The sequence below is a fragment of the Macaca thibetana genome, chromosome 2 (genome assembly GCF_024542745.1).
Source record: "Macaca thibetana thibetana isolate TM-01 chromosome 2, ASM2454274v1, whole genome shotgun sequence".
NCBI classification, from domain to species: domain Eukaryota; kingdom Metazoa; phylum Chordata; class Mammalia; order Primates; family Cercopithecidae; genus Macaca; species Macaca thibetana.
The window spans coordinates 80109778-80398135 of record NC_065579.1 but is presented as its reverse complement, the minus strand read 5'-3'; positions in this window follow the sequence as shown (position 1 = coordinate 80398135).

The window sequence follows — 288358 nt, the reverse complement described above, 5'->3', positions numbered from 1 at the left end:
ATTTAAAGGTAAAGAATAAACAAGATCATCTAGAAACGGTACGACAGAAAAATTTTGACAGGGAAAGAGTTGGGGGAGGAATAAAAAATGGACTTAAAAAGTTTTTTTCTATTTTTTATTATAAAAAATTTCAAACATACGTAGGTTTGAGAAAGGTTACATGGTACAATGAACAGCTGTATACCCACCACCTAGATTCACCATTTGTTAACATTTTGTCATATTTTGTTCTTCTATCTACCTATCTGAATCTGTATCTGTATTTATAGATGTATCAATCTGCACATATATTTATAGACGTTATCTATCTACACGTATTTCCCCAAACTATTTCAAAGTAAGTTGCATATATTATAAAACTTTACTCCTAAATACTTTAGCATGTCCTAAAACTAAAGACATATTATACATAAGCAGCATGCCATGTCTAAGAAAACTGACAATAATTCACAATGTCATACCTAGTTTGTACACAAATTTACTAAATGTTCCCCCAAATGTCTTTTATACATTTATGATTGCCAGCTTTTAAAAGTTAGGTGGATGAGCAAGAGCTATGAATGCGGGTGAAGAGGTAAGAGTCTCCATAGCAGGTAAGGCAGGAAAGGCCGGTTTCAGGAAAGCCAAAATGGATTGCAAGGATTCTAAATCTATAAACACTAATGGCCTTCTGTAGTTAGCTCTTTGTCTTAGAAAATTTGGGTCTAGGGCTATTTGAAAGAGGTTGAATGACATGCCATATTTATGTGCCTTCCGACTCATGATTTATGATAACTGGGAATACTCATATCCCAATTGATTTGGCAAAGAATCAAAGATGAGAGGAGCTAAAATCTAACGTTATTTAGTGAAGAGCTGTAAACTGACCTTTGCCTATTGGTTTGCCCTTTATTATTTCTTTCAGTTGGCATATAATGCTTTCCTTCTGGCAAATGACCCAGTTTCGGAGATTGCTCTCCTCTTTCCATTTTTCACTCCCTGCATGTTCCATTACATATACAATTAATTTAATGTTATTTATAATCCCAGTTCTTTACTCCTCTTCCCAATAAGAATGACTATATCATTTATCTCTCAAACCAGGAAACTTCTTAAAAGAAAAATAACTAGAGAGATAAACCAAGCTGTTCCAGGCAAACCAGTTTGATGGTCACTCTATCTATAGATAAATTGTCGTCTCCACTTCTTTTCCTCTCCTCTCTCACTGCCTCCTTTATAACTCAGACCCCTTAATATATAAATAATAAAAGCACCCAAGGATATCCTTTATGAAAAAGCAGTCTCTCCATAGGTGTTTCACGAGGTCATAGAATAAAATGCATATTACCACAACCTTTAAAAATTTCAATTACTTTTGAGTGATTTCTTGCTATACTTTACTTTTTCTAATAATTGTGATTTCCAAGGTTTTCCTCCTTCATAAACTTCTATTTGTTACATCATTTATAGAATTTCTGCATAATTGTTTTCTTTATAATTAATTTGCTCGGTAGAGACTTACTAAGCCTCTGAATAAAAATCTGCAAATTAATAGATATTTTAAATATTCTACCTAACTGTTATCTTGTTTCACATAATCAATAGATTATATTCTTGCAATAAAAGACATTGTATCTTTTTAGTTAAAAAGGAAGTTAATTTAGTGGACACATAACTGTCAAACATATTTGAAAAAACCTCTTACATAGTAAGCAACCAATAACTAAATTAATAAACAAAAAATTAATAGTGTTTTAGTTTGCTGTTACATTGGTTGAATAGCAGGCTCTCAACTCTCCTCTTTCCTTTTTTTTTGAGATGGAGTCTCGCTCTGTTGCCTAGGCTGGAGTGCCGTGGCGTGGTCTCAGCTCACTGCAACCTCTGCCTCCCAGGTTCAAGCGATTCTTCTGCCTCAGTCTCCCAAGTAGCTGGGATTACATGCGCCTGCCACCACACCCAGCTAATTTTTGTATTTTTAGTAGAGACGGGTTTCACAGTGTCGGCCAGGATGAGCTCGAACTCCTGACCACGTGATCTGCCCACCTCGGCCTCACAAAGAGCTGGGATTACAGGCATAAGCCACCATGCCCGGCCCACTCTCCCCCTCTCTTGTAAGTATCCAAAGGAAAAGTTGAACACAAGAGATTTATTGTTTCCATCATCCTTTCTGCCATGATTACTCTTTTTTTTTTCTTTTTTGAGATGGAGTCTTGCTCTGTTGCTGAGGCTGGAGTGCAGTGACACGATCTTGGTTCATTGCAACCTCCACTTACTGGTTCAAGCGATTCTCCTGCCTCAGCCTCCTGAGTAGCTGGGACTACAGGTGCCCACCACCACACCCAGCTAATTTTTGTATTTTCAGTAGAGATGGGGTTTCACCACGTTGGCCAGGATGGTCTCGAACTCCTGATCTCATGATCCAACTGCCTTGGTCTCCCAAAGTGCTGGAATTACAGGCATGAGCCACTACGCCCAGCCTGATTACTCTTTTAATTTGAATAAATATAAGATACAGCAGGTATGCAAAATGTCAGGTATGCAAAAATGTCAAAAACTGGGTTTAGGGATTTTCCCTAAAAGTGAGATTACAAATGGATCAAGTAGTTTTCTATACTTATTGAAAAATAATTCTAAAGGTTTTGGAAGTTGTCTATTGGCACACATTATTGATTCCCATTATATTCTGTGTTCTTTCCTTATTGTGGGGACTGGTAAATGAAATGCTACATATCTCAGGCTTTCTTGCTGTTAGGGGTCTGAATGTGAATTAGATTCTACCAATAAAATATACTCATTAGAATACAGAAATGAGGCTGAGGCTATCTTCTCGCCGCTGTGGTGGCCTGCAGCAAAGCAGGTCAGGACAGATGAGGGAACTGCCAGTTGGTGAGCAGTCAGAATACATACAATATTTATTGATTAATTTCTTTGTTATATATGGGTGCAGTTAGTGGTGCTCTAAAAACAATTCCAATAGCGACATTAAAGATTACTGATCACAGATTACCATAGCAGATACATTAGGTTGGCGGAAAAGTAATCACGGTTTTTGCCATTGAAAGTAATTTGTAAAAAACATTAATGTCTGCAAAGCATAACAAAGTGAAGCACAATAGAACAAGGCATACCTCTCTCTCTCTCTCTCTCTCTCTCTGTGTGTGTGTGTGTGCATGCTTCTTATTTCTTACTCTTTAGGAGGATTGTAGAAGTGAATAATTACAGCAACATTATATGAGAGTTGAGGCAATTTTACTTCAGTGGGAGAAAAGAGGAAGAGACGCAAGTGGGGTTCTACAGGGAAGTGAGCTGATAACTGACATTCTGTGTAGGACCCATCAAAACTTTAGCATCCTGAGACATTGAAAATAGGAGGTATCTCTTCTGTCTCTTGCTATCTATCTACATAATAATAGAAAAATTGATGCATAGATATCCCCCAATTTTTGCCTTTCTCCCTCTAGCTTGACTGCTCTGATGCTTTCAACAATATATCAAACATCAAATTCTTAACCTTTCTTTGTTTTGGGCCTCTGCTTTGCCAGTGCCCTGAGCAGGTGCCTCATGTTGAGAATCCTCAGTGCCTTGATTAAGGGTATAAAACAACTTGTGCGGCTTGCATGAGTAAAGAATAATGATGCATTAAGGAGAAATTCTTACCAGGTTCACATTTTGCCTGTGTCTAGTCTCTGCTATGGAGAGTGAGTGAATAAGGAAGAAGAGGGGTTATTTTGAGACATCACAAATCAGCTCTATCAAATCTCTGCTTGCATCAGTTACTTCTGAAGCAGTAGTCTGGCTGTCTCCTCCTTGTTAGTTAATTGTATGCATCAGTTTCTAACTTGTGCTCTAATGAGTTGTCTATCTTCTTGCCAGGCTCTGACAAAACTCACTCCATGCACTCAGCAATGTGCTGATACCTGTCTCTTCAAATAGGGTTATTGAGTAAAGAGAGAAATGGATAAATGAAGAAATGGAGATGCATACATCCCAACACCTTGAAATTCCTCCTCCACCACATTCATATACCTGAGATAAAATACAGTTGAGTATATCCTGAGCTGGGCTTGAAGATGTGTGTGTTCTATTGTGAAAAACGTTCTTACGTTCTTGTTAGAATTTTCGTTGCCTCATTTCTTTTTTTCTTTATTCTTTCTTTCTTTCTTTTTTTTTTTTTTTTTGCAGATACAGCTCTGGGGGATAGACAGGAATATCTTTAGAAGGCAGAAAGTACCATAATTATGTAGACATATTTATATTCTTATTGTTTTAAAAGGTGAGAAAGTGTTCTAGTTTCTTGGTATTACCAATAATAGCAACTCCTTTGGGATAATTGGATGTTATTTTTCTAAGCCTCTCTCTCTCTCTCTCTTTTTTTAAGCTGCATGGATTGACCATTTATTTCTGTGGTTTTCTACTCCATTTTTTTGTTGTTGTAGCTATTGTAAATGGGATTATTTTCTTGGTTTCTTTTTCAGATTGTTGACCATTGGTATATATAAATGCTACTGATTTTTGTATGTTTATTTTGTACCCTTACTGAATTTGTTTATCCGTTCTAATAGTTAAAATTCAGTGCAAAAGTAATTATATTTATCTCAATGTTTCGATCCATAAAATGCTAAAGCATGTCTTATAAAATGTAATTTCACAAAAGTGCTCTGTTCATGGGTCAGAAGAATTAATATTGTTAAAATGATCATACGACCTAAAGCATTCTACAGATTCAACGCAATACTTAACAAAATACCAATGTCATTCTTCACAGAAATAGAAAAAAAACTCCTAAAACTTATATGGAACCACAAAAAACCTAGAATAGTCAAAATTATCCTGAGCAAAAAGAACAAAGCTGGGGGCATCATATTACCTTATTTCAAATTATACTACAAAGCTATAGTAACCAAAACAGCATGGTGTTGGCATGAAAACAGACACATAGACCAATGGTAAAGAATAGAGGATCCAGAAATATATCAATGCATTTACAGTCAACTCATATTTGGCAAAGCTGCCAAGAACACAGATTGAATAAGAGGCAGCCTATTCAATAAATGGTACTGGGGAAATTGGATAACCATATATGGAAAACACAAAACTCATCCTCTATCTCTCACCATATGCAAAAATCAAATAAAATGGACTAAAGATCTAAATCTAAGATTTGAAACTATCCAACTACTAGAAGAAAACACTAGGGAAACTCTCCAGGACATTGGTCTGGGCAAAGATTTCTTGAGTAATATCTCAAAAGCACTGGCAATCAAAGCAAAAATAGACAAAGCACAGCAAAAGAAACAACAAAGTCAAGAGATAACCCACAGAATGGGAGAAAATATTTGCAAAGGTTAATAGCCAGAATATATATATGTAAGGAGCTCAAACAACTAAAAAAAAAAAAATCTGATTTTAAAATGGGCAAAAGATCTAAATAGATATTTCTCAAAAGAAGACATACATAATACCAGCACTTTGGGAGGCCAAGACGGGCGGATCATGAGGTCAGGAGATCAAGACCATCCTGGCTAACACGGTGAAACCCTGTCTCTACTAAAAAATACAAAAAACTAGCTGGGCGAGGTGGCGAGCACCAGTAGTCCCAGCTACTTGGGAGGCTGAGGCAGGAGAATGGCGGGAACCCGGGAGGCAGAGCTTGCAGTGAGCCGAGATCCGGCCACTGCACTCCAGCCTTGGCGACAGAGTGAGACTCCGTCTCAAAAAAAAAAAAAAAAAGAAGACATACACATTGTCAACATATGTATGAAAAAAATCTCAATGTCATGAATCATCAGAGAAGAAGAAATGCACAACAAAACTACAATGAGATATCATGTCACTACAGTTAAAAATGGCTTTTATCCAAAAGACAGGCAATAACAAATGCTGGTGAGGATGTAGAGTAGAGAGAACCTTTTTACACTGTTGATGGGAATTTAAATTAGTATGGCCACTATGGAAATCAGTATGGAGATTCCTCAGAAACTACAAATAGAACTACCATATGATCCAGTAATTCCACTGCTGGGTATTTATCCAAAATAAAGGAAATCGTATACAGAAGAGATATCTGTACTCTCATGTTCATTGCAGCACTATTCACAATAGCCAAGATATGGAGTCAACCTAAGAGTCCATCAACAGTTAAATGGAAAGAGAAAATGTGGTACGTATACACAATGACATATTATTCAGCTCTAAAAAAGAATGAAATCCTGTCATTTGCAACAACATGGATGGAACTAGAGTACACTATGCTAAACAAAAGAAGTCAGGCACAGAAGGATAAATATCACATGTTTTCACTCCTATGTGGGAGCTAAAATTAAAAAATTGAACTTATGGAGACAGGGAGTAGAATGATGGTTATCAGAGGCTGGGAATGGGAGCAGGGAGGAAGGGAAAATGTGGTAATGATTAATGGATAGAAAAATATAGTTAGAACAAATAAGATCTAGTATTTGATAGCACATCAGGGTGACTGCAGTCTATAATAATTTATTGCATATTTTAAAATAGCTAAAAGAGTGGAATTGAAATGTTCCTAACACAAAGAAGTGATACATTCTTGAAGTGGTGGATACCCAATTACCCTGATGTAATTATTGCACGTTATATTCCTATATCAAAACATTGCTTGTACGTGGGAACTAAAAAACAAAGTCATGGAAATCGAGAGTAGAATGATAGTTACCAGAGGTTGGGAAGGGTAGTGGGGAGGGTAGGGGGGCTAAAGAGGGGATGATTAATGAGCACAAAAATACAGTGAGATAGATGGACTAAGATCTAGTGTCCAACAGCACAATAAGGTAGCTATAGTTAACAATAATTTATTGTATATTTCAAAATAACTGAAAGAGTGGAATCGGAGTGTTCCTAACACAAACAAATGATAAATGCTTGAGGTGACAGATACCCTAATGATTTGGATGTAATCATTATACATGGTATGTTTATATCAAAATATCACATGGACCCCATAAATATGTGTAACTATTATATATCCATAATAAACAGATTTTTTAAATTTGCAAAATAATGAAGAAATTAACTGATATGTTTCTATTTTCCTTTTAACTAATTTAAAGGTTCAATGTGACCATGCATACGTACGCCTTACAGATAGCCATGGACAGACAACCCGCTTCTGTAAGCCTCACTGAGGTTTCAAATGTAATTTCCAGTGATTAGTATCAGCCTTCGTTTCTTAGTAGAGTCAATAGTGGGAAGAAATCAACCTCCCACAATCTTGGACATTGTTACCAATATCAGGAGAGCCTGTCTTACTGCACTAGCATTTAGGAGGGTGGAATATGGAGTACAGGGGTCTTTGTGGCATGAAGACATCCCTAATTCAACTGTAAAATAAGTGCTATGTGAAGTGAGTAAAAGTGTGGAATGGCAGGTCCTCTCATGATCACATCCTTTTTTTTTTTTTTTTTTTTTTTTTTTTTTTTTTTGAGACAGACTTTCACTTTTGTTGCCTAGGCTGGAGTGCAATGGCAGGATTTTGGTTCACTGCCACCTTTTCCTCCCGGGTTCAAGCGATTCTCCTGCCTCAGCCTCTGGAGAAGCTGGGACTACAGGCGCGCGTCACCACGCCTGGCCAATATTTTGTATTTTTAGTAGAGATGGTGTTTCACCATGTTAGTCAGGCTGGTCTCAAACTCCTGACCTTAGGTGACCCACTCACCTCGGCCTTCCAAAGTGCTGGGATTACAGGCATGAGCCACCATGCCCAGTCCCCCACCCTTTTTTTTTTTAACTTTTATTTAAGATTTAGGTATAAGCGCAGGTTTGTTCCGCAGGTAAACTTGTGTCATGGGGGTTTGTCGTACAGATTATTTCATTACACAGGTATTAAGCCTAGTACCCATTAGTTATTTTTACTGATCCTCCCCTTCTCCTACCATCCATCCTCCGAAAGGCTCTAATATGTGTTGTTCTCTATGGATCACATCCTTCTTATGAGCCCTACTATTCCATAAGAAAATTCTGATTGCATTTTTCCATTTACTGGGATAATTTTCCTGATCATAGAGTCCTAGTCTGTCACTGTCATTCTCTTGAGGTGATGTGGTCCTACCGCTGCCATCATGTGTTATTTAATTAATGAATTACAAATTAATTGAGTAAATATGTATTGCATGTCTGAAAGATGTTATTTTCTGAGATGGATAATCCTAAAAAAGAAGCACGTATAGGGGTGTGAAATAATAAAAAAATTTTCATTTTAATCGTATCAGGCATGAGATGTTCCATTAGATAGCAAAATGGAAGTGTTGAATAGGCATTTGGACATAAGTGTCTAGGGCTGAGGTAAAATTTGGGGCTGACATACATATTTGAGAGTCATTAGCATACAGAATATATCCAGAAAAGGAGATATTTAGTGTGGATATGGAGGAAAAGTGGCTTAAGGACTGATATCTGAGGGCACATTGGCATTCAGAGATCAGAAAAAGGAAGAAGAAGCAGTAAAAGAGGCAGAAGTGGCCAAGGTCTTGGAAGGAAAAAGTAAGAGTATAGTATATTCTGGAAGCCAGCCGGAGACAATGTTTCAGGGAGTATGAAAAAATCATGTCAAGCACTCAGGGGTCAAATAAAATGAAGACTAAGAATTGCCCTTTGGATTTGGCAATGTTAGGGTCATTGAGAACCTTGAGGAAAATTGTTTCTATTAAGAGGGTGCCCTCTATCTTACTTTAGCAATGGATGATATTATATAAGCCACTTATCAACAGAAGTAACCATACTGGTTTTAGACAAAGGGTAGCCCCTTGTTTTATTTAATTGCCTTTGGATCAAAAGCTACTTGTTTAGTCCATGTAAACATTTGTTTCTCGTTTGGTGACCGCGTTTAGATGGACTACAGATAAAATAAGTTTGTTTTTATGGCTAGGATTTTTTTTTTTTTTTTTGGAGGGAATCTTTTGATTCAAACTTGGTTCATGTACACAGAGGACAGGCTGGGTATATGATGAAAAACTGTAAAGCGCACATCGGAAATGAAACCCCAATACTGAGTTCTTTCAAACTGTTTTCTCATTTTAATGAGGGTTTTTCTTTGGTGCTCAAACCCCATTTTTTCATAGAATACTTTCTAGTTAGCATTGTGATAATAAAGTAAACTGGATTTTTACACACACTATATGATTGAGATGGCTTTAATTTACATTATTCCCATCTTTTCTGTGGGAGTTGATTTAAAAAAAATCACAAGACAGTAGGTTCATACATTGCCAGCATGTCCATCACTTACTTTCTAGGCGAGCCACAATTAAGGAATTAGAGTGAGCTAATTATACATCCCAATATTAAATATCTCCAGGAAAGGAGATTAGAAATGTACTAGAAAATTGTAATAGCTTTTCCTGAAATGCTCAAGCTTTTTCTAATAAATATTGTAATTTCCAGTTTCAACTGCACTGAGGTCAGACTGAGCAGTCAAAAATAGCTTCTTAATACCATTTGTGTATTCTATATCTTTTCCTGGCTCATATTTTAGTCTGTGTGTCAAAATGGAGAAAATGAGTTATGTTGTCTCCCTTTTCCTCTCTCTCACTTTTGCTAAAATAGGACAGCCTGACAATGAGCTAAGTTTTTCAAGGTCAGCACCTGACTGTGCCTCTGTTTCTTCCCTCGCAAAACAGTCTGAGGGCCTCCTCTTTGTCATGCCATCTGAACTTTGGAAAGTCTGATTAAATGATCAGATTCTTTAAGCAACAATTATCAGTAGCCTCCTTGTACTAGGGGAAAAACGACTAGCTCTATTTGTTACTTGAAATCTATGAAGGAAAAGCTGTTGGGTTTGTTATTTGAATTCTATGAGGAAGTTTAGGTAACACATATTCAGCTAACTTCCAGAGAATTTGGTGTTAGTTATAACCAACTAAAAACCTAACCACCTCATTCTGATAGCTTTTCTTTCAGCTCCTTCACATTTATCATGGTAAAAAGCCTTTGAGTAAACCCCTAATGCAATTTTCAAAGACAAAGAGGCTGTGGCGTTTGGTAGTCAGCTTAATGCATTCTTTTCTTTCTTTTTCTTTTTTTTAGTTAGCTGTGAGATGAGATAATTTGTGAAATATGGTGTCTGGCAGGATAATCAAATAGGACTGAATTTGGACACATATTTCAATTTCAGCGATTTCTAGTTTTGACTGCAAACATGTTTAAGGGAGTGGTGGAATTTTATCATTTCATATCCTGTAGATGGCAATGTTGCCCTTGAAAAATAAACACATACATGCTTATGGCGTAGGCTTCACAGATGCTGTATTGCTTAATAATGGATAAACAGGAACTTTCATACCAATTCAAGGTATGTCATTCGGAAAATATACTTCAGATGGAGAGTACGTATGGAACAGATAAATATCTGTAAGTGTCAGCATTTACATTTAAAATTGTGCACGGTTTTAGACCATGTTCTGTTTAACTGTGCTCTTTCCTTTTAAGTGATCTCATTTTTCCTTCAATAATGCTTTATTTCAGGTATCATTACTTACAGTTGTTTTCACGTTACTGCAAGATGAAGAATGGTCATGGTTAAAACCTACAGACTTTTTTTGGGTGAATGTACGCCATTCAGTGAGCCACAATAGAACCAGCAAGACAGAGCCCAGGAATAAACCACTGTGGCCTTCTCCATGATTTCCAAGAGCATTTTCTCTTTCTCTGGGCCTGAGTCCTGAGGTTAGTCAGGCATTGAGGTAGGAAGGAAGTGATGGAGAATTTTGTTATTCTCAATCAACGGATGCAATTTCAAAAGCAGCCAAGAAAGAACCAGATGACAAAGTTTTAATTAAAATATAAACCCTCAATAAGGCAGATACGCTAAATCACTTGCTTCTAAACTGAGATGAAAAATTCAAATGTATGCAAAGGCATACTACAAACTTCCAGAAAGAAAATGTAAACTGAAAAGAATTTCAGCTTTAGAAACCTAGTATTTTGTCTTTTGGACCAAAATATACCCTTTTTTCCCGTGGCCAGAGACTGAGGGCACATGAAGAAACAGAATCATGATCTTATTCTGGTCCATTTTCCTCTTTAACCATGAAATCTCAGAATCAAAATTTCTTGGCAAATTTAATCCATACAAAGAAGCAATTATATGTCTTTGATAAGAATGGGAGATTCAGAATAAGAATGGGCTGGGAGTTGGAAAAGAATTTTAAAGTATGACTTAAAAATCATGGTATAGTATCAGATTGAATGAGAATGAGCCTCCTTAGGAATAGAATACATTCTAGGCTTTTTATTTTAACTTAAAACATGCCTTTGGTTTCTGAATATTAAGTTTTGCCCTTAGAAAGTCATAGCCATATTCCATTTTATTGTGTATTTATGTTCTGGACCTCATTTAAAAAAAAAAAAACAAAAACGAAATTGACATCATGAGAGAAGGAGTTGTTAAGAGCACAGACATTGAGATTGGACAGCTCTGAGCGACTCACCTCAGCCTTGTGACTTGGTGAACATCAGTTATGAACATCAGTTTTAATCTGTACAGTAGTAAAATTAAGTGTACCTATGGGCTTAGAAGAAGTAGTCAATAAATAAAGGTGTTTATTTATTTATTTATTTTGTCTGTTAAATGGGCCTTCCTTTCCTTTTTCCTCTTTTGGGGTAAGAAAAATTACATAGTAACTATTTAATAAATATTTGTTGAAATAAGTAGTTGAAACAGTGAATCATTTAATTACTGAAGAAATTTTTTTCAGTGACATTGATGTCAGAACATTTTCTCCAGCTTCCCTCTCTAAGATCAAGTACAAGACAAAGAGTAACCATGTCTCAAGGGTCTATGATTAAGTCATACAAAACAGAGAAAGCAAAGCAAAATAAGTCAGGATACTTAAAAATGTATTATGGCATGTCAGGTAGAATCATAGACATTTTCTTATGGAAGAGAATTTCTAGTGAAGGTCATACTAGACTCTGGACTCTTCAGTTTGTGAACGGGAACCCACTTTAGCTTTGCATTATGGCCAGGAAAGTGAGACCTCAAACTCAGTCTCAAAAGAAAAGTTAGTAATTTACTTTTGTTGTTGTTGTTGTTGTAAGTATGTATATGTTTTCGCTTTAAAGCAAAGTGACTACTGAAGTTCTGTTTTATGTAGTAAGCTTATAGAGTTTTACAGAACATTAAAAATCATTGCTAAAGTATCCCGAAGCTGAACATTTGGGTCTAATAAAATTTCAGGTGATGCAAATCTTTGTAAATTAGTTTATTATGAAGTGAATGCTTCAGCTAATGATCACAAATAAATCTAATTGTATAAAACTTGTGGCCCAGCTGAAAAATCTGTGATTAAAAATTGGATTCTAGGCCGGGCGCGGTGGCTCACGCCTGTAATCCCAGCACTTTGGGAGGCTGAGGCGGGTGGATCACGAGGTCAGGAGATGGAGACCATCGTGGCTAACACGGTGAAACCCCGTCTCTACTAAAAATGCAAAAAAATGTTAGCCAGGTGTGGTGCCAGGAGCCTGTAGTCCCAGCTACTCAGGAGGCTGAAGCAGGAGAATGGTGTGAACCCAGGAGGTGGAGCTTGCAGTGAGCCCAGATTGCGCCACTGAACTCCAGTCTGGGCAGAAAGCGAGACTTCGTCTCAAAAAAAAAAAAAAAAAAAAAAAATAGATTCTAGATGTAAACTTCTCTTCTTTTCCTGGGTTCAGTGTATTTTGTGGAACAATCTTCCAATAAAATATAATGCATTTGGATGACTCACCTTTAACACAAAACAGAAGGCTGGCTTTTCAACTTTTGAAATAAAATGCTGTCTCATGTACATGCCTGATACCTAGAATACATTCATTTTTGTCAGTAAAGAACATTGGGTGTCTCTAACATTGAGATAATACCTACCAGATATTTGGTGTTGCGTTGAACAACTCACATGGTTGATTTTTCTGTGGTTACTTTATGCAGTAAGCTAAATATTGTTATTATCATCATTGGCCTTATTTTAAGGAGTCACCAGACTGCTGGAGATGTTAAATAACTGTCCACTATTTCCAGCCTGAAAGTGATATGCTTGGGCCTTGAACCGAGGCAGTCTAGTAAATAACATGGTAATAGTTCTGAGACTAGACTGTAAATACTGGGCAATCCTACTTCTCTAGCAAACACCTTTCAGTGGAACTTTTGTCAAAACTCTCGCTGAGAGAGAGTTTTTTCCACAAGAGTAGATAAGTCTACGTTTCTTATTCTGGTGCATGTTTGTTTCTCTGCTTATGTTTCCAGTTCTATATTTCTTAGTCTAAGACTTGTTATATTTCTTCAGAGGTTTCATTACAACATAGGATGAACATGACATGCCTCCTGAATGGTCTATTTTACTTTAATATTGTGGGGCAAAATGTTATTACTATTGCATGCTTGTGGCATAAAATTATTTCCAGCAGAAATAATTAAAAAACACTTGTAATTTTAAAACTTATCATCTTATTCTCTATTTTAATGTGAGCTTGAAGACCAAAAAGTTACATAGCTTGGCTATATCCCTCTGGCTCGCTTTATAATTTTTATTAGTGAACTCTTTAAATGTTGTAATATCAGTTTTCATAGATGATCTGATACAATAGGAAACTTTTCTGTTGCATTAAAAAACCCTGCTGTCAAGGTCTTCATTCATTACTTTGTTAAAAGCCCTTGTAAAAATCCCTATGAAAAATTTCTCCAAGAGCTCAGAACTCTCCCAATGAGTTCATGGTCTACTTGATGATAAGAGATATGAAATTCATTGTATTGTCCTTTGACCTAGATTGCTAGAAACTTAGAGCTAAGGTTTGAAATCACTTGCTATATTTTTCTCCAGTCAAGACTTTATATGATTTTTCTTTTTAGCTCTCCTGCTACAGTCCTTTTACTTTTTTTTAAATCATGAGTTAATAGTTTTAGGTTTATTTATATGCTTTTATTTCAAAGAATCTCAAATCTTTTACAAAAATTAAAAGGGTACAAAAGGGGTGAGCAAGAATACATATAGAAATAAATATTGCTAGGTGTGCATTTATTTTTCTAGCACATGTGAGAATAATTTTCTTCAATGGGATAAAATTTCAATGTATGCTTGACAACTTATTTTTGTAAATTTTCATTTTTGATGCATGGATATCATAGTTGTGTAATGACCTTTCACAAACCAAACTTTATAGTAAAAATAAATATTTTTAGGGTATATTAAGATTTTGGTTGATGTTTCTTTATCATGTAGCTAAATGTTGGACAGAATAAGCATTAAGCAGATATTTCAATCTAAAAAATATTTTAAAATTATGATCAAGAAAGGGAGATTATTTTATGTATTTTATATTCTCTATTGATTGTGAAGACAATGTCTCAGTTTATTAAATGTTCTGTCTCTTAAGAAGTTTCCACAACTCAAGGAGGTACCTACCTTTCTATATGTTTTCCTTAATTAAAATTTGTATTTCATCTCCCAAGTTGTGGAAAATATGATATTGTTATAATATTACACAGAATCTTTTCCCCCATAACTATGTGTGAGATAAAGGGCAATTCTTTACATTCTGAATTTCTCATGATTCAGTGTCATATTTTCCAATTATGAATTTATAACTATATTTGTTTAATTTGTGATTAAATCCTACCGATTTTCCAAAACTCTTAAAGAAAGTGATTTTTCACCTGTTGCTCAACTTATGTAAGTCTACACTGTGAAGGAAACAGTTATAAACATGCAAAGTAAGATAATTCCCAAATGTGCAACAGAAATCAATTCTGAAAGCATCATGACATTGGGGGATGTTTGAAATAAGTTGGCATTTATCTATGTCATCAATGCTTCATGAAATTCTGACTTATTTCATTAGTAAAAATATCTATCCAGAATGTCAATAAAGAGTGCTGAGAGCATTTGTGAAATGCCATTGACTTTTGCGATTGCGAGAAATCCATCTCCCTAAACATGAATTGTGCTATGTCTGTGTGTCTTCCAATAAACATCTCCCCATCAAATAATTTCAATGTCAGTAAATAGAATGGAACACAAAAATCCTTCGTGTCTATTCTCTCTTTCAGAAGAAAAACTGACCTTGCCACATCTATAGAAAGTTAATATACATGGAAAAATTCAATATAACTCTTTTGGCTATAACTGTAGCATTAGTTTACATTTTGGAAACTACTGCAAAAGTAATTTGACATCTTTATTTTAAAAAATGCATTATATTAATAATTACAGGAAAGCAGGTGAATGGAGCAATTTTTTTTCAATCAAATTATTGTGCTTTTGTGCAATGTGTATTTTGTCTTTAATGACTTGGAACCGTATTCCTCTTCCTGGAGAGGTCATTATGCTTTTATTAGATTGTGATTTTCCCCCTCAGTTATTTCTTCCTTTCCTAAGTGCCAGAAATGTTCTGAAAAGAGAAAACAGAGCACATTGATGCCATTTTTCTCAGAATATATTGTCTAGAATGTCTTTGTCATATGGATTTTTATTATTATCTTTACTTAGGACAATATTCTTTTATCTTTATTATGCATTTATTCCTTTTAGTACATTTGGAAATTAGGATGCTTTCTTTTATGGAGAAAGGATGTGAAGTCACAAAAAAGTATTTAGACTTGTCTCCTATTGCCTCAAAGTGTAGAAGCAGGACAGGTGAATGAAAGCTTCAGGGGATCACTGATTCATTGCAAGAAATAATTTTGGACTTGACTGTCTTGGCATTTCCAGCCCTGGGGGTAATATAGTAAAGTGAGTTCAGTATCAGATTGGTGGTATTGAATGTTCTATTCCCATGCCTAGAAGCCCCTCTCACAAATCCATGTTTGAGCTAATTCTAATATTCCTTCACAAATCAGCTTGAATTTTATCCCCAATGTGCCATTTTCTTGGAATGACTCCACTCCCACCCACAGTAATATCTTTGTGCTCCAACAATACCGTGTGTACTTCTCTATCACATGTTTCATTCTCCACTGTTATTGTTACTTGTTATACTTGCCACTAGTTTTAAGTGGCTTAAGAGTGGGGGTCATAACTTATTTGGTTGTGTATCTCTAGCATCCAGCAGAGTTTTTGGCAAGAGCAAAATTACGTGAATGAATGAAGAAATAAGAATTTTTACACTCTTTCAAATATGTAATTTGGAAAGAAATTTGAAGAAAATCTGTAGTGTTTTAGCTTCTTTGGTTTTATTTTTATACCCATTAGGAACTCATACAATGTATCATGTTATATGGAGAAACATATGTGTACAGTTGCTCTAAAAGACAGAATTTGATAAGTCCTTATGAATTATGAATGCATCTTTTAGTATCACAGGAAAGATACTTTGCAAATTTGCTGCTGTTATTGTTGAAAAGTCATTGACTTTCAATTTCTACTTCCATTTTATTTTATTTTATTTTATTTTATTTTATTTTATTTTATTTTATTTTTTTGAGTTGGAGTCTAGCTCTGTCGCCCAGGCTGGAGTGCAGTGGCCAGATCTCCGCTCACTGCAAGCTCCGCCTCCCGGGTTTACACCATTCTCCTGGCTCAGCCTCCCGAGTAGCTGGGACTACAGGCGCCTGCCACCTCGCCTGGCTAGTTTTTTGTATTTTTTAGTAGAGACGGGGTTTTGCCATGTTAACCAGGATGGTCTCGATCTGCTGACCTTGTGATCCGCCCGTCTCGGCCTCCCAAAGTGCTAGGATTACAGGCTTGAGCCACCGCGCCCGGCCTCCATTTTATTTTTTGTGATGCTAAATATTTGTGTGGTAGTGATATTTATTTATTTATTTTTCACTTCACTGTTTCTACCAAGGTTTTAGCCAGAACTTAAAAATCAATCGACCTAAAATGGAAAAGACAGAAAATGCCAAGTGTTGTTGAGGATATGGGAACAACTGGGACACTCACCCACTGTTGATAGGAGTGTAAATTGCTATAAATATTTTGGAAACCTGTTTGTCAGGATCTCTAAAGCTGAATATATGCATACCTTATTACCTAGTTATGGCACTCCTAGGTATACGACACGTAGAAATGAATATATTCATCAATATATATACACACAAATGTTTGTGGCAGACCTATTCGTAATTATTTCAAATTGGAAATAAATCAAATGTCCTCAACAGTAGAATGCATGATTCTTGTATATAAATACAGTGAAATGCTTATATAACAATGCAGATGAATGAAATGCAACTATATGCCACACTAGGAATGAATCTGACATATACAACAATAATAATGTTGAATGAAATAATAAAGATCTGAAAGAGCTCTCATTGTATGATTCCATTTATATTGATTTTAAACACTGACAAAACTAATATGTGGTATTAGAAGTCAGAAGAGTGGTTACCCTTAAGGATTGAGAGAGAATGGTGATAGGAAGAGGGGCATGAGCAGGGGCTTTTAGAGGGTTGCCAATGTTTTGTTTCTCTGAGTGGTGGTTTTTTGGGTGTATTCAATTTGGTGAAATGGTTTTGAATTATAAAGCTTTGATCTGTGCCATTTTCTGTATGTTTATTATACCTCATTAAAAACTTAAAAATGAAATGAAGTCAGAATAAAAAGTCCAAAATCATGATTTAACAATTAGTAAACACCTTAAAGGGATATTTTGTGTCATGAATGAAAATTTCAGGATTCCACCTTAGTTTTATTAAATGTGTAGAATTTGGCTATGTTAATGTAGTAAAGTTTATCTACACCTTTAGGCTTTTGGTATTGCCATCCTATTGACTGACAAATATGGATATGAAAAACCCCTTGGATAATTAATAGTGATAATGTTTTATTTCTCCCTCAAAGAATATTAAATATTATTGTACTACGAAATAATTTCCTATCTTTTAGACACACTAATCCTTCAGAAGGTTTTCAAGTTGCTGCAAAAATGATCTACTATTCAGGTCATGTTAATAAAATGGCTCAAATAGTGATGGTGCTTTAATAATAAAAACCGTTGAGCATCGTGTACATTATAAATTTTGTGTATTTTTTGAGGAGAAGCATGTTATTTATAGTGTTTTCTCTGGAAAAAATAATTATTCCTAGTTAAATAGAGCAAATATATGTTATTTCCTACTTTAAACTCAAATTCCGGTGTTCATATTTTATAAAAAGATAGCAACTAAGAAAACAAAGCTCTAAACAACTTGCTACCTGTAGAGAAATATATAGCATTTGTACTTATTAGCTACCAAAAAGAAAAAGGTAATAAATCTGCTATTTACTTTTTGTCAGGGGCCAAGGGGAAAGAGCTTCATTAGCATATTTGTCACGCAGATGTGAAATGAGACAGAAAACTACTAGAACAATTAGGAGAAATCTAAAATATGAAGTTCCAGCACAAACTTAGATGGCTTCTCACTATGTGAAGGTTTGAATAGCAACTTCTGACATGGAAAATAATCACAGCAAAAAGAAGTGAGGGAAAATTATGAACATGATAATGGGAAAAACAATGATACAATCTTTGCAATTTAGATTGGCCTTTGAGATGTGCCATATTGCATAGCTTAATTTTGAAAGGTCATTGAAGCAGAGTTAATTGCCTCTGTTAAATTGGATGGTCAACAAGTTTTGTTCAAATGCTTGGTGCACTTGAGGTTTCAGAATTACAACACAAAATTTATTTCTTCTTAGAACTGACCTGATAGATGGGCGCCACAAATGTTTCCATAAATGTTTTCTGTCTGGTGTTATCTATATAAAAATCAAATAGATGACCAGATAAATAATGTCAAGGTATATGAGTTAGAAATACCTAACTTTATAGCAGTTTGTAAAGAAAGAAAGAGAAACAAAAATTTCAGCTGTGGATTCAGACTTTTACACAAAATATTATGTTAGATATACATAGTATTATGATAGTATTTCTAAAAAATTCTATCTTTAGTTTTAAATTGTTGGAAGCGTTATGTTGGTTACTATGATTTCAGCACCATTACTCTTAACAGGAGGGCATATGCTCAGTTGTGTCATTGGTTAGCAATGAAGCAATTTATATATTGGCCTCTATTAGGGGCAATTACAGTGGCTCATGTACACTATATATGTATGCCTGTATGCATAAAAATCCTGAGTGATGACAACATGGGAATTTCCAAAATTGGTTCCTAGGAAAATGTGGGCTGAATAGAGCCCATTTTTCATTATCTGTGAGAATGAAGATTTGGTATAATATAAAAATGAAATTAATGTTTATTACATGGTTTCATCCTCTTTACTAATAAATTTTTACTGTAGGCACTAACAAGTGACAGATGTGGTTGACTCATCTCCTTCTTCCTTGGACTCTCTAATGAGCAATTAAATAGCCTGAAACAGAACAATCAAGAGGTCTGGCAAATCCACACACTAGGTAATCGGTTTTTGAAAAATTGAGAGTTAATGGTACTTAACTCTGTTGTTAGTCAAGAATTCCCCAAGCATCTTTCTCAGAAAGACTCCGAAAAAAGGGACACCCAATAAACAGTATAATTCTCAGCATCATCAACCCAGTCCATAATTTGCCAACAGTTTTTCAAATACTATTTCAAATGAAGGTATGAAGAAGGCACGTGGTCATATGTGCTGTGTTGTTTGAGGAGATCTTGTGAAATTCTGATAATCCAAGCTAGCTTTCCTCCTCAGTTTGTGGGCCCACCAGTATTAATGGGTTCTTTGGGTGGTAATACTGCTTAGAATTTTTTCTTTCTTTCTTTCTTTCTCTTTCCTTTCCTTCTTTTCATTTTTCCTCCATTCCCTCCCTTTCAATATAAACATTCGTTGAGTGCTGAATGTGTGTCATGGATTGTGCTGGGGTATGGAAACAGGAAGATAAATAAAGACAAATTTTTGATCAATACTGACTGCTGTCTCTGAAGAGAGTATAAATATAAAGATACAAGGCAGTATGGCTTGTTCAAAAATAGAGAGATGCCATGGGTAATTGGAAGCATATACGAAGGGCGGTTTAGGAGTAGGGCTAGAAGATCATCTGGACAAGAAAGATAGCAAGAGCAAGAGAAGATGCCTTTGAAATAGCAGTGTCTATGAGGGAAATAACAGTCCAATATTTCTGTAGTGTAAAGTGCAAGGCAAGATTGTGATGAAGGATGAGGTAGGAAAGCACGATAAGAGCCTTACAATTCATGTTAATGAAATAAGGATTTTTCTTATAGATTTTGGAAACTCACTGAAAGTTTTTAAGTAAGGTAGAAATATGATCACCTTTGCCTTTCAGGGCAGCATTCTGGCAGTACTGTGGAGGCCAAGACCAACACAAGAATGGAAGCAAGACTGAAGCAGCAGTGCAGATTCTGACATATTCTGACATAGTGCCATAGTACTAGGGAAAGAGGATGTGATGGCTTCAATGCATATTTAGGAGGATGAATTAAAAATATTTAGTGCTAGAGCAGATCAGTCTAAAGATAATTCAAACTGAGGTGTGTACGTGCTAAGTTCAAGCTGCATTTAAGATAGTCTAGCAGGTAAGTAGTTTGATGAGTCTATTTCATGGCAGATATATGTGCAGAAAATATACGTTTGGAAATAGGGAACATGTATGTTTCATTTGAAACTATGCTAGTGGGTGAAATTTCCAAGGGACTGGAAGATTGTGATGAGATAGAGTCTAGGAATCCCCCTAACATCAATATTTAAAGGGAAGACAGAGATAGAGTTGCACAAAGGAAACAGAGGGTAGGCACAAAGAGATCAGAAAAAGGACATGGGCACTATTTATTTATTTATTTATTTAGAGACAGTGTCTCACTCTGTTGCCCAGACTGGAGTGCAGTGGTGTGATTTCTGCTCACTGCAACTTCTGACTCCCAGGCTCAAGTGATCCTCTTGCCTCAGCCTCCCAAGTAGCTGGAATTCCAGGCATGCACCACCATTCCCAGCTAATTTTTTTTTTTTTTTTTGTGTTTTTAGTAGAGACGGGGTTTCATCATGTTGATCAGGCTGCTCTTGAACTCCTGACCTCAACTGATCCGCCCACTTTGGCCTCCCAAAGTGCTGGGATTACAGGTGTGAGCCACCATGCCCAGCATCTTTTTTTAAAAACAAGAGAATTGGGCATCAAGGGAGTGGAGAGTTTCAAAGATAGTGCTTAGTGCAGTCAAGTACTTCAGAAAGTTCTTAGTCATTTTGCAAAGCTTAATAGGTTAGTTCCAAGGATCATGAGCAAATTGTCTTCCACTCGGTTAAAACAACCTCAAGAAATTCTGGAAGAATATGTACAAAAAAAAAAAAAAAAAAAAAAAAAAGAAAAGAAAAGAAAGAAAGACAGAAAGCCAGGCCACACCAAACCCAAACAATACTTTTTGTTTCCAGATGAAGTATTGGCCCAAACTGCAATGTAGAACTGTAATTTAGGTATTTGGTTGACACACAGAAAGACCTTAAAGACTCTTTTACTTAGAATAGGCATGTTACCTGGAACGCCCAATCTCATTGTTCTGTGTTTTATTTAGATGAAGAAGAAATGTACCTTCAAGGAAAATCAAACCAGCTAAAGGAGGAAAAACTTTGAGTTCTGCTTAAGGTCTAGGACTTCCTAAGGCTAATTCCAACTCCTCCAGATGAAGGCATTTTTTAAGCTAGAGAAAATTAAAAGTAATATTAAAATTTTTTGAATGAAAGAGAGAGAGAATTCAAATTAAATCTGATGTCTGAGAAAAAGAGATCAGAATCCACCATGACTTGTCATGACATAAACTCTGTGATCCAAATAAATACCCTGGCCCTAAGCCAGAAGTATCCCTTAGAGATCAATATCTTTCCAATATTGCAGTAAGAAAATCTCAGAAATACATCTGTTGAAGTTTATCATTAGGAAGACATTGATTTTTTTAGGGATAGCATTTTTTTTTTTAATTATACTTTAAGTTCTACGGTACATGTGCACAACATGCAGGTTTGTTACATATGTATACATGTGCTGTGTTGGTTTGCTGCACTCATTAACTCATCATTTACATTACATGCTATATCCCTCCCCCACCCCTCCGCCCCATGACAGGCCCCAGTGTGTGATGTTCCCTGCCCTGTGTCCAAATGTTCTCATCATTGAATTCTCACCTATAAGTGAGAACATGTGGTGTTTGATTTTCTGTCCTTGCGATAGTTTGCTCAGAATGATGGTTTCCAGCTTCATCCATGTTGCTACAAAGGACATGAACTCATCCTTTGTTATGGCTGCATAATATTCCATGGTGTATATGTGCCACATTTTCTTAAACCAGTCTATCATTGATGTACATTTGGGTTGGTTCCAAGTCTTTGCTATTGTGAATAGTGCTGCAATAAACATATGTGTGCATGTGTCTTTATAGTAGCATGATTTATAATTCTTTGGGTATATACCCAGTAATGGGATGGCTGGGTCAAATGGTATTTCTAGTTCTAGATCCTTGAGGAATCACCACACTGTCTTCCACAATGGATGAACTAGTTTACACTCCAACCAACAGTGTAAAAGCATTCCTATTTCTCCACATCCTCTCCAGCAACAGTTGTTTCCTGACTTTTTAATGATTGCCATTCTAACTGGTGCAAGATGGTATCTCATTGTGGTTTTGATTTGATGACCAGTGATGATGAGCATTTTTTCATGTGTCTGTTGGCTGCATAAATATCTTCTTTTGAGAAATGTCCATTCATATCTTTGCCCACTTTTTGGTGGGATTGTTTTATTTTTTCTTGTAAATTTGTTTAAGTTCTTTGTAGATTCTGGATATTAGCCCTTTGTCAAATGAGTAGATTGCAAAAATTTTCTCCCATTCTGTAGGTTGCCTGTTCACTCTGATGGTAGTTTCTTTTGCTGTGCAGAAGTTCTTTAGTTTAATTAGATCCCATTTGTCTATTTTGGCTTTTATTGTCATTGCTTTTGGTGTTTTAGTCATGAAGTCCTTGCCCATGCCTATGTCCTGAATGGTATTGCCTAGGTTTTCTTCTAGGGTTTTTATGGTTTTAGGAATAACATTTAAGTCTTTAATCCATCTTGAATTAATTTTTGTATAAGGTATAAGGAAAGGGTCCAGTTTCAGCCTTCTACATATGGCTAACCAGTTTTCCCCACACCATTTATTAAATAGGGAATCCTTTCCCCATTGCTTGTTTTTGTCAGGTTTGTCAAAGATCATATGGTTGTAGATGTGTGGCATTATTTCTGAGGCCTCTGTTGTGTTCCACTGATCTATATCTCTGTTTTGGTACCAGTACCATGCTGTTTTGGTTACTGTAGCCTTGCAGTATAGTTTGAAGTCAGGTAGCGTGATGCCTCCAGCTTTGTTCTTTTTCTTAGGATTGTCTTGGCAATGTGGGCTCTTTTTTGGTTCCACATGAACTTTAAAGTAGTTTTTTCCAATTCTGTGAAGAAAGTCATTGGTAGATTGATGGGGATGGCATTGAATCTATAAATTACCTTGGGCAGTATGGCCATTTTCACAATATTGATTCTTCCTATCCATGAGCATGGAATGTTCTTCTATTTGTTGTGTCCTCTTTTATTTTGTTGAGCAGTGGTTTGTAGTTTTCCTTAAAGAGTTCCTTCACATTCCTCGTAAGTTGGATTCCTAGGTATTTTATTCTCTTTGTGGCAGTTGTGAATGGGAGTTCACTCATGATTTGTCTCTCTGTTTGTCTGTTACCGGTGTATAAGAATACTTGTGATTTTTGCACATTGATTTTGTATCCTGAGACTTTGCTGAAGTTGCTTATCAGCTTAAGGAGATTTTGGGCTGAGACAATGGGGTTTTCTAAATACACAATCATGTCATCTGCAAACAGGGACAATCAGACTTCCTCCTTTCCTAACTGAATATGCTTTATTTCTTTCTCTTGCCTGATTGTCTTGGCCAGAACTTCCAACACTATGTTGAATAGAAGTGGTGAGAGAGGGCATCCTTGTCTTGTGCCAGTTTTCAAAGGGAATGCTTCCAGTTTTTGCCCATTCAGTATGATACTGGCTGTGGGTTTGTCATAAATAGCTCTTATTATTTTGAGATACATTCCATCAATACCTAGTTTATTGAGAGTTTTTAGCATGAAGGGCTGTTGAATTTGGTCAAAGGCCTTTTCTGCATCTATTGAGATAATCATGTGGTTTTTGTCATTTGTTCTGTTTATGTGATGGATTATGTTTATTGATTCGTGTATGTTAAACTAGCCTTGCATCCCAGCGATGAACCGACTTGATCTTGGTGGATAAGTTTTTTTGATGTGCTGCTGGATTTGGTCTGCTGGTATTTTATCATGGATTTTCACATTGATATTCATCAGGAATATTGGTCTTAAATTCTCACTTTTTGTTGTGTTTCTGCCAGACTTTTGTATCAGGATGATGCTCGTCTCATAAAATGAGTTAGGGACGATTCCCTCTTTTTCTTTTGATTGGAATAGTTTCAGAAGAAATGGTACTAGCTCTTCTTTGTACCTCTGGTAGAATTCGGCTGTGAATCCGTCTGGTCCTGGACTTTTTTTGGTTGGTAGGTTATTAATTATTGCCTCAATTTCAGAGCCAGTTATTGATCTATTCAGCGATTCAGCTTCTTTCTGGTTTAGTCTTGGGAGGGTGTAAGTGTCCAGTAATTTATCCATTTCTTCTAGATTTTCTAGTTTATTTGCATAGAGGTGTTTATAATATTCTCTGATGGTAGTCTGTATTTCTGTGGAATCAGTGGTGATATCCCCTTTGTCATTTTTTATTGCGTCTATTTGATTCTTCTCTCTTTTCTTCTTTATTAGTCTTGCTAGCAGTCTATCATTTTGTTGATCTTTTCAAAAGCCAGCTCCTGCATTCATTAATTTTTTCAAAGGTTTTTTTGTGTCTCTATCTCCTTCAGTTCTGCTCTGATCTTAGTTATTTCTTGCCTTCTGCTCGCTTTTGAATGTGTTTGCTCTTGCTTCCCTAGTTCTTTTAATTGTGATGTTAGGGTGTCAATTTTAGATCTTTCCTGCTTTCTCTTGTGGGCATTTAGTGCTATAAATTTCCCTCTACACACTGCTTTAAATGTGTCCCAGAGATTCTGGTACGTTGTGCCTTTGTTCTCATTGGTTTCAAAGAACATCTTTATGTCTGCCTTCATTTTGTTATTTACCCAGTAGTCATTCAGGAGCAGGTTGTTTTATTTTCCATGTAGTTGTGCAGTTTTGAGTGAGTTTCTTAATCCTGAGTTCTAACTTGATTGCACTGTGGTCTGAGAGACAGTTTGTTGTGATTTCTGTTCCTTCACATTTGCTAAGGAATCCTTTACTTCCAACTATGTGGTCAATTTTGGAATCAGTGCAATGTGGTGCTGAGAAGAATGTATATTCTGTTGATTTGGTGTGGAGAGTTCTGTAGATGTCTATTAGGTATGCTTGGTGCAGAGCTGAGTTCAAGTCCTGGATATCCTTATTAACCTTCTGTCTTGTTGATCTGTCTCATATTGACAGTGGGGTGTTAAAGTCTCCCATTATTATTGTGTGGGAGTCTAAGTCTCTTTATAGGTCTCTCAGGACTTGCTTTATGAATCTGGGTACTCCTGTTTTGGGGTGTATATATATTTAGGATAGTTAGCTCTGCTTGTTGAGTTGATCCCTTTACCGTTATGTAATGGTCTTCTTTGTATCTTTTGATCTTTGGTGGTTTAAAGTCTGTTTTATAAGAGAGTAAGATTGCAACCCCCACTTTTTTTTGCTTTCCATTTGCTTGGTAGATCTTCCTCCACCCCTTTATTTTGAACCTATGTGTGTCTTTGCACGTGAGATGGGTCTTCTGAATACAGCACACTGATGGGTCTTGACTTTTTATCCAATTTTCCAATCTGTGTCTTTTAATTGGGACATTTAACCCATTTACATTTAAGGTTGATACTGTTATGTGTGAATTTGATCCTGTCATTATGATGTTAGCTGTTTATTTTGACTGTTAGTTGATGCAGTTTCTTGTTAGCATCAATTGTCTTTACAATTTGGCATGTTTTTGTAGTGGCTGGTACCAGTTGTTCCTTTCCATGTTTAGTGCTTTCCTCAGGAGCTCTTGTAAGGTAGGCCTGGTAGTGACAAAATCTCTCAGCATTTGCTTGTCTGTAAAGGATTTTATTTCTCCTTCACTTATGAAGCTTACTTTGGCTGGATATGAAATTCTGGATTGAAAATTCTTTCCTTTAAGAATGTTGAATATTGGTCCCCACTCTTCTGGCTTGAAGGGTTTCTGCTGAGACATCTGCTGTTATTCTGATGGGCTTCTCTTTATGGGTAACCCGACCTTTCTCTGTGGCTGCCAATAGCATTTTTTCCTTCATTTCAATGTTGGTTAATCTGACAATTATGTGTCTTGGGGTTGCTCTTCTCCAGGAGTATCTTTGTGGCGTTGTCTGTATTTCCTGAACTTGAATGTTGGCCTGCCTTGCTAGGTTGGGGAAGTTCTCCTGGGTAATATCCCGAAGAGTGTTTTCCAGCTTGGTTCCATTCTCCCCGTCACTTTCAGGTACACCAATCAAATGCAGATTTGGTCTTTTCACACAGTCCCATATTTCTTGAAGGCTTTGTTCGTTTCTTTTTAGTCTTTTTTTCTCTAAACTTCTCTTCTTGCTTCTTTTCATTCATTTGATCTTCAATCACTGATACCCTTTCTTCCACTTGATCGAATCGGCTACTGAAGCTTGTGCATGCGTCACATAGTTCTTGTGCCATGGTTTCAGCTCCATCAGGTCATTTAAGGTCTTCTCTACACTTTTTATTCTAGTTAACCATTTGTTTAATCTTTTTTCAAGGTGTTTAGCTTCTTTGTGATGTATTCGAACATCCTCCTTTAGCTCGGAGAAGTTTGTTATTACCGACTTTCTGAAGCCTACTTCTGTCGACTCGTTAAAGTCATTCTCCGCCCTGCTTTGTTCCGTTGCTGTTGAGGAGCTGCAATCCTTTGGAGGGGAAGGGACACTCTGGTTTTTAGAATTTTCAGCTTTTCTGCTCTGGTTTCTCCCCATCTTTGTGGTTTTACCTACCTTTGGTTTTTGATGATGGTGACCTACAGATGGGATTTTGGTGTGGATGTCCTTTTTGTTGATTTTGATGCTATTCCTTTCTGTTTGTTAGTTTTCCTTCTAACAATCAGGTCCCTCAGTTGCAGGTCTGTTGGAGTTTGCTGCAGGTCCACTCCAGACCGTGTTTACCTGGGTATCACCAGCAGAGGCTGCCTAACAGCAAACATTGCAGAACAGTAGATATTGCTCCCTGATCCTTCTTCTGGAAGTTTTGTCTCAGAGGGGCACCCAGCAGTATGAGGTTTCAGTTGGCCCCTACTGGGAGGTGTCTTCAAGTTAGGCTACACGGGGGTCAGGGGCCCACTTGAGGAGGCAGTCGGTCCGTTCTCAGAGTTCAAACACCATGCTGAGAGAAGCGCTGCTCTCTTCAGAGCTGTCAGAGAGGGATGTTTAAGTCTGCGAAAGTTTCTGCTGCCTTTTGTTCAGCTATGCCCTGCCGCAGAGGTGGAGTCTATAGAGGCAGGTGGGCCTCATTGAGCTACAGTGGGCTCCACACAGTTCAAGCTTCCTGGCTGTTTTGTTTACCTACTCAAGCCTCAGCAATGGTGGACACCCCTCCCACAGCCAGGCTTGCCGCCTTGCAGTTCGATCTTGGATTAGTAGTGAGTAAGGTTCTGTGGGCGTGGGACCCACTGAGCCAGGTGCAGGATATAATCTCCTGGTGTGCCCTTTGCTGAGACCACTGGAAAAGTGCAGTATTTAGGTAGCAGTGTCCCGATTTTCCTGGTACAGCCTGTCACGGCTTCCCTTGGCTAGGAAAGGGAAATCCCCCGACCTCTTGTGCTTCCCTGGTGAGGTGATTCCCCTCCCTGCTTCGGCTGGCCCTCCGTGTGCTGCACCCACTTTCCGATCAGTCTGAATGAGATGAACCAGGTAACTCAGTTGGAAATGCAGAAATCACCCATCTTCTGCATCAGTCACGCTGGGAGCTGCAGACTGGAGCTGTTCCTATTCTGCCATCTTGGTGAAATCTCATCGAATTTTCTTTTATAGAGTGGAGGTGGTGGAAGCCAGATTGCAATAGTTGGGAAGTGGATGAAAGCTGAGAAAGTAAAGAGTGTTGGCTACATTTTTAAGAAGTTTGGCTAATGCTTGTAATCCCAGCACTTTTGGAGGCCAAGGCAGGTGGATCACGAGGTCAGGAGTTTGAGAGGAGCCTGGGAAACATGGTGAAACCCCATCTCTACTAAAAATACAAAAATTAGCTGGGCATGGTGGCACATGCCTCTAATCCCAACTACGCAGGAGGCTGAGGCAGGAGAATCACTTGAATCCAGGAGGCAGAGGTTGCAGTGACCCGAGATCGTGCCCCTGGACTCTAGCCTGGCCAACAGAGCAAGACTCTGTATCAAAAAAAAAAAAAAAAAAAAAAAAAAAGAAATTTGGATAACAAATGGAGGAAAGAAGTTCAACGATAGATTAATTAGGACCAAAGGTGGAGGAAATTTTTAAAATTGTACTTTAGAAAGGGAGATAATTTGTGTTATAAATTGAAGAGTTGGAAGCAGTATAAAGGGAGACACAAAATTTTAGGAAGATTAATGACTTATTTAAAAAGACTCTCCAAACCAAGGAGGGATACAAAGATGCTGAAACAGCTGGTAAAACAAGCCTTCTAAGATGTTATGTGTCACTTTTGCATCCAACCCAGCCACAAATAATTTTCTGCTGCCCATACAATTAAAAGAAAATATTTACTGACAGGATAAAGATCTCTCATGACAAAGCTTCCTGGGTATAATACTCATAGTTATAAGTTGCAGAACAATGCTTACATTTTGTAAAGCTAATGGCTAAAAGTCTGTAATGAAAACCGAGCTTAAAGTAGCTTAACACATAGAAATTAAAAATGAGTCAGTCTTGTAACTTTGCCTTTTGGTTTTTGTTTGTTGGCTTTTTACTTAAAATAATCATTTTAAGAGGTGATGGATGAATGTCCACATCTATTTCTGTTTGGCCTAGAACAATTAATTGTCTATAAGTGTTAACGCTCTCCGTGATAGGGAGTCCCATCAAGGGACGGGGTGGTCGTGGGGCAGGTAGCCAAGCCATCCTGGCAACTCTGTGGGATAAAATAAAGATTTGCTGGCCTTTGATGTTGCTTCTGGCAAATCTTGGCCAAAAATAAAATTCTAAGCATTTCTGCACACCCCCCCATCCTGGCCCCCATCCACTGGCCAACCAACCATCTGAATGGACTTCCTTCATTCAGGGCTCTTTTAACATTTAACCTGAGAGACTGTTTCAGACCATGACTGGAAGTGGGGGTCGGACATGCCTCATTATACCTCTCTGGCATTAACAGCAACACAGACTTTCAGTCTGATAAGTCTGATAAGAAACAAGAAACATTTTACAGTCTATTGTTCTGAAGTCTTTTACCTGAAGGATTCCTTTGCAAATAAGAACTTGGATCTCCACAATCTGTTATCCTAACCAAGACTTTTCTTTCTGTTGATCCCAGGTCTTTAAACTCTGCCACTTGTCAACCAGAAAATGTAAAAATCCACCTATAAGCTGGAAGCATCCCCCCACCCTCCAGCTTTGAGTTGTCCCACCTTTCTTGACCAAACAAATGTATTTCTGAAATGTAATTGATTGAAGTCTCATGCCTTCCTAAAATGTATAAAACCAAGCTGCACCCAGACCACCTTGGGCACATGTTCTCCTGAGGGCTGTGTCACAGGTCATGGTCACTCATCTTTGGCTCAGAATAAATCTCTTCAATATATAAAAAAAAGCTATCAAGGAGGCAGTAGTAGATGGGATCAAGGATTCAGAGGTCATTTAAATTTAAGTGCTTGTTCACTAATATTCTGATTTTCTATTTTCTGGCAAAACAGTAGGATACACTTCTTCATCCTTAGGAGGACACACTTCTTCATCCTTAGGAGGACAGAAGAATTTGCCATAGAATGTGCCAGTCAATAAAATATTAGTGAAAGTGATATGTGTCACTACCAGTTATGATTTGCCATCTTCTCAACCTTCTGCCAGAATGCCTCACCATGATTCAGATGATGACGTCACCATTAGCTGGAGTCACTGGGCAAGAATGATGTGAAGCAAGCTCAAGGCTGACCTACTAAGGTCTACAAACTGAATCTAATGTCTAAGAAAGTGAGATCCACCATGACTCATCATGCTATAAATGCCCTGCCTTTGTCCTTGACTACAATTTTAAGAAATTTGAAAAATACATGGAAGAAAGAAATGAATAGATGGATTGTGACTAGTGGTAAAGGACTATATTGCATGTCAGGTAGCAGGAGCAAGAAACACACCTTTGTTGTTTCAGGCTTCTAAAATTGTAAGGTTGCTTGTTTACTATGGCAGCATCCAGTCTGCCTTGACTGACACATTAGATAATATAAATCATTCATGCTTAAGTATTATTGATTTATTGTGTCTTTCCCACATCAAGCCAGGCGATAATTGTAGCTCTAAAACAGAATATACGTAAAAATCAAACTGTATATATATTTTTTAAGACGGAGTCTCCCTCTGTTGCTCACACTGTAGTGCAGTGATGGGATCTTGACTCACTGCAACTTCTGCCTCCCGGGTTCAAGCGATTCTCCTGCCTCAACCACCTCAGTAGCTGAGATTACAGGTGTGCACCACCAAGTCCAGCTAATTTTTATATTTTTAGTACAGACGGGGTTTCACCATGTTGTTCAGGCTGGTTTCGAACTCCTGACCTTGTGATCCTCCCACCTCAGCCTCCCAAAGTGGTGAGATTACAGATATGAGTCATTGTGCCTAGCCAAAATCTATTCTTTTAAAGTACATTCAAGTGGATATGTGATGGTGTGTGTGTGTGTGTATACTTAAATTTTATATAGTAATAGATTAATATACACATATTTCACTAATAGTATATTGTAAAACCATTGCATGTCACTGCAAAGAAATCTGAAACTATGAACTCAATTTATTCAGCTATTTTCATATTAATGGACCTTGATGTTGATTTAAATTCTTCTAGTATGAATAATATTGTTATGACCATCCTTTACATGATATTTTTGTGTACACATGTAAATACATCATTTGAATGTTATTTTAGGTGGAATTTCTGAATCAAAGGTGTATGCATTTAAAATTTTAGATGTTACTCAATTGTATGCCATAAAAGTGCAACGTCTGAGAATACATGTTTGCACCAGTATTACCAACATAGTACATTACCTACGGTATTTTCACCTTTGAAAACCTAGTTTACAATAATAGAGTTTTCATTCTAGAGTAGTCGGTATTTCTTTTGTCCCTAAAGTTAAACATCCTTTAATATAATTTAAATCCTTATGCATTGCTTTCCTGTGATCTGTGTATACTCTTTGTCCATTTTTAGGTAACATTTGCCTATTTCTTGATAATTCAAACTTATGTATTTTTTTTTTTTCTGAGACAGAGTCTCATTCTGTTGCCCAGGCTGGAGTGCAGTAGCCCAGTCTTGGCTCACTGCAGCCTCCTGGGTTCAAGCGTTTCTCGTGTCTCAGCCTCCCAAGTACCTGGGACTCAGACGTGCACCACCATGACCAGCTAATTTTTGTATTTTTAGTAGAGAAGGGGCTTCAATATGTTTGCCAGGCTGGTCTTGAACTCTTGGCCTCAAGTGATCCACCCACCTCTGCCTCTCAAAGTGCTGGGATTACAGGAGTGAGCCATTGCACCTGGCCTAAAATGTATTTCTATATATTAGGGAACTCAGTCCTACATAATAAAATTTTAAATTGCTTGCTCCAAATATTATTTTTACTTTCACTTCAATTAAATTATGATCATTTTTGTCATATAGAAATATCAAATTTTTATGAAGTATTCAAATCTATTTTATCTTATTGCTTATGCATATCAATTAACTTCTTCACTTCTAGTTTATAGGAATAAAATTTTTTTTAAATTATACTTTAAGTTCTAGGGTACATGTGCACAATGTGCAGGTTTGCCACATATGTATACATGTGCCATGTTGGTGTGCTGCACTCATTAACTCGTCATTTACATTAGGTATATCTCCTAATGCAATCCCTTCCCATTTCCCCCTCCCCACAATAGGACCCAGTGTGTGATGCTCCCCTTCCTGTGTCCAAGTGATCTCATTGTTCAATTCCCACCTATGAGTAAGAACATGCGGTATTTGGTTTTCTGTCCTTGCGATAGTTTGCTGAGGACGATGGTTTCCAGCTGCATCCATATATTTTTTTCTAGCATGTCTATAACTTCATTTATATATTTTCTAGCATAATATTTTTTCTAGCATGTCTATAACTTCATTTATGTATTTTAATTTTTACTCCATTTGGAATTTATCATTGCCTGATGTAAGGTAAGAGATAAGTCTCTACCTCAGTTGGTTTGAATTAGTGTTGTTTTTGTCTCTCATTGGCAAAGCTACATATGGTTTATCTAAAAATATATATTAAAATACCAGATTAATATTACTGCAAATGATTTGTCATTTTGGGAAATGTATGAACATTATATGTTTTAGATAGAGGTTGCTGAAAGTAATCAAGTGAGAATTCAGTTCAAGCAAACAAATTACTAAATTTTATTATAACAAAAGCATTGACTTAACTCTGGAGATGGATCTGCTAACTAGAGTTCCCTGCTCAGACATATTTAAAGATATATTCCTTGATGAGTAATTCTTTCCTTGATGAGCTGTATTAAGTTTTTAAATGATATTAATCAAAATCTCTCAAAGTCTTGAGAACCTGGAAACTAAAACTATTTCCGAAAACTGGTCCGAAGAGACTCTTATTTTGGTAATCAGTGAGTTATCAGAAGTGACCTATGAAACTTTTGTTAGGGTAAGATAACTTTTTATGAATATAGTCTCAGTTAAGGCAAGCCAGAGCAATTCATGATATGCAATTGTATGTCTCTTATTGATGTTGGTTTCCCTAGAATATTTTAAAATAAACTTTTAATTTGAGGCCAGGTTTAGGATTACAGAATTATTGTGAAGATAGTACAGAAAGTTTATTAACTGAAACTCATACTTTATTCAGATTTCTTGTTTTTCCCTAATGTCGTTTTTCTGTTCCAGAATCCCACCCAGAATGCCACATCACACTTAGTCATCATGAATCTTTACTTCTTTTTGGTTGTGATGCTTAGAATCTCCTTTGTTTGATGACCTTGAGAATTTGAGGAGCATTGGTAAGATCTTCTGTAAAATGTCCCATAATTGGGATTTGTCTGATATTTTTCTGATGGTTAGACTTGGGTAATCTGCCTTTGTGAGAAAACCATAGATATAAAATGCCATTCTCTTCATATTACAATATGGCTTATCACTATTGACGTTAACCTTGGTCACTTGGCTCGTGGCAGTATTTGTCAGGTTTCTCTTCTGCAAATTTATAGTTGGCCCTCCATATCTGTGGGTTCCTGCAGATACAATCAACCATAGATAAAAAATGTTCAGAGAAAAAAGCACCAGCAACAATAAAAAATAATACAAGTAAAAGCAATATAGTATAACAACTATTTACACAGCATCCACATTGTATTAGGTGTTATAAGTAATCTAGAGATCATTTAAAGTATATGAGAGGATGTGTGTGGTTTATGTGCAAATATCATGCCTTTTTAAACAGAAGACTTGGGCAGCATTGGGTTTTGGTATCCATGTGGTCCTGGAACCAATCCCTTGTGGATAACAAGTGATGGTGGTAATTCTTTTTTCTCCACTTTCATATGCTACTCTTTGAAAGAAAGTCACTATGTGCAACCCACACTTAAGGAGTGGGTAGTTATGCTCAGTCTCCTTAATGGTGAGCATCTACATACATTATTTGGAGTTCCTCTACACAGATTTGTTAGTTTTTATTTATTTATTTATTCAAATAATTGATTTACACTGGCATAAACTCATGGATATTATTTTATATTTTGGGTTATAATTCAATACTAATTTGGTTTACTTTGTTACTCAAATTGTTCCAGGTTTGGCCACTGGGACCTTTTCCAGTTGGTTCCTATATCCCTTTGATATAACCACATCATTGTCTTTTTGTTTCTTTGTTTGTTTGGGTACTTCAAGATGCTCAGGGCTCATCTAGTATGTTCTTTGCCCCTGTCCTCGAATCAGCCATTTCTCTAGGGAGTTCTGGTTCCTTTGATTAAAGAATGGTGTTAGAAATCAAGGTTAGGATACTAGGTCTGTTCTTTGCTATTGGGTCTCCTTGCTTCTAGGCCTTCTTAGCTGACAGAGCAAGGAGACCTATACATGTATATGAATGCCCATATATCTATAAATATTTCCATATGTAGCTGTCTTTATTAAGCTAAGCATTGGTTCATATTGATGTCCCCAACTATAATTCATTACCATATGGCCTCGTCCCCTTGCTTATCTTCAACCTCCCCTTCCAACATCCACTTGACTCACCATCCAGCATCCATTTATATAATTGTTCAGTTCCAATATAAGTGTATGTTGGCTTAAGAATTATTAACCTGTAGCTTTGTAGGGATCGATTTTATCAATGAAAGTACAGTGCTAACTATAGTTCCTTTTGCCTTTGTTCTTTCAAAAATTGCTTAGGTCAGCACTTTATTCTATCATCCCCTTTAGTGAGGTTGATTCAATCCTGTGATTTCCCCAATCTCTTCAGTGAGTTTTTAAAAATTTATATACATGAAGGCCTACTCCTTGTGTTGTAAATTTCTCTGGATTTGATAAATGTTTAATGTCTTATATTCAGAATTATTGTATTATACAGAATAGTTTTACATCCTAAAAAATATCCCATGCTTCACCTATTCAATCCCTCTCTGCCACTGAACCCCTGGCAAATATTGATCCATTTATTGCTTCCATAGTTCTACTTTTTCCAAAATGTCATAAAATTGAAATCATACAGTATATAGCTTTTCTATATTAACTTTTCCACTTAGCAGTATATATTTAAAATTCATTCATGTCCTTATGTGAATTTGTAGCTTATTTCTTTTTGTTGCTGAATAATATTCTTTTTATGGGTGCACTACAGTTTATCCATTCACCTATTAGAGATCATCTAGGTTGCTTTCACTTTTTGGTGATTATGAATAAAATTGCTGTCATCATTTACATTCAGGTTTTTGTATGGACATGAGATTTCAAATCAGTTGGATAAATACTGAGGAGTGTAATTGCGAGATCATATGGTAAAACTATATTTAGTGTTGTAAGAAGTCACAATGGTCATCCAAAGCAGCTGCACCATTTTGTATTCTGAATAGCAGTGATTGAGAGAGTTTTTGTTGCTCTCCACCCTGACCAGCAATTGGTACTCTCAGTTCAGATTTTTAGTCTTTCTAATGGATAGATAGTGGTATCTCATTTTTGTTTTAATTTACAATTATCTGATGACAAATTATCTTTTCCTATCATTATTTGCTATCTGTATATCTCCTTTGGTAAGGTTTCCAATAATATATTATGCCCATTTAAAAAAATAACTTCAACTTTTATTTTAGATTCATGGGGTACATGCACAGGTTTGTTCCATGGATACATTGAGTGATGCTAAGGTTTGGGGTACAAATGATCCCATCACCCAGGTAGTGAGCTTAGTATTGAATAGGTAGTTTTTCAGCCCTTGCCCCAATCTTCCCCCTTTAAAGTCCCTAGTGTCTATTGCTGTCATCTTTATGTTCTCTAGTACCCAATCTTTAGCTTCCACTTATAAGGGAGAACATGTGGCATTTAGGTTTCTGTTCCTGCATTAATTGTCTTGGGATAATGGCCTCCATCTGCATCCATGTTTTTGCAAAGGACATGATTTTGTTTTTTTTAAATGTATGCTCTTTTTTTTTTTGAGACTGAGTCTCGCTCTGTCACCCAGGCTGGAGTGCAGTGGCATGATCTCAGCTCACTGCAAGCTCCGCCTCCTGGGTTAATGTTTGCTCATTTAAAAAAATTCTGTTGTTTCCTTATTGTTGAAATTTTTGTATATTTTAAATACAAGTCCAATATCAGAGTTCTGAAAATAGTGTCTTCAAGTCTTTGGCTTCTTTTTGCATTGTTTTAACAGTATCTATCATAGAGAAAATTTTAATTTTACTGTGTTTCCTTCAAGAAATTTTAAAGCTTTAAATTTTACATTTAGGTTTACAGTCCATTTTGACTTCATTTTTGTGAAAAGTATAAATCTGTGTCTGGATTCATCTTCTGTGGGGTGTGCATGTTCCATTGTTCCATCACTATATTTTTTAAAAAGACCACCCTTTCTCCACTGAATTGTTTTTGCTACTTTGTCAAAAACCAGTTGACTGTATTTGTGTGGGTCTAACTGGGCTTTCTTTTTAGCTCCATTGAACTGTATGTCTATTCTTTTGCCAAGATCACAGTCTGCGTCTTATGCAAGCCTTGAAATTTGATAATGCAAGTCATCTAGGTTTGTTCTTCCTCAGTATTGTGTTGGCTACACTGGGGTCTTTTGCTTTTCCACATAAACTTCAGAATCAGTTTGTTGGTTTCTGGAAAATAGTTTGGTGGGATTCTAATTGGGATTGCATTAAATCTATAGATCAGGTTGGGATAGTTTGGCATCTTCATAATATTGGATCTTCTAATCCATAAACATAGAATATCTCTCCATTTATTTAGGTCTTCTTTGATTTCTTTCATCAGAGTTTTGTAGCTTTACACATACAGCTCTCATATATATTGTTAGATATACACCTATTTTATTTTGAGGAGTGCTAACATAAATGATATATATTTTTTTAATTTTAAATTTCAATTATTCATTGCTGGTTGTGGTAGACAGAAAAATGGCCCCCAAAGATGTCCATGCCTTAATGCCCCAAATCTGTGAATATTTAACCTTAAATTGCAAAATGCACTTTGCAGATGTGGTTAAGGATTTTGAGATGGGGAGATTATCCTGGCTTATCTGGGTGGATCCAATGTAATCATTAGGATACTTACGAGAGTGAGGCAGAAGAGTTAGAATCAGAGAAGGAGATGTGATGATGGAGACAGAGTCCAGAGAATCAAAGAAAGGTTTGCAGATGTGGTGCTCCTCATTCAGAAAATAGGTTGAGTCCATGAGCCACATAATGCAAGTGGCCTCTAGGAGCTAAAAATGGCAAGTAAATGGATTTTTCTGTAGAGTATCCAGAAGGAATGCAGCGTTGCTGACACCTTGATCTTAGCTCATCTAAAACGATTTCATACTTCCATCCTCCAGAATTGTAAGAAGATACATTCATGTTGTTTTAAGTCACTATAGTTGTGGCAATTTGTATACGCATGTATAGAAACACATTTGTATTTTGCATGTTAACCTCCTATCCTGTGTCATTGCCAAACTCACTTATTGGTTTCAGGAGTTTTGTTGTTGATTTTTTGGATTTTCAGTATAGACAATCATGTCATCTGTAAACAGAAAGAGTTTTATTTTTTCTTTTCTGACTTATATATGTCTTTTTCTATTTGGGCTGCTATAGCAAAATATCATGAAGTGTGTTTCTTATAAACAACAGAAATTTATTTCTCCGTTCTAAAGGATAGGAGTCCAAGATCAAGTGCAGGCAGATTTAGTGGCTGATGAGGGCCCCCTTCCTCATCAACAGCTGTCTTCTCACTCTAACTTCATGTGGTTAAAGATGTGAGGGATGTTTCTCAGGGCTCTTTTATAAGGGTACTAATCCCCCAAATGAAGGCACTGTCCCCATGATCTAATTACCTCTCAAAGGCCCCACCTCCCAAAACTTTCACCTTGCGGGTGAGGAACTCAATATTTGAATTTTGAGGGGATATAAACATTTAGACCATGGCAATATACCTCTTATTTCTGTTTCTTGCCTTATTGAACTAGTGAGGACTTTCAGTACAACATTGAATAGGAGTGTTAAGAAAAGACAGCTTTGTTTTGTTCCTGAACTCAGGGAGAAATTGACCAGTTTCTTACCTCTAAGTATAATGTTAACCATAGGTTTATTTGTAGACATTCTTTCTCAAATTGAGAGAGTTTCCTTCTATTCTTAGTTTGGTGAGAGTTCTAATCATGATTTGATGCTGGATTTTATCAAATATTTTTGTGTGTTGATTTATATGGTCATAAGATTTTTCTTTTCTTTGTTAATGTGATGCATTACACTGATAGATTTAAAAATTTGGAATCAGCCTTTCATACCTGGAATAAATCCCACTTGGTCTTGGTATATAATGATTTTTGTACAATGTTGGATTTAATTTGCTACAATTTTGTTGAAGATTTTTGCATGTTCATGATAGATATTGTTCTTAAGGTTTCATTTGTTGTAATGTTTTCATCTGGTTTTGGTGTTAATACAGTACTGACCTGGGTTAGTAATCTTTCTTCTGCTTCTGTTTTCTGGTAGCAATTTAGAAGAATTGGTATCATAAATGTTTGGTAGGATTTACTGATGAAAACATCTGGGCCTGGTGCTTTCTTTTTCATAAAGTCATTATTTATTGTATTTACCTACTTGGGCTGCCATAAAAAATACAATACATTGACTGACTTTGGCAATAAAAATTTGTTTTCTCCCAGTTCTGGAGGCTGGAAATCTGAATAGAGGGTGCCAGTATGGTTGGGTTCCTGATGAGGGCTCTCTTCTGTCTTGCAGATGACTGCCTTTTCACTTTACTGGGTCCTCATATAGGAAAGAGAGAGAGAGAGACAGAGACAGAGAGAGAGAGAGAGAGAGAGAGAAGAGGAGAGGTGAGACAAGTTCTCTCGTGTTTCTTCTTACAAAGCACAAATGCCATTATGAGGGTCCCACCCTCATGACCTCATCTAAATTTCCTCCCAAAATTAAATCTCAAATGTCATCACATTGTGGTTAGGGGTCAACACACAATTGGGGGTCATGGTGGGGGTTAAGTCACAAACAATCATTCTATAGCAATTATTGATCTTAATGGATTTAGGACTAATGCTACTTATTTCTCGAGTGAGTTTTAATAATGTGTGTCTTTCAAACAATTGTTCATTTTATTTAAATAATCAGTTTTGGGGCCAAGAATTGTTAATGCTCTTTCTTTCTTTCTTTCTTTCTTTCTTTCTTTCTTTCTTTCTTTCTTTCTTTCTTTCTTTCTTTCTTTCTTTCTTTCTTTCTTTCTTTCTTTCTTTCTCTCTCTCTCTCTCTCTCTCTCTCTCTCTCTCTTTCTTTCTTTCTTTCTTTCTTTCTTTCATGTCCGTGGGAACAGTAGTGATGCTTTTAAATTCATTTTTAGTATTAATTGTCTTCTTCCTTCTTTTACAGTTACCTTGGCAAAAAGTTCATAAACTTTATTGATGTTTTCAAAGAATTAGCTTAAAAAATATTTTCTGAGACAGGGTCTTTCTCTGTCACTCAGGTTGGAGTGCAGTGGTATGATCATGGCTAACTGTATCCTTGACCACCTGAGCTCAAGCAGTCCTCCCACCGAGTCTCCTGAGTTTCTGGGACCACTGGTGCATACCACCATGCCTGGCTAGTTTTTTAAAATTTATTTTTATTTTGTAGAGACGGTGCTTCACTACTTTGCTTACTCTGGTCTCAAACTCCTGACTCAAGTGATCCTCCTATCTTGGCCTCCCAAAGTGCTGGGATTATAGGTGTGAGCCACCATGCCAGGCCAGAATTAGCTTTTGTTTTCATTAATTTTTACTATTGTTTTCCTGTTTTCAAGTTCATCGTTCTGCTCAAATTTTTATTGTTTCTTTTCTCCTGTTTGCTTTATGCTTAGCTGCTCTTTCTTCTTTAGTTTATGTGGAAATGTAGGTGAGTGGGTTTAGATGTCTCTTCTTTTCTAATATATACATTTAATGCTATAAATTGTCTTCTAACTACTGGTTTGGTTCAATCCCTCAAATTTTGATAAATTGTATTATAATTTTCTTTTAATTCAAATAGTGTTTAATTTATCTTGAGATTTCATTGAGCCATGTGTGATTTAAAAGTGTGTTGTAAATAATCCCACTAAAAAGGGGGCAAAAACATTAACAGATACCCCTCAAAAGAAGACATACGGCCGGGTGCGGTGGCTCATGCCTGTAATTCCAGCACTTTGGGAGGCTGAGGCAGGCGGATCACGAGGTCAGGAGATCGAGACCATCCTGGCTAATACGGTGAAACCCTGTCTCTACTAAAAAAAATACAAAAACATTAGCCGGGCATGGTGGCGGGTGCCTGTAGTCCCAGCTACTTGGGAGGCTGAGGCAGGAGAATGGCATGAACCCAAGAGGTGGAGCTTGCAGTGAGCCGAGATTGCGCCACTGCACTCCAGCCTGGGTGACAGAGCAAGACTCCGTCTCAAAAAAAAAAAAAAAAAAAAAACATACAAGAGGTCAATAAACATGAAAAAATTTTCAGCATCATTAATCATCAAAGAAATGCAAGTCAAAATCACAATGAGTTAACATTACATACCAATCAGAATGGCTATTACTAAAAAGTCAAAAAACATGCTAGCAACAATGCAGATCAACAGGAAACATTTATACGCGATTAGTGGGAATCTAAATTAGTTCAGCCACTGTGGAAAACAGTCTGGAGATTTCTCAAAGAACTTAAAATAGAGCTACCATTAAACCCAGCAATTCCATTACTGGGTATATTTCCAAAAGAAATAAATCATTCTACTCAAAAAAACATGCACATGTTCATGGCAGTACTATTCACAATAGAAGACATGGAACCAACCTAGGTGCCCATCAGTGGTGGACTGGATAAAGAAAATGTGGTATATGTACACCATGGAATATAGTATGCAGTCATAAGAAAGAATGAAACCATATCCTTTGCAGAAATGTGTTTGCAACTTGAGGCCATCATCCTAAGTGAATTAATGCAGAAATAAAGAAAAATACCCACATGTTCTCACTTATAAGTGTGAGCTAAACATTGGGTACTCATGAACCTAAAGATGGGAAAAATAGACACTGGAAGCTACTTTGGGGGTGGGAAGGGGGAAATGGTTTAAAAACCATCTACTGGCTACTATGTTCACTATTTGATTATGGGATCATTTGTACCCCAAATCTCAGCATCATGTTGTATACCCATGTAATAAACCTGCACATGTACTCCCTGAATCTAAAATAGAAGAGGAAATTAAAATTATAAAAAATAAATAAATAAAAATGTGTCGATGTTGTCTTATTTCTGAGATCTCTATTCTGTTTCATTGGTCTATGTGTCTGTTTTGTTACCAGTACCATGCTGTTTTGGTTACTGTAGCCTTGTAGTACAGTTTGAAGTTGGGTAGTGTGATGCCTACAGCTTTTTTTTTCTTAGTTTTGTCTTGGCTGTACAAGCTCTTTTGTGGTTCCATATCAATTTTAAGGTATTTTTTTTTCTAATTCTGTGAAGAATGTCATAGTAATTTAATGGGAATAGCATTGAATCTATAAATTACTTTGAGCAGTATGGCCATTTCATGATATTGATTCTTTCTATCCATGAGCATACAATGTTTTTCCATTTGCTTGTGTCATCTCTTATTTCCTTGAGCAGTGGTTTGTAGCTCTCCTTGGAGAGGTCCTTCACATCCCTTTTAAGCTGTGTTCCTGGGTATTTTATTCTCTTTGTAACAATTGTGAATGGTAAGTTCACTCATGATTTGACTCTGTCTATTGTTGGGGTAAAGGAATGCTTATGATTTTTGCACATTGATTTTGTAGCCTAAGACTTTGCTGAAGTTGCTCATCAGCTTAAGGAGCTTTTGGGCTAAGACAATGGGATTTTCTAGATATAAGATTATATCTTCTGCAAACAGAGACAATTTGACTTCCTCTCTTCTTATTTGAATACTCTTTATTTCTTTCTGTTGCTTGATTGCCCTGGCCAGAACTTCCAATGCTATGTTGAATAGGAGTTGTTAGAGAGGGCATTCTTGTCTTGTGCCGGTTTTCAAATGGAATGCTTCCAGCTTTTGCCCATTCAGTATGATATTGACTGTGGGTTTATCATAAATGTCTCTAATTATTTTGAGATATGTTCGATCAATGGCTAGTTTATTGAGAGTTTTTAACATGAAGGGATGCTGAATTTATCAAAGGCCTTTTCTGCAACTATTGAGATAATCATGTGGTTTTTGTGATTAGTTCTGTTTATATGATGAATTACATTTATTGATTTGCGTATGTTGAACCAGCCTTGTATCCTAGAGAAAAAGCTGACTTGATTGTGATGGATAAGCTTTTGGATGTGCTGCTGAAGTCAGTTTGCCAGTATTTTATTGAAGATTTTCACATTGATGTTCATCAGGGATATTGATCTTCAACAAACCTGACTAAAACAAGCAATGGGGAAAGGATTACCTATGTAATAAATGGCGCTGGGAAAACTGGCTAGCCATATGCAGAAAACTGAAATTGGACCCCTTCCTTATACCTTATACAAAAAATTAATTCAAGATTGATAAAAGACTTAAATGTAAAATCCAACACCATAAAAACCCTAAAAGATAATCTGGGCAATACCTTTCAGAGCATAGACATGGGCAAAGACTTCATGACAAAAATGCCAAAAGCAATTGCAATAAAAGCTAAAATTGACAAATGAGATCTAATTAAACTAAAGAGCTTCTGCTCAGCAAAAGAAACTATCATCAGAGTGAACACACAACTTACAGAATGGGGGAAAGCTTTCACAGAATAGGGGAAAGCTTTCACAATCTACCCATCTGACAAAGGTCTAATACCCAGAATCTACAAGGAACTTAAACAAATTTACAAGAAAAGAGCAAACAACCCCATCTAAAAGTGGGCAAAGGACATGAACAGACACTTCTGAAAAGAAGACATTCATGTGGCCAACAACCATATGAAAACAAGCTCAACATCACTGATCATTAGAGAAATGCAAATCAAAACCACAATGAGAAACCATCTCACACTGGTTAGAATGGCAATCATTAAAAAGTCAAGAAACAGACGCTGGTGAGGCTATGGAGAAATAGGAATGCTTTTACACTGTTGGTGGGAATATAAATTAGTTCAACCATTGTGAAAGAAAGTGTGGCGATTCCTCGAGGATCTAGAACCAGAAATAACATTTGACCCAGCAATCCTGTTACTCAGTATATACTCAAAGGAATATAAACCATTCCATTACAAAGATACATGCATGTATATATTCATTGCGGCACTATCCACAATAGCAAAGACATGGAATTAACCCAAATGCCCATCAATGATAGACTGAATATAGAGAATGTGATACATATACACAATGGAATACTATGCAGCCATAAAAAGGAATGAGATAATTTCCTTTGCAGGAACATGGGTGAAGCTGGAAGCATCATCCTTAGCAAACTGTCACAGGAACAGAAAACCAAACACCACATGTTCTCACTCCTAAGAGGGAACTGAACAATGAGAACACATGGACACAGGGAGGTGAACAACACAGACTGGAGCCTGTTAGGGAAGTGTGGGGAGGGAGTACATCAGGATAAATAGCAAATGCATGCAGGGCTTAGTACCTAGGTGATGAGTTGGTAGGTGCAACAAACCACCATGGCACATGTTTACCTATGTAAAAGAATCTGTGCATCCAGCACATGTATCCTGGAACTTTAAAAAATGGTGTATTGTTTAATTTCCAAATATTTGATGATTTGGAAGATATCTTTCTTTCTGTTATTGATCTCTAGTTTTAATTCCATTGTTGTCTGAGCTGACGCTTTGTGTGATATCTATACTTTTAAATTTGGTAAGATGTGTTTTATGACCCGGAATGTGATCTAACTTGTTGAACATTTTGTGTGATCTAAAGAAGAAAGTATATTCTAGTGTTGTTGAATGGCATATTCCACAAATGCCAGTTACATAAAATTGATTGATATTGCGTTTAAGTCAACTAAATCTTTACTGATTTTCTGCCTGCTTGATCTATCAATTGCTGAAAGATAGATGTTTAAGTCTTCACCTATAATAGTAAGTTTACCTATTTTGCCTTAAAGTTCTATCAGTTTTTGCCTCACATAGTTTGATGCTCTATTGTTAGGGTTGTTGTGACTTTTTGGATAATCATTCCCTTTATCATTTAATCATTGCCTTGTTTATCTATGGCATTTTTTCTTATTCTGAAGTCTGCATTGTCTCAAATTAATTGAGTTACTTCAGCTTTCTTTGGATAAGTGTTAGCACAGTATATCTTTTTCCATCCCTTTACATTTATCCTATCAGAGTCTATATGTAAAGTAAATTTCTTGTATGCAACACATAGTTCAGTTCTGTTTGTTAATTCACTCTGACAGTGTGTGTCTTTTAATTATTATATATGGACCTTTTGTCTTTAAAGTGTTTATTAATATACTTGGATTAATATCAACCACATTTTTACTGTTTATTTGTTGCCAAAAGCTGTCTTTTCTGTCTTCTTTCATTTTAATTGAGCATTTTATATAATTCCATTTTCCTATCTCTCTTAGCATATTATCTTACTTTTACAAATATTGTTAGTGGTTGTCCTGGAGTTTACAATATAAAATTTTAACAAATCTAAGTTCACCTTCAAATAAAAGTACTCCATTTCACATGTAGTACTTATTTGTCCCTTGCATCTCTTGTGACGTTGCTGTCATTCTTCTAATTATCCAGAAGATAGAAGTTGTTATTATTATTATTTAGTAACAATAAATAAGCAATAAATAGTTATCTTTTAATCAATTAAAAATGTGAAAAATAAAAAATTTAATTTTTCTTTATTTATTCTTCTCCCTTGTTCTTCTTTTTTAATGTAGACTAAAGTATCCGGCTTACATAGTTTTCATTCTATCTAAAGACAATCTTTACACATTTTTTACATGATAGATATGCTGGCAATGAAATTCCTCAGTTTTTGTTTGATAAAATATTTTTGTTTCATTTATGAAGGACAATGTATTTTGATATAGAATTCCAGGTTTTTTTTCTTTTAGCACTTTAAATATTTTGCTTGTTACTTTAAATATTTTAATTATTGCTTGCATAGTTTCTGGTGAGAAGTCCACTGTAATTATTGTTCCTGTTCCTGTATAGGTAAAGCATTTTATTTCTTTCTGGTTACTTTCAAGATTTTCTCTTTGCATTCAGTTTTCTGCAGCTTGAATATGATATGCCGATAGATAGTTTTTGTTTTTGGAGGGAGGAAAGAGAGGTTATTTATTCTGAGCTTCCTTGGTCTGTGGTTTGTTGTCTATAATTAATTTTGGAAATTTCTTGGTCATTATTACTTCAAATATTTCTTTTGTCTCATTTTCTCTTTATATTCTGACATTCTGTAATATTACATCTTTTGAAATTGTCCCGTAACTATTGGCTATTCTATTTTATTCTGTTTTGTTTGTTTGTTTTTCTTTTACATCTTGTCTTCTCTTTGCATTTTAATTCAGGAAGTTCTGCTAATGTTTCTTTAAGGTCACTGACTATTTCCTTGGGTTGAGTCTACTGATGAGCCCATCAGATAATCTTCACCACCCTTGCTCTGTTTTAGATTTCTAGCATCACCATCAATTCACCAAAATTACCATCTAAGTCAGGAATGTACAAGCTTTTGACTTCCCTGGGCCACATTGAGAGAAAAGGAATTGTATTGGGCCACACATAAAATACACTAACGATAGCTGATGAGCTTAAAATAAAAAATTGCAAAAATATTTTAAGAAAGTTTACAAATTTGTGTTGTGATTCATTCAAAGCCATCCTGGGCTGCATGTAGCCCATTGGGCCATGGGTTGGATAAGCTTCATCTAAGTGTTGCTGCTAGTTAGTGGTTCCAATGGCTTTTGCTGCAGACGATCTTGGCTTTGGGTTCCAGTTTGCCCTGGGACCTATGTTCTCAGATGGGTTTTTAAAAAGTCACTGATTTTCATTTTATATAGCCCAATCTAAAAATCTCTGCCCTAGAAGTTTGCACTAAAATATACTGGAAAAAAAAGATTAATTCAGAACTTTAGGATCTCTGTACCAGGAATTTAGGATTTAAAAACTCAGGAGTTATATAATTTTGGGGGTGAGGGGTGCACATACATCTTTCTTTTTTTAAACTGATTTAAAACTGAAATTTATCATGTCTTTCAATTATAAGCATAAGCAACAAAGCACAATAGTATTGGCAGTAGCTGTGACATTGTTACCAATGTCACACGTATTTTCATATTACATTTATAGTTTTTTCTAATAAATTAATATATCATTTATGCTGAACCCTTTGAAAAAGGGTTAGTAGACTCACAACTTGATCTTATTATTTAAAGCATTAGTGAAGATGAGGACATATAACTAAACCACGAATTTGCTTAAACATTTCTTTCACTAACTATATTTAGGTATATTCGTTTCCTTTTCAATTTGGTGTATTTTTATTTTAAAATACAAAATTATTCTGAAGAAGTATGCGAAGCAGAATAATGACCCCCAAAGATGTCCACACCCTATTCCCAGGTACTTGTGAATTTCTTAAAAGAGACTTTGGGTTTGTTGGCCTGTAAATTAGTTCAACCAGTGTTGAAGACACTGTGGAAGACAGTATGGTGATTCCTCAAGGATCTAGAACCAGAAATACCGTTTGACTCAGCAATCCCATTATTGGGTATATACCCAAAGGATTATAAATCATTCTACTATAAAGACACATGCACATGTATGTTTATTGCAGCACTATTCACAAAAGCAAATACTTGGAACCAACCCAAATGCCCATCAATGATAGACTGGATAAAGAAAATGTGGCACATATACATCATGGGATATACACTATGCAGACATGAAAAAAGATTCATGAAAAAAGAGTTCATTTCCTTTGCAGGGACATGGATAAAGCTGGAAACCATCATTTTCAGCAAACTAACACAAGAACAGAAAACCAAACACTGCATGTTCTCACTCATAAGTGGGAGTTGAACAATGAGAACACATGGACACAGAGAGGGAAACATCACACACCAGGGCCTGTTGGAGGCTGGGGGCAAGGGGAGGGGTAGCATTAGGAGAAATACCTAATGTAGATGACAGGTTGATGGGTGCAGCAAACCACCATGGCACGTGTATACCTATGAAACAAACCTGCATGTTCTGCACCTGTATTCCAGAACTTGAAGTATAGTAATAATAAAAAGAGAGACTTTGGGGATATGATTAAAGTTAAGGACCTTGATATGGGGAGATTATCCCAGATTATACACATGGGCTCAATCTAATCATACAAGTCCTTAAAAGTGGAAAAGAAAGGCATAATGTTGGGTCAAAAAGATGAGACATGAGTAGAACTGTACTTGTTTTTGCTGGAGTTGAAACTGCAGGCGGGTGACCATGAACCAAAGAATGCAGTGGGAAAGACCTTCAGCTACAGACAGGAAGAAAATGGGGATCTCAGTTCTACATCTGCAAGAAGTTGAAATCTGCCAGCAATCCAAATGAATAGGAAACAGATTACCTCCTAGAACCTCCAGCCTGCCTACATTTTTATTTTAGTCTGGTGTGACCTGTGCTAGACTTCTGACCTACAGAACTGTAATAAACTGTTGTTTTAAGCCACTTGGTTTGTTCTACTTTGTTACAGCAGTAATACTAAACTGATATGCAAAGGATGCCCGTACTTCATCAAAATATCAATGTTGTCCATGACAAGCAAAGAACCCAGCTGTAGTTTAATTCAACATCACAGTCCCAACATGTTTTCAAAGGTAAATGTTATGGAATGAAATAATTAATGATCATTAAAACACCCCAAATTTTGGCACTGAAAATGATTCCATCTATGTTAATAAAGGCATAAAACAATTGTAATAAATTTCTACCTTATCTCTTCCAATTTGGCTCCTGAATTTTCTAACTCTATGTGCATGGCTGATTATGACAATTCAAAATTCTTTTTCTGAAAATTATGATGCATATATAAACTCGGGCACCTAACTCAAGAGTAGCTTTTAAGGAATTGATTGCCATACGCAATCAATTGAATGTAAACTTATGTCATTGAAGAATGCATATGGGTGGAAAGGTTGTACTAGCAAAATCTAATGAAGAAAATGATGTATTAGAAATACAGAAGAGTGATGGCTTGTTCTGAGTATGTCTCTTAGGTTAGAATAGATTATCTTCTGTTATAATCTCAATATCCTTTGGTAAGAGTAACTCTGAAAATGTATGTTGGTGCCAAAGCAACATCACTGTGTATTATTTATGTAAATATGTTTCTAAAGTAGTAATCAGAAGACCATGAAATTCTTTAAACATCTGTTAGAATTAGGGAGTGGTAGAAATCTAAATTAGGCTGTTGGAATATTGCAGTATTGCTACCAGATAATAGAAAGTCCATAGGCAATTATATGAAGGGACAATTCTTGAAAAACAGATTCTTGATTTTTTTCTTGGCATACACTTTCTAATTAGTTTTACTTTAGCACCTTTCTTTTTTATAGTTTGCCAAAATGTACTATCTTTTATTCACAGCTTTTGGTCCCAGGATTATTCAACCTAGCTCATAAAAGAAAACAATATTGCATTTCTAAGCATTTGTTCCTAGAATTGGCAAGTTTAGTCGAAAAAAGCTGGAATGACATTAAAACAACACCCTGTCATCTTTCAATCAGTCCTTAGCTGAAGTTAAAATCCCACTCATTCTACATGATCCAGGTAAAGATCTTCTTCCTTAAGGCACTTCACTGCTTCAGGCCTCTGTGGTTTGCTTTTTCCCTAAAAATCCTTAAATGTTTGGCACCCATAAACACTAAATTGAGTTTTCAGTATTCAATTCACTCATTCATCCAACACTATTTGATTGTCTGCTGGATGCCAGTCATGGGGCTAAGCTCTGTAGATACAAGGATGAAAAGGACTCTGACCACATTCTTAGTATAAGAGGGAAATAAACATGAAAAGTGATAGTTACGGTACAGTCTGATAAGCACTGTCTTAAAAATTGGAAGATTATCACACATTGACAATTATAAAATTATGGAGATGTGTTCTCTCTTTAGCTGTTAGTTAAGTCCCTAAAATGCTTTATGCTTTGTCTCCCTGTATTACCATGCTGATCTGTTCATAATGCCTGTTGTTAATTAAGTCTTCTTGATAAAATGTTTTTCTCTTACTGTGCTCTTCTCTTATTTTTTTTCCCCATTCTTTCCATTTCGTACTGTGAACAGTGAGAAGGCATTTCTTCTCAGCCCAGTACTACTACTTTGAGTTAGTAGAGGGGAGTGGTTAAAAATTCAGGCTCAGGGTAGAGATTACCTGCATTTGAATCTAGGTCCAGCCACTGGATAGCCTTTTAACATAGGCAAGTCATGCAAACTCACAGTGCCCAAATCTCCTCATCTGCAGAATGATGAGGAACAGCACCTGTTCCACAGTGTTCTTGTTAGGATGAAATGAGATACTGTGTGTAAAGTGCTTGGCATATAATAAGCACTGTGCAAATAGTGGCATTATTATTTGACAGCAGAACAGAGGCCAGACATTTCTTCAGTTTATAATTTAGGACCAAATAGAAATGCTATTAATAAGAAATATATTGTTTTTATTTTTGATTGCACATGACTGCTGGAGAGCCTCTGTAGCATAGAGTAAGTAGCCCCTTAGCAAGAACCAAAATGGAGGGTATGGATGAGGCTCAGATCATCACCATCTGGAGAATAGAGACAGTGCCTGAGTCGCCAGGAAATCTGTCCCCTGCTCATCCCAGAATCCCCAATCTTTGACTTTTTAAGGGAACATGTGACAGATAATGCCATCTGAGAAGGTAAGCAGCAGATCTTCTAAGTGGTAGAATTGAGATTTCAACCTTTGGCTCTCTGACTTTAAAACATGATTTTTCCCCTCCATTAATAAAGTGTGTTCCCAATGGGACAAGGATCCAATGAATGAGTATGTAGGAAAGAGACTTGTACAGAAGATGCTGTGATAAAGTGGTCTTAGCAAGAATTGGGAGCAGACATGGGAGTGTGGGATGTCATCTGTTGTCTAGGGCAATGACGATGTAGAACAGGGACAATATTTCTTAGTAGTGCTGCCATATGCTTAGATACACCCTAAGCTTTGTTGGTATGAAGTAGTCTGTAAGATGATTGGCTGTTGGTAAAACCACAATCAGTATTGGCCTTTAAGTTATACTGTGTTGATATTCAATATTGACTCTGCTGGAGTGTCATATAGATTTGCTTTTTCTTCTCAATGTTGTGGCATGACATTGCCTTAAATTCTAATAGATTATTAGTGTTTTAAAAGAGTGTGTCATTTTATATTCATATTAATGAAATTCTGATGTTGTTAAGGATCACACAAGGTTGTCAAGAAAAGACAGAATTCATACAATGCGCTTCCTACAATGCTCTTGGCTAAAGGGCTTTCACCACTGGCAGGACCTTGTTACAACAGCCCTACCTTCCTGGATTCCCACAGCCTGGACCCTGAGGGCTGCCACGGAGCCAGGCTCCCGTATGGCATGGGTTTGGGGAAGAAGCCAGACAGGGTTCTTAGCAGGAATATAAATTGTGTGAGGAGTCATAAAAACTAGATAAGGAATGTGTTGTTCAGTAGTTAAAGATGTGCTGGCCTTTGTTTAACTATTTTAAACCCTTAGAAGGATTTGGAAAATGAATTGAGAGCTGGTTTGTTATTTTTGCCCCCATGAGTCTTTCTTTGTTTGTCTTTTTAACAAGCACAACGGCTTTAGAAATCCTGTCTCTAGTGATGTTTACTTCTTTTCTACTTGGGAAACATTCTAAGGCTCACAATGGTACTTGTGGCACCCTAGCACATTTCCCCACCTCTTATCCCCCATCCCTCCCAATATAAAAAGAAAGAAAAGGAAAAGCTACTGACCGCACCTGAGGCTTTGTCAAAACTCTTTGGCACAATTCAGTGCCTGCAAATGTTACAGGAGGATGTGCAGATAGATGCAAAAGGGCGTTTGTCAAATCAAGAGAACACTATTCAACCGAGACGCATTTCCAGCTCTCTGTTATGTGGTTGCCTTGAGAATAATTATGTACAAGCACTGCTTGGATCTTATGGTGACCTGGCTAGGGGAAGAAGATTCTGGGAATAAACAGCAGCTAAGCAGCAACAGAGCTTGCCGTCTGTTTAAATAGTGCTCTGTAAATGTCTTCAGGTAGCCTGTCTAAACCCTGGAATTTTATTTTCTTCAGGGCTGCTAACCACCTCTCTGTGCTACCAAACTGTATAGGAGAAACCTTTGCATTTTATCTTTTAAAAACCTGCTTTTCACTCCTCCCTACATACAACTACCATCACATATTTCATGATTATCTCAGACTCTTTTAGCATTTGCATGTGGTTAGTTTTCTTTCGTTATTTACTAGCCTTGAATGAATCTGTAGCCTTTTATATTTTATAGATATTATATAAAACACATCATGTTTGTTTCATAAAGATCTTGTTTTTCAACACTGATGACTGTAGATGCATAGTTTTTGCAGCATGCTAAATCTTAATCTCCATTTTGTATTTTCTGGTTAAAATCATCTCTGTAAAACATCAATAAAAGAGAGAAAGCACAGTTTTTTTCCAGGTGCTCCCAGGTTGATCTTGTACAGTAGAAAGGTACAAGACTTCACATATATTTATCCAATCTAGAAAAATTTATTACACATCTGATTCTGAGTGAAAATACAGAATTACTATCTTGAACTTTTAGGAAGCAAGGACTATAGTAGCTTTTTTTTGTGTGTGCTAATGGAAAATCTCCATTATTCCATAATTTTTGGAGCCTGTTGCCAAATTTGGTGGAGCATGAATAGAGCTCTGCTTTTATCTTTCATGGTGCTTGAATCTTCGCTCTCTTTCTTGGCTTTGGAGAAGTGTACAGTTGTTTTTTCCTTCTTCTTTTCTCAGTCCTTCTCTGAAATTCTTGGATGGCTTGTTTGCCTCTGTTCACTGTTTTATGGCTTTAGAGCTCAATTTTATATCTCCTTCCCTGACATCTCTCATGAGCTCCAGTACCTGGTGGAATTTCCACCTTAGACTTGGCCTGTCTAACATTGACTGAGCTCACATCTTCCTCACTCCATCTTTCAGCACATTTGTGCCAAAGTTGTTTGCTGCCTCCTTTAGTCAGGCTCCAGAGGGCTTTACTAAGATTTCTATCGTTTATCTTGATTGTGCCTGATTTAAAAAATGATTTAAATAATAAGCTCATCTTACTTTTAATTCTAAATCTTCCTGGATGGGTTTGAATTCAAAGTTTTCTTTTGTTTATTCAAAATCCACTGTCTAAAAATTTTCACTTGTGTTGAAGGTTTATGAAAAACTGAAAAGTATGAACAAATTTAAAAATATATACTTTCTACATGCTTAAAAGGGTCTTAGAAGTCATTTGGTAAAATTACTCATTACATAGATGAATAATTCATTGTAGACTGTAGTGAGTTGGGTTTCTAGGCCCTTGGTGAAGCTTTGCTTTTACTAAATATAATGAGAAAAGTATGGTTGTTAATGAATTACATATTCCACATCTCTATGTACATTCATGTTTATTTCTTCATTCATAACATTTTGAATCTTCAGACCTATAAGAGGATCATCTTTTGGGAATTATATGCTTTATATTTGCAAAAGTCTATTTCTAAAAGTCTGACCTGAGTTTCACATAACTTGAGTATATTGCTTTCTTTCAGAGAACATTTGTCTTTGGGCCTCATCACACGTTGTTTCTTGTGTAGAGACCTGTCACATGGCCAGTCTCAAATCATTAGCCAAGTCCAAGTTTTGCAATAACCAACCCATGAATAATGACACAATAATGGGAATTGAGCAGCAATATAAATTATGTTAGATTTAGCAAACCACACGTTATGAACACATTAAAAAAAGAAATACCGTTCCACTTTTAGAATGACCCTATTATGTGATGAAAAAGGAACTGAAGAGAATGTGGGCACTGCTAACTTCTAGAAGTAAGGAAAGTACACTTAGATATGGGCATAATTTTTGGTGAACTGAAATTCCTGTCCTCAAACTAATAAAATTTGATTCATTTCTCTAAATGATCATCTCTAAATAGATCTATACAATACTAAGTACCTACTGGCTTATATGGCTGTAGTTCCTCATAGTTATTTGAAATGAGCCTGTGGTGATGGTTTGAGGCTAATATAATTATTTTCTTCCACTGCGGGCAAGGTATAAATCCTCCAGGACTTCTGAAATGCCCTTTTATACTCCTTTCAGGAAGGTAAAATGATCACTTTATCAAATCCATGTCCGTAGGAATTGCATTTCTATGTATGCTGTTTGATCTTATTAGATCAAATCATTTTCTATGGATCAACTTGTCTCAGTCTTCATTTCTTTTAAGAGGAAGGAGTTATAAAGACTACGGTGGGGATATTTCACTTGGTTTGCACACTATTGGTAAAGGATAAATGATAAAAGAGGATATAATCATGACTCATACAAATATAAAATAGATACATGTCAACATTTTTATTTCACTCACTAATTAGTGAAGGAACTGGAACAGTTGTTAAAATTGGTTGCTACAAAGGAGAATTTAAACAGCCAACCAATACACAAGCTCATCAGAAAGGCTGATTTAAATTTGCTTAATAGATGCAAAGCTAGCTTCTTCAACAGTGGGAGAGGGAAGTCGATTGAATTTCCACTGGACAGAGTTTATTTGCATGCCTCTAACCAAGAATTATTTGCATTGCTATCAGTTTTCTGCAGGTTAATGTATACCTCTACAGAATTATAAAATAGCTGAAGACAATGAAAAGCACAAACTTCACAAAATTAGATAACCTTGGGTGTGTTCTAAACAATGCATTGTTTTGCATTAATGACACCCTTAGTCTTTTGGTCTACTTCATTAGCTTTCCCAGTTTTTCCCTACAGATTGCCCTCTTCTTTTGGCTTTAATTTTTTCAATGGTTTTGGGGAAGGTAACACCCAATTTATGTTTCAGAATAATTTTTATTATCTCTGCTTAAGCCTATTGTTCCCTCGTCTTCAAGTCCAGCTTAGGCAACTAGTCACCCTCCTCGCGAAGAGCATATCCCCAAATTGGAAAATAATCCTTCAGGACATCTGAACATAAGTACATTTGGCTTACTTGGTGAAACAGTGGTCTGAATAGAATAAGACTACATGGAAGGAGGCGAGTGTTCGACATTTTAAAATGCATTTTAAGAAAAATTAATTTTGGGTCTTTTTGCTTACCATATTTATTTGCTATGTATTTTATTATTATTTTTTGAGACAGGGTCTTGCTCTGTCACTCAGGCTGGAGTGCAGTGGCACAAGCATGGCTTACTGCAGGCTCTACCTCCCGGGCTCAAGCAATTCTGCCACTTCAGTTTCTTGAGTAGCTGGGGCTACAAGAGTGTTTCACCACACCCAGCTAATTTTTTATTTTTTTGCAGAGATAGGGGTCTCACTATGTTGCCCAAGCTGGACTTGAACTCCTAGGTTCAAGCAATCTTCCTACCTTGACCTCCCAAAGTGTTGGGATTATAGGCATGACCACCATAGTCACCATACACTGCTATGCGTTTTAGAGTAGTTAATACAATTGTGACAAATTACAGTGGGAGGTAAATCAATGAATATTGTAAAACATTAGCAAAAATTCAAGGTCATATGGTCCAAACATCTAAACAGTTCTATTGTTACTCCACTAATGAATTAATTCATTTATTCACTAGATCTGAAGCTCAGTAAAGGCAATAACTTCACCTATTTTGTTCCCTATCGCCTCCCCAAAGCCTTGCACAGTGTTGGAGGCATAGTATATTTGTGATATACACTTATCCAGTGAAATTTTAAGAGTAATTTATTAACCACCTACTCTTTATCTGACACTATGATAGGTGCTGGGGGTTAAAAATAAATATATAATATTCATTATGATTAATGTTTTAGAAAAGTTCCTCATCTTTTATTGGATCTTTTCCCTCAAAGGAATTTGTCCTTGATGAGATAATTTTAGGCATTATGGCAGACTAACTGGAGAACAGTCTGAGTTTTCCCCAAATCACACCATATAGGCAAGTTTCTTTTGAATGTGTGGTTAATATTATCTCTACTGGGATCTCCCCAAGCAGTATGCTGGGTGTCACCCACATGGAGACATTGGAGGTTGCTGAGATATAGACCACTGGCTTCAATGGCAGCAGTTCAAGTTCTTCTAGCAACCCTTCACCGTGTTTCTGAGTCTGATCAGAGATTCTTCCTCTTATAGTAGCCTAAGAAGAAGAATCACTACTACCAATTAGTATGTGCCAGAATCTAGGCTAAGCACTTTGTACCTTATATCTCATTTAATCCTTATACCTAGCCTGTGGAGTAGGTGAGAAGTTAAGGATTATTATTTCATTAATGCAGCTAGTGAGTGGCAGGGTTAGGACATGATTTGAGGTCTGCCTGAAGTCAAAGGCCATACGCTTTGAACTGTGTAGCCTCAATATCTAGAACTGATGTGATGAGAATATGGCTGAGTCTATGTTGAGTGTTTTTGGGTCTGCATGAGTGGATGTGGGAGAAGCAGGATTCTTTTTTCTTCATTCATGATGCAATAAAGACAAAATGTGCATTATCCATTTTTGCTCTGCTGTAGACTTCTCTCCATCTAGGCTCCTGTTGAAAAATTACATAGTGACTCTGACAATTGAATCAAGACTTCTATTAAGACCCCAGAGAGGTCAGCCTTTCATACAATGGCATTTCGACCTTCTCTTCCACCCTCAGCCTGAAGAGTTCTGAAATAGCTGCTGTCTGCCCATAAGTCATCCTCCAAACCTTTGTATTTACAGGACAACTTGGCATTTTTCTTTTATTCATCTTTCAAAATTTCCAATACCCTTAACATTTGATTTTTTCTCTCAGAATTTACTTCTCTGAAAATGTCTACATTTTGGCTTCCTTTAGTTTCGTTTCCAATTTTGAACTCAGTGTGCTCCTCTGAAATCATTTCCCTCCTTCTAATTAACCTGACTCCATTACATACACATTCCCTATTCTTAGCTTCATTGTATCATCTACATAAATTACTAAAGTTATTTCAGCTTTATCTCAGACCTCCTTTAACACCTACTCTTCAGAATTCTTGGTTTCTTGCCATTATCCCTGATTAGCCTCAAATCTCTCTCTCTCTTTTTTTTTTGAGACAGAGTCTCTCTCTGTGGCCCAGGCTGGAGTGCAGTGGCATGATCTCTGCTCACTGCAACCTCTGCCTCCTGAGTTCAAGCAATTCTCCTACCTCGGCCTCCCGAGTAGATGGGATTACAGGCACATGCCACCATGCCCAGCTAATTTTTGTATTTTTATGGTAGAGACGGGGTTTCAACATGTTGGCCAGGCTGGTCTCGAATTCCTGACCTTGTGATCCACCCGCCTCAGCCTCCCAAAGTGCTGGGATTACAGGCATGAGCCACCACACCCCCAAATTCTTTTGATTATCTCTTTCTAACATCCCAACTAATGTGAACTGAGAGGAAAAAAAAAAAAAAGAAAAAAGAATGTGTGGAAAACTAGAATAAATTCTATAAAGATTTACATAGTCATTTAGTTTTTATAAACAGACTCTACTCAACTTTGTTGGTCTAAGTTCTAAAAGGTACCTTTGGGGTAAAAAATAACTACATAGCATATTATAGCAAAATAACTATGTTTTAAGAGTTTAATTTTCAATTTTTATTTGATCTGTGACTATTTCAATGTAATGGTTTATGTATGCTCCTTTTGTTTTAACTTTTTTTTTGTAGAAAATTTCAAAAATATACAAAAATAGGATAGAATTAACAGCCATGTAGCTGTCACTTAGTTTTAACTATTTACAACTCATGACCAGTCTCATTCCATCTACTTCCTCCTTCCTCCTGAAGTGTTTGGAAACAAATTCCAGACATCATATCATTTTATATAAGTATTTCAGTATGTATTGCTAAAGGAAAAGCAATACTTTGGGAAAAATCATAACTGCAACTAAACATTTTCTTAAAGATCATCAAGTAATAGCCAATGTTCTAATGTCCTTGTCTTATTTATTTTACAGTTTGTTTGCTTCAATCAAAATCAAGTTCATGAATTGAATTGGTTGTTATATTTTGTGTCTTTTTAATATGTAGACTCTCACTCATCTCTTTATTGCCATCAATTCATTTGTCGAAGAAGTCAAATTATTTGTTTTATGGTGTTTCCAACAGTTTGGATGTTATTGATTGTATCCCTGTGGTGTGTTAAATGTATTGCTTTAGCATTTATATTTTCTCTAAATTGGTGATCTGATTCAGATCACCTTAACCAGATTCAGGTTTGACTTCTTGGGAAGGTTACTTCATAGGCAGTATTGTGGACTTTCATCAGGAGGTAGCACAATGGCTGGTTATCTCTCTTTTTATGATGTTAGTGACCATTGGTTTTCACATCCTAGATTCACAGAGCAACCAAATAAGGACGATTGAGTGAATGGCTAAAGAAATAAATATGTTCGAATCTGTACCCATCTCATGTCTTTCCCGATGTAAGTATAGAAATTAAGATTATTCGAAGATCATAATAAGTTCTACCTCCTCCAAATAAATATCATTTTTTTCAATAAAGTTTCCAAGGACCTAGATAATTTAGGATTATCTTGTCCAATGAGACCTTGGAATATTTGTGTTTGGAGTCACTGTGGAAGACACATGCACATATTTTAGAAAGCTGAGGAGCAAGCTGGCATTCTCTAGATAAGATTAAAGAACACGGCTAGATGTATACTTTTTTAGGTGAGGGAGGGAAATGATCTGGGCACACACAAAATAAGCTGTTAACAATGATTATCACTGGTGAGAATGAGTGGGGGAGATGGGAAAGTTTGTCATTTCATTTTGTACCTGTCTATTGTTTGAACTTTCTCCATGATTATCTAGATGGGATCATGTTCATTTCGATTTTCTTCCTTGTATTTATATAGTTAAAAATGTAGTAAATGCTAAATAAATGAATGAGTAATTAATTAAATTAGAAAGCTATTTAAGACACTTGTCTGGATGGAGATGCTTCCCATTCTTTTTTTTTTTTTTTTTTTTTTTTGAGATGGAGTCTGACTCTGTCACCCAGGCTGGAGTGCAGTAGCTCGACCTCGGCTCACTGCAAGCTCCATCTCCTGGGTTCACGCCATTCTCCTGCCTCAGCCTCCCGAGTAGCTGGGACTACAGGCGCCGCCACCACATCCGGCTAATTTTTTGTATTTTTAGTAGAGACGGGGTTTCACCGTGTTAGCCAGGATGGTCTCGATCTCCTGACTTCGTGATCCACCCGCCTCGGCCTCCCAAAGTGCTGGGACTACAGGCGTGAGCCACTGTGCCCAGCCGATGCTTCCCATTCTTAAGGAACTTACCTGGTTGGAGAAAAAAAACAAAACTAGGACATAGCACTTATGTTTATCAGCATACTTACTGCACGTATACTAGGCACTGGGGGTGTTACAAGAGAAAAGATCATATTTCTTTTTAAGATTTCCCATAGGACTTTCATCAACTCTACTGTGTAGGAGAAGCGATCAATCATCAGGCCTCTGCCCATGCTCCCGAGCACATCACCTATAGGCTCTGAAAGCCCCAAGATCTCAACTGGCTTCCTGTAAGCCTCTGTACCAGCTGCCTTGCACCCTAACCTAACTTGAAGGCATCCTGCCCCAGGCTGCTTCTCTCCCACTGCAATTCTCCTCTGCACTGCTCTCTTTGCTTTGTACAACTCCGGACTCTCTGGAACCTCTGAACATTGCTTTTTACCTCGTTTTAATTAAACCAGTTTCCCCAGTGGCATGGCTCTCCTTTTTGATCTCCTTAAGGGACAGGTTGATTTTACTTCTTTGGTAATATTCCCCTTCAGAGGCTTGAGGCGCCTTCAAACTATAAACTTATACACGATAATTTTTCTTCTCTCTTAGAAAAAGGATAAATTTATAATGGCTCTGTTAACTAAGGTTTTTAATAAGCTACACCAATATTAATGTGTACCCTTTTCCTGGAAGATATATTTTACTTACAGAAAAGAATGAAATATGCATTTTCAAAATTTTTGTAAGAATTTTCCAGCCCCAAATCATTCTGGTTGGAGGTTTAATGTGGGACCTGACCAGTGAGCCCATTTCAAATAAAGTAGGGAGCTGTGACTCCCCTCACTGCACATAAGAACTTACGTCCCAGGAGAAGAAAGGGGCAAGGACCAGCACAGCTCTTAAAGCTGGTGGAACCCATCCTCAGTACCACTTTCCACAGGGCATTGGGTTAGGAAAAAAGTCTAGATCTGCTCAGACAGCTGAAAAGAAAAAGGAGAAAAAGAAACCTAACAAGCAGAGTGCTAAAATCGATGTGCCCAATGTGAGAAAACAATAAAAGGTGCATCCCTTGTGAATTTATTTAGTTTCCAATAACAGAAAGTTCACCTAAAAGACTGATGTAAGTAGGCATTTATTCTGCTTATGAAACAAAACATCCAGAGGTGAGATTTTTCTGGTATCAGTTCAGTTGCTCAAGTTATCATCAGAGATTACATTGATTTCTCCTCTTTTGTTCTGCTACCTTACTTTGTTGATCATATAAATATACATGTTTGCTGCATCTTTATCACAAGATGTGCCAGATATTTTGTCCACATTGACAGAAGAAAGAGGAAGCACATCCAATCATTCTCAACCTCTCTCTTCAGGAAGACAGAAGTCACCAACTTCCTCAAGCAAATGTTGCTTTATGCCTCATTGGCTCAAGCTGCATTCTCTTGGCACCCTCAGATGTAAGAGAAGCTGGGAGGCCAAGGAGCAGTCATTGTCTCACCTGAGACTGGATGTGTGGCAACATTAGGCAGTGATCTGTTAGCAAGGAACAAGCTGTGAAGCGAGGGTGGCAGGTGGAATTACAGGTAGGCAACTATGAAAGACGGCAGAATCTGTTTGATACCTAGGCCTTTTGGAATCCTGGAGTGTCTGTCCTCACTACTTGTTTTAAAAAATCTCAAACAAAGCTCAGACTGGAGAATGAAGTCACTGATTTTCACACGTGCCTAAGATTATTTGACACTGAGGATTTTGGGGATATGTAAAAAGCAAATCCTAGGTCCAAATAAACTCCCTTGTGTTGAGCTGGGAGGTGCCTTTTCCTGGGAACTGTGGAGAAAGATGATCCTAGGTCCAAATAAACTCCCTTGTGTTGAGCTGGGAGGTGCCTTTTCCTGGGAACTGTGGAGAAAGATGATGTAGTGAGTTCGAGTTTATTTTTTTCTCTTTTTGGCACTGTCTATCCCAAATGCCTGTCTCTCCTTTTCATGGGAGTATGGTAGGAAAAGTAACTCACTCATATCTTATCAATTATAACTATAAACTTTATTTTTTATATATGTGAGTTAATTTTTCTATTTTTGTCTGTGATTCTGAAGAAAAACCTGTGATCTTGGAATCTTTTACTTTATGCAAACATAAAAGAGGCTAATTTAGCTACAGTTGTGTTTATAGAGATCAAGGGTAAAAATGGTTTTGTGGAAAAGATGACTCATAAACATAATTTAAAAAACTCAATTGATAACATAAAGTACCTAAGTTTAAAACATAAAGTTATCTTTTAAAGATTCTAATTGAAAGACAAATGGGTGCTAGCTAGTCCAGGAAAAGATGAAGAAGCTTGTTTGAAAGATTAGGTGGTTGTAATCTTTATTATTTCCAAGATGCAATTCCACTGAGTGGGCTAAAAAATCCTATTATGAGTTCCATCCTCTGTATCAGAACATTTTAAAAGAAACCTGCCAAGATGAGGGGAAATTCCCTTTTATTTGCCAGGATCTAATTAATGAATTGGGGGTTTTGGAAAGCAGTGAAACATGCATTCACAGCTCTAAGAGATAGAAATCAGTTAAAAGATTTGTTTTCCATCCAAATTCTTCCATAAGTTTGGAGCTAATATGATACAGTCTTCCAAAATCTAGATCATTGACAGTTAGGATGTCCAATCACAGTTGTTTTTATTTGAAATATTGAAATGTGTAGGAGTTTCTTTATGAAATATTTGAAGCAGTAAGCGTACATATATTTTCTTGACTTAAATAATAAAAAATTTCTAGAACATTATATAAGTTAATTTCTATTCCTTGTTTTGAGTCAAATAAGTTATGTCTTGGGATAAAACAGGGCCTTGGTTGGGAGCTGGGCTTGCTTTTTTTTTTTTTTTTTTTCTTGAGATGGAGTCTCCCTTTGTTGCCCAGGCTGGAGTGCAGTGGCACGATCTTGGCTCACTGCAACCTCTGCCTCCTGGGTTCAAGCGATTCTCCTGCTTCAGCCTCCCTGAGTAGCTGGGACTACAGGCACATGCCACCATGCCCAGTTAATTTTTTTTTTTTTTGGATTTTTAGTAGAGACGAGGTTTCATCATGTTGGCCAAGCCAGTCTTGAAGTCTTGACCTCAGGTGATCCTCCTACCTTGGCCTCCCAAAGTGCTGGGATTACAGGTGTGAGCCACCACTCCTGGCCAGGCTTGCTCATCCTTATTGCACATTTCTCTGCACACCCATATGCCTCCACCCAAGTGAAAAACCCATGCCCTTGAGAGGCTTGTGACTCTGGCATATTCTCTACATCTCTGCATTGTTGTCATCCTTGAACACTCAGATGCCATTTGTTGAAGTCTTCAGCAATAAACTCACAGATGTCATGTCCATGTCCTGTCCTGTCATAATCCTAGCTCCAACTCTCTGACCATTCAGTCCTAGAATACAAATGACTTTGACCTACCTCTGCCTCATGTCTGTCAGTGTTCAGTCCACTTCAGTCCACACATGCTTTACAACACTTTGAGACTTTTAGGCTCCCCTCACTCTGAAATCCTCTCTTGGCACCTGTGGCACTTTCTAGCTTTTTTCCTGTTCTCTGGATGGGTCTTCTTAGTCTTTTTTAAAGCTCCTAATTCTCCATGCCTCCCTTGAATCTTGTTTCTCAGGCTTCAGTCTGTGTGTTTTCCTTAGGCCAGCTCATCCTTCGCATGGCTTCAATTAGCACCTGATGAAAACAAAAATCTACAGCTGCAGTTCAGTACTCATCCTTGAACTCTAGGGCCCTATCAAACTTCATCCTGGGTCTCTCAATTTGAAAGTCTAATCTCAAACTCCCCATGTACCTCCTGCACTCATTGCCTTCACCTTCCACACCACCATTTCGCCATTGACCATTTTACAGCTCTGGCTCCTGTTTTCCATGTCTCAGTGTTGGCATCTGGTTGCCCAAGCTATAAACCCAGACGTTTTCTTTCACCCTTTCCTTTCCTCCTCATTTCCTCTATAAAAAATCAATCTGGTCCTATGAATTCTCCTTTTAAAATGTATCCATAACAGCTCTCAAATGTGTTTATTGCTTTCTGTTCTTGCATTACGCATTTATAGGTGACTACTTCAATAGTTCTTGCTGCTTTCATCTTCCCTTTTTCTACTCCAAAGAGTAACTATAGCAATTAGTTTACTCCCTTTTGATAGTGCCCCAATTTTTTCTTTCTTTTTTTTTATTATTATACTTTAAGTTCTAGGGTACATGTGCACAACGTGCAGGTTTGTTACATATGTATACATGTGCCACGTTGGTGTGCTGCACCCATTAACTCATCATTTACCTTAGGTGTATCTCCTAATACTATCCCTCCCCCCTACCCCCTCCCCACAATACGACCCAGTATGCGATGTTCCCCTTCCTGTGTCCAAGTGATCTCATTGTTCAATTCTCACCTATGAGTGAGAACATGCAGTATTTGGTTTTCTGCTCTTGCGATAGTTTGCTGAGAATGATGGTTTCCAGCTGCATCCATGTCTCTACAAAGGACATGAACTCATCCATTTTTATGGCTGCATAGTATTCCATGGTGTATATGTGCCACATTTTCTTAATCCAATCTGTCACTGATGGACATTTGAGTTGATTCTAAGTCTTTGCTATTGTGAATAGTGCCGCAATAAACATACGTGTGCATGTGTCTTTATAGCAGCATGATTTATAATCCTTTGGGTATATCCCCAGTAATGGGATGGCTGGGTCAAATGGTATTTCTAGTTCTAGATCCTTGAGGAATCGCCACACTGTTTTCCATAATGGTTGAACTAGTTTACAGTCCCACCAACAGTGTAAAAGTGTTCCTATTTCTCCATATCCTCTCCAGCACCTGTTGTTTCCTGACTTTTTAATGATTGCCATTCTAACTGGTGTGAGATGGTATCTCATTGTGGTTTTGATTTGCATTTCTCTGATGGCCAGTGATGATGAGCATTTTTTCATGTGTCTGTTGGCTGTATGAATGTCTTCTTTTGAGAAGTATCTGTCCATAACTTTTGCCCACTTTTTGATGGGGTTGTTTGTTTTTTTCTTGTAAATTTGTTTGAGTTCTTTATAGGTTCTGGATATTATCCCTTTGTCAGATGAGTAGTCTCCCATTCCTTAGGTTGCCTGTACACTCTGATGGTAGTTTCTTTTGCTGTGCAGAAGCTCTTTAGTTTAATAAGATCCCATTTGTCAATTTTGGCTTTTGTTGCCGTTGCTTTTGGTGTTTTAGACATGAAGCCCTTGCCCATGCCTATGTCCTGAATGGTATTACCTAGGTTTTCTTCTAGAGTTTTTATGGTTTTAGGCCTAACATTTAAGTCTCTAATCCATCTTGAATTAATTTTCGTATAAGGAGTAATGAAAAGATCCAGTTTCAGCTTTCTACTTATGACTAGCCAATTTTCCCAGCACCATTTATTAAGTAGGGAATCCTTTCTCAATTTCTTGTTTTTCTGAGGTTTGTCAAAGATCAGATGGCTGTAGATGTGTGGTATTATTTCCGAGGGCTCTGTTCTGTTCCATTGGTCTATATCTCTGTTTTGGTACCAGTACCACGCTGTTTTGGTTACTGTGGCCTTGTAGTATAGTTTGAAGTCAGGTAGTGTGATGCTTCCACTTTTGTTCTTTTGGCTTAGGATTGTCTTGGCAATGTGGGGTCTTTTTTGGTTCCATATGAACTTTAAAGCCGTTTTTTCCAATTCTGTGAAGAAAGTCATTGGTAGCTTAATGGGAATGGCATTGAATCTATAAATTACCTTGGGCAGAATGGCCATTTTCATGATATTGATTCTTCCTATGCATGAACATGGTATGTTCTTCCATTTGTTTGTGTCCTCTTTTATTTCACTGAGCAGTGGTTTGTAGTTCTCCTTGAAGAGGTCCTTTACATCCCTTGTACGTTGGATTCTTAGGTATTTTATTCTCTTTGAAGCTATTGTGAATGGGAGTTCAATCACGATTTGGCTGTCTGTTTGTCTGTTACTGGTGTATAAGAATGCTTGTGATTTTTGCACATTAATTTTGTATCCTGAGACTTTGCTGAAGTTTCTTATCAGTTTAAGGAGATTTTGGGCTGAGACAATGGGGTTTTCTAAGTATACAATCATGTCGTCTGCAAACAGGGACAATTTGACTTCCCTTTTCCTAACTGAATACCCTTGATTTCTTTCTCTTGCCTGATTGCCGTAGCCAGAACTTCCAACACTATGTTGAATAGGAGTGGTGAGAGAGGGCATCCCTGTCTGGTGCCGGTTTTCGAAGGGAATGCTTCCAGATTTTGACCATTCAGTATGATATTGGCTGTGGGTTTTGTCATAAATTGCTCTTATTATTTTGGGATACATTCTATCAATATCGAATTTATTGAGAGTTTTTAACATGAAGAGCTCTTGAATTTGGTCAAAGCCTTTTCTGCATCTATTGAGAAAATCATGGGGTTTTTGTCTTTGGTTCTGTTTATATGCTGGATTACATTTTATTGATTTCTGTTTGTTGAACCAGCCTTGCATCCCAGGGATGAAGCCCCTTGATCATGGTGGATAAGCTTTTTGATGTGCTGCTGGATTTGGTTTGCCAGTATTTTATTGAGGATTTTTGCATCGATGTTCATCAGTGATATCGGTCTAAAATTCTCTTTTTTTGTTGTATTTCTGTCAGGCTTTGGTATCAGGATGATGTTAGCCTCGTAAAATGAGTTAGGGAGGATTCCCTCATTTTCTGTTGATTGGAATAATTTCAGAAGGAATGGTACCAAGTCCTCCTTGTACCCCTGGTAGAATTCGGCTGTGAATATGTCTGGTCCTGGACTTTTTGGTTGGTAGACTATTAATTATTGCCTCAATTTCAGAGCCTGCTCTTGGTCTATTCAGGGATTCAACTTCTTCCTGGTTTAGTCTTAGGAGAGTGTAAGTGTCCAGGAAATTATCCATTTCTTCTAGGTTTTCTAGTTTATTTGCTTTTATAGTATTGTTTACTGTATTCTCTGATGGTAGTTTGTATTTCTGTGGGGTCGGTGGTGATATCCCCTTTATCATTTTTTATTGCATCTATTTGATTCTTCTCTCTTTTCTTCTTTATTAGTCTTGCTAGCCGTCTATCAATTTTGTTGATCTTTTCAAAAAACCAACCTCTGGATTCATTGATGTTTTGGAGGGTGTTTTGTGTCTCTATCTCCTTCAGTTCTGCTCTGATCTTAGTTATTTCTTGCCTTCTGCTAGCTTTTGAATGTGTTTCCTCTTGCTTCTCTAGTTCCTTTAATTGTGATGTTAGAGTGTCAATTTTAGATCTTTCCTGCTTTCTCTTGTGGGCATTTAGTGCTATAAATTTCCCTCTACACACTGCTTCAAATGTGTCCCAGAGATTCTGGTATGTTGTATCTTTGTTCTCATTGGTTTCAAAGAACATCTTTATTTCTGCCTTCATTTCGTTATGTACCCAGTAGTCATTCAGGAGCAGGTTGTTCAGTTTCCATGTAGTTGAGCGGTTTTGATTGAGTTTCTTAGTCCTGAGTTCTAGTTTTATTGCACTGTGGTCTGAGAAACAGTTTGTTATAATTTCTGTTCTTTTATATTTGCTGAGGAGTGCTTTACTTCCAACTATGTGGTCAATTTTGGAATAAGTGCGATGTAGTGCTGAGAAGAATGTATATTCTCTTGATTTGGGGTGGAGGGTTCTGTTGATGTCTATTAGGTCCGCTTGCTGCAGAGATGAGTTCAATTCCTGGATATCCTTGTTAACTTTCTGTCTCATTGATCTGTCTAATGTTGACAGTGGGGTGTTGAAGTCTCCCATTATTATTGTATGGGAGTCTAAGTCTCTTTGTAAGTCTCTAAGGACTTGCTTTATGAATCTGGGTGCTCCTGTGTTGGGTGTATATATATTTAGGATAGTTAGCTCTTCCTGATGAATTGATTCCTTTACCATTATGTAATGAATGGCCTTCTTTGTCTCTTTTGATCTTTGATGGTTTAAAGTCTGTTTTATCAGACACTAGGATTGCAACCCCCGCTTTTTTTGTTCTCCATTTGCTTGGTAGGTCTTCCTCCATCCCTTTATTTTGAGCCTATGTGTGGCTCTGCATGTGAGATGGATCTCCTGAATACAGCAAACTGATGGGTCTTGACTCTTTATCCAATTTGCCAGTCTGTGTCTTTTAATTGGACTATTTAGTCTATTTACATTTAAGGTTAATATTGTTATGTGTGAACTTGATCCTGTCATTATGATATTAGCTGGTTATTTTGCTCAGTAGTTGATGCAGTTTCTTTCTAGCATTGACGGACTTTACATTTTGACATGTTTTTGCAATGGCTGGTACCTGTTGTTCTTTTCCATGTTTAGTGCTTCCTTCAGGATCTCTCGTAGGGCAAGCCTGGTGGTGACAAAATCTCTAAGCATTTGCTTATCTATTAAGGATTTTATTTCTCCTTCACTTATGAAACTTAGTTTGGCTGGATATGAAATTCTGGGTTGAAAATTCTTTTCTTTAAGAATGTTGAATATTGGCCCCCACTCTCTTCTGGCTTATAGAGTTTCTGCCGAGAGATCTGCTGTTAGTCTGATGGGCTTCCCTTTGTGTGTAACCTGACCTTTCTCTCTGGCTGCCCTTAAGATTTTTTCCTTCATTTCAACTTTGGTGAATATGACAATTATGTGTCTTGGAGTTGCTCTTCTCGAGGAGTATCTTTGTGGTGTTCTCTGTATTTCCTGAATTTGGATGTTGACCTGCCATACTAGATTGGGGAAGTTCTCCTGGATGATATCCTGCAGAGTGTTTTCCAACTTGGTTCCATTTTCCCTGTCACTTTCAGGCACACCAATCAGACGTAAATTTGGTCTTTTCACATAATCCCATACTTCTTGGAGGCTTTGTTCATTTCTTTTTACTCTTTTTCTCCACACTTCTCCTCTCGCTTCATTTCATTCATTTGATCTTCAATCACTGATACTCTTTTTTCCAGTTGATCGAGTCGGTTACTGAAGCTTGTGCATTTGTCACATAGTTCTCGTATTATGTTTTTCATCGCTATCAGTTCTTTTAAGGTCTTTTCTGCACTGATTATTCTAGTTATCCATTCATCCATTCTTTTTTCAAGGTTTTTAGTTTCTTTGCACTGGTTACATAGTTCCTCCTTTAGCTCTGAGAAGTTTGGTTGACTGAAGTCTTCTTCTCTCGACTTGTCAAACTCATTCTCCATCCAGCTTTTTTCCATTGCTGGCAATGAGCTGCGTTCCTTTGGAGGGTGAGATGCACTGTGATTTTTTGAATTTCCAGCTTTTCTGCCCTGCTTTTTCCCCATCTTTGTGGTTTTTATCTGCCTTTGGTCTTTGATCATGGTGACGTACTGATGGGGTTTTGGTGTGGGTGTCCTTTCTGTTTGTTAGTTTTCCTTCTAACAATCAGACCCTCAGTTGCAGGTCTGTTGGAGTTTGCTTGAGGTCCACTCCAGACCCTATTTGCCTGGGTATCAGCAGCGGAGGCTCAGAAGATAGAATATTGCTGAACAGCGAGTGTTGCTGTCTGATTCTTGCTCTGGAAGCTTCATCTCAGGGGTGTACCCTGCCGTGTGAGGTGTGAGGTGTCAGTCTGCACCTAGTGGGGGATGTCTCCCAATTAGGCTTCTCAGGGTTCAGGGACACACTTGAGCAGGCAGTTTGTCCGTTCTCAGATCTCAACCTCCGTGCTGGGAGATCCACTACTCTCTTCAAAGCTGTCAGATGGGGGCATTTACCTCTGGGGAGGTTTCTGCTGCTTTTTGTTTAGGTATGACCTGTCCCCAGAGGAGGAGTCTACAGAGGCAGGACGGCCTCCTTGAGCTGTGGTGGGCTCCACCCATTTCAAGCTTCCAGGCGGCTTTGTTTACCTACTTAAGCTTCAGCAATGGCAGGTGCCCCTCCCCCAGCCTGGCTGCTGCCTTGCTGTTAGATCGCAGACTGCTGGGCTAGCAATGAGGGAGGCTCCCTGGGTGTGGGACCCTCTGGCCAGGTGTGGGATATAATCTCCTGGTGTGCCGTTTGCTAAGAACCTTGGTAAAGTGCAGTATTAGGGTGGGAGTTACCCAATTTTCCAGGTGTTGTGTGTCTCAATTTCCTTTGGCTAGGAAAAGGAATTCCCTTCCCCCTTGCGCTTTCCAGGTGAGGTGATGCCTCACCCTGTTTCGGCTCTCACTGGTCAGGCTGCGCCCGCGGACCAGCTCCATCTATCTGACAAGACCCAGTGAGATGAACCCTGTACCTCAGTTGAAAATGCAGAAATCACCCGTCTTCTGTGTCACTCACGCTGGGAGCTGGAGGCTGGAGCTGTTCCCATTCGGCCATCTTGGACACGCCCCAGAATTTCTCCCCAATTTTTTCTTAACCTAAATTCCTAACTCTATGATTCATTTACAACCCTTCACTTCCTTCCATTCCTCTCCTTGCCAACTTCCAAGGTGCAGTTCATGTTATTTCACCTCCTTGAAAACATTTTCTATTATTCCCTCTTCCATGAAGCTTCTTCCTGAGCCTTCAACTACCAGACTTCCACAAACTTTTCATCTATTTGGTAGACATCATTTTCTCTGCAAAACCTCTCTTGTTCACTCCCTGTCTGCATGTTCAGTCCCCTGCCTCTCGTGCATTCCCCTGGTTATAACACTTGTTGCTCCATAACTATTCATTGTCTTTTATCTCCATGACACCATAAGTCCAAGATTTTTGTTTTGTTTAACTTGTTTACCACTGCTTTCCCTTTGCTAAGAAAAGTGATTGGAACATAGTAAGTGCTCAATAAAAAAAATGAAAGAATGAACAAATTAGTAAGGAACACTACTAGGGATTCAAATACTGAGATCTGGAGTCAAATATGTGTGTTAGAGTTCCCTCTTCATTCTTACTAGCCCTGTGATAGTTGAAACATTTATTAATTCCTATAAAAATATGTTTAGTACTTTTCTTGTTGTTATGCACCATTCTTATGGAATGACTATACTAATGAGCGAGCTAGGTCATGAATAAGTGAAAAATAAATGAATTAATTTAAAAGTGATGGTAATTGTTGGGAAAGTGCTGTGAGGAAAGTGAGATGTAGTGTAACTCTATGGGGGAAGGGTGATGAGCAAAGGCTGAGAGGAGGTGGAATTTAGGCTGGGACATGGAGGAGAAGGAAACAGCCATGTTTAGAGCTAGGGGAAAAAGATTCCAGGAGGAAAGCACAGCAGCTGTGAGCTCCTCTGAGCTTTGTGCTTGTCTTCCTTCATCTGTAAATTAGCATAGTAATAATAAATGCCACATAGAATTACTTTAAAGTTAGAATCAGATCAATCATGGAAAGCACCTATCCCACTGTCTAATTGATAGTGAGCACTAAGCAAAGGTCAGTTGGTTTTATTATGAAGAATAAAGTAGATCAAGTTGTCCTTTTTTAAAGGGGATCTTTAGTTATGGATATTTTACTTTACATAGAGACTCAGTTTCTCTTTACTTATACCCTAAACAAATTATTATTGAGTACCTACTCTGTGTAAGGCAGTATGCTGGCGACTGTGGAAGGCTAAAGAAGTATCTAGGAACTAAGGTCTATTTTTTTACACTCTACATTTCACTTCTGTTATTTATTACTGCTTTGTCTCACCATCCATTCTAGAAGTTACCTCCCCAAGCACACACACGCACACACACAAGCACACACATATCTCTCTTTATATTTTCCCTCTGTTTGGCAGCTAGAAAATTCAGTGTACGTGGCTTTTCTTGGGTGATGACCTTATAAATCATTTGAATCACAGTTGGTATTTCTGAACATTTGAAATGCTCGCGGCAAGGAAGCCTTCACATTTCTGAAAGAAAGGCTGTCACAAATACTGAACTTTATTGAAAAAGGAGCCAGATGCTAATAGAAAATATAAATGTTATCCAAGAAAAGGTTTGCATTTGTATATTAGGAATATTTTTTGTACATAATAGCTACATGTGGTGACATTTCTTTTCTTCCTGTGGGTGTCCACTTCCAAGGAAATGATTGAAATGTTAGAAATGCAAAATTAATTAACACCTTGTATAGTTCATTTGGCTCCCACAGACTCAGTAATGGCTTTACTTGTATATAACTGTGTCTGTTGCCTATTTTTGACAAGTTTGGACAAAATATCTGCTCGGCACTATTTCTGGATTTCTGATGCTGCTGAGAATAGCTGCAAGGATAAGAGGTAATGAAAAGAGAACAAAATACTCTAAAATGTTATTGAGAGGGATTATGCTTCTATTTGTATGATTTTGGGTCAATCCTGGGTTTTTATTTAAAAAGAAAATATATTTTAAGGCTAATGACTTGTTTTAAAAAAACAAAGTAAACGACAATCATAATTTTTAAAACATAAAAATTGCATCTTTAAAGATGTTTTTGTAACTTGATGCCAAAGACAACCTCCCTCAATAAAGCAAGACTGATCTAAATATGACATGTGGGAAAAGAGTCCTGAAAGCTTACCTTTACTCTCTTATCCACTACTTAATTGTTCTTTTGTCTTCATCTTGCTTAGTTCTTTCTCTTTAGACGAAACAGTGCCTAAACTAACCCAAACAGGAGGGATCTTATCCTTTAAACTTACATTTTTAGAACAGTTTTAGTATGTAGTTGTAGGGCTGATTGCAAAACAGATTTTATCAAGTTTATGGTTTGATGACTCTATATTAGGCTATATTTCTCTGATACGAGAATGACCATTTGTTATGTGTGTATATATATGTGTGTGCATAAATATTAATGTGTATATATTTGTGGGCATAAATACAAATATATAAATTTATGTGGGTATATGTGTGTATGTTTAAACCTTGATGAGAATTTTTGATTACTTGTAAACTTTCTCAATTTTTTTACATGATGTTAACATTGCATTTCCAAAGTCATAGGTTGGAAATATTTGGAGAACAGTTGGTTTATAAGGTATCAGAGTTTAATGCTGTGAAATTTGAGGTGAACTGTTGTCGGTAATTGTCTTCAGAAATACAATATGCTGGTAAAGTTGTTGTTAGATCCTAAGAGCATTATAGAACAAAGAAGGACAACTATTGTTTGTTTATTAATTTAATATTTTTTGAGCACCTGTAAGTACCACAAGTTGTGCTAAGTTCCAGAGTAGCAAATTGTAGTTGCCCTGGTCTTTAGCTGCCTATCATGTTGCCATCTTTACTCTTTCTCTTGGTATCAGCACACCCTTTCCTCACTTTTGGTCCCGTTGGGGTAATAATTATGATGCCAACGTCTCCTGAGCTCTTGGTGACAGATATTTGACTTAGGCTGGGCTAATCGTAGTACCTGACATAAATTCACAGAAGTGCCTATAACTTATAGGGGAATTAATCTGTGGGACATTTGGGAAAAAAAGATTTGCTTTCCTTTGGAGTTACTAATCTAAGTTTACATAATCCAGAATGTATTAGTTAGTAAACTAGTAGTTTTCCTTTTATGCCTAAATTAGAATTTGATTTCTATCTGTCGTAGCTAAAAGTCTCGATTAATGAAATTGTGGATGCAGAGATGTACAAAGTAAGGTTTTAGTCCTTAAGTAATTCTGTTTGATTAGAATAGACTCATGAAACAATAGTTCCAATGTAATATGAAAAGCATTATTTTTGGTGTATGTATAGCAAAGTGGAACCAGAGAGGAGAAAGAAACTTGGCTGGCGAAGACTTCAGAGAATGATATTTGAGCTAGGGGTTAAATTATGTGTGGATAGTCATGAAAGCAAAATGAGAGAGAAGGGATACGTAAGGCCTAAGAAATAGCATGTCAAAACGTAGGAATCAGAAAATGCATGATGTATTGGGGAACTGCAAGAAGCTCTATATTTTCACTGTTGCATAGACTGTGAATAGAAGTGGATGGTAGATGAAAGAGTGGTGGGTTGGGTTGCCTTTGGTACAAGTTGAAAGATATGCACCTGTGGAAAAATCCCACTCCCAAAAGTAACAATAATCCCAGGGGAATTTTTAAAAATCCTGTTAAAAATGGGTTTTGAAAAAGTTAATGTGTGAGTGTTAAAAACCTACTACCATTTCCCTGCCTTTTCTGTATGTACCAGTTGGTTTCCCAAACTTTTCATATGCTGGCCCAGGTAATGGGTGAAGCAGGAGACTGGAAAAGGCAAAAAGGACAAATTATAAATGCTGAAGAACTAACTAGGGGAGCAAAGATTGCTTCTGGAGAAGTGAAACAATGGAAATACGAAAAAGGGTGGGGGAAAAGCCAATGAAAGCTGAGTTTTAAGAGCTTTTGAGGCTTTTAAATACCTGAGCCTAGAACCTAAAAATCAGACACTGTGGGTAGCTATTGTATTGTGTGAGATGAAAAAGGATTGAGAGATTATATTTAAAACTGTTGCTGTGTGTTCTGAGTGTAATGTTTCCCTTTGCCAGCGATATTAGTAAATGTTTTCTCAGTGATTTTCTTTCATTGTTATTGAATACATGTTTCTGTGGAATAGGACACCCATATTAAGGCTGTCCAACATTTATCAGGTTATATGAAAACAAAGGACTTCTCTGTGAATCTTCATTTTAGAAAAGGTCAACTGTACATTTCAAATCTTTAGTTTAATGAGGCTAATGTATAGAAGAGTGTGATGGTTAATTTTATTTGTCAACTTGGCTAGGCCATAGTACGCAGATATTTGGTCAAAACCAGTCTAGATGTTTCTGTGAAGGTATTTTTTAGATGAGATTAACTTTTAAATTAGTAGACACTGAGTAAAGCAGTTACCTTCTGGAATATTTGTTGACCTCATCTAATAAGTTGAAGATTTTGAGACAGGGGAAAAAAGACTCAATTTTTCTTTTTCCAGAGGAAAAGGATATTCTGCCTTCAGACTGCCTTCTGACTTGAGTTGAAACATCAACTCTTCCCTTATTCTTTAGCTTGCCAGCCCACTCTGCAGATTTCACTTTTAACCAGCCCCCACAATCACTTGAGCCAATTAAAAAATAAATCTCTCTCTGATACCCGTGCACACACACATACACACATGCACACTCATGCATAATCTTCTATTCTTTCTATTTCTCTGGAGAAAGCTAACATGAAGTACAACAATCCAAAATGAGCAAATTAAATCTAATTGAGCCTATTCGGCAGTATGTTACTTAATGTCTCTGGAATAGAAAAGATTGAGAGAGGTGTCTAGGAGTCAAATCCTGAAATGCTTGACCAGCCACATACCATAGTTACCATAGTTTTACCACTTCACTAGGTGCCCAAATAGATGCATGCATAGAAAGCAAAGGTAAGTGAATCACAATGATGATAGGGTTTGTGAAGAATTCATATCTTTGTAGAGAAGATTTTCTTCTTCTGTCCTAATGCCTACAAAAGTGTTCCCTACTTCTGCATATTTTCTCCAAAGCCTATATCCTAAGTTCAGTGCTCTCAATTTTGCTACTCTGATGGTGAGAGAAGTCGAGGTGAAAATTCCAAGGAAAATATCTTCAAGAGAGCATGGGAATATTTCTTTCCTAGGTCCAAAGTACCGTTGTAAGCATCTTTCAAAGATGGGGCTTCTTCTGAGAAGAAAAGTAGACTCAGACTCATCTAAAGAAATTTGAGAAGAGAGAATCAAAACAAGGTGGGTCCAAAATACAAATTCTAGGGGAACAAACTAATTGAAATTAAATGATTTAAATATCTTCTCTCCAAATAAGAAAAGTTTAAATTCTATTAGTTATGGGTCATAGTGTCTTGATCACTACTAATATTTTCTTAGGTCCAAAATTTATTGGTGGGGGCAGGATGGTATGGGAAGGAAGAAATTTTGAGTTTCTTCCAGAATTCAAGGTAAATTTTAGTTATCTGAAAAACTCAATATGTATCATCTGCTTTCTTAAAATTTCTGTGATTCTGTAATATTCTCAAAGTTTTTATACACTCATTTTTTTTGCTTTGTCTTTTACTATAATTCTCCTTAACAACACTGCCAATATAGAATGGGTTAGAAGGAATCTCATTAATTTAGGTACAGAAATAAACATTGAGTATATCCTGATATCACAGAGGAGCTTAAAAATTTTTAACACTGAGTGTCAAGGTCTTCAAAGAAACTCAAATCAATAATCTAATATCGCCAAATGTTTTGGGATAGTTTCAAGACACACACAAGACTATTTAAAGACATTTAAAACACAAATATAAAACCATATCCAAACTCTATGCAATTTGTGGCCAACCAAGCCAAATTCAGTATTAAACAGGAAGTAGAAATAGGAAAAGAAAACTAGTCTTTCAGAGGTTTACATTGTTCATCTTTATGTCTTCCACTGCTCTTAGTACAATTATATATGTATTTATATATATATAAGGCAATCAGATATTTTTGGAATTAAAATTTTAAATAAATTTTAATTTCAAGATGATGCTGGTGATTTTTATACTGATAAAGATAATTATCTTCTGAATAAGGACTCTGTAAACTCTCAGAACTTTACAATGTGATTTTTAATGAAATAAAATAACTTTTCTATGCCCTTTAATGATAAGAGCTATCAATGAATATTTGCTGTGTCCTCTTATATGCATGTTAGTAGCATCCACTGCATGCCCAGTTGTGAATGAGCAGCTTTATTTAGTAAAGTTCCTGAAGCAACGCTGACCCTTTATGACCTCTTTGAGAGATAGAAACAGCAAATCTCTCTGGTATTATTAGGGAAGAATACTGGTGAACCAATGTAACAGACTTCCTTTTCAAAGAAAAAATAGACTCATAATTGGAAAAGTGTTTTGGGTGTTGCTGACCTGACAAAAGATTAAAATTAAACTCTAAAGTAAAAATGACTCAAGTAAGATAATACTTTAAAGCATTTTTTTCTTCTCTTTTGCAATTGGTGTTCTCACAGATACGCTATAAAACACAATTATGTAATATATAATAATATACATATCATTTGGATATATGATATAATCAAAGTAGATATAATAATTGCTATCATTTTTGAGAACAGACTATGTGCAGGGAATAGTGTTAGGTTCTTTAAATATATTCTCTTATTTATTGCTCTGAACTAGTATATAAAATATATTTTATAATTCACAATTTAGAAGTGAGGAACTGAGGCATGGTGAAATTAAATAACTCGCCTAGAGCAACAGAGTTAGTAAGTTTGTGGAGCTGGAAATCAGAACCAGGTCTGTAATTCCAAAGACCACACTCTTTATTCAGTAGCTATTTATCATTGCCATCATCTTTGATGACATGTAAAGTAAGTAAGTGAAACAAAAACCTCTATATGCAACATGATGGATACATTTTTATTTATCAAATAAAAAAATGAGAATACACTTCTTAAAGAAAAGTTTACTTGACCAGGCGCAATAGCTTACCCATGTAATCCCAGAACATTGGGAGGCCAAGATGGGAGGATGGCTTGAGGCCAGGAGTTAAAGACCAGCCTGGTCAACAAAGTGAGATTCCCATCTCTATTTTTAAAAGTGAGAGAGAAACTTACTGGATGTTTCAGTATATAGAAAAACAGAAGATACAAGCTACATAAACCTTTTTTTGACTTTGGGTACATTACTGGTGATGTTGGTTCAACGAGCCTACATCAAACAAAAGAAAGATCAACAATCCAGAACCGGGGGGGCAGAGCAAGATGGCCAAATGGGAACAGCTCCAGTCTCCAGCTCCCAGTGTGAGCGACACAGAAGACAGGTGATTTCTGCATTTTCAACTGAGGTACTGGGTTCATCTCACTAGGGAGTGCCAGACAATCGGTGCTGGTCAGCTGCTGCAGCCTGACCAGCGAGAGCTGAAGCAGGGCGAGGCATCGCCTCACCTGGGAAGTGCAAGGGGGAAGGGAATCCCTTTTCCTAGCCAGGGGAACTGAGACACACAACACCTGGAAAATCGGGTAACACCCACCCCAATACTGCGCTTTACCAAGGGTCTTAGCAAACTGGCACACCAGGAGATTATATCCCACACCTGGCCGGGAGGGTCCCACACTCACAGAGCCTCCCTCATTGATAGCCCAGCAGTCTGCGATCTAACAGCAAGGCAGCAGCCAGGCTGGGGGAGGGGCGCCGCCATTGCTGAGGCTTAAGTAGGTAAACAAAGCTGCTGGGAAGCTCGAACTGGGTGAGGCTCACAGCAGCTCAAGGAGGCCTGCCTGTCTATGTAGACTCCACCTCTGGGGACAGGGCAGAGCTAAACAACAACAACAACAACAACAACAACAACAAGCAGCAGAAAATTCTGCAGATGCAAAGGACTCTGACAGCTTTGAAGAGAGCAGTGGATCTCCCAACACAGAGGTTGAGATCTGAGAATGGACAGACTGCCTGCTCAAGTGGGTCCCTCACCCCTGAGTAGCCTAACTGGAAGACATCCCCACTAGGGGCAGACGGACACCCTACACCTCACACGGTGGAGTACACCCCTGAGAGGAAGCTTCCAAAGCAAGAATCAGACAGGTACACTCGCTGTTCAGCAATATTCTATCTTTTGCAGCCTCTGCTGCTGATACTCACGCAAACAGGGTCTGGAGTGGACCTCAAGCAATCTCCAACAGACCTACAGCTGAGGGTCCTGACTGTTAGAAGGAAAACTAACAAACAGGAAGGACATTCACACCAAAACCTCATCAGTACATCAAGATCATCAAAGACCAGAGGCAGATAAAACCACAAAGATGGGGAAAAAGCAGTGCAGAAAAGCTGGAAATTCAAAAAATCAGAGAGCATCTCTCCCTGCAAAGGAACGCAGCTCATCGCCAGCAACGGATCAAAACTGGATGGAGAATGACTTTGATGAGATAAGAAGGCTTCAGTCGATCAAACTTCTCAAAGCTAAAGGAGTAATTATGTACGCAGTGCAAAGAAAGTAAAAATCTTGAAAAAAGAGTGGAAGAATTGATAACTGGAGAACTTAATGCAGAGAAGGCCATAAACGAACTGACAGAGATGAAAACCATGACATGAGAAATACATGACAAATGCACAGGCTTCAGTAACCGACTCGATCACTTGGAAGAAAGAGTAGCAGTGATTGAGGATCAAATGAATGAAATGAAGCGAGAAGAGAAATCTAAAGAAAAAAGGAGAAAAAAAAATGAACAAAGCCTCCAAGAAGTATGGGATAATGTAAAAAGATCAAATCTACGTCTGACTGGGGTGCCTGAAACTGACGGGGAAAATGGAACCAAGTTGGAAAACACTCTGCAGGATAACATCCAGGAGAACTTCCCCAGCCTACTACAGCAGGCCAACATTCAAATTAAGGAAATACAGAGAACGCCACAAAGATACTCCTTGAGAAGAGCAACTCCAAGACACATAATTGTCAGATTCACCAAAGTTAAAATGAAGAAAAAAATCTTAAGGGCAGCCAGAGAGAAAGGTCAGGTTACCCACAAAGGGAAGCCCATCAGACTAACAGCAGATCTCTCGGCAGAAACTCTACAAGCCAGAAGAGAGTGGGGGCCAATATTCAACATTCTTAAAGAAAAGAATTTTAAACCCAGAATTTCAGATCCAGCCAAACTAAGTTTCATAAGTGAAGAGGAAATAAAATCCTTTACAGATAAGCAAATGCTTAGAGATTTTGTCACCACCAGGCCTGCCTTACAAGAGACCCTGAAGGAAGCACTAAACATGGAAAAACAGGTACCAGCCATTGCAAAAACATGCCAAAATGTAAAGACCATCGAGGCTAGGAAGAAACTGCATCAACTAATGAGCAAAATAACCAGTTAATATCATAATGACAGGATCAAGTTCACACATAACAATATTAACCTTAAATGTAAATGGACTAAATAGTCCAATTAAAAGACACAGACTGGCAAATTGGATAAAGAGTCAAGACCTATCAGTTTGCTGTATTCAGGAGATCCATCTCACATGCAGAGACATACATAGGCTCAAAATAAGGGGATGGAGGAAGATCTACCAAGCAAATGGAGAACAAAAAAAGCAGGGGTTGCAATCCTAGTGTCTGATAAAAGAGACTTTAAACCATCAAAGATCAAAAGAGACAAAGAAGGCCATTGCATAATGGTAAAGGGATCAATTCAACAGGAAGAGCTAACTATCCTAAATATATATGCACCCAATACAGGAGCACCCAGATTCATAAAGCAAGTCCTTAGACACTGACAAAGAGACTTAGACTCCCATACAATAATAATGGGAGACTTCAACACCCCACTGTCAACATTAGACAGATCAATGAGACAGAAAGTTAACAAGGATATCCAGGAATTGAACTCATCTCTGCAGCAAGCGGACCTAACAGACATCAACAGAACTCTACACTCCAAATCAACAGAATATACATTCTTCTCAGCACCATATCACACTTATTCCAAAATTGACCACATGGTTGGAAGTAAAGCACTCCTCAGCAAATGTACAAGAACAGAAATTATAACAAACTGTTTCTCAGACCACAGTGCAATCAAACTAGAACTCAAGACTAAGAAACTCAATCAAAACCGCTCAACTACATAGAAACTGAACAACCTGCTCCTGAATGACTACTGGGTACATAACGAAATGAAGGCAGAAATAAAGATGTTCTTTGAAGCCAATGAGAACAAAGATACAACATACCAGAATCTCTGGGACACATTTGAAGCAGTGTGTAGAGGGAAATTTATAGCACTAAATGCCCACAAGAGAAAGCAGGAAAGATCTAAAATTGACACTCTAACCTCACAATTAAAAGAACTATAGAAGCAAGAGCAAACACATTCAAAAGCTAGCAGAAGGCAAGAAATAACTAAGATCAGAGCAGAACTGAAGGAGATAGAGACACAAAAAACCCTCCAAAAAAATCAATGAATCCAGGAGTTGGTTTTTTGAAAAGATCAACAAAATTGATAGACCGCTAGCAAGACTAATAAAGAAGAAAAGAGAGAAGAATCAAATAGATGCAATAAAAAATGATAAAGGGAATATCACCACCGACCCCACAGAAATACAAACTACCATCAGAGAATACTATAAACACCTCTACACAAATAAACTAGAAAACCTAGAAGAAATGGATAATTTCCTGAACACTTACACTCTTCCAAGACTAAACCAGGAAGAAGCTGAATCCCTGAATAGACCAATAGCAGACTCTGAGGTTGAGACAATAATTAATAGCCTACCAACGAAAAAAAGTCCAGGGCCAGATGGATTCACAGCCGAATTCTACCAGAGGTACAAAGAAGAGCTAGTACCATTCCTTCTGAAACTATTCCAATCAATAGAAAAAGAGAGAATCCTCCCTAACTCATTTTATGAGGCCAACATCATCCTGATACCAAAGCCTGGCAGAGACACAACAAAAAAAGAGAATTTTAGACCAATATCCCTGATGAACATCATGCAAAAATCCTCAATAAAATACTGGCAAACCGGATCCAGCAGCACATCAAAAAGCTTATCCAGCATGATCAAGTGGGCTTCATCCCTGGGATGCAAGGCTGGTTCAACATATGCAAATCAATAAACATCATCCAGCATATAAACAGAACCAAAGACAAAAACCACATGATTATCTCAATATATGTAGAAAAGGCCTTTGACAAAATTCAACAGCTCTTCATGCTAAAAACGCTCAATAAATTCGGTATTGATGGAACGTATCTCAAAATAATAAGAGCTATTTATGACAAACCCACAGACAATATCATACTGAATGGGCAAAAAGTGGAAAAGTTCCCTTTGAAAACTGGCACAAGACAGGGATGCCCTCTCTCACCACTCCTGTTCAACATAGTGTTGGAAGTCTGGCTGGGGCAATCAGGCAAGAGAAAGAAATAAAGTGTATTCAGTTAGGAAAAGAAGAAGTCAAATTGTCCTTGTTTGCAGATAACATGATTGTATATTTAGAAAACCCCATCGTCTCAGCCCAAAATGTCCTTAAGCTGATAAGAAACTTCAGCAAAGTCTCAGGATACAAAATTAATGTGCAAAAATCACAAGCATTCTTATACACCAGTAAGAGACAAACAAAGAGCCAAATCAGGAATGAACTTCCATTCACAATTGCTTCAAAGAGAATACAATACCTAGGAATCCAACTTACAAGGGATGTAAATGACCTCTTCAAGGAGAACTACAAACCACTGCTCAGTGAAATAAAAGAGGACACAAACAAATGGAAGAACATACCATGCTCATGGATAGGAAGAATCAATATCGTGAAAATGGCCATACTGCCCAAGGTAATTTATAGATTCAATGCCATCCCCATCAAGCTACCAATGAGTTTCTTCACAGAATTGGAAAAAACTGCTTTGAAGTTCATATGGAACCAAAAAAGTGCCCGCATTGCCAAGACAATCCTAAGTCAAAAGAACAAAGCTGGAGGCATCACACTACCTGACTTCAAACTATACTACAAGGCTACAGTAACCAAAACAGCATGGTACTGGTACCAAAACAGAGATATAGACCAATGGAACAGAACGGAGTCCTCAGAAATAACACATCTACAGCCATCTGATCTTTGACAAACCCGAGAGAAACAAGAAAGGGGAAAGGATTCCCTATTTAATAAATGGTGCTGGGAAAATTGGCTAGCCATAAGTAGAAAGCTGAAACTGGATCCTTTCCTTACTCCTTATACAAAAATTAATTCAAGATGGATTAGAAACTTAAATGTTGAACCTCAAACCATAAAAACCCCAGAAGAAAAGCTAGGTAATACCATTCAGGACATAGGCATGGGTAAGGGCTTCATGTGTAAAACACCAAAAGCAATGGCAGCAAAAGCCAAAATTGACAAATGGGATCTAATTAAACTAAAGAGCTTCTGCACAACAAAAGACACTACCATCAGAGTGAACATGCAACCTAGAGAATGGAAGAAAATTTTTGCAATCTACTCATCTGACAAAGGGCTAATATCCAGAACCTACAAAGAACTCAAACAAATTTACAGGAAAAAAACAACCCCATCAAAAAGTGGGCATAGGATATAAACAGACATTTCTCAAAAGAAGACATTCATACAGCCAACAGACACATGAAAAAATGCTCATCATCACTGGCCATCAGAGAAATGCAAATCAAAACCACAACGAGATACCATCTCACGCCAGTTAGAATGGTAATCATTAAAAAATCAGGAAACAACACGTGCTGTGCTGGAGAGGATGTGAAGAAATAGGAACTCTTTTACACTGTTGGTGGGACTGTAAACTAGTTCAACCATTATGGAAAACAGTATGGCAATTCCTCAAGGATCTAGAACTAGAGGTACCATATGACCCAGCCATCCCATTACTGGAATATAACCAAAGGATTATAAATCATGCTGCTATAAAGACACATGCACGTGTATGTTCCATTGCGGCACTATTCACAATAGCAAAGACTTGGAATCAACCCAAATGTCCATCAGTGGCAGACTGGATTAAGAAAATGTGGCACATATACACCATAGAATACTATGCAGCCATAAAAAAGGATGAGTTTGTGTCCTTTGTAGGGACATGGATGCAGCTGGAAACCGTCATTCTCTGCAAACTATTGCAAGAACAGAAAACCAAACACTGCATGTTCTCACTCATAGGTGGGAACTGAACAATGAGATCACTTGGACTTGGGAAGGGGAACATCACACACCAGAGCCTATCATGGGGAGGGGGGAGGGGTGAGGGATTGCATAGGGAGTTATACCTGATGTAAATGAGTAGTTGATGGGTGCTGACGAGTTGATGGGTGCAGCACACCAACATGGCACAAGTATACATATGTAACAAACCTACATGTTATGCACATGTACCCTAGAACTTAAAGTATAATAATAATAAAAAAAAAAACAAAACAGCAACAGTCCAGAACCTACGAAGAACTCAAACAAATTTACAAGAGAAAAACAAACAGTCTCATCCAAAAGTGGGCAGAGGATATGAACAGACACTTCTCAAAAGAAGACATTCATACAGCCAACAGACACATGAAAAAATGCTCATCGTCATTCACCATCAGAGAAATGCAAATCAAAACCACAATGAGATGCCATCTCACACCAGTTAGAATGGCAATCATTAAAAAGTCAGGAAACAACAGGTACTGGAGAGGATATGGAGAAATAGGAACACTTTTACACTGTTGGTGGGACTGTGAACTAGTTCAACCATTGTGGAAAACAGTGTGGCGATTCCTCAAGGATCTAGAACTAGAAATACCATATGACCCAGCCATCCCATTACTGGGGATATACCCAAAGGATTATAAATCATGCTGCTATAAAGACACATGCACACGTATGTTTATTGCGGCACTATTCACAATAGCAAAGACTTGGAATCAACCCAAATGTCCATCAGTGACAGACTGGATTAAGGAAATGTGGCACATATACACCATAGAATACTATGCAGCCATAAAAAAGGATGAGTTTGTGTCCTTTGTAGGGACATGGATGCAGCTGGAAACCATCATTCTCAGCAAACTATCGCAAGAGCAGAAAACCAAATACTGCATGTTCTCACTCATAGGTGAGAATTGAACAATGAGATCGCTTGGACACAGGAAGGGGAGCATCACACACCGGGTCCTATTGTGGGAAGGGGGTAGCGGGGAGGGATAGCATGAGGAGATATACCTAATGTAAATGACGAGTTAATGGGTGCAGCACACCAACATGGCACATGTATACATATGTTACAAACCTGCATGTTGTGCACATGTACCCTAGAACTTAAAGTATAAAAAAAAAATCAGCAAGCCTTATTTTTAGAAATCTGAAAACAATAAATACTGGTACTAAGATTATAATATATGGTGATTCTTTTCCACTTTTACTTGATTCTGTTGTCCTCAGAACTGAGGAAGAAGTGTTTTCCAGAAATCTCAGAGTCCACTTTTATTAATCCATGCTTGTCTCCTGAGGGGGATGAGATATTGTATGCTGCTACTGTATTTGAAAATCATACTAGAATTCACTTCAGACTAAGCACCGTTATGTAGTTGGAACCATATACACTTGGACATGCTATATGACAACACTGAAAATGGGTGTTGTATATAAACTTCCCTCCATCTGGATATGTTTTAAATTCCATAGCAAATAGAAACGTTGGCAAGACAGGAAAAATACTAAAGAATAAACATTTCAGCCCTCCAGAGGCTATAATTCATTTAGTCATTCATTCTAATACACTCATTCATTTAACAAGTATGTATTTAGCATATGCTAGAAACCAGGCATTGACATAGGTGCTAAGGACACACTAGTGAACCTTAAGGATGGATGGAAATCCCTACCTTGTTAAGCAGACCTTCTGCTAATAAGATGTATCTTCAACATACCAGACTCTTGTTAACATACTCCTAGAGCAGGGGCATGTTAATGTACCAAAATTTTTCTGTGAAGGGTCAGATAATACATATTTTAGGCCTTGTGGGCTATATAGTTTCTATTGTAACCACTCTGATCTGCCATTGTAATATGAGAGCAGCCATAGATAATGTGTAAATAAATGTGGCTATATGTCAATAAAAACTTTAATTACAAAAACGGGTAGTTGAGTTAGACTGTAGATCATCTAGTCTGGGTCTCTGACTTGATAACTTAGAACAGAGACAAAAAGCTGCACAATATGAAAAGTTACTTTAGAAATCAATCCAGAAATCTTCATTTTGCAGGTGAATTAAATGAGGTCCTGAGAGGTTTAGCTCCAGGTAACAAAGTAAACTAATGGCAGAACCAGAACTAGAACCTATAACTCCTGACTCTTAGTAGAGTTTCCTTCTGCCTCACTAGATTGCCTCTCCTGTGCTGGAAGTCGTAGGACTTACTACAGTGTTGTTGTACTATGTGAAAGAGAACATTTTTCTTCGGTTTCTTGGGGTCCAAATACTACTAGTTTTAAAAACACCTGTGCACTATCATCACTATCACCACTATCATCACTACCATCATCACCAGCCTCACTATCATCACAACCACCACTACTACTAACGTCATCAGTATCATTATCACCACCATCATCACCATCATCATCACAAGAAACAACCAAAGACCATCACAAAAACTCAGAGTCACAAAGGGGTTTATTTTTCTTGGTGTGGTGCAGCAGGATCTGAGAGTGCATTTAAGTGTCATTGTGAAAGCACCTCAGTAAGGGGATGTTGAGAGGAGCTTCTTATGGGCTTGGGTTTGTGCCGATGGTTCTGAGGATGGATTACAAAGCAGAAACTCACTCTGGATCAAATGCTATCAAGAAACAGAGACTGTTCTGAAGTCCTTGGGATTAAAAAAAAGAGAGAGAGAGAAACAGAGACAGCTGATGATTGGATTTCTTTATTTATTTTGTCTAGCAGGTGGGAGGATTATAGCATGGGTAGAGTTGTGTTGGTAAAGAAGTACCAATCACTCAGCTTAGCCAGAAGAGGGGCAAGCTAGTCATTTTTGTGGTGGTGAGCGGTCTTGTTGCTCTTTTGTTTCAAACATCAGTTTTTTACTTTCTTACTTGTATTTTCACACTTCAATAGCAATAAATAAGGTCTACTGTTTAAAAATTGTAAAATTCAGATAGAAAAAAAGATAATTAAAATCCTCCATTCATAGATAATAATTAACAACTTGGTATGTACCACTTTTCTGTGTATACATGCACATACATATATTTGCACAAGATATGAGATAACAGTATACATTCCAATTTAAACTACATTTTTACTTAATGTATAAAACATGTTTCCATAAAAAGCATCATTTTTAATGAGTTCAAAGATATTTCACTATGTGAGTCTGCCATAATTTATTTAACCGATTACTTATTATTATATATTTAGAAGAAGGTTTCCAGTCTTTGCTGTTATTAAAAACATAGTCATTTTTTTGTGCAAATTCCAAATACTTTCCTTGGGATAAATTCCTAGATCTAAGAATGTTAGATCAACGCGTATATACATTTTAAGACTTTAAGAAAAGTAAATTTCTATCAGAAAATCTGTATAAATTTTTGCTCATGCATATAGTGTATGAGAATATTCCTAATCCTCCAAAAATAAAATATCCATTTTACTTAAAAATGACTCTAGCATAATGTCCTAAGAACATAATTTTATTCTTTTTACATAGAATTTATTCACATTTCCCATCAGTCCAATAAACTTTCATTGAATATTAGTGTGGGCCAGTCACTGTGCTAGGTGCTGAATATAATCTGTGATTTTTCATAGTCAGTATCTTTACTTGTCACAGTCTAGATACATGACCATCAACCACTTTTATAGAAAAAGGTAAGAGGAAATGTAAATCTTGTTAGATGAGGATTTTTAGGAGGAGAATTGTATCTGTATTGTGGCACCACTAACAATCCATTACAAATAATTTATCATCATCATCTTGGATGTGCGACACGAGTTAACATTTTCTCCAAATATTTTATTTAGTTCTATACTTTAGATAAATTAATATAACTTTTGTCTCTTTTTTGTCCAAATATTTATTGAACTCCTAAGAAAATATTAGTAATCACCATAAAATACATTACTGACTCATAGGCAAACTCTGAACTAGTTGTTCTGGACAAAAAAAAGTTGCTGGATGTAATTTCCATATCCTTGTTGTTCCACTGTTCAATTAGGAATATTTGTCAAGTCTTTATCAAAAGAGATGATAACACAAGTATTAATATGTGAGGTTGCACTAGCTATCTTGGAAATAAAGCTTTATGTTGCAAGGAAAAATTAAAACTGGCAATCGAAATGTCTAAAATACACAATTGCAAAGTGAGATAATTTTTTTCTTTAATTTTATTTTCTGCTGCACTTTCTTAAGATTAGGGAGGGGCTTCGTTATTAACCAGATTCTTGCTTTCTATTGAAAGCATATACACTGCGAGCTTGGGCATATACACCATCCTAAAATTCTGTTGCATGTGTACACTTTTCATTTCCTTGTATCTTTTTTTCCCAATTCAGTGCATGTCAATAAACACTATTAGACTTTCATACTAACAGCTGTAGCTATTTTATAAATTAAAATAAATTCCTAAGAGATTATGCTTTCAAAAGATAATTTCATTTGACATTTATGTATGTTCAGAAGTGAAATATATCTGCTAATATCACACTTAGGTTGTTTTCTCAATACTTTCTTTTGCTTTTTGAATTATTGTTGAGTCCTTTCACGTGAAACTTATTTAAGCTGTAATCTGTTTTTAAAACAAATCATTATAATGACTGTAATTTGTATTCTTTACAAGCTACTTTCTTTTTTAAAGTAGCATTGAATCATTCTACAAAAATTTGGATTAAAAATAAAATATAAAATGCATTCAGCATATGAAATATTATTCCTTTGATATACTTTCTTTGTATCCACATCGTTCTAAAGTAATTTTATGTATTTTATATTCATCAATTATAATAAAGATTAATTTTAATATGTGCAGAAAATCATAATCATACATAATATGTATAAGTCTTAGTCTTCTTTTTCATTATTACGATTTTTAAATTGCTGCTTTATAACTTAAAGTGACAACCAAAATTATCATTGGCACCCTGAGTTTTAAATATGCTAATACATTAATTGAGTTGGCTTTGTTGCTTTTATGTAACTTTGCAAGTTTTGTGTGTTGAGAGTGATATAAGTTCAAAGATCTCAATGTGAATCATTACTGAGACAGTTATAAATATCATTAATTGTTTAATTGTGGTATTTATATTTTGTAAATGAAATTAATTTGAAATAACTAGTATACTTTGTTATTCTTTTATTCATTTTGACTTAACAAATGCATATTGAATAGTTACTCTGCATGAAACACTGCATGAGGGGTCAGCCCGTACTTCCCATACTTTCATAAAAGAACCATTATTTTTTGGCAAAATCTCTTTCTCTTTACTCTCTTTTTCTCTTTCTCTCTCACGCACACATACACACACACAGAATTTATTCATTAAAAGTAAAAATTATATATATATAATCAGTTTTTAATGTTTATAATTTTTTATTCTTTAATTTACAGTAAACTTTTCTGGGGCGGTGTACAGTGGTATATATTTTGCTAATACATGGAGTCCTGTGTTCACCACCACAATCAAGCTACTAAAGAGTTTCTTCACACACACATACCAATTTCTCATGCTGCCTTTTTGGTAATTGGCCCCTCCTCCACTTCAATCCTTGGGAACCACTGATCTGTTCTCTGCCTGATAGTTCTTGCCTTTTCCAGAATGTCACATAAATGAAGTCATAGAGTGTGTAGTCTTTGAATGGCGTTTCTTGCACTTAGCATAATGCATTTGAGATCATTCATGTTGTCATACATATCAGTAGTTCCTTTTTGTTACTGAGCAATGTTACACTGAATGTATGTGCAACTGTTTCACTAATTGGGGGACATTTTGGTTGTTTCAACATTTAGCAGTTATGAATAAAGCACTTGAAAACATTAGCTTACAGCTATTTTGGTAAACATAAGTTTTTATTTCTCTTGTATAAACAGGAGTGGGATTGCGGGTCATATGGTAAATGTATGTTTAATTTTAGAAGAAACAGCCAAACTGTTTTCCAAAGTGGCTGTGCCATTTTACATTCCCACCAGCAAAGTGTGAGAGTTCCAGTTGCTCTGCCTCATTGCCAGACTTATGACGGTTAGTTCTATCAATTTCAACTATTTAAATAGATGTATGTTGTATTGCATTGTGGTTTTTATTTTTTCATTGTCCTAATGACTAATGACACTGAGGTTATTTTCCATTTGTATATCTTCTCTGGTGAAGCATTTTAAAAAAATCTTTGACCATTTTAAAAATTGGGAGATTTTTGAAAATGTTGAATTCTGAGATTTAGATACAAGTCATTTGTCAGGTAGGTGATTTGAAAATAAATTACTTGAATACGCTTGCTGTTTTATTCTCTTAACAGTGTTAAAAGCCTTATTTAACAATTTTTTATTTTAGGGCTCATGCTTTTGTTGTCATATCTAAAATCCGTTTGCCTAATCCAAGGTCTTAAAACTTTCTCCTATGTATTCTGGTAGATGTTTTTTAAAGGATGGTTTAATGTTCAAGTCATCCTAGACAGAACCTTGATGATTCTGTTAGGTCTTTGGACACTGAGCCTCATTATCTAGGTTTCTATCTTGATTTGGAGACTACCCAAGTGAAAGTGCTATGTAAATTCTAGAATGCTGTAGACTTTTTAGTTATGTTTCCTTACTTTTAAAATTATGGAAACAGGAACTGTTATGTACTTACATGTGGGTCACAACCCTGTGGCTCATTTCCTGAGTTCCCTGAACCTCTGTTCTTTCTAGCTCAGTAAAATGCAGCATGATGTTTATGAGTTCTAAGTAGATCTGCTTTTTGATAAATCTGGCTCTGGACCCACTAGCTGAGAGAATTTGGGAAGACTTTGTAGCTCGAGTAGCAGTTTCCTCTGTGAAGTACAGAACTCAATCCTTCTCAGTGTTTTAGCAAATCTGTTATTGTTAGTTAGCAATTGTTGTCATTTGTATTGAAATGCTGCCTTGCTCCTTCCATTCTCCTTCAGTTATTAAATTACACAAGAGTCCAGGAGTTGAGGTTCTTTCCTTGTTGCCAGTCTTTCCTGTTGTTGGCCAGCATCCCAGATACCCCATTGCAGTGCACCCTCCACCTACAGAGACTTTACCCCACCCAATTGCTCTCTGATGATGATAATCACCAGTTGTGCCAAAAGACACCGCGTGTCTCTAGACATTAAATTCCACCTGCCGAAACTGTCCCTCTCCACCACCTACCCTTCCCTGACGTTCACTACAAGTTAGAGTAAACGCTGATTCCCAGGTCCCAGCTCCTCGTGAGGTTGCCTGTGCTCCACTCTCCAACTCAGAAGCTCTCTCCAATAGATCTATTTTGCCTCTTTTCAAAGCATTCAAAAAAGCTTTGTCACCTCTTTTTTAAGTTCTTAATTAAAAGGCAAAACTCATGTCATAAATTCACCACTGGTTTCTACTTGCATGGGATTGAAATCTCTTACTTAAGTTTAGGAAGTTCATAACAGACTGTATAGGTAATTTTCTGCCCCTCTTGATTTAAAATGGCTGCTAAGATGGAAATTCAGATTGCATAACACATTCCATTTCAGTGGAACGGGATTGAGGAAATTATGGGGTGGCAATAATTTGAACATGATGGGTATTGAAAAGTTTCATGTTCCAGAACCGTGGGTATGTCGAGGCAAAGCCTGACTATTTTAGCTATAAAACCAACTGCCAAACTGTACAGAGGTTTACTGTCTCAGGTTACATAAGATTTCTTTTGTGAAAGGTTCTTTTATTTGTTTGGGAGTTGGAGATACTGCTTACATTGCTCTGTAGTGTTTTGAATGCCATCATTTTTTCCCCTTTGAAAATACAGGAGTTTTCTGTGTGTTTTGAAGTCTGTTTTCATCTTCTTTCATCTCTTCTCACTCTCGAAACTAAAGTAAGGATGTGAGAGATGTAACATCTCCACTCACTTCCTCATCCGGGAGCTGTGATTTTTCAGAGGAAGAGAGATAAGTGCCTTTTGATTATTGTTTAGGGGCAATTGTGACATCTTCCTGGAAAGTTAAGCACAAGGAGAGATCAAATGCTCTGGTTTGAAGTCCAGTTGTATTCGCAGCTCACGTCAGAAAAATGTGAAATCAAGGAAAAAAACAGCTGAATAAAAGTAAACCCAAATCCAAATGATAGTGAAGTTCGAGCAAAATATTGTGGAAATGTGAAGAAATGACGTGCTGCAAGCCAGTGGAAGATGGATACTAATAATTTATTATCGAGTGTATGGGTATGTTAAAAAAAAAACAAAAAAACCCCAGGTGGAATCCACTTCTTAGGCTCTTGGACCACCATGCAGTTAGCTTCTGCCTGCTGTTCCATGGAAAGTCCCTCTGGAATCACCTGCTACCTCATAGGTACAGGCAGAGTCAAAGTGGGTACCAGCCACCCATCTTAATGAATCAGTGCCGATGGGGTGCCAGGAAATAATTAATGCATTCAATTTCTTATTCTGAGGATGGTTAAAAAGTGAGATTTTTAAATAAAATTGCGTCTGAACCATTGAAGTCTTTGGTTAGCCTATCATGGCCTTGGTTGTCCTTCCATTTGTTCTGCTAGGAAGGGCTGTTATCACTTTTCAACATCTTGTATTCTCTTTTATTAATACTGTGGGCTCCTTTTGTGATTATGATATGGTTTGAGCTGTGATTTTTATGATTCATGTCACTTTGGTGTTTATTAGAACTGCATGTTGCTGGGTACAGTTTATCAAAACTGCATATTACAGGCTCAGGCCTATACTCACAGCATTTTGAGGGGCTGAGGTGGGAGGATCACTTGAGCCCAGGAGTTAAAGAGCAGCCTGGCAGCATGGCAAAACTCCATCACTACAAAAAATATAAAAGCTAGCTAGGTGTGATGGGTGCATCCATGGTCCCAGCTACTAGGGAGGCAGAGGTGGGAGGATTGCTTGGGCCTGGGAGGTCAAGGCTACAGTGAGCCATGATAGCACCACTGGACTCCAGGCTGGGTGACAGAGCAAGATTCTATTTCAAAACAAAACAAAACAAAATAAAAACCCTGCATGTTGGGGTGGTACATCTTGATGTCAGAATGAGCAGAGCACCTAGCTCCATCTTAGGGATTTTCCCATTGCCAGTGACCTGGAACTCTCTCTTACATGATGTCAGCAGTCCTGAAGGAGATAAGATAGAGTAAGACCCACCACACCACTGGAAAAACATCTTAAAACTGAGGTGAAGGTCACAGATGTTAGTTCCTGCATCTTGTAGTGATACCTTTACTCCCTAGGAGAGGTTGTCAGATACGAATGATTGGGGAAACACTTAACAGTATGGATGGTGTGAGTAAACCTGTATCCCTGGAGCGAGATGACCCTACTTATTCTTGCACAATGACTAAAGAAGAGACTATATGCTGAAATGCATTAGATCTGTATATGCCTTATTCCTGGGCACAGTTGGACCCACAGTAGAGCAATGCTCTTGGGAAGGGGCTCTAACTCTCCTGTTATTATCCTTTGTACTAAATGGAGAGAGCAAATAATATGCAGTCTAGATTTGCATACCAACTACTCAAGGAGTCACAGACAGATATCTCGCAGCTAGCTACCTGCTATCATGGACATCAAATCCCTGGTGTGATAGAACCTGGACACATTGTGCAAAGCTGAAAATAATAGAATCTCCTCCCATTGGAGAATGAAGAGCCACTAATCTCAGGCAGCTTCTTGTCAGGCAATGTGGAGGTAGCCACCAATGTTATCCAGCAGAAACTCCTGTTTACCTCTCCAAAATAATATATGAAAAAGAGAATAGGCTAGGTGCGGTGGCTCAAGCCTGTAATCCCAGCACTTTGGGAGGCCGAGACGGGTGGATCACGAGGTCAGGAGATCGAGATCATCCTGGCTAACAGGGTGACACCCCGTCTCTACTAAAAAATACAAAAAATTAGCCGGGCGTGGTGGCAGGCGCCTGTAGTCCCAGCTACTCAGGAGGCTGAGGCAGGAGAATGCTGTGAACCTGGGAGGCAGAGCTTGCAGTGAGCTGAGATGCGACCACTGCACTCCAGCCTGGGCGACAGAGCGAGACTCCATCTCAAAAAAAAAAAAAAAAAAAAAAAAGAAAAAGAGAATAATACATTGTGAGGACATATGTTAATTTTTGCATTTATAGCAAGGGAAGGAGGATAGAATATGGGTAAATATTCAGAAACAGATGAGGTTATGGGTTTGGTGGAGGAATTGAGGTAATTACACACAGCAGGTTTCTATTTTCTTTATTAACAGCAGGTTAGGTCATTTGTTGAGAATGAAGTGAGCAGCATCTGGTTCAGAGGTTTGAGGAAGGTGGAGAAGTATAAAAATAGTCACTGTGGACAACAGGAAAGAGATTTTCCTGGAGAAGAACTGCAGGATTTCTGGACAGTTACAGTTTGAAGCCATGAATTTTTAATGGCATCAATCTCAGCGGTTGTGTGATTATTCTCTAGCAGTGATTGAATCAGCAGTCCAGGTATAAATATGAAGAAGGTAGACTTTGGGATGAAGCAGGGTTGAAAATTTACTTTATGGCATTGTGTCAGGGTGGTTGCACTTAATATTACCATTTGTTGCCATTACTTTTAATGGCAAAAACCGCTATTATATTTGCACTAACCTAATATATCGGTAGAGAACAATTGTAATGATAAAAGTATTTAGGACATGGCCATAGGGCCTGAAGTTTGAAGTGGAATGGGAATAAAGATAATGAAATGAGGCAACGGAAAAGCTAAGAGTCTTAGAAATGTAGCTTAGACTCCAAAGCAGACTAAAATACCAAGGAACCAGTGAAACATTTGATGAAGAATGAATCAATTACTTGTAAAATTTAGGAAACATGAAGTAACTTAATGGCAATAACTATTTTATGGCTATTTTTGTGGGTTCCTCCTTTTGCTTATACCCCACAGGAAACTCTTATTTCCTCCAGCTTGAACTGTGTCAGAGCTAGATGGGAGTCTGCAGTTGTCCACTGAGGAGCCATGATGGTTACAAATACTCAACCATCATACAGGTCCATGGTTTCTCAACTCACAGGGATGAATGAAAAAGTAACCAGAAGCTGAGGGAAGAAAAATTGGGCTTCTAATGACAGGAGAGAGTGAAATGAAGAAATGAAAGTTCTTGCAAGAGAGACATAGCCTTTAGTGAGGCCAACACAGCGCATGGTCAGCCCGTAGACCAAAGTCAATTGCTTAGCTTACCTGTGCTTATGTGTCTGTCCAGGCCCTTCCCACCTGCAGATCCATCCCACACAGACAGTGTTCCACCTGAATATGAAATGCATTCACTGATTTCTCTAACTCACACCCTCGTACATCTCCCTATGTTAGAATAGAAGGTGGAATACTTAGAAAGATAGTGGGATAAGAAAGCCCTGCTCTTGATCAGGATTGAATTATATAAAATTAGTTTTAAATCTGCTTCTGAGTTGTGTAACAAACTCACAAGACTCCTGCAATCAGAATTATTATTATTATTATTTATTATACCTTAAGTTCTGGGATACATGTGCAGAACATGCAGGTTTGTTATGTAGGTATACACATACCATGGTGGTTTGCTGCACCCATCAATCCATTATCTACATTAGGTATTTCTCCTAATGCTATCGCTCCCCTAGCCCTCCACCCCGGGACAGGCCCTGGTGTATGATGTTCCCCTCCCTGTGTCCGTGTGTTCCCATTGTTCAACTCCCACTTATAAATGAGAACATGCAGTGTTTTGTTTTCTGTTCCTGTGTTAGTTTGTTGAGAATTATGGTTTCCAGCTTTATCCATGTCCCTGCAAAGAACATGGACACATCCTTTTTAATGGCTGCATAGTATTCCATGGTGTATATGTGTCATATTTTCTTTATCAAGTTTATCATTGATTGGCATTTGGGTTGGTTCCAAGTATTTGCTATTGTGAACAGTGCTGCAATAAACATATGTGTGCAAGTGTCTTTATAGTAGAATGATTTATAATCCTTTGGGTATATACCCAGTAATGGGATTGCTGCATCAAATGGAAATTCTGGTTCTAGATCCTTGAGGAATTGCCACACTGTCTTCCACACTGGTTGAACTAATTTACATTCCCACCAACAGTGTAAAAGCATTCCTATTTCTCTACATTTTCTGCAGCATCTATTGTTTCCTGACTTTTTAATGATTGCCATTCTAACTGGCATGAGATGGTATCTCATTGTGATTTTGATTTGCATTTCTCTAACGACCAGTGATGATGAGCTTTTTAAAATATATATATATATATATATGTTTGTTGGCCGCATAAATGTCTTCCTTTATCAGAATTATTTTTAAAGGTAGTTTTGAGAAAGAGAATTTGGGACTATACTACAGAAAGTCTTAAATTTCAAGATAAGGAATTTAGACTTTATTCTAAGATTCTAAACTAAGGCTCTCCCCTTTGGGGACAGAAAGATAACATGTTGGAAGTAGCACTTTTAGAAGATTCATGAGATGCTGGTGGATGGATGAAATGTGTGTTTGTTTCACCTTACATCAATGGGAAATTTGTCTTTTGTTCACTATCAACAGATCTTGTAGTTTCTTCCTAAATAATGTCTTTAAATAGTTTTCCTTTTTCTTCTATTATTCTCTCAATTTCCTATGCAGCCACTATCATTTTTTTTTCTCTTAATTTGCTCTCAGACATCCACCTTTCCTCCTTTAGTTCAAAAATGCCAGTAGTTTTTGTCTTTTTAGTAACTTTTGTGGAAGAAGATCACCCATTGAACTAATCAAAAACCTCTCAGTGGTCTCATTTTAATTAAATAAAAATCTCTAATTATGAGTTCAAGGTACTTCTGTCCATTCCTTATCTAATTTAATTTCCTTTATTTCTTAGGATTGCCTCCTTTACTGTATGTTTTCCAGTGAGATGAAGATTTTGGTCATTTCCTCATTCATATTCCTGCTTTTCAAAACCCAAGCAAGAAAGGAAACTTCTGCAGTGACTTTATCATTATGAAATCTTAGCATTCACTAACCGGCCATGATGGACAACCAGCCAAATGGACACATATACACTAGTCTGTACCTGCAGAGAAAGAACTGCAAATCTCTGTGATCAGAAAACTATCCTATCTTGTACATTATTAAAAGTCTGCCTCCAAAAAGTTTACTTCTGGAATACTGCAATTGAATAGAATCAGGGATCCTACCTGTGTCCTTCAACTTTCACTTCTTGTCTACTGAAGTAAAGTTGAATTTGCATTAGACCCAATGCAGTAGACCCAGTAGTCTGTGAATGGAAATGGGCAAACCTGTGACCTCCCAAAAATTAAATGTGAAAGTTTTGTTTGTGTATACTCATGGCATTATTCTTTTAATGAAGAGATAATCTGTATACTTTTCTTTTTTAAAAGATACTTTTATTTCTTTATTGTTGTGAACTGACGCAGCTAATTTCTTTCTGAAGAGGTTCTTTGGTTGAGAATGGTAGCAACTAGTTTGATGTAGGGGGTGAGAGTTAGCAGTCCCCCAAAATCTTACTTTCAGGTTATAATGAAAGAAATCTCTTACAAAATTTTTACACACGGTGAAGGCTGCTCTCTGCTTCCAAGATATCCTCTTCTCACTGCAGCCTCACATGACAGAAAGGCAAAAAGGGATTAATGCTCTGTCCTCACATGCAGAGAGATGGAAGGGCCAGGCAGCTCTCGGAAACCCCTTTTATAAGGTCATTAATCCCATTCACAAGGGTGGAGCCCTCATGACTTAATCACTTCCCAAAAATTTTTTTGTTTTTTCATGATTACGGGTACACAATTGTTATGTATATTTATGGGGCACATGTGATGTTTTGATACAGGATACAACGTGTAATAATTACATCAGGGTAATTGGGTATCCATCACCTCAAGAATTTATCATTTCTTTGTGTTAGAAACATTCCAGTCTACTCTTTCAATATTTTAAAATATACAATAAATTACTGTTGACTGTATCATCCCGATGTGCTACCAAATACTAGACCTTATTCATTCTATCTAACTATATTTTTGTCCCCATTAACCATCCTCACTTTTTCCCCTCCACCCTGATCCCCTTCCCAGCCTCTAGTAGCCAATATTCTACTCTCTGTCTCCATGAAATCAGTTGTTTTAATTTTAGCTCCTACACAGGAGTGAGAACACGCAAAATTTGTCTTTCTATGTCTGGCTTAGTTCACTTAACAGAATATACCCCAGTTCAATCCATGTTGTTGCAAATGACAGGAGTTTCTTCTTTTTTTTGGTTGAATAATATCTCATTGTGTATATGTACCACATTTTCTTTCTGCATTCATTTGTTGATGGAAACTTTGGTTGATTCCAAATTGTGGCTGTTGTGTATCATGCTATAATAAACTCTGGAGTGCAGGTATCTCTTTCATATACTGATTTCCTTTCTTTAGGATACATGCTTAACAACAAGATTGCTGGATCATATGTTAATGATCCATACGCAGAAGAATGAAATTAGACCCCCATCTCTTGCCATATACAAAAATCAAAGCAAAATGGATTAAAAGCTTAAATCTAAGACTCCAGTCTGTAAAACTACTACAAGAAAACACTGGGGAAACTCTTCAGGACATTGGTCTGAACAAATATTTCTTGAGCAATACCCCACAAGTACAGGCAACCAAAGCAAAAATGGACAAATGGGATTACATCAAGCTGAAAAACTTCTGCATAGCAAAGGAAATAATCAACAAAGTCAGGAGACAATTCACTGAATGGGAAGAAACACTTGCAAACTACCCATTGACAAGTGCTTAATAACCAGAATATATAAGGAACTCAAACAAGTCAAAAGGAAAAAATAAAATAATCTCATTTAAAAATGGGCAAAAGATCTTAATAGACATTTCTCAAAAGAAGACATACAAATGGCCAATAGACACATAAAAAAAGCCAACATCATTGATCATCAGAGAAATACAATTTAAAACAACAATGTAATATCATCTCAGCCATTAAAATGGCTTTTATAGAAACAAATGCTGGCGAGAATGTGGAGAAAGAAGACATCTCATACACTGTTGACGGGAATGTAAATTAGGAGAGCCACTATGGGGAACAGTATGGAAATTCCTCAAAATACTATGCTGAAGTATTTAAAGTTAATAACAGGTACCATAATATTTATGCATATAACATACATATATAAAATTTTACATAAATGTAGAGAGCTCATCATATATGCTCTGTTTTATTATTATACTTTAAGTTCTAGGGTACATGTGCACAACATGCAGGTTTGTTACATATGTATACATGTGCCATGTTGGTGTGCTGCACTCATTAACTTGTCATTTACATTAGGTATATCTCCTAATGTTATCCCTCCGCCCTCCCCCGTCCCCACAATAGGACCTGGTGTGTGATGTTCCCCTTCCTGTGTCCAAGTGATCTCATTGTTCAGTTTCCACCTATGAGTGAGAACATGCGGTATTTGGTTTTCTGTTCTTGCACTAGTTTGCTGAGAATGATGGTTTCCAGCTGCATCCATGTCCCTACAAAGGACACAAACTCATCCTTTTTTATGGCTGCAGAGTATTCCATGGTGTATATGTGCCACATTTCCTTAATCCAGTCTGTCACTGATGGACATTTGGGTTGATTCCAAGTCTTCGCTATTGTGAATAGTGCCGCAATAAACATACGTGTGCATGTGTCTTTATAGCAGCATGACTTATAATCCTTTGGGTATATCCCCAGTAATGGGATGGCTGGGTCAAATGCTATTTCTAGTTCTAGATCCTTGAGGAATCGCCACACTGTTTTCCACATGGTTAAACTAGTTTACAGTCCCACTAACAGTGTAAAAGTGTTCCTATTTCTCCACATCCTCTCCAGCACCTGTTGTTTCCTGACTTTTTAATGATTGCCATTCTAACTGGTGTGAGATGGTATCTCATTGTGGTTTTGATTTGCATTTCTCTGATGGCCAGTGATGATGAGCATTTTTTCATGTGTCTGTTGGCTGTATGCATGTCTTCTTTTGAGAAGTGTCTGTTCATATCCTATGCCCACTTTTTGATGGGGTTGTTTGTTTTTTCTTATAAATTTGATTGAGTTCTTTGTAGGTTCTGGATATTAGCCCTTTGTCAGATGAGTAGATTGCAAAAATTTTCTCCCATTCTGTAGGTTGCCTGTTCACTCTGATGGTAGTGTCTTTTGTTGTGCAGAAGCTCTTTAGTTTAATTAGATCCCATTTGTCAATTTTGGCTTTTGTTGCTGTTACTTTTGGTGTTTTACACATGAAGTCCTTGCCCATGCCTATGTCCTGAATGGTATTACCTAGCTTTTCTTCTAGGATTTTTATGGTTTTAGGTCTAACATTTAGGTTTCTAATCCATCTTGAATTAATTTTTGTATAAGGAGTAAGGAAAGGATCCAGTTTCAGCTTTCTACTTATGACTAGCCAATTTTCCCAACACCATTTATTAAATAGGGAATCTTTTCCCCATTTCTTGTTTTTCTGAGGTTTGTCAAAGATCAGATGGCTGTAGATGTGTGGTATTATTTCTGAGGACTGTTCTGTTCCATTGGTCTATATCTCTGTTTCGGTACCAGTACCATGCTGTTTTGGTTACTGTAGCCTTGTAGTATAGTTTGAAGTCAGGTAGTGTGATGCCTCCAGCTTTGTTCTTTTGGCTTAGGATTGTCTTGGCAATGCGGGGTCTTTTTTGGTTCTATGGGAACTTTAAAGCAGTTTTTTTACAATTCTGTAAAGAAAGTCATTGGTAGCTTAATGGGGATGGCATTGAATCTATAAATTACCTTGGGCAGTATGGCCATTTTCACAATATTGATTCTTCCTATATATGAGCATGGTATGTTCTTCCATTTGTTTGTGTCTTCTTTTATTTCACTGAGCAGTGGTTTGTAGTTCTCCTTGAAGAGGTCCTTTACATCCCTTGTCAGTTGGATTCCTAGGTATTTTATTCTCTTTGAAGTTATTGTGAATGGAAATTCATTCATGATATGGTTCTGTTTGTCTGTTACTGGTGTATAAGAATGCTTGCAATTTTTGCACATTGATTTTGTATCCTGAGACTTTGCTGAAGTTGCTTATCAGCTTAAGGAGATTTTGGGCTGAGACAATGGGGTTTTCTAAATATACAATCATGTCATCTGCAAACAGGGACGATTTGACTTCTTCTTTTCCTAACTGAATACCCTTTATTTCTTTCTCTTGCCTGATTGCCCCAGCCAGACTTCCAACACTATGTTGAACAGGAGTGGTGAGAGAGGGCATCCCTGTCTTGTGCCAGTTTTCAAAGGGAACTTTTCCACTTTTTGCCCATTCAGTATGATATTGTCTGTGGGTTTGTCATAAATAGCTCTTATTATTTTGAGATACGTTCCATCAATACCGAATTTATTGAGCGTTTTTAGCATGAAGGGCTGTTGAATTTTGTCAAAGGCCTTTTCTGCATCCATTAAGATAATCCTGTGGTTGTTGTCTTTGGTTCTGTTTATATGCTGGATTATGTTTATTGATTTGCGTATGTTGAACCAGCCTTGCATCCCAGGGATGAAGCCCCCTTGATCATGGTGGATAAGCTTTTTGAAGTGCTGCTGGATTCAGTTTGCCAGTATTTTACTGAGGATTTTTGCATCGATGTTCATCAGTGATATTGGTCTAAAATTCCTTTTTTTGTTGTTGTATCTCTGTCAGGCGTTGTTATGAGGATGATGTTGGCCTCATAAAATGAGTTAGGGAGGATTCCCTCATTTTCTATTGCTTGGAGTAATTTCAGAAGGAATGGTACCAACTCCTCCTTGTACCTCTGGTAGAATTCAGCTGTGAATCCTTCTGATCCTGGACTTTTTTGGTTGGTAGGCTATTAATTATTGCCTCAATTTCAGAGCCTGCTATTGGTCTATTCAGGGATTCAACTTCTTCCTGGTTTAGTCTTGGGAGAGTGTAAGTGTCCAGGAAATTATCCATTTCTTCTAGGTTTTTCTAGTTTATTTGCATAGTGGTGTTTATAGTATTCTCTGATGGTAGTCTGTGTTTCTGTGGGGTCGGTGGTGATATCCCCTTTATTATTTTTTGTTGCATCTATTTGATTCTTCTCTATTTTCTTCTTTATTAGTCTTGCTAGCAGTCTATCAATTTTGTTGATCTTTTCAAATAAAACCAGCTTCTGGATTCATCGATGTTTTGGAGGGTGTTTTGTGTCTCTGTCTCCTTCAGTTCTGCTCTGATCTTAGTTATTTCTTGCCTTCTGCTAGCTTTTGAATGTGTTTGCTCTTGCTTCTCTAGTTCTTTTAATTGTGATCTTAGGGTGTCAATTTTAGATCTTTCCAGCTTTCTCTTGTGGGCATTTAGTGCTATAAATTTCCCTCTACACACTGCTTTAAATGTGTCCCAGAGATTCTGGTATGTTGTATCTTTGTTCTCATTGGTTTCAAAGAACATCTTTATTTCTGCCTTCATTTCGTTATGTACTCAGTAGTCATTCAGGAGCAGGTTGTTCAGTTTCCATGTAGTTGAGCGGTTTTGATTGAGTTTTAGTCCTGAATTCTAGTTTGATTGCACTGTGGTCTGAGAAACAGTTTGTTATAATTTCTGTTCTTGTACATTTGCTGAGGATTGCTTTACTTCCAATTATGTGGTCAATTTTGGAATAAGTGTGATGTGGTGCTGAGAAGAATGTATATTCTGTTGATTTGGGGTGGAGAGTTCTGTAGATGTCTATTAGGTCCACTTGGTGCAGAGTTGAGTTTAATTCCTGAATATCCTTGTTAACTTTCTGTCTCATTGATCTGTCTAATGTTGACAGTGGGATGTTAAAGTCTCCCATTATTATTGTATGGGAGTCTAAGTCTCTTTGTAAGTCTCTAAGGATATGCTTTATGAATCTGGGTGCTCCTGTATTGGTTGCATATATATTTAGGTTAGTTAGCTCTTCCTGATGCATTGATCCTCTTACTATTATGTAGTGGCCTTCTTTGTCTCTTTTGCTCTTTGATGGTTTAAAGTCTGTTTTATCAGACACTAGGATTGCAACCCCTGCTTTTTTTTGTTTTCCATTTGCTTAATAGATCTTTCTCCATCCCTTTATTTTGAGCCTATGTGTGTCTCTGCATGTGAGATGTATCTCCTGAATACAGCAAACTGATGGGTCTTGACTCTTTATCCAATTTGCCAGTCTGTGTCTTTTAATTGACTATTTAGTCCATTTACATTTAAGGTTAATATTATTATGTGTGAACTTGATCCTGTCATTATCATATTAGCTGGTTATTTTTCTCAGTAGTTAATGCAGTTTCTTTCTAGCATCGACGGACTTTACATTTTGACATGTTTTTGCAATGGCTGGTACCTGTTGTTCCTTTCCATGTTTAGTGCTTCCTTCAGGATCTCTTGTAGGGCAGGCCTGGTGGTGACAAAATCTCTAAGCATTTGCTTGTCTGTAAAGGATTTTATTTCTCCTTCACTTATGAAACTTAGTTTGGCTGGATATGAAATTCTGGGTTGAAAATTATTTTCTTTAAGAAGGTTGAATATTGGTCCCCACTCTCTTCTGGCTTGTAGAGTTTCTGCCAAGAGATCTGCTGTTAGTCTGATGAGCTTCCCTTTGTGGGTAACCCGACCTTTCTCTCTGGCTGTCCTTAACATTTTTTCCTTCATTTCAACTTTGGTGAATCTGACAATTATGTGTCTTGGAGTTGCTCTTCTCGAGGAGTATCTTTGTGGTGTTCTCTGTATTTCCTGAATTTGGATGTTGGCCTGCCCTACTAGGTTGGGAAAGTTCTCCTGGATGATATCCTGCAGAGTGTTTTCCAACTTGATTCCATTTTCCCCGTCACTTTCAGGCACACCAATCAGACGTAGATTTGGTCTTTTCACATAATCCCGTACTTCTTGGAGGCTTTGTTCATTTCTTTTTACTCTTTTTTCTCCACATTTCTCTTCTCACTTCATTTCATTCATTTGATCTTCAATCACTGATACTCTTTCTTGCAGTTGATCAAGTCGGTTACTGAAGCTTGTGCATTTGTCACATAGTTCTCGTATTATGTTTTTCATCTCTATCAGTTCTTTTAAGGTCTTTTCTGCACTGATTATTCTAGTTATCCGTTCATCCATTCTGTTTTCAAGGTTTTTAGTTTCTTTGCACTGGTTACATAGTTCCTCCTTTAGCTCTGAGAAGTTTGATGGACTGAAGCCTTCTTCTCTCAGCTCGTCAAAGTCATTCTCCATCCAGCTGTGTTTCATTGCTGGCGATGAGCTGCAATCCTTTGGAGGGTGATATGCTCTCTGATTTTTTGAATTTCCAGCTTTTCTGCCCTGCTTTTTCCCCATCTTTGTGGTTTTATCTGCGTTTGGTCTTTGATGATGGTGAGGTACTGATGGGGTTTTGGTGTGAGTGTCCTTACTGTTTATTAGTTTTCCTTCTAACAGTCAGGACCTTCAGCTGCAGGTCTGTTGGAGTTTGCTTGAGGTCCACTCCAGACCCTGTTTGCCTGGGTATCAGCAGTGGAGTTTGCAGAAGGTAGAATATTGCTGAACAGCTAGTGTTGCTGTTTGATTTTTGCTCTGGAAGCTTTTTCTCAGGGGTGTACCCCGCCATGTGAGGTGTGAGGTGTCAGTCTGCACCTAGTGGGGGATGTCTCCCAGTTAGGCTACTCAGGGGTCAGGGACCCACTTGAGCAGGCAGTCTGTCTGTTCTCAGATCTCAACCTCCATGCTGGGAGATCCACTGCTCTCTTCAAATCTGTCAGACAGGGGCATTTACCTCTGGGGAGGTTTCTGCTGCTTTTTGTTTAGCTATGCCCTACCCCCAGAGGAGGAGTCTACAGAGGCAGGCTGGCCTCCTTGAGGTGCAGTGGGCTCCACCCAATTGGAGCTTCCTGGTGGCTTTGTTTACCCACTTAAGCCTCAGCAATGGCCAGTGCCCCTTCCCCAGCCTGGCTGTCCCCTTGCAGTTAGATCTCAGACTGCTGTGTTAGCAATGAGGGAGGCTCCTTGGGCGTGGGACCTTCCAGGCCTGTTGTGGGATATAATCTCCTGGTGTGCTGTTTGCTAAGACCCTTGGTATAGCGTAGTATTAGGGTGGGAGTTACTTGATTTTCCAGGTGTTGCGTGTCTCAGTTTCCCTTGGCTAGGAAAAGGAATTCCCTTCCCCCTTGTGCTTCCCAGGTGAGGTAATGCTGCACCCTGCTTCAGCTCTCGCTGGTCGGGCTGCACCAGCTGACCAGCACCGATTGTCCGGCACTCCCGAGTGAGATGAACCCTGTACCTCAGTTGAAAATGCAGAAATCACCAGTCCTCTGTATCACTCAGGCTGGGAGCTGGAGGCTGGAACTGTTCCTATTCAGCCATCTTTGGCACGCCCTCCATATATGCTCTATTTTTAGTGGAATCTTTTTATTTTATTTTATTGCTTGTTTAGTCTTCTCTTACACCTTTCTCAATTATGTGTTTTGCAAAGAAAAAAGCAATAATATTATGCCCATTTTTCTATACCTTTTAAAAATGTCTTGTTTAAAAATTTTAAACAAAATGAAACTTAAATAACATAAAATTCATCTATTTTAAGTGCACAGCTCAATGATTTTTAAATAACTTTACTGAGTTTTACAATCATTGCCATAATCCACTTTAGAACATTTTCATCACCCCAGTGTGATCTCCGCTGGGATCAATAGTTAATCCCTGTTCCCATCTCTAGCCCTTGATGACCATTAATCTTATTGTATTGGATACTTTCACTGTACCCAATTTGTAGACTTTTACCCCTCACCCCCCTTCCCACTCTTTTCCCCAAGTCTCTGTGGATTTGACTATCTTGCTTTTTAAAAATAATATGCAATGGAAATCCCTCCAACTCAAATGAGTAGTCTGTAATTCTTTGCTTTGAATTTCAGCACATTTTTCCAGGGTGTAGATACACAGTATTTTATTCAGTTCTTTCACTATTGATGCTAATCAGTAAATGTGAGCATGTTTGCCCTGTTTTAAGACCTTGGATATCTTCTCTATGCATGTTCATTCATATGCTTTGCCATTTTTTTTCTATTGGGATATTTGTCTTCTCTATGTCAACTTATAATGGCTCGTATATCATTGATATGAGCCTTTTGCCTATTTTTTGTATTACAATTTTTTACTAGGTCTATTAATTTTTAATTGTATTGTATTATGCTGAGAATGTGACTGAAAAATCTTTACTTAAAAAAAATTCACTAGGATTGTCTTTGTGACCAAGATAACTAATTTTTGTAAACATTACAGGGACATACATTTACTGAAATCCTCCTGTTTCTTTTGAGGTATGTATAGTTCTTAACATATATTAGCTCACATTTAATGAATTCTATTATTCAATTTTTATCTGACTCAAACCTACTACATCTGTCCATTTCTGACAGAAATACATTGAAGACTCCCACGGTAATTAACTTTTTATTCTTTGCTATCCTGGCACCTTAGAAAGGTTTGATTTTGTGAACCACCAGCTATATTGGTTGTTACATACATGTTTATGACAGTTACACAGCCACTTTTTTCACTATCGTATATTAACTGATGCATAATTATATCCATTTTATCTGACTAGTGTATTTAATGTTATATCCCATTCTGGTTGATACTGTACACCCCTCCTCAGTTCATCCCACTTTCTGTTTGATTTCCCTTACATGATATCTCTTTGCTTACACTTCATTAAGCTTTTAAAAAATTACTTATTTTCAAACAGTCTATAGCTGGTCTTCTCCCTGACTCCTTGATTACTACTGGAATCACTTTTAAAATTTATTTTGTCTCACTTTCTCTTAATTACTTAGATTCTGCTTTAATTTCTTTCCTTTTTATTTATTTCCATAGGTTTCTGGGGAACAGGTGGCATTTAGTTATGTAAATTCTTTAGTGGTGATTTGTGGGATTTTGGTGAACTCATCATCTGAGCAGTATGCACTGTACCCAATTTGTGGTCTTTTATCCCTCACCCCATTCCCATCCTTTGCCCCAAGTACCTAAAATCCATTGTATCATTTTTATGTCTTTGCTTCCTCATAGTTTAGCTCCTACTTATGAGTGAGAACGTATGATATTTAGGTTTCCATTCCTGAGTTACTTCACTTAGAAAAATGATCTCCAATTCCATTCAGGTTGCTGAAAATGCCATTATTTCATTCTTTTTTATGGCTAAAGAGTATTCCATGGTGATATCTATCTATCTATCTATCTATCTATCTATCTATCTATCTATCTATCATCATCATCTATGTATCTCAAAAATTGTTTCTATTTCTATATGTTCTTTTTCCTTATTGTTTCTGCTTTGGTCAAGTTTGTGTTCAGTCTGCTAGCCCTCCCCCTTATTAATTTGAAAGTATTTTTCAAAATCCAATTTCTGTTACACTTGGATTACATTTACTACTCTTTTCTTTTACCTAATCTCTTTGTTTTTGGTGAGATCATTTAGTAATAATATTAGTAATAACTAATATTTATTGTTTTTTTCTTGATTAGGAAATTTTCTAAAGTGTTTTTGTCAGAGGTAGTACATGGGTGATATATTCTCTGATGTCTTGTACTTCCTAAAATATTTTTCTTTCACCTCAACCTGTAATTAATATAGCATTTGCCTGTAGGATTATTGGACTGTAATCATTTTTTTCAGTGGTTCTGTGAATGCGATTCTACTGGCTATTATTCACTCTGGATTGAAGGTGAGATGTCTGGTACTAGTATGAATTTGATTGGATAATTTATTACATTTACATCGACAGGTAAGAACTTACTACTGCGGTTTTATTACTTCTGGAGTTTCCTCAGAACTGTTATTTTGAACTCTTCATCTGAAAAATCACACATTACTATCTTTAGGTTTGATTACTGGGTCATTGTTTTTCCCATTTGTGAATGTCATGGCTCCATGTTTTTTTTTTTTTCTCTCTCTCTTTCTAATATATAAACATATGTCATGCCTTCACATGGAAGTATTAGTTATTCCAGTCTTTGTTGTCTGACTTGGTTTGGTCTTTTACAAGTACGCCTGTCTAAAAGTTTTATGCAGATTGACTATTGGGTTCCTTTAGTTCAAGACTGCTGCCTCCTTTTAGGCACTTGATAGGACACTAAGTCCAGGTTTCCTGTGGCCCTCACAAAAGTTTGGAGCACTGCCCATCCCAGATGGGATACTCTGGCTGTGTGAGAAGACTGGCTAGGGATTTGTGTCCAGAGGACCTATGGAGCATGCCTCTTACAGCATGGTGCTGCTGAACAGCATCTCTGATTTGGCATCTCCTTTGACTGACATGAAGAGCAGCCACTGAGTTTCACATGCCGGGAGTTGCTAGCCCCACATCCACTCTTCATTTCTAGTTGCCCTCAGAATTATTCACCCGACAGGCTTGATGCTTTCCATGGATTGAAGCAGGGACCATTTTCCTGTGAAGGAACCCAAGGTCATAGGGAAGCTTGATGTCTGCCTCAAGCTCACTTTTCCCAGTGAGTCCAGGAGGACTTTTCAATGAAGTGCCTGGAAGTTTGGGCGAGAGATTTTATGGCTGGAGAGGTCCATTTATCTTACTTTCTGCTCATAGTTTTTCACTTCTCTGTGGCCCCTGGGATTGTCACAGACTCAGTTTTGAGTTCTGGACTTCTTCTGGTGACAATTTTGGCACTGGATAGTGGTTGGTGGCTTTCTGTGGAGGAAAATGAAGCCAGATTGCTTCTACTCCTCTATTTTCTAGTCATTCTCAGTTTGACTTTAATTTCCCTTTATTAGCTAAGTGATTCTTTCAGCTGGAAAGTCTGTGAATTTTTAAAAAAATTTATCTTCCAAGTTCAAGAAGTTACCAAGGCATGCTTAGTTGCACGTCTTTTCTCATCAATCCAGCCCTTAGCAAGTCCCTTGAATTTTCAGACTCAGGTCTCTTCCTTTCCTTGGGAAATTTTCCTTCTAATATTAGTTTATTTTCTTTTCTTCCATCTGCTCCTGTTTTTCCTCTGGAGCTAACAAAATATTCTTATGTTAGTTCTTCTGCGTTTATTCTTTGATTGTCTTATTTTATTTTTACCTGGTGATTTTCATCTCCTTAATTTGCTCTGTATTTTAAGACAATGTGAGAGTTCTCACACTTAAACTTCCAAGTCACTAATTTGGGCCTCAATAGTGCTTTATCCTTCAACTCATCTGTTGAATTTTTAAATTTGGAAATTGTAACTTTTAGCTCCAGGAGTTCTTTATGCTTCCCTTGAAGAATTCTCAAGTGAATATATTTTTATTCAGATCCTAAGTTATCTCCTCTAGCAGTTCTGTATCACAGGATATCTATTCTGATTATTTTTCTGGATCAACTCTAGCTTTTCAGGCCCTTTAGCTTAGTTGACATTTTTTCTTGGACTTGCTGGACTGAGGTTTGTCAAATACAGTATTGTAAACAGCAAGAACCTTACTTGAGTGTCTGCATTACTCGTGCATATTGTGTAGGTTTTCAGGCCCTGTTAAGTTGCAGATACTATTCCTTGATCTCTGCTTTTACTGCTGTCTCCTCATTTCAGGGTTAGCCTTTCCATCTCCTGGCCTTCTGCAGTCAGAGAAACCTACCATACTTCTTGGAGGCATCTGATCTCTGAGAATCAGTTTAATCCCAGGACCGTAACTTTTTGTCTTTGGTTCTGAGCTCTGAAGCTATTTTTCAGGTGCTTTTCTAAGTACAGGGAATAAAGTTTCTTATTAATTCTTTCTGCTGTGGTAACAAAGGAGTTGAGATCTTATTTGAGCCAAGCTATGTTTAAGTCTCTGCAGGCCAGAGACACAAGTAGACATGATTTCAGACTGGGTCTGAAGAGATGTAAATATAGCATCATTATTTATGGAACATAAACTAATTGCTCCATGTGCTCTAAGCATACATCTCTAAATGATGTAGAATTGGGAAGAGATGGAAAGGAGCCACTGTCATGACGTCCTGCATTCTTTCTCGCTTGTCTGTTCAGATCCAAATAGATTTCAATCTAAATCTTTGTTTTGAGTGGGTTTTCAAAGCAGCCTGTAACTCACAAAGTAACTGTTTCTCTGGATAATAGCAACATAACTGCTAAAGTCATGTATTCTCCATGTCTTTAATGCATTTATCTGGGAATGACTTTGCATATGGATTACAATGCCTATTAAGATTCATAGGACTGTTCATCTAATCTACCAGACAGTGGCCTGTAGTTTCCTCCTACTAAGAGAAACTTTTTTTTCCCTGTAGGGCAAAACATTATAAATGCAGCTTATTATAGGGGCTCTGGCAGATACTTAAAAACAAGTACATAACAAACCTTCTGTAAGTCTTTGATCTTTAAAAGTGTCTTTATCCTAAATGGCTGAGCACTATGAAAAATTGATATTTTAAAAAGGCTTTTCTATCTGCTAAAACATCTGATTGTTAGAAAGAGACATTTCAAAAAAATAATAACTTCAGAAATCCTGATTGGGTCTTAAATCCCTTCACTACAGAATTTGAAGGAACATTAAAGATCCTTAGTCCAATTTCTCATTAATGCCAAGTGGTTAGTTGGTTTCTACCTTAATTCCCTGGAGAGGCTAATTTAATACCCCATGGGTAGTCAATCCATTTATTGGAAAACTCTGACTGTTAGAAAGGTCTTGGTATATTGAAGTTGAATCTATCTCTTTGCAAACTATAATCATTGATTCCAGTTCTACCTTTGGAACATCTATTTTGCAGAAGAACATTATTCTTATAAAAGCAAGATTTTATCATCAGGAGAAAAGCATATGTACTTGCAAAGTTTTCTAAGAAGGTATATGTGCTTAAATGCTATTATTATTTGGAAGCTTAAATGCTATTTTGACCTTTCATGTAATTTTAATTTGGAATATTCTGAATTAACTGGGCGAGATAGGCATATAGAGTTGACCCTTGAACAAAGCAGGTTGAAAATCCATGTATAACTTTTGATTCCCCAAAAACTTAACTTCTAATACATACTGTTGACTGAAAGCCTTATCAATAACATAAACAGTTGACTACCACATATTTTTATATGTGTTATATACTGTACTCTTACAGTAAAGTAAGCTAAAGAAAAGAGTTATTGAGAAAATTATAAGAGAAAATATATTTACTATTCTTAAGTGAAAATGGATTATCATAAAGACCTTCATCTTTGTTGTCCTCACATTGAGTAGACTGAAGAAGAGAAGGAAGAGGCGGGGTTGGTCTTGCTGTCTTAGGGGTGACAGAGGAGGAAGAAAATCCATGTATAACTGCATCTGTGCAATTCAAAACTGTGTTGTTCAAGTGTCAACTGAATATTGATCTAATCTTATGACATTTAATTATGAAACTTGGGATTTTAGTACTGGAAGTAACTTTACATATATACAACCTAGCACAGTAAACTTTTTTTTTTTTTTTTTGAGACGGAGTCTTGCTCTATTGCCCAGGCTGGAGTGCAGCGCGTGATCTCCGCTCACTGCAAGCTCCGCCTCCCGGGTTCACGCCATTCTCCTGCCTCACCCTCCCCAGTAGCTGAAACGGCAGGCGTCCACCACCAGGCCCAGCTAATTTTTTATATTTTAGTAGAGACAGGGTTTTACCGTGTTAGCCAGGATGGTCTCGATCTCCTGACATCGTGATCCGCCCGCCTCGGCCTCCCAAAGTGCTAGGATTACAGGCACCAGCCACTGCATCCGGCCAACATTTTTTCTTTTTTTTTTTTTCCTTCTAAACCTAGGAGGTTACTGAGTCCAAATATATCAAGTTTCTTTAAAAAGTCAATGCCATTCCTGCCTAAAATTCAGACCTCCTCACCTCTCATGTAACAGTTTTAAAACCTACTACACAATAACTAGAGATTAAAGAAGGATTCAATGGATGCTAAAAGGTAGATAACAAAGAATACTGAAATGATTTACAAGTGTCAGAGACTAACATAGACAGATTTGAGATGCAGAAGAAACAATAAATATCATTATGGAAGACCAACTAGTTACTTACCGCCACCTACTTTAGTACTTTAAAAATAAGTCCATTCATAATAAACCCTGTCTCTAAGAAATTTGCCAACTTCTTACAGAGATAAAACCTAAGTAATTACCTAGTACTCAGTGCTGTCTAGATCTAGCCTAATATGAAAACTAATAAAGAAAATAATCTTTCAAAATTCACCATCGGTTGAAAACTAATTATAGTGTTAAAATTACTGAGCTGCTGAGTTATTAATTTTTTTGACAAGAAAGAAAATCTAATGCTAAAAGTTAAAAATAACATAAAAATTCTGTTACTAAAGAATAGGTAAGAGAAAGTTTTAAATGTAAATACATCTTAATTAATGATTCCAGATGGCATGTGACCATATCATTAAAGGAATTCACCTGTTGAATTATTTATGGATAAAAAAGCCAGGAAGAATGATAAAAAAGGACTCCAAAGGAGACTGGAGAGTATAAGAAAGATAAAACATTTCTTCTTTTGCTTGTTGAAGTGCTAAAGGAAGATGATTCAGAATCAGTTTTCCTTGGTGGAGATGTTATTCTTTTTAAGATGCTTATGAGATCACTTTCCTGCTGGGTGGTTGGATATGCATGCATGGAAACCCTCATCACTTCAACACCATTGTGCTTCATGAGGAACTGAGAAGTGTTTCTCATCTACCTGCCACATATGGTGGCATGCAGTAATATAGACACAAGACTATTAAAATGGAAACACACAGCAGACTTTGACTAAAACAATTCTTTATTTTTATTATTTATGCCATTGTTGCAGGATGCAACCATCTCTGAATTACTACTCCTTGGGGGCTGGACCCGTGTTTTGTCTTTGTGTTATTATACTACAACATTGAGATGAAACCATAGTTTATTTTCTTTCTCCTTCTTTCCTTAAAGCTTTTGAAGAAACTCTGGCCTGGCAGTTCAGCTTTTATTGAACAAAACTAAAAGAAATCAAAATGAGCAAAATACATGTGTGTGGTATCACCCCACATGGTATATAAACAACCTTGCTCCCTTAGTGAATGTAATATTTTAACGATCAAGAGGTAACCAATTGCAAGACTATTTCTCAGTTATACTAGTGGGTATAAAAATACCATGTGATTTCATTTCATCAATACACTGGGCAAAGAAGAATTATTGTTTCTTTTACTTTGTGGCTCTGGTGAGTCCTCAGGAAGTGTAGTTGAAAAATCAATTTTCCAGACTGAAGTCTTTGCTGGTCACAGTTCAGGGATTAGAGAAATCCAATTTGAAGAAAATTTTGGTCTGCCTGAAGGCTCCCTTATAGCTTATCTTTTTGAAGTGCTAAGATGGCTTCCCTTCTGGGTGAATATACAAGCCAAGATTTTCATCTGTTAATGTAGAACTTCCTCCTTGCTGCTTATGTAATAGGTGTTCAAGACTTCTGGATTTTTTTTTTAATTTATTATTATTATACTTTAAGTTGTAGGGTACATGTGCATAACGTGCAGGTTTGTTACATATGTATACTTGTGCCATGTTGCTGTGCTGCACCCATCAACTCGTCATTTACATCAGGTATAACTCCCAGTGCAATCCCTCCCCCTCCCCCCCTCCCCATGATAGGCCCCGGTGTGTGATGTTCCCCTTCCTGAGTCCGAGTGATCTCATTGTTCAGTTCCCACCTATGAGTGAGAACATGCGGTGTTTGGTTTTCTGTTCTTGTGATAGTTTGCTAAGAATGATGGATTCCAGCTGCATCCAAGTCCCTACAAAGGACTCAAACTCATCCTTTTTTATGGCTGCATAGTATTCCATGGTGTATATGTGCCACATTTTCTTAATCCAATCTGTCACTGATGGACATTTGGGTTGATTCCAAGTCTTTGCTATTGTGAATAGTGCTGCAATAAACATACGTGTGCATGTGTCTTTATAGCAGCATAATTTATAATCCTTTGGGTATATACCCAGTAATGGGATGGCTGGGTCATATGGTACATCTAGTTCTAGATCCTTGAGGAATCGCCATACTGTTTTCCATAATGGTTGAACTAGTTTACAATCCCACCAACAGTGTAAAAGTGTTCCTATTTCTCCACATCCTCTCCAGCACCTGTGTTTCCTGACTTTTGAATGATTGCCATTCTAACTGGTGTGAGATGGTATCTCATTGTGGTTTTGATTTGCATTTCTCTGATGGCCAGTGATGATGAGCATTTTTTCCATCAAAGATCAAAAGAGACAAAGGAGGCCATTACATAATGGTAAAGGGATCAATTCAACAGGAAGAGCTAACTATCCTAAATATATATGCACCCAATACAGGAGCACCCAGATTCATCAAGCAAGTCCTTAGAGACTTACAAAGAGACTTAGACTCCCATACAATAATAATGGGAGACTTCAACACTCCACTGTCAACATTAGACAGATCAACGAGACAGAAAGTTAACAAGGATATCCAGGAATTGAACTCATCTCTGCAGCAAGCAGACCTAATAGACATCTATAGAACTCTCCACCCCAAATCAACAGAATATACATTCTTCTCAGCACCACATCGTACTTAGTCCAAAATTGACCACGTAATTGGAAGTAAAGCACTCCTCAGCAAATACAAGAACAGAAATTATAACAAACTGTCTCTCAGACCACAGTGCAATCAAACTAGAACTCAGGACTAAGAAACTCAATCAAAACCGCTCAACTACATGGAAACTGAACAACCTGCTCCTGAATGACTACTGGGTACATAACGAAATGAAGGCAGAAATGAAGATGTTCTTTGAAACCAATGAGAACAAAGATACAACATACCAGAATCTCTGGGACACATTTAAAGCAGTGTGTAGAGGGAAATTTATAGCACTAAATGCCCACAAGAGAAAGCAGGAAAGATCTAAAATTGACACTCTAACATCGCAATTAAAAGAACTAGAGAAGCAAGAGCAAACACATTCGAAAGCAAGCAGAGGGCAAGAAATAACTAAGATCAGAGCAGAACTGAAGGAGATAGAGACACAAAAAACCCTCCAAAAAATCAATGAATCCAGGAGTTGGTTTTTTGAAAAGATCAACAAAATTGACAGACCACTAGCCAGACTAATAAAGAAGAGAAGAGAGAAGAATCAAATCGACGCAATTAAAAATGATAAAGGGGATATCACCACCGACCCCACAGAAATACAAACTACCATCAGAGAATACTATGGACTTCTGGATTTTTACCTTCATTCAGAAACAAAAGGTATCTGCGCATCACCAGAGGGTTTAAATGTGTACCAATTGCCATTTAGGTCCTGCTAAGGCCTACTAATATGGTGTTATTTGAAGAACCTTGGTCTAAAGGACATGTTTTCTATCCACTTAAATAGGAAGACTAATTTCCATCCTTTTAGTGTAATTTTGAATGTAGTATACTTGATCATAAATAAGCCTCGGTAACACTAAATTCTGTGATGGAGTCAAGAGTAAGGTCAAGTTGTTAGTTTTGATGACTGTATATCAAAATCTTTAATATTTAGGAGGGGTATACTTCACAGAGGTTTCTGTAGGTAACTGTGCCTGGAGGAAACCAATTGACCCCAACACAACCTACACTCTGAATGTAAATTATAAGTAACTTACTCTTTATATAAGCTGTGCTGCCCTTGCAAAGTAACTAAAAATTGCTCAGTTTCTCTCCTGAGTAAACAGAGCTCCTAATAGTGGCATACCCAGGCCTGTCTGTATCTTTATACTATAACTTTATACTATACTTTATGCTATACTGTTAGCAACTAATGGCTGACAGAAGTTGCTCAATAATTATTAAAAAATGTATCCCAGCGTTAGTACTGTAAACACTTAGCACATAATTGATGAGCTTTTTAAAATTTTCTTTGCGTGTACTACATCTCAGGGGAACAACTGGTTTACAGTCTTACCATGGGACACTATGTTGCAAGAACCACATTAAGAATCAACCTGTGGGAAAGACAGTTGCATCTTAGTACAGGTTTTTCTCATAACTATGAGTGAGTTGAACGGATCTGGGTGTTGGAACTAACATTGATCTACTTTTAATTCAATATCCCTACTGCCTCAGGTGAAGGGAAAAGTTATTAGCCACATATAATCAAGACAGTATCAGGTCTTTCTTTTTTTGTCCAATCTGGATGCTACACTGTCCTGTCTTGCCTGATCTGCACTGTGACTGTTACGAGGTCTAGAACAGACCAAACACTTTTTGATTTTTACTCACTCTCTGCCAATTGCTGTGATTTTTTTTCTTTTTACCCCCAAATGCTTGACTTAATCTTTAAATAATTTGATGTTTTCATCACACCATTCAATTTGAAGCCCTCTTTTTTTGATACTGGAGGAATCTGGGTGAAGCAGGAATTATGGTTGTGGCTGTGTAGCAACTTCAGGAATACACTTCTAGGAGCTGTCAACATGACTGCAGGGGAAAGAATTTCATAGTTTGCCATGGTTTTAGCAGGGAACGTGAATATTTTCTGGGCTGAGTGCTCTCTAGAAGGTTTACTTCCATTACTCAAGCAGTGAACCTTTTCTTTACATTGCTCTTACCTGTCTCTTTACATTGCTCTTTATATTGCTCTTACCTGTCTCTCACCATTGCACCTCTAAAGAAGAAGGAGTTCTAAAGAAGAAATTGTTCCTGGGACTGTGGATAAAATAGATATGTAGCAGATTGTTTAATTTCTCCATATCTATATGCCCAGTTTGCATGTGTGTATTCTTTTTTTTTTTTTTTTGAGACGGAGTCTCACTCTGTCGCCCGGGCTGGAGTACAGTGGCCGGATCTCAGCTCACTGCAAGCTCCGCCTCCCGGGTTTACGTCATTCTCCTGCCTCAGCCTCCCGAGTAGCTGGGACTATAGGCGCCCGCCACCTCGCCCGGCTAGTTTTTTGTTTTTTTTTTAATTTCACCGTGTTAGCCAGGATGGTCTCGATCTATGGCCTCGTGATCCGCCCGTCTCGGCCTCCCAAAGTGCTGGGATTACAGGCTTGAGCCACCGCGCCCGGCCCGCATGTGTGTATTCTTACATATGCATGTATGTTAGAAATAAGCACACTGCCTATAATCTAAAGTTTAAGACAAAATCAATAATCATCATGAATCTGCTATAGAACTGGACATGACACTGTGGTCCTCAGTGCCTCAGTGTTCCATAAAGTGTTTTGCTCAAGAGTAGTGGCAATTTCTGAGATTTTCCAGGTGGGAGCCTTTCAGAACTTTGTCTTCTGAAGTGTAATATTCATTGCCTCCCATGCCTTTGACCTCTCACTGTTATGGGTTTTTCTCTGCTCCTGCCTCTGTTGTCCACTGCTGGAAAATCATTACAGCCCAGTCCTCATCTCATCAACAATTATTTTTCCTATAGCCATGCCTAGAGAAATTTTAGGCATTCCGGGGCTAGGGAATTTTTCCGGAATCTCAGATTCAAAAGAGATCACCTGGGATCTTTGTAGCCCCTTATACAGGAGCTTTAGGAGTCTCTCTTGACCTGACCAACATCTTGCTTCTCAAGAATAGGTTGGGGCATTCCTTCTCCAAAGAAGCATCCTGTATTCCTCAGAGTCTGGCAAGGCACATCAATTTTTTTGGTCATGGATCACTGCGTAGAAAACATCAAGTCACCTGGACGTTCATTGACGAATACTGATATTTCTCCTGTTTCATGAAGCTGTGTTTATAGGAACCCATACAGTTACAGTATTTACCCTGCTTCTAATTTTCTGGAATACTTTGTTCCATACCCGACTACTCAAGGACACACAGCTGGCTATTAGAAAGTAAGAACTGGAACCCAGCTCTCTGTCAGTTCACAGCAAATATGGCCCTGGCTGTGCTGGCAACAAAATGTATTTAATATATAGACATAAATTATACCCTTAGGATATATGAGTCATAAAGCAGGAAAATGACAGAAAGCATCTGGTTTATTATGGTTATTTAGTTCAGTTTCACTGAGGATTTTTAGTTTTTGAAAGAGAGAGGTGTTGTAGAGAATCCACAATGAAGAGATAATTTTGTTTTGTGTTTTAATTGAGCTGAAATATTCATCCACCTTGATTTTTAGCTCAAAAGCTCCTAAAATGATCAGCAGCTATTCATTCAAGAGTGTACTACCTGTCTGAATACGGAACAAAGTATATTTGTCTTTGAAATTTCACAAAGGTAGCAGGAGAAACGATTGCTTCTTTGTGGCAAAACAAACCTACACCGGCATGAGAAATCTGATCAGTACAGCTTGTTGAATTTTCTTAATAATCAATACATTTCATTACATGAATGATGTAGCTCCTGCAATCCACTACGTAAATTGTTCTTATCTCTGACCAATTTTACCATTATGCTTTGTAGGTACTGATATTGACTTTAAACTTGCTTTTAAAAATAGAGAAAATACTAGCATGATAAATGCAGTGTGATAGAAAATAAATATAACTGAAGCCTTTTCATCCCGTGTCTCAGCCAGTACGAAAAATATTGGCTGAGAGGAAAGTTAATTTTGTTTAAATACCTGATAAGTAGTACAAGAATTGTTTAATACTGCATTGTCTCTTTTAAAAATGAGTACAGTGTTCTGTGCAATCACAAATTTCTAAACTATTGAATGTTGCAGATAGGAGTTGCCAAACTACAGCCAAAGGGTCAAATCTAATCCAATGCTTATTTTTGTAAATAAAGTTTTATTGTAATACAGCCACATTCATGCATTTATGTATTGTCTATGGCTGTTATCACACTGCAGGGGCAGAGTTAAGTAGCTGCAGCACAGACTGTGTGACACATAAAGTCTAACATATTTATTATCTGGCCCTTTACAGGAAAAGTTTACTGATTCCTGGTATAGAATAGTAATTTTTATATTGTTCTTTCATTGACATTAATATTATTTTACCTATCCGTTCTTTTAACCGTCATCTTTTCTTTAAATGGTTAAATTATTCCCTAAATAGAACTGACTTTTTAAGTATATGTGCCTATAAATGTAAATATTCAAAGACTGAACATATGCCTATTAATTTCTTTGTGTTCTTTTGATTAAAAATAAAGGTCTACATAATTACAATAAAGCACGTGCTTTTTTTTACTAATTGGAGTAAGTAAAAACATGGATAGTTAAGGACTGATTTTACTAGATTGTAGACAAAAATCTTATGAGTAATTAAAAATATACCTCATGGTATATTCTGTGTTTCTTGAGAACCAGTGAGGTTAGTGGTTAGCCTAAAGTCGTAGAGCAGTCAAAATTGATACAAGCATAGTATTGCCTGAGTCACCAAGCAACTGTGACTTCCTTCATTTGTTCTCTGCAGAGCTAGACATGGCGTCTTCCGTTATGACTGTGAGGATGCTGTATAAAACGCATCTGAGAAATCTTGGCAGGTTTAGCCCGTTCTCACTCATAGGTGGGAATTGAACAATGAGAACACTTGGACACAGTGTGGGGAACACCACACACCAGGGCCTGTCGTGGGGTGGGGAGGAGGGGGAGGGATAGCATTAGGAGATATACCTAATGTAAATGATGAGTTATTGGGTGCAGCACACCAACATGGCACATGTATACATATGTAACAAACCTGCACGTTGTGCGCATGTACCCCAGAACTTAAAGTACAATAAAAAAAAGAAAAAAGAAATATTGGCAGGTTTATTTAGAATGTTAGGTTTTTGGAGGTTTCTGGAACAGGTTCAGTGTTCACTTTGCAGCACTCTCTGCTAGGCCAGCAAGATTTAGTGGACACTTGTTGAAATAATTGTTTGCCAGGGATGTTTATATTAGTGATTGGATATTTATGGTACATGTTGAATATCTACTCACTTTCTATTTGCCAATAAATTTTGAATGTAACCAATATATTGGGTCTGTAGGGTTGCATTTCCCAGACAGCATCAAAGTATGTCTGAAAATAAAATAACAGCAATGTTGCCCCAAATTGAATGCCTTTTTGTGACTAATATTTATTTATTAATGGATGATAACTTGTATTACATTTTAAGACCCTGATTAGTTATGCAATGATTGTATATGAACAGGAAGTATAGTTTAAAATCTGAAAGTTAAGTTTAAAGTTTATAATTCTGAAACTCTAGATCTAATATATTCATTGTTCTATTTTGAGATGAGGATTAAATATTTCAATCCTCTAAAAGAATTTTATGCATTTAATCTTTGCTAAAAGCAGCAACACTTTTTTTCTGTAAATGTGTGTAAAAAATTAGAGAAACACATACTGATTTAGGTATGATTTTTGAATGCCCAATATATATTATACCTTTATGATTGAGGACTGTTAAAAATGAAAACAAAGTTGGAGAAAGCAGCAGAAAATACTGGAGGGGAGGATATAAATAAAAGCTTATAGCAATAATATAAACTACAACCCTGTTTTCTAATTTGGTAAATCTTGGTAATTCTTTGTGTCCTTTACTCTCAGTGCATCTTACACCAGACTAGATACATTTCCAGTGTTCAGTAGCCAAATGTGGCTAATAGCTGCCATGTTAGGCAGCGTGTCTCTAGACTAATCATCCTAATTACTGTGGCGTTAATTCCATAAATATTTAATCTCTTTTGATTGGCAATTAGGATGTTTTCAATTATTTTGCCATGATAAATGCTGCTTTGCTAAACTTTCTTATACATGTGTCATAAGTATGTGGAAGAATCTTCCACACTGTATTCTTATTAGTGGATTTACTGGGTTAAGGGGATACTTAATTTCAACTTTACTAGAGGGGCATCACAATGCTCTCCAATTTGGAGCAATTTCCATTTATTTGGGAGTTCCCATGGCTCAACATCTATGCCCAAGTGTATTCTTACACTGTAAAATACTCTGAGCCTGAATGATGTGAAACATTATCTCATTGTGATTTTAAAATTTTATATAGTCATGATTAACAGTGAAGCCAAGCATCTTTGCATTTGCTTTCTGACTGCCCAGGTTTCTTCTGTGAATTATCTGTTCTTACATTTTGGCTAATATTTATTGGCTTGTTTATTTTCGACTTTTTGATTTATGTAAGTTTTTTAAATGTTCAGGATGTTAATATTTCATCTCAAGAATTGCAAATCTCTTCTTCCAGCCTGAACCTTGTCATTTTCTGGTGTGTGTGTGTGTGTGTGTGTGTGTGTGTGTATGTGTGTGTTTTTAAGTAGTTTTAAATGTAATAAAGCTAAATGGATCAGTAGTTTCCCTAATGGGGTATGTTTATGCATCTTGTTTAATAGTTTTCTGCCTTGGTTTCTTATGTTTTTGTCTAAGATTTAAGTTTTTCTTTTTCTACATTTTTATATTTGATACATCTGGATTTAAAGTGTACATGTACACTGTATGATAGAGATCTGATGAATTATTTTTCAAAGGGTCATGTAATTATTTTCCAAAGTGATTATTATTTTCCAAAGTGATGATGGTTCATTTATTTTCCAAAAAAAAATCAGTTGGTCTTCATGATTTATTGAAAATTACATCCTTTCTCTGCTGATCTATCATATATCAAACTTCCATGTATATACAGTCTCTTTCTGGGCTCTTCATTCCTTTCTATTTCTGTCCAGTCATAGCGAATGTAACTTGATTATAAATATTGAGACCTGGTAGATTAAAGTCTTTCACCCTCTTCTTTGGTAGAGTCTTGACTAGTGTTGGACCTTTAGTTGTCCATCAAGTTCTATGAAAAGTTTATTAGAATTTTCATTGTAATTATGCTAAGTTGATATATTCATTTTGGTACAACTGATATTTTAATGATATAGTGACATTATAGTTTATGACTATGGTGTATATCACTAACATCAGTGAAAATGTGTTGCAAATAGATTTTATAGTTTCTCTTAATAAGGGTCTTAGAAACATTTTACTAAATTTATTCTTACTACTTTTTTTGTGATTATTATAAATAAGTATATTTACATATATTTAAAATTAGTTTTTTTTTTTTTTTTTTTTTTTTTTTGAGATGGAGTCTTGCTCTGTCGCCTAGGCTGGAGTGCAGTGACTCCATCTTGGCTCACTGAGAGCTCTGCCTCCTGGGTTCACGCTGTTCTTCTGCCTCAGCCTCCCGAGTAGCTGGGACTACAGGCACCTGCCACCACACCCAGCCAATTTTTTGTATTTTCAGTAGAGACAGGGTTTCACCATGTTAGCCAGGATTGTCTCAATCTCCTGACCTTGTGATCCGCCCTCCTCGGCCTCCCAGAGTGCTGGGATTACAGGCATGAGCCACTGTGCCTGTCTTAAAATTGCATTTTCTACATGGGTATAAAGAAGTGATATTCTAATCTTTACTTCCATAATAACATACTTTTCTCAGTAATTGATAAAGAAGCAGACATATCATTAACATGTATATATACGCTTTAACATGAAACAGATTCATCTGAATGCATGTTGAAACCTACTTCTAACAATTAGAGATTATATTCTTCTTGGGTAAATATAGGAAGTTCACAACAATGATCTATTTTTTACTTCACCAACTTTCTTTTCAATTTACATTCAATCTTTTAACTCATATGTTTGATTTTGTGATGACTTTATTTTTATTTATATAAATCTATTTTTCTTTTTAAGATTTCCTAGTATTTTTAAATACTGTTTTGTGTCATTCTAGTGTTTCTGATTTCATCATTTATTATTTTAAATGTTCTTATTTTTTATTATTTATAAGTCTTTTGGTTATTGTTTCTGGTTATTCTTATTGGTGAATTTTACCTCATATATTTTATGTGTTTCATTGTGATACCATGTCTGTCTGGTGGCTTTACTTGTGGAAATATTGTAGGGCTTGGTTTGATGATTTATCTTTGAGAGGAGGTTTGGATTTGTTTCTGCCAGACATGCAGAAGTATTACCAACCCGACCCTGCTTTAAGCCAATTTGGGGTTTCAAGCGTCATCCAGATGGTGTAAATTCGTACCCAGTCTCTCGGGAGAGAACTATAGCTATGAATTTTCATGGGACACTTTTCCCCTCCCATAAGACAGGCTCAGTAAATATTTCCAGCTCATCCCCTTTTGGTGGCAGCAATTCATTTTTAAACCAAGGTTTCATTCTGTAGAATATCCAAAACTTATGTATTGGTTGCACTTTCAACTCTCAACTTGCATGGACTTTGTCCTTTGTGGTTTGTATGGTCAGAAACACCGTCTTTGTTGCTGACATTGTCAGACATTCTCACCGCAGCTATAGTTTCAAGCATCAGCTTATCACTCTAGTTTTCTGCTCCTCATTTGCTTTTGGTACATGGGCATTTCTCTTGTAGCCCTGCAAATATGTCTGTATGTTTAAAAGAATGTTTACCATACTTTATCAGTCTTATTAAATGATCTAGCTCCCACCAACCAAATTCCTGAAAATGAATACAAATTTGCAACCCTGTCAGTAATATACCGGAATTTTCATGGGAGATTTTTCCCCACTGAGAAGAATCTGATTCCTTTAGCACAACAGTCTGATTCAGCAATATATGATAAGAACCCAGTTTGTTGCACCCGTGATAAATTTTGCTGTGATTAATGAAGCAATCCAATCATTCATATTTGTTTTAATGTGTACCTCTTTTATTACTTTTATGAAGACATCTTTTTTGTGTGATGATGGGTCATTAGCTTTCATTTTCAACACATTTCCTGTTATTATATTTTTGCCAACTAGGAAAAAAAGCAAAAAAGGGAGAAGGAGGAGAGAAAACATTTTCAAAGCAATTCTCTTTTGGAGCTGGTATTTTTGTCCTAGTAACTCCTTGGATAGGCTTTAGAGAGTCACGTACTCCCTAAAACTGTGTGCAAAAATGTATCAATAAGAATATGCGTTTTTGGATGAACAGTCTCTATAATTCTCACTGGATTCTTGAAATGTGATCCAGAGGTCATTAAAAACCATCACTATATTTGATACAATTTTATCCTTTTAAGGAAGGAGTAGATGTTTATTCAAAATTGCTTTCTTTTCTTAGGAAAGCATTTTAGAACAGTGGAATCAAAAAGGAAACAGTGAATACATAGTGAAGAATACAAAATGAAAGTTGTTCGGTCTTTTTTTAAATTGAACTTTATTTATTTTTAGAGACAGGGTCTTGTTCTTTCACCCAGACTGGAGTGCAGTGGTGTGATCATAGCTCACTGTAACCTCGAACTCCTGGGCTCAAGCGATATTCCCCCTTAGCCTCCTAAGTAGCGAGGACTACAGGTGTGCACCACAACATTCAGCTAATTTTTAAATATTTCGTTGAGATAGGGTCTCAGTACGTTTCCCAGGCTAGTCTTCAACTCCTGGCCTCAAATGATCCTCTGCTTCAGCCTCCCAAAGGGCTGGGATTAAAGACATGAGCCATGTTCTTGATGGGGTTTTTGAAACTAAAAGGCTATTAGAGGTTAAAAAAAAAAAAAATCCCTCAGAGATGATGCAGTTTCCTCTCTCATTTTATGAATTAAGTTGATTAAAAACAAAAATTAAAAACTCCACCTACTTAAATTGCTGATAGTCGTCTTCATTTTTGGACATTAACTCTTGAATAGTCCTTACCTCATCAACACACAAGTAGGCTTGTACATAGAAATAAATTTATACACACATTTTAAAGGAAAAAGTTAAATGCATAAAGACCTATACTTTCATTTTTCTCCACAAGACAGTTTTTTATTGGAAATTTTCATTGACCTACTTTTTAAGGAATGTGGACAAGAAAATGGGGGTTGATTCTGTCTTGTGGACGAAATAGTGAAGATATAGGTAATGAAATTTTTTCACAATGCCAAGAAATTCATTCTAATTAAGATAGAAAGAGCAGATGGCAAATATGGGGCTTAAGAGTTATAGCACAACTAGTTTAACTTTGAATTCTAATATCTACTCCATGCTAATAGATATAACACAGCAGGTAATATGCTACAAGTTTTTAACCAGGCTCATGGGATTCTGATCTCTTCAAGGTTACAGCAAAAATTATGTTGCTGTAGGTCAAAGGTGAGGGTGCTCTGTCATTGACTTTCTAAATCTAGCTCCTGTCACTGCCTTTTCCTCTAGGTAATAATCTTCTCAGATAGTAAGATGTCTGTTTCTTATACAAAATTCAGTCAGCAGAAGTTTAATCCAGGTAGACTTCTATGATATAACATTTATTCAAAAAGACAAATGATGATAATTAACTAATCTGGTATCAAAACTTCACAATTTTATTACTATTAATATACACAGATAGTAATTTTAGATGAGGGCAGGCAGAAAGGAAGAACACTTTTAGTGAAAATGTCAGCTCCATAAGGACAAAGATCTTTGCCTGTTTTATTCAATGATGTATCCCAACCACCCAGGATAATGCCTGATGCATCACAGATTATTATTTGTTACTGTTTTTTTGTTTGTTTCAGAGAAGAGTGTGTCAACTTTTTATCTTGGGTTCATAAGGGAAGAGTTTGATGATAAGAGCAATGATTCAATGCATAGAGTCATGGAATTTCAGGGCTATGTAGGGTGTGATGACAAAGGGTCATACAATCAAAAATCTTCATTTTGTGTTTAAGGGAAATAAAGCCCAGAGTGGTTAGTAGCTTGCTGCAGATAACTTAAACAAGTTTGCAGAACTGGGAACTGGAACAGAAGATGGCTAACTCCCCATCCAGTACACGTTCCCATGTGTTATGTTGCCATTCTTCCTCTGTTGCTTCAGATGATAAAATTGAATCACAGATTCTAACTTGGTATTTATTTGTTTATTTTTATTGAGATAGTCATATATCATAAAATCATCCTTTTATAGTATATAATTTAGTAGTTTTTAATACTCAAAATGTTGTGCAATCATCTCCACTATTTAGTTACAGAACATTTTCATCATCCCAAAATAAAATTCCATGTCCATTAGCAATCACTCTCAACTTCCTTCAACTGCTCACTTCTGACTCCCACTAATCCATTTTCTATGTCTTTTTCTGTTCTGGATTTTTCATATAAATGGAATCATACAGTATGTAGCATTTGGGGCCTGGCTACTAACATAATATTTGTACTATGTCTATCTCTATTGTAGATGTCTATAATCTATATCTACAGATATAGGTTTACCCATGGATCAGTACTTTATTTCTTTGTAGGGTGGATAATATTCTGTTATATAGATATACCACATTTGTTTATCTGTTAATCAGCTGATGGATATTTGGGTTGTTTCCACTTTTTTGGCTATTTTAAACATTCATGCATAAGTTTTTGTTTTGAATGCGTATTTTTAACTCTTTTTTCACATGTGCATGGGAATGGAATTTCTGGCCTATGGTAATTCTGTGTTTAGCCATTTGAAAAATTGTCAGACTATTTTCCAAAGTGGCTGTACCATTTTACATTTATACTAGCATTGTATAAAGAAAGGTCCAAATTTTTCTACATGCTTGCCACATTCTTTCACAGCTTTTTCTTCTAAGTTTTTTGATTAGCTTGTTGTTTGCCTCAACTGTTACCACCATCTCAGCAGACATGATGTTAAATAATGCCACTGATTGGTTTTGACAAACACCTCTAAGAAAAAGACTGTTTTCTTTAGGTGAACTTCTGAGGTCAAATAAAGATATTCCTTGAGAGTAGGGTTTCCCAGGAAACTGCCAGACAGTTCAAATAATGACAATTCTCTGAGAATGAGGCTTTGAAAGAACTCTAGCCCCTTTCCAACCTTTCCAGTGGTGTCTGTGCTGCTAGTTTACAATTTTATTTCAGGCTGTCAGTTTTCATGGCTACCACAGAGCTAGGGAGAAGTGGATGGGAATAGGGCAAGTTAAAATACCAAAAAGCTCATTTTTTTAAACCAAGATTCAGCAGTTTTTCTTGAATAAAGGCTTGCTGAATTGTTATATGCCTTTGGTTAATTTACAGTGTTCTGAAAAGTTGATTTTGACAATTTCTTTTGCTAGTGTTCTAGTTGCTTTTATTAGGAAGAGGATTTTGAAGTCTTTATTCCACCATTCTTGCTGATGTCATCATCACCAGGTGGCTTGTTTTCTAATTACTAGAAAGAAATTAAGCCCTGGGTGCAGGAAAATAGAGAAAAGAGGGTTAAAAAGCAATTAAAGAAGAACAGGAAGAAGGAAAGAGCTTATTTGGGAAATTTGAAAGAATAAAAGATGTGTGCATCTTTTGTTTACGGAGGATACTAAGTGTATAATCTTTTATGGATCTATGCCTGAAGGAATGCTAAAAAATACAAATGGCATATTTTATGAATCTTTAGCAGATTCATGCTTGTAGGACAAATCTTTCTATAACAGCATGTGCTGAGTGTGTTGAAAAAATGCAGCCAATCTTTTTCTTTCTATTTTTTTTCACAGTTTTGTTTTTAAGGAAGAATAAAAAATCTAAATAAAAACATTGACTAAGTTTAAACTGTGTTTTATATTGTGTATTAAAATCTAAGCCAATGGAAAAATTGAATTTAAAGTGAATAAGGACAGTTAGTTTAGGGAAAGAAAATATCTTTAAAGCCTGAACTTTACCAGAATTTATAATTTCCACATTTTCCTTCCTATACTTGAATTAAAAAAGGATAAGTCTCTCAATGACAACAATTTACAACTTAATTCCATCTTAGAGCTAAGCTCACTGCCACCTTAGAAAGTGATCTAATAAGCTAATGCCTAGTAGGTTTTTAATTACTGATAATTGTCTGATGCAAAACCATTAAAGGCATAACCTTTATGTCACTATACCCTTGTGCGAATCATACAGGAAATTAATTTCAAGGAGTATTGCCTTTGATGACATTATCTACCCTCACCCCACCCAGTCCTCCTGGGAGTATTTGAAATATGGGACAGGCAATGTTGATACTTGTTAGCACTTTTATCACAAAGTTATCAGAGAAGAACAATTAACAGAACATAAAACATAGCACAAGTAGCATAACCAATGGGAAGAGACTGCTTTGAATTCACATAAACCTGCATTTGAATCTCAAATCCAACATTTACCAGAAGTGTGACTTTTAGGAAATTTCTTAACTTCTCTGACTCTGTCTCCTTGCAGCTGAATTGGAAATAACAATATCTACTTCATGTGCTTCTGGAGAAGACTAAATGGTATATCTTGTACAAAGTGCTAGAACAGTAGTAACTGAAGAAAGGGCGTTTGATATTGGGGTGGCCATAGCAATTGGCCACTCCAGTACTGGTAGTCACGGTAGAAAGGTAGTCATGGTCCTGGTTACCATTCAGGTGCACATGGAGGCTGAAATTCTCTGTGGACTAAATGGCATTAGAATGTCCTTCACCTCACTTAAAGACTTGAGGAGGCAGGCTATCTCCAGGACTCCTCTGTTCCGGGGGTCTTGGCTGTTTGTGTGCTCTCCACAACCAGTGCTCTCTAGCAGCCAGCAGACTTGCAAGTGAGGGAAACTCCCATTCCCCGAGGAGCCTTCAGTTAATCCACCAACTCTGGGACTTCTCGAGTTGAGTTCTTGGAATCCTGAGTCACATTGAAATCTGCTACCATTACCTCAGTCTTAATTAACAGGCAGAGGAAAGAGGCCATAATTGCTTTTATTTTGTGTGTGTGTGTGTGTGTGTGTGTGTGTGTGTGTGTGATTTCTTCTTTTTTCTCCCTCTGAAAGCCACTATTTTGATATATCAGACTGGGGAATGGAACTGGCCTGAAAGAGTCAGTTTCAGTTTCCCTTTAGTGTTTCTCTTCCCTCATGCCATCACTGTGGTAGTTATGAGATCATATGATGTCTGGACAGTGACAAGCTGAGGCCGTCTATCAGTGCTACACTTCTAGTAAGATGCAATTAGAATCTTGTTACAGAAAGATATCTACACTTTGGGAAATAAATACTGAAGATATAAAGCCTTAAATTAAAGGTTTTCTTCAGTGGGGCACATCACACTTTTCGGTTAGGGGGATTTTCCCTGTTTCTCTGTTGTGCATGTTCTATTTGACCTTTTTGTTGGTTGGGGAAGGGATAAGTTTTAGGGATTTTCTCAGGATATGGGGTCTGAACCCAAAATATGGTGGTGGAAATATAAAGAAAGGTACAGATATAAAAAGGCAATTGTTAGTAGAAGATAAGGCAAGAAACAAATAGTGGAGGGATGGCATGAAGAATAGGACACATTGAAGACTCTCTGGTGTCTGTCTTGGGGTATATTTTGCAATCCCACTGCGTATGAGATAGGTACTAAAGAAAAAGACGCAGGTATAGAGACAGAAAAGAGTGTGAATTTTGGACATGCTCATGAAATACTAGTTAGAACATATTATTAGGTAGTTAAAAATGTAAGTCTGCTGTCTTGAGATATAAATTTGTGGGGCATCCGTATATATAGAGCACCTGAAGCCATGGGAGTGGATGACATATTAAGGAAACTCTTCATAGGAAGAGAACTTCAGACCATGCAGACAGAAGATAGAGGAACATTAATCATTAAAGGGATACTAGAAGAAGTGGACAAACATGAAAGACTCAGAAAAGCAGTCAGAGATGCAGCAGGAGAATTAAGAAGGAGTCCTCCTGTGGAAGCCAAATAAACAGGAAGGGCTCAGAAGAGAGAGGTTAATAGTGACCATTGTAATAGTTTTCTAACTGGTCTTTCTCCCTCTAATCTCTTTCTCCATGCTTCCTGGCCTCATTCTGCTGTCCAAATTACCTCTCCAATGTGTACATCTATTCACATTCTCAGACTCGCTGTTTTGAGATATCTGCAACATTCAAACTTTCATACAAATAAGAATTACCTAAGCCTAACTCATTGCATAAACCTAATTGGTTTATTGAAAGGCCAGTTCTGGGCCTCATGCACAGAGATGCTAATTTAATATGTCTAGACCCAAGAATATACCTTTTAACCAAAGTCCTCATATAGTCAGATGCAGATGGTCTATGGATACTTTATGAAGCAGTGGTTTAGAGAATGAAGTTCAAGTTCCTTAGTAGAAGTTCATGAACTTTCACTTCTGGTTCCAATCCCCATTTCCCTCCTCACCATTCCCTTCCACCCTCTATCACCTCCTCCTACATCATGGACTCTACATGCTAGCCCTGCCAGAAACACAAAGATGGAATGGGAAGGAGGAAAGTCCTTCCTGGGAAAGGGATCAGCCTATGCAAAGGGACCATGGTGACACAACATAGAATGTGAGAAAATCGTCTAGTTTGAATGATTCCAGCATACCTACAGAAATGGGTCTGGAAAGCACAATAGGGCCAGACTGGAAAGCACTGAAGGTCAAGTTGGGGAATATACAATTGTTCATCAGTAAACTGGAATGTTTGGCTCTTTCATGCTTTGTTTGTTCATTTTTTTCACTTTCAATCTTGGATCTAGGTATTAGCCTCTTCTTACTATGATTGAAACTATATCTTCAGTGTTGAGTCATGAATACCTCATGAAGAGGTATTCAAAAATGAAGAATGAAGTTAAATTTTTAAAAATTCTATAATGATTAAAGGGTCCTGAATTATCTAGAGACAGTAGAAAGGCAATTAGTCAATTTTCAATTTTCCAAAGCCTGGTTGAGAGGCTGGTAAGCCACTGTGAGTATGCTCTTAACTTTTACAAAAAAAAAAAAAGCAAGACATAGCTCAAGTAGCTGTAGTTCTGACTCATCACCATAAAACTGAACACCATGAATTTCTCTCCCAGGGAAGATTTCAGCCCAGCCAGGTCCAAGAGAACATACGAGCACCTTATGCTGAACACACACTTAGAGAACTGGATGGTTTTTGCCATCTGCTAAGCCTCACATAGCCTCCAGTTTGAAGTTGAAGTGATGTCAGAATCTGATTTAAGCAGCTTACATATGTTGCACTGCAGAAAAAACATTGGACGCTGGGGACTCTGAAAAACAATGGTAGGTGTTTGGGATCCGTAAGTGCTTAGTGTTTGTGACAAAAATGCCCTGTAGCCACAGGGCAACACTTCCCCCCTACTTAGATTTAAGCATAAGGTTTTCTCCTTTGCTTAGTAAAATAATTTTCACATTATCTTGTATATAATTGGAACCACATGATCATCATTCATTGAAGCAGGTAAGGTTATTGTAGTTAATCGCAATCCTCTTTTGTTGCTTTAACTTTGACAGAAAATACCAGTACTATGGCATGCTTTGGAAAATTATGTTATGAATTTGCCACTATTGATAATGTTTTGGGAAAATTTAGGTGCATAATAAGTGGATAAGTTTATAGTCACTGACCTTTACAATTCTTCAAGGGCCTCACATGCATACTGAGCATTGTACAAATCACTCAACTTGTCCTCTGCAGCCTTCTATGGTGTGACCCTACCTACTTTTTGCTCCTTTCTCATACTTTCCTATCCAGTGCATACATACAATTACAAGTCTTCAAACATGCTGAATTTTTAAAAAATCTCTCACTGCATTTTCTATGTTGTTTCTATGTCTAACTTTTTCTTTCCTTCTCTTCCTGCTTTTCCCATTATCTCTCCCTGTTGATAACTTACCTAACAGTAAGGATCTGTTTCAGTACCTTTCTCCCATGGAGCCTTTTCTGATTACTTCTTGTAATTTTGTTATATCACTTAGCATGGGTTGCCTTGTTTCACAGTTTTAATATGAATATTTTAAAGATCTACGTTTAAAGGATCATCCTCATCATTCAAATGACAATCCTTGTCCCCATCATGTGCATTTCAGATCCTTGTCGTGTGCAAGATTCTCAAGGCCTGAGTATCAGCAGTTGCTATAAGAAAAGGTAGTAATTGTTCCATTATTTTGTAGCTTTTAAAAATGAACAATGTTCCATTTAAACTCAAATTTTGGAATTCTGTTAGAAAAGTTGTAGCTGTAGCCACTTTTGTATGTAGAATAGCAATTGGCTAGTTATTAACATTGGCTGAAATTTTAGAGAAGCAGGATCCCTCCAGGTTTCCATTCAACCCTTTATAATTTAAGTTTTCTGCCCTAGTCCCTCTAGGCACTGAGTCATGCCTCCTGGGCTTAGATGTTTCCCACATCCATTCTTCTTGTTTCTAGACACCTTTCACTCCAGATTTCCTTCGATTTCTATGCTGGTAAGCTTTTGTCACCTCATTCTTGCTATTCATGCTCCTGAAGGTTTTCACCTATCACTTCCATATCCTCCATGCAGTCATGGATTCCCCTTGTAATTCTTCAAAGTACAACTAACGTTAGGCTGCAATGTTTCAACAAAACCTTTCTGAATAATGGAGTAGGAGATGTTAAAACCAGATATCTGATGCTACATCTCTTGGCGTCCATGATCTATATCCCTTACTACAATTTACCTTCTTAGACCAAGACCTGCCAAGGGCTTGTGCTCCTTTACTGGAAAACCTTCTTTCTCCCTCTATTCCATCTGAAACAGAAGTGGTAAAAAACAGTTGACAGAATAATCTCCATAAAATTTCACACTTCTCCTAATGAAGTTAGCTTTTACATTATGAAATGAAATAAATCAGTATTTCTTCCTTAATTGAGGGATTGTCTAAGAACAACGGGTAAGAATTTGTATTGTTAATGACTAAAATTGTTCACCAAAGTGGTGAACAAGGGTCTTAGACAATGCTCTCCTGGGTCAAATTTCCACCTTTGAAACACAGCAGTTTCTTAGAACTCGCAAAAATGTAGATTCATCTCAATGGGTGAGAATGAGTATGTTATCACTTACATTGTTTGGAATTGCCAGTGCATAGTGATAAAAAGGAGAAGACTGCCTTTCTTTAAAATTGGTTTTATTGTTGTTTTTCAGTTCTCTACAGACAATATACCCTGTTACTGCCTGCATATGGGGAAGAGAGGGAGTGAGAGGAGGACTCCTCCTATTACTTGTCCCCTCTCCTGCCACTGCTTGGAACTTCCCAAAGTGGCAACTTTCCTAGATTCAATAACTTTAAGAGCAAGATGATTCCATCTTAGGAAACAGGGGGAAAAATACTGGCAATACTTTTGACGTGAAAGAAAATGATTAAATATTTGTTTACATGCTGTTGTAATTTCTAGGAATACATGTTTTGTTCCATAGAGACAGAAATTCTTATGCATCTGGAAAACATCTGGGCAACAAGTGTGCACTGTTTGTTGTCTTGAATTGAGCTAAGTTGAATATATATCCTCTTTGTTTGAAGTTTTGCCTAGCCAAGAGTCATGAAGTTTTTTCTCAAAATTTCTTGGGCAATTCTCCAATGCACATCTAGTGCACTAGTTTCTATAAAGAGTGTGTGGAGTGAAGGGTTTGGAGTAGAGTTGTGGGTGAAAAAGAAACTGTGATTTCAGCTACCCTGTTGGGCCAGGGATAAGGAGGGCCAAGGGTTTATACTAAATATAACAGTAAAAGAAAGCTTTAGAAACAGACCTCTTGGGTTTGACTGTCTCCACCATCACAAACTAAGTGACACTGGGCAGATTGTTCAGTTCCTTATGCTCTAATTTTCTCCTTCATACATTGGAGAGAAGAATAGTGTGTTTTTCATTAGAGTTACTGTTCAGGTTAAATAAGTCAAATACATTTAGCAGGATGTGGGGAATAGCAACACTTGCGTACTGTTTATGAGTATGGAGTCTGGTGCAAAGCAACCTGGAAAGTGAACTGGCCACACTTAGTCAGGCTAAATATATATATTTTTTAAACTCCACAATAACCTAGTAATTTCACTTCTAGGAATAGGCCCCAAAGAAATTTTTACATAGCACTGTAAGAAGGCAAGTCAGGTTTCCCCAGTCATCAAGTAGGGATGAAAACTAACATTTATTAAATTCCTACTGTGTTCTACAGAGGTAGTGGTCTCACTTAACCACCAAATATTATTATTATTATTTTTTTGAGATGAATTTTCATTCTGTCACCCAGGCTGGTGTGATCTTGGCTCACTGCAACCTCTGCCACCTGGGTTCAAGCGATTCTCCTGCGTCAGCCTCCCAAGTATCTGGGATTACAGGCACCTGCCACCGCACCCGGCTAATTTTTGTATTTTTTAGTAGAGATGGGGGTTTCACCATCGTGGCCAGGCTAGTCTTGAAATCCTGACCTCGCGATCCACCTGCCTTGTCCTCCCAAAGTACTAGGATTACAGGCGTGACCCGGCCAAATATTCTTATGGAGTTATTGTATTATCTGTTTAACAATTGAGAGAAATGATTTTCAGTAAAGTTTCATAAGCTGCTGAAGGACACTTAGCTAATGATGGACAAAGCTGGGATTCAAACTCAGGTGTACATTTTACTTCATTGCAATATCCTAAGCAGTATCTGAAAATGATAATTATCTCTCTTCTGTTTCCCTCACTGATTCTTTGCATGAATGAGCTCATGTGTTATATCACATGATTTTTCAACTTTGTCTCCCTGTCAGCTTCATTTCTCAAGTTTTGCATATTATCTCTCTTTCATTTAGTCTTTTTCATCCTATTCTTTTTACTCTCTGCCTTTTTTCCCACTTAATTGAAGATAATCAAAATTTACTTTGGATTTTTAAAAATAGAAGATTGAAGGATAAGAAAAATTCAGTTACACTAATAGTTACAAATTAAACAAATTGGAAGTCAGCTTTATTTTAAAATGGAACCAATCAACTGTCTTTTCAGATGTCAGCCAGGTCATACTATTCATTTCCTTCTTTTCATAAGTCGACTCAGTTTAATAGAGTATTTTGGTTTTTAACGAGAGGTCTTTAGGACAAGGTCCAAGTTCATTGATTTCTGTTTTATCCACCCATTTTCTCACTTACTTTCTTAAAGGGTAAACTATGTCTCCTCAACTTTGAAAATGGAATTTAATTTTTCACTGATGTGAGTAATTTCCACCCTTTGGTAAAGGATATTTGTCATATAACTACATATTTCACTAATGGATTGGTTAGTCTGTATTAAGAGATTCCAGGGGATATTAACTCTTCAAACACTAATTTTTCATGTTTGATGTGATGATGACTAAGTTTTAAAGAGCTTTGTAGACTGCTTACAAGCAAGCAGGCAAACAAACAAACAAACACCCATTCCTAAGCGTGATTAGTTGCATAAAGATAAATTAGATATTTTATAACTTGCCGGTAATGGCACAGGGGAGCTATACAACGTGGTTCACAATGAGTTTCATTATGAAGGAACAATATCCTGGCCAACAAAGGAGGGATAGATTAATAACAAATGTTCCTCATTTGTATTTGGTGCTGGGCTCTGTGAATTATTTATGTTTCTGGGCAAGGCCTGGGAAGTATTTCAATGAAGCCTAATTTGTCAAGGTTACTTATACTTTACCATATTTTTCCTAACTATATCTTTCTGGATAGTACCACACATAAATATTTTCATTGTGTTATATATTTATTTGCAATATTGATGGCACTGTAAAATGTGGGATATTAGCACCTCTTTAACCAATGTCAGACTAAGAATTAAGATCAGAAACACCAGTGCCTTTCTTTTAGAAATATGGAGGTTAACTTTGATTATTATTCAGCTTTTGTGGCTGATGAGCCAGCTATAAGTCATACTGTGGAAAATTTATTGTCTAGAAATCATGCTACTGAATATTTTATCTTACTGGAAATGTGCTATAAAGGGCTGCATCTTTAATCAAATACATGATGATGTTGCAATCTCTTGGTTGTACTATCATATTAAAAAGTTGAGGTTAAGCACAACCAAAGGCATAGCTCCTGGGGAGAGCAGTGATTGTGCATGTGGATGTGGATGTGGGTATTATTCCTCAAATAACTTGTTTTACTTTGCCTTTTTATTTAAACCTATAAAAATGTTAAAAAGGGATGTAATGTTCAGATCCCAGTCACACCAGGTAGAGAAGCATAAGAGACACTACAGTCAGGAAGGAAACAAAGAATAAAAATCAAATAATTGCTGCTCAAGTGTTTTCAGTTTCTATCCTTGATATGTGTTCCAAATTTCACAGAAAATTCGAGAACATTTTCTGCTCAAAGAAAGCAGCCATTTTATAAGGGCAGAAATAAAATGCCTGCTTCATACTCGGAGGTGCCGTGAATGTGCACTGTGCGCCTGGCTGTCGGGCGGTCACACCTCTCCCTCTTTCTACCACTTCACATATGGATGCTTGGGGGGTTTGCTATGGTTGTTTTGTGTTTTGTTTAGGAATTGGAAAGAAATAATTGTTCATTGTTGGATTTGATTTTCAGTTCAAGCCTCTTTATGACTATTGCACACACTCTCTCCTGATGCTTTTATTTCTTTTCAATGACAAAAACACAGAAAGGAATACTGAAGGGGGTTTCAGAACAACAGCCAAATTTGAAAAGACCCTAGCTGAGAGGAGACCTAGAAGGTGGTTGAAAACACCACTGAAATATTATCAAAACAGCATCATTCATGTCTTGACCTTGTTTAGCTATTTTTAGTGTCGATCTCATTGTTCTTTTACAACTTTTTCACCATAGCTTTATTGTTTTCTAAAAATGTTTCTCACTAGAACTCTCATAACCTGGGTGAGCCTAATTGCTTATAGCTCATGATAAAAACCACATTGCTGAAGCTTACAGTTGGAGTGGATCACTATAAATAATGAATGTGCTAGCCAATGCTATTTAATAGAACATTTTTGATAATGGAAATATTCTATCCATTAGCCACTAGCCATATGTGGCAATTGGGCACTTGGAATATGGTTAGTGTACCTGAGAAACTAAATTTTTATTTAAATTTAAATAACCACATATGCCTAGTGGCTACCATATAGAACCAGCATAGCTATATACATATATTCAGGATACTGTTAACTCTTTTTTGTTGAGCAAGGTCAATATATTCCTTTAAACATACTTTTCTAAGTAAAATGTCCTTTCTTATTTTATTAAAAATTAATCTAAATAAACTCATTATTTTGTGTTTGTGTTTGCTAGTGTTGGGAAAAGTGGGTAGTGGGAGAGATAGTGACAACTATATTTCTATGTTTATATATTATTATGTATAGGAAATAATATGTGACAAGTTCTTTCTTGGCAAATATGTTTTACCATTATGGATCTGGGGATTTATTTTAAGTGAAACCAGGTGGTGTGCTATTTCAGAAGTAAGAGGAATTATAGCAAGACTCCACTTGATATCTAGCAGTCAGTGTTCTGTTAACTTTACTTGCAAGAAGGGATGCTAAGAAGCCAGAAGTAAATGAAAGAGACCTCTGAGGAGTTCTGGATGGCCCAGATGTCCTTGACTACCTTAATTTCCTTTGCTCTCCTACATGTGTATACCTTGTTCATTCACACTAGACTCACTCTTCCTGTTACAGAATGTGGAGTGTTTTATTCTGTCTTTGCTTAGATGGTCCTCCTTTAAGGTCCTCTTTCTGTCTGCTGAAATCCCATCTACCCCTGAAGGTCAAGCCCATGTTCTTTGTATCTGGGCCCTTGGGCTTCTGCTCCTTCAGCTCAGTGCCTGAGAATTCTTTTCCTGCAGGTAACAATCTAATGAAACATGATTGGACTCAAAAGGAAGGAGACTGGGCTGGCTTATAATGTCCTAAAAAGTTTACCTCTGATCCTAAACTTATTTCCAGTCAGAAGTCTTGTTTTCTTTGACAGATAAAAGTTATATAGTGTAAGGTACTTGGAGACACACGGAGGATCAGGCTTCTTGTAATCTGGCTCTTTTCAGCTCTCGTTACTCCCATTTCCAGTATTTATAGTTGTAATTGACCTCCACCTTTAGGGCATGATAAAGTGTTTTCTTCTGTTATTCACAAAAATATGTTCTTATCTGTCTTTATTGATCTCAAAAATATAGACAGAAAGCATTTCTCTTAACAAACTTATATTCCTCCTATTATTCTTTCTTTTCTTAAGACAAGGTCTCATTGTATTGTCCAGGGTGGAGTGCAATCGCACAAACATAGGTCACTGCAAGACAAGCTGGGAGTGACAAGGTGGCGATCCTCCCACCTCAGTCTGCTGAGTAGCTGGGACTACAGGCATGTGCCATCATGCCTGGCTAATTTTTTTTTTTTTTTTTTTTAATAGAGATGGGGTTTTGCTATGTTGCCCAGGCTGGTTTGAACTCCTGGGCTCAAGCTTTCCTTTTGCCCTGGCCCCCTAAAGTGTTGAGATTATAGGCATGAGCCACTGTGCCTGGCCTCATCCTGCCTCCCATTATTCTTGATTGCCTTCAAGTGGACTAACTTACAGCGGCTTTCGTTCTTTCTTAATACCATACATAAGTTTCTAAGAGTTAGCCAACATTCTCCTGTCTCCTTTCGTTTGGATCTCTTGTCCTCATTTGCTCCAACTTTTATGAGCACATAGTCTGCATCCAAAAGACAATCAATGATAGTTTAACCAACTGCTTTGCTGCTATGTAACAAGGACTGCCATCTGCTCAGTTTGGGATCTTGGGAGTCTCACTGTTCTTCAATTTTACCAGGACTCTAGTGGATCTGTCACTTGCAACATCTCGCACCCGAGAGTGTATGTATGAGTTAGGACTGTTTGGATTTCAAGTGGCAAAATTTCAAATGGTCTTGGCTTAAGCAAAAAATTATATTTATTCAAAATATACTGAACAGAGAACAACAATACTGAGGGAATAAACACAAAGCAGTTAGGCTACATATACACGTGACTGCCTGGGCTTAACTAACTTCAAAACTCTGTCTCTCATTTTTGCTTTTCTCTGTGGGCTGGTATCATTCTTCATTCCAGCTCTAAATATACCCTTCACTACGGGAAACAGGGCCAACAACCACCCAACTTGGCTTTTGGGTCACAAGTCCGAATATCCCGAAAGGGTCTGATTGATCTAACTTGGGTCAGCCTATCCCTGGATCAATTTACTGCTACTTACTACCCTAGGACTTTGGCCTTATTCTCTTTGCCAGCAAACATAAAGGGACAAAAGGTAAACTGTGAATAGATTATAGAGCTTTAAGATTCATCTAGCAAGGAAAAGTGTTACATAATTTTTTTTTTTTTTTTAAAGACAGAATCTTGCTCTGTCACCAGGCTGGAGTTCAGTGGCGCGATCTTGGCTGACTGCAACCTCCGCCTCCCAGGTTCAAGCAATTCATTTGCTTCAGCCTCCTGAGTAGCTGGGACTATAGGCACGTGCCACCAGGCCCAGCCATTTTGTATTTTTAGTAGAGACAGGGTTTCACCATGTTGGCCAGGATGGTCTCAATCTCTTGACCTCGTGATCTGCCTGCCTCGGCCTTCCAAAGTGCTGGGATTACAGGCGTGAGCCACCGCACCCAGCCTTATGTAATTTTTTGAAAAAAAATTACAAGTGGCATTTTAGGAATTGTAACCTGGAAGCTGGTGCAGATAAGGACCCTACAGACAAATTCAGTGGTTGTGGAGAGAGTCCGCGCAACGTTTAGGATGGGACAATCTAATTAGACAAGAAGATAGAAGCACTGAGAGGATACAGGAAGTTGTCAGATCTTAGTTCTCACATCCTCCTTCTATATTTGTGCTGTGTATTTAATTTCTGCTTTTTGTTCACCAAACTGGCCATTTTCTACTTTTAACTTCAGAGCTTTGTACATGCTTTTCTTTCTATCTAGTTACTCCAATTTATTTTTAAAATCTTTACTAAATTAGGGTTTTTAGAGAGAAGATGAAGCAAATGAGGCAAAGCTGAGAAAATTGTGAATAGAAAAAATTGAAATATTTTAACAACAGATTATTATAAAACTAGAACAGATGACATAAATTCAAAGCAATAAATCTTTTTTCAGTATCTACTATTTTCAAGGAGGTTTAATCAAAAGGACTATAAAGTTTCTGGGTTTGGAAACTAAAATCAAGAAGGGGTAGAAATTAAGGAATTAGGACAGTAGTTCTCACTTTGTTTAGGTGATAAAACATCTGAGATTTATGGTACTCATTGGGTAATAAGCAAAATAAAATACTGATATACTAATATAAAGGAAATAATTATAAAATTTTGTGCTTAATCAACTACAATCTTGTAGTACATTTTAGCGCAGACGATCTGTAACATCTGTCAAAATTTTAGGAATGTAATTCTAGGGGGAAAATTACAAATTGAAAAAAAGTCTATTCTACTGTCTTAACACTGTTCTCTGAATTGAGCAAAGAAATGAAGTGCTTGATTTTAGTGATGGGGCATTTAGGTGGAACTCAGGGGCAGCATGGTCTGAGAACCAGTCCATCAGGAGTCAGAGTTTGAGTATGCTCTCCAAGGGCACAGGGTAAACTTTATCAGCATGTGTGTTCATTGCTCACTGCTACCTACCTCCAGTTCCATGGATTTAGGGCCTGCTACAACATATGATCCCAGCAAGACAAACAAGAAGCCCATCTTGACATACAACAAGAGACAGTGCGTTCTCAGTTCTGGCTATATATTAAGATCATTTGAGGAGCTTTAAAGCAAATGTAGATGACAGAGCCCACCCCAGACCAATTCAATTATAATCTCTAGGGTGACATGTGGGCATTGCTCTTTAAAAAGTATTCCCCAGTTGATCCTAATGTGCAACTAGTGTTGAGTGAAGATCACTAATGGAAGAGATGAAAAGGAATCACAAATGTCCTAGTTTAACAATCCAGAGTCTTGGATTATTATTAACAATAGGGCAGTGCAATGTAACTATCGTATATCTCAATTTTCTGGGAAATGAAGGAAAGAAAAGAATGAAGAAGACATCATGCATTTTTCTAGCTCTATGACTTTTTAGATGTACTCCTGGAAATTTGTATATAAACAAAACCTTATATAAATAGACACAATATAGTTAAACAAATCCTGTGATGAATCTTTGAGTAATACAAATAATATATGTATAATATTTATAATATAATTTTTATATATAATTCAATAGCGATCACATTCAGAAACTAAATCACTGAGTATTTCCCTGTTAGAGATACTTCAACAAATAAATAAATAAAAAAGATTTCACCAAGCAGACCAGACTCTGGTTGTCATAATCATTATCCAGAGAGGATTTTTATCAGTTCTCCATACTCTCCCTTTGTTAATGTTTCTAAGTGACTATTAATTTTTCATTGCTTTTCTTGAGAATGTTGAAGATGTCATCACACTCGTGTGCTGGGCCACCTGAACAATGTTTTGCTTACTAAATACCAGTACACTCTCAAAATCTCTTACACATTCTTTTTTATTTTTTTAAATTTATTTATTTATTTATTTATTTATTCTTGAGATGGAATCTTGCTCTGTCACCCAGGCTGGAGTGCAGTGGCGCCATCTCGGCTCATTGCAAGCTCTGCCTCCTGGGTTCACACCATTCTCCTGCCTCAGTCTCCCGAGTAGCTGGGACTACAGTCGCCAGCCACCACGCCCAGCTAATTTTTTGTATATTTAGTAGAGACAGGGTTTCATCTTGTTAGTCAGGGTGGTCCTGATCTCCTGACCTCGTGATCCACCCACCTCTGCTTCCCAAAGTGCTGGGATTACCAACATGCATCAATGGGTTCTGCCTAGATTTTATACCATTGCCTGTGGACATAACTTCAACTGTATTGCATGACTTGAAACTTATCTCTCTGTTATTCTCTTACTTTCTCTGTGATAGTTGATTTCTGCTTTAATCCAACTACACTTTATTGTTACCATTTTCTGGATGAAAAAACCGAGAGCCTGAGAGCTTTGTTACTGGTCTAGGTTACACAGCAAGTAAAACAGGAAATTGATGTCAGGGCTGTTTTACTCTCTAAACTCTGCAGGTTTATGCCAGCACCCAAATGTTAAACAAAATGTTCATTTAATAGATGTTTAGAAAAATCTGTGTGCAGGAGTTGTGGGTGATACAAAGTTAATAGATTAACCCTCATTAGGATTCCTCTTAAGAAGGAAGAACTCAGGAGTTTTTGGTAACATAATTTGATAGGTGCTGAGACCTGAGAACTAAAGGTTTGGGTGAACCAAACAAAGGTTTGGGTGAACTAGGTTTAGGTGGAGCTAAACTATTGGTTAAGAAGGGGGATTTTGCTTGTTACTCCTGAGGAGGAGAAAGAAATTGAGGTGATGGAAAATAGAGATAAGTAGAACCAGGAGATAGCAGAGGACGATGAGCTATAAAACCCTAGTCAAATCTAACAAGTCCTGAATAACTAAGGTGAGTGACTTTCTCATGGAAACTTGTAAAGAATCTTGGTTTTTCATCCAGAGCATCCCAGGACAATTAGAGAGGTCTGTGGGAGGCTGTGAGGCATAGAAATGCTCAGGGAAGAAAGCATGCACTCATGGCTCAACTCATGGAATTGGGTTCAGAGTTCAGGACAAGTTTAAAGAGATGTTGCAGGGCAGCGAGTGGGTGGGGAGGGGGAGGAGGAGTCATTAGCTGACATGTGGCTGACATGTGTTATACCAAAATGAAGAGAATATGCCCCACTAGCTTCAGCCAAAAATATGAAACAGAATAATTTTAGAGACAACAGCAGTGTGAAAATGATTTACTTATACTCTTAAAAAGTCATTGCCAATGGCATAATAACCCAGAATGTTTCAAGACGTATAAAAGATTAGCAAATAGAGGAGTCTAGAGGTATAATAATTAATAGTGAGAGTCTACCATATTTCTTTAGCTGAGTAAACCAGGTGTGCATAAGTAAAGACATGATGAAGAAGGTCAACATTTGTGTAGTTGTAAGAGAATTACAATTCAGGGATTTAATTAAATCATTTATTTTTCCCCCTTAGACATAGTGTTTCATCATGGAAGGCTTATGAAATTAAAAAAAAAAAAAAAAAAGTCAAACCTACCTAACTTTCTAACTTGGAATTAATTTTCCTTGGTGTAGAATTGCTAAAATGGGCTTCATTATGTTCACTGAATTTGAAATAACTACTGTGGCCTGCTTTATTATTTTCAGTGATGAAATATTGCTGAATTTCTCATAATGTACCAAGACAACGATGTGGACAAGTGAGTTGCATATTTACAATATGTTGTTCTTTCGTTTTACTGTGAAAGGTATTCTTAAATTATTTTAACAGAGCATATGCCTCTGTAATAAGTCAGTCTCCAAAATTTAATTGTTTACAATGAATATGCCAGGTTCTTTAGAAGATATATTACTCTACCGGTTAAAAATATTAAGCAATTCCCAGAGCACTTACATTCAATTTGGTTTGGCTAGTTCATTATAATTTTTTACTTAAAAAAGAGGAGGCAGAGACAAGAGCCTTCAGAATAATGATACCAGTCCCCAAACTTTCATTCTAAATTTAGGTCATGTAATTAGTGTGTGTTGCCCATAACAAACATGGCAATTATAATGGTAAATGCCCATCAGTTAAATCTACCTGGAAAAGTGGATTCCTTATTTGTGTGCTTTAACAACATTGGAATAACTCCTGAAACCAAGATTTTAACTGCAAACTTGTGTACTTCTAAAATCTAGCATTTACTACTTGTATAAATTTGTCATACCTATTTCATAGCTTCCTACAGAAATGGCACTTGAGCTAAATGGTGCTTGTGTTCACCATGGAAGAAAATCAAATGGGTATGTAGTCTAGAAGGAAAGTACAATATCATATTAAATTACATTTTTTGACTAAGGAAGACCAGCAAAGGTATTTTAGGCATCAGTCAATGAAAACTCCACTTGAGGTATTTGTGTTCTGCTGTGTCTGCAGTTGTGTAATCACTGGGGATCTGATTAGCTCTGTGTGTGTCTTTTCTCATTTGTCATCTAACTTAGAGATCCATATGCAAATGAGAGTTAATGGGGGCGTGATAGGGAAGTTGTCACACTCCCTTGGAGATGTTACCTCCCTGACACAGAAATGCAGTAATAGATTATTTTTCTCCATGATGAGGAAACTTTTCTCTGTTTAACTTTCTGGGTATATTTTTCAACACAAAATTTATATATTATCTTCTTCTATGGGTGATGAAAATGAATTGGTTAAATACAGTGATCATTAGCAGCAAAAGAAAGAAAGAAAAAAAAAACCCAGTCTCCTGGTTGGACACATAAGTCTCCAACAACTTTCTTATACAGTAAGCATGAATGAGTTTCCAAATTTACAGTGCTGTGGGCCAGGCCCTGGCCCTTGGTAAAATCCCAGAGTAAATGCTACCCAAGCTCTTTTAAAATAACCAGTTGGTCTATGTTGGCGAACTCTGCTTCATTACACACCACTGCCCCTTTTTCTTTTGAAATCTCTGTATCATTCATTCCAGCCTACCTTGGTAAGAATTATTTATATATTAACAAATATGAATTATATATACCTATTGTCATAGATCCTCAACATCATTTTCCTCTTACGTAGAGTTACTACATTGAATTTTTACCTTCAGCTAATTTGATTTGGTTATACAATGTGCATGATATCTATTATCATAGGAATGTCTATATTGGTTACAGCTAGATCCAAAGTGGAAAACAAAGATAACTTTAGGCGTGAACTAATTTATTGTTGAAACATTTGAAATATTTCTATCCTTTTTTTTAATCCTAAAATAAAATCTGCAATTGTGTTTCTATTGCCAAAACCAGAGGTACCAACTTCTTACAAAGGGACAAAGTATGCTGGAATTTGTTCAAGAGTAGTGCTATAAAATCCAAGTTATTGATTTAGTTAAGGATTTCCTCCAAAGATCATGTACAATATGACCCTTGTTTCTCTCTTTTACATCTGAACTATTTTCAGAAGATGTTTTTCCCAGGGTTCTGCTTGTGATAGATCCTTGATGAGGCACATAAAGAACTGATGATGCAGGTAGACTGATAAGACAGATGCTATCAATAAATGCCTTCCCAAAAATACTTGCCTGTCACAAGTTAATTTGAAGCAGTATTTTCTGTCATGAGGGTGGATTAATTTTGTCCATTTTCTCCTCTTGTCATAATTCTTGTCATGTGAATAAGAAAGTATTATAAAGAACACACTAGACATTATAATTCTGTGATAACTCATTTTTGTGACAAAGAATATAATGAGACCAGACAATAGTGCAAATTCATCATATTCTTACAGTGAACTTAATATTGACTTCCTGGCTTCTTTTCATGATTTCGAGGGCATGCCACTTATGGTTTTATAGCAACCAAATGATTAAAGGAACCACCATTCAAAGACTTGTACTGATTACAAAAGCCTTTTCAACAGGGAAATAAGAGAATCATTTTGATTTTCTTTCCTTTCCAGCTTAAACACATATTTAATGTAGATCTGTGATTTCATTTTGATGAAGAAAGACTCCTTGATTTGATAAAGTTACTTAGAAATTGTTATAAACTGAAAGATTGGACTGCATCTATCATTGAAAAAGGGTGAATTTTCTCAATAAATCACTATTGTAAGTCATAAAGGAAAAACAAAGTTTTACTATAAAGAACCTTTTTGAAATGCTCTCCATATTTTGTGCCAGTAGCTAAGGCAAATCAATCACTATTAACATGGTCTGTAGCTGCAGTTAGGAAGTTCTATTCAGGAAATACCTCCCTAGTGAACAATTTTTTAAAAAATTTCCTCTATTTGTGCCACTTTCACCTTAACCCCTGATTCTTCCATTTCTTCTCTCTGTGTTGGAAAAAAGAGAGAAGCAATTACACAGAAACAGTCCCTCCTTTTGTACAACTTCAGGCAAACATTTAAACAGAAACAGAGAAGATAGACTCTGTAGGGAATAATGGAGCTAGAAGAATAGTCTACTACATAGAAATGCCATATAAATAACACAATTGTTACCATTCGTATACTCATTATGGTCAGTGAAAATCAAACATAATCATTTTTTTCAATTCTGAGTTCAAATAGCTTCTCAGAATCCTCCTGAACACAAGCACTAGAAATGAGTTGGTAATAATGGGTTTTGTCTCAAGAGTTGAGGTCTACTTATTATTCTTGCCATGAGATTCACTGTCTATGTGACTAGTATATGGATATTGTTAAATACATGCATATTAAATGGGTGATTAAATGTTTCAAATTTACAAAGAAAAAAATTCCACAGCCACATAATTGGGGTCTCATTTACCTTGTGGCCTAAAATAAGAATGCACCCATCAACAAAATCCTTTGCTATTGGACTTTGTTTACAGAAGATGATGATCTCACCTAAAAACTCATGTGAAAAACTATTTGGATACCTGTGTTTATATACATGAAATCTATACATATTATAAGTATTTGCATAAACATAAATTCACTCACAGTATAGTGTAATGGAAAGAACTGTGAGGCTTTGCTTCTGTTTCTCCCTCTCTCAACCTTGGATCTCAATTTTTTCAGCTGTAAAATTTAAGCACTGGATTTCCCTTTTAAATTCTATTCCTCTTTATTTCTGCACACATGTACAAAACCAATTATAAGACAAACCAATACATTTCACTTGTCCTGATTTCACGGACTTATTTTTATCTGAGAGAAAAAAGTCGATATTTTACTTGATTTTTTTTTTGCCAAGAGCCTTTTTTCTAATTACGATTACCTATAGCAAAAATATGCAATAATATTGTTTCCTTGATAGAACCTAGGGATTCTATTCCGATGTTGAAATTGGAATATCTCCAGCCTCTTGTGAAGTGAAGTACAAAGAATACATGTTCTGGCTGAAGCAGAATTTATCCAGATAGAGACCCACTCTCAAGTCTCCTGGAAGATCTGCTGCCTTCTGAGAACAAAAGGCCTAATCTAATATGGAGCCTTACAAATGGTGCTCAGGCAGGAAGCCCAAGTTACCCAATGGGGGAGCGGCTAATTGGCCAGACAGTCTTGGAATGAATTTAGCTGCTGGTTGGCAGGTGGGGTACATTCTAAAGCACCACATCTAGGCTGTACTGTAATTTGTTTTTAATTACTGTGTTTGCTTGGGAAAGGCTGTAAGGTCTACTCATTGCTCATATTGGTATGCTAATTGACTGTTTGGAGATTTACAAACTGGGTTTTACACAGTGTCCTTTTCTACTGCCTGTGGTGATCTGAATAGCATGTTATTTATTTAGATCTTCTAAAACTTTAAGTTTGAATATTTCAAATAAAGATAAAAGAGCAAACTTACCTCTTACTGAATTTCAACTGATAAAGACTGTAAGAGTATATTACCCTTTAAGCATGTATTTGATTTCATTTTGTTTCCTGGCTTAGAAAGTGGAATATTTTTGTGTGAAATACTCGTGGATGTCAACAAGTAAATATTGATTTATGTGCACACTCTTATGGCCCAGGGAGGTGGGCGGTGAGGTGGGGGTGAGAAGAGTAGCCAGGCTGCGAGAGAAGCCAAGCAAATGGCAAGCCAGGTGCCTGCCCAGCAGGAAGCATGCCCAGGAGCAGAGTATGGGAGCTCAAAGTGGGTCAGGGGGGTTCAGGGGAGAACAGGTGCTGGGCAGATCCATGCTCACAACCTGGAATCAGTCGTGGATCAAGCTGGGATGAAAGGGAAGAGACACAGAAATGACCTATGAGAATTACAAGGAGCTAGTCAGAATTGGGTCAATCAGAGGATGCACTGAAGGCAGGTGAGTGAGAAGGTATGCATACAAGTCATAAGGGCTGTGTGAAAATCTCCAGATGTTGAACTTGAGAGCAGAGGATGTGTAGTTTATAATTGTGTCTCCAGGGCCTCCAAGATGTTGGGGTAGTGGTGAGGAACAGATACACATTGCCGGAAATCTAAGAAGTCCTGTTGAGTTTGTTGCATTTGTAGTGATATAAAATTCCTGGTATAAAATGTTTAATATGAAAATCCCATGTTAAGTATTTAGCCTCTCTGTACTTCCTGGGGTGGGGGCGCATATTTTTGTTTAACCAGGTGCACTCTTGTTCAGCCTTTGTTGGTCTACAATAGTCCTGGCATATAGGTGGTGCCTAATGAGTTTCATCTAATATTTATTTTTGAAAAGACAAGTTTTTCTTTCTGCAGTGTTTTGGTCCTAAATCTTAAAGATGTGTAAATGGTGGCTTTGTACCCACACAAACTCTACAGAAGCAGTACAAGGTTGAGTTTAGAACCTTTCTGGGAAATGTAGGTACCATCTCATGTTGACTTGGCAAATCTAGTTTTACTTTATCCTATTTGAGCAAGGGGTATGGGTTATGTTTTCGGCATAATTATATGAACTTTTATTTAGTTATTGTCAATACTTGTGAGAAGTTATTGTTGCATTGGGGTACTAGCTGAAACACAATATTATGAGGCCAAGGGCCCAGGAATTCTGACCTTAGCCAAAAGTACCCACTTTAAAGAGAAAGATAAATGCCTATTCCAATGTGCTTAATAATATTTATCTCTTTTGAAAATGTCACCCCTAAAAACGTGACTAAATCACTGCTACTGAAGCCACACTTCTTCCAAGGTAGGGATAGGATGGTGGGGTGGGGTTGATGTTGCATAGCGCTAAGAGCAGCAGGTAAGATTTCCCTGTGTTTAGTTTACAGCTCTACCACTTACTAGTGTTATGACATGAGTCAAGTTATCTCATCTGTAAATGTGGTTAGTAACAGCACTTACCTCATAGTGTTGGTGCAAAGATTGATGTATGTATGTTATTATGTGTAATGCTTTTAGAACAGTAGTAGATACACAGTAAATACTACATAAATGTTTGTTATCCTCAATAAAATTCTGTTTATAATAGTAATTATTAACTGTGACTCATACTCGAGAGGAGGAAGGTGAATGAAGATAAAATAAGAGAAACTTTGTTCCCAAAGATCAACTAAAATAATAGTGGATAGGATGAAAATGGAAACATTCATTCTGAGCAATTTTTCTTTCTGCTCAGACATTTAACAAATATTTTATTTTCTGTCCAGGTGTTTGATAACACGGTGAATATAATTTACATATTTTTATGAATCAGATGATATAATCATTAGACCACACTGGAAAATGATTACTTATATAAAGATCTATTAATTCCCTGTGCTTTTCTTAAGCAGTGGGCATAATAATCAGACTGTGCTTTCATAAATGTAATTATAAAACAATATTGACGAAGAGCTCAAGACTGGTGCAATTAACACGAAATGGTAGTAACTAAGAATATTGTCATCTACTGACAACTAAAGCAAATTTATTCCACTGAAACAAGAAAAGAGATCTAATATGAAAGTGTACCTGAAAGATCCTCAATGGTGAAGCAAATTTTGGCTGACCAAGTAGCCAAAGTGGATCATCTAAGTGTAACGATGACTCTGATAAAGCCGTTGTCAGATCTTTGCTGAGGTATATTAACCCACAGCCAAACTGTGACATCATAATCAACATACCCATCTTTATGATTTCTTCCTGGGATTGCCTTCTATTGTTTGAAATCTCACTTAATCTTACCACAATAGAGGGTCGATATGCAATTGTGAATTCCTAAATAACACTGGTTTTCTCTCTAATTTCATCTAAGAGAAACATTTTATAAAATCATATTCAGATTCCATGCAGAAAAGAAATGGAATACACAATAAAGTGTCCACAGGGGGTTTCAGCATTTCATTTGGGGTGTCATACTGAATATTAAAATGCAATGTAATAATAAGATGTGTGGAAGAGATGAAATGATGGCGTTGTGCTGAATAACTTCAAGAAAAAAAGACTACTTCAGCCTAGACTGCTCCTTTTTATTTATCTTGGCACTAATCACAGTGCCAAGATATCTTGTTATATCTGGCACTAATCACAGTATCATTTGATATCTTGGCACTAATCACAGAATCTCTAGTTAGTTTGCAAAGATGGTTCTATCAACCTCCTGGGGGAAGGGAAACAGCCTACTCTGATTGGTCCACCAACAGGAGACTAAATCAAGGAAACGAAGGAGGGAAGATGAAGAAAATTTGTCAGCAATGTGTAAGGTGTAACAAAAGTTTTCCGAGGGAAATGTGCATGAGTGCAAGATCAGTTTAAAGACTAAGAATTTGGAGGACAATGGAAGGTCAAGATAATAAGCTAAGCCTACAGAAGAAAAATAGAGAGGAGACTGCTGCATTCTGAGCAGAGCTGGCTTAAAGAAGAAAAGTTCAAACTGGATATATAGTATTTTAAAGTCATAAACCAAAGAGGAGGATCATGGGAGTACAATACCTGTATAGCTATTTGTTCACAGCTATATTAACAGAATACACAGCATTTGCAGAATATCATGGCTTAGAATAAAACAAAACAAAACGTTATTTAGTTAAATAAACTTGAGACTGGACACACCTAGTCATAATGTGCTTGCACTAAGAATATGTGTAGATTATATATTTTGTTGCATATGTGAATAGATTTTTTAATATATAATTATACTGTATTTTATATTATATAATACATAGTATATTACATTATTCTATCCATTAGTTTTAAGATTTTTCCATGAAAATAAAAAACTGTCAAAACGGATTATTAAAAAATGTCTGTAGAGCAGTCATTTCTGCATGGACGGAGCATGCTCAGTTAAATTGAATTTGAGGATCAAATCCTGTCAAGTTTACCTTTAAAGTATATCTGGAGGCTGATTGCTTTTCATCCCTCCCCTGCTGGTACCTTGATTATGGTGATAACCTTCTAACTGGTCTCCCTGTTTCTACCTCATTCCTAACATTACAGCCAAAGAGGTGTCTTGAAAACGGAAGTCCGGTTATGCTGCTCCTCTGCTCATAGGCTAATGGCTCCTCATCTCACTCTGAGTCCAAGTCCCTGCATGGCCAGCACCTGCAGAAACAGTGCCCCACAGTACGACCAAGCAGCTCCACAGAAGCTCGCTTACATAATACAGCCTTTGCATCTATATGATATAAAAGCACTTTGTTTCACTGGATAATTCACTTCAAAGAGGCTGGAAATCAACTATTTTGCTTTCCAAGTTTTACAAACCTGGACCTAATTTCTGGCATTATGTTCAGCATAACCCAAGTCTATCAGGATATAGCCATATGGTAGTTTCATGGAATTTGTCATAACTGAATTTTATCTGTTATTATACTTTGTGCTGTAGTTTAATGATTTTTTATTTTACCTGCACCTATTGCTACCTTGGGGTTAAGAGTTCCAAACTGACTTTTTAACAAGATGAAATAAAATATTAAAAATACCATTTTGAGAGTGGAAAGTTCAAGATGGACATGTTTCTCTGTAGGAATTTTAAAGTTTTTTAAATTGTGAGAAGATGTACTTTTAACTTACAGTGACCCAAGTAGCTTAAAATAGAGAGAGATACTTTGAACCAATTCTTTGAAGATGTTTTCACATAAAGGGGAGAAGTAACATTTATAATTGATGAGAATGCAGCATTGTGTAAGTATTAAAAAACTTTTGAACCAGATACAGTATTTCCCAACTGTAACGTTCATTGTTAAAAAAGATTCAAGGTCGTGCCTTAGAAATTCTGATTTAGAGTTGGAGTGGGGCTCAAAAATGTGTTTATTTAAAAGTATTCCCTGGACCTCAGCTGGGCGGTGCTCACATCAGTAATCCCAGCACTTCGAGAGTCAGAGGAGAGAGGATTACTGGGGCCCAGGTGTTCAAGACCAGCCTGGGCAACATAGCAAGAACTTGCTCTAGTAAGAAAAATTTTTTAAAAATTAAATAAATAAATACAGTAGAAATAATCCCTGGACCTTGTTTTGAGAAACTCTGGAATAATCTTAAAGACAGGAAAATGGGGTCTTGTCTTAATAAAGAACTAAATTGCTATGTGACCTATAGACAGAACATGCTATGTCATGTTCTGTCCCTTTTCAGTTTTTTCATCTATATTTGCAATTTACACTTGTATATAAATTTTATGGAATTTAAGCCTTGTTCCCAGTATTGTCTAATTTAATCTTTCTAGTGTTTTGTAAGCAGTTTTTGTTGCCATTTTCTAGAAAAAAATTTCAAGTTTCAGAAAGGTTAACACAGACTGGTGATAGATGGCAGATCAGTGACAAAGCCGGGGTGAGAAATCAGACTACTTTTTTCCCTGTTCTATGCCTGTCATTGTACTTCAGATGCAAAAGAAAGAGTAGACTCAGACTATATGTAAGTTTCCTTCTAGTTAAATTCAGCAAGTTTAGACGGATGCAGGATTATCTTCAGCCTATATTTCCACTATAGCAGTTTTCAATTCGAAACAGTTATGATTCTAGTTAAACTGATAGGTGAAATACATAAGATGGAGCTAACCCTTTTTTAGTTTACACTCTTCCGTTTTATTCATCACTGGGCTATACAGATGGCTTTACTTGGTGATGAATTCCATGGGTTGGCATGGACTTTTGTGGAATGAGAGGCAATGAAAAGAGAAGGAATCAACAGAAGTAAATTAACTCTCACACTATGAAATCCCTGAGGAAGCTGTCACAGATTTCTCCTTAGAATACACATTAATACTAGTATTATGTGTAACTGGAGAGAAGCAACAATATCTTCACCATGCTTACCTGTGTTCTGACAAAATGTGACATAAGGCGAAAGAGTAGTGATGATGGGAGATCAAGTAGTACTTGTATTAATTGCACATCTAACCATGGGGATTGTGGTGTCTGTGCACCCACAAGCAGGCTTCCTAATCCTGAAGCACAGGACTGGACAGCCTCCTCTCAGGCAGGATTCTTTCAACAGAAGTAGATGTTCTATCTCTGAAGGAATGTCCCCAAGGGGACAGGAGGTGGGAGAAGCTGAGCTATGCAGGTCACTTCACTAAATAGGTAAGTTACTCCTTCTCTTTGGAGATTAGTAAGAATAGGGCAAGAGGCAAGGAAGTTTGGAGGGAAAATCCCCCCTTATGCAAACCATAGGAGTGGGGAATCAACATTTCCCCTCTAATGATTGCATTCATCTAATAGACGTCTTGGTGACTTGCAATGGAAATGACCATCTTGAGTAGAATTTGAAGGGTAAATTTTTTGGTGAAGGAAACCTTTCTGTGTCCTTGTTCTCAGATATGAACTTCAGTATCTGGCTTATTTTACCTGCTCTGAGGTGAAAGATTCTGCTGTTTTTTTCACTGTATTTCTCTCCTTTTAGAGGCTCCCTTGAGGAAACCTGTCTCCACTCTAACTTGAGATTCTAGGCCATTACATCCAGCACGTTCTCTGCCCGGCCCACCCTTGCACGCATTGTTCCATAATCAGAAAGAATCCTCATGTCCTCAGCAGACAGAAATAAAAGGACTGAATTTTTGAGAGTGTACTAAGTTGAAGACTTGTCTAGTGGCATTGTTGATATTTTATTTTCAGAAATAGAAGAGCATCTAATTTGAAGGGATAGAGAGTAAACAGCATTGCACAAAACTGGCATCATATTAAGCCTGCACAGTAAAAACCCACTGAGTGACAGTGGCTGGAGAGAGCACTATGGTAACCTAGGAAATAAGAATTTAGAGTGTCAGGCAACAGAGAAAATCAAATTATTGTCAACTTGCTATAGGAACTCTGTTCAAGCAAATATGTCATGCCGCCAGTGGCAGACGTTTAAAAAGCCATGCCTGTAAGCAAATACATTGCTTGGGTACTCCCCTAAAGTATTTTCACTTTTTATCTCAACTCCAAGATTTTCTATCCCTGTTTCTGCTCCTGTTCTTTCTTATCACAGATCTCCCTTCTACCACTGCTAGAATAGATTCCATGTTCGAGGTTCATAGGACAGCAGAGCCGAAAGCAATCTGAACATTTCTATTCTAACAGCCTCATTTTAAAAAGGAAACGGACTCTCAGTGACATTAATTAATTTGTCCACATTCTCCCCACAAAGCAGCAGCATTGCTGGTGGTAGAACCCAGCATTCCCCATCAGCCACTGACAATAAAAGGTCACAGAATTACCTTATAGCAACTGTTTTCTATTTTTCCCTTCTATCATTTTAACATTTGAAAAGCTATCTAGTTTGAAAGAAACCATAATCCTTTATAGCAGCTTCTAGGATTGATATTTCTGGAGATTGTTTGAGCTGTCCTTACAGGAACTACTTGTTATCCTACCATTGTTGTTGTTGTTAATCATTATGGGCTTGACACTGTGCTAAGTGCTTTACAGATCTAATTTCATTTAACCTTCACAACTGTCTTCCAAGAATCTTATAGAGGTTAAGTTCTTCAGGAGATACAATGTCAGATCTCATCAAATTCAGTTACAGTTTTTACGTTAGTATCTTAGCAAAAATGATAAAAGGATCATAATTTCCCTTAAAGCAGGAACCCTGAGAGTAATCATAACTGAATCCATCAGGGATAGTGTCAAATACAGTGCTACTTATTCTGTGAGTGCCAAGTGATATTTATGAGTTGTTCATGAGGAAGGGGTGGGGGAATGGAGGAGTAGTATATATTGTTAAATATATTTGCTTTAGAAATTACCTTGAATGAAAGCAGACCTGTGCTCAAGGGAATTGTTAACTGAGTCTGTGACCCTGGGCAAGACATTTAATGAGCTGTGTGGTTACGAGTGTTTGAGGCTGTGATACAGATGGCTTACATTCTGAACCTGGATGTTGGAAACTTCACAGAATAGGCCTGAAGACACTTTTTCAAATATCATTTCGAGCTACCACGCATACTGTTCATCACCCGAGTTCCACAAAGGGCCCTGTAGTAGATGCTTTAGACACTTTTAATTCTCACAACTGCATTATTGCCGTCTTACACGGAAGAACATTGAGACTTAAAGAAGGCTTGTTGCCAAGAGGCTAGTAAATGATAGAGTTACTGTTTTCCCCTAGTGTGACTTGCTTGAAAGTCTGTTTACACAGAAAGAACATCACCTCTACATTTTAGCTCTGCCCCTTCCCACTCTGCCCCCATAAGTGATCTGTCAAAAACGGTTTGTTAGGAATTTCCTAAACGTGACTTATATATTAAAAGATAAAAATTCAGGAATTCCACAGCTGCTGGCAAAATTGATTTCCTAAAATTTCCCACTTGACTGATCTGTGACTGACATCCCTAGTCATACCAGTTATTTGAGTACTTCATTGAAAGAACACTTATCAGCAATTGCCATCTGCAAAAGGTATTAAGTGAGTGTCACTGCTATGACAGCTCATAAGTTCTAAACTGCTTTTATAAACCCGTGGCTTGATATAGCAAAGATGAGTGTTACCAGTTTAAATTTTTCCTCACCAGTAATTTCTGCAGTGACTCATATTGTAACTCAGAGGCATCTAATAGGTACATACAAGGATGGATGAAGTAAATGCAGTGAAGATGGATCATTTTATATTTTTACAGAAACTGGCTTGGTTCTAATCATCTAGTTAGTGTTTATTCAGTGTTTCCTATTTGCTAAGCACTGTGCTAGGTGCTAAGGGGAATATAAACAGTTATTAGACATCGTTCCATCTATACATTTATATCCTAGATGGTGTGAAAATACACACACATACACACACAGCCATAGCTTATATGTGATTTACTCAGAAAAATTTTCAAAAATTTCAGGCCACACGTAAATATATAATACCATTCAATCCTCACAACAGCCCTATGAAGCAGATATCATCAACCCTTTTATAGTGAAAAAAAAAAACTGAGACTGAGAGAAGTTAGGGAATACAGCAAGGATGTTGACTTGAACTTAAGACTTTTGATTATAGGTCTATGCCCTTCCCATTTTTCCTACCTCATCACACAATGGCTTTCAAGGAGTGGATGGAATTAAGTGCTATGGAAATTCAGAATAGGGAGAAATTCTTGCAGGTCAAGACACTTGGTCTTGGGTGAAGTGCAAGACTCAAAGACAGATGAAGAGGAGGGAGAAGGGTGTATTCCAAAAAGAAGATTCAAGAAGAATGTCTAATAGAAATACGAACAAGATGTGTTCAGGGCAATACATAAGCCAAAGTGAAGGAAATAGAGATTGATGTCAAAGAGGGTCAAAGATGATTTAGAGAGACAGTAGGGTCAGACTATGGTGACTCATAGATGGCAGTTTATAAAACTCTAAGCTTCACTATGCCTTGGAGGTCCCTGAGGGTCAAAGTAATGTCTTCTCTCTGCCTCCCCTCTATTTCCCTCAGCTGATACAAATGACTTTCTTGTTTTAAAGGTCAGTTTTAGTTTTCAGGATGCTCTCACTGTTATGATTTGGATATTATTTTTTCAAAGAACTCCTAGAGCATAAATCTTCATCCTGCAAAAGTGATTACTTAATAAGGTTCTGAATTTTGTTTTTACCTAATTAGTTTTAATTGAACTTGTTTTATGACTTCAGCCAGACAATAAACATCTGGAAAGCTGGGACTATGTCTTATTAGAACCTAGAGAGACTACCTTTAAAAATGCATGTCATAAAATAATGATAAAATATATTTAGGAACAAAGAATCAAGAGCAGGAAAAATATAAATTGGGGTGAGTGGTAAAAACAAACAAACAAAAAAAGCACGCTTCAAGATGATAATATCATTTGTTATAAATGCTAAATTGAAAGGGAGCAAGGGAAGTATCATGATTTTTTACCATCTGATATATTTTGACTTTGTGTCCCCACCCAAATCACATCTCAAATTGCAATCCCCACATGTAGAGGGAAGGACCTGGTGGGAGGTGATTGGATTATGACGATGGTTTCCCCATGCTGTTCTTATGTTAGGGAGAGAATTCTTACAAGGTCTGATGGTTTAAAAGTGGCAGTTTTCCGTGTGTTTTCTCTCTCTCTCTTGCTGCCTTGTGAAGATATTTCTTCCCCTTTGCCTTCTGCCATGACTGTAAGTTTCCTGAGGCCTTTCCAGCCATGTGGAACTGAGAATCAACTAAGCCTTTTTTGTTTATAAATTACCCAGTCTCAGGTAGTATCTTTATAGCAGTGTGAAAACTAATACACCATCAAAGAGGAATAAACCTTTAAAAATAGGAAGAAACATATCTTCAAATAGCATTTTTTAGCAACTGCTTTTAAAATATTAATTTTGACTTATATCAATGTACATTATTTAACAAATTTAAAAAATACTGTTCCAGTTACCAATTTGTTGTCTCTCAGCTCCATATTCACCCTTCATTGTCTGCAATGCAAAATGAGAAATGGGCTGTGTAAACACTTCTCCTTTGCCAGCAAGTGTGGTGGTAAATGTTAAATGTTTTTTGGAGAGTGCTCTGGAGCGTCACTGGAGAAGGCAGAGGTTTCTCTTCCTGGTTCTTCCCTGCTCCTCTCAGTAGGCTCCTGCAGAACATGTCATGTTGCTTTCTATAGGCAGCTTCTCATAACATTTCAGAGAGCAGTTTCCAAGAAAGTCCCATTAGTGTGGCTTCTCCCTGTGGCACCCCTTGGGCAACTCGATAGTGAATTCCAAGGGGCAGTATCTCCCCACAGATGGCTTCCCTGGTAGCCCTCATGTGGCTTCACAGTGAGTCATGAAGCATGGCACCTCTCCCTGTGAATGGCTTTTCCCAGTACCACCCCTTCCAAGTAATTTCTGAGGTAACTTCTCATGGCTACAACTTCTGGAAACCCAGAGAGCAGTTCCTGGTGAGTGCCACTTTTGTGGCATCACCCTGAAGATGCCTTCCCAGAGGGGGTCTTCCGAGTGAGTCTCACTGATGCAAACTTTTATGCCACACGGTAGGCCACAGCTGTACCTTCTGACAGAAGGCCTGGGGTTCAGCCCTGAGGTGGAGGCATCTTCCAGGTTTCTTCCTACCTTGGTTTCTCTACCTCAGCCTTAGGGGTAATGGCTGCTTGAGTGTCCTTTTCACACTTTAGTAGCTAATTCCCTATTACACATTTTTTTATATTGAAATTTCCCTGCTCAACTCTGTGTATTTTCTTTCTGCTAATTGGACCTTGACTATAACAAGTGCTGACTTTTACCACTCATCCTTACTCCCCAGAGATAATACTTTAAAACATTTATGTACTCATCTCCACATTTCTACATAAGATACTTATACTACTATTTCTTGATTTATCAACTTTAGACATTATCCATTTTTATATTTATCCAATCATCCCAATGATTACAGTAATATCATTTTTTGTTAAATTAATAATCATTACTTACATTATTATAACCATATAATTATTATTTACCATTCAGCTAACTTAAGTTCCATGATTATATTTTCTTTCTAGTCTGATTCTTTAAAGAATATTTAGTTTTAGAGATACCAATTGCCTTGGCTATTATCTTTTTAGAATTCATAACACCTATTTTCATTTTTAAAATACTTTGAGAGATCTGCCAAATATCTATTAGTATTGTTTTCCACAGTCACACAGGGATGAGTTCATCTTTTAAATTCATTTTTCTACAGAGTCACTATAGTATTACACATATAGAAACCATTTAGGCATCTCTAACTTTGCCATCTGATTTCTAATTCTGATATTGACCCACACCAGGGATGTGACCACAGACATATATTTTTAAGTGTGTTGTGCTTAATTTTTTTCTACAAAATGAGGAGAATGAAGTTTTAAGTCTATGAGGTACTCTATGAGTTAGCTCTTGGATTCATGGATTCCCTAATTTGTCTATTGAGTTATAATCTCTGCTCTAGGACTAAGTTAACTTCTTAGTAGTAGCTGATTTTAAGTCAGTTAAACCCAGGAGTTTTGACTACCTTTCAGAAACTTTGTAAAGACATTACATGTTGTGTTCCCTAGAGCCACCTACTCTAGGTGGGAGAACTGGTATTTTTTGTCTCTGCTCTTAACCTATTAACACTGATCAAAACTAACCATTGTCAGTATTCATCTGAGCTATATATCAATATAATTCTGCCTATATGACTTTAATCGTATTTCTTAAACTTACATTAAGCACTTGTTGTTGAAAGTATTATGCTACATGATAGAGTAGTTTCTTTTCTTAATGGAGGCTAGTGCCATAAATACTGTATAGAAGTTATATGATCAAGAATCCCTGAAAATGTTCTTACCTCACCTGTTTATATATTTAGCAAATACTGTACATTTCAAGTGTCTATGTCTTCTGGTACTTTTCTCGGTTCTGGGGAGGCAATAGTGAGCAAGAACACACAGCCATGGCACTTACTGTTAGCAGCAGAGATAAACAATATCAAATAATCACATGAAGGAGTCTGTTTGCAACAATAATAAGTAATCCAAGCTGGTGCATAGGGTACGAGCTTTACTTTGGGAGGGCTGCACTTAGGGAGGTCACAAGAAGCTTCACTGAGGAAATGATCCTGGAGCTGAGACCTGAAGGATGAGTAGGAGTTAATGAGGCAATAGGGGAGGGAACAGTCCTCCATTCAGAGAAAACAGTGTGTTTAAAGACCAATGGCAGGGACAGTACGGCCAGAACAAGGGACACAAAGAACAGTGTGACTGGGAGCAGGGAGCAAGGAAGGGTGGTGTATGATAGTGCTGAACAGACGAGTGAAGGCAGGGCATTGCGGAGCTTCATAGGCCTGCCGAGTATTGTGTTTATCCCAAGGAGAAAGGGAGCCATTGAAAGATTTTAGGCTGAAGCAAGGGGGAAGCAGCCCATTGTTGAGATTTCCACCTTGGAACCAATTTCTGAGGCAGTGCTGGTGAGAATAAACTGGAGGGGGTCAGAGTGGACTCAACTGGGCCGGTTGGAAGGCTGTTAACATAGAATTAAATATTTTAAATGTAAAATATTTTGCCTCAATTTTAATTGATGCCTGCTGTGTCTTTAAAAATTATTATTTCACACACTGAACTTTTGTTGCAAGCCTCTGGCGTTGTCATCTCCCAAATATTTGTCCTTCTTTATTGGTTGGGTCTGTTGCCAGCTTCTGATCTGTCTTGCTGTAAACAATGGAAGCATCCTGATGCAGGATAGTAATTGCAATGTAAAACCCAAACCCTTCCCGCTAGTCACAAACTGGACATGAATTCCTAATAGCCAGGCAACTGCAGAAAGTGTACTGAGGCACAGTTGAATCAGGATTTTATATCTCCTTGATGAACAAATTGGCTTACCACACTGTCAGTCTGATTGTTTGCCTCTCAGCCAATTACTAAGACAACAGAAAATCGCAAATCCTCTTAGCCAGTGAATGTGGCCATGTCATAGAGACTTGGTAATAAATTCTATTTCCAACTGTCTTCATAAAAAGTAAACATGTAACATTTGAAAATCACTCTGAAGGATGTAGCAAACATTTTTCAAATTTGTTCTGATGACACTGATACTGCTATCATAAAAACTTAAATTATTGGGCTGATATAAATTTATCTTAGGTTGCCTTGATATGGTTTGGCTGTGTCCCCTCCCAAATCTCAACTTGAATTGTATCTCCCAGAATTCCCATGTGTTGTGAGAGGGACCCAGGGGGAGATAATTGAATCGTGGGGGACAGTCTTTCCCATGCTATTCTATGATAGTGAATAAGTCTCACAAGATCTGAAGGGTTTATCAGGGGGTTCTGCTTTTAGCTTCCTCCTAATTTTTCTCTTGCCGCCACCATGTAAGAAGTGCCTTTTGCTTCCTGCCATGATTCTGAGGCCTCCCCAGCTATATGGAACTGTAAGTCCAATTAAACCTCTTTTTCTTCCCAGTCTCAGGTATGTCTTTATCAGTGGCATGAAAATGGACTAATACAGTAAATTGGTACTGGGAGTGGGACATTGCTAAAAAGGTACCCAAAAATCTGGAAGCAACTTTGGAACTGGGTAACAGGCAGATGTTGGAACAGTTTGGAGGGGTCACAAGAAGATAGGAAAATGTGGGAAAGTTTGGAACTTCCTAGAGACTTGTTGAATGGCTTTGACAAAAATGCTGTTAGTGATACAAACAATAAGGTCCAGGCTGAGGTGGTCTCAGATGGAGATGAGGGACTTATTGGGAACTGGAGCAAACGTGACTCTTGTTGTGTTTAGCAAATAGACTGGTAGCATTTTGCCCCTGCCCTAGATATTTGTGAACTTTGAACTTGAGAGAGATGATTTAGGGTATCTGGTGGAAGAAATTTCTAAGCAGCAAAGCATTCCAAAGGTGTCTTGGGTGCTGTTAAAAGCATTCTGTTTTAAAAGAGAAACAGAGCATAAAAATTCAGAAAATTTGCAGCCCAATGACGCAGTAGAAAAGAAAAACCCATTTTTTTTTTTTTAGGAGAAATTCAAGCCGGCTACAGAAATGTACATAAGTAGCAAGGAGACTAATGTTAATCCTCAAGATCATGAGGAAAATGTCTCCAGGCCATGTCAGTGACCGTCACGGCAGCCCCTCCCATCAAAGGTCCAGAGGCCCAGGAGGAAAAAGTGGTTTCATAGTTCGGGCCCAGGGTTCTTGTGCTGTATGTGGCCTAGGGACTTGGTGCCCTGTTTCCCAGCTGCTTCAACCATGGCTGAAAGGGGCCAACATAGAGCTCGGGCTATGGCTTCAGAGGGTGCAAGCCTCAAGCCTTGGCAGCTTCCATGTGATGTTGAGTCTGCAGGTGAACAGAAGTTAAGAATTGAGGTTTGGGAGCCTCTGCCTAGATTTCAGAAGATGTATGGAAACACCTGGACACCCAGGCAAAAGTTTGCTACAGGGGCAGGGCCGTCATGGAGAACCTTTGCGAGGGCAATGGGGAAGGAAAATGTGGAGCTGGAGCCTCCACACAGAGTCCCTACTGGGGCACTGCCTAATGAAGCTGTGAAAAGAAAGTCACCATCCTCCAGACCCCAGAATGGTAAATCCACTGACAGCTTGCACCATGCACCTGGATAAGCCGCAGACACTCAATGATGGCCAATGGAAGCAGCCAGGAGGGAGGCTGTACCCTGCAAAGCCACAGAAGCAGAGCTGCCCAAGCTGATAGAAACCCATCTCTTGCATCAGTGTGACCCGGATGCGAGACCTGAAGTCAAAGGAGATCATTCTGAAGCTTTAAAATTTGATTGCCCTCCTAACCCCTTGTTTTTGCAAATTTCTCCCATTTGGAATGACTGTATTTACCCAATACCTGTACCCCCATTGTATCTAAGAAATAACTAGCTTGCTTTTGATTTTTCAGGCTCATACGTGGAAGGGACTTGCTTTGTCTCAGATGAGGCTTTGGACTATGGACTTTTGGGTTAATGCTGAAATGAGTTAAGACTTTGGGGAGTGTTGGGAAGGCATGATTGATTTTGAAATGTGAGGAAATGAAATTTGGGAGGGGCAGAATGATTTGGTTTGGCTGTGTCTCCCTCCAAATCTCAATTTGAATTGTATCTCCCAGAATTCTAATGGGTCCCTAGGAGGGACCCAGGGGAAGGTAATTTAATTACGGAGGCTGGTTTTTTCCATGCTATTCTCCTGATAGCAAATAAGTCTCACAAGATCTGATGGGTTTATCAGGGGTTTCTGCTTTTGATTCTTCTTCTTTTTCCTCTTGCCATCGCCATGTAAGAAGTGCCTTTCACCTCCTACCATGATTCAGAGGCCTCCCCAGACATACGGAACTGCAAGTTCACTTAAACCTCTTTTTCTTCCCAGTCTCAGGTATGTCTTTATCAGCAGCATAAAAATGGACTAATACATGCCTTTTGCTTTGCTTTGTCTCAATTAGAAGACTTTTCGCTTTATGTCTTCAGTGTTGCCTAGCAGGGAGAGTGTGTCTACTCACTGGTTAAAGAATACATTCTTTCTATTTAAGTCATCATAAAGAGGCCCCCTTTAAAATTACAAACTTGCATTGGTCTATAAGCTTTAATAAGGACTAGTTCCTGAGGCATGCCTGAGATAGGAAAACAAAGATTTTCACAGTAGCTAAAACACAAAAACAAGTTACTATGTGCACTGCTTTATTTTAACCAGAAAACTCAAATAGCAAGAAAATCTTTTGCATTTAATTCAGTGATTACATGGCTTTTTAAAAATGGGAGCATGGATTATCACACTACAAATCCTGAACACTAATTCACAAAAATAATTTGTCCATTTTCCTGAAGATGCCCCATACTATATGTTTACTAGTAAAGAGATTGACTAAATAGCACTCTCCTTAATAAGTTAACAGTGTAAACCACAGGTTCCTCATTTTGTTCCAGAAATTGCAGGACTTGGGAAATTGTTATTTGGGAAAGGGTTATATAGAAAAAGTTCTACCTACTTTCTCTCCTGTAGCTTCAACTACCACCTAGATCCCCTTGCTGCCCAAAGCACTAGCATAGATCTGAGTCTCTCCTAAGTTCCAGAGCAGTGTTTTTGGAAGTTGATTGAATATGCTGCCAGTGCCCTAAACTCAACATGTTCAATTCTGAATTTAATCAAAATAATTTCACTTGAACGGACATAGATGAAGCTGGAAATCGTCATTATCAGCAAACTATCACAAGATCAGAAAACCAAACACCGCATGTTCTCACTCATAAGTGGGAGTTGAACAATGAGAACACGTGGACACAGGGAGGGGAATATTACACACCAGGGCCTGTTGGGGGTTTGGGGGATAGGGAGGGGATACATTAGGAGAAATACCTAATGTAGGTGACAGGTTGATGGGTGCAGCAAACCGCCAGGGCACATGTATACCTATGTAATGAAATTGCATGATCTGCACATGTAACCCAGAACTTAAAGTATAATAATAATAAAACATATGTTCATTTTCCTGTGTTCCCTATATATAGTAACATAATTGTTCACCTTTATCCACTTTTTTTTTTTTTGAGACAGGGTCTCACTCTGTCACCCTGGCTGTAGTGCAGTGGTGTAATCATGACTCACTGAAGCTTTGACTTCTTGAGCTCAAGCAATCCTCTTGCCTCAACCTCCCAGGTAGCTGGGACTACAGGTATGTGCCACCAAACCCAGCTAATTTTTTGATTTTTTTGTAGAGACAGGGCCTCACTGTGTTTCCCAGGCTGGTCTTGGACTCCTGGGTTCAAGCAATCTTCCTGTCTCGGCCTCCCAAAGTGCTGGGATTATAGGTGTGAGCCATCACGCCCAGCCTTCATCCATGTTTTAAAGACATTTTCTTTTACTCTTTCCTCTTTCATACTAAAATCCTTCTGGTATTGCCCTTGGAGAAAACCTTCTGAACAGGTTTTTCCATTCCACTGCAACAGTTATAGTTCTATGTGGTCTCTCTTTCTCCAGTAGATTTGAGTTTCTAGAGATTTACTGGTTTCCCTATATATTATCATTAGCAAAATTGAACTTAATTTTCGATGCACAATTGCATGAATTTTCACATTTAGACTCCCATACATCACTACATCAGGATACAGAGTAGTTCCTCCATGCTTTTGCTTTAAGGTGACATGTGTCCCTACCCCTATCTCTCTAACCCCTGGCAACCACTGGTCTGTTCTTCCTGTTCTTCATCCTGTGGTTTTGTCTTTTTGAGAATGCCACATAAATGGCAATATACTAGCTCCTGTCACTCACCATAATCCCTCTGAGATTAATCCATGTTGTTGCAGGTGTCTACAGTGTGTTTCTTTTTGATGCTGCATTGTACTCCATTGTATGGATATGCCACAATTGGTTTGTCCATTCATCAACTGAAAGACATTTGGCTTGTTTCCAATTTCTTGTGCTTATAAATAGAGCTATGAAAATTGACCCTGTTATTTTTGGAAAGTAAATTTTCATTTTTCTAGTGTAAATCCCCAGCTGAAAGTTCTTGATGGTTTTTTATTACCCAAGATCCTTAACATCCAAGACATCCAAATATTCAAGATGTTTCCTAAGCCTTTGTTATGATATAGCTTTTGTTTAATGCAGCCATTAACATATAACTCTATATTAGTCTTCTATTGCTGCCTTAACAAATTTGTGCAAACATAGTGGTTTAAAACGGCATAACCTTTTTATCTTACAGTTACATAGATAACAAGTCTCACTGGGCTAAAATTAAGGTGCTGACTGGCTCCATCCCTTTCTAGAAGCTCTGGGGAAGAATCCTCTTCCAAACTCATTCAGATTGCTGGAAGAATTCAGAACCTTGCGGTTGTAGGACTAAGTTTCCTGTCTTCTTGCTGGCTGTAAGCTGAGGGATGTTCTCATCTAGAGACTGCCACATCTTTGGTTCTTGGCCCCTTTCCTCCATTGTTGCAGACAGCAATAGAAGTCAAATCCTTCTCATGTCTTGGCTCTCTGACATCCCCTCTGTCTCTTCCTCTGTATTTAAGGATTCATGTTATTAGATTGGACCCACCTGAATAATCCATAACCATCTCCATATCTCCAAGCCAGCTGATTAGTGAGCATAATTCCATCTGCAGCCTTGATTCTCTTTTGCTGTGAAACATACCATATTCACAAGATTAAGACGTGAACATTTTTGAGTAGGAGCATTTTTCTACCTACCACATGCTGAAACTAATTTTGTTTTATGGTTTTTCTCATTCCTGAGAAAGTAATCTATGAACGGTTTATTTATCCGTAGTGTTTAGTAGTATAGTGTCTATAGTGTCTGGCCACCAGCTGTCATTCAAACATGTTTAAAGAATGAATGAACAATTACGTTTTTAAAATAATTAGCCTGAAATATAGAAGAACCTCAATTATCATTCAGTACGGAAATGTATATTTCTATTAATTAATATGGTATATGTGAAAATGCTTTGGAACATAAATTTTGCATAATGATTGCAAAGTATTCTTTATGTTTGTTTTGGTAGCAAATATAATATATGTTTGTACTCCCTTCCTCTCCGTTTGCTTCCATTAGGAGTTTTAGGACAGGTTCTCAGTTCCTCTGCCTCCCAGCTATGGAGGAAAAAGAAACATTTCTAGCCAATGTGCTTAAGCAAGCATTTGCTAGAGAAGATTCTGGAAGGGCTTTTGCTTTTTCTGATGAAAAGGCCAAATGTAGCCAGCACATAGGGCTACAATCCAATGTATGAAGGGCAGCAGAACAGAACCTGAATCTTTTATGACATTCTTAATCGGTTAAATCAACACCAGTGACCCGCCATATCCAAACTCTTTCTCATGTAAGAAAAAAAATATGATTCATTTTTGTTTGTAGCCAATAGTATCCCATGGCCCCTCATATATACACACACATTGAGACTTTCTGCACATGCTTCCTCTTCATCAGTTTCTCGGAGACAAATGGACTCAAATTAAGTGAAATGTGAACTAATATATTTGAATTTGTGCAGGCAAAAGGGCTTGAAACTTAGTTGCCCTAATCAAGTGAAAACAAAGCCCACCAAAATCCAATGGCATCTGAAGAAAATCCTTAGAAGGAAACATTAAAGGTGAGAATAGAATCAATTATTTCTTTTCCAATATGAAAAGTCAAGAAAGCCTTTTTTATTGCAAGACTTTCTTCCTTATTCTCTAGAACCCAAACTGTAAAAAAACAATTATCTATCTTTGATCAAGAAGCCAAAGCAATTCATTCAATAACTTTCTTCTATTCTATACTGCTTTAATTGCCTTGAAGAAATCAAATCCACTTGGGAAATTATATATATATCAAGTGTTTTGAATACTTAAGTCAGCTAGATTAAAATTAAGGCCACTTAGGTCAGCTAGATTAAAATGCAAGGATATAATTTTTTGGTTTACTCTCACAAATCAAAGTATCTAGAGATCAAAAAATCAAATTTGATATTTATTAAATTAATTTCAAGAACAATAAAAATCTCAGGTTTCTGTGACATATATAGCCCAATTTTGTAAAATTGTTTTCAGATGGAATGAAATGATAAACTAATTTCATACTTTGATGCTTCTCTTATTCTGAAGCTTAAACTTGGTATCTGCCAATAGAACAAATTCTGCATAGAATATCAATGATATTATACTACCAGCATCATCTGGAAGGGAAGCCTCTGTAGAAATTACCATGAATAATAAACAGGAATAATCATGTACTTGAAGTCCACAAATGCTTTTATTTTTTAGTGACTATTAATGCCTATTTGGTAAGTGCTAAGTCACTGTGTTGAATGTTTCACATGCTTTACATCATGCTTTTTTAAAAAAAAAAAAAAGTATTTTGGGGGAACAGGTGGTATTTGGTTACATAAGTAAGTTATTAATTGGTGATTTGTGAGATGTTGGTGCACCCATCACCTGAGAAATACACATAATCTTTTAATGACTCAACCTCTTCCCACCCTTTCCACCTGAGTCCCCAAAGTCCATTGTGTCATTATTATGCCTTCACATTCTCCTAGGTCTGCTCCCACTTATGAATGACAACATATGATGTTTGGTTTTGCATTCTTGAGTTCCTTCACTTAGAACACTAGCCTCCAATTCCATCCACATTGCTGTGAATGCCATTAATTCATTCCTTTTTATGGCTGAGTAGTATTCCATCACACATGTATATATATCACAGTTTCTTTATCCACTCGTTGATTGATGGGCATTTGGGTTGATTCCACACTTTTGCAATTTTGAATTGTGCTGCTGTAAACATGAGTGTGCAAGTATCTTTTTTGTATAATGACTTCTTTTTCTCTGGGTAGATACTCAGTAGTGGGATTACTGGATCAAATGGTAGTTCTACTTTTACTTCTTTGAGGGATCTCCACACCATTTTCAATAGTGGTTGTACTAGTTTACATTCCCACCAGCAGTGTAGAAGTGTTCCCTTTTCACAGCATCCACTCCAACATCTATTTCTTTTTTTTTTTTTATTTTTTGATTATGGCCATTCTTGCGGGAGTAAGGACATAGTGGTTTTAATTTGCATTTCCCTGATCATTAGTGATGTTGAGCATTTTTTTCATGTTTGTTGACCATTTGCATGCTTTCTTTTGAGAATTGTCTATTCATGTCTTTAGCGTACTTTTTGATAGAATTGTTTATTTCTCACTAATTTGAGTTCCTCGTAGATTCTGGATATTAGTCCTTTGTTAGATGTATAGAATGTGAAGATTTTCTCTCACTCTGTAGGTTGCTTACTCTGCTAACTGTTCTTTTGGTCATGCAAAAGCTCTTAATTAAGTCCCATCTATTTGTCTTTTATTGCATTTGCTTTTGGGTTATTGGTCATGAAATCTTTGCCTAAGCCAATGTCTAGAAAGGTTTTTTTGATGCTATCGTCTAGAATTTTTATAGTTTCAGGTCTTAGATTTAAGACTTTCATCCATCTTCAGTTGATTTTTGTAAAAGATGAGAGAGGAGGATCCAATTTTATTCTCCTACATGTGGCTTGTCAATTATCCCAGCACCATTTGTTGAAGAGGGTGTCATTCCAACTTTATGTTTTTGTTTGCTTTATCGAAGATCAGTTGATTGTAAGTATTTGGGTTTATTTCTGGGTTCTCTATTCTGTTCCATTGGTCTATGTCCTTATTTTTATACCAGTACCATACTGTTTTAGAAACTATGTCCTTATAATATAGTTTGCAATCACGTAATGCCTCCAGATTTACTCTTTTTACTTACTTTCGCTTTAGGTATGCAGGCTCTTTTTTGGTTCCATATGAATTTTAGAATTGTTTTTTCTAGTTCTGTGAAGAATGCTCATGGTATTTTGATGGGAATTACACTGAGTTTGTAGATTGCATTTGGGAGTAATGTCATTTTCACAATATTGAGCCTACTCACCCATGAACATGGAATGTGTTTCCATTTGTTGGTGTCATCTATGATTTCTTTCAGCAGTGTTTTGTAGTTTTACTTGTAGAGGTCTTTCACTCCTTGGTTAAGTATATTCCTAAGTTTTGTTTGTTTTTTTTGTTTGTTTTTTCCAGCTATTGTGAAAGGGGTTGAGTTCTTGATTTGATTCTCTACTTGGTCACTGTTGGTGTATAGCAGAGCTACTAATTTGTGTGCATTAATTTTGTATCCTGTAACTTTGCTGAATTCATTTATCAATTCCAGGAGTTTTTGGAGGAATCTTTTGGGGTTCTAGGTATAAAATAATATCATCAGTAAACAGTGACAGTTTGACTTCCTCTTTATCAATTTAGATGGGCTCTATTTCTTTCTCTTGTCTGGTTGCTGTGGCTAAGGCTTCTAGTATTATGTTGAATAGAAGTGGTAAGAGTGGGCATCCTTGTCTTGCTGCAGTTCCCAGAGTGAATGCTTTCAACTTTTCCCCATTCAGTATCATGTGGGCTGTGGGTTTACCATAGATGGTTTCTATCAACTTAAGGTATGTCCCTTCTATGCCAATTTTGCTAAGGGCTTTAATCATAAAGGTATGCTGGATTTTGTCAAATGCTTTTTCTGCATCTATTGAGGTAATCATATAATTTTTGTTTTTAATTCTGTTTATGTGGTATATCACATTTATTGACTTGTGTATGTTAAACCATCACTGCATCTCTGGTCTAAAACCCACTTGATCATGTTGAATTATTTTTTGATATGCCACTGGATTAAGTTAGCTAGTATTTTGTTAAGGATTTTTGCATATATGTTCATCAGGGACATTGGTCTGTAGTTTTCTTTAGTTGTTATGTTTTTTCCTGATTTTGGTATTAGGGTGATATGGGCTTCATAGAATGATTTAAGGAGGATTCCCTCTTTCTCTATCTTGTGAAATAGTGTCAATAGAATTGGTAGCAATTGTTCTTTGAATGTTTGATAGAATTCAGCTGTGAATCTGTCTGGTCCTGGACTGTTATTTTGTTGGTAATCATTTTATTACCATTTCAATCTCTGTGCTTGTTATTGGTTGCTTCAAGTTTTTGATTCTTCCTGATTTAAGTTGGGAGGGTTATATCTTTCCAGGAATGCTTTCATCTCCTCTAGGTTTTCTAGTTTATGCATTAAAGGTGTTCATACTAGCTTTGAATGATCTTTTGTATTTCTGTAGTGTCCATTGTAGTATCTCCCATTTTGTTTCTAGTTGAGCTTATTTGGATCCTCTCCTTTTCTTGGTAAATCTTGCTAATGGTCTGTCAATTTTATTTATCTTTTCAAATAACCAGATTTTTGTTTCATTTATCTTTTGTATGTTTTTTATTTGTTTCAATTTCATTTAGTTCTGCTCTGATCTTGGTTATTTCCTTTCTTCTGCTGGGTTTGGGTTTGGGTTGTTCTTGTTTCTCTAGTTCCTTGTGGTGTGACATTAGATTGTCTATTTGTGCTCTTTCAGACTTTTGGACGTAGACATTTAAGGCTATGAACTTTCCTCTTAGCACTGTCTTGGCTGTGTCCCAGAGGTTTTGATAGTTTGTGCCACTATTATTGTTTAGTTCAAAGAATGTTTAAATTTCCATCTTGATTGTCATCTGAAAGAGTACTGGATATAATGTCAATTTTCTTAAATTTATTGAGACTGTTTTGTGGCCTATTATATGGTCTATCCTGGAGAAAGTTCCATGTGCTGATGAATAGAATGTATATTCTGCAGTTGTTGAGTAGAATGTTTTATAAATATCTGTTAAGTTCATTTGTTGTAGGGTATAGTTTAAATCCATTATTTCTTTGTTAACTTTCTGTCTTAATGACCTGTCTGGTTCTGTCAGTGGAGTGTTGAAGTCCCCCACTATTTTTGTGTTCCTGTATATCTCATTTCTTAGGTCTAGTAGTAATTGTTGTATAAATTTGGAAGCTTCAGTGTTAGGTGTATGTATATTTAGGATTGTGATATTTTGTCATTATATAATATCTCTTTTTGTCTTTTTTAAGTATTGTTACTTTAAAGTTTGTTTTTTCTGATATATGAATAGCTACTCCTGCTTGCTTTTGGTGGCCATTTGTATGGAATGTCTTTTTCCACCCCTTTAACTTAAGTTTATGTGAGTCCTTTTGTGTTAGGTGAGTCTCTTGAAGGCAGCAGATAGTTGGTTGGTGAATTCTTATCCATTCTGCAATTCTATATCTTTTAAGTGGAACATTTAGGCCATTTACATTCAATGTTAGTATTGAGATGTGAGGTACATTCATCATGCTGTTAACTGTAGACCTATTTTTTTGGTGGTATTTTTGTTTTAAGGTCCTGTGAGATTTATGCTTTAAAGAGGTTCTGTTTTGATGTGTTTCCAGAATTTGTTTCAAGATTTAGAACTACTTGTAGCAGTTCTTATAGTTCCAGCATGGTAGTAGCAAATTCTCTCAGCATTTGTTTTTCTGAAAAATACTGTATCTTTCCTTCATTTATGGAGCTTAGGACAGAAAATTCTTGGCTGATAATTGTTTTATTTAAGAAGGCTAAAGATAGGACCCCAATCCCTTCTAGTTTGTAGGATTTCTGCTAAGAAATCTGCTGTTAATCTGATAGTTTTTCCTTTATAGGTTACCTGGTGCTTTTGCCTCAAAGTTCTTAAGATTCTTTCCTTCATCTTGACTCTAGATATCCTGATGACAATGTGCCTAGGTGAAGATCTTTTTGTGATGAATTTCCCAGGTGTTTTTTGAGCTTCTTGTATTTGGATGTCTAGATGTCTAGCAAGACCTGGGAAGTATTCCTCAATGACTTCCCCAAATATGTTTCCCAAATTTTTAGATTTCTCTTTTTCCTCAGGAATGCCAATTATTCTTAGGTTAGGTCATTTAACATACTCCCAAATTTCTTGGGGGCTTTGTTAATTTTTTAAAATTATCTTTTCTTTGTCTTTGTTGGATTGGGTTAATTCGAAAACCTTGTATTTGAGCTCTGAAGTTCTTTCTTCTGCTTGTTTGATTCTATTGCTGAGACTTTCCAGTACATTTTCATTTCTCCGACTGTGTCCTTTATTTCCTGAAGTTGTGATTATTTTTTATTCATGCTGTCTATTTTGTTGAAGATTTCTCCCCTCATACCTTGTATCTTTTTTTTTTTTTTTAATTTCCTTAAATTGGACTTTACCTTTCTCTGGTGCCTCCTTGATTAGCTTAATAATTGACCTTCTGAATTCTTTTTCAGGTAAGTCAGGGATTTCCTCTTGGTATGGATCCTTTGCTGGTGAGCTAGTGTGATTTTTTGGGGGTGTTAAAGAACCTTTTTTGTAATATTACCAGAATTTTTTTCTGGTTTTTTTTCCCCTCTCTTTTGGGTAGGCTATGTCAGAGGGAAGATCTGGGGCTCAAGGCTGCTATTCAGATTCTTTTGTCCCACAGGGTGTTCCCTTGATGTAGTACTATCCCCCACTTTTTAGGGATGTGGCTTCCTGAGAGCAGAACTGAGGTGACTGTTATTTCTTTTCTAAATCTAGCCAACCAGCAGGGCTGTCAGACTCCAGGCTGGTACTGGAGGTTGTCTGTACAGAGTCCTGTGATGTGAACCACCCTCAGGCCTCTCAGCCATGGATACCAGCACTGTACTCCGATGGAGGTGGCAGGGAAGTGAAATGGACTCTGTGAGGGTCCTTAGTTGTAGCTGTTTAATGCACTAGTTTTGTGCTGGCTGGCCTCCTGCCAGGAGGTGGTGCTTCCAAGAGAGGATCAGGCCATGAGTGGAGCCCTAAACTCCCAAGAGAATATGCCCTTTGTCTTCAGCTACCGGGGTGGGTACGGAAGGACCATCAGGTAGGGGGAGGGTTAGGGGTCTCTGAGCTCAGACTGTCCTTAGTCTGGGCTTGGGATGTGGTTCCTAGGTCAATGGAATTATATTCCCAGGAGGATTATGGCTGCCTCTGCTGTGTTATGCAGGTTCTCAGGGAAGTTGGGGAAAGTTGGCAGTTAAAGGCCTCACCCAGCTCCCATGCAACCCAAAAGGCTGGTCTCACTCTCACCATGTCCCCACCAACAGCACTGAGTTTGTTTCCAGGCAGTGGATGAACACGGCTGTCAACTTGCCCAAGGTTACCTGCCTCTCAGCTGACAAAGCAAGCAAGGCTTTCACGCCTCCCTGCCTGTTGAGTCTGCACACTAGATTCATGTCATCCACTGGGTTCTGGCCAGGAGACTTCACATTCGGTTGGAATTGTTACAAAGTTCAGCTGGAGGTTTCCTTTTTTCTGTGGTCTTTTCCCAGTACCTCTGGCAGTCTACCCCAAACACCCCTGTAAGACCAGTCAGAAATGGCTTTCCTGGGGACCTAGAGAGCCCACATGGTTTTTCCCACCGCTTCCTCTACTCCTGTATTTCACTCGGCTGTCTAATATGACTCAGCTCCAGGAAAGGTCAAACCCTCCTGTGATCTAGACTTTCAGGTTCCCCAGTGAGGGTGTGTGTTTGGGGGCAGATGTTCCCCCTTTCCCACTTTCAAAGTTCGGGCACTCATACTATTTGGGATCTCTTCTGGGTCCTACAGGAGCAATCCACTTCCTTCAGAGGGTCTGTGGATTCTCTTGGCTTTCCTGGTGTATTCCTGCAGTAGTTCTGGAGCAAAATTTCACAATGCGAGTCTCCACACACGGTTCTGTCCAAGTGGGAGCTGCAATTTGGTCCTGCCTCCTATCCACCATTTTGCACATCATGGTTTAATTCTAAAGCAATCCTACGAAATTGGCATTCTTATTGTTGTTATTTTACAGATGAGGAAGCAGCCTGAGCTGTAGTGAGGTAATTTGCTCATGGTTGCACAAGAAGGGTAGAGTAAGGATTCAAATCCCAGAAATTTGACTGCAGAAACAGAACTTTAAGCTATTATTGCTTGAAAGAAGATTGAAGACAGCTGTATATCCCAAATTGAACTAGCCTAGCCTATCCAACCAATAGACAGAGTATCTTGTAATCTTCAAAGGTTAAGTTGTCTAGGAAGACTTAGCCAACCTCTGTATGATCTAAAACCAAACATATTGCAGTAAACTTTGTATATCTTGGTCACAGGGTATTGCAATGAAGCTGAAGATGCTTATGCTTCAAGTCCTCTCACTCGTTTTGAAATATTTCAAGACTCTGCACAATTTTGTGTTAGTAATTTTGTGTTATTTACTCTAAAGGGATCCCTCAAATTATAGAAACTTTGGAACCCCAAAACTTGGGTCCATGTCTGGTTACTGTAAATATACTGTTTAAATTCAGGTAATTATTACATAGTTTGATACTATCTTAGCGATTTGGCAAAGTCAGGCCAATAAATAAATATTTCACGATCTTTTCCAGTAAATATTAAATATTCTGTGGTTTCTCCTTGATTGTATGTAGCAGGTAACATAACTGGACTCTGTGTTATTAAACTGGAAAAAATGTCAGTTCTAATATCAATTAGGCTTGATGGTTGCTTGATTGACAATTGCTTAAAATCATTTTTATATCCAGTTGGCATTGGTGCTACCTGGTGATGTTATTCTTACCTCTCCACATTTATTTAAATCCTTTATTCTCAATTTGAGGGGTAAAAGGTGTATTTTCATGGGTTTTATGTCATACTTATCCCTCAAATAATTCCATCCCTTAAAAATCTGTTTAACTCTACAAAATGCACAAAGTAACTCTAGATACTTAGCAAAATAATTTGCTTTGTACAATTTATCCTCCAAACATACCATGAAGATTGAAACCTTAAAATTGTGATGGAAAAGCAAAGCTACACAAGGAAATTATTTGCCTCTAAATGCTGCGAACTCTGTTGCAAATTTAGAAATAAAAGGTTTTCAGATGGCATCATCTAATATTAAGGGATCAGATAACAAATAATAGGAACAATATGGGTTCCATGCACATACTACAAAAGAGTACTGAGTGCTGTACTGGAATTATCAAGATCATATCTAACACTTGAATGCAAGTTTTGCTTAAATCCAAATTCTTATATTAGGAATTTTGGTAGGTGGACAGGTGAGTATAAAATTAAGGTCTTACAATTTCGAAAACAGAAACTTGTTTGGATTCTCAGATTTGGGCATGAACATTTAATTACATATTTATGTATCATAATTAAATAGTAAAGATTTATTAATAAAATGTGAATCAACTAACACTAATGTTAAGAGGATTTTTTACTCACAAAGAACAGATGAAATACAACTATTGAAATTGCCCTTTTTTCCAGGCATTTCTTTGAGTCTTTAGCCTATGTAAGGAAAATTATGGCAGATTTAATTTCTTCTCCTAACATTTTACCTACATTTTTTCCATAGCTTTTATTAACAGTTTGTTTGTTTGTTAGTTATGTATCACCTTTTTCTCTCTCATTAGATTTTAAGATCTTCCAGGTAGGGCTTGAGACTGAATGCTTTTTGTCTTTCATTGCACCTTTAATTGTTGGTGTTCAATGAATTGCAGTTAGATAAATAGACCTGTTCAGCTTAGTGGGAGTAAAATTCAAGAGACCTGTATTTGTGTGTAGAGAAGCATTGAGCTGAATTCTTTCAGCAGGCAAGACATTCAGTGATAATGAGATAAGTAGGTATGTTAGGAATCTCTGTTAAGATTTCCTAATTACTAAATAATATTTATCATATTGAAAGCACAGGAAGGACAAAAGCTAGTAAAGAAAAGAGCACATGACAATTTGTTAAATGATCCTAACTAAACTAAGAGAAAAGACATTTATTTACATTTATGTGACCTTTCTAATTTGGATGCCTTTTATATCTTTCTCTTGTCTGACTGTTCTAGTGAGGACTTCCAGTACTATGTTGAATAACAATGGAGACAGAGTGCATCCTTGTATGTTCCAGACTTTAGAGGAAAAGCTTTCAGCTTTCCCTATTCAGTATGACGTGTGTCATACTAGCTGTGTGTCTATGATACATGGTTTTTATTATGTTGAAGTATGTTCCTGCTATACCCAGTTTTTTGAGGGCTTTTTTTTTAAAAAATCAGGAAGTGATGTTGAATTTTATCAAATGCTATTGCAGCATTAGTTGAAATTATCATATGATTTTTATCCTTCATTCTGTTGATATGATGTGTCATGTTGAATGATTTGTGTATATTTCCCTATCTTTGCATGCCAGGGATAAATCCCACCTGGTTGTGATGGATGACCTCTCTAATGTATTGTTGAAGTTGGTTGCTGGTATTTTGTTGAGGATTTTCATGTCAATATTCATCAGAAATACTGGCTTGTAGGTTTCTTTTTTTAATGTATTTTTTTTTATGTGTCTTTGTCTGGTTTTGGTATCAGGATAATACTGGCCTCATAGAATGGTTTTTTGAAGTATTTCCTCCTTCTGTATTTTTCAGAATTGTTTGAGTAGGATTGGTATTAGTTATTTAAATATGTGGTAGGATTCAGCAGGGAAGCCATCAGGTCCCGGGCTTTTCTTTACGGGAAGACTTTTGACTACCACTTCAATGTTGTTACTTGTTATTGGTCTGTTCTGGTTTTGGATTTCTTCTTGGTTCAATCTTGGTAGGTTGTATGTATCCAGGAATTTATCCATTTCTTCTAGATTTTCCAAGTTACTGGCATATAGTTGCTCATAGTAGTCTCTAATGATCCTTTGAATTTCTGCAGTATCAGTTGTAATGTCTTTTTTTTTTTTTTAATTTCATTTGTTTAAATCCTTTATTACTCAGTGTGGATAAAGCTTTGTAAATTTTGTTTAATTTTTCAAAAAAAGTCTTTTTGTTTCATTAATCTTTCATATTTTATGTTTTATTTCAATTTTATTTATTTCTGCTCTGTTCTTTATTGTTTCTTTTCTTCTACTAATTTTGGGTTTTGTTTGCTCTTGCTTTCTAGTTCTTTAGATGCACCATTAGATTGTTTAATTCAAGTGTTGTAGGCACTTACAGCTATAAACTTTCTTCTGAGTATTGCTTTTCCTGTATCTCATAGGTTTTTATATGTTATATTTCCATTATCATTTGTTTCAATAAATTTTTCAATTTCCTTCTTAATTTCTTCATTGACCCACGTGACATTCAGGAACATACTGTTTAATTTCCATGTGTTTGTATAGTTTCAAAAATTCCTTTTGTTATTAATTTTTAGTTTTATTCAATTTCGGTCAGAAAAGTTGTGTGATATTATTTCAATTTATTTGAATGTTTTAAGAATTGCTCTGTGACCTAACATGTGGTCTATCCTTGAGAATGATTTATATGCTGAGGAAAAGAATGTGTATTCTGCAGTTCTAGGATGAAATGGTCTGTTAAATATCTATTAGATTCATTGGTCTATAGTGCAGGTTGAGTCTGATGTTTCTCTGTTGATTTTCATTCTGGAACATCTGTCCAATGCTGAAAGTGGGGTGAAGTCTCCAGCTCTTATTATTATTATTAATTATTTTGAGATAGGGTCTTACTCTGCCACTCAGGCCAGAGTGCCATGGTGTGATTTTTGGGAGGCTCACTGCAACCTCTGCCTCCTGGGTTCAAGTTGTGTTGGTGCCTCAGCCTCCTGAGTAGCTGGGACTACAAGCATGTGCCACCATGTATAGTATAGACAGAGTTTTGCCATATTGGCCAGGCTGCCCTAGAACTTCTGACCTCAGGTGATCTGCCCTCCTTGGCTTCCCAAAATGCAAGATTATAGGCATGAGCCACCATGCCCGGCTTCCAGCTATTATTATATTGGGGACTTAGTTATAGTATACTTAATATAGTATTATTATATAGTTATAATAATACTGCTTTTATATATCTGTGTGCTCCCTTGTTGGGTGCATATATATTCAAGATTGTTATATCCATTTGCTGAATTGACCCCTTTATCATTATATTGTGACTTTTTTGTCTCTCCTTATAGTTTTTGTCTTGAAATCTATTTTGTCTGATATGAGTATAGCAACTCTTGCTCTTTCTTGGTTTCCACTGGCATGGATTTTTTTTTCACCCCTTTATTTTTGATTTATGTGTGTCTTTTCAGGTGAAATATGTTGTCTGTAGGCAACAAATCAATGAGCCCTGTTTCTTCACCCATTCAGCCTATGTCTTTTGATGGGAGAGTTTAGTCCATTACATTTAATATTATTTTTTATATGTAAGGACTTATTCCTATCATTTTGTTATTTGTTTTCTTATTGTTTTGTGGGCTTTTCTTCCTCCCTTCTTTCCTTCATGTCTTCCTCTAGTGAAGAGGATTTTCTCTGGTAATAAGATTTAGTTTCTTGCTTTTATTTTTTTGTGTATCCGTTGTATGTTTTTTGGTTTGAGGTTACAATAAGGTTTGCAAATATTATCTTATAATCCATTATTTTAACCTGATAACAACTTAACAATATTTGCATGATGAAACAAACAAACAAGCAAAAATAAAACTAATAAAAACTGACCTTAACTTACCCCCCCCCCCACTTTTTAACTTTTTGTTGTTTCTTTTTATATCTTATTGCACTCACTAGGTCTTGAAAAATTGTTGTAGTTATTATTTTTTATTGGTTTATTGTTTAGTCTTTTTACTTAGCATAAGAGTAGTTTGCATGCCACAGTTACGATGTTATAATATTCTGAGTTTTCTGTGTATTTACTATTACTAGTAAGTTGTGTAACTTCAGGTAATTATTTATTGCTCATTAATGTTTTTTTTTCTTTCTGATTAAAGTACTCTCTAGCATTTCTTGTAGAATGGGTCTGGTATTGCTGAAATCCCTCAGCTTTTGTTTGTCTGGGAAAGTCTTTATTTCTTCTTCATGTTTGAAGGTTATTTTCACTGGATATACTATTCTAGAATAAAAGTGTTTTGTTTTGTTTTTTTTTCCTTCAGCACTTTAAATATGTCATACCACTCCCTCTTGGCCTGAAAGGTTTCCACTGAAGGATCTGCTGCCAGATGTATTGGAGCTCCATTTTATGTTGTTTGTTTCTTATCTCTTGTGCTTTTAGAATCCTATCTTTATCCTTGACTTCTGGGAGTTTGATTGTTAAATATCTTGAGGTAGTCTTTGGATTAAATATGCTTGGTATTCTAGAACCATCTTGTGCTTAGATATTGATATCTTTCTCTAGGTTTGGAAAGTTCTCTGTTATCACTTTGAATAAATTTTCTAGCCCTATTTCTTTTTCTACCTTCTGTTTAAGGCCAATAACTCTTATATGTCCATTCGAGGCTGTTTTCTAGATCCCGTAGGTGTGCTTACAGTTTTTTATTCTTTTTTCTTTTGTCTCCTCTGTGTATTTTCAAATAGCCTGTCTTCAAGTTCACTAAATTTTTTCTTCAGCTTGATCCATTCTGCTATTAAAGGACTCTACTGCATTCTTTAGTGTGCCAACTGCATTTTTCAGCTCCAGAATTTCTGATTATTTCTTTAATTTTAATATGTTAGTTAAGTTTATCTGATAGAATTCTGAATATTTTTCTGTACTATCTTGAATTTCTTTGAGTTTCCTCAACTCAGCTATTTTGAATTTTCTGTCTGAAAGTTTACATATCTGTGTTTCTCCAGCATTGGTCCCTGGTATTGTACTTAGTTCATTTGGTGAGGTCATGCTTTCCTGGATGGTGTTGATGTTAGTAGGCATTCTTCAGAGTCTGGGCATTGAAGAGTTAGACACTTATTGTAGTCTTCACTGTCTTGGCTTATTTGAAGCTTTTCTTCTTGGGAAAGCTTTCCAGATATTTGAAATGACTTTGGTGTTGTGATCTGAGCTGTTTCTGCTTTAGGGGGAATCCCAAGTTCAGTAATGCTTGCAGACCCATAGAGGTACTACCTTGGATAAGATGATCTTGGATAAGATATGGAAGAATTCTCTGTATTATCAGGGAGAGACTCTTCTTCTCTTCCCTTACTTTCTCCCAAACATAGTCTCTATCTCTGTTCTGAGCCACCTAAAACTGTGGGTGGAGTGACATAAGCACCCCCGTAGCCACCACCACAGTATCTGTGTTGGGTCAGACCTGAAACCAGCACAGCACTGGGTTTTGACCAAAACCTGCTATAACCACTCCCTGGTTATTGGCCCAGAGTATGTCTAGAAATGTTGTCTGGGAGCTAGAGCCAGGAATGCGGGCCTCTTGACTCTGACTGATGCCCTACCCTGCTGTAGCTGGGCTGGTATCCAGGATGCAAGGCAAAGTCCTCTCCACTCTTGCTTTTACTCTCTTCAAGAGAAGGGAAGGAGTCTCTTTTGGAACTGTGAGCTGTGTAGCTTAGGGAAAAGAAGATGCCAGCATTCTCTTGGCTGTCCCAAGTAGTGTCTCAGTATGTAGTGTCCCCGCCTCTGCCCTCCTCCACTGTCTCTGGGCCTAGTTCAGCCCTAGGACTTGCTGTCTTTATGGCCTAGATTGCCTTTTAAGTTTACTTAGAGACTAAGAGCATTTTGGCTCTCAGTGGAAAGGTTTGTGGGCACTCAAGTTCAGGCCACAGGTATCATTGATGCCACTCTAGCTAGGGCTGGTTTTAAATACTCCGTCTGTGGGTGGCATTAGCTGAGTTTGCTTCAGGTTTCCTTTCCGCTCTAACAGAACAGAAGAGCACAGAGTTTGATGTCTCACAATTGCTCTGTTCTTTCTCCTCCAGTGCCCAGAGATGCTCTCTGCACCACACTGCTGCCGGAGGTTGGTGGGAGGTGGTGCAGTGGGGGGGGCCGAGGGGGAGTGGTGGCGTTGGTGATTCAAGACTGTTTTATCTATCTCTTCAGTGCCTCTTTCAGCAATGTTAAGTTAAAGCCAAGTATTATGAGTGCTCACCTGATTTTTAGTTCTTATGAAGGTGGGTTTTTTTTTTCTGTAGAGATAGTTGTTAACTTGTTCTCCTTGCACAGGGGTTGGGGGATAAGTGAGAGAATTTTCTATTTTGCTATCTTGCTCCACTTGCTGGTCCTTAGCATTTCTTAGCAATGAAGTGTCTATAAATTAAGGTATGTATATTGTTTTTAAAAGACATAATGTGGTTGCACACCTAATAGACTATAGCATTGTATAAACATAAATTTTATATGCACTGAGAAACCAAAAATATTTTTGTGACACACTTTATTGCCATATTCATTTTATTGTGGTGGTCTAGCACGGAATCCATGGTATCTCTGAGATATGCCTATATTCTGAAAGGATCCTTATGCTTGGATCAAGCTATGAAAACTGCAAGGTTATGCTGAGACTGTGGATGAAGTTTGACTCTGCTTAAAGGTCATTCTCAGAGACAATAATCAGAAATATCTGGAAAATTATAGCATACCTGAGTCCTACTGAGTCAAACTTTCTGGAAGTAGGCTCTGCAGATTATCATTTTTACTAATCCCACAGTGATTCTTGTGGGCACTAAAGTTTAAGGACTATTGTGCTGGTTGGTGGGAAAAGGGGGCTAAACTCACTCTCTCAGCTTAGACCATAAGGCATCTGATGATTGGTGAAAGATAGCATCTTTTTATATTTTCACCATTTTATATGGTTTGAGTGTTTTTCACCTCCAAGTCTCAGGTTGAAATGTGATTTCCAGTGTTGGAGGCGGGGCCTGGTGAGAGGTGATTTGATCATGGGAGCAGATCCCTTATCAATGGTTTAGCACTGCCCCCTTTAGTGATAAGTTAGTTCTCGCTCAGCTCACACAAGATCTGTTTGCTTAAAAGTGCATGGCACCTCCCTTTTCCCCTCTTGCTCCCTCTCTTACCATGAAGTGCCTGCTCCTGCTTCACTTTCTACCATGAGTCGAAAAAATCTCCTTGAGACCCTCACCAGAAGCAGAACAGATGCTGCTGCCATGCTTCCTATACAGCCTGCTGAACCATAAGCCAATTAAAGCTCTTTTCTTTATAGTGATGCAAAAATGGCCTAATATATCATTCTTCTAGGAAGACAGGAATTTAGATAAGACCCTCCACTTTTTATTGAGGTCACACAAGCACACGTGTGACCTGTGAACAGAGATAGTAAGTGATGCCTTACAAGTCATATTACATATAGTTTTTCCTTTTGTTTTTCCTACATTGTTTTTCCTTTTGTTACTCTCTAACCCTTAATAATTCTTATTTAAGTATTCCAGATAGCCTCAGCAGGGCAGGCAGAGCAGGATGTGTGGGGTACTGTTAAAGGGAAGTATCCTCCTCCCTGAGCGTGACTGTAGTGGCAATTAATGAGATCCCAAGGGAAAAGGGAATCTTGGGGACAGAGCAGAGTCATGCAGTCCAGGTGCTTCCTACACTAATTTTTCTTCCTTGTGCTGACCATGAAGGATATTTATTTGTTTACTTTCATTAAGGAGAATAGAATTATTTTAAGAGACAAGCCTAGAACAAAATATTCCCCAAAATATTCCCTGGTATTCAAGACATGGAATCTCTCAGCCACCCGCTAGGAAGCCCCTATCTTTTTATTATGAGAAGAGTTGCTTTTCCTCTGTCTATTCATGTAAACATTTTGAGATGTTACAGCACTACAAGGAATGGGAGGTAGTTTCTTTGTGAGCTATTACTAATGTTTATTTCTTAAGGATCAACAAGAAATTTAGCTGAAATGAAATATAATAGGAAGCAGTAGTCCCAAAATGGAATCAAATATGCCACATTGATTTGCATTAAATTGACTAAAATTGCTATTAAAGAAACAAGTCCTAATTGTAATTCTTCATCAAATTACTCATTTTTATAAACTAAAGCTTTTAGACCGTGCATTAATGAGATCCAAATCAATCTAACAGGGAGTACAGGAAGCAATTAAGTTTAGTATGGAGAGAATGCAGGAAAATTACCAATAGTATAAAAGTTTTCTCTGACTTAAAGAGAAATGCTTTTAAATAATAGTAAGGCCTTTCAAGATAATAATTACCATCTTACACAAATATAACTGCTATAAAATTAACTTTCAAACCATTTAGATCTATCATTGTCCTTTTACTCACATCTTCAAAGCACTAGTCTGACAAAACACCAGAAATAAATCATGTGTTTTTTTGATGTTTATATGCTGTAAGCTAAGATTATGACTGAAAAACAGTAGTGCATACAGCATTGTCCTTGATCCACTGGCTGTTTTTATTTTATGTAGTCAGTGAGGACCAGAGCATGAAAAATTATTAACAATGAGGTCAAGTTCCACATGGCACAGAGTGGGTACAAATAAAATGATAACACAAATGAAAACATCCAATAGTTTATCAGTCCTCTTAATGCTGTTTCTGCTTTAACCTTTCTGCCTGATTATAAATCATAAACATTCTGCAAAGCTTTGTTCAAGTGTAGCTTCTTAATAAAATATTTTTCTATTATTTTAATCATATATCACATCTGCCTCCAGCAATCTTTTATACTTGTCTCATTACATTTAGAGTTAACGTAGTATTATATGCATTTTTATACATTCTTATCCCTGACTATTCTCCAGGTTCCTTATGGTAAATGCTATGCCCTATCCACCTCTGTACTTCACGTGCTTCCTAGCACATACTGCTCAATAAATGGTGAACTAATGAATAAGGGCATTGAAAATGCATCTGACTTGAGTCCCAGTTTAAATAGGAACTTGAGTCTAAGTAGGATTGAGACATATCTGGTGATCTGAAGGGACAGACTTGCCAAAGGCCCATTTACATAAGGAATGAGGAAAAGAGACCTTATCACAAAAGAGAAAAGTATCTGGCATCATGAACTTGATCCAAGAAAGAGGCCTTAGTGGTTGGTGGAGTGGGCTAATTGTGAAGAAAGCATGGGCTTAGACATTGTCCAAGCCCCACTTCTCAGTGGACTCAAGTGTGAGTCTTCTCCCTTGAATAAACATAAATGGGTTCTTTCTCTGAAAACTCTTCGATCTCTGAGGCATTTGCATTACTGCTCAGATACTTTTTAAAGTGTTGAGGATCAGAGAAGGGAGAGCTGTTGTTCTTCCTTACCACACAATAGAACAGAACTACACAATGTGGACCATAGATCAGTGCCCATCTATATGAGTTGGTCCACGATGAGATAAGGAATTTGAATTAGAACATAAGTTGACCATGTCAATGAGGACATTGTTTAGTTCAGCTAATATTTTTCTTTTAATACTCACAAGATATGCTTGATGAAGGGGGAAGAGTGTTCATTTACATTCTGGAAGTCTCTTTACTCTTCTTACCCAAGAGCTGGTGCACTGGCTATTTTGAGAAACACTGTAATAGAGAACCATGGTGCTTTGACATCTCCTGGGTTCCAGAGCATTCCTTATGGTAGCAGAAGATAAGAGTACTAGTAGATGTACTACTCAGGGCATTTACGTTAGTGGAAGGAGCATGGCCATTCATAGTGAGAACTGTGGTATACAGTACAGCAGCAGAGATGTCAAATGAGTTTGAACTGGTTTGTGATCATGAAATATCTCCTGGGAACACTCTAATGTATTTAAGAAACAATTTTAGTGATTTAAAGTTACATCTGAGGTGATACAAGCAAGAATCAGTAGGCTGTGTGTCAGTATTGCAACTTCTTGAAAATAGATGACAGAGCTTCTAAGATTGACCTCTTCTCCAAATTTGGGCATCTCATCTTATTATGGCCTTATAACATGAAGAGATGCCCAGGGGACGTAGTTGCAAAAATGGAGGGTATTCCTTATAAAAGGGTGAGGATGGCAACTCTGGATGAAAAGAGATGCCGTAGAAGTAGCTAATAGATCAAATCAATAGAGGGGAATCAAGTTGAGAAAAATATTAAAAGATTTAGAAAACAAGGAGATGGATATCGTATATATAGATCTTGTAAAGTCTATGTAGTTTTTGAAGGAGGCAAGCCCACATTTTCTGTGTGTATATATGTTTGCTATTTTCATATGCATGTAATCATTAAAAAATAACAGAGCCTGAAGGTTTCTTGATAATCAATAATTGACGAATGGTAAGATTTTTATAAACCCACATAATACATCAAAATCAATTCATTACTGGAAAATTATCATTTGAAATTTGCAAACATATTTTCTGTCTCCAGGTTCAAGATAGCTACCAAAAGATTAACTGAATTTTACTCGAAAGACAAATCTTTAGTTGTCACTAAACAGAATGCATATTCCAGTGCCTACAAGACAAAAACTTTCTTAGAATTAAATTCTTCTTTATCACCTCCACCAACAACAAAGGATATTCATCAAGTGACAATAAAAATAATTGTTTATATGCACTGTTTGTCTTCTACAAGTACCTACAACCTAACACTAAGGTAGAAATGTAAGTGAAATCTTACATATTTACATGAAAAAAATGGAATTAAATCTGTAATTACCAATCATTGGTCCGTGTATACCTTTGCATCTATGGAGTATTTGGTGCATAGTAAATATTCAACAATACTTAACGTAATTAAATGAGAAAAACATAAATTTGAATAGTTGAGCTGAGTGGGCAGAGGGATTAAGAGTTCTGAAGCTAAGCAGGTCAGCCTCAGAAAGTCCTCACTTCCTACTCCTGGATCGTCTGGTTTGACCCTAATTTTACATTTGTTTACTAAGATTTGTGGCATCCTTGCAGATGAGCATTCAGTTAGAACTTGACATTTTTGGTATATCTAAATAAGAGCAGATTGTTCATGCCTTTTTAGCAATCCCAGAGATAGTCAAATACCAGACACCAGGATGGGACCTCAAAGACCTATTTAGTTTAATCACCTCATTTTACAGAGAAAGAAACTAAGGTCCAGAGTAGCAGACAGACTCATCCTAAATCATACTATTGATTTTTTCCCCCTTAGGTTACTTGTCTTTTCTGAACAGTTGCTGGTAAAAGATAATCCAGTAACCCCTTGTCAAATACGACTTATAGGAAGCCCTTGGTCTGGATGGAGCTCCTGCCATAGGCCCAACAAATCCAACCAAAATGGAGTCACTCATGCTGAAGTTCCATACCAGCATGCCAAAACTGAGTTGTTATCAGACTTCCCAAGAAGTCAGGAGAGAGAATAGCCACATCCCCGCAGACACGTTTTAGCTGACATGATAAAGAAGTCCCCTCTGCTGAAACCTTTGCAAGGAAAGTAAGTTTGAAATTACCAATCTGCTTTTTGTTCTGTTTCTGCCTTCCTCAGCCTTTTTCTGTCTACAAAACCAACCTGGAACACTCATTCTACTTTATAGAATGAGATGTTGCCTGATTCCAGAATTGCAAATAAAAGCCAAGTAAGAAGATCTTTATGCTAAATTTGCTGTGATTCTATCTTTTGACACCTCCCAAACACACTGCTGAATCACCATGCACAAAATGATCATCTACACAACATTCAAATTGTCTGGCTTCAGTAAAATCATCTGCTTGGTTCCAAATGCACTCTTCCTTTACTTAGTGTATTTCAAACAACTGACAACAGACTACCTCTGTCCTGGCTCAGCACTGTTTCATAGTTTGGAAATTTTACAGTTGACTCCTTCCAGCCTCTTTTCACAGTCTGAATTTGCAATGACTTTCTCACCATTAGGCCTTTTGCAAACTCTTACCATCTGGGAAACAACAACTGTCCTACAGATATCCATCACTATTTCATACCCATGCTGGTATTGGTTTTTGGTCCTAGGTACATTCAGTTCTTGGACCAGGATTCTTTTCACTAGGATGCCTGTAACCTATCTTACTTTGCATCTCTCTGCAATGGAACTTAAAGTACCTGACTTGGTATGGGTTTATGAGCAAGGCACTGAGAGTAATTAACATTTGAATAAAAGCTACCTGTGGATTCCTCTATTTAACAGCTGTTAAATGAATTATTTGTCTGCTACAAACTCCAGGTTGGCAGATTGATTATACCCAGGTGGAAATTACAGTGCACACATACAAGTGGAGATTAAATGAATTGTATAGCATAAATCAAATCAGGCTGCAATTTTGAAATCTAGACAGTAATCCCAATTACTTCTGAGGGATAGCCCATAGAGATAGATCAATATATAACATATGAATATTCAAAGATACTTCAGGATTTAATGATCCCAGCTCTACCTGCCAAACTAGGAATTGACAGATCTTTTGACTCATGTAAACCCAAAAGAACAGCACTATCTGTTCTTGTTAGCCAATATTAATTCCCACATTTCAAATATGCCTTTCAATTAAATGCCTTCATAGATGAATTACATAATGTTAATAATTTTGACCAAAACAGGGGTTTTATCATATGTGCAAGATTTTGTGTTTTGGTGTATTATTTATGCCTCCCATGGAGAACAGACCATGTTGTAAAAAGCCAAATTGGAGAATAAATTGTTATGTTAAAGAGATTATGCTGACTAAAACAAAAATAAAAGATTTGGCAATTAATCATTGAATGCAAGCAATTTAGAAACCAAGTCACTCATATATAAAAGTGAAAATCTGTACTTATAAAATCCTGCCTATGTTAATCCAAAACAGACAGACATTGTTGAAACATACATATAACCAGTGTGCCTATAAGACACTGGAATTTGAATTATTTGAAGATAATGATGCTCAAATAAGTCAAATATTCAAACTAAAATATTTAGTATTGTATTTTGGTCCTTTAGTAATTGCTGTAATATATGCTATCTTTTAGTCCTTGCAATCACCCACTAAGTACTGCTATTTACTTGTAGAGAGTGAAGCACAGAGATGTCCCATAACTGGTACAAGGTCGCAGAGCTAGGTTGGAAGAGCAAGCATTGAAATCATCCCCCCAAAATTTTATAAAATCATTTAAGGAAAAATATAAAATAGCATCCTATTAGACTTATAGCAGCAATTGCTAAGCCAGCTTGCCCTTTAGCTCACTTCCTTGTAGCTGGTTGCTACTTACTAGCTAGCCCAGGAAAACGTATCCCTTGTCACAAGACTCTTTGTTCTTTTTCAGTTCTAGACATAAAATCTAAGACATAGTGAAATGACAGTCATTCTGTTTGAGCTTCTTCTTTAGGTTCTGCATATCAACAGATGCCAGCTGGTCTGGAAGGCCTAGTAAGAAGCTGACTCATGGAGGAAAGCAGTTACCATATCCTGATAGTTTCATCCCCCTTACCCTGACGAATTGATGACCCCAAATTTTCCAGCCTCTCACCCTCCACAAATCCCTTTAAAAACCTTTGCTCAGGACCCCTCGATGAAATGGATTTGAGCACTTGAGAGAATTCTTCCCATTTCCTTGTTTGGCACCTTGCAATTATTAAAGTCTTTGTCTGCTGCATCCCCACTGTCAGTGAATACGCAGCAGATATACAAAACTGGCAGCCCTGTAATAGAATTTATGCAGGAAGCCTGACTCTCAAGCCTTAGGCCTCAACCCCTCTACCCCGTATTGCAGTTAAATCTCCTCTTAGACACATTTTTGTGAAGTGAGCAATTGGAAGAGAAATGGAAATATGTAGATAGATTCCAGTAATCGCTTAGTGGTAATATTTTGAGGTGTAATGTCAGCAGCCTATTGTAATACAGGCAAGAGTTGTGAAAAGCCTGTCTTCATTTGAGGTCTCTACCGGCTCATTGGGCTTTGTCTCCTCCTTTCAGGCCTTTTGTTCTGCCTTGGTTTATCTCTCTGATAATCTTTTCAATTGCTGTGCTTTGGTTAATGGAGGTTGCTATTTTTAAGACTTCAATAACTGAAAATTCATACTCTTTAAGAATTTTTTTTTTTTTTTGCGTGAAAGTATCAAATAATTCTTACCCTTCATCTGCACTGTTCTTGTGAATGGCACATGTTCTATTTAGTACGATGTACATTATTTCATGTTCTATTTGCCATTAATATTTTTTTCACTGTTTTGTTTTAGAGTGTTTTTAAAAACTCAAGGAGGATTCATCATAACCTGGGCCTTGAAAAATACTAACACCTTCTTATTATGGTTACCAATATGTAAATTATGTGAAGGAAATAAAAATATTTCATACCAAATTATAGCTCCCTGGTATAATGAATATTTTAAATTAAAAATTATTAGAGATCAACAAGTGTTTTAAGAGACTTTCCCCCTATCTACATAAAGATAGGACTGACTCACCAAGAACAACTTGTCTTATTCCCCTCCCTGCTATCTCATTATCTATTGCGGAAAAGAGGCCCCAGGGTATAACCACACCTGTACAGACTCTTCTTCAAGAAAATTACTGTTTCCAAGGATCGTTTAAATACTACAAATAACTATTTACAAGTTAGTTTCTGTTCCCTGATGCAAATTTTCTCCCTAGTAATCATTTACTGCCCCTCAATATAATTCATCTTCTCCCATTCCCATAACCTGTTTGCCAGGATCTGAGCCCCCATTCTTTCCTAACTCAACATGGTATCTAAGCTTCCGCATCTCATTGGGAAGTTGAGTCTTTATTCTGAAGGCTGCCGTGCATACAGGTTAAATAAATTTGTAGCCTCTTCTCCTATTAATCAATCTGCTTTGTGTCAGTGATTTTTCAGTGAGCCTTTACAAGTCCAAGGGCCTTCACTCTCATGGATGAAAGAAATGTATTTTTAAAATATATTTTATTAGTACTGAAACTTATTTTTGTTTTATTCTGGTCTGAAAAATCCATAAACACAGCATGAATAGCAACTTCTTTCATTTAATTAAAGCTATAATTTTGTATGTAAAAACAATCCATAATCCACATATCTAGATTGTAACAAACATCCAAATTGTGGAGTTTCTAGAAGGTTTAATGCACTGATATTAATGGAATATTTCCCTGACACTATTATTATTTAGAAAATTTCATTCCTATCACATCTAACCTTTGCTTTAACTAGCAGTTAATGAATAATTAATAATGGATGTGAAAGACATTTATTTAAAATGAGAAAATCCTATTAATAAATAAAAACATAAAATTAGGTGTGAAGCAATAACACATTAAATTATTAGCAATATACTGTTATATATTAATTTCTACAGCAACTAACCAGAAGCTGAATAATTTAGCTTAGGAATGATATCACCTACTTTCTTTGGGAAAACCTAAAAATTTGTTCTTATAGGATGTCTTCCAATGGCACTGGCTGTCAGAAATAGGCAAGATTGAGGAGACAGAATTCTGGAGTTCAATATGTTTGACAAGAGAAAAAAAAGAAAACTACCTCCCTGTAATATTGGGGTCAAGTCATCAAATTTTTGTAAATAGTCTCAGAATATATAGATTGGCATAATTTTTAATTAAATATTAACATGTTCTACTGTAGAACAATTTAGAGATTTTAAAGTGTTTGCAGGTGAATTAACTGATCCATTCTCAAAATAATCATCTGAGGAAGGAAGACACGTGTTAATTGTTCCATTTTATGGAACAGGAAGTAAAGACTTAGAGATGTTCACTAGATTTCTCACAATGGAATGGTTCAGAAGTAAGTGAGGTGGATTTTTATTATTTTATAATCAGAGATTTTAATTATTATCATGAGATGAAAATCCTAGTAAAACACTTTTGGAAAAGTGAAAAAAGAAAGTTATGTTTGGAAAAAGAAGGGAAAGAAATTATCAGGACCTTTGGAGAGAGAGCTACAGTTATTTAAAAATCAAAGATACTGTTTAATGGGAAGATTCACGGTGGAGCAGTGTCAATATTGTGTCTGCTGTTCATTAGGCTGTGTTATAAGCGGAGGAGTGGGAGATTCTGAATGCTCCTCAACACGCCCAAAGGAAAGGATGAGGTGAAGCTGCTCTGGAAGTGGGCTAATGCTTTCAGGAGTGCTGAAAACTCAGGTTCCTACCCTTCATCCCATGAGGAGCAGAATTGATTGCTTACCCTATTTTGTATGAAAATGTAGATAGGAAATGTCGCTCTCCTCTCAGTCGATTATACTGCTAAGGTAGATTAAATCATTGCATCTAATCATCAATGGACTTTTTGTATTATAATTATGCATCCATGGCTTTTGATATGCAACTTTGCAGTGCTACCCACTGAAGAAAGTAGAATATATTTTCCCACCTGCTAAATGTTGAGCTTGACCATGTGATTTGCTGCAGCCACTGGAATGTTGGTAAAGTGAAAAGTGGCCTGTTAGGGGCCAGGTTGAGTGGTATCATGTGTTTCTTCTCATCGTCTGTGGTCTTACCAATTGCTAGGAGAAAAACTAGTAGGTAGATACTGGTCTAAGGTAAATGCGTATTTACTTGAAACTAACCCACTGCCTGGAGCTCAGCCTAACCAATCAGAGCCAACTCATTAAACTACAGAAAAACTAATATTCAATGTAAGCCATTGAGTTTTGAGTGGTTTGTTATGTAGTGTCAGGGCAGTAATAACTAGCTAATATAATCACCACCCATTTAGTATTCCAAGCCAGAAACCCGGGCATCATAGCTGTTGAGTTTTGTTTATAAGAAAAATCATGCTATGATTTTAGAAAACACATTATTATTATAGAGAATGTATGTAATAAGGAGAATTTTAAAAAGAAAAACAAGCATAAGATGCCAATTTCCTACTCCCCAAGAAACAACTATCTTCAACATTAGGAGAGCATCATTGTAGACATACATTTTCTTTTCTATAAGCTTTTTAATTTTATAATAGTATTAAATATGCAGAAAAATTACAAAAATAACACTGAGAATTCCTTTATACCCCTCGTCCAGTCTCCTCAATGTTAATATCTTAGATTGTCATGGTACATTTATCAAAATTAAGAAACCGACATTGACATGTTACTAGTAACGACACTGAACAACTTATTCAAATTATCACTATTTTCTTCTAAGTTTCCAAAATCCCATGTTGGATACCATATTGCATTTAGTCATCACGTATCCTTAGCCTACTCTGGTCTGTGACAATTTCTCAGACTCTCCTAATTTTTTTAAAGAAATTAACAGTTTTGGGGGATTCCTGATCAAGTATTTTATAGACTGTCCTTCATTTGGGATTGGCCAACATTTTCCTCCAGGGTAGACTAAGGTAAGGGGTTTTACAGAGGAAGAATACATGAGCAAAGTGTTGTTATCAACACAGTAGATCAAGGTGCAAGCTATCAACATGACTGACCATTGATGTTAGCCTTCATCATCAAACCAAGTTTGTGTTTGCCACAGTTCTCCACTGTGAAGTTATTCCTTCAATTTCCATACTCTAGTTTTTGAAACAGACATCTATGTTTACATACTTTTTGTCAAAATAATTCATGCATATCAATTTGAAAGAAATAGAATTTCAAAGCTTTAGAAAACATTCAGTGGTTAAGCTCTATCATTCTCATCACTAGAAGCAACTACTTTTGATGATTCTCCATTCCCAACCCAAGAGCTAGTTAATCACAAACCTATTTTCTGTCTCTACAGATTTTTCTTTTCCGAAAATTTCATATAAATGGGATCTAATAATATTTGATGTTTTGATCTGGCTTCTTTTGCTCAGTATAATGCTTTTATAATTTTGTCTATGTCATGACATATGTTCGTAGTTTTTTTATTGTTGACTAATATTTCACTTAATGGGTATACCAATTTTTGTTTATTTGTTTATAAATTAATGAACATTTGAATGGTTTCTATATTTAGACTCCTATGAATGCTTCTGTGAACTTTCAGATGCAAGTCTTTCTGTGGAAATATCTTTCACTTCTCTTGAGTAGGTATTTAGGAGAGAAACTATTAGGTCACACAGTAAGTTCATGTTTAAGTTTTAAAAAAGCTGCCAAACTATTTTCTAAGAGCCTGTACCATTTTACATTTCCATCAGCAATATAGGAAGTTTCTCCATTTCCTTACCAACTTTTGTTATTTTTGTCTGTCTTCTGTTTATGTTTATAGCTATTTAAATGCAAATGAACTGGTATCTTACTATAGTTTCAATGTGTGCTTACCCAATAATTAATGATGTTGAATGTCTTTACATGTGCTGATGAGCCTTTTTATACTTTTTTGTAAATTGTCCATTTAATTTTTTTGTCTAAGTTTTTATTGAGTTTGTTGTCTTCTATTTAGTTATTTATATATTCTGGATGTAAGTGCCTTATTAGAAACATATTGCAAATATTTTCTCCCAGTCTGTGTATTTTCTTTTCATTCTGTCAGCTATTTCTTCAGAAGTATCCAAGATTCTAATTTTGATGACCAATTTGACTATAGTTTATTTATTTTAATGGATTGTGGTCTCAATGTTATATTTAAGAAATTATTGACTAGCCAAGGCCAAAAAGATTTTCTCTTGCATTTTCTTCTAAAAGTTTTACAGTTTTAGCTCTTATACTTAGGTCTTTGATCCATAGTGAGTCAATTTGTGTGCATAGTTTGAGATAAATGCCTACATTTATCCTTTCTGCATGTTGGATATTCAATAGTCCTAAAATTAGTTGTGGAAAAGAGTGTCCTTTCTCATTGAATTGGCCTGGCAAATTTTTTGAAGAAAAAGTTGACCACAGTTAGAAGGTTTTACTTCTGGACTCTGAGTTCCATTACCTTATTTATAGGTCTATCTTTATGTTAGTACCACACTATGTTGATTTCTGTAGCTCCATAGTAATTTTATTTGTTTGTTTGTTTATTGAGACAGGGTCTGGCTCTGTCCCTGGGCTGGAGTGCAGTGACATGACCTAGGCTCACTACAACCTCTGTCTCCCAGGCTCGAGCCATCCTCCCACCTCAATCTCCTGAGTGGCTGAGACCACAGACATGTGCCAACATACTTGACTAATTTTTTTTTTTTTTTTTTAGAGATGGGTTTTGTCATATTGCCCAGGTTGGTCTTGAACTCCTGAGCTCAAGTAATTCATCTGCCTTGGCCTCCAAAATTGCTGGGATTACAGGTGTGAGCTACTACGCCTGGCTCACAGTTATTTTAAAATCAGAGAGCTCTTTTTGTTTAATTAATGAAATTTCTCAAGACATTAATGATAAGCTTTAAACATTTTCTTTTTTATGTTATCTCTCTCCTTCATTTTTTTTGTTTTTTTTGTTTTTCCCAGTATTTTTCTTTCACAAAAGCAGCTTTCTTCAACTGTTAATTCTTGCTTATCTGCTCACTCTTAAAGATGGAGATTTAAAAACTGTTTGAAACTCTGAACACATAGGTAAGACTGGTAGACTTTGAGCTTCATTGCAGGGTGATGTTTCAACTCTAGTCACTGTTTGGGCATAGGTCAGGGAATAATTTATAAAATAATGGGCAACATTAAAATAATATGTCTTCTTCACTTTGAGAAATCTTCCACTGATTTTCTAAGTGAAGAAGCAGGAAGCACATGGGAAAAAGTGATGTCACTGCCATCTTGACATGTTTTAAATCACAAATTATAGAAAAGTTGTATTCCTAATTGAAGAATCACTAGTATTACAGGAGTTATTAAGAAATTATTTTAGGCAGCTAGAGAGGGTAAAAGAGTCCTTGGTAAGTCTTTTTCTTTTAATAAAAAAGCATGCCCCAAAACATTTCTTTTCTAACAGAAAGCGGCCTGAAAAACCAGACCTGCAAGCATTGATATCCAAATGTTGGTGACTAGAAGCCAGGTCCAACCAATATGGTGGTTCCTGTGACTTTTTCTTTGTTGCCACATGTGCAGGACATGATGGTGACCAGCCAGCTAGCCACATTTTCATATTAAAAGGCTAGGGTGGGAGAGCTGGCTTTTTTGCAGGCTATGTGAATGACACATCTGGTCAACCAATCCTCTGGGTCCTATGCAAACCAGACACCACCTTCTCCAGCCTCCCAATAGAACCGACTGCTTTCTGCCACATGTGGGGTTTTCCATTTGGAGCCCTCCTCCCTCTGTATGAGGGAGCTGTTTTCTTCTTTCTTGCCTATTAAACATTCCACTCCTTAAACCATTCCATGTGTATCCATGTCGCTAATTTTCTCCGTGCAAGACCGAGGACCTTAAGTGTTTCTCCAGACAACAGAGCCATATCATTTTTGGTGCATCGGCTGGGAAACCAAGGTACAACATCCATCTGGGAGGTGAGTAGAAGAGCAAACTTAAATCTGTTCTTTCATTCCAAGGCTCTTGGCCTCCATTTTAAAATCAAATCAAATCAATAACGGCATCTGTCAGCCATCTAGATATGCTTAGTGTGGCTGCCATTCTTAAAGACTCGCATGTCAGCCTTGCTGGGGAGAACATGAAGAGCCCCCTCCCTCCAATACTCTGGGTCATTGGGAATGTTGGCCGTGCTTCAAACCAGCTTCTATTCATGGGGAAATCTAGCCATTGCATAAGGCGGGGAAAAGTTCTGAAGCAACTGAGAATTTCTGGCCAGGGCATTCCCTGGTGTTATTCAAAAGCTTCTGGACTGGACTCAGTCTCCAACAGTCTGCCCAGGTATTGGTAAAAGATCCCCAGCTATCCTGTCGCAAAACTTTTCTTCTGTTTCTATCCGGGGTCGCCATGTCTCTTATTCTCTGTGTGTCAAATGTGCGGGAATTTTTATAGCCTAGGGAAGTAATCTTGTTACGCAAGATCAGGAAATGCTCTAATAACCACGGCTATAGCTCAGGAAAATGCTATCGCAATCTTCTAGGAACAGAGGTCTCCCCTTTCCCCCACTGTGAGATGACTCCCTACTCTGCCGCTGGTGGCACATGGTATTTCTAAGTCAACAGCGCCACCTAGTGGAAATAGACATCCTCTTCATAAGACATTTCTTGTCCTCTGCAGTCCAGTACAGCTTCCTAATTTTTCCTTTTTGCCCCTTTCTACTGGAAACCAGGCTTTATGCTGCTTCTGTGAACAGAAAAATTCTGCCTTCAACAATTAGGAGTAAAATATCCTCTGCAGCCAAATTTGAGTCCTGATACTGTCCCATCAACAGGAAAATCATGATTAGGTCCCCATGTTCCTTTAAGGAAACTGCTCTGTCTACAAAAAGACAGCACTTAATTAGTAAGGGGATTTTAAGTCTGAAAGTTAACCAGAACCATTTTTCTAGGGTTAAGGCCTTAACACAGGCCATAATAGCAGGCAGTCTAGCACGTTCCCTCCATTAAAGTAGATTTGCCTTTTATATAATCTTTCCCAAGATCAATTTTTTTAAAGGGAGGCACACAGGTCACACACGTCTAGGAAGTCAAAAGGAAATCACAGGGCAGAGGACTAGAGCTACTTGAATGAGCATGACTAGCCCCAATCATTTCATTTCTCTGGTGCCATGGCTTAGAGGGTCACACCTACAACCATGGGCGGCACATTGAACAGTGTGCCAGGACCTAGGAACCAAGGAGGGAAAACAGTTGGGGGGACACTCCCACTGTGTTCTTCTCCACCCTGGGTCACACACAGAGAGGAAGGAAATGAAAGGGACACCTTTTTCTCACTTCTCTTTCTAGGTGCATAACAGATCATGTTCAGCATGTACTCCCCTGGAGTACATTCTAAAGCACTGGGACTCCTTCAACCCTGAGACTTTGAAGAAAAACACCTCATATTCTATGGCATAAGAGCATAACCTTCTTACCATCTTTGAGACAGACAAACCTGGCCTGCTGGGGGGGAACCTTGATTTTGATATTATCAAACAGTTAGATCTTTTCTGTAGATGGAAGGACAAATGGTCTGAGGTACCCAATGTACAGAGTTTCTTTGCCCTGCAAGACAACCCAGACCTTTACAAGCTTTGTACAATTGACTCAGTTCTTTCAGAAGCATGATAGGCAAGCCCACAGGGAATAGTTCCCCAGAGCTAAAGCAGATTCCAGAGGAGCAATCTGAGACAGCTATTGAATGTCTCAACTCTACCAATTCCCCTCATTCAGAACCCCCTCCAATCATACCATCAGGTCCTCCAGCTCCACCATCTCCAGTATTACCCACTTTTCCCACTTCAGTCTTATCTCTACAGAAATGCCTGATGAAAATGGTGCCATGAGGATTCACGTTCCCTTCTCATTACAGGACCTTAAGCAATTGAAGGGAGACTTAAGCAGATTTTCTGATGACCCCAATAAATGTATAGAAACTTTTAAAAATTTAACTCAGGTGTTTGACCACACATGGAGGGATGTTATGTTGCTCCTAGGTCAGGCTTCACTGAAGCTGAAAAGCAGTCAGCTCTGCAGGCAGCAGAAAAATATGAAGATGAACAACATGTCTCCTATAGCAGACCAAAGAGAAAAAAAGGAGACAGGGAAGGTGAAGAAGTAATGGAAACTCTATTACCACTAGAAAGAGAAGCAGTTCCAGTAGACAACCCTGATTAGAACACCAATAACTCAGCAGATGAATAGAAAAGAAAGCACTTTTAAATGTGCATAGTAGATGACCTACGATAAATGAGGGCTGAACCTCTTAATTACTCTAAACTGTCCATGATAGACCAAAAAACATGAGAAGCCCACATCCTTTATGGAAAGATGGAGAGAGGCACTAATAAAACATGCCTCTTTATCCTCTGATTCAGTGAAGGGACAGCGCATCCTGAAGGACAAGTTTATTACACACGCAGCTCCCCACATTAGAAGGAAACTACAGAAGCAAGCAATAGGACCAGACAGCACCCTAGGGAACCTCCTGAGAATAGCTACTTCAGCCTTTTACAATAGGGATCAGGAGGATGCCCAAGAAAAGGAGAGAAAACAAAAGAGAAGGACAGAGACTCTATTAGCAGCCTTGCAAGCTTGCAAAGTCTAGAATCTCCAAGGTGCATCTACTAGGGGTTATCAATGTGGAAAGTCACGACATTTTAAGAAGTAATGCCCAGGCACAAAGAATAAACCACCTTAACCCTATCCAGCCCATGGCAGAGACCACTGGAGATCAAACTGCCCCTGGAAATGGAGCTCACTGGGTTCAGGACCTGTCTCACAGATGGTACAGCAGGACTGACAGGTCCTGGGGCTCAATCCCCCAGCTTCAGCTGGGGCTCAGACTGCCATTACAGCACAGCAGCTCTAGCTGATTCTGGAAATTGAAGGAAGGAAGGTAGATCTCCTTAGGGATACTGGAATCAGCCTCTCTCTTCTCCTCTGTAATCCAGGCTTCCCCTCTTCCCATAGCAAGGCTGTAAGGGGTGTCTCAGGAAAAAGTCTAACCTGCCGTTTTTCTGAATCCCTTAGCTGAAGATGAGGGGATCCATTATTTACAAATGCATCTTTAATCATGCCTGAAAGTCTCACTCTTTCATTGGGTAGAGATATTCTTGTTTGCACGGGGGCAAGCATCCTTATAGCCCCAGGACAAACTTTTTGTTCCCTGCTGATGGAAGCTAATATTAATCCAGAAATATGGGCAACTCAAGGAAGAATATAGGTCAAGCTATAACTGCTAGGCCAGTCCAGATCCATCTTAAGAATCCTACTTTTTTTTCTAACCAGAGATACTATCCCCTAAGGCCAGAGGCTAGGAAAGGGCTAGAAGTCATTATTAATAACCTAAAGATGCAGGGCCTCCTCAAACCCTATAGTAGCCCCTGCAACACCCCAATATTAGGAGTGCAGAAACCCAATGGGGAATGGAGACTAGTTCAGGACCTCTGCCTCATTAAAGAAGCTGTAGTTCCAATCCACCTAGTGGTATTTAATCCCTATACCCCATTAACTCACATATCAGAGGGAAATAAATGGTTTACAGCCCTAGATTTAAAGGATGCCTTTTTCTGCATACCATTATATCCTGACTCTCAATACCTCTTTGCCTTTGAAGATCCCTCTGGTCAAACTGCCCAATTAACATGGATGGTGCTTCCTTGGGGATCTGTTTGAACACGCACTGTCAAAAGACCTCTCTGAGTTTTCTCATCCCCAAGTTAGGGTCTTGCAGGATGTTGTTGTTACTCTGCTCTGTGCCCCAACTAAGGAAGCTTCTCAGGAAGGCACCAAAGCTCTCCTTAACTTCTTAGTGATAGAGGATATAAGGTTTCAAAACCCAGGGCCCAGCTTTGTCAAGCCTCAGTGAAGCACCTAGGTTTAGTGCTGTCTGAGGGGACTGGAACATTAGGGGAAGAAAGGATTAAGCCTATTTCCTCCTTCCCCCTCCCCTAAACCCTCAAGCAACTAAGAGGATTTTTGACCATTACAGGATTTTGTGGACTATGGATACCTGGGTATGATGAAATAGCCTGTTTACTATATAATCTCATAAAACTAACTAAGGGAACTAAAGCTCATCTTTTAACCTGGGAACCTGAAGCTCAAAAGGCCTTTGACCAGCTAAAGCAAGCCTTGCTTAAGGTACCAGCTCTCAGCCTTCCTGTAGGGAAGGCCTTCAATCTGTATGTATCAGAAAGGAAGGGAATGGCCCTGGGAGTTTCAACACAAACCCAAGGACCAGCTCAACAGCTAGTGGGTTACCTAAATAAGGAACTTGATTTGGTGGCTAAAAGATGGCCAGTATGTCTCTGAGCCATCGCCTCAGTGGCCCTACTGGTCCCAGAAGCCTCCAAATTAACCCTGAGAAATGATTTAACTGTTTATACCACACATAACATGGCAGGACTACTGTACTTCAGGGGGAGCCTTTGGCTAACAGACAGCCAACTCCTCAAATAGCAGGCCCTGCTATTAGAGGGTTCCAACATCAGATGAAAAACTTGTTCTTGCCTAAATCCAGCCACTTTCCTCTGCAAGAAAACTGGAGAACCTGAATACGATTGTGAACAAGTCGTAACAAAGACCTATGCAGCCAGGGAAGATCTTAGGGAAACTCCCCTAGAGAACCCTGACTGGACCCTCTTCACAGATGGGAGCTCTTTTGTAGAACAAGGAATCTATAAGGCAGGATATGCAGCAGTCACTCTAAATGATGTCATTGAAAGTACATCTCTCCCTCCAAGCACAAGCACTCAATTAGCTGAGCTAATAGCTCTTACAAGAGCACTTAAATTAAACACTGGAAAGGTAGCTAACATTTACACTGACTCCAAGTATGCTTTCCTGGTTTTCCATGCTCATGCTCATGCTCATGAAGGGAAGACATTTTCTTACCTCTAATGGATCTCCTGTAAAATATCACCAGGAAATTAACAGGTTATTATCTCCAGTTTTCTTCCATGAGAAATAGAAGTTATGCATTGTAGGGGACATCAAAATGGAATAGATGAGGTAGCCTAAGGAAATAGACTAGCTGGTCAGGCAGCTAAGTCAGCAGCAAGGAAGCCTCAAGACATCAACACACTTCAAAACCCTCTAATCTGGGAAGCCTCCATAAAAGAAATTAAAACTCAGTACTCCCCTACAGAAACAGAACGGGCCACTTGTCGAGGTTCTACTTTTCAGCCCACAGGATGGCTACAGTCAGAGGATGGCAAACTCCACTTGCCAGTCTCAGCCAATGGAAAGTTCTTAAAATCCCTCACCAAGCTTTTCACCTGGGAAAGGATAAAACTTACCAATATGCTCAGAGATAGTTTTCAGGAGATAACTTACTAAAAACAGTCAAGCAAGTGTTTAATGCTGAAGTCTGTCTTTAAAAAAATATTCCCCTGAACAGGTGACTCCTTCCTCCTCAAACCCAAAGAATAGGAAGTTATCCAGGGGAGGACCGGCAGACCGACTTCACCCACATGCCAATGATAAAGGGCATTCAATACCTCCTGGTATGAGTAGATACCCTCACTAGCTGGGCAGAAGCATTTCTATGCCACACAGAAAAAGCCTCTGAGGTAATAAAAAGGGTTAGTTAATGAAATAGCTCCCTGCTTTGGTCTACCTAAGTACTTTCAAAGTGACAATGGCCCCTCATTTAAGGCAGTGCCACACAAGGGGTCTCAAAAACACTAGGCATAGAATATCATCTCCATTGTGCTTGGAGACCCCAGTCCTCAGGAAAGGTAGAGAAAACTAATGATATTATCAAGAGACAACCCAAAAAATTGTCCCAAGAAACTGACCTTCCTTGGGTCACTTTTCTTCCCATGGTCTTACTGTGAATAAGAAATACCTCTTCAAAATTAGGTCTTAACCCTTTTGAGATGCTGTGTGGATGACCTTTCCTTACCAGTGATTTTCCATTAGATCGGGAAGCCTCTGAGTTAGTTAAACATGGAACCTCTCGGGCTCACTTCCAACAGGAATTAGCACAATTAGCAAAAGCCCAACCCCAGAAAACAGGACCACCTCTGTTTAACCAAGGGGATTTGGTACTGGTAAAGGCTCTCTCCTCTCTGTCTCCTTCTCTAGGCCCATGCTGGGAAGGGCCTTATACTATTCTTCCTCTCAACTCCCTTGGCAATAAAAGTTACAGGAATCGACTCCTGTATACATCACATTCAAACTGAAGCCTGGAAAACTGAGGGAGCAACCCCTGATAGCCCAGAGGAAAGCCCTGAATATCAATGTGAACAAATAAGAGATCTTAAGCTGAAAATCATAAAACATAAGGAACTTAGTGAGAACTTCTTATCTTAATCCCACCCCTACCTCACCAAATACTTTTTGTTTCTACCTCTCCTTTTGAGATCGTCACCAAATATTAGACCTTCTTTTTGATGCGTATTTGCAAGGGAATTTTTAATTATCTATAGAGTTACATTATAACTTCATAGAGCTCCAAAGAGAAATTGTGTATCATGGCAAATAACAATTTTAGATGGAAATTACTTACTATGCCACCCTTGCAGGAACTGTTATACTCACTCTACTATTTGCAGTAGGTCTATATACTGTAGCACCCTCTGGGTGAAATATCAGACAGAGAATCTCAATTCCTGTAGCATCTTACCTAATTACCATACTCATAACAGGAATAACAGTTACTGACAGAAAGTAAACCTGAATGTTTTACCATTGCTATGTCTGCTAGAACTTTTTATCAAACTTAGTAACACATCACATCCATTAGCTCCTACAGTATCAGCCATGGCCCATTCCTATGACAAGACTAATTGTTGGGTCTGTCCTAAGCCATTTGCTCAGTTCAGTAACACTAAGAAACCTCTTAATGACCCATAACTTACCTTCTTAGGATTCCCTTTGTTACTTTTACCTTTAATCCTTAAAGACTTATCAGGCACAAATGGGACATGGTATGGGAGCAATTTCACCTGGGTAACTAACTCTTCTTAGGAAAACACTCGGAAGAACACTGTCCCCACAGATAAGCTTCACACAGGCTGGGAAAAGCTGCCTCTCGCAGCTTTAAAAGCAGCAGTGAAGGACCGTACGTGGGCCGTCTTAAACATTGTAACATCACACTTGTAATTGCTGATAGTTCAAAGATGTGGGGAGGAAAGTGCCATAAGGATCTAAAGGATCAGAAGGCTTAATGGGGGGAAGTGGTGGGCTTTTGGAGTCCAGCCTCTCCTTCTGGTTGGAAGTCTCGATGGGAATGGCATGCTCTAAGTAACCACATTGACTATAATGTAAGGAATAACACACGGGGCTTTCCAAACATGCCCCCTCGTGGAATTCCAGACCATTGTATGATGTTTGCTAATAGTACCAGCCTACAAATCTGTGAGCGAACTGGAGACATCTGGACTAGTAGCCCTTGCCACAGGGATCCTCTGAGATACTGGCCAGGAAATATTATGTCTCTAATTTTTCAAAACTCCATTTTTCAAGTGGACCTTTCTCAATTGGCATGTCAAATTCCAAATGGCATCATAAATGACTATCCTGAATATGGATATCCTTATCCCAAGGATGCCCCTGTTATATGTAAAGAGGGGAAACTTCTAAGACATGAGAAAAATCTGCTGGTGTCTCTCATAAGCCACAATTTAGAACCATCCCTTCAAGGAACAGAGCTATATTTTCTTTGTGACTCCTGGCTACACTTAATCTTTCCAAGACATTGGAAGGGGACCTGTACTGTAGTAGAGTGTAAGTTCCTGACTTATTATTTTTAAATTGTACTGAGATGGCAGCATCATCTGAAGACATCCCTAACTTAGGCTCTTTTCTAGAAACTACACTGTCTCAAATACACTGGACAAAGAGATCTATCATTTCTATGCCCTCATATGGAGATTTAATTGAAAGGGGAGACTGGGAAGGGCATGCACGTGACAATCCCAGCTTGGAAAAACCATGGATGGGAAATTCTATAACCAGAGATCTATTCTGGTTTGCTGGCATCCCTCTCCTTGAAAGATCGGTACTTAATATTCCTATTATAATGCAATGAAGATGGAAGGCAACTGTAGGGGCCATAGAGGCACAACTGCAATCTATAGACTCTTTAGCCTCAGTAATGGCACAAAATAGATGGGCCTTAGATGTCCTTACGGCTGAAGCAGGAGGTACCTGTGCACTTTTAAATGAAACATGTTCCTTCTGGATTAACACCTATAGTCAAGTAAAGGAAAACCTGCAGGCACTTAAAGATGAAATCAAAGTTGTTGGCGGGCTAAGAGAAAATGCAGGCTTCAGCTCCGAGTGGCAAAAATCGCTCCTTAATGAATTCCAGTCTTCTTTACGAAATTGGTTGGCTCCTTTATTAAGTCCCCTCTTGCCTATATGTCTTATATTAATATTTGGACTTGTATACTCAATACTATAACCCGAATTGTTTCCTCTCACCTAGAAGCAATCAAACTCCAAATGGTGCTACAAACAGAACCACTCATGGGCACGCCATTCTTCTGAGGATCCTTAGATTGACCCCAGGAGAAACCCTAGCTGCTGTTCCCCACTTTCCCTTTTCATCAGGAAGTAGCCAGAAACAGTCACTGTCCAAAACCCCCAACAGCAGTTAGGGTGACATCTCCTGAGTGGGGGAAATATTACAGGAGTCATTAAGAAATTATTTTAGTCACCTAGAGAGGTTAAAAAAGTCCTCAGTAAGGCTTTTTCTTTTAATAAAAAAGCAGCTCCCCCTACAAAGATTTCTTTTCTAACGGAAAGTGGCCCGAAAAACCAGACCTGCAAGCACTGATATGCAAATACTGGTGGTTAGAAGCCAGGTCCACCCAATATGGCCGTTTCTGCCACATTTCTTTGTTGCCACGTGTGCAGGAAATCATGATGACCAGCCAGGTAGCCACATTTGCATATTAAAAGGCTAGGGTGGAAGGGACAGTCCATCCCACCCCCCGCCATCCCCCACAGGCTACATGAATGACAAACCGGGTCAAACCAATCCCCTGCCCAAGCAAACCAATCCCCTGGGCCCAAGGAGACACTGCCTCCTCCAGCCTCCCAATAGAAGCCATTGCTTTCTGCCACATGTGGGGTTTTCCATTCAGAGCCCTCCTCCCTCTGTACAACGGAGCTGTTTCCTTCTTTCTTGAAAGTTTAATACAAACTTTCCGTTCCTTAAACCACTCCATGTATGTCCATGTTGCTTATTTTCTCGACGCAAGACCAAGGACCCTGGGAGTTTCTCCAGACAATGGAGCTTTATCACTAGTATAATTTAAATGGCAATCGTAATTGAAATTTTTTTTTTTTTTGGCTCAAGTATTAAACTAATGAGTCAATGTTTTCAAACTTCCTAGAATTTTTGTTCTGTTGCTCTCTAAAGTTAGACTACCTAAGTTTAAATTCTGGCCCTGCTACTTGCTTTATGACCTGGGGCAAGTTAATTATCCCTCTCTGCCTCAGTTTCAGCATCTGAACATGAGGATAATAAAAGTATGTGTTCCATACTGAGCATATTTCAGGTACCTAGAACAAAGGCTGAGAGAGTTAGTTCTGCATAATTTATTTTTGTCTCTTTCCTCTTATCCTCCTACTCCTTTTCTTATCCTCCTCTCTCCCTCCTCTTTTCTTCCTTCCTGTGCAACTTTCTTATGTCATATTTTAATATGTCTCTTCTGTAGCATTTGTGTTTTCTATTCAGTGCTACCAAAAATATCCATGTTGGATAATCTGTATTCTTCCTGTTTTATTACTTAGCTTTAGTGTCTCTTTAAATTCTGTCTTTCAATCTGCAATTGCAGTGTTTACATCCAGCCATTTTTCTAAGTTGGTTAATTGACTTTCCATTCTTTGATATTTCTAATTTTTTTTTTCCTATAAGTAGTTTTATTCCCTAAGAGCTATAATCCCCCTATGCATGCCATTCTATTGCTATAATGTTTTTACCTTGAGTGGATTAAGTTATTAAATTATCCTGTTATTTAATTAAATTGACATTAATGTTTAAATGCTAATTTAATCAATACTTTAGTTGTCAAATAATTAAATAAAATTTAAAATACTTAATATAATTAAATTCTTTTTTGTTTAGTTAGGTTTGGTATTTACTTTTTTGATTTTTCATAGATATATAATATTTGTACACATTTACAGGTTACATGTAATATTTTGTTACATGCATAGAATGCAGAGTACTCAGGGCATCTATCACCTTGGGTATTTATCATTTTTCTGTGTTGATAACATTTCAAATCCTCTCTTCTAGGTATTTTGAAATATACAATACATTGTTGTTAGCTACAGCCACCTTTCTCTGCTATTGAAAACTGGAACTTATTTCTTCTATCCACCTATATTCTATAGCTCCAAATCCTTTCAGGGAATGTCTTTTGTCTTGAAGATTACGTTTTCTAAGATTAAAAAAATCTTTTGAGGGTGGGTGGTGGCTCATACCTGTAATCCTAGCACTTTGGGAGGCCGAGGTGGGCAGATTGCCTGAGTTCAGGAGTTCAAAATCAGCCTGGGCAACACGGTGAAACCTCGTCTCTACTAAAAATACAAAAAAAAAAAAAAAAGTAATTGGGCATGGTAGCAGGCGCCTGTGGTCCCAGCTACACAGGACGCTGAGGCAGGAGAATTGCTTGAACCCAGGAGGCAGAGGTTGCGGTGAGCTGAGACTGTGCCACTGCACTCCAGCTTGAAGACAGAGCAAGAGCGACAGAGCGAGACTCTGCTTCCAAAAAAAAAAAATCTTTTGAATGATATGTTTTAGTTTAATAATTTACCTCAGTCTATATGTAAGTGTGTTGTACAATTTTTTTTTGTACACAGTGGTGGTTCTTTTCAGGTCTTTCCTTTGCTGTGCTGTAATGTAGAGAGCTTCCTGATTAACTTCTCACTATATGTAAAATACATACCCAGTGCCACCTCCCAAAAAGCTGCAGTTTGAGTGCTGGGTACATTGTATTCTATCTATGCTTTAGGGCATGATAATAGGGGTAGGCCCTGGGGAATGTTGCAGAATTGTGCTTAGATAAAATAACCAGGATCTATGATCATGTCTTATTAATTGTACCCTTTCAGAGCGCCCTGGTACTTTATTGAGGGATGCGTTCCAAATCTGTTTGGTTGACCAAACTTTTAGTCAGGCTTCTGAACCCTCTCTTTGGCCCATATGTGTACATTGTAAATCTAGTTTGGGTGATTCCTGCTAAGAACCTCCAAGAGTCTTGATATCTGATCACCCTCGATATCGGATCAGATTCTTAATCCTCTACCATCTCCCAGGTGATGTCTGATCATTGTAGCCTGTGTTGAGCAGAAATTCTGTTAAGTTGTTCAGCCAGAAATCTTGCTTGCCCCTGATGTTTCCTCGTAGTAACTTTCTATCCTATAACCCCTACCTTGCTCCTTGACTATAAGTAATTCCCACTTGCCAATGCCATATTCAGAACTGAGCCCAATCTCTCTTCTCCACCGCAAGACCTCCTTACAGTGGTTCCTATACCTATTATAATGGTCTTGAAAAAGTCTTTAATAAGTATCTAAATGATGGTTTAACAAGTATCACTGAATAATTTTTTCTTTAATACTCTCAAGCTAAGAGATTGAAATTCTTCAGAAGGACAGAAAAGTACCTCTTAGTGGTACAATAAAAACTTCCTAAAAGTTATTTGTGATTTATGTTTCTTTATTATCATTTCATACTCTTTTCTGCTTTGGTTGAGCTAAATTGAACTCTCTGAAATTTAAAATAACTCAAAGCTTTATCTTTCTACATTGCTATTTTTGTATCACCATGGTTTCATTGGATTTTTTTTTTTTTTGGCCAACCTTATAACTCTTATCAAAATGCTTTTTCGAATTTTAATTTTTTGACTTTAACCACTAAATTGGCTGTAATGAGTAGTTTTGAGAAAGGGCTTTGATGCAAGGGGTAAGTTGAAGGGACCATTAAAGATGTACTAGTTCTAGATGTGTGCTACAAATGAACATAAATGTATACACATAAATGGCTACTTTTTTTTTTTTTTTTTTTTTTTGAGACGGAGTCTCGCTCTGTCGCCCAAGCTGGAGTGCAGTGGCCGGATCTCAGCTCACTGCAAGCTCCGCCTCCCGGGTTTACGCCATTCTCCCGCCTCAGCCTCGCGAATAGCTGGGACTACAGGCGCCCGCCACCTCGCCCGGCTAGTTTTTTGTATTTTTTTAGTAGAGACGGGGTTTCACTGTGTTAGCCAGGATGGTCTTGATCTCCTGACCTCGTGATCCGCCCGTCTCGGCCTCCCAAAGTGCTGGGATTACAGGCGTGAGCCACCGCGCCCGGCCGGCTACTTCTTTAATTATAATTCCTGGTAGCAAAGTGTGTGTAAGGGAAATTCAGGAATATGTTTTGGAGGTAGTTATAGTGGCAAGAAGCCCAGGATTCGTGATAGTAAACTCAAAATAACTGAGGTTGCCTTACCTAGCAATCATATGCAGGATGACCATTTCAGACAGTTGGGTCAAGAGTCATTTTCCTCTATCACTGTCTAGGGGCAAGATAAGGAATGCCTCATAAAATCATAGAAATTATTATCATTATTTTTCTTTTCACATGAAAAAATGTTAGCATTTACTATATTTGGGGTTAACATGTACATTTTTATATTTTATAGATCAGGCCTTCTTAGCCAGAGAAATTTATCTTTTCTCAGGGATTTTAGTTAAGATCACAGAAATTTTAATTTCAAATGAGAAATACATTAAAACACTTGAATAATATGTAGTTTCTTAACTGACAAGGAATGTTAAGTGTCAAAAATATAGCACTAATAGACTTGTTATGGATTGAATGTTTGCGTTCCTCCCAATTTATATGTTGAAATCCTAACTGCCACTGGGCGCTGTGGCTCACGCCTGTAATCCCAGCATTTTGGGAGGCCAAGGCGGGTGGATCACCTGAGGTTGGGAGTTCAAGACCAGCCTGACCAACATGGAGAAAATACAAAATGAGCCAGCCGTGGTGGCACATGCCTGTAATCCCAGCTACTCGGGAGGCTGAGGCAGGAGAATCGCTTGAACCCGGGCGGTGGAGGTTGTGGTAAGCCGAGAAAGAGACATTGCACTCCAGCCTGTGCAACAGGAGCAAAACTCCATCTCAAAAAAAAAAAAAAAAAAAAAAAAAAAAAAAGAAATCCTAACCCCCAGTGTGATTATATTAGGAGGTGGGGCCTTTGGGAAGTTATTAGATGGTGAGGATAAAGTCTTCATGAATGTGATTGGTGCCCGTTTAAAAAGACATGAGAGAACTTACTTCTCTCTTTCTGCTCTCTGCATCTGAGGCTACATTAAGGTAGATATCTGCAAATCAGGAAGACAGCCCTCAATAGACACTGGATTTGCTGCTGCTCTGCTCTGGGGTTTTCCAGCCTCTTAGAACAGTGAGAAAAAAATTCTGTTGTTCCAGCCACCCAGTTAATGATGTTATATTACAGCAACCCAAATAGACTAATGCAAGACTTTGGCAATAAAAAACTAAATAAAATTAAACTTTTAAGTTTAAATTCTAAGGGATAATTTATCCCATTCTTGACTGAAGACAGAGAGTTAAATATATACTAGGATCCCCAATTTTTATTTGTGGGACAAAATGATTTGAAGTTAATCAAAAGACAACCTAAGTTTATCTTCAAATATCCAACTCTGAGAGATGCATTTTTAAAAAGCCTGATAAATTTTTGTTTTACCTCTGAAAGGAATTTAACATGGGGAAAGAAGTATTTTCTCAATGGCAAATAGTAATGGGGAAATAGAATAGATATGTATTAAATAATTACATAAATATTTAGTAAAGGTGCAGTCGAACTTATCAAGATAAGTTCGTGAGTCTTTAATGTGTGCAAGTTACCGTGCTGAGTTGCATAGATGATATGAAGGTGAATAAGACATATCCTGCCCAGTAAGAATTTTTGACCAAATAAAGAAAACATTTAAACATAATAATACACTAAGTAATTGTAAATGGGATAAAATAGGTTGTTTTTACTTGAATTTCCTATAGAAGCAATAAGCTACAATTGTTAAGTTAAAGTCACTGAACATCAATGAACTTTACTTCAGGAGAGCAAAAAAATCTCCCCGGCCTTAGTTTTCATGATTTCAAAATTAAAATAAACATGCATTTGCAAATAACCTACAGAATATTAGAAAGAGCCAAAGAAAACAATATAGGTGAAACAGTTTATAAACCTCTGAGGACCATAGATGGAAGTGATCTTTGTACTCTGAAGAGCTAAACCCCTAACCAAGAAAAACTTGGAATTTTTTTCTGCCCTTTCTTTAAATGTGTCTCTTATTGGTAAACTGAAAATGCTCTATATTCCAAAATTACTCAAGTCTAACTTATGTATTGCATTTCTTGATATATTCCTTAATAATATAGAATGTGCAATTTAGTAAAAAGAGTTCCGTTGGTTTGGGTTCAGAATTTACCTTCTGAATAACCTGCTTCAATCAGCTAAATAAAGGCCAAAAGAAAAATGTCATGTTTCAAGATTTGCAAACACTGTGTGAGACTTAGCCTCGTTCTAAGTCAAGTAAAGACAATCAAATTACTGATTTGCATATTTGCTAACTTAACTTATTCTCCCAAGTGAATCCCTCTGATTACGTAAACTGACCTGTGTATAAACAGTTACCTATAAAAAGACTCATCACCGTTGTCTCTGCATGAAAGATGGGGTGAGGTCAGATCATGATTGTCCTGACTTCTGCTTCTGAAGGGCAGAGGCTATAACCAAGGAGAACCAGGCAGCCTCCCAGGCCTGGAGGAGTAGAGGTCAATTTATCTTTTAGTCCTTCTTGTAACTGGGATACCCTCTTGCCCTGCAAAAATTCTGAAGACCCAGATAGCCTCATTGTTATTTAGGGAAAGGCTTGGGCATTGTGTCTGCAGAGATTACATGCTTTAGCTTGTTACTGCTAAATCTTTCCTTTCAGGCAGCTTAGGCTTCCTCCATTTGTGATCCTGGTGCTTAAGATGTCATTTCCTTGGTTAGTCACAGAGGACAAGACTTATTTATTGTAAAAGACAATGATCATGTTTCATTTTGAGTCCAAAGAAAACCTGCCAAAACTGAAATGCTGTGAATTTAAAGAAAAAATCTTTACCCAAGAGGAAAGTTATTCTTGGTTTTGAATTTCTCTATTCTCTCTGTTCACTGGAGAACCAGTTGTGCCATCATATTTTATACCACACTACTGAACTATTAGAACTTTTACTGCATTTTCTCATTTTTCTCTTTACTGAGATCTATATCTATATCTAGATACATTCTCACACCTCTTTGAGGTATGATGCTTGAAAATTAGCATATGCATAAAGCTCATTAAGCTGAATAAAATGTGGATTCAGACAAAGAATCCTTTGAATTCCTGGAAGCCTTTCCCTTAGAAGCAGGTGCACACCCCAGGATTAATATAAAATGTAATTGTGAAGAGCAGGATTTTAGCAGCAGCACACTAGCTTTTTGACTTGTCTGAAGTTTGCACCTGTGTCTTTGTAACTCAACTAGGAACAATTTCTTTTTGTAGGAACCGGATATATTTTCAGGAGGAACTGATTATGAAGGAAAAGGTTAATGTGAGGCTGTGATAATAATATACGTGAAATGAAATGCTCCTCAAGAGTTATTTTAGGATATAGTTTACATGAAGTTTTCAACAATAACAACCCAGTAAATGACATAATTGTAATAGAAAGCATTGGCTTGAGTGTTGGAAGATAGTTATCTGTATCATCTTGAAAACTGCCTAATTTCTCTGGACCTACTTCAATTTTTTGAGGCTCATCAGCTAGTGTTAAGATTCCTTCTGTTTTAAAATGCTGTGAGCTTGAGCTTACCACAAAGTTTGTAAGAATAGGCCCTGTTCAGTAGTTAGTGGACTAAATAACAACTTGAAAACAACTAGAGGAATCACAATGGGTGGGATACCAGCAATTTTGCAGAAACAAAATTTTATGTTTTGGTAAAAAAAAAAAAAAGTGAAATAAATGTAGAAACGAGAGCCTAAAAAAATCAGAGATCTACTTGCAATTCTGATTTACATTTTAAGGCAAATTTTTTCAAAAGGCAACAACTTGAAATAAAGTCTGAGAGAGCAGCAAATAAGATTCTTTAATCCAAAGCATTTTCTCCATTATCTATCATTAAACTTTTATCCCTTTGGATCTTAGAATGCTATTATTTTTCTTTAATTTCTCTTAAAATATTTAAACAAAAGAAAACAGCGTAAGTTTTCTTTTCTTTCAACTAATATACTGATTATTATCTAACACTTTGTGAGATTAATTCACAGCAGCTGTGAATAAAACTGGGTTATAGTAGATATTTGGAATAGAAGGTACCTTTGAGAAGAAGAGGCTTCCAGAAAAAAGAAAAGGGTGTGATGTGGTTTGACTCTGTGTCCCTACCCAAATCTCATCTCAAATTATAGTTCCCATAATCCCCACATGTCCAGGGAGAGATCTGGTGGGAGACTGGATCATGATTGGATCATGGGGGTGGTTCTTCCTATGCTGTTCTTGCGATAGTGAGTTGTCCTGAAATCTGATGGTTTTATAAGTGCCTGACAGTTCCTCCTTCACATGTTCTCTCTCCTGTTGCCTTGTGAAGAAGGTGCCTGCTTCCCCTTGCGCCATGACTGTAAGTTTCCTGAGGCTTCCCCAGATATGTCTAACTGTGAGTAAATTAAACCTCTCTCCTTTATAAATTGCCCAGTCTCAGGGAAGTTCTTTATAGCACTGTGAAAACAGACCAATGCAGGGTGCTAATGGAAAGAGGCCTAAGGAGAAACTGAGTTTGTATTTGAGAAAGAAGAAAGTACTAATTATTCAAATCAAAACATAGAAACTTGAAGGTTTACAGATGGAAGGAGGTACAATGAAAAGTACAAAAATACTAAAAGTAGTACAAATGAAAAGATATACGGAATATTACAAAAAATAGGAGGAAATCTGCAACAACTGAAAACTACAGTCAGGAACAAATATTGAGTAATTTCTGCTGTGTATGCTTTAGATGTAATCAGATTGATAAATGTCACTGAGCATTGACTTGTACCTCTCCTAAGAAGTGTTGAGATACCAGGCAATGAGAATAGAAGCTCTGGAAATAATCCCTCTGATGAGTCCTAGATGGGATATGGTATGGCAGGCTGTGGGGCTAGGTGTGTCCCAGGACTTAGATTCTTTTTCTATGGTAGAAGAGTGGCATTTAAAAGAGACAGAGAGAAAGAGAAAGAGGGAGAGAAAGAAGGGAGAGAGAGAAAGAGAAAGAGAAAGAGAGAGGGGAGAGAGATTAATTTCACTAGTAAAATTCAAAATCACAATATTTTTCAGATATCCTTTTGAAATATCTTTTTCTGTTGACACGTACAGCAAGACAAATCTTAGCCACAGCTTGTGACAGAACACTAACTTTCTAGAAGTCAATATGGCAAAATCTATCAGGATTCTAAAAGTATTCATTGATATTTGTCATAGTTATTATCTAGAATAAAATTAAGGTGGTGATCAAAGATGTGCACAATGTTATATGAACAAAGATAGTATCTAAAATATTCTATTTAAGATTAGAAAAATTAAAATACATTAATTTAGAATTGATTAATAATGGCACTTCCTCATGATAGCTTAACATTTTAACACACTATTAAATGATATGGAAAATATATAAAGAAGAGGATATACATAGAGAAGCATATAGAATAAGGTGCTTAGTTTGTAAAACAAACCATATATAGAAGAGAAGGAAATATAACATGACAATAGAGTCTTGTGATTAAGAATAATTGTCATTTTCTTTTTAATTTTTTATAATGAACATTGAATAATTCTCTAATCAGAAACATAAAATAAACAAACATTTTGGGTGCACACTATACTTCATAAAATTCCAGAGGAGGCTACAGCCTTCTGAAGCATTTCACATTCCGAGCTTTTAGGTTTCAGCCAGATGCCAGACACTCTAACATTTGGTGAAACAGTTTCTTGGTTAAAAGTTCCCTTGGCCCAACTCTTAGAAGTTCATGGCACAGATGACTTTGATTTGAAGGACGTATCTGGTAAGAGACAAAGTCAAGGCTGGTACTTTGTGCTAAAGGATATAGGGCATTGACCAGGAGACATTTTGAGTTCTGGCATTTTTTTCCAATCTTTCACGCAAAGGTTTTTGTTGCTGAACTCTGGCTCACAAAAAGGGTAAAATCAATGTCACAGAAGATTCTGCAGGTGATTTAAACAACTCTGTGGTGGTTCTCCTTATGGAGTACGGACCAATAAACAAAAACAGAAGTAGCCTGGAAAGGCAACTGGCATGCATGTTTATACAGAGTAGCAGTAGTGCTCCTTTTGAGATATCCTTGTCAACTCTCTCCTTTCTAACTTCCTTAACCCTTTGAGTGTGTTTGTGGGCAATGGATCTAAGGAAATGCATTCGGGTAGTTTCTGTCACACATCTGCAACCCGTGATAAACTTATCAAGCTCTCCAATGATTCCTCCCATTGACTATCACATAGAAGAAATAGGCAGGGCAATGTGGGTGCCTAAAACACTGAACTTCTTTACATTAACTGACAGGGGCAATAGGAACTCCAGCTGACCAGTAGTCAAATATTTCAATAAATGTACTGGCACAGAAATCTTTTTTTTTTTTTTTTAAGACGAAGTCTCGCTCTGTATGTAGCCCAGGCTGGAGTGTAGTGGTGCAATCTCGGCTCACTGCAAGCTCCGCCTCCTGGGTTCGTGCCATTCTCCTGCCTCATCCTCCTGAGTAGCTGGGACTACAGGCATCTGCCACCATGCCTGGCTACTTTTTTTTGTATTTTTAGTAGAAACGGGGTTTCACTGTGTTAGCCAGGATGGTCTCGATCTCCTGACCTCATTATCCACCCGCCTCAGCCTCCCAAAGGGCTGGAATTATACGCGTGAGCCACCACACCCGGCCAGAAATCTTTTTTACTTACAATTTCCATGATGTTATCCTTATCCTTTGCACAAATTTCTACTTAAGGTGGAACTAGCAAGGCAAGTGTTGCTGTACTCTATTTACTATTTATTTTACATGTGTATTAGTCCATTCTAACATTGTTATAAAGAAATACTACAGACTGGGAAATTTACAATGAAAAGATGTTTAATTGGCTTATGGTTCTTCTGGCTGAACAGGAAGCATGATGCTGGCTATGTGCTTGACTTTTGAGGAGGTCTCAGAAAGCTTACAATCACAGCAGAAGGTGAAGGGGAAGCAGGCACGTCTTACACGGCCGAACTAGGAGGAAGACGTAGGGGTAGGTGCCACATGCTTTTAAACAAGAACTCCATCAGGAGAACAGTGCTAGGGGGATGGTGCTAAACCATTAGAAACCACCCCCATGATCCATTCACCTCACACAAAGCCCCAGGTCCTGCATTGGGTATTACACTTCAACATGAGATTTGGGTGGGGGTACAAATCCAAACCATATCAATAAGTGTTATTATTAGAATATATTTAACATGGGGACAGGGTCTTTAATCATGGTGACTCTGAGAGAAGCCTGTGTATTCCAGTTTCCTGTCAGGCAAATCCTTGATCTCACTTAGCCTAGCTCCACCAATTTTCTCAGTTTACTTTCTCTTGTAATCATTTTGTAGCCTCTTCTTCCTTGCCATACTGATGAGAATAATTTTAGCACAAGCTTAAACACCTCCAAGTATTTATGTTCAAATTATTCACTTCTTCTAAATAAGGCTTTTTATCAAATGTAAGACATTTTCCACAAGATTTTTCTCCTTCAATTTATCATTGCCTCTCTGTCCAATATCACCCATCTTTCTACTAATCGCAAAGTGATTAGGAAAATTGAGACTGGAAAAAGCTGACACATTGGAAATGGGTTTGTGCATACATGGTTGTTTTCTGCATTAATCTAATTCTTGATTCTATAGAATATTTAACATTAAACAAAAATTTTCAAAGAATTTGATATGCAACAAGAAAAAGTAAAACAACATTAAATCAATAATTTGAAATAGGTGGTTTAACGTCTGACTTCTACAGTATAATTGTGTTACTTCAAAGAAGTTCCTTCATTTATCTGGCTGTCTCTCAAATGCTTCACCTACTGTCTCATGCCTGCTGTGAGATCAAATGGAGCATTGTGAATGGAAAGGAACTGTAAATCTCCACACGAACATAACATATCATCAATGGGAAGCATTGGCCTTGGTATTGGCATGATTCTGGAAAATTGACAAATGGTTTTATGAGCTGGGCTACTTCTAAAAGACAATACAAAACAAAAGAAGAAAAATTCCCTCAGAAGAATTGTCTTCCTATGCTTAGGACTCTTTCATTTCTGACCAATAGATTTTTGAGATTCTTGAGGGTAAGAACCATGTGTCATTCATTATTCATATTCTCATTACTGAATGGATTATTTCAATCTCAATAGGTGTTCAGTTAAGAAAAAACACAAGAATATATGTGTGGAAATGCACTGTTTTTCCATTATCATAGATTGCCAAAAAATAAGCAAATACTTGAAGGATGAAAGAGTATATTAAATCACTTCCTTCAAGACCCCTTTGAATTTTCATCAGATCTGTTGCTTGACTGCACCATTAGACCAATTCTTACTCCTTCAGAGTATCAGAAAGTTCTGGTTTCCATGGATTGACTACTCACATGAATAATTTTCAACTGATTCACCCCATCTTCATTGCCTGGACAGTGATCCTCATTTCATCAATAGTTCCCATAGTTTGCTTTGTACATCTTTCAAACATGAGAGAAGTCTCAAGAAGTCTCGTGTCTAGCAATGTGTGTCTGTGTGCACATGTGACTTGCACATACACACATTTAACACTTAGAAAAAGAGAGTTTAAAAGAGTTATAGCATGTGCATTTCATAAGTATCCAATTTATTAAAAAAAAAACAAAGTCTGTCACATATCAAACTAAGAAAAGAAGGTAACTCCTGGGATGATGGCAAGTGAACCAATGACTGAAGAACAAATAACAACAGGAAAAGAACAAGAAGGGAAAATGCTTAGGAGATGCAAAGACCAAGGTGCTTCTCAAGCCACATTTTGCTCAAAGTGCTAAAAGCTCACATTTCTAACAGGGGCTCAGGAGGTAATTTTTATTCTATTTTATATTTATTTTTTTGGAAAAATCCATCTGAGGTGAAACAATAGGAAAGGGATTAGTATTTGTTTCAATCTAGAAAAACATTTTGCTGCCCATAGTATCTCAAGGAAGACATTTCAAGGGAAACCTGTGCCAAAAGTTGCATCATTTACATGGAAATATCTGATTTGTAACTAACATAACTATAGTGTTTTAGGACTAGTTTCAATTGTTCTAGGCAAGGCTGCTCAAATACTCAAAATATTCCACCAAAACATATCTAATAACACAGAAGTCATTATATATCTTAGGGAGTTGGAGTTCAATATTTTGAAATTTTCTGTTTTAAGGAGTAAAATTTATGAAAATATTGTATTTTATTTCATAAAGCATTAGTACCTGTCAAAATAACATTTCAACTAAATTTGAATACATTGGACTTGTCAAAAAGGAAAATCTGACACTTTGATCCAATATGTGAATTCATAACATTCCCCTTTAGCCCCCCAGCCATTGCCTATATCTTTGTATACACAATAAATACTCTAGTTTGAGCATCAGATTTAGAATAATTTACATAGTATTCCTGGAGTCACAGAACCTAAAATGTGTGAAAAGTATTATCTACTATAGTTCTTTTATCTTGCAGATAAAAAATCAGTACCAGAAAGGTTAAATGCCTTTTTAAAATGTTTCAGAGCTAGCAAATAACAAACCTAGAGTTCAGTATTCTGTATTTCCAGTGCCAAGTTGTTTTCATTGTATCACAATGCCTTCTTATTTTTTTTAAAGAATAATTTTAATTTGAAACAACAGCACTATTCAACAAGGAGACCAGATTGAATTATGATGTCTTTATAATGTGGAATAACATGTAGCCATAAAAATAATGTTTCAGAGCATATTTACTAACATGGAAAACAGTCATGATACTTTAAGTGCAAATACTAGTTATAAAAGATACACGCATTATGAACCTAAATTTGTAAAAGTTAAACACATAATCCCATCCAATATCATCCATTATTATCCATGTATTGTAGGATTACAGATCATGTTTATGAATTTTGCAGTGTCCTCTGCTTTCCAAGTTTTCTAACAGAGTTATATTACTTTTATAATTAGATAAATGAATAGATGTAAACCAAGAAAATAAACTGCTCATGTAGTTAAATTATACTTTATTTTCATTAACTTATGTATGCTAGAGCATATTATAATTAAAATATGTATTGGAATCACATGAATATGAGTTCATATTTTAAGTCCATTGGTAGCTAGTTGTGTGACAAGACACAAATTTGCACTCTCAGAGGTTCCGTTTTCTTATCAGGGAAGTGGAATTAATAACTACGCTATAGATTTTTGGTGGATATTTAATGAGATTATGCATATAATGCGTGTAAGTGCCGACCCAAGTGAAGACACACAGTGACAATTCAGTACATGGTACTTCACTTCCTTTTTATGAGTTCATAAATTTTTGTTAATGAAAACTGCTACAAAAGTCTTTTTTTATTAAATAGCCACAAAACCCTGATTCTTGAAATCAATTATACTGTTGCTGACCTGTTACTGCAGAGGAAGTTAGGAAAACCAGACAGGGAAGGGTGTAGCAGGGCCGTGATACTCATGTGGCAATGTAGGTCAAGAAGGGTTAAAAAGTTACCTATGTATGAAGTTAAACTGTTTTAAACTATCTACTTAACAAACTTAACAACATCAGACCTTCTTCAATATATTGAATGCAAATCCATTTTCTGATTTTACTCAACAACACTAGGAGCTTTAATACCCTGAAAACCCTCTCCAGATCTTTGAGGCAATTTACCTAAATGCGTGAGCCCATATATAAAAGTGTCAAGCAACCCTAACTCATTAGGCTAATGATTTTTCTATGTTTGAGAAACAGCGTGATCCAGATGTTAGATAATACCTTTGTGAGCCAGTAACTCACTTTACTTTAGCAATCTAGCAACTGGGTACCATTATTGTCTTGGCACTCAGTAAAAATGTCTTGTTGCATTTAATCCGTAAGACTGAACTATTAACCAGTATTTTTACACATCTGTCATGTAACATTAGGAGACTTTTGGATTATCAAAGAAATGTTTTGTTGTACGTGGTCTAGATTTAGTGGTACGCCTATTTAAATGTATTACAATCACATATGTGAAAATTCTCTAATTAGAACATCTGATTTTCTACACTAGTTCTTTCTCTCACAGTATTAGAACACAGAGAAATGTCTATATAGAAAAACTTTCCGCTTTTTTGCTCCTTTTAAAAGTGTCAAGTGTCAAAACACCTACCAAAGCAGCTGAGGAAATGAGAAAGTCAAGACGACGTTAAAAGGAAAGAGCAGAAGTGAGTGCTTTCCCTGGATAGAATTCGTAATGTAAAATGAGTGAAAGCACCTTTCAACTCCCTTGTTTCACACCCGCATGATATTTTCTGTCACAAAACAGTTTAAAATACCATGCCATCCAAAGAATGGGTAGTGCATTTGATGAAACAGCAAATCTTCTAACCTGGACGGCTACTTCCAATCATGTGACTGACTGTTTAGAAGTCTGGATAAATCAGAACACATTTCTTTTTTCTCGTAAAAGTTGCAGCTGCCTCTTGTCATTTGTGGTGAAATATTTTTGTGTTTTATTAATCTGGTGTCTATTACCCAGGGTAAATATGTGGTAGAATTTACTGCTTACACAGGTGCTTCTGTCAAGTTATTGTAAAATTTTAACCTAAAATTAAATGGAAAATGAAAATTGACATTTTCTTTTCTATAATCTCTAATGTATTGTGGAGCACATTTAGATTGTCACAAATGAAGGCTTTTCTTTCCAAAATTGGCCAAATGACATTTTAATATATGGCATAATTTCTCTTATCGATAGGCTTGATACCATGAATAAGTAACTTAGAAGTGCACGTTTCTCTGTTCTGGTGAGATAGGCAAGTAAGCTCAGGGACTTGTCAAGAGAATGCATTGATATGGGGAGGTTCTGAGAAAGCAGAGGTTTGCAGACTAGACTTAGTTCCACTCAGCAGAGTTCTGCCTGCAATAGTTTATGTAGCCAGAAAATAATACTTGGAATAGTGGATTGTTTCTGCCCAAGGGTAAATGCTTTTCTTTTTATCCTTTTCTGTTTTTTTTTCTTCATGCACAGACAGGCGCCTATTTGAAGTTTAATGATAGCAGAAACAGAGAACAACTACTGTGAGTGACATTCGTTTCCCTCACAGATGACCCCCTGATTTATACTTTAACTATAGCTTTTCCTTGATGTAGGAAGAGACCTCAGACTGAATATGATGCAGTGGAGGCTGCTAGGCTCAGAGGAATCGCCAGTCACTTTACTTTGAAGTAAAGGGTGGTCTCTAAATTTTTGCTGCTTAAAGTGTGATGCATGGATCAACAGCATGGTGTTGGCATCACCTGGGGTCTTGTCAGAGTTCCAGATTCACCCCCCTACCCACCTTCTGAATCAGAATCTGCATGTTAACAATATGTCCAGGAATATGTATACACAATAACTTTTGAGAAGTGCTGGTGTAAATAGTGCATAGGTTTTATTTCATTAATATATTAAATAATCCAACCACTAGAAACATTAGTTGATTAGGAGACAATTAACTATACTAGTCAATGTTCTCCAGAGAAACAGAACCAACAGAATGTGTAGATAGATAGAAAGATAGACGATAGACAGATGATTGATAGATAGATAGATAGATAGATAGATAGATAGATAGATAGATAGATAGACAAGCTAGCTAGATAGACAAGAGATTTATTTTAAGAAATTGACTTACATAATAACCCAGGCCGAGAGGACACAACATCTGCAGGTGGCAACCTACAGATCCAGGAGAGTTGGATCTGTAAGTCCAGTTTAGTATGAAGGCTGGAGAACCAGGAGGGCTGTTGGTATAAGTTGTAGTTGGAAGGCAGCAAGCCCAAGACTTCAGAAGAGTTGAGGTTTCAGTTTCAAAATCTGAAGGCAAGAAAAGACTGGTGTCTCAGCTCCTTTAGTCAGGCAGGAGAAGTTCACCTCATCTGAACATGGGTCAGGCTTTTTGTTCTAGTGAGGCCTCCCACTGATTGGATTTAGCCTTGCAAGTCTAAATTTGTATAAAGGCCCAACACGGTTTCTAAAATTTAATAGATGTTCCATACATGATTACTATTATTGTAGTTATTTTATTTTATTTTATTTTGTAAAGTAGTTGTCCAACTCACAACACACATTTATTAATTGCAGAATCTGGTCAGGTGTGGTGGTTCACACCTGTAATCCCAACACTTTGAGAGGCTAAGGAGTGCGAATTGCTTGAGCCAGGAGCCCAGGAGTTAAAGACCAGCCTGGGCAACATGGTGAGACCTTACCTCTGCAAAAAAATACAAAAATTAAGTTAAGCATGATGGTGAACGCCTGTAGTCCCAGCTACTTGAGAGGCTGAGGTGGGAGGATTGCTTGAGTGGGCAGAGGTGGCAATGAACTGAGATTTCCCCCATGGCACTCCAGCATGGGTGACAGAGCAAGGCCTTGTCTCAAACAAAACAAAAAATATACAAACAAACAAAAAAGATAGTTACTAATAATATAACAATGCCCCTACTTTTATGACAGGCAGAAATCAGTCAATGATTTTGATTATACCAATCACTTTCTCTGCAAGAATAAGCCAAGTTGCCAAAATAGGGGTTCAACAGATGCCAAGTTAATGGTCTATGAAGGTCAGTATTTTAACTTCCTTTAGACAGCAACATCAAACTTGAGAGTGAACACCTGGGCAATAAAAGTATCTTGCAGTGTATCTTGGAGAGGAAATGAAATACGGACAATTTCTATCAATTTCTTCCTATTCCTTATTTATCCACAAAACCCAGTAAATGGGCCCTACATCCTTTTTTGAATTTTTGGAAGCAAGAGAGGGTTATGGGGTATGTAGATGTACTCAGTCTTTACATTTTTACATTAATTTGGAAGCAGTTCTAGAAATATTCTAACATTACTTTGTAGGAATTCCTGGCTGGAATATTTACTAGTTTCATGCACATGGATATCTTTTTTCATCTCCATAAACTCACTTTCTTTTTATGCATTCTCTTTCATTTAAATATCTCATACAATTTGTGTAATTAGTATATGGGCAACCTGTAAAGGGCCTAATAAAGTTTTTGCTTATCTTGTCTTCCTATTTCTTTTTCTTCTCTTCCTTTTCCCTCTCCCTTTCTCTTCCTCTTTTCTCCTCCTTTCTTCTCTCTTCTTCCCTCCAATCTCTCCTGTCCCTTCTGCCCATTCTTGCCTTCCTAGCTCTCCTCTCCTTTTCCTTTCTCACACTTGTTCAAAACATAGGGCCATTGCTCCAGGTAAATCTATTCATTTCCTTATTGGACATATTTTGGACTTTCCCTAATTTTTCTTTTATGGATTCCTTTTACTTCTTCTTCAGAAACTTTTGGTATTTATCTCCAAAAATTATCTTCTGATAGGCATTATCACATTTGGGTCACTGTTTAAAAATATCATATTCCTTCTTTTCAAATTCATTTGGGTACTGAGATGTAAGTGTTAAGACTTTTTAAAGGCACTTGATTTAAAATTTCTTAGTTGTAGGACTGTTGGATTGTATTTCATCCACAACATTTACAAAAAAAACCTATGATTTTTGTAAACATTATGTAAGATCGTTATGAGCATGAGGAAAGAGATAAATAAAAATCCTCATATTCCAGACAAAATCTTTATATTAATTTGTTTTATATTGTTCCAACTATCTTTTAATGCATATATACCATGAGAATGACTAATATAAAGGCATATTTTTATTATATATGACTGTGTAATTTTTAATTAAAGCACTTGATTTAATTGCACCAGAATGTTTCAGAAGAAAAACCCCAGTGTAGTTGAAATCATTTCAGAAATACATATATTTTTCTTCACGAGACATATTACTGCCTAGAATTCTCTTCTAACATGAAAAAATATAGGTGTAGAAAGTATTCGGAGGTTGTAATCAATTTTTTAAAACTATGTTTTAAATCTGTATCAATTGACTCCCTGTTATGAAAGATAGAGCCTTATAAATCTCCGATATTATTTGTCAGTATTTTCACATGAATCAGGTATCCAAAGTAATATTATGACCTACAACCATAATCCCCACAGTTGTTTCTTATTATTTCTATATTTAATTGTATTTGGTGCTCATGAGTATTTCCTGTTCTTTATTTTTGCTAGATTTCATTTTCACATAGTTATTCAAGGAAAGACCCGTGGGTACTCTGTTCTCTAGGATTTTTACTATTTCCTTTATATTTGTACAGTAGCTTTGCTCAGAATGACATCATTGGATAATACCTTTTTTTTTTTTTTTTGGCTCACATTATTGCAGACATACCCTGTTATTATATGTTACATAGATAAATCTGAGGCCAAACTGTCATTTTCCCCCCTTGCATTTAACTTGCTTTTTCTCCCTGAATACATGCAAGATTCTTATTTATCCTAAAAATTCTTAAGAAAGATACATCTTGGCCGGGCGCGGTGGCTCAAGCCTGTAATCCCAGCACTTTGGGAGGCCGAGCCGGGCGGATCACGAGGTCAGGAGATCAAGACCATCCTGGCTAACACGGTGAAACCCCGTCTCTACCAAAAAAGACAAAAAACTAGCCGGGCGAGGTGGCGGGCGCCTGTAGTCCCAGCTACCCGGGAGGCTGAGGCAGGAGAATGGCGGGAACCCGGGAGGCGGAGCTTGCAGTGAGCTGAGATCCGGCCACTGCACTCCAGCCTTGGCGACAGAGCGAGACTCCGTCTCAAAAAAAAAAAAAAAAAAAAAAAAAAAGAAAGATACATCTTGATTTTGAGCATTCTATACTCAATTTCCCTAAAACCTCATTTATTCTTTTAGTTTCCAGATTTATGTTTTGTTATTATTGTTCATTGCAAGGAAACATTCTTAAAAGTGTTACATATTTCAGTTTTACCCCTCCCACTCCATTTGTTGAATTCTTGACTTCATGGATACCAGTCATCATTAGGTTGGATTGCCGTTGTCTATCCTTTGTCCCTATTTGCTTTTTTTTATTAATTAAATCTTATCTGTTTTCACTAAAATTTTCTCAAGCCATTCCTCTGTGATATTAATTGATCCCCAGCTCTATTTTATCCAATAATTTTTTCTAATATAATTATTAATTATTCAATAACTATGATTCTTAATATGTATTTTTTTTTTGAGACAAAGTCTCACTCTGTCACCCAGGCAATGGCATGACTATGGCTTACTACAGTCTCAACCTCCTGGGCTCAAGCTATTCTCTCACCTCAGCCCCCCAAGTAGCTGGGACTACAGGTGTATGCCACTATGTTCAGTTAAGTTTTTATTTTTTACAGAGACAGGTCTCCCTATGTTGCCCAGGCTGGACTTCAACTCCTGGGCTCAAGTGATGCTCCCATCTCTGCCTCTTGAAGTGTTGGGATTACAGGTGTGAGCCACTGCACCTGGCCAATATGTATCTATATATCAGCAATCCTTCATCCCCTTAAAAAAATCTCATTTTGTTGTTTTATCATCTCACCTTTCCATGCCTGTTGGTTAAATTCACAGTGACAAAAAGTTGTTCTATAGCATGGCATCTTTTCTTCATTTTTGTGGGAGGTGGAGATTTTTGTTTTCTTCCACAGTAGGTTTTTATTTCCATGAAAAATATTTTCCTTTTCTTTTTACTGTAATGCCATTGCTTAGTTGGCATGTGAATTATATCTTGTTTATGCATGGGTGGCTATGTCCAAGTGTTTTACTCAATCTGATATAGTATCTCACTGTATTTGAGAATTGTTTCTTTTCTTCTTCAGCAACCATTTGAAGACTGAGTTTTTCATATGGTCCCTATATTTTTGTAGCCCAGGGAATTGTTAGCGAGGAGGGAGAAAACTCAGCTGAGGAGGCACACAGTCTTTACTTGGGCTGTGCTCTTCTGAATTGTGTTCTAGGATGTTTTACTCTTTTTGGTTGGGAAGGTAGTATTTCCATTTCCATGGGGGAACACTTCAAGATTTCAGCTGGAAGTCATCATCCTCAGCAAACCAACATAGGAACAGAAAACCAAACACTGCATGTTCTCACTCATAAGTGTGAGTTGAACATTGAGAACACATGAACACAGAGAGGGGAAATACACACTCCAGGGCCTGTTGGAGGTGGGGGGTGAGGGGAGGGAACTTAGAGGACAGGTCAATAGGTTCAGCAAACCACCGTGGCACACATATATCTCTGTGACAAACATGCACGTTTTGTACATGTATCTGGTTTTTTTTTTTTTTTTTTTTTTTTTTTTTTTTTTTTTAGAAGAAATGAAGAAAAAAATTTCGGCTCATCATTCCAATTCAGTGTGTAGTGCTGGATGTTTTATTTCCCTCAGTCAGTCCTTTTTGTCACTTTTTTCACTTATCTATTTTTCCCCACCAGTATTTCTGTTAGTCCTCAGAATAGGAGCAACTGCTCATTCAGTTTGCCTTTCTTGAAATCTAAGATGACAGTGAGAGGATTCAGGGGATCATGGCAGACAGGAGGTGCACTAGATTGCAGCTCTGGAAAGAGCAGCATGTAGAAGTTTGGCATTGTAAATTTGAGCACCAGATTGACTGTAAGAACAAACCAGCAATCCCAAGAGGACCCACAGACCCTCTGAAGGACGTGGAATGCTCCTATAGGGTGGGAAACACCCTAAATACTGTGAGTGCCACAACTGCAGAATTAGGAAAGGGAGACCCTCCTCTTTTGAACACATACTCCCACTGGAGAAGCTGAAGTTCTGTTTGTGGGAAAAGTTTCTGAATTTACCTGGAGCTGAGTCAAGTTAGAGAGCAGAGCAAAATACAGGGATAGAGGAAAGAGCAGAAAGGTCCTGGGAGCTCGCTGGGCCCCCAAGCAGCCCATTCCTGCCTGGCACCACAGGGATCCATCAGGAAGGTGGCCAGATGAGCAGGGGTTAAAACTCCACAGGGAGAAGGAATTCTCTAGCTGAACTTTGTAACAATTTGAAGGGGACAGAAGCCTCCTGGCCAGAACTCAGGGGAGGGCCAAAGCTAATTGGGTGTGCAGACTTCACAGGTGGAGGAAGAACTAAAAAGCCTCGGGCAAGTTTTCAAGCCTGTCTTGCCCTCTGCCTGGAAACAGACTGAGGGCTGTTGTGAGGAAGCGTGGTGGGAGTGAGATTGGCTCTTCAGTTTGTGTGGAAGCTGGGTGAAGCCTGTGATGGCTGACTTTCCCTCACTTTCCTATCAACCTGCATGGCTCAGCAGATGCATCCATAATCCTCCTAGGTATGCAATTGCAGCGATCTGGGAATCTCACCCCCATCCCCCACAGCAGCCACAGCAAGACCCATTGAAGGAGTCTGAGCTCAGACATGCCTAGCCTTGCCACCACCTGATGGTACATTCCTATCCAACCTGGAAGTGAAAGACAAAGGGCATATAATCTTGGGAGTTCTAGGGCCCTGCCCACCACTTGTCCCTCTCCACACTACTGTAGCTGATGCTTTCTGGAAAGTGCCACCTCCTGGCAGGAGGCCAGCCAGCACAAAAATAGAGCATTAAACCACCAAAGCTAAGAACCCTCCTGGAGTCCATTGCACCCTCCGCCACCTCTGCTGGAACAGGCACTGGTATCCATGTCTGAGAGATGCATAGATGGGTCACATCGCAGGACTCTGTGCAGACAACCCTCAGTATCAGCTGAGAGCTGGGTAGCCTCGCTAGGTGTCTAGACCCAGAAAAAAGTCAACAATCACTCCAGTTCAGTTCACAGGAAGCCACATCCATAGGAAAAGGGGGAGAGTACTACATCAAGGGAACATCCGTGGGACATAAGAATCTGAACAACAGCCTTCAGCCCTAGACCTTCCCTCTCATAGAGCCTACCTAAATGAGAAGGAACTAGAAAACCAACCCTGATAGTATGACAAAACAAGGCTCTTCAACCCTCCTGCAAAATCACACTAGTTCACCAGCAATGGATCCAAACCAAAAAGAAATCCCTGATTTACCTGAAAAGGAATTCAGGAGGTTAGTTATTAAGCTAATCAGGGAGGGACCAGAGAAAAAGTGAAGCCCAGTGCAAGGAATTCCAAAAAAATGATAAAAGAAGTGAAGAGAGAATATTCATGGAAATAGACAGCTTAAAGAAAAAACAATAAAAAATTCAGGAAACTTTGGACACACTTTTAGAAATACAAAATGCTCTGGAAAGTCTCAGCAATAGAATTGAACAAGTAGAAGGAAGAAATTCAGAGCTCAAAAACAAGACCTTCAAATTAACCCAATCCAACAAAGATGAAGAAAACAGAATAAGAAAATATGAACAAAGCCTCCAAGAAGTCTGAGATTATGTTAAATAACCAAACCTAAGAATGATTGATGTACCTAAGGAAGAAAAGAATTGTAAAAGCCTGGAAAACATATTTGGGGGAATAATTGAGGAAAACTTCCCTAGCCTTGTGAGAGACTTAGACATGCAAATAGAAGAAGCATAAAGAACACCTGGGAAATTCGTTGCAAAAAGACCTTCACCTAGGCACATTGTCATCAGGTTATCCAAAGTTAAGATGAAGGAAAGAATCTTAAGAGCTGTGAGACAGAAGCACCAGGTAACCTATAAAGGAAAACCTGTCAGATTAACAGCAGATTTCTCAGCAGAAACCCTACAAGCAGAAGGGATTGGGGCCATATCTTCAGCCTCCTCAAACAAAACAATTATCATCCAAGAATTTTGTATTCGGTGAAACTAAGCATTATATATGAAGGAAAGATATAGTCATATTCAGACAAACAAATGCTGAGAGAATTCACCACTACCGAATTTACCACTACCACACCACCACTACAAGAACTGCTAAAAGGAGCTCTAAAACTTGAAACAAATCCTGGAAACACATCAAAAGGTAACTTCTTTAAAGCATAAATCACACAGGACCTATAAAACAAAAATATAAGCTAAAAAGCAAAAACAAAAACAACAAAAGTACACAGGCAAAAAAGAGCATGATGAAAGCAATGTACCTCACATTTCAATACTAACATTGAATGTAAATGGCCTAACTGCTCCACTTAAAAGATATGGAACTGCAGAATAGATAAGAACTCACCAACCAACTATCTGCTGCCCTCAGGGGACTCACCTAACACATAAGGACTCACATAAAGGAGTAGAAAAAGGCATTTCATGCAAATGGACACCAAAATCAAGCATGAGTAGCTATTCTTATATCAGACAAAACAAACTTTAAAGCAAAAGCAGTTAAAAGAGACTGTATATAAGGGACCGTATATAATGGTAAAACACCTTTTCCAACAGGAAACTATCGCAATCCTAAACATATATGCACCTAACACTGGCGCTCCCAAATTTATAAAACAATTTCTAATAGACCTAAGAAATGAGATAGACAGCAACACCATAATAGTGGGGACTTCAATACTCCACTAACAGCACTAGACAGGTCATCAAGACAGAGTCAACAAAGAAACAATGGATTTAAACTATACCTTGGAACAAATGGACTTAACATATATGTACAGAACATTTCATCCTACAACTGCAGAACACACATTCTCTTCAACAGTGCATGCAACTTTCTCCAAGATAGAACATATGATAGGCCATAAAATGAGCCTCAAAAAATTTAAGGAAATTGAAATTATATCAAGCACTCACTCAGACCATAGTGGATTTCCAAAACTGGAAATCAACTCCAAAAGGAACCTTCAAAAACCGTGCAAAGACATGGAAATTAAATAACCTGAAGGAACATTGGATCAAAAATGAAATCAAGATGGAAATTTAAAAATTCTTCAAACTAATCAACAATAATGACATAACCTATCAAAATATCTGGGATCCAGCAAAGGCAGTGCTAAGAGGAAAGTTCATAGCCTTAAACACCTACCTCAGAAAGGCTGAAAGAGCACAAACAGATAATTTAAGGTCACACCTGAAGGAAATTGAGAAACAAGAACAGACCAAACCCGAACCCAATAGAAGAAAGAAAATAGCCAAGATCAGAGCAAAACCAAATGAAATTGAAACAAACAAACAAGAAAACCCACTACAAATGATAAATGAAACAAAAGGCTGGTTCTTTGAAAATATAAATAAAATGGATAGACCATTAGCAAGATCAACCAAGAAAAGTAGAAAGCAAATCCAAATAACTCCCCTAAGAAATAAAAGAGGAAGATATTACAACTGACACCATTGAAATACAAAAGATCATTCAAAGCTACTATGAACACCTTTATGCACATAAACTAGAAAACCTAGAAGAGATGGATAAATTTCTGGAAATATACAACCCTCCTAGCTTAAATCAGGAAGAATTAGATACCCCGAACAGACCAGTAACAAGTAGTGTGATTGAAATGGTAATTTAAAAATTACCAAAAAAAAAAAAAAAGACGAGACAGATTCACAGCAGAATTCTACCAGACATTCAAAGAAGAATTGGTACCAATCCTTTTAACACTATTCCACAAGATAGAGAAAGAAGAAGCCTTCCGTAATTCATTCTATGAAGCCAGCATCACCCTAATACCAAAACCAGGAAAGGACATAGCCAAAAAAGAAAACTACAGACCTTGATGAACATAGATGCTAAAATCCTTAACAAAATACTAGCTAATTGAACCCAACAACACATCAAAAATATAATCCACAATGATCAAGTGGGTTTCATAATAGAGATGCAGGGATGGTTTAACATTCATGAGTCAATAAATATGATACCCCACATAAACAGAATTAAAAACAAAAAATACATGATCATCTCAATAGATGCAAAAAAAAAGCATTCAACATTATCCAGCATTGCTGTATGATTAAAACTCTCAGCAATATTAGTATACAAAGGGCATAAGTTAATGTAATAAAAACCATCTATAACAAATCCACGGCCAACATAATACTGAATGGGGAATAGCTGAAAGGATTCCCTCTGAGAAATGGAACAAGACAGGAATGCTCACTCTCATCACTCCTCTTCAACATAGTACTGGAAGTCCTAGCCAGAGCAATCAGACAAGAGAGAGAAATAAAGGGCATCCAAATCAGTAAAGAGGAAGTCAGGCTGTCACTGTTTGCTGATGATATGATTGTTTACCTTTAAAATCCTAAGGACCCCTCCAGAAAGTTCCTAGAACTGATAAAAGAGTTCAGCAAAGTTTCTGGCTATAAGATTAACAAGTCAGTAGCTCTTCTATACAGCAACAGTGACCAAGCAGAGAATCAAATCAAGAACTAAACCTCTTTACAATGGCTGCAAATAAATAAATAAATAAATAAATAAATAAATAAATAAATAAATAAAATAGGAATATAACTAACAAAGGAGTCAAAAGATCTCTACAAGGAAAAGTACAAATCACTACTGAAAGAAATCATAGATGGCACAAACAAATGGAAACACATCCCATGCTCATGGATGGGTAGAATCAATATTGTGAAAATGACCATACTGCCAAAAGCAATGTACAAATTCAATGCAATCCCCGTCAGAACACCAGCATCATTCTTCACAGAATTTTTTAAAAAAAATTCTAAAACTCATATGGAACCAAAAAGATCCTGTATAGCCAAAGCAAGACTAAGCAAAAAGAACAAATTTAGAGGCATCACACTACTTGATTGCAAACTATACTATAATGCCATAGTCACCAAAACAGCATGGTACTGGTATAAAAATGGCACATAGACCAATAGAACAGAACAGAGAACCCAGAAATAAACCCAAATACTTAACAGCCAACTGATCTTCGACAAAGCATACAAAAGCATAAAGTGGGGAAAGGACACCATTTTCAACAAATGGTGCTGGGATAATTGGCTAGCCACATGTAGGAGAATGAAACTGGATTCTCATTTCTCAGCTTATATAAAAATCAACTCAAAATGGATTAAGGACTTAAACATAAGACCTGGAACTTTAAAAATTCTAGAAGATAACATTGGAAAAAGCCTTCTAGACATTGGCTTAGGCAAGGAGTTCATGACCAAGAACCCAAAAGCAAATGGCATAAAAACAAAGATAAATAGCTGGGACCTAATTAAACTAAAGAGGTTTTGCATGGAAAAACGAACAGTCAGCAGAATTAACAGACAACCCACAGAGTGGGAGAAAATATTCACAATCTATATATCTTACAAAGAGCTAATATCCAGAATGTACAATGAACTCAAACATATCAGTAAGAAAAAAACAATCCCATCAAAAAGTAGGCTAAGAACATGAATAGACAGTTCTCAAAAGAAGATATACAAATGGCCAACAAACTTGAAAAAATGCTCAGCATCACAAATGGTCAGGGAAATGCAAATCAAAACCACAATGTGATGCCACCTTACTCCTCCAAGAATGGCCATAATCAAAAAATCAAAAAACAGTGGATGTTGGCATGGGTACTGTGAACAGGGAACACTTCTATACTGCTGGTGGGAATGTAAACTAGCATAGCCACTATGGAAAACAGTGTGGAGACTCCTTAAAGAACTCAAAGTAGAACTACCATTTGATCCAGCTGTCCCATTACTACCCAGAGGAAAAGAAGTCATTATTCAAAAAAGATACTTGCATATGCGTGTTTATAGCAGCACAATTCACAATTGTGAAATCACGGAACCAACCCAAATGCCCATCAATCAGTGAGTGGATAAAGAAACTGTGAAATATATCTATATATCTATATATCCATATCTATCTATTATCTATCATCTATCAATCTATCTATCATCTGTCATCTATCTATATATCTATATCTATCTGATGGAATGCTATGCAGCCATAAAGAGGAATGAATTAACAGCATTTGCAGTGACCTGGATGAGATTGGAGGCTATTATGCTAAGTGCTGTAACTCAGGAATGGAAAAACAAACATCGTATTTTCTCACTGATATGGGGGAGCTAAGCTATGAGGACCCAAAGGCATAAGAATGATACAATGGACTTTAGGGACTAGAGGGGAAGAGTGGGAGGGGGGCGTGGGATAAAAGGCTACAAATATGGTGCAATGTATACTGCTTGGGTGAATGGTGCACCAAAATCTCACAAATCACCACTAAAGAACTTACTCATGTAACCCAATACCACCTGTACCCCAATACCTTATGAAAAAATAAAATAAAATAAAAGATTACAGTGAGAGTTCTTAGGAATTTTGCCATATTGCATTGTACTGACCTTTTTCCCTCTGTTCAAAATCTTATCTTTCCTACATTGACTATGAGTTTTGAAGCTTTTTGGTATAGACACTGCCCCTTCTTTTTGTTAGTTACGGGAAAGGGAGATTATTTATTTAGTTTTATTATGCTCTTTTAACATAGATTTTTCCCCATGTTTATATTTTATACTTCCATATGTTGAGATATGGTGCTCAAGTTATGTGAAATCTCAAAAACTACTCTAGCAATTACAGTGGCAAAATTGCACAAATTAGAAGAGTCCTGCCTCGGTTACTTTTTAGCTGTGGGAAATTAAGTAAGTCACTTTTCCTCTTTGGGTCTGATTCCCCATTAACAAAACACAAGTGATTGTAATGACACAATAACTTCTTCATTGCATGGTTATATGGGAGCATGAGAACATACATGAAAATGGCAGGTATACAAGAAACATACAATATTTATAGATGAATACTTTTCAACATATCCCTAGAACTGTACTAAAATATTGATATGTATGTTTGGAAGTGGTAAAAATTAAGTTTTAAACAATTTTATTAAAAGGTGATTTTAAAAATGTTTATTATAAAAAAAGATGAACCTATTGAATAAAATAAGATATAAAAATCAATCAAAATCTCAGGCTTCACTTTCACAGAATATTGAAAGCTGTGTCATATTTCTTTCCTAATGGCTTTGTTTTCTGTAGCGTGTGGGCTCTCTGAATGTAGAAGCTACTTTTCGTTCTTTATGGCAAATTTTGTCTTCTAGATTTACCTTCTTTTTGTTTGCCTTACCTTCTTAAATAAATAATGCAAGACAGCAGAATTAGTATCAGTGTGGAGGTCTCTGCTGACCTGGAAAGAAAGCCTGTTAGGTATATTGTCTGTAAGAAATAAGAAGTTTGGAGTCGAGGGAAGTGAAAATCAACAAGGTTTTGTCCAGTGTCACAGTCCTAGGCTGAAATATTGAAGAAAATACTTTTTATGCTTCTGTATATGCAGGCCTGAATAGGAGTACCAAGAGCTGGTGGGCAGGACTTATAATGGCCCAGGGCAGGCCTTCCAGTTCTGACCTGATCAAAAGCTGGCTTGCTCAGGGTTTCTGGTTTACAGCCCACAAACCATGAAAATGTATCATACTGTGTTGCATTAGCCTTAATATATAAAAACATTGTAGTTTTACAAATAACAATAAAAAATTACAGTAATAGCTGCCATTTACTGAGTAGCTAACATGGAACTCTGCTGGGAAATTCACATTATTTCCTCATTCAATCCTAGCAACACACTGCAAGGGGGTATATTAGCCCTCATAGTAGTGATGAGGAAAATGATCACAGAATGACCAAATACCTTGTCACTACCAAGTGACAGCTCCTGTCACTTGGCTGTAACTGGCCAGCATGATCGTGAATATAAAGTTCTTGTTTTAAATTCGTCTATATTGCTTCCCCCAAATCTTAATAAAAAGTTACTGTCTTCATTTGAAGTTTTAATGGCTTTATTGAGCTATAACTTTCATATCAAAAGTTTACCCATTTAAAGGGCACATTCAAAGGTTTTTAAAACATTTACAGAGTTGGACAACCATCACCATCATCTAATTTCAGAATGTTTTCATCACACTAGAAAGAAGCACTGGGATTCATGTATTTGATCACAAAGTGGCTACATAGTCTTAACCTCAAAGCAATGAATTCTGTCAGACTAGCTGGCCAGAATTAAAGTTCCTCCTGTGCAAATCTGAATTGCCTATTAAGTTGTGGAACAAAGCAGAAAATTTAGAACAAGTGTTCCAAGCTGGACTCATTTGTAAAGAAGCAACTAGGGGACTTGCTACTACCCTTGGCTCTTCTCCTCACTAACCCACATGTATCCTTCACCTTGGATTTAAGTCTATCTTGTCCAGGCTTCTCCAGGTTTCTGCCCAAGAGCTGCATAAGCCTTCTGATGCTCTAAGACTCTTAGAAGGAAACAACAGTCATGTTTACTTGCCAATCCTGTAGCAGGGCTCTGAGCTAGGTGGGTGCCTGCTGCCAACTCCATCCTACAGGCTTGGGCACCATGTCCTGCCCTCTGAATGTGCTAAGTAACACAAATCTGAGGATCTATAAGGTCCTTTTGTTAACACAGCAAAGAAATGTGACCTGGATAAACCTGTGAAGACAAGTACAGTTGTCAAGTCCAGGGGCATAGATGACACTGTATGCTCAACATTTGGCAGGATTTATCTCATTCAATCCTCACAACAGCCCAATTGTTTAAATATCTTTACTATATTTAATAGATGAGAAAACTGAGACATGGTGACAGAACTGGTATGAAATCCCAGGTCTATCTGATACTGCCAGCAGTACTCTCAATCAGTTCAATGTGGTGCAAAAATGGAGTCTTCCCTGTATGTATTTTTTATTCCGTTTTTTGTTCTATTGTCTAATATAGAGAAAGTGGCCACATTTTGAGTATTACTTACAATATTGACACTAAGTATGAATACATTAATTTTAGAATACCTTATATTAATTTAATAAAAATAAATGGTTATCACATTTTGTAATACAATGATTCCATGAGGTAGACATACAATTGACAACAAAGGACCAGATAAAGCTGTGACTTTCCTCAGATATTTAAACCTAATTTATTATCTATATTACTCAAATTAAGCATCTACATATTTCAATAAAATGTATTAATATTCTTTGTGGAGATCATAAAACCTTTAGTAACTACTTTTAAACATTTAATTTTTGTTTAATTGAAATCACTATGCAACTAAATGTCTTTTCTATGATGTTAAATACCTTTTCCTAGTTTCACAATATGATGTTCTTTCATAAAAATTTATACAGAGTTTGTAAATCTCCCTGCTGCATGCAGAGACCAATGTGCATTTATATATGTGTATATATATGAAGTTTGATGTTTAAAAAGTTTATAAATGCTTGTAGCTGATCATGTTTTATCATTTTATGTTATTTTTCTCCCAAGTGTTTACATAGAGAATTTTAGGTATTCCACTAATTTACTCTTTCATCAAAATTAATAATAAGTAGTACTTCAGTCATTTCGATTGCACAAGTGTCCAAACTGCTGTTCTTAGGTAGTTTTATTTTGTGAAAGGAGATGATCATTTGGAATACCTTGCTCATGTCCCTACCTTCAATCTTAAAATTTGAGATTGTGTATAATAAAAGAAAGTATTATCACTTAAAAATGTAACTTTCACAGAATAAATTAAAAAATCACAAACCAAATGTCTTCTGTCTTTAGGAGACACGCCTAACATGTAAGAATTCTTATAGACTCAGAGTAAAAGGGTGGAGAAAGATATTTCATGAAAATTGAACCAAAAGTAAGCAGGAGTAGCTATTCCTATGTCTGATAAAATAGACTTTAAAGCAACAACAGTAAAAAAAAGACATAGAAGGTTATTATATAATGATAAAGGGATACATTCAACAAAAAGATATAGCAATCTTAGATACATATATGCATCTCGCTCTGGAGCTTCCAGATTCATAAAGCAATAACACTAGACCTAAAAAAAAAAAAGAGAAAGACAACAATACAATAATAATGGGGACTTCAACACTGCACTGACAGCAGTAGACAGATGACAAAGGCAGGAAGTCAACTAATACTGGACGTAAACTGCACTCTGGAACAAGTATCTTCTCAGGCTACAGCAGAATAAAACTAGATATCAATCCCAAAAGGAACCCTCAAAACTATACAAATACATGGAAATTAATCTGCCCCTGAACAATTTTTGGGTTAAAAATGAAATCAAGATGGAAATCAAATCATTTTTCAAAATCAATGATAATAATAACAAAAGTTATTAAAACCTCTGGGATACACAAAAACCGTGCTATGAGGAAAGTTTATAACACTAAATGCTGACATCAAAAAGTCTGAAAGATCACAAATTGACAACCTAATGTCACACCTCAAGGAACTAGGGAAACCAGAACAAGTGAAACCCAAAGTGAACAGAAAAAAATAACAAAAATCAGAAGAGAACTAAATGAAATTGAAAGCAAAAAAATTTACAAAAGATCAATTTAACAAAAAGCTGGGTCTTTGAAAAGATAAACAAAATTGATAGAACGTTAGCTAGATTAACCTAGAAAGTTTGAAATAAGCTCAATTAGAAATGAAAATGGAGACATTACAACTGACACTACAGATATACAAAAGACCATTAAAGACTACTATAAATACCTCTGTGCACACAAACTAGAAAATCTATAGGAAATGGGTAAATTCCTGGAAACGTAACCCCACCAATGGCCCAGCTTGAATCAGGAAGAAATTGAGGTCCTGAACAGACCAATAACAAGCAATGAGATTAAATCAGTAATAAAAACCTTCCAAAAACAACAGCAAAAAAAAAAAAATAAAAAAAAAAAAAAAAAAAAAAAAAAAAAAAAGCCCAGGACCAGACAGATTCACAGCCAAAACCTACTAGACATTAAAAGAAGAATTGGTATCAATTCCACTGAAAAAATCCCAAAAGATTGAGAAGGACAGAATCCTCCATAGCTCATTCTACAAAGCCAATATCACCCTGATACCAAATTCAGGAAAGTATGTAACAGCAACAACAATAAACTACAAGCCAATATCTCTCATGAATATAGATGCAAAAATCCTCAACAAAATACTAGCAAACCGTATCTAACAGCACATAAAAAAAGTCACCATGATCAAGTAGGTTTCAGTCCAGAGATGTAAGGATGGCTCAACATACACAACAAATGTGATTTATCACTTAAACAAAATGAAAAACAAAAGCCATATGATTATCTTAATAGATGTAGGAAAACCATTTGATAAAATCTAGCATTCCTTTATTTAAAAAAAACCCTCAACGAACTAAGCATAGAAGGATGATAAGAGCCATCTAAGACAAACCAATCGTACTGAACAGGGAAGTTGAAATCATTCCCCCTAAGAAGTGGAACAAGACAAGGGTGCCCACTTCCATCATTTCTATTCAATATATTACTAGAAGTCTCAGCCAGAGCTATCAGGCATGAGAGAGAAATAAATGGCATTCAAATTGGAAAAGAGTCAAATTATCTCTGCTGATATGATCTTATACCTAGAAAACCCTAAAGATTCCTTCTAAAGATTCCTAGAGCTGGTAAATGAATTCAGTTAAGTCTCAGGTTACAAAATCAAATGTACACAAGTCAGTAGCACTGCTATACACCAACAATGACCAAGCTGAGAATCAAATCAAGAACATAATCCCTTTTACAATAGCTGTAAAAATAAAGCCATCTAGGAATATACTTAATAAGGGGGTGAAAGATCTCTATAAGGAGGACTAAAAAACACTGCTGAAAGAAATCATAGATGACACAAAAAATAGAAATACATCCCATACTCAAGAATTGGAAGAATCAATATTGTTAAAATGACCATACTGCCCAAAGCAATCTATAGATTCAATTCAATTCTTATCAAGATATCAATATCATGTTTTACAGAATTAGGGAAAGAAAATCCTAAAATTCATATGGAACCCCCCAAAAAAAAAAAAAAAAAAAAAAAAAAAAAAAAAAAACTGATTTCAAATTATACTTCAAAACTATGGTAACAAAAAGAGCATGGTACTGGTATAAACTTAGATATCAATGGAATAGAATAGAGAATCCAGAAATAAAGACCTGCAATCAACTGATCTTTTACAAAGTTTCCTATTCAATAAATTATTCCAGGAAAACTGGTTAACCACATGTAGAAGAATGATACTGGATCCCTATCGCTCACTGTACAAAAAAATTAACTCATCTGGACATGGTGGCTCATGCCTGTAATCCCAGCACTTTGGAAGGCCAAAGTGCAGGAATCACCTGAAGTTAGGAGTTCGAGACCAGCCTGACCAACCTGGAGAAATCCCATCTCTACTAAAAATACAGAATTAGCCAGGCATGGTGGTGCACACCTGTAGTCCCAGCTACTCAGGAAGCTAAGGCAGGAGAATTGCTTGAACCTGGGAGGTGACGGTTACAGTGAGCTGAGATCACGCCATTGCACTCCAGCCTGGGCAACAAGAGTGAAACTTTGTCTAAAAAAAAAAAAAAATTAACTCAAAATGGATTAAAGATCTAAATCTAAGACCTGAAATCATAAAAATTCTAGATGAAAACCTAGGAAAATCTCCTTTGAGACGTTGGCTTAGGCAAAAAATTTATGATTAAGACTCCAAAAGCAAATATAACTAAAATAAAAAAAAATAAATGGGACTTAATTTAAAAAGTTTCTGAAAAAAAAAATTCTATTTACAAAATGGGAGAAAATATTTGTAAATTATGCATCAGGGAAAAACCAAAATCCAGTATCTACAAAGAACTAAAACAAATCGGAAAAAAAAAATCCCAATAAAAAGTGGGCAAGTGACATTAATAAACATATCTCAAAAGGAGATATACAAATTGCAAACAAACATATGAAAAAATGCTCAACATCAATAATCATCAGGAAAATGCAAATTAAAAACACAATGAGATACCAGCTTACCCCAGCCAGAATGACCATTCGTAAGTTTTTCTTTCACTGAATGAGACTGGGAATGAAATGAAAGTATGTATTTATAAGTGTATATTCTTGATAGGTAGCTACTGGCAAATAATTCTATCACGATTGTAATACCACATTGAGAAAAAATATGAATGATTTTCCCCTTGTCTTTACTATTAAAATCAAATACCTTTGTTTTCCTTCCTCTAATGAAGTTTGTTTTCACTGCCATATAGACCACCATTACCATTAACAAAGACGTTCCTATGTTTATCTTGTATTTTAGAAACTTTCCTGAAACTATCACACTTCCTTTATAACTTCTGGAAAACTGATGGCTTGCAGAGGTCGTATTAGGAAAATCCTCATAACTAGATATGGCTTGAGCTAGAGTGCTAGCAATATTAGTGAGAAAAAGTCAATATTTTCATGATATATTTTGGAAAAAGTCTTGGTAGAACTTGACTAACTAATGTGCAAGCGTGGAAAAGGAAAAATTAAAAACAGCATAAATTTTCTTGTGTGAGCAACTGTTAGATGGTGACACTTTTTCCTGAAACAGGAAACATGAGAGGGTTTTTGGAGTATAAAATTAGCTATTGTATATAAAGTCTAATTCTACTTTGATCCAATATGGAATGATAGAAACTAGATTTACCCTCCCTGTGAAATAAGTGAAAAAAAAAAGTCAAACTTTATGAAACAATGGCTTTTAAAACATTGGCCATCAGGCAATGAAAGACAATGACACTGAAGAGAGGAAATAAATGAGGTGAGTCCTGTGCTTGCCACAGCTTACTCTCTGGAGAGTTTCCAGGTTTCTGCACAAGGAGGGAGAACTCAGGAAGAACTTGACAGTCTCCTAAATTGGAGAGTCAGAGCTAGGAATCTGGAAAAGCTAAAGATGCCAGAGATCACGGCAGAGAACACGAGGAGGGAACTGCAGGAGAAACTCTGAAGATCTGTAGAGAAACCCATGGGTGCAAACACTCTTAGCAAAATTTTAGCAAATAGAATTCAGCAATATTTAAAAAGGATAATATATGATGATAAATGGATTTTTATCCTAGGAACATAATATTGCTTTTACATGGACAAATCCATAAATGTAATTCATCATATTATCAGGCTAAAAATGAGGAAAAAAAATATGATCATCTCAATAAATGCAGGAAGAATATTGGACTTTCAACATACATTGCTGATAAAATCTCTCAGCAACTAGTTACAGGAGGACGCTTTCTCAATATTAGGAAGAGCATTTGAGTATCTAATACCATAGTAAATGGTGAAAGACTGAATGCATTCTCCCTAAGATTAAGAACAAGGCAACTAGCAATGAATATTAGGAAACTGAAATATTAAAAATCAACATCTAGACTAGCATAAGAATATGAGCTACTTAGGGACATATCTAAGAAAAGACATGCAAAACCAGCATACTAAAAATTCATGAAATGTTTCTGAGACTAATTAAGGAAGACCTAAATAAATGGTAGAATATTGTGTATTCATGACTTAGAATATTCAATATGATTAAAATGTAGGTTAGCCTAAAACAAACAAAACTACAACAAAATACTTAGTAAAAAACCCCAATAATATGAAAGACCTACATTGCCTGACTTTGAGGCTTATAAAGCTAAGCATTCAAGATCACATCATATTGGTGTCAAGATAGACAACAGATAGTCCAGAAGTAAATCCACACATATATGTTCACTTGGTTTGGACAAAAATGCAAAATCAATTCAAAAGGGGAAAGATGATCTTTTCAGTAAATGATGCTGGAAGATTTGGGTATTCATATGCAAAACAAAACCTTTTTTTGTTTTTTGTTTTGTTTTTCAAGAATAGCTAACAACTCTGAAAAGGCATCTCTATGATTTTGTATTGTCTTGGGGTGTGGTGTGTGTGTGTGTGTGTGTGTGTAAGCACCAAGATTGGGGGGAAAATATACCATAAGGAAAGTGAAGAGAAATTTTAAAATAAATAAATACAGGCCAAATTTATAGCTTTGCATAGAAACAGGTTCTTCTGCATAGAAATCACAGTAATTGTATCCAGGCATCCAGGCTCATTAACAAGACTGGGACACACCTGTTGGAAATGAAAATTCAGGGAAAGGCATGAGGATAAGATGTTTTAAACTATTTCCATTAAGGTTATGGTTACTCTTTTTAAATTATAATTAAGTTCTGGTATACATGTGCAGATGATGGGTTGATGAGTGCAGCAAACAACCATGGCACATGTATACCTATATAACAAAGCTGCATGTTCTGCACATGTATCCCAAACAAACCTTGTTATATTATTTGCATCATATAGATTTAATTTTAAAATATACAACCATTAAATATGTAGAGGAAAACACCGGATAGATATTTGTGAGTTTTATTAGGCAAAGATATCTTAGGTATAACACCAAAGGCTTGATCAATAAAAGTAAAGTTTAAAAGTTGGACTTAATTAGAATTAAGAACTTTTTTACTTTAAAAGAAACAATTAAGTGAATAAAAAGAGAAGCTATAGCCTAGGGGAAAATAATAGCAAATCACATATTTGAAGAAGGGTTTGTATCCACAATACATAAAGAATTCTCAAAACACAGAAATAATGGGAACAGAAACCCCAATCAGAATGGGTACACTTTTTATACTACTAACAAACACTTCACCAAAGAACATACAGATGGCAGATAAGCATATGAATATATAGTATATACAGTCATCACTAGTCATTAGTGAATTGCAAATCAAAAACACAATGAAATGCTACTACACACCTATTAGAATGTTTTAAAAGTAGTATTATGCCAAGTGTTTTCAAGGACATGAAACAACTATAACACTCATGTACCACTAGTGGGAGTATAAAATGGTACAACCAGTGTGGAAAACATTTTGGCAATTTTTAAAAACTTTTAGACATAGACCTCAGTGCTTTCATCCTAGTACTTGACCAAAATGAACACAGACACATGTTCATTGAAAGCCATAGTCATAGCATCCCCAAATTCGAAACAACCTAGTATACATCAACATGTGAGCACTTAAACATACTGTGATATATTCATAAAATGGAATACTACTCAGCAATAAAAAGAAGTAAATTATTGTTATATTAAACACCATGCACAAGTTTTAAGATAATTATGCTGGAACCAGACAGAAAAAGCAAACACATTTTACAATTCCATTTGCATAACATCCTACACAATACAAACTCATATATAGACAGAAAGCAGATCAGAGGTTCTTGGGAATGGGGGGTATTGGGGAGAAAGTATAAAGGGGCAAGAGGAAACTTTTGGAAGTGAGGTATATGCTCCCTATTTCTGTCATGATGATGGTTTTTTGGGTATATACTCATGTCAAAATAAATCAAACTGTATATTTTCAGTATGTGCATGTTAATTGTATTTCAATTATACTCAAATAAAGATGTCTTTGAAAAGTTTAGCACCTAGTTCATGGTCTATGAATAGTAGTAACCCGTCAATATAAATCATTTATAATTTCATTTAATTTTATGTATGTAACATTTTCAGATGCATTTTTGTGCAGTACAAAAATAAACTTCAAAACACATACTTACATACAGAACTTAAAAGTTACTAAAGTAACTTAATAGGTTAAGTACACTGTATACTAAAAATGAACACTGTTTAGTTATCACTAACATTTACTTTGAAAATTTTTAATAACCAATCGGTTAAAGTAAGCTTCATAATTATATATAACACATATTTCTGTTAATTTTATTTGATAAAATATAGTATAAAATGTACGAATCTTAATACACCTGTGAAATCAGTACCCACATAAAGATATTACCATGCTTCTCTCCTGTTGTTACCTCCTAGATAATCGCTATTATGACTTCTTTTGGGTAGATTTATTTTGTATTTTCCAAATCTTATATAAATGTGACCATATAGTAAGGCTCATAGATTCTGTGTCTATCTTCTTTCTACTCTACATAATGTTAGTAAAATTCAGCCATGTATCAGAAGTTATTTTCTGTTTATGCATAATATTATACTGAAAATTTATTTACCTATTGTTATGGGTGACATTGAGAACCTCAAACAGATATGTTGAAATCCTAACCTTCATTACCTCGGAATGTGACCTTATTTGGAAATAGGATTATTGCAAATTTAATTAGTTTAGATTAGGTCATTAGACTAGATCCTAATCTAATATAACTGGTGTATTTAGAAGAGGAGGAAGAAAAGATGCAGAGAGAAATAGAAACAAGGAGAAGATTGCCCTGTAATGACAGAGGTAAAGCTTGTTGATGCATTTCACAAGTCAAGGAACGATAGGGATTGCTGGAAAAATACCAGAATGGAGAAGAGGCAAGAAAGGTTTCCTTCCTGGCCGGATGCAGTGGCTTACACCTGTAATCCCAGCGTGTCTGGAATTGGTGGGTTCTTGGTCTCGCTGACTTCAAGAACAAAGCTGCGGACCCTTGCAGTGAGTGTTACAGTTTTTAAGATGGTGTGTGTCCAGAGTTTGTTTCTTCAGACGTTCAGATGTATCTGGAGCTTCTTCCTTCTGGTGGGTTTGTGGTCTTCCTGACAGGAGTGAAGCTGCAGACCTTCATGGTGAGTGTTACAGCTCATAAAGGCAGTGTGGACCCAAAGAGTGAGCAGCAGCAAGATTTATTGCAAACACTGAAAGAACAAAGCTTCCACAGCGTGGAAGCGGGCCCCAGCAGGTTGCCCCTGGCTGGCTCTGGCCTCCTGAATTTATTCCCTTATCTGGCCCCACCCACATCCTGCTGATTGGTCCATTTTTTACAGAGCGTTGATTGGTCCATTTTGACAGAGTGCTGATTGGTGCATTTACAATCCTCTAGCTAGACATTAAATTTCTCCAAGTCCCCACAAGGTTAGCTAGATACAGAGTACTGATTGGTGTATTTACCATCCCTGAGCTAGACACAGAGAGCTGATTAGTGTATTTACAAACCCTGAGCTAGACAGAGTGCTGATTGGTGCGTTTACAATCCTTTAGCTAGACTTAAAAGTTCTCCAAGTCCCCACTAGACTCAGGATACCAGCTGGTCTCACCCAGTGAATCCTGCACTGGGGCTGCAGGTGGAGCTGCCCACCAGTCCTGAGCCGCACCTGCACTCCTCAGCCCTTGGGCGGTCTATGGGACCAGGTGCCATGGAGCAGGGGGCGGAGCCCATTGGGGAGGCTGGCACTGCACAACAGCCCACTGTGGGGGAGGGGGGTTCAGGCATGGTGGGCTGCAGGTCCCGAGCCTTGCCCCATGGGGAGGCAGCTGAGGTCCATGAGAACTGGAGCACAGTGCCAGCAGGACAGCACTGCTGGGGGACCGTGCACCTAACACGGCTGCTGGCCTGGATGCTAAGCCTCTCACTACCCTGGGCCAGCGGTGCTGGCCAGTCGCTCTGAGTGCTGGACCCGCCTAGCTCGCACCCGCACCCGCACCTGCCAGAGCTCACACTGGCCTGTGAGAGCTGCACGCAAACCCCGTTCCCACCCGCGCCTCTCCCTCCAAAACTCCCTGCAAGCAGAGGGAGCTGGCTCTGGACTCTGCCAGCCCGGAGAGTGGCTCCCACAGTGCAGTGGTGGGCTGAAGAGCTCCTCAAGCGCCGCCAGAGTGGACACCGAGGCCAAGGAGGTACCGAGAGCGAAGGCTGCTAGCATATTGTCACCTCTCACCAGCACTTTGGGAAGCTGAGGCCAGTGGATCAGGAGATCAAGAGATCAAGACCATCCTGACCAACATGGTGAAACCCCGTCTCTACTAAAAATGCAAAAATTAGCTGGGCGTGGTGGCACACGCCTGTAGTCCCAGCTACTCCAGAGGCTGAGGCAAGAGAATCGCTTGAACCCAGGAGGCAGATGTTGCAGTGAGCTAAGATCATGCCACTGCACTCCAACCTGGTGACACAGTGAGACTCTATCTCAAAAAAAAAAAAAAAAAAAAAAAAAAAAAAAAAAAAAAAAAGAAAGGATTCCTTCCTAAGGAATTCAGAGGGAATTTGGCCTTATTGACACCTTGGTTTCAAATTTAGGCCTCCAAAACTGTGAGAAAATACAGTTGTTATAAATCACTTAATTTGAGATACTTTGTTATGAAAGCACTTGGGAACTAATACATCCATTTAATAAAAGTGATAGGCAAACATACAGGTTCCAGTTTCAGGTTCACAAACAATTCTTCTGCAAAATTTTATGTTGCCATACATATATATGAGATAATGCAGATTTGGTTTCAGACCATCACAATGAAGTAAATATCTCAGTAAAGTGAGTCACACATGTTTTTGGTTTTCCAGTATAGAAAAGTTATGTTTACTCCTTACTGTAGTCTATTAAGTATGCAATAGGATCATATAGGAGTTCAGTCAGGGTGATGGGGTTGTAAAATTATAGGAAAAGCGCAGACTTTCTTGGAAGGCCAGAAGGGTTTGCAAAAGCCTCAGGAGAGGGTTATGGCTGAAAGCAGCCCAACACTCTTACCTTGAGTTCATAGCTTACAGTAGGTACAAAGGAATGTAAGAGAGTTTATCTAAAGAGCTTGTTTACTCATGTGGTCCTAATACGGACATTTGATCATTCATAGGACTGCTCTTTCCCAGGAAGGGTGACCAGATTAATTACTCACAGATGTGTTGACTCAAAGCCTTTGTCACTAACTCTGTGCTGAGTAAATGCTGGTAGGACTAGCTAGTCAGGGTGAGGCTGCCAGAACTCTTTCTGCGTGTGGCCTGGCTCCCTGTCCCACTCTTTCTCTGAATATTGGTGTTGGAGTATGTTATTCATCTGTCATGCAACCTGGGTCTACAGGTCAGACCCTGGCAGGATTAAAAAAATGTACGTACCTTAATTAAAAATACATCATTGCTAAAATGGCCCATGATTATCCAAGTCTTCAGCAAGTCATAATCTCCTCAGCATCCAGGATTTTTCTTTAATGTTGATAGCTGCTGACTGATTGTTGTGGTTGTTGATAAAGGTTGGGGTGTCTGGGGCAATTTCTTAAAAAAGACAACAGTAGAGTTTGCCACATTAATTGACTCTTCCTTTTATGAAATATTTTCTGTAGCATGCAATGCTGTTTTATAGCATTTTACTCACAGTAGAACTTCTCTCAAAATTGAAATCAGTCTTTTCAAAATTGAAATCAGTCCTCTCAAAGCTTCCTGGTGCTTTATTAACTACATTTACTTAATATTCTAAATTCTTTGTCGCCATTTCAACAAACGTCACAGCATCTTCACCAGGAGTATATTCCATCTCAAGAAATCACTTTCTTTGCTCATCCATAAGAAACAGCTCCTCATCTATTGAAGTGTGATCATGAGATTGCAACAATATAACCACACTGTCAGACTCCACTTGTAATTCTAGTTCTCTTTCTAATTCTACCACATCTGCAGTTACTCCATTGAAATCTTGAACCCCTCAAAGTCATCCATAAGGGCTGGAATCAACTTCTTTCAAACTCCTGTTCATGTTGATATTTTGGCCTTCTCCCATGAGTCATGAATGTTCTAAACAGCATCTAGAATGGTGAACCCTTTCCAAAAGGTTTTCAACTTACTTTGGCAAGCTCTATCAGAGGAATCATTACTTTTTATCAGCTATAGCCTTATGCAATGTATTTATTAAATAATGACTTGAAAATTGAAATTACTTATTGATCTATAGGCTGAAGAATAGATGTTCTGTTAGCATCTTTGAAAACATTGATCCCCTTGTACATCATCATCAGAACTTTTAGGTGAACAGGTGGATTATCAATGAGCAGATATATTTTGAAAGAAATCCTTTTTTTTTTTTTTTTTTTTTTTTTTCTGAGCAACAGGTTTCAACAGTGGGCTTAAAATATTCACTAAACCATGTTGTAAGCAGTTGTGCTGTTACCCAGGCTTTGTTTTTTCACTTATAGAGCAAAGGCAGAGTTGATTTAGCATAATTCTGAAGGGCCCTAAGATTTCTGGAATGGTAAATGAACATTGGCTTCAACTTAAAGTCATTAGCTCCTATATATGAATATATAGCCTATATGTATCATATGAGTATGTGTTTATATATATATATGTCCTATGGAGTTTATTAGGGAGAAATGTCTCACACAATTACGAGGTAAAGCCCCACAATAGGCTGTCTGTAAGAAGCTGGGGCAAGAGTGAAGTTGGTACCATGGTGCAGTACAAGTCCCAAAAACCTCAAAATCAGGAAAGCTAACAGTACAGCTCTCAATCAGAGGCTGAAAAACCTGAGACCCCCCAGGAGGCCACTGGTGCAAGTCTCAGAATCTAAAGGCCAAAGAACCTGGAGTCTGATGTTCAAGGGCAGGAGGAGAGGAGAAAACTGTCTGGCACAAGAAAGGAGAGAGAGAGAGAGAGAGAGAGAGAGAGAGAGGACTCAGCATACTGCTTATCCACCTTCTCCCACCTGCTTTGTTCTAGCCACATTGGCAGCCCATTGGATGGCGCCCATGCACATGGAAGGCAGGTCTTCCTCTCCCAGTCCACTGACTCAAATGTCAATCTCCTCTGGCAACACCCTCACAGACAAAGCCAGAAACAATACTTCACCAGCTACTTAGGCATCCCTCAATCCAGTCAAGTTGACATACCATCACAGCCCTTAACAACAGAGTTAGCCTCTTTGAAACTTTGAAGCCTGGCATTGATGTCTCCTCTCTAGCTATAAAAGTCCTAGCTGGGATCTCCTTCCAGTAAATGGATATTTTGTCTACATTGAAAGTCTGTTTTTGTAGTCACCTTGATGAATTTTCTTAGCTAGATCTTCTGGATTACTTGCTGAAGCTTCTCCATCAGCACTTTCTTTTTCTTCTTGCATTTTTATGTTATGGAGATGGCTTCTTTCATTAAGCCTCATGAACAAATCTCTGCTAGTTTCCAACTTTTCTTCTCCAGCTTCCTAACCTCCCAGCCTTCATCAAATTGCAGAGTTATGGCCTTGCTCTGGATGAGGCTTTGGTTTAAGGAATGCTGTGGCTGACTTTGTCTTCTACTCAGACTACTAATCCCTTCTCTATCTCAGCAATGAGGCTGTTTTGCTTTATCATTCCTGTGTTCACTGGAGGATGATTTTAATTTCCTTCTAGAATTTTTCCTTTGTATTCATAACTTGGCTAACTGTTTAGCATAAGAGGCCTAGCTTCTTTTGGCCTTTCTCACTAGGCCAAAACATGGCCTTTTGACATTCCTTTCTCACTAAGCTTGATCATTTCCAGGTTTTGATTTAAAGTGAGGATGTGATTTAAAGTCATCTGTGTGACTTTTGTTTTCACTTCAGCACTTAGAAGCAATTGTAGGGCTGTTATTTGGCCTAATTTCAATATTGTTGTGTCTCAGGAAATAGGCTTGAGGAGAGAAAGAGAGAGGGAGAAATAGCCAATGGTAAAGCAGTCAGAACACATACAACATTTGTTGATTAAATTTGCTGTCTTGTATAGGTGTGGTCCATGGCACCCCAAATCAGTTACAATATTGACATCAAAGATCAGTGATCACAGATCACTATAACAGTTATAATAATTAAAAGTGTTTCAAATATTGTGCGAATCACCAATATGTGACACAAAGAAGTGAGAATATCCTGTTGGGAAAATGGCACCAAAAGATACTTGATGCAAGGTTGCCATAAAATTTCATTTTGTAAAAACATGGTATCTGAAAGTGCAATAAGTAAAGCATGATAAACACGGTAAGCCTGTATTTTTTATATATATATTTATATGGATACAAATTTGTGTTGTGCATATACCTACAATATGAGTTAGGTTATAGATATGTTCAGTTTTAGAAGAAAATGTATGCGAATTTTCCAGAATGCATTATAATTTTCATTCTAACTTATAGTTTATAAAACTTTCAGTCACCCCATATTTTTGTTATCTCTTGCAACTTTCACATATTTTTAAAAATGCATTTTGTTGGGTGTATGGTTATATCTCATGATGATTTTAAATCTGTATTTTCTTGATGACTGATAATATTAAAATAAAATTATTAAAATAGTATCAACATGGTTGTTGGTCCTTTCAATATATTTTTGTGAAGTGGTTGTTAAAGTCATTGCTCATTGTTCTTTTTGATTTGTAGTTGTTCTCTCTATATTCTAAATATGTGGTCTTTGTCAGATATATGTATTGCAAACATTTGTGATCCCTATATGTGTTGCCTTTTCACTGTCTTGATGGTATCTTTTGATTAATAAATGTTCTTAATTTTAATGAGACCAAATTTATATAAATATTTTCTAGATGCCTTTGTTTCATTTAAATCTCTTTGCTTACTTAACATCATTAATGTCATCTCTTATATTATTAAGAATATCATTAAGATATTCTCTTCTAGAATATTTTATATTTAGGACTATAATCACTCTGGAATTGATTCTGTATATAGTGTGAGATGAGGATAAAGATAATATTTTCCCATTCTTTCTTCCACTAAATTGTTGTAATTCACATGACTGTATATATGGACCTGTATCTCTCAGTCTACTTGTCTATCCTTACACTAATATTAATTACTAAATAATGTCTTGCTAGCTGTTCAAAAAAGTCTTCTATTTCTGTTTGATCTCAAAATTCTTCTTGCTCATTAAGGTCCTTTGTATTTCTTTATAAATTTTATAATCAATTTGTAAATTTTCTCAATAATTTGCACTGAAACTTATTTTAATGAGATTAGTTTGAGCATCAAGATTGCTTGACATCTTTATAGCATTAAGTTTCCTAATTCATGACATGCTAAAGCTGTCCATCTATTTATATCCTCTTTAATTGCTCTCTGAGGTATTTTTGTACCAACAAATAATTCAATTTAATTCAATTTCAACGTCCCATATATTTTAATCAACTTTTCTTTTATATTCTTGACATCTTTATGTATTAATTAATGTAGTCTCTTTGAATACTTGGAAATGCTTTCTGTTTTTAATTTACAGAGTATTTTATATAACATTGGTCTTTTTTAAAAACACTAGTAAAATGAATCAGTAATGTTATATAGACCTGTAGTTACATTTGTGTAAAATTTCTAAAATACAGATTAAATTTCATTGTATGATATACTGCTAATTAGATTTTCTATTTCTTCTCATGTCAGATTTGTGTGTGTAAACTTTTCTGCTTGTTCTGTCAATTAACATGAAGGACTGTTGAAACACTCAACATTCAACCAGGATTTTACATTTTTTATTTTACCTTTTAATCTTCGTTTTTGTGAGGTGTATATTTTCAATTTGTCCTTATTTCTACGGAAGAGCATTTTGGAGGTCTTAACAGACAACTCAAGTTGTAGTCAATTCCCCTTGTCACTGAATTTTGAATTATAATCTGTCTTCTAAGAATGGTGAAATTATAGAAATTGCTGCTTATTTTTATAGTCTTTTAGTAGCTGCATTCTTGCTTGGTCTTGGCATTTCATACTGCATATACACAGTTGAGGAACTCGCAAATATATTGAGGGATAATTGCATGAAGAATGTCAGGCCCATTTCTCTGAGGCTGTCATTTTTAAGGAACTTGGGATTTCAGTTTTCCAAATCCTCGATGCCTTGATTCCTGTATACTTTGTTCAAACTGCAGTTTTTTTAGTTAACCTGGTTTTTGGAATTGTTTTCAATTGGAGGGTAAATCTGATACCTTATTGTGCCATAGTCAGTTTTCCTTATTTAGTTCAATATGACTGTAAACCTTTTTGAGGGTGGATGGAATCCTGTCTGAAAAAAATCTTCATAAACATATGAAGCTGTGAAAAATATTAGGTATTTCATTAATGAATATAAGGGAATATAATTATTTTGCTTTTCTTCTCAATCACTAAAACCCTAGTGCAGCAAACAGGATAACACAATGGATTAAATTCTATTTTATAGGGGGAAATAGTTGGACACTTAATCTAAGTTTTATGTTACAAAGCAACTAAGTCAAGTTATATGATATAAATTTACAAAAAGGATGATAACATTTTGCAATGTTTGCATGAACATTAATTGATATAGCACATACTGTGTGCTCTAAAATATTCAGTTGATTTCTTTTCATCTTCACCCAGCTTAGTAACAAATATTTTAATTACAATTCCTAGGTCAGCATTTATTCTTTCCAAATGAGAACACAAAGAATAACATTCTTAGGTACTTGTACAAAATTTCAGTTTTACAGATTAAGTGATAGCAGTGACTCAAATTACAGAGAAGCTGCTACTTACACAGAATTTTCAATGCTTCTTCAATTTTACTGGTGTGCTCCAGGAATCGGACATCAACCTGAAAGCACAACCCGGCAGAAAAGGAGAAGTCTTTTTGCCTCAGAGTTAGCAAAGAATTTAGCCTTGTGAGAAATAGAACTAAAGTTCAAAGACTAACTTAAACCTGTGCACAGTATCATTTTCTCTCCTTGAATCAAACCACTTTATGTCAAAAAGGAGAAATGCTCAGGAGAGCTGCCCCCACATAGCTGAGTTCAGCTTCTTTTGATCCAGCAAGAAGATACTACAACCTCCAAAGGACTAAGTCTGGATGTAGAGTCCCAAAGACCTAAGTATAGGTCATGGCTCTCATCTCAATAGACACAGTGCCTGCCATCATCCTATGTACCATATAGGTGTTGCATCTGGAAGGTGAAGGCTTGCTACGCACCTTATCTTTGGAATCACAATTTTGTTCCCTTCTTATAATTTATCATTATCTTCTCTATATTTATACTTTTGAAAATATTGAGAAAATAATTTTAGGAATTATGTAAATATAGCACTTGAAAAGAGTTGAAATCATGTATGTGAGAAACGAAGTATTATGGAGGCATTGATATCTCTCCTTTGTGGATTATAGTTAAAATTGAGTCAGTAATAGAAAAAATGTAAATAAGCCAATTTTATACCAAGTAAGGAGATAAAATGTTCAATAGCACAGTCAAGATCCTCTCAATTTAGTTTAGTGCAGGGAGTATTAGAGTTTAATAGAAATGTTGATATTAAAATTTTCCCAAATAAAAAAGAAATAGCATTAGAGAAAATGATGAGAAAAACATCTATTGCCTGGGAAATATCATTTGCACTTCATGATCCTTGACAGCAGATTAATGTCTCTCTAAGTTGAGTTTAATTTTCTTCCAGTCATAGATCTAAATGATCCAAACAACCTGAGATATTCACAGCAGACTTTGAAATAATGTGGTCAGTTTTGTTGCTGCCTCATCTGTGCTTCTCAAAGAAGCACTAGGGATGGGGTTGCAGTCTAGTTTTATTCTTGTCACCTTTTGTAGCTTCTAAAGTGGAAATTCTATTTTCTAGTGTTCACAGCACTATTTACCTTGTGAAAAGGGGAGCCATGAATAGAAGGCTTCCATTTAAGAAGCCTTGAATAGAAGGCTTCATCAAAGAAAGGATTCCAGTGTGGGCCTGGAGTAGAATCCATATGAGCTATGGGGTACTTAATGCAATAGCTTTCGGCTACAAAGTATTTTGTCTCTATAGAAAGGTAAAGAGATAATTTAGTGGAAATACCAGAGCTCATTATAAACTTTTGCTAAATCACATTGCCTTGACAATTTACCTTTGTATTTCTTTTACATTTTAAAGCAGATAACATTACAGGTACAGTTTAAAAGCTTTATGTACTCATAACTGAAATCTTTTCCTACTTCTCTCCCTCTACTGAAATAATTGTGTTCTAAATGTGTTTTTTTTTCTATGCCCTAATGCTTCAGAATGTAATCTTGTTTGGAAATAGAGTTGTTGCAGATGTAATTAGTCAAGTTACAATGAGGCGACACTAGAGAAGGGTGGCCTCTAATACAATATGATAGTCATATGGTATCCTTAATGAAAAGTAAATTAACAGATTAATTTACTAAATTCAAAACTCAACTAAATTAAAAGCTAGTATTTGTCTACTACTAAGAAAATGTGATATTTTTGCCACCAACATCCTACCATACACAGCTCTTTTAATTCTGACTTTCTTCTAGTGGATGTATATCAGATGCTCTTAGCTATGTGTCTGGATCCAGAGCTGGACTGGCATTTTAGATGGAGTCAAGCATAGCATGGTGTTTCTTTATTATTATTATTATCATACTTTAAGTCCTAGGGTACATGTGCACAACGTGCAGGTTTGTTACATATGTATACATGTGCCACATTGGTGTGCTGCACCCATTAACTCATCATTTACATTAGGTATATCGCCTAATGCTATCCCTCCCCACTACCCCCTTCCCACAATAGGCCCCAGTGTGTGACGCTTCCCTTCCTGTGTCCAAGTGATCTTGTTGTTCAGTTCCCACCTACAAGTGAGAACATGCGGTGTTTGGTTTTCTGTTCTTGCACTAGTTTGCTGAGAATGATGGTTTCCAGCTGCATCCATGTCCCTACAAAGAACACAAACTCATCCTTTTTTATGGCTGCATAGTATTTCATGGTGTATATGTGCCACATTTTCTTAATCCAATCTGTCACTGATGGACATTTGGGTTGATTCCAAGTCTTTGCTATTGTGAATAGTGCTGCAATATACATATATGTGTATGTGTCTTTATAGTAAGCAGTATGACTTATAATCCTTTGGGTATATCCCCAGTAATGGGATGGCTGGGTCAAATGCTATTTCTAGTTCTAGATCCTTGAGGAATCGCCACACTGTTTTCCATAATGGTTGAACTAGTTTACAGTCCCACTAACAGTGTAAAAGTCTTCCTATTTCTCCACATCCTCTCCAGCATCTGTTGTTTCCTGATTTTTTAATGATTGCCATTCTAACTGGTGTGAGATGGTATCTCATTGTGGTTTTGATTTGCATTTCTCTGACGGCGAGTGATGATGAGCATTTTTTCATGTGTCTGTTGGCTGTATGAATGTCTTCTTTTGAGAAATGTCTGTTCATATCCTTTGCCCACTTTTTGATGGGGTTGTTTGTTTTTTTCTTGTAAATTTGATTGAGTTCTTCATAGGTTCTGGATATTAGCCCTTTGTCAGATGAGTAGATTGCAAAAATTTTCTCCCATTCTGTAGTTCGCCTGTTCACTCTGATGGTAGTTTCTTTTGCTGTGCAGAAGCTCTTTAGTTTAATTAGATCCCATTTGTCAATTTTGGCTTTTGTTGCCATTGATTTTGGTGTTTTAGACATGAAATCCTTGCCCATGCCTATGTCCTGAATGGTATTACCTAGGTTTTCCTCTAGGGTTTTTATGGTATTAGGTCTAACATTTAAGTCTCTAATCCATCTTGAATTAATTTTGTATGAGAAGTAAGGAAAGGATCCAGTTTCAGCTTTCTATTTATGGCTAGCCAATTTTCCCAGCACCATTTATTAAATAGGGAATCCTTTCCCCATTTCTTGTTTTCGTCAGGGTTTGTCAAAGACCAGATGGCTGTAGATGTGTGTTATTATTTCTGAGGGCTCTGTTCTGTTCCATTGGTCTATATCTGTGTTTTGGTAGCAGTACCATGCTGTTTTGGTTACTGTAGCCCTGCAGTATATAGCTTGAAGTCAGGTAGTGTGATGCCTCCAGCTTTGTTCTTTTGGCTAAGGATTGTCTTGGCAATGCAGGGTCTTTTTTGGTTCCATATGAATTTTAAAGCATTTTTTTTTTTTCCCAATTCTGTGAAGAAAGTCATTGGTAGCTTAATGGGGATGGCATTGAATCTATAAATTACCCTGGGTGGTATGGCCATTTTTCACAATATTGTTTCTTCCTATCCATGAGCATGGTATGTTCTTCCATTTGTTTCTGTCCTCTTTTATTTCACTGAGCAGTGGTTTGCAGTTCTCCTTGAAGAGGTCCTCTACATCTCTTGTAAGTTGGATTCCTAGATATTTTATTCTCTTTGAAGCTATTGTTAATGGGAGTTCATTCATGATTTGGCTCTCTGTTTGCCTGTTACTGCTGTATAAGAATGCTTGTGATTTTTGCACATTGATTTTGTATCCTGAGACTTTGCTGAAGTTGCTTATCAGCTTAAGGAGATTTTGGGCTGAGACGATGGGGTTTTCTAAATATACAATCATGTCGTCTGCAAACAGGGACAACTTGACTTCTTCTTTTCCTAACTGAATATCCTTTATTTCTTTCTCTTGCCTGATTGCCCTAGCCAGAACTTCCAACACTATGTTGAATAGGAGTGGTGAGAGAGGGCATCCCTGTCTTGTGCCGGTTTTCGAAGGGAATGCTTCCAGATTTTGACCATTCAGTATGATATTGTCTGTGGGTTTTGTCATAAATTGCTCTTATTATTTTGGGATACATTCTATCAATATCGAATTTATTGAGAGTTTTTAACATGAAGAGCTCTTGAATTTGGTCAAAGCCTTTTCTGCATCTATTGAGAAAATCATGGGTTTTTTGTCTTTGGTTCTGTTTATATGCTGGATTACATTTATTGATTTCTGTTTGTTGAACCAGCCTTGCATCCCAGGGATGAAGCCCACTTGATCATGGTGGATAAGCTTTTTGATGTGCTGCTGGATTTGGTTTGCCAGTATTTTATTGAGGATTTTTGCATCGATGTTCATCAGTGATATCGGTCTAAAATTCTCTTTTTTTGTTGTATTTCTGTCAGGCTTTGGTATTAGGATGATGTTAGCCTCGTAAAATGAGTTAGGGAGGATTCCCTCATTTTCTGTTGATTGGAATAATTTCAGAAGGAATGGTACCAACTCCTCCTTGCACCCCTGGTAGAATTCGGCTGTGAATCTGTCTGGTCCTGGACTTTTTGGTTGGTAGACTATTAATTATTGCCTCAATTTCAGAGCCTGCTCTTGGTCTATTCAGGGATTCAACTTCTTCCTGTTTAGTCTTGGGAAGGTGTAAGTGCCCAAGAAATTATCCATTTCTTCTAGGTTTTCTAGTTTATTTGCATACAGGTGTTTATAGTATTCTCTGATGGTAGTTTGTATTTCTGTGGGGTCAGTTTGATAGACCACTAGCAAGACTAATAAAGAAGAAAAGAGAGAAGAATCAAGTAGACTCAAAAAAAAAAAATGGTAAAGGTGATATAACTGCTTTAAATGTGTCCCAGAGATTCTGGTATGTTGTATCTTTGTTCTCATTGGTTTCAAAGAATGTCTTTATTTCTGCCATCATTTTGTTATGTACCCAGGAGCAGGTTGTTCAGTTTCCATGTAGTTGAAGGGTTTGACCGAGTTTCTTAGTCCTGAGTTCTAGTTTGATTGCACTGAGGTCTGATAGACAGTTTGTTATAATTTCTGGTCTTTTACATTTGCTGAGGAGTGCTTTACTTCCAACTATGTGGTCAATTTTGGAATTAGTATGCTGTGGTGCTGAGAAGAATGTATGTTCTGTTGATTTGGGGTGCAGAGTTCTGTAGATGTCTATTAGGTCCGCTTGGTGCAGAGTTGAATTCAATTCCTGGATATCCTTGTTAACTTTCTGTCTCATTGATCTGTCTAATGTTGACAGTGGGGTGTTAAAGTCTCCCATTATTATTGTATGGGAGTCTAAGTCTCTTTGTAAGTCTCTAAGGACTTGCTTTATGAATCTGGGTGCTCCTGTATTGGGTGCATATATATTTAGGATAGTTAGCTCTTCCTGTTGAATTGATCCCTTTACCATTATGTAATGGCCTTCTTTGTCTCTTTTGATCTTTGATGGTTTAAAGTCTGTTTAAACCATGGCTGGTACCGGTTGTTCCTTTCCATGTTTAGTGCTTCCTTCAGGGTCTCTTGTAAGGCAGGCCTAGTGGTGACAAAATCTCTTAGCATTTGCTTATCTGTAAAGGATTTTATTTCTCCTTCACTTATGAAACTTAGTTTGGCTGGATATGAAATTCTGGGTTGAAAATTATTTTCTTTAATAATGTTGAATATAGGCCCCCACTCTCTTCCGGCTTGTAGAGTTTCTGCCGAGAGATCTGCTGTTAGTTTGATGGGCTTCCCTTTGTGGGTAACCGACTTTTCTCTCTGGCTGCCCTTAACATTTTTTCCCTCATTTCAACTTTGGTGAATCTGACAATTATATGTTTTGGAGTTGCTCTTCTCGAGGAGTATCATTGTGGTGTTTTCTGTATTTCCTGCATTTGAATGTTGGCTTGCCATACTAGGTTGGGGAAGTTCTCCTGGATGATATCCTGCAGAGTGTTTTCAAACTTTTTTCCATTTTCCCCGTCACTTTCAGGCACACCAATCAGATGTAGATTTGGTCTTTTCACATAATCCCATATTTCTTGGAGTCTTTGTTCATTTCTTTTTACTCTTTTTTCTCTACACTTCTCTTCTCACTTCATTTCATTCATTTGATCTTCAGTCACTGATACTCTTTCTTCCAGTTGATTGAGTCAGTTACTGAAGCTTGTGCATTTGTCACGTAGTTCTCATATTATGGTTTTCATCTCTATCAGTTCTTTTAAGGGCTTCTCTACATTGGTTATTCTAATTAGCCATTCATCAAATCTTTTTTCGAGGTTTTCAGTTTCTTTTCGCTGGTTACATAGTTCCTACTTTAGCTCTGAGAAGTTTGATTGACTAAACCTTCTTCTCTCAACTCATGAAAGTCATTTCCATCCAGCTTTGTTCCGTTGCTGGCAATGAGCTGCATTCCTTTGGAGGGGTAGATGTGTCTGATTTTTTGAATTTCCAGCTTCTCTGCACTGCTTTCTCCCCATCTTTGTGGTTTTATCTGCCTTTGGTCTTTTTTTTTTTTTTTTTTTTTTTTTTTTGAGACGGAGTCTCACTTTGTCACCCAGGCTGGAGTGCAGTGGCCGGATCTCAGTTCACTGCAAGCTCCACCTCCTGGGTTTATGCCATTCTCCTGCCTCAACCTCCCAAGTAGGTGGGACTATAGGTGCCTGACACCACACGTAGCTAGTTTGTTGTATTTTTTTTTTAGTAGAGACGGGGTTTCACCATGTCAGCCAGGATGGTCTAAATCTCCTGACCTCATGATCCACCCGTCTCAGCCTCCCAAAATGCTGGGATTTCAGGCTTGAGCCACTGCGCCCGGCCTGCCTTTGGTCTTTGATGATGGTGACGTACTGATGTGTTTTGGTGTGAGTGTCCTTTCTGTTTGTTAGTTTTCCTTCTAACAGTCAGGACCCTCAGCTGCAGGTGTGTTGGAGTTTGCTTGTGGTTCACTCTAGACCCTGTTTGCCTAGGTATCAGCAGCAGAGGCTGCAGAAGATAGAATATTGCTGAACAGAGAGTGTTGCTGTCTGATTCTTGCTCTGGAACCTTTGTCTCAGAGGTGCACCCAGCCATGTGAGGTGTGAGGTGTTGGTCTGCACCTAGTGGGAATGTCTCCCAGTTAGGCTACTCAGGGGTCAGGAACCCACTTGAGCAGGCAGTCTGTCCATTCTGAGGTCTCAACCTCCAAGCTGGGAGATCCACTGCTCTCTTCAAAACTGTCAGAAAGGGATATTCACCTCTGCTGAGGTTTTTGCTGCTTTTGGTTTAGCTATACCCTGTCCCCAGAGGTCCTAAATGTGTTTTTAAAAATTTGTATGTAAGTGTATGTGTATCTACAAAGATACATATATGTGTGGATATAGATTGAAGAGGTCATATATTTAAATAAAAACAACTCCAGAAATGTTACAAATTTCTACATTGATCTCATACTCCCTATTAATAAACTTTATGAAATTTAAAAAAGTTAAAAATTAGCACATATATTTTGCTTACATAAATATTAGTCCTGTCTAGAAAACCCAAAACATACATAATTAAAAACTTTCTTTCTCTCTCTCTGTCTTTTGGTGAAACATCCAAGGGCTACATATCTTTCTAAATCCTGCATAGATTACTTTTAAGGTAAAAAATAATCATAAGGATATTCTCCAAGATGTCCTGCAAAGGCTACCCTGTGGCAGTGATCCAGTGCCTACAGTGCAATGCTGGTTTGAAGGGGATAGTTCCTTAGAGTCTCACCTTAACTGTTCACTAAGCAAAAATTCTCCACAAGGCTCTCACATATTTGCTCTTACATACTGATTCCCCAAGTGGGTGGAATGATTGTTCTTTCTTAAATGCCTGTTGTCTGGATCCATATCACAATTCCAAATTAAGACTAACCCCAAAACACATTGCAACTACAAGAAACACATTGCTGACAGATTGTTATCTCTCAATACATATATTTGGACAGAGAAATTGTGTAATAACTATATTCGAAGTTAAACAATGGTTTATTACCAAATTGGATTACTTTTACTCATTTTTGTCTTCCTAAACAGGCAAAGTCTTCTGATTTCTTTTTCTTCCAATACTTTTCTGTTGGTGGCAGAAATAGAATAAAAGCTATTAATACTGATATTAGAATAAAAGATATTAGGACTGATATCTAGTTAGACACTCAGAAAACCTGGCTAAAGCCAAAAATCATGAAATGTAGTTACAGTGTTTCTTTAAATATTTAATTTTGGTTTAAGACATATAACTGCACATTTATTTACAATATTTTAAAGTAAAGATCCTTCTTACAGGACTGGGCAATTTACAAAAGAAAGAGGTTTATTGAACTTACAGCTCCACATGGCTGGGGAGCCCTCACAATCATGGTGGAAGGCAAGGAGAAACAAGTCACGTCTTACATGGATGGCAGCAGGCAAAAAGAGAGCTTGTACAGGGACACCCCTGTTTTTAAAACCATCAGATCTCATGAGATTTATTCATTATCACAAGCATAGCATGGGAAAGACCTGTCCCCATGATTCAATTACCTTCTACCAGGTCCCTCCCACAACATGTGGGGATTCAAGATGAGATGTGGGTGGGGATACAGCCAAACCATATCATTCTGCCCCTGGTCCCTCCCAAATCTCATGTCCTCAAATTTCAAAACCAATTATGCCTTCCCTACAGTCCCCCAAAGTCTTAACTCATTTCAGTATTAACTCAAAAGTCTGTAGTCCTAAGTCTCATCAAAGATAAGGCAAGTCCCTTCTGCCTATGAGCCTGTAAAATCAAAATCAAGTTAGTTACTTCCTATATACAATGGGGGTATAGGCATTGGGTAACTACAGCCATTCCAAAGGGAGAAACTGGCCAAAACGAAGTGGCTACAGGCCACATAAAAGTGCAAAATCTAGGAGGGCAGTCAGATCTTAAAGCTCCAAAACGATCTCCTTTGACTCCATGTCTCACATTCAAGTCACACTGATGTAACATGTGGGTTACATCATGTTATATCATGGGCAGCTCCACCCCTGTGGCTTTGCAGGGTACAGCCTCCCTCCCCATTGCTTTCAGGGGCTGTTGTTGAGTGTCTGTGGCTTTTCCAGCCACACAATGCGAGCTGTCATTGGAGTTACCATTTTGGGGTCTGGAGGACAGTGGCCTTATTCTAACAGGTTCCCTAGGTAGTGTCCCAGTAGGGACTCTGAGTGGGGGATCAGACCCCACATTTCCCTTACACACTGGCCTAGCAGAGGTTCTTCATGGGGACTCCGCCCCTACAGCAAACTTCTGCCTGGGTATTCAGACGTTTCCATACAAATTCTTAAATCTAGAGGGAGGCTCCCAAACCTCAGTTCTTGACTTCTGTGTACTTACAGGCTCAACGCCATGGGGAAGCTGCCAAGACTTGGGGCTTGTACCATATGAAGCTACGGACCTGGTTCTAACTTGGCCCTTTTCAGCCACAGCTGGAGAGGCTAGGACACAAGGCACCATGTCCCTAGGCTCCACACAAAATCCTGGCCCATGAAAGCACTTTTTATTTCTAGGTCTCTGGGTCTGTGATGGGAGGGGCTGCCATGAAAACCTCTGACATGGGCTGGAGACATTTCCTTCATTGTCTTGGAGATTGATGTTCAGCTCCTCGTTAGTTATGCAAATTTCTGCTGCTGGCTTGAATTGCTCCTCAGAAAATGAGATTTTCTTCTCTATTGCATTTTCAGACTGCAATTTTTCTGAACTTTTATGCTGTTTCCCTTTTAAAACTGAATGCCTTTAACAGCACCCAAGTCACCTCTTGAAAGCTTTGCTGCTTAGAAATTTCCTCCACCAGATACCTTAAATCATCTCTCTCAAATGCAAAGTTCCACAGATATCTAGGGCAACAGCAAAATGTTACCAGTCTCTTTGCTAAAACATAGCAAGACTCACCTTTGCTCCAGTTCCCAACAAGTTCCTCATTTCCATATGAGACCACCTCAGACTGCACCTTATTGTCCATAATACTATCAGCATTTTGGGCAAAGCCATCCAACAACTCTCTAGGAAGTCCCAAATTTTCCCACATTTTCCTGTCTTCTTCTGAGCCCTCCAAACTGTTTCAACCCCTGCTTGTTACCCAGTTCCAAACTTATTTCTACATTTTTAAGTATCTTTTCAGCAGCACCCCACACTACTGGTACTAATTTACTGTGTTATATCACTTTCATGTTGCAGATAAAGACATATCTGAGACTGGGCAATTTACAAAAGAAAGAGGTTTAGTGGACTTACAGTTCCACATGGTTTGGGAGACCTCACAATCGTGGTGGAAGGCAAGGAGGAGCAAGTCTCGTCTTACGTGGATGGCAGCAGGCAAAAAGAGAGCTTGTTCAGGCAAATTCCATTTTGAAACCATCAGATTTCATAAGACTTATTCACTGTAATGAGAACAACACAGGAAAGACCTGCCCCCATGATTCAGTTACCTCCCACTGGGTCCCTCCCACAACATGTGGGAATTCAAGATGAGATTTTGGTAGGGACTCAGCCAAACTATTATACCTCAAATACTATGTTTCTGTCATTACCTATGTCTTCGACTTCATAAACTTTCCATTAAATGTCAGTCTAGCCCTGTGTTTCTTATCTTTCTTTCTTTTTTTCTTTCTTTCTTTCTTTTTTTTTTTTTTTAACCTATTTATATTCCTTCAGAGTGGTCTGGGTTAATTCCTCAGTACAGTCTTTCGATTCTCTTATTTTCCCTGTGTCTTTGCCTAAACTGGCCTACATCTCATAATTTAAGTTTAATGTTGATATTTTCATTTCCAAAATTAATAATCAATACTTTAATCTTTATCTGGTTTTGGTCTATATTTGCAGGCTTTTTTAAAAAATAAATTGTGTTCTTACTTTATGAATATTTTTTCTTCTTTTATCACTTTGAGGACTTCCAAAAGGATCTAAAAATGTTTTTTCAGGGGAAATTTTAACTTTTTTTGCCTGTATTCAGGGGGAAATTATCCTAGCTAGCTATGCATCATTCAAGAGTGAGAAATAAATGAGACACTCTCAGAAATACAAACCTGGAAGTTTATAATTAAAAGAGATTATTGCTAAAATCTTACTAAAAGATATTCTGTAGCAAGAAGGAAATGAATGCAAAAAGAGAAATGTCATGCAATAAGTAACCATGAGCAAAAATAGCAGTAAATTCTATTGGAAAGGCTTCTAAGTTAAGAAAAAGTACAATTAAGTCTTAGAAGATAATAGCAAAGGGATTGGAAGGTAGCTAAAGGATGTTAATTTCCTGTTATTTGAGTAGAGAAAAGATGTATTGAATAATTTAAGACTTCGCTGGGACTATATAAAGTCAATGTAAATATTAAACATTGAAGAGTAAACACTAAAAAATGTTTTTTAGAGAGTATGTTTGGGAAAATTACATGTATGTGAAATAGAGCAATCTAAGGAAGACTTATCCATCCAACAGAGAGTAGGATATAAAAAGAGAAAAAGAATTAAAAGAATGGTAAACAAAAATATAAAAAGATTGGACAAATAAGGGTTCACACTTACCTGTAATCATAAGATATGTTAATGTACTAAACGATTATATATAAACTGCTAGTTATTGTATAAATAATATATCTGTTTAAGAATTATATAGGTAAAATTCAGACAAGCATAGCTTATAAAGTTGCTTAGGCTGGGCATGGTGTCTCACACCTGAAATCCCAGCACTTTGGGAGGCCAAGGCAGGCAGATCACCAGAGGTCAGGAGTTCCAGACCAGCCTGGCCAACATGATGAAACCCCGTCCCTACAAAAATACAAAAATTAGCTGGGCGTGGTGGTGCAAACTGTAATCCCAGCTACTTTGGTGGCTGAGGCACGAGAATCGTTTGAACCCAGGTTGCAGTGAGTTCAGGTTGCAGCACTGCACTCCAGCCTGGGTGACAGAGTGACACACTATCTAAAAAAAACAAAATTGCTTAAACTAGTGCAGAAAAGTTGAAAATAAATAAATAAATAAATAGATACACTATAATACACTAACCAACATGCTGTTGGTATAGCAATATTAACATCAAACAAAAATTTTAAGTAAAAAACCTTTTAAGGAGATAAATTATGCAAAATGAGAAAAGGAAAAATAAAAGGTATTACAATGCTGAACTTGCATGAACACATTTTTCTTTTGAAATTTATATAGCAAAAGTAAAAACATTTACCAATATATTCTCAGTTATTTTTTAAGTATCTGTCCAAGAAATTAAATGTATCAAACATATAAAATTAGAAGGCAGACTATGTGACTGAAACAGATACAATTGGTTAATTTGATGTCATAAATTTAAAAGACAAAGATCATGTAGTCTTTTTAAGCAAAAACAGAAAACAACAAAAATTGACCGTATCATAATGTGAGAGATCATGTAAGTGCAAGTTACTATATTTACAGATGCAACAATATGATTGTATTTCAGATACAAGTACTTGATCAAATTCAAAATATGTTAAACATAAATTCCTTAGCACTTGCTATGTGATGGGCATTTTCTAGGCACTGAGGATACTAAATAAGTGAAGCAAAATCTCTGCCCTTATATACACTACAGTATAGCGTATTTTTCTCCTACATAGAAAAATGAAGGAATAAAGAACTGAGGATGTGTACCTTCACATAAATGTGTGCACTATTTTGGATATTTCAGATGGTATGGTCAAGGACTGTCTTTTTGAAGAGATAACAATTGAGCTGATACCTGAATGGGGGGAGAAATAATTCATGAGAAAATCTGGGGGAAGAAGGTTTCAGGCAGAGAGAACACCAAGAAAAAGGCTGCAAACTTAAAACTATTTGACTCGATCAAGGAACAACAAAGAAAGCATTGTGGATGGGGCAGATTGAGAAAAGCAGAGAGAGGTAGGTGATGAGGTCAGATCATGTAGAACCTCAAAGTTTATGATAAACATTTAGATTAAAATTTGCATCAGATAGAAAACTGTTGGATAAATTTGAGAGGAATTACATCAAATAATTTACATTTTTAAAATGTTACTCTGCTTGCAGTCAAAACGGACTCTCATGCAAAGAGAGCAGGAAAGAGGTCATTGTAGTTGAACAGAGAGATGGTAGTGGCTGACTAAGTCAGCTGGGTGAAAGTGAATATGTTATGGTTTTAAAGGTAGGGCTCATTGAATTTGCCAGTAAGTTGGATGTGACAAATATAGGAAAGGGAAGGGTCTGGAATAACTCCTAGATTTGGAGATGAGTCTCTGTGTAAATGCTGGTGTCATTTATTGGGACAAGGAAGTTTAGGAGAGGAACAGAGTTGGGGAAGGAGCACAAGACTCTGTATGAGCACATTAAGTTTGGGATGACTATTAAATATCCAAAGGGAGGTGCTGAATAAGAAATATGTTTTAAATCCTAGAAAATAAAAACTAGGTAGGGACTTCCCCTACCTTACAAATGGCACCTGCCAATCAGCAAATATCGTATACCCAGTCAAATAGTATCATTTCTCTCTAAATAGCAGCAGATAAAAGGCCTCATCTTAATATTTCTGTTTAGTATATTTATAAAGATAATTTCTAACCAACATTACTGCTAACCAATGCTACTGCATATAAAATTTTAAATATGAGGTATTTAAAATATTAAATAAAATTTTCTTTCCAATAAAGAAAATTATAAAAAGATAGAAAAAGATAAAATTATAGTCTTTTTTTTTTTTCGAGATGAGGTCTCACTCTGTCACCCAGATTTGAGTGCAGAGATGTGATCTTCGCTCACTCCAACCTCCGTCTCTTAGGTTCAAGTGATTCTCCCACCTCAGCCTTCCAAGTAGCTGAGCTCACAGATGTGTGCCACCATGCCCAGCTAATTTTTTGTATTTTTGCTAGAGACAATGTTTCACCATGTTCCTCTGGCTGGTCTTAGACTCCTGGGCTCAGGCAGTCCACTCTCCTCAGCCTCCCAAAATGCTGGGATTACAGGGGTAAGCCATCACAGCCAGCAAGTTGTTTATACATGATATGTTTTTATACATGTAAGAATCCAAGGGAACTCTTAGAAAAACTATTAGTATTAATAATAATTTAGTACATTTTACTCAATAGCAATTCTATTACATTCCTATTGCTGCTACAGCAAATTACCACAAATTTAGTGCCTCAAAACAGCACGAATATATGTTATATTTACATTTATTTGTAGGTGTCAATATAGAGTGAGTTCAAATATATGAAATAGAATGGAACACATCAAATTCTTGCTGTTGGGAAATGGTAGAGGAGAGAAGGGTGGGGTTGTGTAAGGCATGGGAGGAACAACACCAGAAAGTTGAACTTTATATGTTAATTTTTTAATTGCTCAATTAACAAAACATTTGAAGCAAAACTGGAAAATATGAAAATGTGTTTACTGTAGCTGAGTTTTCTGTATTTTAAACTCTTTAATAGAGAAAGAATATATCAAAAATGCTTCTTAAGCCTCAGAAATACATAATTTACTCAGCCAAACGCCTTGGCAATGTAGGTTTTGAAAGCACACTGTTCACTAAACTTTAAAAAAATAACCATGGTAACCACTGCACCATGCTACAAAGGGCTCCATGAACCTATTGTATTTGTAAGAAAACATAGGGATTTGGAATTATAAATGGGGTGTGGGAAAGTATCTTTTTTAAAAAATAGCCTTCTCCTACTATTGTTAATTTTAAAATATTTTCTATTTTTAGGCCTAAAGCTAATGGTATAAAGCAAAATGGCATAGTAGTTGAAGAAATATCTTGAAGCCTATGCACCCTTATCAAGTGCTGAAAAGCAATAGGATATAATCTCTGCTTTTTCAATATATGGCTCTATCACAGAAACCACTGCTAGATAATTCATGGAGACAGATAAATAATGTATGTGTCCAAGGGAGGGAAAAGTAAAAATAACACTTGTGAGTTTTCTTACTTTTGAAGGATTTTCTTAGCTTTTTAAAAAATCGGTTATTGAAACTCTGTCCCTTCTTTGATTTCTTTCTCTAAACAGATAGACTCTTTTGCTTATTTATTTGTTCTTCAATAAATATTTTTCGTACCAGCCTGTCCCAAGTTCTGTGCTAGGGTTTAAGGTAAACAAAAACCAAAACCACTAAGCCTATCCTAAGTTATTTACTGTTTTCTCATGCTCAAGAGCACATCGAAGAATTTACCATTTAATATCTACATATTTTAAATCACTAGGAAGGCGTCCTCTCAAGAAAAAGCAATCTACTAAGTTAACAAACCAAATTCCGTATCAGGTTAAAAAGTATTTTTCATATAGCGCCCTGCTCCTTTCGTGGTCTGTGCTATATAAAACCTTACATTTCCTTAACACACTTTATTATTCATATATAATTATATATTCAGGATCAATTTGCCTACCAGACACTGAGATACTCAAATACAGGGTGATGGCCTAGGTCTGATTATTCGTTCCTATAAAAAAGAGATGCTCACACTTAAAATTTCCTTTTTATTAATATTTTTGGGGTTAATAACATTTTGGAATACATGATATTTTTACTTGCTCATTAAAGTGAAGGGAATGTTAGTCTTTAAAAAACAGGAATGATGTATTTGCTAACAAATCAATGCAATTATTTTATATATATTTACAATTGTATGACTAAGTCAGCATGTGGCAAGAAGAGTTTTACCATGAAAGACGTTTGGGTGATCCAGTACCCCTTGGCTTCAAAGTGTTTACTGAAGCCACAGGCATCTGAGATTACACAGCCATCTCTTCGATGGCCAGGATATAGCAAAGAATGCTCTCAGATGGAGTTACTTTGCCATATTTCATGGCGTGGGCACTATCGCTTTGTGTAAACTGTGGATTTTCTAAATTTACTGCTGTATCTGTTTTTCTTCTTCTTCTTGTCCTATCTTTCCAGATTATCAGCACATCCTATTGGTTTTAGAGGAAATTTTGAATATTTCGGCTATTTTTCTCTTTCCACTAACACTCTGGCCAAGGTCATCATCTTCCCTCTCTTGGGACTTGCCCAGTAGACTTCCATTTGTTTTTCCAGTTTCCACTCTTGCTGCTACTGTCTGTTATTTATTAAGAAGTCACGATTTCTCCATGTACTATAAGGTTGTATTAGGCCATTCTTGCATTGCTATGAAGAAATATCCAAAACAGGGTAATATATAAGAAAAGAGTTTTTGTTGGCTCACAGTTAGGTAGGGTGTATTAAAAGCGTAGTGTCTACATCTGCTTCTGGGAGGCCTGAGGAAGATTTTACTGGCGGCAAAAGGTGAAGTGGGAGTTTGGTGAGGAAAGATGCCACATATTTAAATAACCAGATTTCAGAGGACTCACTCACTATGGCACCAAGCCATGAGGGATCTACCCCGTGATCCAAACACCTTCCACCAGGCCCCACCTCCAACTTTGGGGATTACAAGTCAACCTGATATTTGGTAGGGATATATATTCAAACTATATCAAATTTCCTATATTATCTGAGCCTTGCAAGTTCATTTCCGACCTTTTCTTCCTCTGGGTCTTTATTATCCCTTTTCCTACTGCCTGGAAATCTTGAATTTATAATTAGTAAGTGCCTTGCACCCAACTTTAAGTTTCATCTTAAGTGTCACAACTTAAGTAGGGAGAAGTCCTCCCTACTAAAGATAGCTCATCTTGTCATTCTAACGTCATAGCTTGTTAGGTGTCTATCTAGCTGCCTTGCCTCTGAAACATAAGTAGTTTTGTTTTGACCTCACTATAACCCAGGTGTGTATACAGTGCCTGGTAAGTAGGCATTACTCAATAAAGACACGTTGAACACAGTATTTTTCTTCTTCCCTGAAGGCTTTCCTTATGGTTGGTGGCATTAATTTTGCTCCTTGCTTTTGCTATGCAGTATTGTTGCTACCATTTTTAAAGTGTCTCCGTATTGAATTGCAGACTACTCAGAAAGAGCATGCCTCCTACCCCTTTGGTATTCAGCATATTTTTCCTTATAGCAATGAAAAGAATTTTCAGTGTCTGCTATCTATGGTAAAATCATAGCTAGAAAGTTAGAAATAAACCAAAATGGCCTGGTGTTTTGAGCTGCTGCCATTTGAAGCATCCAGGTTGTTTTAGATTTTTGCCAATGCTTAATGACATTATTTTTGCCTATTGGAAAAATAGTTGCTATGTTAGGTAGCTTCTTAAGTCTTGAACCTTGATCTTTTATTTTTTTAACAAAGTCTCTGCTAATGCTTTTGCTAATTAGGAGACATTTTCAAGTTTTTAAAAATTATTTGTCATTAGTAGAAATGTAGAGAGCTAAAACCTAACAGAAAAGACTGTGAAACACAAAGTGTACAAAAGGACAGTTTATAAAACTAATGAACTATGAAAACACATGAACACAGGACACTGAGGCCTGTCAGCAGCGGATAAGGCGAGTGCAGGGGGCAAGAAGAGGGAGAGCGTTAGGAAAAACAGTTAATGCATGCTAGGCTTAATACTTAGGTGATGGGTTGATAGGTGCAGCAAACCGCCATTGCCCACATTTACCTATGCAACGAATGTACACATCCTCCACAAGTACCGTGTAACATAAAATAAATAAAAAAAAAATTCTAAACATACCATGGAATGCTATGCAGCCAACAAAAAGAACCAGATCATATCCTCTTCAGGGACATGGATGGAGCTGAAGTCCATTATCCTTAGCAAACTAAGATATCCTTAGCAGGAAGAGAAAAGTAAATACAGCAAGTTCACACTTATATGTGGCTGCTAAGTCATGGGAACACATGGACACATAGAAGGGAAAAACACACAGTGGGGCTAAACATAAGGTGGAGGTTGGGAGGAGGATCAGGAAAAATAACTAATGGGTACTAGGCTTAATAGGTGGGTAATTAAATAATCTGTACAACAAACCCCCATGACAAAAGGTTACCTATGTAACAAACCTGTACACATAACCCTGAATTTAAAATAAAAATTAAAAAAAAAATGATGTCTATGGAGCTAGACCTACTTGGTTCAGATTCAGTCTGTCGTACCACGATTCTGTCAAATAGTTTACATTCATTGTGTCTAAGTTTCCACATCTGTAAATTAGATATAACAGTTTCTACTTCTATGGAATCATTGTAAAGATAAAATGAGTTGATCTGTGCAAGACACTTTTAACGGTGCCAGAAACATCATATTGCTGAACAATTGTTAACCATTGTTTTTATTATAATGGCATGGTTATTATTAAAGGTCAGCATTTGTGAGAAAAACATCTCATTAACATTTACACTTGGCTTGTTGTTCAAAGTCATGCAGCACATTTTGGAAAGAAAAACCTCAACTTTGATATATCATATTTGCTAATGTTTGTCAACTTGTTTGCAAATTTTTCTTGAAAAAAGAGTCAGTGATTCATTTTAAGTAGTAATTTCACTTTGTTTTTCATCTTTAGGAGATTATCACCCACTCTGCTCCAGCAAGAAAACAACAGCAAAACAACAACACTGGAAAACCACAAAGTATAATTTGCTTTGCATAAAATTTGCATTTATTTTTCCATCCTATATGTTAAATTTATGGCAACAATTTGTAATGCCTAACAAGGACATCTTTTGTAAAATTTCAATGAGGAAGGTTTTCTTTGTTGATTTTAGTATGCAAATTGCCAAATTTAATGTCAGAAAATTAAAAACCAGTATCAAAACCGGAAAGTAAAACAAACTGCAAGAATAAAGTTGAAGTGATAAGTAAACTTTTTAGAAGTTAAGTGTATGGAAAAACATGACATTAAAAATGAAGCATTTGCTTTAAATTACGTTGTTTTTGCATTTCTGTGGTGCCTCTTTACAAGACTACTGGTACTTGTATAAAAATTTATTTCAATCTAATTTCCTGTATTTAACACTTAACAACAGTGAAGACTTTTTATAAGCAGTTTTTTAGCAGCTATACTTTGCGAATTTCAAAGTAACTTATTTTTTCTAGTTTAATTTAAATTTAATTTTCTTTCACAATTGAGTCCTTCTGAATTATGGAAATCTTTGATATTTTAGCAAAGCAAATTGCTTGCTAAAATTCAAATCAAAGCAACATTTGTGTGGGAGTTTCAATTCGATAGATATATCAGTTTTTAAAGGTAACATCAGTGCAATAGTAACATTAGAGGAAGTGTAGACATTGCTGATTTTATTAATGCTATAAACATATTTCCCTAAATGAAGGTCTTTCCATTTTCCATCTATTCATACTACTTGAAATAAACATTTTTAAACATTTCTTCTGAAAGAAATATCATTCAACATATGAGTGACTGAAAGTCAATGCGTTGTCAAAGACTTCTTTTGTTCATTGTCTCATTATCTTCAGGGCACAGAGGAGACTGTACCGTAAATAGTGATGTTGTGGTCACGAATTCACTTCAAACAGTAACACTATCTGGCAATTTTTATTAAAAATGCTAATTGTACAGCCTGGCCAATATGATGAAACCCCGTTACTAAAAATACAAAAATTAGCCAGACATGGTGGTGTGCACCTGTAGTCCCAGCTACTTGGGAGGCTGAGGCTAGAGAATAGCTTTAACCTGGGAAGTGGAGGTTGCAGTGAGCCGAGATCGTGCCACTCACTCCAGCCTAGGTGACAGAATGATACTCCATCTCAAGAAAAACTAATGCTAATTTTAAACATATGTATTGAAACTATTGTACTATTCAACTGTATAAGCTTTATTAATATTTTTCTTTTCTAGTATTTTTAATTTTTTAATAAAGCTGCCTCATGTGGCTTTACTCCACAGACGCACTTTCCTTTTTAAAAAATGTCTTACAAGTGATCTGAATATTTACTTTTTAAAAATATTGCACAATACTCATTCTATTCAATAGTTTGAATTACTACATTGAAAAGTTATGGCCGGGCGCGGTGGCTCAAGCCTGTAATCCCAGCACTTTGGGAGGCCGAGGCGGGCGGATCACAAGGTCAGGAGATCGAGACCACAGTGAAACCCCGTCTCTACTAAAAATACAAAAAATTAGCTGGGCGCGGTGGCGGGCGCCTGTAGTCCCAGCTACTCAGGAGGCTGAGGCAGGAGAATGGCGTGAACCCAGGAGGCGGAGCTTGCAGTGAGCCGAGATCGCGCCACTGCTCTCCAGCCTGGGCAACAGCGTGAGACTCCGTCTCAAAAAAAAAAAAAAAAGAAAAGTTATTCAATCTACATCAGTCATAGTACATGGCCTTTGAAAAAGGCAACACAAGCACATTAAGTGGTTTAAAGTACTTTTACAGATATAGATGCAAATATTTTTTAAAATATGTAGCAAGAGATTAGGCTTTTAAATTTATAAATCACCTAGTTAGCTTGACTTCAGAAGACATCAGGTAATGTAGTGCTATAGTTGATTTGGTGAGTGCATGATACAGTAATGTTAGCAAAGATCAATGTCAAAGTCATTGTAGAATCTCTGGGGAGTACACATGGATCAATATTTGTGTAAACCATATATTTTCGTTTTCTGGTAGGAGTCTTGTAAGAAAGTGAAACCAGTTCTTCTGAGATGTTTTACCATTTTCCCAATGAACTGTAAATTATCATAGTCAAACAAAATACTAAAATGCTCCTTTTTTTTAACCTAAAGACCCTTGGAACATTAACTACCGTGGAAAATCGTTAAACAAAGTCCTCTTTGACTCTCTTAACAAAGTTGGCTTGAGTCAAGATCTGTGTGCCTTAGGGCATGTTGACTATGCTGATACTGTGTGTACAAAGTGGAGCAAACCAGAGCCATGAAAGTAGTCAGTCCCAGTCCTGTCTCCAAGTGGTGACTGAAGACGTGGAATGTTACCAGGTTCTTCTTCAGCCCAGGTAACCCCTAAATGAGATAGCTCCTATGGAGTCTTCACAAGCATAAAGCTCCCAGTCTCCTTAGATGTAATCAGTAAATAGATCAGTAAATGGATTCAAATCAGTGTTTGGCTTTCTGACTTGGGTGCCCTCCCCCCACGTTCTGCGTTTCTGCCATATGATAATGAATATGAGGGAGTGCCTGATGAAAGCTCCCTTACATTATAGACACCTGAATTTGGAATGAAGGCATTTTTAAAAGAACGGGCTCATTCTCTGCTTCATGCTGTACTGCAGTTTTTCAAACTCATTGAGTATTTACTGTGTCCATGCTGCTTGAGCCCCTGTGCAAGAATTAAAGTAAGTTTAAATTCAAGGGGTAAAATATATCTCAGGAGACTCATTTCAAATACAGTGTTTGAATAACATTAAATGACCCAAACAAAAATAAGATGCTAATGAAATTAGTGTAGTCAGATTTTAAACCCAATGAGAGTAAACAAGTCCCCTGATAAAGTATTACTAAAACACCTAATGTGATTCTCATAGAGTTTTGGAAAAATAAAATTATGTCTTGAAATAATCCTACTTTTTAAGAACATTTTTTAAAATTCTATTTTTGCTACAGTCTTCTAAAATAAAAAGCTCATTGAGAGCACATTTTATTGTCCCATATAACTTAATTACTAAGTTTAAGTTGATTCCTTTATTCTCACTCACTCTTGCATTTCAAAGAAACTGTAGCATCCAGCATTATTTTATTAAGCACTTCTAGTTTTATATTAATAATATTAATGGTTCACATAATACTTTTTAAAGAAATTCCCGAGGTGGTGTGTACAAAACATTTAATATTTACTGCAATCATATGAAATAAAGCATTTTCCTCTCCTTTTTGCAGATGAGGAAACTGAAGTTCATAGGGGTTAAATCGCATACGATGGTATAATGCAGAGTAAGTTCTAACTTGAAAATAATTGCTCTGTAATTTTATTCAAAGGCATTTTTTGATCATTTCCCAGGCTTTGTGCAAAGTAAAGAAATGGCAGAACAAAATACTATAAAATATTTACCTTGGTAGCACTTACAACCCAGCGTGTATGTTTGCAAGACAGTGTGTACCCATGAGGGAGACATAGAAATATACAAGCAATTATAATAAGTATACATATAGAAGTATACATATCACCAGTAGGAGGGACCTAAAGGGAAAAGCATCTTAAACGGTGGAAACTTCCTATGCTTTTGTGAAACTAGTCTTTTTGAAAAAGTTCAACTCTAATCATACAGTGGGAGTTAGTCCATGAAGGAAAGCATAAAAGCCAAGGTAGAAAATTTGAGAATAGGTTTGGTATGTAGCTTGAAAGCTGTATATATTCACATCAGCAGGGTCATAGGAAAGATTTTGCTAGAATTTTTAAGGACTTCAAGAAGGATATAAATTTATAGCTCTCTGTTCATTATTTTTGAGAACTATTTGAAAAAAAAGCAAGGCTCAGACTGCTATAAAGAGTAGAGGTGGAAAACAAAGCAGAGGGAAGATTACTATGATAATTTTAAACTCTTGAGTTTCACTTCAACACTATATATAACTTTCAGTTACTTATTTTGATTCACCTGCAATTATTTGAGTTGTGTAACTCCTCACTAAGAAAACTGCATGCAAACAGAATCGTCATGCTTACTCTTGATATTTGATAATTTTTAAAAAACTTTTACTTTAAATAGAAGATTTTTCTAATAGTAAGTTTGATTATAAGTCACATCTTCAGTGAGCCATTAAGTCAACATTTGAGACAATCCGGTAGGTTTTTGTTTTACTATATTTCTTATTTTTCTAATTGACTAAATTTTATAAATTCATAGTGTAATATATGATGTTTTGATTATATACGTTGTGGAATGGCTATATCAAGCTAATTAACATATTTATTAGCTCACATACTTACCCTTTTTTGGTGGGGAAAACATTTGAAATCTACTTTTAACAATTTTTAGCTATATATTACATTGTTATTAACTACAATCACTATGCTGTACAATAGATCTCCTGAACTTATTCATCCTGTTTAACCAAAGTATTTTATTATTTGACCAACACCTTCCAAATCTCCCTCACCCTACTTACTGCTCCTGGTAACCACTATTCTACTTCCTGTTTTACAAGTTTAACTTTTCTACAGTTGACACATAAACGAGATTATGTGGCATTTGTTTTTCTGTGACTTTGCATAACGTTTTTATCTCACTTGGCATAATGTTTTCCAAACTCTTCTATATTGTCTCCAAGTAAAGGACTTATTTATTTTTAAAGCTGAGTAATATTCTATTGTCTCTCTATATATTACATTAAAAATCTATTTATTTGTTGATGGATAATTAGAGTGGTGCTGTATCTTAGCTATTGTGACTATGTCTGCTATTAACATGGGAGTGTAGAGGTTGCTTTGATATATTAATTTAATTTTCTTTGGTTATATAACCAGAAGTGGAATTGCAGGATTATGTTGTAGTTGTCTTTTTAAGTTTTTGAGGAATCTGCATACAGTTTTCCATATTAATATATTAATATTTATATTCTAATATTAATTCATGTAATTCCATATATTAGCATTACTACCTACAGTCAACTGAACTTCAACAAAGGTGCCAAGAACCCAAGTACCTTAGTGTACTGCCTTTTACAAAATTATCCTTATCATGACCAAACTATATTGCCAGGATCTATGCTGTTATTACACAAGTATGAGATGAATTCTTTAGCAGTCTGAATTACATAATTCAGCAAATAATTTTCAGGATAATTTTCAGCAAATAAATTTCACGATAATTTTCAGCAAAATGATATTTTGTTTCTATGGTTATGTTTGTCTTTTTTCTCAGTGACATGTGATTGGACTTTCAATTACTTAACCAATCAACACTTTATTGCCACCATATTTTTGGAACAGAATACAGATGAATTAGAGCATTGTTTCCCATCGTTACAGAGGCCCAACTCCTAACTAATACTAATTGACTCCATTGATGTAATGCTGTAACTGACCTTTATGATAGTTCAGGCGGCCACTGGTTTCCCAGACTCATGTAAGAGAAAATTGAAGATGAGCCCTCTGGCAAAGAAGAGAATATGTCATCAAAAAGAGGACAAGTTTTGAGATCTATACATAAGAAATGTTAAATGCTTCAGGGTCATCATAAATCATAAAATATCATGGAAATAACATGTTACTAGTTATTTTCTAAATTATAGGACATGGAGGTATATAAGGTCAGATAACTATAAATTTTTCTTCTCTGTGAAAGTATTTCAGTATATTTTTGCTATCTCGTTGTGTAAATGTTGGAAAGAATATGCAAAGTGCTCCTGGAGACTCTTGAAAAGTGCCATAGTGAGTCTCGTTGTTATTTGTTGTGAGCCCTCATATTTTAGCCCCTTGCTAACTTTTATTCCAGAGAAGCTTTAGTTTTATCTTTAGCATGTATCCTTTAGATCTACAATAAGTCAGGGCATAATTATTGTAGCTGCTTTGTTATTGCGTTTGTTACATTTATTAGTCTATTTTCATACTGCTATAGAGCAGATACTACCAGATACGTGGTAGTTTATGGATGAAAGATGTTTAATTGACTCGTAGTTCTGCGTGGCTGTGGAGGTCACAGAAAACTTACAATCATGGCAGGTGAAGGAAAACTAAGTATCTTCTTCACAAAGTGTCAGGAGAGAGAGTGAGCAAAGGGGGCATTGCCACATTTTGAAACCATCAGAAATTGCGAAAACTCAATCACTGTCACGAAAACAGCATGGAGGAAACCACTTCATGATTCAATCACCTCCAAAAAAATACCTCCCTCCATATTAGGATTACAATTCGAGATGAGATTTGGGTGAGGACACAAGGCTTAACCATATCCTTCCATTCTATCATTACATTTTCTATATGTGGTTTATTGAACCCAATATAACTAAAATCGTTAAAATGAGCATGTCTAAAATAGTAGATATCTGTATTCTTACATATGTACTGAAATGAGTTTCTGAAGGTGTTAGGCTGGTCTGTGTGTTACTTTGGAATTTGTCAGGAGCAAAACTCAAATTGGGATTAGGTATGGAAATGATTTATTAGGAAAAATCCTTACAAAACATAAAGAGAGGAGGACTAAATTCAAGAGATTTATTATATAACATGGCGACTGAAGTTACTAACAATGTATTGCATTCTTAAAAACCGCTAAGAGAGTAGATTGTAAATGTTCTCACCACACAAAAAGATAAGCATGTGAAGTAATGATTAGCTTCATTTAGTTTTTCCACAATGTATATATTTCAAAATGTCATGTTGTATGTTCATAATAAATATACAGAATTTTTATTTGAAAAAAGTCACATTATACACCTTCCATATTAATTTGAAGTTTAAAAAAAGTAAAGGGGATGGAGAGAGTCGGAGCACGAAAAGAGAGACTCATACCTTGATGCTGATCTGACACATGTGAACGTGGAGAGGTAAGGGAAAAAGATTGGGTAGGAAGCTCTTCTAGGAAGGCTTTTCTAGGAAAGTTTCAAGCAAGATAATGAGGAGTACTTGAGCCCAAGTTTCCCAGTTGGGTAGTCCTGTTTTATGGTAGGATGTGCCCACAGAAATACCCCTGATGTGCTCAGTCAATACTTGAGAGCAGCCCAGGAGAAGTGTGACCCCGGTACAAATGTGGCGGTGGATGCAGAGGGTCCATAGTTGGGGCTCTCAAAAAACTGTCCTTGCAACTTGAGATCTGAGCTGTGAATTTTCATGGTCATTGTATCCTGGAAGGCAATGAGGTATGGAGGGAAGGCATGGGATTTACATTTATATCCTAGCCCTGCCACTTAGGGGCTCCTGGACCTCAGCTTTGGTTAATCGATCCATAGAATGGAGAAGCTAGCACATATCCAATTCATTTTAGTATTTGAACGCATCCGAGAGAAAGGGAGGAGGAAAGAAGAGAGAGAGACTGAGTTTCCAAAATATAGTCATAGATAGACAGAGATATCAATACATTCAGGAGAATTAGAAGAACTTAAATGCAGTCATTGATGGCTAATTTTAGGTGTCAACTTGACCAGATTAAGGAATACCTTTGAACTAGTAAAGTGTCACTTCTGAGTAAGCCTGTGAGGCTATTTGCAAAAGAGACTGTTGTGTGAGTTTGTGGACTGGCTGAAGAAGATTGTGGACTGACTACCCTCAGCATAGGCAGGTACAATCCATTTGGCAAAAAAGGCAGAGGGAAGGAAATTCCTTCTCTCTCTCTCTCTCCCTGGGTCTTGCATCTGGGCTACATTTCTCCTGCCTTTGGATAACAGAACCCCAAGCTTTCTTTTTTCTAACTCCCTAGGTTCCCAGGCCTTCAGCCTTGGGCTAAGAATTATATCATCAGCATCCCTGGTTCTGAGGCTTTCAAACTTGGACTGAGCCGTCCTACCAACATCCCAGGGTCTCCAGCTTGCAGATTGCCTGGGATGTCTCATATTCTGTAATGAGCCAATTTCCCTAGTAAATTCCCTCTCATCTTTCTATATATCCTATTTGTTCTATGTCTCCAGAGAACTCCGACTAATTCAGTGGTTGAGTCAGACCAAGTGGATTGGAATCTTGAATCTACCATGTGTATTTCCAAGTCTATTTGTTTCTTTTTCTCTTAACATGGATATAATAAGATTGTTGTGAGAATTGATTGAGTTTATACATGTGAAATGATGACAGGCATGGTTAGCACATAGTAAGCTCTATATATGTGAACTTTAATGCTATTATTGCTTTGAAAGATTATTGCTACAACCTTTAGTTACTTTGACCTCCCTTCCTCCTTTCAAAATATTTTTCTTATTTCTGTGAGGATTTTCTTTTCATCGATTTATCTGAATTTCTCTCTATAAGGGGAAGTTTCCCTGAGCGAGTGGTCAGTTGTAATTCCGAAATTGGGCATATTTTATAGGAGTCATTCCCTTTGATCTCCCCTCTGTACTTTGGCTTCATCAGTTTTCTAACTCCAGGTATAGAAGATGATTTTCTCTTGTTGTTTCCCCAAGCTTGGCTTTTCAGGAAATTGCCTTAACTAGGGAGGAAACAGGCAGACAATATGAAACTTCAACAGAGGACCACGAAGACACAGAACTAGAGTGCTTTTATACATCAAAGTATGATAAGTAAAACAACAAAAAAATGCATTTTCTTTCTTCCTCCAAAGAATGAATTTAGAGGAATTTTTTTTTTAAATGTCACCTGTCTTGGAGTTTTCAACCCATCTAGTGGAAGCTCGTTATTATATTCGTCCTTGACAAAATGATTAGTTTGATAAGGTGATATGTCAAGCCTCAGTTCTATGTGGAACGTGGCATTCTGGTCTGGGGGCTAATAACTTGAAGCCACATCTCATTCTCCTTTTTTACTCAGCAGATGCAAGAATTTGGAGTCTCTAAGACAGGATGATACCCTGGAGCAGAGCTTGCAGATTTGAGTGACATCTAGTTCATAAATGGCTCAGCTGGCATCTCAGGCAGGGAGTGCATGAACCAGGCTCAGAGGCAGCTGATGATGAGATACCCAGATGTGAGGAGGAGAGGGAAGGGGATTAATTGCAACAGCAGCAACAGATTGCAAAGGAGAACATAGTAAGATAGAAATTAAACGGAAACAGAGCCAGAAGAGAAGGCAAGTTGGAGGTAGTGTATCATTCATCTCTGGTGAAAAACCCCACAGCAGAAAGATGAATTAATGCTGTTCAAGCTGCTAGCCAGCCCATCAGCTTTATTACGTGGTAGAAAGCTACCTGCCACTTTCTGGGCTGCATGCAGTGGAAGGGACAATGCTGGCTGTTTTTACAAATGCATTGTAAACACTTTGTAATTTTCTTTTTGAAGCTCTAATACTTGTTTCAATCACAGTTAGATCCATCATATTCATTTAATTTAAAAATTCTTATCAAACAGAATTTCTGTTCAACATAAAGAGCTCATAAAACAAACGTTACTATTTATCAATTCTAATGGGTTTTTGTAAAGGTCTTATAGAAATAAAGAATAAAAATCCTATGATGGTCTTACAATAAATATCCTATACTTTATTGCCCATTTTTTGAGTAATTTTGCTATCTCACAGTATATGGCTCTCCAAAAAGATTTAAACTGTGGTCATGTGGTTTACTTGCCAGGAGATGGCAATAGTGATCTATTTCCATGTCATGCCTATGAAGAAGTTCATTACACCAAAATTAAACTTTGTGCCAAAATGATTGGGATTTCCAATTCTGTTTTCCAATGCAAAATTATTCATTTTAAGTTCTTGAATTATTAAGTTGCTTCTAATCATTCACAACTTGATTTTTACCAAAATCATGGTCATGACAGTTTTCTCAAGATCCAGGAATTATCATTTTGCTCTCCTGGAAGATGTAACATAATTTTGAAAAAAAATTATGTGTACAATTATAGATTTTACTGAAGATATAGACAATGAATTAGAGTGGGAATTTTATAAGATTATGATGGTTACCACTCACACAAATATCACTGAATCTTTAAGGAATTATATCAACGTCCCTGGAAATTTTTGCCTTCAGCATGACTGAGACAAAGCCAATGTTTTTTTCCTCTCAGAGTTCAGTGTGATGCTGTCACTGTTCAACCAGACTAAGGCTGAAAATATGATTGAAACTTCACCACCATTTTAATTGAGGGTATATAAATTTCCCTTAATTTGACCCTGAGTGCTGCAAAACCCAACATTTTCCCTGTTTCTGCTTCTAGGATGCTCAGGCATAATTTTTAGCAAGAATTTCATGATTTACTTTTTATCCTTTTATTATTAAAGTATCTTTAATTCTGGGTTAATAGTTTAGTTTTATTATATTGCACTTTTGTTTTAATCCATGTTGAATCTCTTTTGAAATAACATATGATTTAAGTCCAGGAATGCAAAGAAATGGTTGAGTTACTCTGGGTAATAATTAAATCCATTTGTTACCTATAATGGCTTGTGGCTCTATCCATAAATTGCCTAACATTTTTCTTAAAAATAAAATCATAATATGAAAGCCACCTTCATCTTTTATTGGTATATGAAAGATGACTCTGGTTGCTATTTCTCAGCGAGGGTATTTTTAAATAAAATATCCACACCTAGGTTATTTTAAAATAAAATTGTTTTCAGTTTGTTGCCCATAACATTTTTTTCCCGTTGCAGTATTTTAATTGTCTTACTCTAGTTTATGGTCTATTGTTTAAACTGTTCTTGGTCTATTGCATGGTCTACGGCAAATGGCTTCCATATTGTTCTTCTTGAGGATTTCATGTAAGGCAATTTTAGCCAGTTTAAGTAAAGAGAAACATTATTTAATAACACTGATTAAAGGTAATATTATAGAAAAAAATTAGAATTTATTAAAGTGATATCTGCTATGACAGTGGTGGATCCTGACTTTAAAAGAAGTGGATTAAAATTTAAAAAAACAGTTACGGAATATTAAAATTAAATTTCAATGGTAGGAGATTAGTTGTGTTGTGCATAACTAAACAGTTTTATCAATATTGTTTTCCCACATACTTAATGTAATATATCCATTTGATCACAAGGGTATTCTGACACATAATTGAGCATGAAAATAAATAATGCGACTTTTGGGAGGGAGTTGGATTTAACGTGCTCTTCTTTTTGTTTTTAATCTTTGGTTAGACTTATGTCATAACTGAAAGCTCAGGCAAATGTTCATGTGTGGTTTACATTAAATGATATATGTAGCTGAGCCTGTACGGGGACTGCTTACCTCTCCTTACTCTTCTGGTTCTAATCTGCATCACAGAGAATCTGGGTTATGCAGGCTGCATTTCCCAGGATACAATGTCAACTGATTCAGCTCAAGGTAGGCACTTGTGCAAGTTCAAAGCTTAGGAAGAGGGAAGAGGCTAGAATATTCCCCCATCTCTTTGAGCAGTGTCTCTGGCATTGGCTGAGTTTCCTTCTGCCAGGCATCCCAGGCTGTTGGGCTCTGGGGGCTTCTAAGGACCTCCAGCTCTCAGTGTCTCAGGGGCTTTTTGCTGTTGCTTGTATCTGGCTTCCCTCAATGTCCCTGGTTTGGCTTACTAGTCTATCACACCTGTAACCAATTTCTTGCATTAAAAATTCTCTGTTGTAAAAACTTGAAATGGTTTCTGTTTTTCTGGTAGAAGAACTGTTTCTGTTTATCCTGACTAAAATATAAGATTCAGTGCAAAATACCCTTAGCATAGAACTCTTCTGCATTATTGTAATTACCATAAATTTATTATTTTACATATTGTTCAAATCAGTTCAAATTTGTTTTCAAATTTGTGTCTTGTGCCATGAATGTTATTCCATGCCTCTTACCAGAGAGGCAGAGGTGAGAGAACACAGGAAGAGAGAGGAGGAAGAAAAATAGTAAGAAGGACTGAAAAAGTGCCATATTTTAAAATAACTAATTATAGAATTTAATAGATGTTTAAAGTATCTCCTATTTTCAAAAATGTTTTATAAAGAATACTAGTTGAACTGTATTTTAATGTTATAGGGGAAAAACTAATGTGCCATAGTCAACCAGTTTTGGAGAAAAAAATTTCACCAAAATAAAGTAGGTTTGCATACTTATTTTTTTTGAGGCAAAGTTTCACTCTTGTTGCCCAGGCTGGGGTGCAATGGCGTGATATTGGCTCACTGCAACCTCTGTCTCCCGGGATCAAGCAATTCTACTGTCTCAGCCTACCAGGTAGCTACTATGTGCCACCATGCCTGGCCAATTTTGTATTTTTAGTAGAGAAGGGGTTTCTCCATGTTGGTGAGGGTGGTTTGAACTTCTAACCTCAGGTGATCCAGCTGCCTTGGCCTCCCAAAGTGCTGGAATTACAGGTATGAGCCTCCACACCAGGCCAAAGTAGCTTTTAAAAGTAGCATTGCTTGATAAATAATTTAAATTGCCGGTTAGCCTACTGTATCTCCAGAATAATTTTAGCTTCTCATTTCATATAGATCATTAATTTTAAGATTCATTTATTTATTCATTCACTCAAGAAGTACTTATTGACTACCTAGTATATGTTAGGCACTGTTAAAGTGAGTAGGGATACAGAAGTAAAGAGAGTAAAAAAAAAATCTCTGCTGGTGGGAAAGAATAGACAACAAGGAAGTATGTAAACTATAGAGTAAGTGAAATAATGATGAGTGCTACAAAAATAATAAAGCAGGGAAGGGGGATAGGGAGTGCTGGGGTGAAGGCTGAGACTCACTTTTATATAAAGTGCTCCAGGAAGGCTGTTTTCAGTAAAAGGATCAGGTCAGGTGGCTATGAATTTGGAGAGTGTGTGGGATTTTTGAGGAAGAGAAGCAGGGCCAGTGTTCAGGAGAGCTCTTAACTGATGGTGTTAAGGGATATCATTAGTTTAAAAACAGCTCTGGGAGCAAAAATATAAAAGAAAAACAAAAGCCAAAATGCCTCTGCTATATTCAATGTATACAAATGTTTTTAAACTGACCGTAGTATACGTGTATCATTGCACGCCACATTGTTTTGTTGTTGGTTTGAGGCTATGTTTTTTTTGTTGTTGTTGCAAACGAAGCACCCGAAGTTCTTCTGACTAACTTACAGCTGATAGTTGTAATACATTTCATGTATTAAGATATCATGACAATATGCAATTTTTTATTTTTTATTTTTTTCTTGTGCTTGAGTCTGCCTTAGAAGTGGCAATTAGATTCAGATTGGGGAATTCTTCGATTTTGTTCTATATTTGATATTTAGGTACATGTATAGTTTCATTTTCCTCTTTAATTTAGTTACACAATTTTCTAAGATAAATAGCTTCTCTTCAAAGACAGCTAGAAACTTTTGATATCTAACCTTACAGATACCCTTCAGAACTCATGAAATCGGTCACACCAATTATTCCTAGCTTTGAAATGGCTATGATCAGTTCAGAAATGTTTGGTTAAATTTGACCAGTAAACAGTCAATGACTGTCATTTTAGAACATACTCTTACTTGGCAGCTGAAAAACTTATTTTGATATTGATTGGGAGGTGAATTCCCTTTACAGAAACATGAGAATGTGAATGAAAATAAGTACTTGATCTCAGAACCCATTTTGCATGAAGCATCTCAGAGGACCAGGACCAGTGTTTTATGGAATATGCTGGGAGAAATACGGAAAACCTAAAAACTTCTGAATTGAACAAAAACAATTTTTCTGAAATGAACACAAAAAATTTCCATAAATACTATGTTGGTTCAAAAGTATTTGTGGTTTTGCTGTTATAACACCTGTATGTCTTTTAAGTGTAAGAAGTAAACAATATAGATATGCATAAGATGAAGCATAAAATCCCCCATAATTGCTAGTGCAACTCTGACTTTTTTTCTCAGGCAGCCTCTGTGGACAATGTGTTCCTTGGAACCTCATTTTGCTGTATATATATGTATATATGTTTGTGTATATAACTACGTATCTGTATATATATAAATAAGCAGTATATATTTAAAAAATATAAAATAATATAACTGATATAAAATACAAATTAACAACATACATACATAGCTTTTATTAGATTTATGATACATAAGTTTCAGAAATCTTTCCACGTTATTGCATAGGGGTGTGTCTGAATTTTTGGTCAGCCAACATATGGATATATAGCAAATTATTTAATAATTCCTCCTCTAAACAGTACATTTGCGGAAGGGGTTTCCTATTACAAGCAATGTTGCAGATAATATTTGTAATTATGAATGTTTTCATAAATGTAGAAATAAGTTTCATTTAGAAATAATAGACATCTAGAAGCAGAATTTTTGCTTAAACTATATGAATTTTTTAAATTTATTTTTTGAGATGGAGTCTTGCTCTATCTCCCAGGCTAGAGTGCCTTGGTGCAGTCTCAGCTCACTGCAACCTCTGACTCCCAGGTTCAAGTGACTGTTCTGCCTTAGCCTCCTGAGTAGCTGGGATCTCAGGCACCTGCACCATGCCCGGCTAACTTTTGTATTTTTAGTAGAGACAGGGTTTCACCACATTGGTGGGGCTGGTTTTTAACTCCTGACCTCAAGCAATTCACCATCCTTGGTATCCCAAACTGCTGTGATTAGAGGTGCGAGCCACCACTCCTGGCCATGCACTTTGAATGTAGTAAAAACTGCTAGACTGTCTCCAGTCAGACCCCACGGACCACATTCACTCTAACAATGCCTGTCAAGACCAGTACTTCTGAATCTTTCCCTTCATTCATTTTTCAGCTTTTAATATTTATTTTTTTTACTTGGGAAAAAATCTCTCTTCTTTGACATTTATTTAATTGTTTGATACATTCAGTGGCTTTTCATTTCTTATTCTTTGAGTGTCCTGTTTATATTTCTTTAACCATTTTCCTAATAGTTGTTTTCTTTTCCTTTCCAAGATAATTTATAGAAATCCTTTTCCATAGAAATCAACTTTTGAGTAGGATAAATATATTTTCACTCAAGTTGTCATTTGTCTTTTAAGTTCATTCATTATTTCTTTCTAAAGCAAGATATTAATTTTATTAGGTAAATTAATTATCATTTTCCTTTCTTGTTTTACGATTTTGTGTCTCGCTTATCTCCTTAATCCACAATGAGATTAATTTCTATTCATTATGTGTAATAGATTGTGTTAGGGAACACAGCTGCTGAGACAATTAAGTTAAAATATGTACATATATATATGAGTTCAACAGAATAGAAGTGCTTCACTGAAGAAATACGCCAGACATATACAAGATCTGTTAGGAACTCTCCTTCTGTCAACAAATTTGTTTATTCCAGCATTAATTCCTTGGGGAGTTACTTCATGTACTTTGTGATAGTGACACACCTTATTGTTTTTTCTAAACGTCTTTTGACTATTTAGAAGCATTCTCTTTTCTATATAGCAATGGTCAGGATCCATTAAAACTCCTCATATTGTGATTGAGAAGGCTTTTAATTCATAGATTAATTTGGGGCATAAACTTACTAAAACTCACCAGCTAGGGACATGGAATGTCTCCAATCATTTAGATTTTATTTTGTGTCTTTAACTAAAATTTTGTGGGTTTTTTGGTTTATAGGGCTTTCTTCCTGTGTTTATTACTAGGTATTGTGTGGCTTTTTATGCTATTGTATATGAAAACACTTATTTTATTATTATTTCTGAGTAAACCATTGATTTATATTTATTTAATATCCAGCAACTTATGAAACATCTACATTCACTCTAACAATTTTTCAGTTAATTCTTTTTTATTATTTTTGGAGAGAGTTAAACCATTAATAAATACTGTACAGTTTTGTGTTTTTTACTTTTTTTTTCCAATTTATTTAATTGGCTAGGTCTTGCATCAGATGTATTTTGTGCTTGTAGCGCACCTCCCCATCTTGTCTTGTATTTAGTTGACTGGCTGTATTGACTGTCCATGAAGAATTAATTCTTCCAAAGTGTTTCTGAAAGAAATCCTTCCTTAGTTTGAGAAATTCCTATCTAGTGTCTTTTTTTGGGATTGCTTTTCATTAGGAAAAAGTGTTGAAATTTAACAAAATTTTTTCAATATCTGTGAGATAATAGATAATCCATAGTAAGTACTTACTTCTTTATTTGAAGTAAAAGACACATGGTAATATATTGCTGGGTATAATTTAAAAATATTTCTTTTAAATTTCTACGCTTTTTTTTCTGTGTTCTCTTTGTCTCTGGTGTTAGTATCAAAGTGAGTCTTTAGTATCAATGTAAGTCAAACTGAATTTGGAAGTTTTTCTGTTGTTTTCTATGCCCCAGAAAAATTTATGTAAGTTGAAACTTCAAGATTTAGTTGAATTTCCACATAAAGCTGTCTGGGCAAGGAGCCTTTGTATAGCAAGATAAATATTTAACTAATTTACAATTCAATTTCTATGTATATTGATCTAGTTAGTTTTTCTACCTGTTTGTGAGTCAATGCATTTCCAGGAAATGAAACTTAATATTTACATATGTCAGTATGGTGTTTACTAAGTATTCTTTGGAAACATGTTGAAACTTCTTCATATCTATAGTCCCTTTTTCACTGGTAATGTTTTCTGTGTGTCATCCTTTTGGGGAAGGATATTATTTAGAATTTCCCTAAGTTTTCCAGTTTTATTGATATTTTTAAGAATCAGCATTTGGTTTTAATAATCTATCTATTTTTCTCTCATTTTCCTGTCATATGTGTATTTATATGTATATCTTTTAAAAAATATCTTTAAAATACATTGTCTACTTTTTTAAAAATTTGACATTTTTTTTTAATTGGTATATATTGGCTATAAAGTTCCCCAGACATCAATTGTGTTTAAATTTAAATTCTTCTACTCACCTATGTTCTTACTTATTTTAGATAATTTAATTGTCTAATTTCTGATAGATCTTGGTTTAAATAGTTGACTATGATTGCAGTATTTCTCCTTGCCACTCCATGACATTCCTTTTTCATATATTTACAAGCTGGTTCATTAGATGCTTGATGATTAATGACTATTGAATTTTATTGTTTGACTGTATATTTTACCAGTATGAAATATAATTCTAATACTATTTTGAATATATTTGTTAATAATTAACATTAATTGAGTTAAATGTCTTACTTCTGCTATTTTAAAAATATATATTTATATATAGTTGCATATTTTGTTTCCAATATTCTGTGTCTATTTATTTTATCATATCCCTGATTGACAGCTTAGGAGTGAGAATTTTATGAAAATTTTCAGAAAACTGAAAATGTTTTTTAACTCAAAATTACCTTGTTTTTATGGGGCAACTTAGTCAATTCTATTTATTGTTATTGTGTGTCGTCTTATTCCACGTTTCTCTTGTGTTTACTGTGCTTTTCTGCTGTTGGTGTTTCATTACTTTCTTATCATTTGTTGGACTTGCCATGTTTTTTTTCCATTTTTTTCCTTTACAGTGGGAATTTATTACTCAGATAATAGATGTGGGTCCAAAATTTTAACCTCCTTGGGTTCAGAAATGTTTTCTTCCCTAGGCCTGATCTTTTTTAAAATATTTGCCCCAGAGCACTGCACTTTTTAAAATTATATTTTATCTTTCTTTGGTATGTTAGCAAATACATTGGTTAGATACAGGTCTTATTCCTCCCCCATGATTTTTACCAAGCAACACACTTCATCAGAATTGCTACATTCCTTGTTAGAGCGATAGCATTCTTTGGTCAAAGAAAAGTAATAATGAAAGAGGAGAATAAATGATCATTTTTTTCATCCAGTTCTTATTGCACAACTGAATTAGATGTTATTCTGAAATAAAGGAGCTCACATGTATCTTTGTGGGATAGAACAACAATTGAATAGAAAATTGTAGCCCAGAGATGTTAAGTATATTTAAAGCAATGGGTTGCTATTCAAAGATGGGAAGAATAGCTACATGGTATCGTTGAGAAGCTTGCTAAAAATAGAGAATGCCATGTTCGTCCCAGACTCCATGAATTAGAATCTTCCTAGGTGATTCTGATGCACACTAAAATTAGAGAATCAGAACTATAACGAATCATGTTTTACCCTCTTCCTAACTCTGAAGAAGAACGGAAAATAATTGCAGCCATCTCTCATAGTGTACAGTACTTTAGAATATAGGGTTAGTCACTCCTGGCTTAATAATTTTATTATATTTTAATATTTTCTCTATTTTTATCATCTTCTGTAACTATATAATCCTTAATTGCCTAGCTACCTTTGGTACAAGATAGAAAGTAAATTTCTCAAAGAAATTGTTCTTGGTAATCAAATACTATCCAGTCACAGTGGATCCATAACAAGTTTTTCTCTAGATATTTCTAGTTTTTGACTTTTGGGTGTGGGAGTTAAGGGATTAATTGAAGTACCACCTTTCCAATGTCTTGCGAACTACATGATTTTTCTTATAAAATCTAGATCATTTATAGTCCTCTCAGGAAAGATACCAACTTAGGAACTACCACAGTTACTCTTCAAAAACTGTTTTCTCAAAGTGTTGTTTTTGTTCCAGAACTAAGAGTATTTTTAATACAGTGCAGTAGAGCCAGCTGAACTGGCTTTGTAGATCATCTTCAGGTGAGAGTAAATTTTTAAAATTATCACAATAACATAAACACGTTATTATACATAATTTGTATCTCTCAATCACATATGCGCAGTTTTAAAGTATTGAGTGAGACTTTAAGTGGTTTACTCAAAATGATACGAAATGAACTCCCTCCCAAACATGTGGGAAAAAGATGTTAATTTGCCCCTTGCAGCGGTGGCTGCAGAAATTCTTTGACTCATGAGAACATAATTCCAATTTCTGTTTCCGTCTTCACATTGTCTTCCCTAGATGTATATCTGTCTCTGTGTTCATATTTCTCCTTTTTATAAGGACATCAGTCATATTGGGTTTGAACTCAACATAGTGACTCCGTTTTAACTTCATTACCTCTATAAAGACTCTATTTCCAAATAACACCATATTGAGAGGAACTAGGGGCTGGATATCAACATTTCTTTTTTTTTGGGAAATAAACTGTAACAACAACTGAATCAATCTCTTTTCCTAGTATACCTCATGTTTTTGTACATTTAAGTAGAGGTGCTAAATTTAATCCATAGAAATACAGTAGCCTAAGATAAATTCAAATTTCAGATAAAGGACAAATAATTTTTATTATAGGTATGTCCTAAATAATTTGTGGTATATTCTTATACCAAAAGTTTGTTAGAGTTTTTGCTTATTGGAAAATCAAATTTATCTAGAATTTTACTTTTAAACTTACTTGCAGGCCTCTGCCTTTCTTGTGAAATCAGCCTTTTTTTAAACCTACATCTTTTCTCAGGAAACTGAATGTCAGGCCTCCTGGATGACACCAGGGAACTGAGGCTTTATGGATCAGATCACTGTACCCGATGAGACACACCTGCTCCCTGTCAAACCAACTGCTGTTCCTTGCTCCTCCAAAATTCCTTTTTTTCCTGCACGTCGTTACAGTGAAATGCTTGACACCTCATTCAGCTACCTGCTCCCTGTTGACCAAATGCTCTTCCTTAACCCACACCCCGGTTCTTCTGCCAAGCTGTTAGGTGAATGTGAAACTAACTGCAGAGTTTGCATTGTTGAAATTTACCATTTGATATTGGGATACATTCTTAAATAAATGTAGCTATGTTATATATAATTTTAATGGGCATTTCTCACTTTATGTTTCTTTGCTAATTATTTTTTATTTGCTATTTAATTTATATTTATTTAAACCATGGAAATGATGTTAGACAAAAAGCAAATTCTAGTAATTTTCTTATTCCAGTTTAAAAGCAGCAGAGACAACTCTTATCAACAATGCATTTCGACCAGGAACTGCTAATGAACCAATTGGACCATTTGCACTAGGAACCGCATTTGGACCAGGAATTGCTAAAGAACGCACCGTTCAAAAATTTTGCAAAGGAGACAAGAACCTTGAAATTGAGCTTAGTTGCTGGATATTGGAAGTTGACAATGAGAAACTGAGAGCAATCATCGAAGCTGATCCTCTTACAACTACAGAAGAGGCTGATGAGGAACTCAACCTCGACTGTTCTGTGGTCATTTGGCATTTGGAACAAATTGGAAAGTTGAAAAAGCTCAGTAAATGGGTGCCTCATGAGCTGAGTGAAAATTTTTAAAAAGTTGTCATTTTGAAGTTTTGTGTTCTCTTATTCTATACAACAACAAACGGTTTGTTGACTGCATTTTGATGTGCAATGAAACGTGGATTTTATACAACCGGGAGCTCAGGAGTTGAATCAAGAAGAGGCTCCAAAACACTTCCCAAAGCCAAACTTGCACCAAAGGTCAAGATCACCTTTTGGTGGTCTGCTGCCAGTCTGATCCATTATAGCTTTCAGAATCCCAGCAAAACCATTACATCTGAGAAGTATGTTCTGCAAATGGATGACATGAACCGAAAACTGCAATGCCTGCATCCGCCATTGGTCAACAGAAATAGCCAATTCTCCTCCAAGAAAAGGTCTGTTTGCACATCACATAACCAATACTTCAAAAATTGAACAAATTGGGCTAGGAAGTTTTTCTTAATCAACAATATTTGCCTGATTCCTTGACAACAGACTAACGCTTCTTCAACCATCTTCACAAATTTTTTCAATGAAAATATTTCCAACCCAGTAGGATGCAGAAAATGTTTTCCAAGTGTTTGTCAAATGACCAGCCAAATAAATGGGCTCCCTGGCAGAAGCTCTGAGTGGCCAGTGCACTGGTAGGAGTGAAAATTGGGGTGGAGCACTGGAAGTTTGTGCTATATACAGGAGGGAGGAGCCGGGCCTCCCCTGTTCCAGGTGGTACCTGGGATTCAAACTGTGAGGTTGGAAACCAGCTAGCAGTTCTCTCGCTTTGCTGAGAGTTCTTGTTTTCCTTTATTTCTTCTTTTTGCCCAATATATTCCATTTTTCTCACACTTCAAATTTTCTGAGACTATTTCATGGCCATGTGACAATTTCGTCTCCAGGCAAACTGAGGAGAAAGTCCTACAGCAATGCCCTGAAGCACAGATTTTATGCTAAAGAAATAAACAAACCTTTCTCATTGGCAAAAAGGGTTGATGCTAATGGTTCCTATTTTGATTAATAAAGATGTATTTGAGCCTAGTTTTAATGATATAAAATTCACAATCTGAAACTGCAATCACTGTGCACCAACGTAATACATAAACCCCTGACTTTAGTTAGAAGGGGGAGGATTGGAGTTTTGGCCGATATATTTCTGCTTCACATTACACATAAAGCCTTACACTTTAAATATTACACATTACACATATCATAGCACGTTACACATAAAACCTTCTTCACCAGCAATATTCAATGTCTCAATGAGTGACTTTCTGTGAGTGGGGTGAACAATGGGATCTAGACTGAACTAACACTATGTCTGGTAACACTGTCTGGTTAAATTACTGTTTAGAGCCCCGAGTCTAATTTTTTCTTCAAGGATTGGCTTAAATATCACCTACTCCAAGAAGTTTTCCCTGACCTCTCCATCTAAAATTGAATTCTCTTTCTTACTATCTTCAGCAGGACATAAACTTCATATGAGACATTGGAAAGTTTAGAACTTGCATTAAAATTATTTATATATATATATATCTCATCTAGCCAACTAAGTAGAAATTATTTGAAAGCAGAAGGTTTTTATTATTGTTTTCTGTCCTAGTTAACATCTAACAACTCCTTGGACCAGTAGTAGACATTCAGAAAAACTTGTTCTTATTTGATTGGCTTGCTGAAGAAAAAGCAATAGCACCATTTAATAATCAGAAGAGACAGAAATGCGTGCAAAAAAATTTCTACCCTACAGTGGAACGCAGCATCTTTTAACAAAATGCTTCTTGTGTGGATTTGCAGTGCATAATAAAAAGAAGCAAGAAAAGCAGTCTCATCTTCAATTGCAATAATCCCACTCTGTACTGGTTTCAAGATGGAGATGTTCTTTATCCATTTTATTTATTTAGGCAAACAATAAGTCATTTTTCTCTGAGTTAATAAAAAAAAATTACGTGGGCAAGTCTTCAAGGCCTGTGGTAATGCCTTCAAGGCCTTTCTGATAATTGGTATATATGATCTGGTGGAATTTCTTTATAATATTCATGCCAATGGGCAGACCTATTATCCTTCTTAAATAGTAGTCAAAATCTCAATAGTAACATGCTATTTTTCTGATTATTAACTGTGGGTGTGCCCAATATTAATAGGTATATGCCATACTTCAAATTGAAAAAAAGAAAAAAAAAAGGAAAGCAGTTTCTGTGCAAGAATAAATTTGTAAAATACCAGGTTAAAGAGCTTGTTAGACGTTTTAGTGTATCATGTTTCTGTAATCACAGGTTTTATCTTTCAGCCTTTTACTTATAAATACTCATTGGAAACAAATCATATGAATTAGGTTTTTATTGTGCTAATATATTTTGAGAATGAAGTATTTGTCTTTATATGCAAGTCTATATAATAATTTATGCTATACAAATTTTTCTCATTGTAATAAATATCTTCTACTAGCTTAGCTAATTTTTTTTCTTTATAAAAGGATGTGTAAGATGTGATCATTAACGGGTTAGCTGGCTGTGTCAGTCAGTTCTGTGATGGAAACAAAACTGCTATCAGCATTGTAGAATAAGGAATGTGTAATAGGAATACCAGTAGGAATGTATTGTAGGAATACCCTTGTAGGACTCACTGAATTATGGGATCTGAAAGGAATTAGAAGATCATAGAAAAGTCAGTAACAGCCATTTTTTTTGAGATAGAGTCCTGCTCTGTGACAGACTAGAGGGCAGTGGCATGATATTGGCTTACTGTAACCTCTGCCTCCTGGGGACAAGCAACACTCCTGCCTCAGTTTCTCAAGTAGCTGGGACTAGAGGCGCCCACCATCCTGCTGGGCTAATGTTTGTATTTTTAATAGAGAGTAGTTTCACTATGTTGGCCAGGCTCGTCTTGAACCCCTGACTTCGTGAACAGGGCCTTGGCTTCCCAAAGTT